General features: G+C 41.6%; 9 protein-coding genes and 1 long non-coding RNA gene across 18 annotated transcripts; 5 read left to right on the top strand and 5 right to left on the bottom strand.

Annotated features, from left to right (window-relative positions):
* Positions 1 to 12736: 12736 nt before the first annotated feature.
* PRKACB (protein kinase cAMP-activated catalytic subunit beta) lies at positions 12737 to 89058 on the top strand. Of its 5 annotated transcripts, XM_075098016.1 has the most exons (11): positions 48514 to 48599; positions 49913 to 50004; positions 66901 to 66962; positions 67915 to 68043; positions 71757 to 71855; positions 72870 to 72952; positions 73479 to 73605; positions 75861 to 75956; positions 77486 to 77608; positions 81652 to 81816; positions 85979 to 89058. In XM_075098016.1, exons 1-11 carry the CDS (start codon positions 48529 to 48531, stop codon positions 86102 to 86104), a joined length of 1173 nt encoding a protein of 390 aa, XP_074954117.1. In that variant the 5' UTR covers positions 48514 to 48528; the 3' UTR covers positions 86105 to 89058. The 5 variants fall into 5 exon arrangements, with proteins under 5 accessions (XP_074954118.1, XP_074954117.1, XP_074954120.1 ...); XM_075098017.1 differs by lacking the exons at positions 48514 to 48599; positions 49913 to 50004 and adding an exon at positions 12737 to 13039; XM_075098019.1 differs by lacking the exon at positions 49913 to 50004 and having other exon boundaries at positions 48578 to 48599.
* Positions 87957 to 99734, bottom strand: LOC142059305 (uncharacterized). Its single transcript, XR_012661280.1, has 4 exons — positions 99489 to 99734; positions 98735 to 98930; positions 93401 to 93550; positions 87957 to 92082 (listed from the first exon to the last, which is right to left on the bottom strand). It is a non-coding gene; the product is annotated as an uncharacterized LOC142059305 (long non-coding RNA).
* A 158-nt stretch (positions 99735 to 99892) lies between these two features.
* Positions 99893 to 112906, top strand: SAMD13 (sterile alpha motif domain containing 13). The gene is made up of 4 exons (XM_075098023.1): positions 99893 to 99979; positions 101379 to 101463; positions 105568 to 105679; positions 111739 to 112906. The coding sequence occupies exons 2-4, from the start codon at positions 101411 to 101413 to the stop codon at positions 111880 to 111882; spliced, it is 309 nt and encodes a 102-aa protein (XP_074954124.1). The 5' UTR covers positions 99893 to 99979; positions 101379 to 101410; the 3' UTR covers positions 111883 to 112906.
* On the top strand, positions 105648 to 142844 carry DNASE2B (deoxyribonuclease 2 beta). 3 transcript variants are annotated; one of them, XM_075098022.1, is made up of 8 exons: positions 105648 to 105679; positions 112104 to 112160; positions 132809 to 132961; positions 136762 to 136939; positions 138236 to 138317; positions 139351 to 139512; positions 141023 to 141220; positions 141787 to 142844. In XM_075098022.1, the coding sequence occupies exons 3-8, from the start codon at positions 132849 to 132851 to the stop codon at positions 142140 to 142142; spliced, it is 1089 nt and encodes a 362-aa protein (XP_074954123.1). In that variant the 5' UTR covers positions 105648 to 105679; positions 112104 to 112160; positions 132809 to 132848; the 3' UTR covers positions 142143 to 142844. The 3 variants fall into 3 exon arrangements, with proteins under 3 accessions (XP_074954123.1, XP_074954121.1, XP_074954122.1); XM_075098020.1 differs by lacking the exon at positions 105648 to 105679 and having other exon boundaries at positions 111941 to 112160; XM_075098021.1 differs by lacking the exons at positions 105648 to 105679; positions 112104 to 112160 and adding an exon at positions 132357 to 132583.
* On the bottom strand, positions 119841 to 131301 carry LOC142058396 (uricase-like). The gene is made up of 8 exons (XM_075095516.1): positions 131281 to 131301; positions 130537 to 130800; positions 129646 to 129762; positions 129442 to 129520; positions 123470 to 123656; positions 122853 to 122976; positions 122361 to 122444; positions 119841 to 121427 (listed from the first exon to the last, which is right to left on the bottom strand). The coding sequence occupies exons 1-8, from the start codon at positions 131299 to 131301 to the stop codon at positions 121296 to 121298; spliced, it is 1008 nt and encodes a 335-aa protein (XP_074951617.1). The 3' UTR covers positions 119841 to 121295.
* A 22590-nt stretch (positions 142845 to 165434) lies between the features above and the next one.
* Positions 165435 to 171826, top strand: RPF1 (ribosome production factor 1 homolog). The gene is made up of 9 exons (XM_075098029.1): positions 165435 to 165651; positions 165762 to 165818; positions 167172 to 167252; positions 167652 to 167747; positions 168475 to 168628; positions 169212 to 169294; positions 170157 to 170338; positions 170415 to 170541; positions 171400 to 171826. The coding sequence occupies exons 1-9, from the start codon at positions 165490 to 165492 to the stop codon at positions 171439 to 171441; spliced, it is 984 nt and encodes a 327-aa protein (XP_074954130.1). The 5' UTR covers positions 165435 to 165489; the 3' UTR covers positions 171442 to 171826.
* A 990-nt stretch (positions 171827 to 172816) lies between these two features.
* On the bottom strand, positions 172817 to 176654 carry GNG5 (G protein subunit gamma 5). Its single transcript, XM_075098031.1, has 3 exons — positions 176463 to 176654; positions 175251 to 175406; positions 172817 to 173060 (listed from the first exon to the last, which is right to left on the bottom strand). Exons 1-2 carry the CDS (start codon positions 176541 to 176543, stop codon positions 175281 to 175283), a joined length of 207 nt encoding a protein of 68 aa, XP_074954132.1. The 5' UTR covers positions 176544 to 176654; the 3' UTR covers positions 172817 to 173060; positions 175251 to 175280.
* Positions 173058 to 197082, top strand: SPATA1 (spermatogenesis associated 1). Of its 3 annotated transcripts, none has more exons than XM_075098028.1 (13): positions 173058 to 174528; positions 179074 to 179180; positions 182676 to 182820; positions 184919 to 184953; positions 185149 to 185386; positions 185495 to 185731; positions 187459 to 187603; positions 187753 to 187813; positions 188793 to 188910; positions 189739 to 189864; positions 191692 to 191861; positions 193805 to 193903; positions 194743 to 197082. In XM_075098028.1, exons 3-13 carry the CDS (start codon positions 182796 to 182798, stop codon positions 194845 to 194847), a joined length of 1359 nt encoding a protein of 452 aa, XP_074954129.1. In that variant the 5' UTR covers positions 173058 to 174528; positions 179074 to 179180; positions 182676 to 182795; the 3' UTR covers positions 194848 to 197082. The 3 variants fall into 3 exon arrangements, with proteins under 3 accessions (XP_074954129.1, XP_074954127.1, XP_074954128.1); XM_075098026.1 differs by lacking the exon at positions 173058 to 174528 and adding an exon at positions 176622 to 178183 and having other exon boundaries at positions 182703 to 182820; positions 184919 to 184972; positions 185068 to 185386; XM_075098027.1 differs by lacking the exon at positions 173058 to 174528 and adding an exon at positions 176622 to 178183 and having other exon boundaries at positions 182703 to 182820; positions 184919 to 184972.
* Positions 196641 to 203095, bottom strand: CTBS (chitobiase). Its single transcript, XM_075098030.1, has 7 exons — positions 202912 to 203095; positions 202299 to 202437; positions 201093 to 201301; positions 200308 to 200479; positions 199656 to 199753; positions 198790 to 198951; positions 196641 to 197795 (listed from the first exon to the last, which is right to left on the bottom strand). The coding sequence occupies exons 1-7, from the start codon at positions 203044 to 203046 to the stop codon at positions 197610 to 197612; spliced, it is 1101 nt and encodes a 366-aa protein (XP_074954131.1). The 5' UTR covers positions 203047 to 203095; the 3' UTR covers positions 196641 to 197609.
* A 128-nt stretch (positions 203096 to 203223) lies between these two features.
* LOC142059307 (vitellogenin-2-like) lies at positions 203224 to 227573 on the bottom strand. The gene is made up of 35 exons (XM_075098025.1): positions 227507 to 227573; positions 227136 to 227156; positions 226800 to 226951; positions 224215 to 224466; positions 223904 to 224065; positions 223601 to 223749; positions 223039 to 223189; positions 222776 to 222933; positions 222528 to 222693; positions 221908 to 222033; positions 220661 to 220879; positions 220031 to 220248; positions 219833 to 219930; positions 219283 to 219407; positions 218575 to 218676; positions 217858 to 217977; positions 217577 to 217766; positions 217147 to 217240; positions 216197 to 216382; positions 215877 to 216021; positions 214859 to 215087; positions 214595 to 214770; positions 214014 to 214340; positions 213604 to 213651; positions 213357 to 213443; positions 211613 to 211825; positions 211370 to 211512; positions 209357 to 209495; positions 208520 to 208655; positions 207190 to 207376; positions 205804 to 205895; positions 205234 to 205331; positions 204989 to 205148; positions 203707 to 203868; positions 203224 to 203534 (listed from the first exon to the last, which is right to left on the bottom strand). Exons 1-35 carry the CDS (start codon positions 227544 to 227546, stop codon positions 203419 to 203421), a joined length of 5187 nt encoding a protein of 1728 aa, XP_074954126.1. The 5' UTR covers positions 227547 to 227573; the 3' UTR covers positions 203224 to 203418.
* Positions 227574 to 231192: the final 3619 nt, after the last annotated feature.

The following is a 231192-nucleotide window of genomic DNA, read 5'->3' on the forward strand; positions in this document are numbered from 1 at the left end:
AGTCTGTAGGCAAGGATAAGGTCCAGCAATTGCCAGGCAGTTCCACAGCAACAAGCCAGGGCTGACACCAAGGTGGGAAGCCATCCCCTGGGCTGGGGGTGAGGGCCAGGCAGGGACTGTGCAGAAGATCAGCCTTCCTCCAGTGAAGCTCCAGCAACAACTGGGGGCTCAGGGCTGAACTTAAATAGAGCTCCTGAGCCCGTGGGTGTGGGGGGAGGCTCTGGGTGGGGCTGGTCAGGGCCATTAAGGCTTATTAGTGCTCTCAGTGCCCTGATACAACAGGATTCAGAGGGACTTGGAATTTGATCATCTTTCCTTTGAAATTCTCTAGTACAGCTTATAGGATTTTTTTGCTTAGTGTTATCTTTCATAAGGAACTTTTTTACCACGTATCTCATACAAACTTAATCAGTATGTGAGATTTAATTCAGACTGTAGAAGGAACTTCCCTGCTCAGCAATAGAGTTTTGTTTACCTCACCCTGTCAATCAAATTTTGCTTGCTATTTACAACAGGAATTTCTGGTTCTAGAAAAGAAAAACAATATAGGGGTTAACTTGCAGAACTAAGAATACCCCAACATAGGTAATATTTTCTACAGGCTGAATAATGTCTATTTGCTCTTGTCCTATTATTTTTAGAGATTGAAAATTTGTCCTTATTGTGTAGCATTCACCAACAGGAATTATTAACAGTGATTATAAAATAAACTGAAATGTGTGGAGTGAGGACTCATGGAATAGGACACTATGAAATGATCTCTCTGGGTTTACACAGATTTACAACGCAAAAAATAGCTCATGTCTTAAAAGCTGTTTTATCCCTCTTCAAGGTAACGAGTAGAACGCAAGTGTAGAAAGGACAGCCTGATAATAACCCTCATTTCTTTAAAGCACCTTGCTTTCATTTAAACATAAAACAGCTTTTCAGCTGACAATCCAGAGCAGACAGCGGTAGATTCTGGGTTTGCGACTCTCCAAGCCTCATCCCACCCCTATGTTGGACTAAAAGTCTATTGCAACAAAGCTGGTAGAAGAGAAATGACTCAGTACAACTTCACATTTTATAAAAAGTGCACCGGAATCAGCAGGTCCATGAAAACTTGATGAGGTTTTACCATTCAAAGTTTCATCCACAGTTACACAAGATTTAAACTCACATTAAATTTAATTTTTCTGCATTTTTCCCTGTTTTGACTCAGTTATATATTCTGGTTACTTTGCTCTCATTTGAAAGACTATGTAAGACTTAACATAATCAGAATTTGGATTACATAAATAAGAATTGCTTTAAATTCCTTTTTCTCTCTCAGAAAAGTGAACAGAAGAGTGGCATTCACAGGATTCAAACGAATGTTCCAAAAAACTTAATATTAATTTATGAGATTCACTTAGTCTAATAAACTTAACTCCTTCAGACGTTTTTCATCATTTAATCACAAAACCATAGGTTTTATACATGAAATAACATGACACTGAGCCATGAATTTTTCCTAGCTAAAGTTTCAGAGGTATATTTTTGTATCGAGTACAAGTTACAGAGCTACAATGATAAGAAGAACTAAATGGAGATTTTAATTTTAAATATTACAGACATAAAATGGAGCTCAAATTTAACTCGTTGTTCATGTATGACCAAGTTCACCGGTCTATATATCCCCCACAGACAGCAATTATTTTATAGACAGCAATGAAAGGGAGGGATATGTAAGAAGAATATAACATTTTAAATCCAGAAAAGGAGTAGTGTAATAACATACATAGCAGTAATAGTATATAATTTTCTGAAGCAACTCATTGTAATGAAACACTGCCAGGAGAGGAGACAAACAAGGTAAACTTTCAATCTCATTTCTAAAACATTATCTGGAAAGAAATTTGAGTTCTGAAATATCAGGGATATGGAACAGCCAGATTGTTGTTTTTTTAATTCTTCAGAACCGTGTATAAAAAGGAACCTGCTGTTCCATGTCAGTAAGAACAAGCTTTGAAATATTTATCAGCTAGATAATATTTAACCCTTCCATTTATCATGTCTAATTGGCAACTCGTATCGCAAAGGGTAAGATTTACACCCTTATTTGAACTTCCCCAGTATTTTTAATTAGTTTTCTAATAGGCTTTTCACCTTCCTAAAGCTATCGCCTCAAAAGGCACAATAAAAACACGCTATCAAATAAAATGATAAGCAGAGTCGTCACTTCTGCATAGTCAGTCTTCTTTCCCATATTCTTTCATTATACATAAATATTTAATCAGTAAATATTTATGTCGCAACAGACAGCAATATAGAAAACAAGAAAAAAAGCTGCTGCCAGAAAACACGTTTATTTTTGCCATATATCTCAAATTAAAACAGACCATAAAAGTGTGAAGGATTCCAAAAGAAATGTGCAACATAAGCCTTTGCAAAATCACGTGGCTCCTCATACAGGTACGGATACACAGGGTCTGTCCCTTCCAAAACAGACCTAGTTTCTCCTCCAGGTCCCCAAATTTTTGAAGACCACATGTTGTTCCAGTGATGCTTACGGGGGTTGTCAGAAGCAACCAGATAAACCAGAGAGATTTAAAGGGGCCTGTCCTGTCTGTGCTATAGTCTCCAAAATGACAAAAAGGAAAGGATCTTTGCCAAGCGCCCTGCCGAGGGAGAAACACACGGCCTGGGGTAGGAGGTTCCTTCAAATTCGTCGCACCTACTCATTGTAGCAAAGAAACAAAAGACTGCTACAATTATACTTCACATAGGCGCGATGATTTTTTGTTTTGGTTCAGACTATGGATTGTAATTTTTGTAAATATAATATGTAATAGATAATATTAAGATAATTTACATTTCCTTCTGATCTCATGGGATTTTTATGTCCAAGAAGTGATAGTGACATCATTGAGTGATAATGATTCATTATCTCAATTACGGTAGAAAACAGAGACCCCATTCAAAATCAGGACCCCATTGTGATGCAGCTGTCCAAATATATACTAAAAGACTGTGTCCAGACCAAAGGTCTGCAAATTATTTGACTCAGAGCCATCAGGGAGCGAGTGGAGAGCTCCAGACACGGAGCAGACACACAGGCAGGGATCAACCTGGGCCACGGGAGCGTTGCCGAGATTGTGACAAAATCACGGCTTCTCCTAGTCATAAGCAGTACTTTTTCTCTCCAAATGAAATAGGTTACGTCCCCTACTATTTTCTGTCTTATGTCTTAAGACCATATTGCGTATTTTCCCGTTGAATGTGGCAAGTTCTACAAGTTCTCTTCCATAATGACTTTATCTGTTTTCTTTTCTCTGCACATGATGTGCTCCAATTCTTCTGGCTTTGTTTTCCTCTCCCTTTACCATTCTCAAGCCCTCTTCTCTTCTGTCCTGCACTATTTCATTCCTTTTCCAGTTACCATGCTTTCCTCTCCGCGGCAGGTGAAGCTGCCCTCCCCGAGGAGTTCTGCTGCTCACCCCGTACCTCCTCCAGCCTTTCTCCTCTCTCCTCCCTTGAAATCCCAGCTGCCATGGGACTGCCGCTCTCCAACACCACTGAAGCCTTCACGAGCCTCTGACTTCATCTGGCTGCGTCACCCTGAGACATACGGATGAAAAAGCACTGCATAAGTGATAAGTATTGGAATTGATGGTATTATCAATATTTGCATGTTAAAGGATCATTATACAAAACGTTTAGTCGCCCCTTCAAACAGGTGGCGATAGGAAGGGAATATCCCTCCCCTGTCCTCCACAGGGAAAGTCCCTTTAACTGAAGGAGAACAACGTAACCCGCATTCATCATTCCCAAGAAATTATAGGAATAAATTATTTACCCAGGAGAACCATATCTTTTGGGCCCATTTGCTACACCATCCTATGCTAACTTTGAGGGGATGGATATGGCTAATGATACTCTTGTCTCTGCAATAAATTGATGGAATGTTCTGGTAGAAATAAGAGTATTTTCTTTAAGATCGTTTATGAGACGTAACAGCTGCAAAAATAGAAAACCGACCCCGGCCCAGCGTTGCAGGTAACGTCCTGATGTTACTGATGGCAAAACTTCGACTCAGGATGAGGAAAGTGGGATTTCATTCAAAACTTCAGAAAAATACTTTTCCCCTCAGCAATGGCTTTTATGGCCTTTGCCTCTGCATGTGTGTCCTCACGGAATTAGAAATGTCAACGGTGGTTTGTCTTTGCAGCAATGACCAGGCAGGGCCCCAGCTGATTTAGACATGCCTGCGTCTTTATGTTCAGCCCTATTAATGAAAAGAAGATCTAATGTCTCAATTATCTGGATGAAGCAAGGGATGCTAAACACCTCCAAAGTGTGCTGCTGAATTCCATTAGCTTTGTGAACTCTTTTTTTAAATTATTATTTTAGCAATAGAAAGAAGTAAAACTAGGGGGAAAAAAAAGAATATTATGTCTAAACCAGAGGATAATTTTTATTGGGATAAAGTAGACAGAAAGGAATATTTCTGAGGAGAGATATCAAAGGACAAAAAAAGCAGGTGTCTCAGGTGATCAACACATAAAATCCATCACCTCTGAGTTAAAATGTTGCACGTGGACATAACATGAATAAGGGCAGACATTATCCCTAACACAGTCAGACTTCTGTACATCCTCTATGAGAGACCTTGATTGTCTTTAGCAGAAATTATTTGAAAGGAATTACACCATTGGAAATTAGAAACGCTGGAGGGTAATTTTTATATGTAGACATTTATTGATTAATATATTATTTGGTAATGGATCTACCCTTTGCATAAAATTGAATGAATGGAGTTCTTTCATGTAAATGTGATGGCTAAAATGGCAATACCTAACACTAATTAAAAAGCCCTGTCTTCCACATCCCTGTGAAAAAAAACACTGTATTTCACATGGTTTTAAAATGTGAAATTTTAAACCTTTTAAAATGTTTAAAATCCATCTTTTAGCATGGATTAAAAACAATCACTGGAAGCATTATATTTATTTCAACTACTGTTAGAAAATGAGCTCAACATTTTCGATGTGTAACTGAGTTTAAAGAAAATCCAGCTTGGACTAAATGCAAGTAGAAGTCAAAGATCTCTGTTTCATGAGATTAAAAAAAAAATGCTTGAAAGCATTCAGTTTCTCTCTCTTTGTGGGTCAGTCATGAACCTACCAAACATACAGAACATCTGCTAATATCAAAGCACATCCTGCCAATTGCTTCTCAGATTCGGGAGTTGAGAGGAAAAAGCTTTTACATTGATGTTTGCATTACAACCACTTGAAATAGTTGCTTCTTCTTTGTGTTGCTGAGGATTAATATGTTCTTCTTGCCTAGCACCATAAATACTTCTCCTCCTAGCATTGTCAGTCAAACACAAACCAAAAACAGATCTACAAATATTAAATAAATTTTCTACATTGGTTTCTTGGCTGCTTTTTTCAGATGCAAAGAGGTTTTTACTCTGTTTCTTGCATGGATTTTTTTTTCCAACAGATTCACATCTATGAATGCAATATCATGATTTTCTTTGCTTATTATTCCTCATAATGAGAGGTTACCGGTGTAAATATTCCTTTAGAGGTTTAACTTCTGGCTTGTAAATGTGAGGAATAGGCACTGCGCACGCACATTATTAAAGAACGTGTCTGTAATCCTCTACGCCTGGCACGACTCCTCATTCATGGCACTAGCAATAAAAAGAAATTAAAAAAAAAGACCGAGAGAAATTGTAGCATTTAAAGGCCCAAACTCTGGAAATGCCAGAAAATACTGGAAAAAAGGCAAGAACACTTCAATGTACATCTGGAAGCAAAAAGTGTTATTTGAAAGAAAGTCAACCAGAAGGAGGTTTTCCTTCAGAAAATAGCAAGTGCTGATGCATTTGGTGTATTTAACAGTGTTCAGCAATTCAAGCAAAGGAGGATATTCATGAAGCTGTTACAAAAAAAATTGAGGAGTACTGCATTCTAGATTTATCTTTAAATAAATCTTAGATACATCTTCTAGATTCATCTTCATTTTTAAATGAAGCCCATGAAAGTTATTTGCTTTAAAACCTGAAGGTTTTAAAGTATTTTTTGGTTTATAAGATTGGGGAGATAATTTTATCTGTTACAGGTGTTATGATAAAGCATGGAATTAGTCTGCTTTAGGGTAAGATCTAATAAGGATTTGTAGATTTAAAACAAAAAAGTCCCCATTTTAAAAAGCCACTGGTTTTCAACAGAAAGGGGAGCAAATAACACAGAAATAGACTCCTGGGAGAAGCAGACTCCAGATGAGGCAACTCAGAATCTGCCAAGAAACTGGTACTTGAAGAAGTGTTGGACTGGACAGTGCTTTAGATATGACCAAGCGCTCAAAATAGCATAAGACAAAGATATTAAAGGCAGAAAAGAATGCAGAGCTTGAAATCATAAGCAAGGAATAACAACACAAATAAAGCAGATGGGAGAAGCTGAACGTTAAGCGAAAGCTTGTATTAATTTGCCTGGAAGCGCCAAGGATCCGAACCATGAACAAAGTGCGTGTTGCTGACCCTCTGCCTTGGATGACTGTTTTCTTAAGAACAGAGGATACTTGCAGAAAAAGATGGTGTGTGCAGAAGAAGTAATTACCATGAGACCAAATAGGACATGTGTTACCTTCGATTAGTCATACGTGCACAACTCCTAGTATTTCTAGTAGCTGTGCTGTAACCCTAAGAGAAAATCAACAGGTTGTAGAAAGGCAGATGGGTAAAATTCCAGGTTTAGGAAAGTTATTTTGTTTCTGTTTAAAAAATATGCTTCTAGATATAAATAATAAACCAGGCAAAACATCTTAGACTGGTTTTCTATTTTCAGATGGCACTACTAAAGATATTACAGCTGAAGAGCTGATTATGCATTAAAAAGCTTTTTATCTAGACTTCTTTACCCAATATAGTGATATGCGACAGTGGGACATGATTTACAGGACATGTATTTGAGCAGAATACAATGAAGTTTAGATTTAGCTATGTGTCTACTAGTCCCCATCATTCCTAATTTATGGGGTGCAGAGTATGTACAAAAGCCTGATGAACTCTGTGTGTGAACTCTTAGTTAGAATTAAAGTGACCTTCGTTTAACATAGCCTATTTCACTTCCAGAGTGAGTCAGGCTAAAATGAATTAAGGTCATTTTTAATTCTGAAGAAAAATACATTTTGGGGCATTTAATATAGCTGAGTGTACTTTAAATTACCAGCTGTAATTAACTTGGAGATCTCTGTAGAAAAGACCTAAAAAGATACATTTAAAAACACCACTATTTTTGTTTTTAATCTTCTTTATTCTGTAAAAGGAAAGTGATTCAGAGTCTCGATATACAGTAAGAACAAACATCAGTATAATATTGATCACCTCTCAATTATTGTAAGCATGCAGATAATGAAGTCAACTACCCTGAAAGTGTTTTACTGTATATTTTTTTAAATACCTATGCTTTTGAATGGCTTTAACTACCCGCATAGTATTTCTATTCAAATCTGTGTGACTAGACTAGAATCTGAGGTCAGACAACTATACCACCAATATTTATTTAAGTTGCATTCCTCCTACAGTTCATGTGCAGCAGTCCAAATACGTTGCTGAACTACTAAAAATACAAGAACAAAATATGCAATTCATATTTTTTTTGGTTTTCTCTACTTGATTTTTGTACCAACCAACTATTCAGAAGAGTAGCAAACCAAGATAATATAAAATATCTTGCTTTTCTTAGGCTAAGCAATCTACCGTGGATTCAAAAAAATTGGAACACTTGTGTAGAAAGCAAAGGACTTCTTCTGATGTGGATAAGGAGACTTCTAAAATGAGCCTGATGGCAGCCAGGTACCCACAAAAGCATCACGAAGTCAGTTACAGAGGCAGGTCAGTAAGCGTTTGCCTTAAGTGTAATTAGCAATTTCTCTGGATCACAAATTTGCAGGCAGTATCTTCTACAAATATGGAATAATCTGCAGAACAATTATAAGCAACTGAAAAAAGTGCTGCTTGGCTGATAGCAAGAGACTACACCCGCTCTCCCGAATGATCATGGGAGATAAAGACCTGAGCAGCTGGACTTGGCCATTAAGGCAGTCTGTAGTTTATCTCTGCAAAAAACATGTCTACTCAGCAGGATGGTGATCACAAGACAGCACCTGCCACCTCCTATGAATTAATATATAGCCACTATCCATAGAAAATTTGACAAATGCTATCTTGTCAAGGGGCAATACTGACAGCAAAAGGATAGCCCAAACGTACCTGTTTCTTTGAATTATGTTTAAAACATCAGAAAAAAAGCCACCTTGCAACTTTATGGCTCTTGAGAGGTTTGTGGTGAAATAAGTGTAGTTAAAAATCAATAAGGGAATATATAAACCCTTTGCTTTTCTGTTTATGTGGGGTTTTTGATCAGTGGCTATCTTGGGAAACATCTAACGCCAAGAAGGGAAGGGTGACAGGGGTGAAGTGTTGGCTGTGGTGTAAACTTCCTTTGGAGCTTCTTGCTTTAAGCCTAGTCATGCTGAGGGAAGCCCGAGTTACCCCTAATTAAGAATCCCTTCTTCTTTGAACCAATATGTCCCTCAAATTTGTAACAGTCACAGTGTGCAGACACTTTCCTGAGGTTCCTGGTTCCTCTGGATGCACAGTCAGAGGGCATCAAAGAACATTTTTTAGGAGATCTGGTGGAGCAAGTTGTTGGCCAATTTGCTCTAGTTTCGTTGTGGATTCAGAGGCTGGAAATCTCAGGTATTGTGGAAACATGACGTAAGACCTTTCACTCCTCCCTGTGAGGATGGGTTCTCAACCAACAGGAACGAACCAGGCACCAGTGGGTTTGGTCTTACCCGCACAAGGACGTAGTTCGTCGCTCTCTGTGTAGCTAGTGCAGGGAGCAGGGGGCATTGCCATACTCCAGCTTTCATCCTTCCCCTCAGCACATCCACACGACATAACTGATATATTCTTGGCAGGTCGAAATTATGCTGCAGTGATGAATATTCCTGTTTCTGGGTCAGAAGCTGTAAAATTTGAAAAATAACTTCCATATTCACCAAGAGATACATATGCTTCTTGGCACGTTAGCAACCTGCTAGAAAAACATCCCACGCTGGCAGATCAGGGGTTAGCTGAGAGCAGGAAATGTGCCAGCAGTCTGGAAGAACTTGAAAGGAAAACAGAGAGTTAAATGCCAAATATATCAGTCTGTTTAGGAGTAGAGAAGGAGGCTGCCAGGGGTATTCAGGTATGCAGGAATGTAAAATTTGGGGACAGCAGTCAAATCTGGTATTCAAACCCTGCAATTTACAGACACTGCTGCAATGGGAAGGCAGGCTGGCCATATAAAGAGAATTACAACTAAGGCAGGTACATATGCATAACCTGGGCAGAGCCTCCGTCCTCAGGGTAACAATTACCCGTATGGATGGGCAAAACCATCCATCTGTATCTGCCAATCCCTTGCAATGCACGCATACCTTAAATGCGAGGGAAGAAAATCTAGATGCCTAATGATTTAAATTTAGTGACTTGTTTCCAACATGTATTGAAAACCACTGCTGTAGTTGCTACAGAATTGCCGCTACCTCACCTAGGAATTGGAATGGTTATGGAGTGAAACGATATGTGGCTCCAGAAGTAATTACCGAATGAAAAAGTGATTTCCATTAAAAGCACATGAGAGCCTTTGATCTACCAGAAATTTATCTTTTCTGCCCTGAAATGACCCTCTCATTTTTATTCTGAGCCTACGTAGAGCAGGATGTGCACGTTTCATCAGGGAACTATACATCTGCTACAGAGCTTTCGGCTTTATCAGAGAAAAAAGATTGGCCTTGCTAGGATACTCCTAATCGATAGTTCCCAACCAATATGTAGAAAAATGGATTACAACCCGCTGTGAGTCACTGAAACTAGACCATTAAATGTGTATAGTCCTAAAACTGCTGAGCTGACTTTCTTAGAGTATAGCAGCTATTTTTTTTAAATCTTGTACAGATCAGCAAAACAAATTAAATTTGAATGTTTTAGATTGCGCCATTACTGAAATATTCTAACATATCCAGACAGAACATTTTTCATATCTGCATGATTTGATTTTTTTAACCAGTTGTGGTGAAAGAAAGAAGATAAGCTACTTTTGGATGAGCAGTGATGTGAGGCATTTCAGCATCAAAGGATTTTATACAGGAAAACCAAAGGATTTTATATAAGAAAATTAAGGCAAACTGAAGTTAGGGCTAGAATAAGAGTTGATGCTCTGAATGCTAAATAAATGTATATACATCATATATATAATCTATCCTACATTGGAATGTTCTGCAATTAATGAATATTTACTTGTTAATACAGCCTAAGTTGTGTAAGTGGTGTGAACAAGAATGCAGATGTCCACCCCTAAGTCCTTGTTCCCGTTATTCTCAGTTAGACACCTAACGCTAGGATCACGGAAGTGGTTCATTTAATGTGTCCCAGCATCATTGACTTATATTTGTTATGTCTTTGATTATGAGAGTGTTTGGGTATAAGCACTTATGCAACTCCATCAGTGCTGGATGTGTATTCTGAGCATGTGCTTATTTGAGAACTAGGGTCACGCATTGCTGCACATATATATGCAGCACTCTGCGCGTATATATAGGATTTTGCTGGAGCACGTGCAATGACCGGCCGATCCTTGTCCAGCAAATCCCATAGGGCAGTAATGGCTGTTGGACCTTGGTGGATCCTCACACGTGGAGCCTATGCAGCATAATTTGCTAGCAAAGGGATGAGCCGTAATGCCAAGAATATGCTAAAGATGCTGCAGCGTGTCCCATTTGTTAGCGATGCTGCTGCTGTCTTCTCAAGGATTTCAAAATGTCTGTCGGCACCTGGATGAAAATCAGCTGATTCAGATGCAATCTGGCCAAAATGCAAATGATGATGGCTGGAGCAGGGAAAATGCTTAAAACTGGGGTAACATCTTTACCTATCTGTGATAGTATCCTCAGGCATCTATTTAAATACTCTAGCATCTCAGGTACCTTTTTTTTTTTTTTTTTTGTTATTGTCTGAGTGATCAAGCTGGTTGATAGCAAAAGTACCCTCTTCCCAAGTTTAACTTCTCCTGGTGCAGATCTGGCTATTGCAATCTACACACCCGCCCCCGGCAGAGCACATCACCAGTAACGCAGTGAACCTCCGGGTAAGCATGTAGAGAATGCAGAGACTCCAGCTTTGGCAAAATGAGACAGCCCTCTCTTCAACAGTAGATGCTTCACCGCCCCCAATGGTTTGCAGGTCATTTCCTCACTATGCCTAAGTCTTGTTTCTGATCTTCAAAGCAATAATGACCTGGCTTCCCCAGAGACTGCTTCTTTAATTGTAAAAACACAGGTACTCCTCTGAAGCAAGCAGTATCACACTGATCAGCATAATGCAAGTGAAAAGGTGAATAAATCAAGAGAAAGTCCCTTAACTGAAGCGTTCATTGGTAGAACTTCAACCTACAAAACATCATAATTCAGGCAAGTGTTCCCAAAACTTTGCAGCTGGATAATCCACACAGCTTGTACCACTGTCAAGGTAGAGCCACGCGCTGGCTAGATCTGCCCGGCGCTCGCATGCGGTGCGCTCCGCTGCGCAGTCTCAGGAGGTTGGAAATGTCCCAGAGGTACCTGCTTTAGTGTGCATCGGTGTGTATGTATAAAACCCTGCCTTATAGAGAGTAAGGAATTCAGCATTAGGCCGTGACAGCGTGTTCCGCACCCGCCGGCCACCCAGGGTGTCGGGGAGGATTTTGGTAGCCCCTGTGAAAGGTGGTAGCCAGGGCGGCTGCTGCTGGAACAACTCACGCAGCCCTGGGGAAAGAACGCTGCCAGGAGAGGCCGGGTATCGCGTAAATTGTCCTGGCAGGATACATACGGTTTGTGATCCGTAAGATTAGCACTTCTGCTCTCCGCTCTCACCACATCAAGGCACATAAAATAAAGCCTTCTTTTTGATAAAGCGTTTCCTTCCAGAGCTAAACCACTCACAGCATTTCACGTGGTAAATATATAAAGGGAGCTATCATCGACTTGAAACTCACAACACCGTTTGAAAACGCGTAGCTGTAGCTATTTATGACATGAGTGGCAGCAAAAGCGGGGGGGGGGGGAGGGGGGGGGAAAATCTTTCCTGGCAGCTCGCTTACTTTGTGGTTTTTTTTTTTTCCTATAGTCTGTTGAGCCACGTAAATACAGTTTGTGAGCGGGCGGCAAGTGCGGGTTCCCTCGCGCTCGCGGCAGGCCCGGGCGGGCCGGGAAGGGCGGCGGGTGTCCCCCGGCGGGCGGGGATGCTCCGGGGGAGGCCGGGGCCGGGGCCTCCCGCAGGGCCGCGCCTCGCCCGGGCCTCCCGGGGTCACCTTGGGCAGGTCGCGCCTGTCCCGTCCCCCCCCCGCTCAGCGGGGCCGCCCCCACCCCCGCCGCCCCCGGGGCCGGGGCCGGGCGCCGGCCGAGGCGCGGGGGACACACACACCCACACCCCACGCACGGCACGACGCGCGGGCGGCCCAGGGCGCCCCTGCCCCGCCGTGAAGAGCCGCCGCCGCCGCGGCAGGGCGGACGCCGCCCAGGGCTCCCGCAGCCCCCTCCCTCAGGCCGGGCGGCGCCTCCCGCCGCACCCGGTGCCGGTGGTAGCTGTTACGGTGTCGGTGTCCGGGGCGGCGGCGTCCCGCGCCCCCGGCGGGCGGCGTAGCGGGGAGGAGGCGCCGCCCCGGCCGTCATTTCCGCCGTGTGTCGGGGTGGGGGAGGGGGGCAGAGCGCTCGCCTCCTCCTCCGCGGCGGCCGGAGACACAGAGACCCAGCGCGGGGCCAGGGGAGCCCGAACGCCGCCGCCGCCGCCGCCGCGCCCGCGGGCCGCGCCGCCCCGCCAGCCGAGCCCTGCCCTGACCTGACCCCCCGCCCGCCCGCTGCAGCCGCCCGGCATCCTTCCCGGCCTCCCCCCCCCCCCCCCCCCCCGCCCCGCGCCGCCCCGGCCCGGCCATGGGGAACGCAGCCACCGCCAAGAAGGGCAACGAGATCGAGAGCGGTGAGTGAGGGGGATCCGCCGCCTCCGCCCGCCGCGCTGGCTCCGCTCACCGAGGAGGGGCCGGCGGGGCCCGGCCCGCTGCGCCCGCCCCGCGCCGCCGCCACCGCAGGCCCCGCGGCCTAGCGGCTGAGGCGCCGAGCCCCCCGCCCCCGGCTTGGCGCGGCCTGCTCGGCGCCGAGGGGAGCCCGCCCCGGTCCGCAGCCGAGCGGCCCGCCCGCCTCGGCGTCTCGGGAAATAAGCGGGATAAACCCGCCCGCCGGGCCGTGGCCGAGGCCGGAGCCTCCCGCCTGTCCGGCTGTCCCGCAGCAGGTGTCCGTCCCCGGGAAAGGAGGAGCTGCCGGCGGGGCCGGGGTGGCGGCGGGCAGGTGTCAGCGCCGCCGCCAGCCTCCACCCGCGCCCCGGCAGGCTCACTTTCCCCACCCCTCAACACACCCGTGGCGGCGGGAGGCTTTGCGGGATGCTGCGGGGAATGTCGGTCAGCAGCTCCCGAGCCTGCCCGGGCGGCGCGGCCCCGCTGACCCCGCCGGGCCCGCCCGCTCCCGCACCACGGCCCCGCGGGCAGCGCCCGGTGCGAGCGTTCTGCTCTCCTCGTCCCTGGGTAAAATGGAAGACAAAAGCCTTGGTCTGAACTTGCCATCGCAGGGTGCTGCTCCCTGGGTTTTGTGTTGTTTTGGTTTTTTTATTTTTTTCCTGTCTTAAGTATTTCAGCATAATCTTTAAATAATCTAAAGCTGATTCTATTGTTGGGGAACCCTCCCCTCCAGACTTTATTTTTAGTAAGTTAACTTCCTTGCTTTGCTTTTGGTAGAAAACTTTGGGTATGTTTGCAATGGATGAGAGAAGACGGGGAGAGCAGCCAGTTGTGCAAGCTCAGTGTTCCTGCAACAATGCCCTTTGTTACTGGAAATTCCACGGACATCATTAAAATGGATATAAGTTTAAGCATCGAAGTTACTTTTTGGGTTTTGGGTTTCTTTGTTTTGCAGTTCGTTTACTTCTTGTGTGTTTACTACTGAGGTGAGGGGTAGAACCAGGTAACCCAACTGCGTGGGCCGGCGTGGCATTCGTTCCTCTGGCTCCCCTGGGATCGGCATGGGTGTCTGCAGCTGTGGGACTGGGGCTCAGCTTGACCTACCCAGCTGTGCTGCGTGGTTCTGCCTTTCAGTTCTTGCATCTTATCTCGTTATTGTAGATTTCACAGTCCAAATGTTTTATGAGTATTCGACCATTATTGTTTAGTGGTTTTAACTTTTCTTTATTTAGCTGAATGCATTAATTTTGACAGGAAGTATTTTAGCCTACTTATAGAGAGATGTGTGGAGAGAGAGAGAGGGTGGATGGTCTGAAGTACTTCAGATGACAAAACACTGCGTTTTGTACTTTATAGGAGCTGTATAGCTATTTGTCTGTGTGCTTAAATAACACTACACCACATGGTGTTTACTTCCATTTTAATTAATTCTTTTCTCATATTACCAAATACAGTGATTTTTTTAAAGTTGATGAAGGAGTTTGCTTCAGAACTCCTCTCTATCCCTTTGTTAGAGCTTAAAAATGAAATGCTGGAGATGTCGTGTTCAGCTGCTCAGTATATTTAGCATAAGAAAGCTCTGTAACAATACAGCTTCTCTAACTAGGAGGAGAAATTGATCATCATTGACATACTACTGGGAAAGACCAGGATTTACTTACTGTGGAGATCAATAGTATATGAATACTATACACATAATATATTATTAGAAGCAATATTTGGTTTACTGGCAGCGAAAGTTGATGTGTAATCTATTCATATGATACATAGAAACTATAGAAATGTGAAATGTGATGGGGCTTTAATATTTCTGATACATATTTGCATTGTTGGGCCAGTTTTCCTGTTCTATGTATTAAGTGTAAGTTGTCAGCAGTACATATTCCAAACTTCAGGACATTGAAAATGAAGTTGTTGAAGTGATAACAGAAAAATACCCAGGTTTGACTTGTAAAAGTGATGTCACGTCCTTGGTCCACGCATGGAGCGTATGGTATTGTGTAGATCAAGGACGTGCTAAGGTCCCAGAAAGAACAATGAAGGGTAACGCAGCTTCCACTGATAACTATACTTACTAGTTCATGAAGTGTAATTTGAGACCTCTTTCACTGTCTGTGGTCAGCACAGTCAATGCTGTTCACCTAACCGTGGCCCTTATATTCTCCTTGTTTGTTGTAGCTTTCCATGCATATTGAAATACCTTCAGTACTTACTTTGCTCGGGCTGTCAAGAGGAACAAAGCCACTTGTATGCGAACACCAGTAGAAGGGAGCAAATGTTTCACAGTACTTCTAGGCAGAAGTTGCGGGTGAATGAAATCTGAATGCTGGTTAAGTTTCATAAGCTTAGCCACCAAAAAAGTGAATCAGGCTTGCCTAGCAGGGAGGGCAGTATACGTGTGTGTGTACATACAGAAGATGGAAAGCTTCAGTGGGGTCTGTTAGGGCTTGCTTTCTATGCCCTTCTGTTCCAGGTTCTCCTGATATACAGTGGATTTTGATTTGGAAGACCAAAAAGTCATCCTTCACTAAAGAGAAGTTTAAGGGGTCTGTACCTGTTGTAGATGGGTTTGTTGTTTCCCGCAGGCATGGCAGCCTCTGAATTCTGAGGGTCTTTTAGATTTGAAATCTGAGGAGACACAATTGTCAGTTGTCTTAAAAGTTTGATCCCTCATCCTAATATTTGTATATTTATTTACTTCATTGTTCAGGGTTTGGTTTTTTTTCAGCTGTTCCTGTTCAATTTACAGTAGTTGAGAGAACTTCTGTTGCAACCTATGAGTTTAAAATCTCAACATCTGGTAAATTACTTTTTTTTTTAAAAAAAAAAGGTGACAGTGAGTCTACCTTAACTTGTTGCAATTAATGTAGGAAAATGTTAGCTTTATTAATATTCATTGTCTTGGAATCATTTGTTAAAGTAGCACACAGCGTGAAAGAAACATAACTGCAACATGTCTCTGAGTTTAAAAAAGGTCACATAGTATTTTTTTAATCCAGTAAATGGATCTGTTACTTTCACGATCATTATTCATTTTACATGAAACAGGAATGTTTTAACTTCACTAGGACTATTTTCTCAACAGAAGTATATGGCAGCCCTGCAAACTGTAAAGTTTGTAGAAAGTTTTGTTGATTTTGTTTCTTTTTTTTCCTTTGGATAACTCAATAATGCAGATTTTTGAAGTAATTACTATGTATGGCTCTGAATTATTTGCCCCTTTAGATATGCCAAATAATGTCATATGTGATAGCAAGAAATTGTTTAGAAATTAGTAGTAATCTCACTTAGTGTTTTGTTTGGACTTGGGGTCTGTCCCCCCCCTTGGATTCAGGCATACTTAGCTGTGATATTGTCTGTTTCTTTCTTTTTAATCGCCAAACTGGATTAGAGAAGAGGTGATTCAGAAACTCTTTGGTGACCGGAAGATTTGTATACTTCCTCTTCTTCCAAGGTTTGGCTTCTGAGTTGTGTTAGCCAGGATTCAGATGGTCCTTGCTGCTTTTTCTGTAGCAACATGTTGTGGTAGTAAGTTGCTGTCAAAATGTATGTTTAAAATTAAACTATATGTGATTTTCAAAACATAATTCTGCACATGTATTTCCTTACCTGGTAGCCAGGTCTCCAGCTTCCAGTGCATGAGGAATTTATTAATCTGACGTGACTTTACTAACTTTGACTTCTGTGGTCTTTAAATAGCCAAGTACAGCATGTGTGATGTGTATCCTGCATGTGAGTTTTATGTTCATTCACTCTTCCTCCTCCTCAAAGTGTTCCCACTACAGTATCTTCAGTATGACAGAGTTCCTATTATAGCCAATTCTTCTCTTTTTAACTGTTACAATTATTCTGTAAGTAGTGCTCCTTTGTGCTTGACAGGAAGATGCAGCCTTCTTAATTTCCTTTGCCAGTAGATTTTAACCTCCTCAGGGGGTGTTGCTTAGAACTGAGGTGTTTTTTTTTTTTCCTTTATTTGTAATGTGCATTCAGTGCTGGGTCATTCTGCTGTATTTACTCGTTGAGGACCAAAAGAAGACCACAAGTTTGTTTCTTGTTAAGACTGGATGAGGCAAAGCTCTGTCACTGCTGACCTTGGTTAGATTAAAATTGGTGAAGCAGAGGTGAAAAGCTCCCTGTCCGTTACTATTCCAAGCTGGCTGATTCCCTGTCACTTTCCCGGAGACGCTTGTTTCGGTGCTTTTGATCCGAGTGTAGTTTTGTTCAACAGCTGTTGTCTTTTTTTCCTTTTGCTCTTCGTGTTTATGCTCTCTGATTTTGAAATGGATGGCTTTTGGAGCCTTGTTTACACATTTTAGAACAACAGCTATAGTATGTATTGCATAAAGAGCAACTAACAATATATATTCCAGTGGTGCTGGATTGTATGGATAACATCTCTAAACAGTGCATTTAAAGCTTCTTGCCATGTATTTTTGAGCTTGTATTGATCAGTTAGGTTTCACCAATATGGAACTCCATTATCTGAAAATCAGAAGTAGTTATAATTACCTGCTTGAAGAAATATCTGAAAATTCCTTTGCTGAATCACCAATGTAAGATGACCAGTATGTACCATCTGAGAAGAGGCACCATCTGAAAATTTTTCTTTAAATAAAAATTAAATGCTTATTCACAGCTTGGACTGGCAGAGAGAGAGAGGCTATCATTCAGTACATGATAGCCACGCGGTAGTATAACAAAAGGGCAGAAGGACCCCCAAGTGATAAAGTAGTTTATCTATTTAGCTGCTGTGGTTAGGCCTTTGTTACAGACTCAGGCTGCTTTAAAGACAGAATATTTTAAATTACTTGCACTCTCTTGTTGCTGGGTTTCTTTAGCGTTCATTCATTTACCCACATACCCATATTTGTAGAAACAACATAATCAAAAATAGTATATTGAAAAATACTCAGTTTGCTCATATTTTTGGCAACACTCGTGTTGTCCCTTAGTGTAATTAAGACTATGTCTGTGCTGCAAAAATTAACCGTCTCATTGGTACAGGAAGCAGAATGTGGAGAGAGAAGAAAGTGGAAAAACTATAAGGACGCAACACCACACGCTGCAGTGTTGTGGGCTGCCCTGCCTGAGTGGAGGGTTGTGCTCTGCACCACGTGCGAGAGGCTGTTGGCGAGTCTTCTCCAGTTAGTTAACTTCTTCCGTACTGACACCTCTCTCCTTTGGACAGAGCTGTGGAAAGGCCTTTGGATGGCTGTCAGACTTGGAGTGTTCTGCCTGCATCCTTACTATAGACATCATGAAGGGCTTGTTTGCCCAGAAACTTTTTTTTTCTTAAACTGCAGCAGTTAGTTTAATAAAGGATATTGTCTCTGCTACACTGCAGGTGGGTTCCGGATCAGATCCAAGTAGAATGTATTTTTTTAATCAGTGCTTCTGGTCATTAAGCTTGCAGAGTTTTCAGTGTTAGGAACCTTGAGCCAGTGGGATTTTGTTCTTATAAACTTGTGAATCTTAGGGCTAGAACCTGGCAGAGCCTGCCCTGCAGTGCTGCTCTCAAGCTTTGCCTTTATTACAGGTGCAAAGTGTTATTTCATAAGCATTTCTTCCAGTTACAGTTCTGCTTTTCTGTCCCCTGCCACTTTTTTTCCTGCCTCTGTGCCCTCAAGTGTGCTGGAGCAACTATTTATGAGACAACAAGGTGAACTGAATTTGAGATTGATCTAGGTTAAAAATAACCCTGCAGAAAAGGGAAAGCAGAAGAGACTTCAGTTAACCTGGATCGGCTCCCTGATCCAGTTCACTGCAGCTATGCTCACAGTTGTACCAGTGCAGGTGGCACAGAGGTGAGACTGGATAGCAGGCACAAAATAGGGGCTGCTTGACCTACGGCTGTTGCCGAAAAGAGAGCTGTGGCGCTGTGGTCTCAGGCTGTACTGCGAGGCTTTTCCTACCGTACACAGTTTCTACGCTGTAAGGTAGAAGTGCTGCCTGGGGAATGGGAGAGAGAACAAAGTAGCAGTGGAGCTGTGAGGAGGTGAGTGAGAAGTGTGTTGTCTTAGGAGACTAAAAGATAAAATCACCCCTTCCCCCCCGCCCCCCCGCCCCGGCCTTTTCCCCCTGGTGTGGTTGGGAAAGGATTGCACACATTCCTCTGTGTAATTTTATTTATTTGTGTTATTCTGGTGTTCAGGAGGCCAAGTCGTGAATCAGGACCCCATTTTGTTTGCATAAACACAAAACAGACAATTTATTCTCCGAAACCCATGTGTTCTGTTTTGGATAATAAGGTGAACACAGACAGATGGGAAATAAAAGATGAAAGTGAGACTAGTAGTCCATGTAGCAGGAGAATCTGGATAAAGCAATTTGAAGGTACATTTGTAGATGCTGCTATGCAGGGGGCCAGAAGGAAGATAATGGGGTAGCCCTGCCTGTGGTGTTTGGGGTCAGCACCAGTAGACAACAGTCCCTTCGGTGCTCGGCTGAGCCTTTGGCATCCTGTTTGCTTTTTCTTCAGCGTCACAGCAGAATAACATCCACTAAGAGAAAGGTTTCACAAAACAGCTGAGCCTGTCTGGTGGCTTGTACTGCTGAAAAATACATTTTTATTCCTAGACCCTTCCTGGGTCACAATTCTAGTGTTTTTCCCATCCATTGATAAGCTGTTCTACTTAGGCAGAGAACTATGTGTGTTTCACCCCTGTGGGCTATCTATAATTATTTTGCATGCCAAATCAATTCACTGAGGTGTCAGATGGTAACAGGCAGATTCAAAGGAAGCGATGAAAGCACTGTTGGCAATCAAATGGTGAGGTGGTAAGAAAAAGGAGTCTCTTCCCTTAGCATTGAGCTCTTAGATTAACTCAACATGCTGTTTCCTCAGACCTCACCCTGCTAACTTCTTGGAAAAATGATTACTCCAAACTACCCTTTTCCCATCTGCCTTTGTTCATATAATGTATTACTTCAAGGCTTGGAGTTTTTATTGAGAGATGTTAGCACCTAGTGGTTGGACTTTGCTTTTTCAAGCTTTTAGAGTTACATGAAGATAAAAATGTAGCAGAACATTGCTTCTTTCCATCTCCAAGCTTACCATATGGATCTTTAAGACAATAATATTTTAGAAGAGGTTTTTTGTTTATTTTTTCATTTTGATTTAATTTCAGTTCTCTTTGCCAATTTGATATTTAAACTGAGAAATGTACTGAAGTTTTTATTTCATTCATTCATTAAACTATTTTCTACTATTCCCTGCCTAGAGGAGTTAATCTGTAATCATAGAGGGCTTGCTAGCTTGTGATATAATGAGTTCTGGTATATATTCCTAGATACACATATAGTAAGGGTTGGGCTAACTGCGGGTTGCTTAACATGTAGTAGAGGTGTGGAAACACCATGTTGTTTGGGGTTTTGTTTTGGTGGTGTGTTGTTTGGGGAGCGGGGTTTGTGTTTGTTTTGCATTTTGGTTGGTTTTTTTTTAAGCTACAGTTTTTATGACTTTAGACCAAACATAGTTTTGAGGGTTTTAGAAAATCTTTCAGAAAATCATAGAGGTTTATAAGTACACTCTGCATGTTAGAGATAAATGGACCTCCAGGCTCTGAGAAAGCAAAAATCTTTTCCATGACATAGCTGTTCTCTACCAGAGAAAGCCTGACGAGTATTTTGAGCCAAGTTCTTTCCATAGGAAGGGCAGAGAACTACTGTCCTACTTTGCACTGACTATTTCTTCTGAGAGATACAGTATCTGTGTGATAGACTAACACTGAAATAGTAAGATATCTTACCTGTGATGTTAAAACCAAGCATAGAAAATCCTCCTTCAACACATTGTTAGATGAAAGAATATCTAATCTGCTGGGTGATTTGTAAAGGTAAGGGTTAGTTTTGTTATCCCTCTGCCTCTTGTTAACTTTTATCCTTTCGTTAAAATACTATAATGTTTAAACAGAGGACATCAGGAACTTTGTTTTATTTCATTCAAGCTGCTTCCAGCAAGTATGTACTTGTTAACCTACTGCACTTGCTGTTAGCACTTGTCTGTAAACCCACAGGCTTCCACAGCTGCAGTGTGATTCAAGAAATTAAAACAAAGGAAACTGCATTTCTGGCACGAAGAAGGAAACTTCAAAGATAAAAAAGATTGTTATTTTGCCTGTGCCCAGAATCTGTTTGCTCTTCCCTCTCATGAAATGACATAATTAAGGGTGTATGTACTCAGATACATCAGCAGGTGCATTGTAATAGTAATTAAGCTTAGTTTTGATTACTATGATATTAAGCAGTTTGAAATTCTTTGTTTGTCTTGTAGCAGGTAACAGTAATAGGTTTATTGTATATTTAAATTCTAATTGTTAAGCATATGATAATCTAGCCTTACTTTGCACAGGGGAAAAATGTGACTTAACTGCACTAAAGTCTATCATTAAGACAAAGTTTTAAATGCAAATTACCTGTATTCAAGCATTTTATTAACTGATCCATAGATTAATGTGGAGCCTGGAGGTTTTAATCAGGGTTTCTCATTGAAAAACAGGGTAGGTGGTGAGAGAGGGAGAGAGAAAAAGCATTACACAGCTAAAATCATGCCAAACCAATTCGAAAGATCCTAGTATTTCCTTCTAACCGGTATCATTATGATGTAAGGAGATAAGTTTTCATTGACTTGTCAAGGACTATTTTGTATCAGGCAGTTTTGAAAAATTCAGTGCTTCCGTCATACGTTTGGTCCTTGTGAGAGCTTGTGCAATGAGAAGTGGAGGGGTGGTTTCGTTGAAACCCAGGGCTGTGCATGCACTGCAGATCCCAGCACTGGTACTCGGCTCTGGGATTTCCGGGTTAAACACCCTAAAGCAGCAGACTGCAACAGTGCATCCTGTGGTCAAGCTGGTTTCTGTCCAGTTGGCTTAAAAAACCCGTACATTTTAGTGGTACTTCTTTGTGTGAAATAAGGTGCTAAACCATTTAGCTTAATTTAATGGCCTATATGAATATCAAAGTGCAAAACAAATAAGCTTTGCAGTTAGTGTAAGCCTACAGCAGCTTCATGGGATGTGGAATGCCTGGGAGGTTCAGGTGTGTGGTGCTTTGTGATGGTTCTTAAGGTGTCTGATGGTTCTTTTGCAAATCAGCAGATTTTTTTTTCTTTGAATTTCTTGAGGACTAATGATCAGATGCAAAACTGGCACGAAAACAAAATTAGCTCCAGTTTTTCACACAGACTGCTCTAATAGCTAAGAAGAGTTCAATTTCTATCTAAATTTTGTCTATTGTTTTGACACGCTTTCTGCCCAAAGATTGCTCTTTCGATTCTACCTACGCCATTATCCAACTACTCCTTTAGTTTTAAAGTGCAGAACTTATTTCACTTACTTATTAACTTAGTTTTTTTTTTATATTGAGCTACAAGGTAGAACATTCTTGAAATTTAATGTGTCCACAGTTGTTTTTCTCTCCTTTTGTTTTCATCACGGAGTAACATTTGTTACCATTTGTAGGTAACAAACATATCAAACATGTTGCATCTGAGGTGAACGCTCAGGAAAAGGTTGCCAAGGATGGCAAAAGGGACTGAATGATTTCTGTACGCAGAATTACTATTTAAGTGACATCCCTTCTGTCTAGAACAGGTAGAAGGTATGATCTGTAAAATTGTGCGTGGCATGGGAAGTGCAAAGTGTCCTATGCTTGCCCTGTTCTTGCTCTTAAGTTGCCGCGTCAAGTTGCTGTTTCTGTTGGCTTTTTCCTTAGGGACAGATAACAATTTATTCCTAATAAAACGTTAGAGCCCTCCTGAGAATGAGGAACTACAGCAAAAGAGAGTGGAGAGAAACCAGACAACAGCTGGTAAAGGGAAGAGGAGCGTGGGTCAAGAAATGTAAAAATAGGGAGCCAGAGGGAGCACTGAGCAGACTATGGTCTGGGTCTTGTTCGCGTTCTCTGTCCTGGGAGAGGGAGCTGATGAGCGCTGGCCAGAGATGCTCTGCCTGAGGAGGTGGAAGTAGATGCTGTGGGTGTCAGGGCCATCCTGTGAAGCTTCTTCCTTCTAGATGCAGGAGTTGATTAAGAGATCCTGCATCACAAAGAGCCTTAGAAGGGAAGTGTGTAAATATAAAGGTTAGCGAAGAGCATCTTAATAAGATGTTTTGGAGAAGCTAGAGGAGGGGTTGCCATTTGTCCCACTCGGGCCATGGCACATATGTGTGTTCCACCTTATCCCAGAGGGAGCTAGGCTCTTGGGACGCCATGAACAGCGGTGTGGATGTGCCCATCTCTTTGAAGTATTTTTCCTGGCTGGGCTCTGGATTTAGCCCAGAGTACAAGCCAGCGCCCCTGGCGCCCTGCCTCTTCTGATGGCAGCAGATGCTGTCCCCTGCTGTCTGGGCAGGGCAAGGGTGAGGAAGTGAACTAAGAGTGCATAGTGGAATTTTCCAAGACGAGGTGTGCAGGTGAACTGGATGTCATGAAGCCTACTGAAATACCGTGTGGGTAAGTATGTGTCTATCACAGGGGCAATGATCTTCTGCCAGTGTTACAGTTCCCTTGGTCTTGTAACCGGGAGTTACGCTGTTGCTGTAAGGGTGGCATTGCAGGTCAGGGCACCGGTGATGAGCTTCATGCCAGATACCCACAGCCACATTCCACTTTTTGGTTCTGCCACAGATGCCAGGTATACTTGGCGTGCTGTATAGTTTCAGCCACCTTTAGTATTTTCCGTTGATACCTGTTACGGCAAGCCCCTTGTTTATCTACTTTGTGCGCTAATCTTCTCTGTGCATTCAGCGGTATTCCTAGCAGCCCGTGGCTGTGTTTTCCTGTAGTCTGACGTAAGACACTTTTACATTGCACCGAAGTCCATTGTTTTCTGTACCGAAGCGGTACTTCTTGTCTGATCTTTTTATCATGATAATTGTAGGTGCTACTTGTATACCTTCAAACAGGTTGTTGTTTTTTTTTTTTATGGATGGTGTCTTTAGAAGCTTGTTATTCTCAGGAGCTAAACTGATATTATAAAGTTTTTCTCTTCAGAAGAGTTGGGGTTTTTGGTGGTTTTTAATTTGCTGGGTTTTTTTTAAGCAGATGCTTGAAACTATGCCTTTATTAAAGAAAAGCATTTGCTACATAATTGATAGCAGGAATATAGACCATGATTTGGCTAAATAACTGTTGTGCTTTTCAACTGTAGGACAGTGTTGTGTGATGATTTGGTTGAATTTCTAAATCAGTTATAGCCACGATTAATTGTTGATATTACTTAGAATGGTTTTTCAGGACCTCTTTTAGAAGTGATTTTATAGTTTCTGCTGGGCAAGAGCTGTGTTTTCAGAGTAGAACTGGATTTTCAGTGGTATGATGTTTTTTTCAAGAAAACAAAACAAAAATAACCCAAACCCCATGTCTGTATTGGGTTCCAGCTTGAGGTCTGAGGTTATAATTATGAAACTTTCTTCAACTTGCTGCTTACGGAGTAGTTACCTGACCAATTTTCTTTGGCATTAAAGCTGACTTGAAAAATTCCTGCCCTGATCACTCTTGCTGCTCTGCTCGCAGCTACAACTTTCTGCTCCCCCTGTGCTGATACAGCTGTTTTTGGTGACCCTTCAGAGCAGTCCTCAATGGTTAAAACCCTTGCTCTGCTGTTTTAACCCATTAATTTCAGTGACCTCTCTTAAAATATGGCCCCGCCTTGTGTTGGACGGATATAAGTGAAGGATGTGAGAGAAAGGGTGAAACGTTGTAAGTAGATTTTGCCACTGAAGAAAAGGTGTTAAGCATTTCGCTGAAGGGAAGGAAAAAATGCTAGTGTCACACAGTGTTGATCTAAACTTTTAGATTTGTTAACCTAAGGCGGTTTTTAATTTGAGGGGCTTGTTGGAACCTTCCCTTCAACCAGAGATGCTGCTGACTGACTTCTGTAACGATACGCATCACCATGCTATTCTCAAATACTATCAGCAAAAGTTGTCCCATTTTTGCTTACTACCGAGACTGAAATGGTATTTGTGACATTTTAGTTCTGTTAAATGGGATTGCCCTCATGGTTGTTAGAGCAAAATTTATTTTGACAAAGTTATCGAAAGAATCACCAGCCTTCCTCTTCATATTTTCAATTACTCCAGAATGTACTCAAGTTTTTGTTAGGACAAATAAAACTGGAAGATGACTAATACATACACACTCATTTTAGATACAGCATGTGAGTAGGGAGTAACAGAAGGAAGAAGAGACATGCAGATCTGTGCAGCAGCACAATGAGATGTGAAAGAACCAGATATGGAAGCTGGCCTAAATGATACAGTAAGGCTAGAGCTATAAGCACTGCAAATTTAGTATGGTCTTCAAGAAGAAGAATTAAGGCGTCTTCTGCATTTACCTTTTCTGCAGTTGAACTGAATTTTCTACTTAATGGTGAAGATACAGATTTTCTGCAGGGTGTGTTTTTCATTTAAAGTGGAAATAAAGTATGTAGATTTATTGCCCCCTTTTTTCAAAAGATACCTTGTGGTAGTTCTGCCTTTCTTTGTGTGAAAATAATCCCAAACAGAAAATAGTAGTTGGCTGGTTTTCTGCAGTTCTATTCAGAACGTTGTAATTTTCTCCACCAACTAAATTGACTCATTCATTTCCACTAATACATACAAACTTACTTGTTCTGCTGCCAGTCATCTTGTTAAGAGCGCTAACCCAAAATGCAGTGGCTGGGAAAATAGAGTAGTAGATGTTAAGTGTGGAAGGCATATAAATGCAAGCCTTTCACACACGGTCCCTTTGGGCTTGGACACAAGAGGAAAATTTGTCACAGTGAGAACAATCAGCCATTGGAATAATCTCCCCAGGGAAGTGGTGGATTCCCTAGCATTGGACACTTGTAAGATTCGGCTGGACAGGGTGCTGGGCCATCTTGTCTAGACCGTGCTTTTGCCATGAAAGGTTGAACTGGGTGGTCCTTGAAGTCCCTTCCAACCTGGTACTCTGTGATTCTATGACATGTTATTGAGAAGCTGAGTAGCAAAGCAAGTCTGCTGAGCTTTAGATTGTTGCCTGTGTAGCACTTGAGAGGGGTTTATAGAAAGTGACTGCAAGCTGGGGAGAAGAGAACAGAGATCAGGTACATATATAAGAAATAGAGCAGTGGTGAGATTTCAGATTTCTCTCAGATGACATGGTGGTGGTTGGATAGCCTGAAGAGGGCAAGAGTTTTATGAAAAGCAGTTTTGATTTCTTGTTGAATGTACATTTAATCATGAAAAAAGAGACATTTAGTGAGTTTGGGGAAAATGTATGCTGCAGTTGCAAAAGACAGAATATATGGAGTACTATGGGCGTCGGACACAATATTGGCAGTTTTCTGAGTAGTAGTAGTAGTAAACACTGAAGAAGGAAGGTGCACGAGAATAAAGAAATAGTATTATTAGTCTCTATTAAGTATTTACTAACGATATAGGTAGCAACAATAGCATTATAGCATGAGGAATATTTTTCCTCTTCCAAAATACAGAAGTACACTAGTGTAGTGTGGTTAAAAAATACATGTGTATATGAAAAAAACCACCACCCCACAACAACAAAAAAACCCCAACAACCCTGCTGACACCTGTAAAAGCCCAATTTTTATTTACTGGTAATAAGGAGCATTAACTTCTGGATGTGGTAGAAAAAAGGTCTGATCATCCTCTGTTATGCAAATCTCTTAATGTTACTCTTCATTGGGACTCTCACTTCCTCGCTGACAAGAGGCCATTGGACCTTGTGCTCCAAGAATATGATGAAACAGTAAATCTCCCAATTTGCAGTTACATCAAGACTATTGAATATAAGGTGCCATTAAATATTTTTCTGGTGTTTCATCATACGGCAGAGCATATTTTCTCATGAAAGATTAAATTGCGGATGCTGCTGACATGTGTTACTGTTTGGGAGGTTCTTGTTTCTTTGTGTATTTGGAGGAGAGTTATCCAATTCATAACTACGTGTCTGCTGCAGCAGCAGCAGCTCTGCAGTATCCTTTGATAGGAGACAATCCGGAACCACAAACGAAAACAATACTTCATTTTTATAGATGTCTGTTCTTAGTGGTTTGGTTTTGTGGTCTAAACACAGCTTAATCGTCCCAGCGTTGGATAATTTAGAACTGAACTTAGAGGGCTGCTATGTGAAGTACTGAAATACCGTGCTTAGAATTAGGCGTTGTTGCTGTTTAAAGAGTACTTCCAGCTAATTGTTCTTCTCAAGTACTTCTTCGGTGGTGATAGTATTTAAGAAGGGACAGCAAAATCAGAACAGTTTTGGAAGATGATGTACAAGCAGATGTAAATCTGGTCCTTCAAGTTGTTACAATTTAAGAAGGCAAAAATGTAGTCATAATAGTAGCTTAATATTTATAGCTTCTTTCTATTGAGGTATGCATATGCTGTATGCAGAGGTGGAATTCACTTAATAACTGAAGGAAAATCTGTGAACAAGGGGAAGAGTAAATTTCCACCACCACCACCCCACCTCTTTGTGATTTTTCAGGTTAGAGAAAGTGAGGAGAAGGATAACACTTTTATTACAACAAATTTAATTATGGTCTAAGATCGTTGCTTGTAAACATTTTATTGTGTTTTGACAAATACGATGATGGTGAGTGATACATTCAAGTTGAAGTTAGAAGATGGGAAGAAATGCTAGTTAATATATCAACAGTTTACAGCTTATAGCATTCATGTGTTAGTAATTTTAAAATCTGCAACATACATTAATGTTCTGTAAAGTTATGTGAGATACTACAGGAAATCAGAGATCAGTTTAACTTTTTTCAAGTAAACGCACGGAAGAGTGGAGATGATGGCCAGTTGTTGTTCCATTCACATCTTAGTCGTTGTTTTTGCCAAAGCAACCAAAATAATAAGCCTGTTTCAAGGGAAGGTCTTTTAATATGTTGCAGGGGTTTTTAAATCAGGTATATTTGTTTTATCCATTTCTATAAAAAGAAAATAAAGTGTATTTGAAATATTTATACTCTCATAGAAATGTCTTATTTTTTTCATTTGAATCTCAGAATGTGTGGATGATACTACTATTCCAAGCAGCAGTAATTTTGATCAGAAGATAAAGGTATATAGGTAACCTCCCTGTAAATAGGCCATAAATCATTGGCAGTCTGGTCGTGGTGGTGAGGTAGTTACATTTAGTACTTCGGGTGCCTGGTTAAGGGTGGAAAAAAATTGAACGTTTATGCCCAAAGTTGATTCTTTTAAAAAATTATTTAATTAACGGGTAAGGGATCTGCTTTTCTTCTATTAGCACTTGTTCATACTGTATGGTACAGTGAATTTTTTTCTTACCTCAGTGAATGTTTTGGCCCCCTAACAAAAGCATTGTTAAGAAGTCATTTTCACTGTAAGAAACTAAAAAGCTTCTTACAATGAAGTCAGGTATTCTGGTGTTCTGTTAGATAATGTAAGTATAACATTTTCAGTATTTCAAGTTGCATGAGGCAGTGCTACTTGGCGACTTACTAACAAAGAGAGTCTAGGAACGGAAAAAAATTTTTAAGTATCGAGGCAGTTTGCCTTAATTCAGTGTTTCTATTTTAGTACATGTAGCAACATGAAAAATATTAATATCTTATTTCTTGAAGCGTATTTTCTGTTAAGTGCTTTACATTAAGTGATTTAAAACACAAGCGCTATTAGTATTCTCACTAAAAAGAAAGTATGTTGAGTTTGGGGATGTGTCTTTCCTTCCAACAGGTGTTTATACACCATACGGCTGTCTCTGTTTTGTCTTTTGTCTTCTAAGATCAAGAATTACCGCAGGCAGCCAAGATTGTCATGCTTTCTGAACTTTACCCCTCAAATCCTGCAGCTATTCAGGTAATGGGGGAGACATTTCCACTTTTAGAAAGCGAAGACAGGTACATCTTGTTGAATCGAGGTGTCATAGGGTGCTTTTTAACTCTTTGTGTTTCAAGAAGGTATTTTTATCTCATATTTCAGGAGAATAGGGATGTTTCAGGTAGTGAACACTGGTGTCTATTTTAGATTAAAAACTTTGCGTTTTACTATTTTTAACTGCTAGATATTAGTTAAAATTTGCTTGGCTTAAAGATGACATTAGTTCAGTGTGGTTTTCAGTGTCTTTGCCTGGTAAGAACAGGATTATTCAAACCCTTTGGAGATACGTTTCTTTTGCTGCCCTTTCTTGCTATCCCATTTGTGGTGTTACGCATTGGGTAAATTTTTAGTGAAAGTGAAGGATGGAAATGCAGCTTTACTATCCTTGGTACGTAAAACAACAAAATCCACCAAAACTCAAATTAATGTTTTCAAATAAAAAAATAAAACAAAAGGCAGCACACTGGTAAAATATTTCAGGAAGAACCACCATAGCACTTGAGGAGTGTAACTTGATATAATTTGGTAAAGATGCGTGTATGTGTGTTTCTGAGCAGGGAATCAAAGACACAGCAAGAAAGCCCCAGACACAGTTTGAGCAAACAGTGGAACATGGTCTGTGAAAAATGTAGCAAGGTATTTTTTGGCTGAGCGTGGCTAAAGAAGCCTTATTATGGACTTCTCAGGTTCATTTCTTCCTTGTAGAGGTAGGCTTTTCTACATTCTTTGTAAATACCCAAGATTGAGTCAAGATAATCTGCTGAGAGCAGCCTCTCACCTATTTCTATTCAAGTGGTGAGTGGATGATGGATACAGGTAACCAGCTCAGGTCAAGTAGCAATATGCATTTCTGGAAGCAGCAGGGTTTTTTCTTTCTTGACTGACTTATAGCTGCAATGATACGTACTGTCCTGAAGATTATTTTGCTCTACTACCAAGTCATACGTATTTACTTTTCATTTACGGTTTATTATTTGTATCGACAAGCTAAAACATTAATTTCCAACTGATTTCCTCTCCTGGGCAGTTAAATACCAATATATGCTTTCTCTATAGAAACTGGTTCTCAGAGTTTGTGATCATGTGCCACCAGGTATGCAGTGTGTCAGTTTATTTTGCAAAACTGGTGCTTTCTTGCTGCTAAGAAAATTTGCAATTCTGATATAAGTTCATAAGCTTTAAAAAAATTCTGGTGCAGCTCTTCCAGTTCTGTCAGACCTTTATTGTCCGAGAATAAGGAGTCAGCTTAAAAATGAACTTTTATGGGCATAGAACTCTAATAACAACTGGAGGATTCCTTGCTTGGGCAAATAAAGCCAGTATCATATCTCTGTTTGTTCTTACCTTTCTAATCACTTTGTGGAACAGAAGATAATTCTTCAGTGCAGTATTGGACCAACTTCCTTCATTGTGTTATAAAGTGGAATGTTGAAGTAGCCTTGAAATCTTACCAGTTTTGACATTACAGCCGTCTTAAGCTGGTGTGCTACAATTTTAGTTTTATTCCTGTGTTTTTTATGAGTTAGGGAATGGTAAGATTCTGTATCTGTGACTGTAGGTGTACTGGGTGCCGTTCAGAACCATAGTGCAGGTAAGGTCAATGTAAGGATTAGGAGGAAATCTGAAAAGAAGGCAAGGAGATCAGTAGAACTGTTTGTCATCAGAAATGTGAAAGGAACCTAGTATTTTCAAAATTTGCGTGAAAACTTGTTTGAAAGCTTTTCTGAGAGAGAGAGACTAGCTGATGTGAGAAGAGTTTACGGGAGGGCCTGCTGATGAACCACGTCTTAATCTAGATGATGTCACAAGGTGATACTTGGCTTTTAGGTTTCTTTTTAAAAAAACCCTCTGTTTCTGTAATCAAAATAAGAAAGAAAACATAGTAATATTGCAAAATCAGATTTTAAAAGGCAGGAAATGCAGAATTAAAATTACCTGGGTGACTGTATTTTAGCTTCTTTGCACCTATGTGTTTTAAGAAAGAAAATGGTGGTATTATACGCTCCTTCTTCCCCCCACCCCAAAGGGTCTTGCGACTTTTCGGTGCGCAGGGCATTCAGCAGTACTCATTAAGCAAGTATTATTTATCTGTTATTTACGATTTTCAGTGCATGTCTGTCTGCATTATTTGCTTCACATTATTCTTCTCCTTGGGAGATTTTTACAGAAATCATTATCCTGGTGTACAACTGTTTTGCAAACTCTGAGATTACCTTTACGACATCCTGCTAAATGAGGTGGTTTTCTTGTTCCCATTTTACAAATAGGGAGCTAAGCACAAAGAGATGAAGGCAAAATGTTTCCCTTTAGTTAGGGAGCTCTGCTGGACGTGATAAGGGCTTTATTTCTTGGGGTACCTAATACATGAAATCCTCTGGTGTTCAGGTGCTGTTTATGTGGATTTCTGTGGCAGTTACTATTGTTTCTTCTTCTTTGTGAAATGGGGCGCCCAAATACTGTTTGGTCATCACAGGGGATAGAAAAGCAGCAGTACGTGCGGCGGAAATAGAATCGCTTAAGGAACTTGTCACAGAGCAGGGATAGTGTCCGCTCCTCAAGGATGGCATTCAGTAGCCTTCATCACAAGCGTGCCCTGCTGCTTCTCAGGGTTGTGTAGGTCTCTCCACCCTGCACAAAGGAGCCCTGCAGATACAACTCGTTCACCGCCTAATCCTGAATGACTGCCAGGGCAGCTCAGTGCACTGGGCTGCAGGAGGTATCAAAGATGAATACATGGCTGTGTCTGTTACAAAGCATGTGTAAAAGAGGGCCATGCTGAGGTTACTAAAATTATGCTAATTCTGACTTTTTTATGCTTTTGAATACTGAAATATGAAATATAAAGTTTTTAAAACATAGTGTTCTGTTTGAAATAAGTTACACAGGCAAGTACTTGTTTATACAGTTTGATCTGTAAATATCTTCCTACGAAAAGGCAGTAACTTTTACTAGTCGGTTATTGTCTCTATTCAAAAATATTCATAATTAATATGACAGTAGATTCATAGTGGATTAGTTTACTTTATCAAATGCCAGTTGAATTTCTGCTTATTTATCAAATGCAGAGTAAAGCTAAGGGCTAATACAGCAGCTTTTTCAGTGGCAAATTTTGTAGCTTATATGTTTTTATGCTCAAGTTGGAGGAATTTATTTAAAAATTTGAGAAGACGTCAATTGGTATATATATTACCCTGAGTTTAAAAAAGAAAATTTGGGATCGTGAGAAGACGAGGTACTGGTGATAAGCCTTTGCTTGCTGGAACTATTGGGAAGTTCTTTTGCTAAACTCAGAAGTACTCTTCAAAACCCCATTAAAGCCCACCTGTCTCTGTTTTGTAAGAATAACAGAAATGTGTCAGGCTATGGTATCACAGAATGAAAATTGTTTGTAGACACGATTTGGCTCTTATCTGAGGTCAAACCACAGTATTTGTTGACCTTCCTGCTTAGGCTTGATGCACTGAAAATCTGGGCTGTTAAACTTGGGAGTCATATGATTGTCTAAATCCTTACTTCTCAGTTGCAATGTTCCAGAAAAACAAGGCAGAGGCAAATGCAATCAGGCTTAAAAGCCCTATTGCTTTTAACCATTTCTGAATTTCTGAGAGGGAAAGTACAGCTTTTTAGGAAAACTATTAGCTTTTTAAAACTAGTTGGCACAGTTAAGCACCTTTCATCTGAAAACTGGCAACTAAGGGCAAATATTTATTAAACAATTAACTTTTTAGAAGGCTTAGGCATACAGCAATACAGCAAAGTGACTTCTTTTAATTACTATAGGCTTACAGTAGCACTTACAGTAACTTAAAATAATGTGTATCTTCATTTTTCCCCAGTCGTGCATTTAAATTGGCAAGTCTGTTACAGAGAGAAAACTATACCTTATTTTATGGCAATTAGTATATCAATTTACTTCACGTTCTCAAAGTGCTTATTAATTTTAGCTCAAAATAGATCAAATGTACCACATGTGACTGCTGTATCATAATACTACTTATCTATTTTTAAATCTAAATGGACTCTGGAAAAGTACTTTGCAAACTTTTGGCTTCGATCGCAGAGCAGGATTCCTATGTATTTCTGGGTAAAGTGCCTCCTAATGGGGTCCTGTATTAGCCATTGGTCTTTCTGGCCATGTTTCAAGGCTTTTATGTTTATTAATCAGAAAAACTGAAATAAAACTCAGGTGAATTGTGTAAATCCTTTTTCAAAATGAGCAAGCTGGGGAGACTCCATCTTCTTCATTTCAGTCCTGAAAGTGTTCTGATTTTGCAGAGGAAAATGAGATGTACGCTGTAAGTCATGGGCTCAGAATTGTACTGTGCTATTTTTTTTTTTTTTTGGTAAATGTTCTCGCTGTGAGCTTATAACAATTAGTTCTTTCGTGTTGAATATAAGCTTTTCAAAATGTATTAAATATCTCTTAATAAAAATATATTGACTAACAGAAAGCAAACATTTCTTACCCTGTAATCATGGAGTTATGACTCAAAAGTTATGTATAAGTTAGTATTTCTTTTGTAATGGTCAGCTGGGGGTCTCTATCTCCACTGCATGTAGCCCAAGTGAAATGTTAGGACTTTTCTAGCAGGATCTCACCTCACCAAATTATCATAGTCATAAAAATGAATAAAGAAGAGACAACCTTCAAGACAGTGAAGAATTTTGGTATTTTCTAGGCTGAAAGGCAGCTGTAAAATAAGACTGATAACTAAGGAGAGCAGATGAAATGTCCCTGAACTGGTTGGTTTCATAGTTGCATCTGAGTATGCAGTTGTGTTGTACGCTAATTGTCTTTGGCTTTTGAGCGTAAATCTGTGTAATTGCCGTTTGTAGTAATTCAGTCTGAGAGTTACAAAGAGAAAAATACCAATGACAAGCAGCACCGCAGAGATGATATCGGTATTTAACAAAACATGATAAAGGAACTTTAATTATTTTTGCAGTCTGAACTGCATCATAATTTGGGATCCGAGGGAGTACCCTTAGGTGACAAACATTGACAAACACAATCCACAATAGACTGCCGATATTTTCATTGCTTAGCCTGTGAGCCAAACGGCAGCGGTGCGATGTGGGTTTTCTGAAGTCACTCTTCATGCTGCAGTATTGTCTCTGGCTGAAGGGATGGCACCCCGAGTTCAGGTTGTTTTATGTTTTTTTTTTTTTATTTCATATAAAGACATCAACATGTTAGTGATGCTGCAGCCACTAAGTTTTACAACTTTAGACATCTCAGTCGGTATCTGAGGCAAGATCAGATACAGATTAAGGAGGACAGCAAAACAGACTTAACAAACACTAGTGTCTGAGGCATTCTTCTTTCTCAGCGTGCCCAAAGTGTATCCGTAGTTTGGTATTCATATCCTGAGTCAGCTATTGCTAAGCCAGTAGTTGCTAAAATATTGAAGAATATTAAAGAAATGGGTGTTTTAGTCTTTCATTTCTGCACCATTGGCAGTCAGTAACATAATTCAGTTTAATTTCAGTTTGAGAACTGAAATGGAAAGAGTTCAGATAATGAGATTGTGCTGAATCAGTTTTTGGCCTTTGACTGTCTAAAATTAATGTCTAAAACAGAATTAAGGGTGGAATTGTATATAGACATGGAGAGTTGTCCTTCAATTTTAAATGGCTGAAAAATTAGGGCGCTGAGGGGTTAGGCTTTTCTGTTCTCCATGAAGAGCGATAGGGCAGACCTCTTTTCGCCTAGAAAAATTTTGCCTATGCTCTTGAGGACTTGCGTCATACATCTCTCATTTTTTGTCCAATTCTGTTATTTTAATGAAGTCATAGTTGGTACCTGATTTTTTATTTTTAACATGAGAGAACAAAACTATTCTAATTGTTTGGGAAAATACTGGTGAAGATGCCTTTTCTTGCTCTATACTTACACTCAAACTCAGGTTTTGCCTCCGGTCACAGTACTTCCAGATGCAGAGCCCTCACCCTGTCCTTCCTTAGCCCCTTGTTTCAGTTTTACCTCTGTCCTGTGTGAGGTCCCTCCATGCAGTCTTGCGTCAGGACTCAATTCCCTGCCTGTTAGCCCTTCCTCTGCTTCCCCCCCCCCCCCCCCCCCCAGTTCTCTTGCGAAATTTTTATTTTTGACTGAGCGTCAGAGACATTCTGGTGAATTCTAATAATTGTGTGTTCCCTGTGTTTGTATCGTAGCTGTTCCTGAAGTGGACGCTTAGTGGCAGAGAATAGGAAACTATTTTTATTTCAGGCTGTGTGTTAACAGCTCACTCATTATTTGTAAGCAAAGAAAGTGGCATAGTTTCCTTTATATTTCATATTCCAGCCTGTTGCATCAATAATTAATCTCAAGGTTGCTGGTGTAAATATTACTATCATATCTTTAAAAGATCCCTTTCACTTTTCTGAGTCAACAGATTTTTCTGAGGCCCTAATTTGGGGTTTATTTGACTTAGGGCAAAAATCATGCCTTATTAAATGTGGCTTTTGTTTCTGTATAATTCTATTCTCTTAATCTGTAATATGTCAGCCAATTTAAAGTGTTTACTGTCAGAAGTCTGATGTTAATCCATTTTCTTGGCTGACGTAAAAAAAAATTAACAACGTTTGAACTTGAGATGCCAATTTAAGTGTATGAAACACTAAAATAAGTCTTATTTTTACTTTAAACAAAAACCAGACAATTTTATTTGAATTCAGTTTTACATAAAATTTCAGGCAACCAATTATTTTTAGACTACACTTATAAATTAATGAAAACAGATGGAAAGTATGATTAGAAATTTTGGCATATTGAGTAGTCAGGCTGATGAACTGGAAAATACTTGAATGTATAATATGTGGGACAAAATTACATCAGAGCGTTGTTTGATTGCAAAACCAAGGGTGCCAAAGGATGCTTTGAAGAAAGACAGAGAGAACATTTGAACGTGGCTCCACTGCACGCTGTATGGGATGTGAGTGTGTGGCCTCTTGTCTTCCAAATGGCTGTGTCCCAGTCGGGGGTCTGATACTTTTATCTCTAGATGAGAATTCACTCCTTTAAGGGAGTGAAACAAATGATTTCAGTATTAACTGTCCAAAGGAGAGGGAGGGAGAGAGAGATTCTGGTTTTCAAAAGCACTGCATAACATCTATATATAACATATAAGGATGCTCATATATGATGTTCAGAATTAAAATATTTACCAAGAAACATGGCTTGCATTTTTTTCTGTGGTACTGTAAAGAATTTGTCTGTGTAGATAAGGAGAAGGTTTAAAGGTTTGTGCCGAGTTTGTTGCGCTGCTATTTTCATATCTATCGTAGGTGACTGCGAGCATTTTGTTACCAGGGTTGTTATGGTTTTGTTTGGAGTTCTGCTGAAAGTATGCTTTTCTTACCTGCCTTCCTTGAGCCGGTTGCTTTAAGGGGAACAAAATTTGTACCCAGAGTATCAGCTTTTCTTTTCCTTAGGGTGAGTATATACATACCTATCTTTCCTTAGAGAAAGGAAGGAAGAGAAACTTTGTGCTTCAACACAAATGGCTATGAGGCTGCAAGTTTTCCAGCGAAGTATAAATCTTTGATCTTGTAGCTGAAGTTGTTGTAATTGAGGAGTGAGAGAAACTGATTTTGGGTTAGATTTCTAAATCTTTTCTGTGTAGGCTGGGTAGAGTGTTAGGAAGGAACTCAATAAGCTACATCCAAGTGAATGCGTGTGAAGCGAGTATAAGAGAAGGTGGAAGCAAATTTGGTATCCTGTATTTGCTTTTGGACAATTTGCCAAGTCGGCTTTGTAAATTCTGTGAAATAACAGATTGATGAACTATATACAATTTTAACTGCTACAGTCTTGGTGGAGGGTGGTGACGAACATTAACGAGGTGCTTTTAATAAAGACTGTTCTTGAATCTGAGCTAGTGGTGTAGCTTTTCAGTTACAAGAGTCAAGTATGCTGCTCTGTTCCTGGAGTTCATGAGGTGGGTTATGCTACACGAAATGAGGAGGTAAGATACCTTCAGAGCTTGACATCCCTATGGTATATTTTTACTGGGTTTGGCATACTGGTGTCCATAGAGGCTGGTGCTGCACATAGACTAGTCCAATTGCTGGTGGACATAATTTAGAGTTATTGAAGCAGTCATCGTTAATGGAGTATGGGCTACTGTTGTATTAAATCTGCTCTTAATTAGCTCATGGACAAAGATCTTAATGAACATATACCTGAAGATAGTAAGGCGAGTACAGAGATGTAGTTAATCCAGTAATTGTGACAAGTGAATCTCCACAAAGAACAAAAAGTGAGCAGGTTATGAACTGTTAGCAAAATCCAGATGAGTAACGAATCTTCTCGTGCTGCTTTTGTTTTAACTAAGGACAGAGCAGCACAATTTGAGTTAGTTCAAATAATTTCCCTCATGATCACCTCCTGCCCATTTCCTCCTTTCTCTTTCTACCCATCTTTCCATATGGGCATTTTAGCCCCGCAACATCCGTAGCACCTTGTTAGGTTCAGAACTGGATCATTAAGGAGTAAAGCAATATGTTCCCATTTTGATGTGTTTGGCAGGACCTATCTGTTCATTCTGCCCTCTGAAAAGTTCTGTAAGAAACTGTATTCAGTGTGCCAAAGTAGTATTTTACTTCAGCGGATATAGGAGGGGTTTCATAGATTTAAGGCGTACCGGAAAAGGTAACTCAAATGTAGATTTCAAACTGAGTAGGACCTAAAATCGCATTCAACATGGAGGCCCAAAAGCCATTCGTCTTCAGAACTTGGCCATGTTTGACATCCCAAATGCCCAACAAACCCCCCGGGAACCCTGCAGAGTTGCATTAGACAGCTTATTAGCGTTGTTAACCTTTCACAACTTTTCTGAAAAATTAGGTACCAGCAGTGTTTTCAGAAATTACAGTAGTATGTCGTTTGCCTTATTTGGCTGATAAATCAGTTGCTGTTTTTTTTCTGAAAGCATTGTCTTTACAGAGGCAAAGGAATGGAAATGTCAAAGTAGGTTGCCTAATAATATATAAGCAGACCTTTTTGCTTCAGATAAGTATTCATTTTGACTTTCATTTCTGTGTAATTTAAGTATTTAAATTTATTTAGTTTTAAATATTTTCATATTTAAAATACTAAAATAAAAATTAAGTATTGGGGTTTTTTTCTATCACGTAAGAAAGGTGAGGGGAGGACACAGTAATTGCAATTACTAAGTTAATTATTTTGATATTTCACTTAAACGGGATGCCGTGTGTTTTTCCGGCCCCCCACACAAAGTGCAGGAAGGTGGATCTTATAGTGGAAATAAGTTTAAAAATTCACCCAATGTATTGCAACTGGTACCGCATTTTGGCAGTTTTCTTGGGTAGAGTTTAACTTGAGAGGAATTGGAAGAAAACCAGAATCTTCCCACATGCCATGTGACTCCCAGAAATAACAACTCTGTGTTGAGGTTGTTGGGAAAAGTTATGAGCATCTGAGAGCAGCAGTAAGTGAAACATGTTTGTTCATCCAGGAGGAAGAAAAGAAGCCTCTGACTAGTTAGAAAATGTTGGGCATTTTTCTCAAAGTGGTTCAAGTGAATTAAGATAATAAATTCAAGAGATAACATGTCTTCCAGCGTGCCAAATTAGAGGGATTTTTGCTTCCCAGAGATTAGAAGGACCCACATGATGCTATCATAAAGTAGACTTCATCGATTCAAAGTAAGAATATTCAAAACTTTTAGTAGTAATCATGAATAGGATGCCCATATCACTGCAAGATTAAGGATAACACTCCCAGTTGTTAGCAGGGATCCCCCCACGTGGCCAAGGCTTGTGTAGGCAAATTCTGCTTTCCCTGTGCGCAGCCTGCAGTGGAGGTGTGCGGTGAAGCCGTCAGTTATTTTAGACGTGTGCATTTCTGTGACTCCAGACTTTTTGGCAGAGATCTCTCATTTAGGGATGAAAATATTTGGATGTTTGTCACTTGTCACAATTCTCAAATTCTGACCTGCGTGGGTTGCCTGTGTGGGGTTTGGGGTGGGTTTTCTTTGCAAGAGTTCTGCTGATCAGGACAAATCAAAAGAAGTAGCAGTGGCATCTCTCAAAAACAAACAAAAACCTGTCTTTGAACAGTTACTTGGTTTTTTTGGCTTGCTTTCATACACACAGTCATCATCTAATAAGCCTAATCAATTTATAAGTAATCAGTGGCAGGTCAGAGCAAGGCTCTGAAAGCTCTTTGCCTGGGAATTGTTAGCTCCTGGGTCTGACAGCCATTTCTTACCGGGTGGGTCCCCTGGCTTTTGAGGCTAAGGTGAGAATAGAATTAAAGGTATGTATATGTCTAGATGACTTACATTATCATGAACATTTCATTTCTGCAAATATCAGAAATTGAAACCACTGGAAAGAAAAGTTGGAGAATGACCTTTGATAGTTAATATTGTTCAGTATCAAATTCCTTGGATCTATATGCTGCAAAAATTTCATTACCTCTTAGAGTGTTCATTAGCTCAGTAGGCAAAGGGAAAGATAACTGCGTGGTCAAGTTTTGCCTGAATACGGGTTTGGGGAATTCTTTGGGTAACAGTGTTATAAAAGAGTCTTGCAGTGTCCGTGTTGGGGAGAATATGGGCTTGAGTGTCAGTTCTTTGAGGTGACCTACTGTGAGAAGCTGCTTTTTGTGGCATTTCACAGCATGAAATACAGTGATTTTCAGGATGAATTTTTAATTATTGTTTGCTCCTAGTTCTCTTTAAAACAAATTAAAGATAAATACAATTACAGCTAATAGATGTTTTTGTATCTAAATAAAAATAACTTCTAGAATATTTGCTGTCAGTTTATCTGTCGGTTAAGTTTATATTGCATTTAAGAAAACAAATATTTTTAAAATAATTTAAATATTGTTGAACTGTGGAAAAATTTTGTTCTTTGTGCAATCTAATAAGAGTGAGCTATAATAGAGCTAGCCATAATGAGAACCTGCTTATTAGAAAGAAAATACAATCTTTAAAAAAAATGCAGAATTGTCTGACTTCTTGAAACCAAGATGTTATATATTATCAAGCACTGATTTTGCACTAAAAATAACAAAAATTTGTATGTTCAGCACGGCTTGTAACTTATTCCTGGTAAGCTGGGGTAGAACATCACTAGTTTCTTTTGATCTTAGTTTAAAAAAAAAAAAAATCTTTGATCATTTTGCTTTGAGGGTGAAAATGCAATTGCAAGGTTGTGGCTGCTTGAGGATACAGTATTAAGGAATCGTATCTTTTCTCTGCTGTGACTCATAGTGCTGGCTGAGCTGATGTGCCATGTGAATTGTTTGATTTTGTTCAGAGAATTACAAGTAATGGTGTATTTTATCCATAGTTGCTTCTAAAGCTTTTCTCAGGGTTCTGTGTTGTGAATAAAGACACTTACATAGCAACCTTTAGAATTTTGTTTCACAAAGTCCTAATTATTTTTCTTAAAATTGTCTTTACCAGATTAATAAATACTAAGTGAGACAGCATCTTGGCAAATTTACATTAAGAAAAAGAAAAAAGAAACAGCTACGTGTTTACTCTTGTAATGTTTCTATCCTGGAAAGTGCTTTCTGCTTTCCTGTGCTTTAAACAAATATTAGAATAAATTAAATATTTGTGGTCATGAGTTTCTCTCATTCTTAGCAAGCATAAGAGTGGAAGATAGACCTTCTGACCGTTCTGCCTACTGGCAATTGTATCTTGCAATAAAAAGTTTTCTCAGTTTGAAGATACCAGTCTGAGCTTTAGTTGTTTTGGCCTTTATTTTAAAGTAACGCTTGAGAATGCCAAAGGATACTATGGACTGAGAAGTAAAGTGCCTGTTTGCTTACTGGTAGCTGGGAAACACATTTCGTAAATAGCAAAAGGGAAATGTTTCATTTTAAGTATTTTTTTTTTAACTTGGTAAATGATTTCTGCTATATCCAAATGCAAATACTATTTAAGAATATATCTGGACTGCTAATAAATAAATTCACCTTACGTGAAACAAACTGGATATAAATTTTAATTTATAAATGAAAACCCATCACAGATGGGGGAGAAAAATAAGGTCTGTGCCCTTTGCTGCTGCCTCACTAAGAAAAATAGCCAGTGATTAGAAAGTTGGTCTGTGAATTATTTCCCCTCTAAAAAATCTGAGATATGTAGTTGTGTTTATACAACATATTACAGATGAATGAGTACTTTTAAAACTTACTGTTTGGTATTACAGTTTTCATACCTCACACTTTGTTTGGCCTTAAACCAGCAGGTGGCATTTGTTACTCCATTTAAGTGCAGACTAACATAAATTCTGTAAACCCAGTGTAATTAACTTCAGTATATAGAGCAATCCTGTTGTCTGAGCTGTACTTCTGATGCCTCTGTATTGATGCAAGTGCCTGTGACTGGGATACTGCTTGCTTAGCACAATGTGTATTGGGAGCATTTAACAAACTTTTGAAATATCCTCTTACTCATTTGGCAGCCTCTTGGCCTGGGGCCAGCAGCATCCCTTCCACTTTGCAGGAGTTTAATATCAATTTTCCACTCTAGCTGCTCTGAGCGATAGTGCTAGATCTCTACTAATTCAGTCTTTCCTCTATTTTGTAGAATATCTGAGGCTGAGCAGGCTGGTAGGAGTGGAGGGACCAGGACGCTCCAGGGCAGTCTGTAGCCTAGCGGTAAGGCGCAGGAATACAGGATCTGTTCCCAATACAAGTAGAGGCGTGCCCATCCCCACATCACATGACCAGATGTTTTGTACTTTAGACCATACTTTATGAAAGCCAGTACTGTGTTCCAATTTGCACTCTGTACTCTTTCATTCTATGAAGAAGCACCATCCCTTCTGATGAAGTAACTTTGGTTTTGCTTTCTTTCATATTTGGATATTTTCCTAATTGAACCTAAATGTCATATAATCAGGGAACGCTCTGGTTTTGGAGGAAAACAAACAAAACTATTAATATAAAATATTTAGCTCAAAGTGGAATCAGTTGTTTTTGGTTTTGTTTGGTTTTTTTCCCTCTAAGGAATGTGCTGGTGATTTAAAATGCAGACAGGCTTCTTGAAAGAGGTATTAAAATGATTCTAGTTACTCTAGTATTTATCATTCTGGTACCTTACTGTACAGTACAGAATCTGATAGTAGAGTACAGCTACTACTATAGTAAAGAATTTTTATCTATAAGGCTTTAGTTTTGGTGAGTGTTTTACTACTGTCCCTTCTCTCACTTCCTCCCATTATCCCATATCAAGAATTAGCTCCAAGTGTGACCCCAGATCTCTCGGGTTTAATTATCGCTTGTTATGTGAGGCACTCCTGACTCAGGACATGTAATGCTTAATTTGTCCTGACAGTGGTTTTCAAGCATAAATGTGCCTCTTAGGGGCAGTTTCTTCATATAACTGGGTGGCTAAACTGAGGAAGGATAGACCAAACCTGCATATTCTAGAAAAAGTAGAGCTCATCAGCCTGAAGCTTTCTGTAGCCAAGATCCCCTCCACAGCAGCTGCTTGTCTGCAGGAGCCTTTTCTGTTTTTGTGAGAGACACAGACCTTCAGCATTGTTGTTTTGATGGGAAATCGGCCAGAATTCAAGCAGGTAGCTTCTCCTTCAACCCAGCCAGACACTGAGCAAAATGTCCAAGTTTTTAGTGTCTTTCATCTAATTCAGGAACTTCATCATATTCATTTTGATGGATAACCCATTAATGCTCATTATTAATCAACAGTATATTCTGTTGTAAGTTAGCTGGACCAAAATCTTTGTCTGCTGTTAGTTTTTTCAGAGACAGAGTTACTGTGAGATCATATGCTAAATTTCTTCAAAATTTAACCTTGGATTTGAATTTAAATAAGTCCATACACTTAGCTGTTCTTTCTAGACCTTAATTGTCCAAAGGCAAGAGCGTCTTGCTTCACCTTGGCAGACAACTATTTTATGCAAGTGTAACAAAAAACACTTACACAGGTCGTGGTGCTTCCTCTTTTGCTGAAAAGTAACAGAGTTTGTACAAAACAACTGGTTATGTGTCAAACTACCTTAAATAGTGCTATGAATTAACTGTGGAGAGCTATTTGAGTAGTTTATGATCTGGAAGGGCATGGACCAAACAGTCCATGCTATAAGTACTTCCAGAAGATCTCTTATACTTATGTGAAAGCAGCTATTTCAAAGATGGATCTTGCCTAAACTTTGGTTTATCATGGAGCTATTGTGTAATCTTTACTCACTTTCTGAAAACCTCTCTCTTGCAATGTGACAATCCAGACCGTAAGCACCAGCGAGCACATCATCTTGAACGAAGCTGTAAGAAAAGCAGGGAGGAAGGAGCCGTGTTAGGAAGGAGAGGAATCCAGTTCTCTTCGGCAACTTGGACAGTTTTGTGGAAGATTTGGCTTGTAATGAAAGAGTTCTCTGTCCCCTTCTTCTCAAGGCTAGATTTGGGACTACGACTACAAGCTGGTTGACTTCAAAATAACCAGATATATGTTGATAGAGAAATGAGGAAACTTGATCTGCTGCCATGGTATGCGTACATGGAAAATTACTTCATCATCAATGATGGCTTTGTCAAATTCTGACAAGAAAACTGATGGGGAGAGTGAGAGCTTTTCGGTTGCGTATGAAGAAGGAGGTGCTGAATACAAGGAGGGTTTGAATTCTTTCTTTTTTTGTGTGTGTGTGTTTCTTCTCTACATTCTTAGTTATTTTTTTTATTCCCTTTTGTATCATCATGGATAAAGAATAAATGATGCTGTTGGACCATGCAAGCCTTAATTTATGCTTCCTGATGAGAGATTAAGGAATTAGATGTCTGCTGCAATTAAGCTTGTGTACAGTAGATGCCAGTAGAGGTCTACCGAGTGAAAATAGAAATATGACCAGCATTTCCATAGCAACAACTTCCTCTTGGCAGTCCTATTTATAGAAGTGCTGCAGTCTCAGCCTTAGTACTGCTCACAGAAGGGCTCTCTAGCAAGGGTTAACCTTTTTAGAAAAAAATGTACATGTAAATGCACACTGAGACTGCATGGGTTTATTTGTGTGTTATTAAACCGTGAAGTTGCTGGTTGTGTTCATTTTGCTTATATAAATGTTGAAAAATCTTTGTTTCAAAATGGGAAGCCATTAAATCTGTAAGATATTAGCAAATACTGTTCTTCCTTTGGCGTGTTTAAAAAGAAATGCAAGCTAGCGGTATAGTGCTGGATGGATAGTGAAAATCAAAATACATCTGCTTTTTCAACAAGCCTTTTTCTGCCTATCTTTCTACCCATAATTCTTTTTGCAATATGCATGCTTGGCAAGACTCAAAACGGGTTGTGTTTAATTACATAATTTCTGATGAAAATGTTCTTTTTTTTAGTTATGAAATGGCTATCTGTATACTTTGTTTTACGTCCTTTTCTCTCAAGCTGTATACGACTAGAAAAATATACACATTTCATCAGGCTTATAGCACAGAATGTTCTTGGTTCTTTATATATTTTTAACAAACTTTAGAGTTATTAAATGCTTACAAACATTTGTATTTTATAATTGAAAATTAGACAAATTATTTCTTTTTTCTTAAATGTGTTGGCTGCATCTTTCAACTTATAAATATTCTATTGGTCAGTAAGAGACCTGCTAAATTCAGCAAGGTCCTCAAGCTCTTAAAAATGGAGGAACCCTCACTAACATTTGTATCAATGATTGCTCACTCCTTTTGAAATAAATAATAAATAATAAAGTTGGACTTTCATTGTTGAAATAACTGATGCATAAAGGAAAGATGTGCTTTATCAAGCCACCAGTTTTTAAAGCAAATAAATAAACTGTCTTTACTTTTAGAAGAAAGTTCTTTATTTTTCATTTATAAGGTCTTTAAGTTATTTTGCCATAGATTACAAACAAAATAAATATGCAGAAAATGTCACAGTATGTCTTTTTTACTTGTGGATGAAGGCCAATGCTGAAAAGTAGAAATACTAATTTTAAATATATAAAATGAGAAGATAGAAAAGAATATTTAGCCGTTAAAGATAAGCAGAACATGCATAAACAGGCAGATTGACACCCTGCTTTGTAGGTAGCCAGGAAAATATTAGGTTTCAAGATTTGGAATTAAGACCTGAAATTTAGTGAACTGTCAGTGATCTGAAATCTGTTTTGCATCATGAATCCTTTTTTCCAGGTCCCGTCAGGGAATACAGTAAATTGTCTTTAAAACTCTTGTATTCTTTGACTGCAAGAAATTCTTCATTAACCTTCATTTAAACACTAGAGAAGACACACCCAGTTTTGACATAGTGTGAGAGAATTATCAGATCTCTGTGCGAAACTAAGAATGGCATTAGATCCTAGAAGTAAAATAAATAGATTTCAAAGATACGTAGGTATGCTGTGGTTTTTAATGTTTTCCTGTTTTGTACTTCTTTGAAAGTCAGGAATTGCATGGTAACTTTACTTGGGAAACATTTTAAATACTTTAAAATTATAATGTGTGCATTTGTCTGAATTCAGTTAAAGCAGGACTGTACCAATCATGCCATTACTCAACCGTCTAGGTTTTCTGAGGAAAGGAGGGCGCTCTTTTTTTAATCCTTAATTTTTAAGGCTTGGCTGGTAGGGTAGAATTGCCTCTTAGAAATTAAGAAATTATGTTTTAGCAGAGATTATTAAAAAGAAATTGTCCAAATAGCTACATTATTCCTGATTCTTTTTCAGGCAGAAGCTGAAAGACTCTGTGGCTGGGTTATAGTGCTGTGTGCTGTTACCTGTGGTTGGGAGAGGTACCCTGCGCGTCAGCTGCTGGGAAACGCACACAGGGTCAGGGGTTGGCCAGCGTGAAAAGTATGAACGGTTTTGTTGCCTTTATCAGATTAGCAGACCACAGCGTTAGCCCTTTTCCATGGCTATCGTCATGATGATGTTTTTTTATAAATTTGCGGGAGAGTTCCTTAAAAATGTTTACTGAAATATTGTTTATGAAAATACTACAACTTACAGATGTAACATTCACATTCATAGCTATTACCCACCTTTCTGGGTGTTCTAATCTGTTTTAAAATATTGCCAAGATGTAGCGGCTAGAATTTAGGGAAAATAAAATTTCTGCCTAAAGGAAATTCTTAACATTTCAGTGTTGACTTTGACTGCGACAAGTTGGAGCTTCATTATCTCTTGTAGAACAGAAATTTTAGAAACCAGTTAGAAGCATCGAAGCAACTCCTCTTTAATTTTTTCTATGCAATGCTTTCCTTACGTTGTACGCCAGGCCAGTTTGAACTACGTGCATTTGGGAGTGCTTTGGAAGAGATGGAGCTCTGCGAGCAAAGGGAACCGCCGCGCTGGCGCTGAGCCCCTGGGCCAGTGTTGCTTGGTGAGGCACCGGGGTTGCGAGCTCCTTGGTGTACACCAGGTAGCACGTACGCTGTGTAGCCGGGGCAGCTTGGGTTTATTTTGCAGATAATAAGAACAAAGAGTGGATTTTCAACACTTTTTCAGCTGTAGAAACTAATAGGAGACCTGGATGGCAACTGACTAGTTCGTCTTAATGTCTCCAAACATTAATCGTTTTAGATATCCGACCCAAATTAGGCCATTTTTTTGTAACAGAAAGGCCACAGAGACTGTGGAGTGAAAGTTAGTTATTCAGTGAAAGTTAAATGAACCTAATGAGGCTTGATGTTACATGGGTCATACCTGGGCACAGTTTGACACACACCTGATGTGACTTGCATTGAGTGGGCAGAACATCTGGATGTTTATGGTCTGGCTGGAGCACAGACAGCTTTTGCTCTTTTGGGAGGGCGTACGAGCTTAACCACAAGCACTGCGCAGCTTTAGGTCAGAGCTGGCTCAGGTTCTTCCAGCTTGGAGCAAGAGTAAGGTGACCTCAAGTCTGTTTGCACGTGTCTGGATAAGCATTTAATTGTATTTAAAGATTTGCAGACTGTTCTAAGGAAAAGTAGTGCTGGCTAGCAAGTGGAAATCCTAAGATAAGCAGAGCTACAGGATTTTGCCTTTGATAAAGCACCATCCATTGCCTATTACTGAGCTTTTGGGCAGTAAAATACTATGTTGGAGCTTGTGGACTCTGCGCTTCGTATATAAATTATGAAATACTTGGTGTGGATGAATTAATGTTGCATTGATTCAGAAGACTAGTATGTCAATTAGATGAAAGGTTAGGTAAAAGGAAATAGGAGATCCCACCTTTAAAAATCGTGCACTTCATTTGAAGACACTGAAGCCCACATGGGATGTGAGCTTCAGAGAGTCAGTGTGCTAGTATCCTTGGGCAATGCCAATCAATGCCAAAAATTTCCAGGTTTGGGAAATTGTATTACTGTCTGTGTATAAATATGACCAGTACTTTCTTTTCATGCTTTGTGTCTGGAGAAGAACTTCTATAACACTTTTTGGCAGTAGTTTGTAAAATTCTGGCAAATCCAAGTTTTCTCTTAGGGTAACTTTTAACAATCCCTTTTGGATAACCTGTTTTCACTTAAACCAGTTCACATCTGTGGTCTCGAGGGTGGATATTTCTGCTTCCAGTTTTTGGCACCTAATTCAAGTGTCCGGCTTAGTCACTTGGGTGCATTCAGAGCTCTGAATTTTGGTGGGCAGAGTTGGTCTCTGGCAGTTCCCGCATCTCTCCGTTGACTCTAGAGGATTGGCAGACCCTAACTTATGTAATGCGATGTGAGTTTTGGAAATTGCCCTCTCTGCAATCAGGGAAATGAAGTGGTTTGCCTGAAGACTTGTGTGAAAGGTAAGACATCAGTGGTGTAAAGGCTTAGAACCACGGGCGAGGAGAGAGACAAGATGAGCACACCATCATACCGCGTGGCTTTGTTTACTGGAGAAAACAGCCAAGCTCAGAGAAAATAATAGTCTCTTGGAAGGATCCTTTAGATGCCCAGAGACACGGAGTAAGTTACAAGGGAGCACAGCTGTACAGCCCCAGAAAGTTCACCAGGCAGGGAAGTAAGCATCTTGTTGTTTCTTACAGTACTACGTGTTTCTTACACTGCTGTATGGAAGGTGGCATAGCATTACTCTGTCATAAAGTGTTTGGCTATATATGGCACATAACACATACCCCCTGCCTATTTGTGACCCCTGATAAGGTAAACTGATCCCCGTGGTCTTTGCTAGCTCTTGTTTCTGTCAGCAGAGCCTTGAACCAACAGGGTGTCGCGGAAGCCAGCGTTGATCCTGCAACGAAGCAGGTAAAAGGCTGGAAGGCATAAGGTGGAAAAGGACCTGTAATGGGATCCAGGGAAGGCTGCAGCGCCTGACCCTGACCAGGGAGAGCAGCCTGGTCACCACCAAGATAGCAGGTGCTCACTGGGGTTTGCAAACCAGTGTGTAAAGTAGAAGTGTTTACACATTTGGTTTCAAATTTTGAACAGGTGCTGGAGGAGGAAATTATGTTTCCAAAGGGCGTTTCTGTGCTTTGCACAGAGTCTAGAAATTTAAACTGTTGCGTTGACTGAGGCCGATTACAACAACTCTGGAAGTGTCCGTTAGGAGGAATGTAGGCAAATCTGTAAAGTCTGTCCCTCGGCATTTTTATTGTTTTATCATTATCATGGGCGGCTTGTCATCATGGGTTTTTTTTTTTTTTCTGAAGCAGAGAGCTGTTATGAAATAGTTATGTAATGGCCAAGGATGGATATCTGCTGACATTTGAAAACTATTCAGTGAGAAGTATGGTGGTGAGAAATGAGAGGTATGTCTTTAACACGTGTTGACTGTAAGACAGGAGACAGATTGTGGAAAAGTTATTTCAATCTTTCTTAAGAATAGCCTAAATTTTTAAGAAGCCGCATCTTACATGTGCAGAGGATATGCTGGGAAACCTGCCTAATGTATGTGTTTCCATTTTCACAAAATGAATATTTAGTATACCCATTGTAAGCATGCAAAATCACATAATTTGCAAATTAATAAAGTTTAATGTTAAATATAGCTTTTGATTTATTTCCCCTATGTTCTGTGCATCAAAAATTATGCTTTCTAGCTTTAGTCTACAGGTGAAAATACTCAAATTTCTTGTGAATGAAAAAAATCTCTTACGCAGTTCCAGGAGACTTGCATGCAAACCGTTTGCATAGGCAATGTCAGGAGCTGGTGACCGTGACTCTGTGACTCCCCTTCCAGCTGCCTTTGGGGCTGGGAGAGTGAGCACGCTGCTAGATAAGGATCTGCCAGCGCTGGTCGTTCTGGTACTTTATTACTGGAAAAGTTAAATGCATTTGGTTCGTTCTTGGGAGGAAGTGGAACCCAGCTTGGATGAGTATAATGCAGTCGTCTTTATATGTACATTAGAGTTCAACTTCTTCAGTCTGATTTTCCTCAAAGGAGGAAAAGAATACTTCTCCCCTCAATAATAAAACAATAGTTTCTCCAGCAATTTTTGCAAGCAACCTCCTTGCTTAGAAAGGCGTTCAGCTGAAAACAAGAGGTTATTACTGAATAGATTACAGCTGGTTATGTTTGCTGTGATGATGGTAGTACTCCATCTTAACAACAGGGGAAGGACTGCAGAATAGTCACTTTTCTTTTTCCACACATGGTTGTGGTTTTAAAAAAAAATGATCTGCCTTCTGATCTGTACTTCTGAACAGGTTCTTTGTAGTATTTTAACTCAAAACGTATATTTAAATACAAAATGTGATGCATTAGGAAGCTGTGAAAACACAGGCTAGAGCAAGTATTGCATATTTTTTAATAAAAAACACTTTCTGATTGACATGGAAAGAGACTTTGAGCCGTATAAACCAATACATGATAGAGCTTTTCTTAACAGGAAGTAGAAGAGAGTAGTGGTTAGAACACGCTGCATACAGGAAGCTTGACACATGCATAGCTCTAAGTGGCTCTGGGTTGTCCAGCTCTTTTCAGCTATTTTCTCTTTTGCTTTTGTAAAAATCACCAGTGTGTATAGATGGCAGCTCAGAAGGAGGTACCTTGTAACCAGTGCACAGGGACAGCCACAGCGCTGCAGAGACTGGAAGGTTTTGCTAATCGCCTTTTCCATAGGCATTCAAAGAACGGTGCGCATGAACAGAGAGCGGCTCTGGAAAATGAGAGCCAACATTGCTCTGAACTTGCTGTCCTATGGGACAAATCAAGTAAGTAGGGGGTTTGTTTGTTTTATGGATATTCGCTCTTCAGTGTGCCCAGCAAGTGAAGAACTTGCATATTTGTAATCGAATACAAACACTGATCTGTGATTCGTTCTGGGGGCAATTTTACAATTCATTACCTAAAGGTATTAATTTGAAGAACAGCGTGTTGCGTCAGGCAGGGGGAGGTGGGGGCTGGTTCCTGGACCGGTGGCCAGCAGGAGAATTTATCCCCTTGTACCTTCTTTCCTCTTAAAGCGCAGATCACTTGTTTTGGCAAGCCCCCACCCCAATTTTTACTTCTAAATTGCTTCATTTATTTTCAAATTAAATCAGCTAGTTCAGCAGAAATAGAAAACTCATTAAAGATTGTAATGTTTAAACTTTGGAATAGGCAGGCATTGCTGCACAGATTAAACTTCTAATTATAGTGCTTTTTATCGTTCATTTTATTTTAAGGGATGTATACATCAGAACGTGCTCTATAGTGGTAAACAATACAAAATTGTGTTTGGTTTTAACTATTCAGTATTAATTTAGTGTGGGAATTTCTTAATTAGTGAACAGTTTATAATGTATGGATTAAAACTTTTCATGATTGCATTTTGGGTAATGAAAGTGAGAGATTTCAAAAAATAACACAATCTAAGTAAACTGACATTTGATTTTCTTTTTTTTTTTTGTCTTTTAAAGCCATGCATTATTTTGCAAACCCGTTATTGTCTCTGTGGCTAAATACTCAGTTTAAAATATTATAATATGGTAATTGATGATAATTTTGTTCCGGATTTCAGATTCATTGATGGATTTGAGCTAACACAATTATTTCAGCTGAAAACAGGCCTTATTGGAAATGCTTAGCGTCACAGTGTTGCCATGAAGAAAATCAATGTTTATACATCTCCCTGCTTGCAATTTAAAATATTACATGAGTAGGGAGTGAATCCGTTCTCAGAGGATAAGCAGTAAACATGGAAACAAAAAGGTGTTAATGCATTGACCTAAAATAGATTAAATCTAGGTCTCCCAAATGAGATGGGAAAGGATCGACTGGTTTTGCTGGGAAGATAAATGATGAAAGCGCATAAATTCTGAGCTTCCACTTCTCCAAAATATTTTCAGCTTGGTAAGAATAGCCACATACTTGTGTTTATGTAGAAGCTCTTTTTTATGTAAATAGCTATTTGAAAAAGTAACACTGAAGCTTTTTTGTTTATATAACATGAAGAAAAAAAATTGTATTGACCTACTGGCACTTACGAATTGTGACCTGTTTATATAGAAGTCTCTACTATTTTTTTCCCCTCTATTTAAGGCAGGCTTCCTCACATGACATGCTTGATGAGGAAACGGACTGTCGTGTCTCTTGATGATAAACATGGTGAAAATGGCTGTTCCGCAGATGCTATTTTAAGTCATAATTAAGCACAGTGGTTGCATGCAATTTTTCTGAGCCAAAGTTACTGAGCTGGTAGCTGAATGGTGGTTGATTATGTAGCTTTGGTTTTGGGGTGAAATTCTGAATCTTTATCCTGAACCTTTACTCTCTATTTGTAGATTATTTGTCAAAAATGAAAATACTGTAGTTATACATGGACTAAGTCAACATTTCAAGATTCTTATTTCACTACCACTGTAGCTGAAGGAGGGATAGAGAAGATAAGGAATACAGTGGACAGAGTCTCTGCCTACTACTCAGTCTTAATTATATTTTTAGAAAAATATATAATCTGTGAAAACTCTTTGTGAAAAATGAAAGAGAAACAGTTTTGTTTGGTTTTGGTTTTTTGGTTTGGTTTGGTTTTATATCTGAGAATTCAATGTCCTAGAATTGCATTGGGTCACTGTTTTAGAAACATAGTGGTGTTTGTCTTGTAGGGACGTTTCAATATTTTCAACTACTCTGCCCATATCACTGCAACTTACGGATTGTTGGTGTAAGGTTTTAGGCGAGGCTCCATAGCAGACAGTTACTGTGTGCTCTTGAAATTCCAGGCAAAAGCAGTCTTTAAATCCTGAAGAAAGTTTGGAAAGTGACTTTCAGAATTTTTTTTTGGTTTAGGTTTGAGGTAGAAATAATTTGAAAAGGAAGTTAAGATATTTATACCTTCTGCTGTAATGAAATACTGTAAAAAGTCTGTCTCTATGCATGTCCTTTTACAGGCAGTTACTGCTGAAGGGTTCCCGAAGGGGAAGGAGCTGCCCCTTATTGGGTGGACTTTGTGTTTGTGTTGTCAGTTGTCTAGTGTTGTGGGTTTGAGTAATTTGCCAAGTGGTCTATGGCTTTAGGGGTTTTGCAGTGGTTAATTTTGAAATTTAACATTTTTGCTTCATTGTTTTGATATGTAAACCATATAATCTTTCCGAAGTGCGTTGGATTCTTGGTTGATGCATGAAATGAATGTGTTTTGTAAAATCCTCAGAATCCAGCAGGGCAGAGGTGGCTCAGGACACCGCAGGCCTTGGAATATGTTTTAAAAAGCTGACTGAGTGCACATGTGGTTGTACAGCCTGAACCGGTAACCAGGTCAGTTGTGCTGCGCAGCCAAAGGTGGAAGGGATGTGATGGTAGTCATCAGAATGGTGTATTTCATCCTTAGTTTAGACTCTGACCACTTGCAACTATATGGAACCCACATTTTGATCTTTGTTTTGTTTTCATAGTTACTCTTTGAAAGATTAAAATGGGAAAGGAAAGGAGAACGAGGCTGCTTGGTTTTAATGTAGAGGGACTAAGATCAGTATGAGTCTTTTATTCTTGAAATGATACAAATATTTTCCAAATCTGTGTGTAATAAGAGAACACATTAGCAACTTGGGTAACTGAAATCATCAGGAGAGTCACCACTGTTTCATCTTTCTGTCATCTTCATAGTCTCTAAATTGCAAATGGATGGGTGATGAATAGTCAAAGGAATATTATTTGGGCTCTAACTGATTCAAAGTAGTATCGGTATACTTCCAAATACCATGGAATGTCTTACAGAGATTTAGCTGAATAATCACTAGATTTGTATATGTGTAGAGAAAGATGCACGTGAGATATGAAATAATGTACAGAGTACATTGTGTGAATTGATTAAAGCTTTAGAATAAGTACTAGTTGGGTACAAGTCAACAGATAATTCTGGTCTAAGGTTGCCATGGAAACAGCCAGTGCTTGATATAATTGAGAACATCTTAAAACCTCCTGGTGTTTGCACGCTTTTTTTCCCCCCTGCCATTTTGAGTTGCTTTAGACATGAATAGGTAGCATTGGTCAGAACAGAAGTAGTTAATGAGCAAAACCAGATATCCGTGTCCTGAATATTGATTTTGGTTTACTACTGGTATCTTGTGCTTCATAGTTTTTTTTGCATCGCAAGGAGATTGTAAGGAAGAGCAGCTCTCTGGATTCTGTGTGCTCTCTCTTTCCAGTTAGTGTGTAAGTGTGTTTAGAGATTGAAGCACTGATTTTGTAGAGATTAACATACTTCATCAACTGTTGGATTATTATTGGGAGCAATATGTTTCTGAAAACTAGCTTTTCAGCATGAATGGTAAGTCTTTTCTATTACCTTTGACACTATTTTTTTGTTCCGTCTTCACAATCAGGAAAAATCTACCAGGCTTCCTTTCCTCGTCTGCATAGCTGCATCGACTACTGATCTCTTTGTTTTTGTAATCGACTCAGTGTGGGTTTCTATTCAAAATTGCTAGTCTTAAAATTTGCAGTTCTTATTAAGCATTTTGCTTTGCATAACTGGTATTTAGTATTTGAAATCCTATTTTAAAGCTTTCTTTTAGAAATAACTGTTCCACATCATGAAATAAGGCAACAGAATCTGATTTGGGAAGTTTTATAATTGAATGATGTATATGTCAGTTCACTTAATTTTCTGTTCCACTCATAAATGATTTTATCTGAATTGATATAAATAGAGAGGCCTTCTGAAATTATTATAATCACCACCTAAAAATTCTGAACCGGTTTTTACTGTGTTTCATCTATTCTTCTATGGTTTTTATTCTTTCTAAATGATGGGATAGCAGAATAGTTGAGGTCATTCATGGAAGTAGGGGAGGGGAGTCTTGTCTGAAATGAGAGATTATAATAAACCTTGTAAACTTAGCGGGCAGGTATTTGCTTTCCAAAACCACTGTGACTACTTGTTATAACGTAGTTTGAATTTAATGGAATTATGAAGTACTTTATTCTTACTTGGAATATTATTGACAGTTGTATCTAATTATATAAATTCTGTACATTTATTTCCTTAGAAACAGATATCCTTTGAAAACTGTTCGCAAAAAGCCCAAATATATTAGTTTCTGAAATGATGCCTTTTTGTTTCAAGCAGATCGTCTGGAGCTTTGGAAAATGACTTAAGAGGGTTAGAGATTGCTTGACAAGAAAAAACAGTTAATCATGTATACGGGGTTTGTGTGTGCCTGTGCGTGTGGTTCTGCTTTATCCTGCAAATTTAAAGGACTATTTTTATGAAGGTTTCACTTTTGTACATGGCATGAGATAAAGAGTGGGAGGAGTCATCCCACTGCCTTATCTAATATCAGCTTATATATACTTATACAAATGTGTTGAGGTCATCTTCTCTGAAATGAAAAGCGTGGCTGTCGTTTCCTCGGTATGCAAAGCACGACAAGGTTCAGATGTCAAAACCGGTATAGATATAGGACAAGGTTTCAGAACTCGTACATATATTATGGAGATTTATGTTACGGCATCATGGCTGTTGAAGTAAACCAAAATGCGGGCTGTCCCTGAAAGAGGTGGCCCACCTCCCCGGGTGCTCCCCGCAGCCCTGCGGGGATGCTGGCAGGCGGGAGCCCGGCGGGGAGCTGGGTGGCATCGGAGGCTTGCGGCCGGCCCGCGCCTCTGCCGCGGGGACGTGGCAGCAGCCCGACCTCCCCGCCGACACCTGCCCTTGCTCAGCCTCTCTGAAAAGTCAGGGTGAAACTACAGCCTCGCTGCACTTCCTCGGCGACACGCGGGCGCCTTCGTCTACTGATGGAGAGGTCTCTCGTTGGGTCGGGAAGTGGCTGCTTTTCACCAGTTGCCAGGCTGGGTCTTCCATCACCTTTTCCTCTGTTTCTCAAACAGTGAGGTTGTAGCTTCCACAGGAATTAAGGTTTCTGGAAATCAGCTCTATGAATTTTTAATTTTGCTGCTTGTGTGGTGGAGTTTTTGTTTTCATTTGGTTTTGGTTGGGTTTTTTTGGTATTCTGTTATGATTGAGTCATTTTAAGGGAATAAATTTCTTACAAACTAGGTGAAAAAGAGGTTATAGGTGTCTTGATTTTGTTTTGCTGGTTTTCTTGGGGGGGTTTCATCGCGGGGTGGGGTGGTTGTTTTGTTTTCTTTTCCCTTGGGCTTTATTCTGCAGTTTGCATCTGTAGATTTCATTCATCTTGTCATGCAGGCTCCTGGTTTCATTAAAAATAGAAATAAATAGCTGCAACTTTTACTAAGTGTCGGTTCCCAGTCAAAAGGATCTATAAATCAGAAGTCTAAATTTGACAAGGGAAAGGTGACTCTTTCCTCCACCACCAACTGAGGATTAGATTAAGCCTTTGCTGTAAACATTTCCTCATTTAAACCACTTCTGCTTTTCAGTGCACCTTTGTGGTTGTCTTCACTGCAGCAGTGTTACATTACACCCTGCCAGTGGACAAAATCAGATGTTCTCCTTGTGAAAGATTGCCAAGATGCAAGTGAAACCTTGATGGAAAAAGTGATATATTTTCTTAAATTGCAAGTAAAATTGGCTGCCTCTTGGTTTTTTTTTTTCTTCTTCTAGGAGAGCTCTAGTTATATGATTTTTTTTTCTTTTTTTTTTCTGGAAAGATGTGAAAGAAGGAAAAACCATTTATCTATTTCTTTGCTTTAGGGTTTTGTTTTGAACAGCAGAACATTCTAAGTCTGGAAGGCCAAGTAACTTCGGTAGCCCCAGCTCCCAGGTCTGAAAGGTGCTACTCTGCTACATCTTCTGTTTCGCTAGGAATAGGCTTAATACTCCCAAGTATCACCAAGTGCCTGATGGGGCTAGCACTTTCAGATACTGCAAATAGAGGTAACTGCTGATACAGAAATTTACACTCATAAGACAGTAGTTACCAAATGGGTGCGGAGGCAGATGGAGCCGTATGAAGAGAGAGTATGAGCAATGCTGGTAGACTCTGCTGAATTATCGTCCACCTTTGTGTGCACAGGAGTGCTTCAGGAGTGAGGGTGAAGGGGGGTAGTGTCAATATCTCAGTTATGTGGATTGGGACCATCTTTTAAGGACAAGGGACAACAAGCAGCAAGTAATTATTCCCACTGCTGAAAAGCCTACAGAAAATGGAAGGATGCCATGGAATGTCCAGGTGCCAGAACTATACATCTTCCTGTATGCATCTCATGGGACCAGAGGTTTCTTCCTTTCAGAAATTCCCCTGCGGCAGCAGACTAGGGTTATTTCTTAGGTGTTGACGTGGGTTCATGTTTTGTTCTGATTCTTGTACAAAATATTTGAAAAAAGAAAAGGCAATACAAGATTTGCTGCATTGACGTAGTTCTTAAAATGCATCCATACAGTGAACAGTCCCCCAGGGTGCTTGGTTTGGCATATAGGCAAAAAATTACTTTAAAAAAATATAGGGTTTTTCTTCCACAGGAAAGGGTGTTTGGTATGTTGTAATCTTGCATCTCCTGAACTGTGACTTACTCTAATCCCTGTTGTTACATTTCTTACGTATATTTTGTTACCAGAAAGATTTTCTTCTGTCCTTGGGTTTTAGTTTAGGTCTCAAATTGTTTATATAATTATTTGTTGCTGGTTCCTCTAAGAGGGCTGGTACTGCTCTTGCAGGCCAAAGTTCGCAACACAAGTTTCCAGCTTTAATTATTGAGGTTCTTAGGGGCAGTTTTGTAACTAGAATAATGGTTTTGGTGTTTTCCTTTATTCATTCTAGTTGCTGACAGATACTCCAGCCCATTAAGAATTCACGTGATTTAGTTTTTTCCACTTAAATTTTTTTGCAGGGTTTGCAGCTCAATTCTGTACAGGTTTTATGCCTGCCTTTTATCCAAATAAACACTGACTTGAACCAGTTTCTCTCTGAAGTCCTATTCTTTATCAGAATGGATAGTAAACACTTTTACCTACTTTTTGCCTGCCCTAATACTGAGGCAAAAAAAAACTTGTTGTTCACTTGATGTGTTGAGTTGTGAAATGTGTTTATTTACATAAGACTTCCTTATTCAGGAAGTCAGTCTCTCTGCTATTTAAGGTTATAAATGAACTTCTCCTGCTTGGCTAGTTACTGTAGGCAACCCTTTCCTGTAAATATTGAAAGTGTGTTCTGCGGGAGATGTGTCAGTGTAGCGATGTGTCAGAATCTCACATCTTGCAAAGATATGAAGAGCTGTTTTGCTGATTTACCCTGACAGCTGTGAAGATGTGTCTTACTGATCCCAGTGCATGTATATGAGAATTTGTGTAGTTTTGTTAATGCAAAGGGTGGGACACAGTACCTTAGCGGGAAGCGGACTTAGATGTGAGTGCAGTTAATCCAAGACTGGTGTATCTACTACTGTTTTGATGCCTTGTGTGAAATATTTGAAGAAAGAAGCAGCAACACAAGAGTTGCTCTTTTGAAGCAACTTGTAAAATGGATCCATACAGTGAGTGGCCCCTGCAGTTGTTTAGTTTGGAGTATAAGGAAGAAATTAGTTTAGTAAAACTTGGGTTACTTCCGAAGTAGAGTATTGGTGCATGAGTGTACCTAGTCTTGTGAGAGGCATTGCCTGCTTGCAGGGAATTTATTAGCCAATATGCAGATTAAATCAACTACCTGCAGATTGATGCTTGCTGTTTCTAATAACCTAACCACAAAACCTAGTCTCAGCAAGAGCTGCCCAGTAATATGTTATCCGCTTTAGTCACTGAACTCTTTCAAAGAGGGAAGGTGGGGCAGTAATATGGACGGGAATGTTGGTGCCAGCTGGTTAGCTGTATCTTAATAGTGCAGAGGGGTGGGTGGCTGAACTAGAGGCAAACTGCAGCAGGTGCTGTAAACATTTGGCTTGGTATGTGGTTTTGGCTGTAAGAGGAAAATCTGATTATTTTGTATATGTGTATTTAACTACCAGAATTTGCTAAAATACCTTTACTCAAGAATGTGATACATTTACAAGATATTTTATAGTAGCGCCCTAGCAAATTTTGTTCCTGGAACTCATTCTTAAAATGCAGTTATCCCCCCCCCCCCCTCCCGGTAACCATGGAAATACATGCACTGCAGAAACAAGAGGTGTTTGAATTTCCACAATTTTCACACAGTTTTCAGTTGTCTTTGTGAAGTAATACCTGTTACATTTTACACAGGAAGGCAGTCTTTTACGCTATAGGTCCTGTGGTAGTTGCAACATTTAAGATTACTTGCTGGATAAAGTTCGGCTACAACTACAGAGGGTGGTGCTGCATAGGTGAAGCTTAATTCCTAATTGCTCACAAAGCACATCACCGTATGATGAGTATTTTAGGTGTTAAGATTTCTTCACATAACCTTTTCTGTATTAACTAATTTTATATGTAAGGAAGGTTAAGTACTGCATTTGAAAGTAATTGTATTAAACTTACAATTTTGAAATTTTAAGTTAATTCTATTAACTTACCTAATACAATAATTGAAAATTAATAACTTAAAATGGGAATTATTTCTCAGAAGCCTTTTCAACAGTCCAATGCTGTGCTTTCGTGGTCACGTTACACTAGCACAAACTGGCGCTCCTTCAGAGAAGGAACAGTTCTCCTGCCCCACTTGTATGCCCATTCCACCCCACTTCTCCCTTCCCTCACCCCAGGAGAAGCATTCATGTGATGGAAAGAACTGGGAGCTGCTTGTGGATTAAAATTAGCTTCCCTTGTCCTCCCCTGCCTTCTGTAGATTACTCTTTAATCTGGCCTAATTCCCTGACCTGGCTTGGCAGTCAGCCACGAGGGTGCTTTTGCTCTTTCAAGGAAGGTCATGATAGAGAGGCAGGACTGGGGTATTTTGTATTTAAACCAGCCCTTACTGAACGCTGAATTGCAGCCAAACGAGCCAAACTGCAATTTCTTGGACTTTCAAGCCTCAAAGCATGTAGATTGTTGCAAGAGAGGAAGCAGATTTACAAATGGGTCGTCTGCGGCGGTCTGGAATAATTCCCTCCAATGAACAACACTTCAAGGGCAGGAAGAGGGTATGAGAGAAACTCCTTTTCTTAGGCCAAAGCTTAGTTTTAACATATCCCAGAACTAACTGGATGCCGCTTCTAAGTGGTCACTTTAGAGAAATGGAACAAAAAAAAATCAACTCTAATCAATCAGCAAAGGGTTGCAAATAACACTTTAATTTGAAAGGAGACCTTGGGCAAGAGAGAGAGGTCTCTGAAGGACCAAAAGACCCAAAGGGATGGAACAGCTCTTGCCCAGCAGGACTCTGCAGGAGACTTTAGGTCATGTCCTGTGCTCAGAGATTCAGATGAAGCTATTCTGCTTGTGTGCATTGAGGGAGTCTTGCATATAATCAATAATTTAGAAATTGAGTAATGGTTTTGGTAGTTTGTTTGGGGTCTTTTTGCAGAGAGGAAGAGAGGCTTTTGGAGTAAGTTGAAAATGTGTGTGTCTTGGGGGAGGAGTCACTTTTTTAAATGAAGTATATTAATTTATAAATTTTTATATGCATTGGGTCTAGATTCTTGTTTAGATTAAGAAAGCAGCGGTTTCATCTCATCTATATTTTTTTGGTGGAAAATGATTGAATTGGGGCATACATCCGTGTACGACTCTGCTGAGCGGAGCTAGTACAAGACTTGATTGTGTTTGTGACTGAATAAATTTATTGATTTCCAATATATATTTGGGGTTCTTTTTTAAAAAAATTTGAGGGATTCCCATTTTAAGTGACTTGGTGTTAGTTGTGTTTTGGACCTGTGTCCCCAGAGGGGCCTCTGTTGTGTTGTACTTCTGGCTTTAGTTGGGTTCCCTGCCTCTGTTTGGACTAGTACTTTATGATTTAAGAGAAAAAGAATAAGGGGAAAAGACTGAAAATTGGTTTTGGAAGTAAAATTGGTTTTATTACCTTTAATAAAAATAGAAGAAGGAAGAAGAGAGTCAGTCTGACTGTGGCAGTTGTGTGCAGTAGAGTATCTACTGCTCAAAATTAGACAAAGATAGGTATTACCTCTGATAGCTGAAAACTGGCGTCTGTTTTGATTTGTCTGAATCTGTCACATCCCTTATGCAGGCTGTTGCTGTCTAGCCAGCCAAGAGGAGAGGTGAAATTAAGTAAGACTTCAGCTTTGTGTAATTCACAGCTTAAAGCTATAACCTGTAGCTCTGAAAATTAAGAAAGCAACAAAGAAAATCTGGGCTCTTTGTAGAGCTCCTAACTGTTGCAAATTTGCTTCTATAAGACTGACAGAATACTGTCTAGCTCAAGACTTCAAAATCATGGATGGGATTAAAATAAGATTTTTGCCTGCATTCCAGATTTTGAGTTGTAATGGATGAGAACAATTTGTATTTTACAGTTGCTGCACATTGTAAATTAATTACTGAATGTGCTCCCCCCAAAATCAGATTCTAGTGCTCTCTTGTAGTCTTTAGGCACTGCAGCTCTAATTGCTCTTAATTTGCTGTTTATCCTGTTCCTCTGCCTTTTTCTCTGTGGTTTTTCCATGCCCTTCTCTTGTCCACTTCTTACCAGTCCTTCCCAGTATTCCACAGAACTGTTTTCAGTGTGCTGTTAGGTTAATTACTAGTACTTCCATTTTAGTAGCAAACTTGTATGCAGTTAATAATTCTCACATGATCCTTTATTTACTAAGAAGTTTTAGGTTTAGTGTTCCAGCAAATGAGCTCTTTCAGAACTGCTCTGTGTATTTTGGGGTGATTTTTTAACTGAAGGTTCTTACCCATTGCAGCTGGGTAAGTTAGCTTGCTCTGCAGCACCAGTATTTAACATAATTAATGTTTAAACAGAAATATAAGATCAAAACCTTGCCCTCTAAGTAAAAAAAAAAAAAAAAAGGGATGAGATATTAAATTGATGTGGAGTTTATTAGTGTAGCCATTGTGACTTTGCATCCCTTGGAGCAGAAACAAGACAAAGTTCTCCGTGGTTGGTTTTTCGCAAGGGAACCAGTGTGTCCCAGCGCAATGTTAAGGCAAGACTGACTTGCCCTGTACGAGGCTCATATCACGTTGGACTTTTTTTTTCCCCACAGTTTTCATATTCTGAGAAAAAAATGTTTTGTTCTTGTTGACGGTCTGTTTCAATGATACCATTTCAGTTTGTTTTTAAGAGTTTCCCAGCTATTAAAATGCCAACTGGTGCTCACGCTACTTCCTTTGAGTGTATGAACACTCAGTTGTGTTTATTTTCAAAGACGTGCCAGGGTAGCAAAATCTTGCTGTAAGACTTGTGATATTTTTCCTGCTAATTGAGAGACAAATTTAAAGATATTTAAGACAAGAGGTTAATGGTGTAAGAGTGGGACTTAGAACTTGAATCCTACGCCCCTCACTTGCTTCTGAAATGTGGTACTATAACCACAGGATTCACTGAGGCATCTATATCGTCTCAATAATGTTTAAGGCTATAAATATTGTTTTTATAAAAATGAAATATGCACATATATATTTACCAGGATCTCTTCATGCATATTTATTTTTCCATTAAATGAAATTTGGAGATTTAATTAAATAGCCCGTTTAATTCCAGACTTCAAGTGATTATATTACAGTTTTGGAACAGAAATTGAATTGTATTTTGATAAAGGGCATTTTAAATACCAAGCAGAGATTGGCATTTAGCACAGCAGATGGGGGTTTGTAGTGGTGCCCAATGTTTAGTCTTAATCAGTCTAGTTCTTGCTTTCTTGCCATGAATCTTATCCAAATACTCTCCCCCCGCCCCCCCCACCCAAAAAAACAAAACAAAACAAAAACCCAAAAAACAAACACAAACCAAAAACCAAAACCCACACCAAAAAAACCCTGCCTTGCTGGTTCTTGTGGGAGATGTGCTTGAGAATAACAAATACAGTGCACGTGGGAGGTGGGAGAAAGGCAAAGTAATTCACAGTAACTCTTCAGGACTGCTCCATCTGTGGCCCCTTTCTCTCTGCTGTCATTGCACCCCTGCAATTGAGAGGTCTTAAACCTTTTCATTTTTTTCTGGAGCTTTCCTTTGATTCTCTCACTCTTAAACTGTGTTTTAGGCCAGAGGACACTCTATAGTATTTGCACCATTTGTTAACAATTATTTTTTATAAGTTTCCTAACTTTTCAAACAAAAGTTAATCAATAAAACAAAAATATTGTACATTGTGTGAATATACTGTTAGATAACATCTGGTGTTTGGGGAGTTCAGGGGTTTCTTAGTTTTGCGTGTGGTAGGATTTTTTCGTTTGGGTGGTTTTGTGGTTCTTTGTTGGGGGGTATTTTCTTTTTCTTCTTTTTTCTTGTTTTCATTTTCTTTTTTATCTTTTTTCTTTTTCTTTTAATACCTCCTTGTAAGCCAGTATTACCTTGATCTTGAGTTCCACTTCCTTTAAAAATCCTTTCCAGTAGGCTTTCCTGCTTATCACTATGTTGCCTTGGTTCTGGGCATGGATGTCCGCAGGCCCGCTCTCATGCCACCTGTGATATGCAAGGGGATAACGCACGTCTTGCCCAGCTGTGGGTGCACCTGTAGCGTTGCTTCTGCCCAGGGTCTGAACCAGGCAGAAGTTATAAAACTGCTTCAAATCTTCCATTGTAACTCTTTGGCCGTTACGCCATTTCTTACTACCCTTTTCTGAACCTCCCCAGATTTCCTACTGTATGCTTCGGGTGTTTGCGTTGCATAAAACTTGCTTCTCCTGCCGATTGCTCTCGCTGGCCTGAAGAGCTAGGCTTGCACTGCGTGTTTGTGCTTACCTGATCTCTGACCACTGGTGCATCCTCTCCAGTTCCAGCTGGTGCCCTTCCTCACGCATCCAGTTTTTTGACGATTTCTGTGGCCCTCATTGTGCCAGTGCTGTTACTTCAGCTTTGCCCTCTCCTTCTAGCACCTTCCTTTCTTGAGCAACAGCTTCTCCTCCTTTAATTTCAGCTCCTTCGCTCCAACTTCTGCTCTATCAGTGAAACCAGTCTGAATAGGGTCTGTTTGCCGGTCTTTGCGTACGCTCCTTGCATCATCCTCACTTTGCTTGACCACATACGAGTGATCCGGGCTGTTCCGTGCTTATGGGAACCTCTGTGTCAACAACTCTTTCCTGGGGTTTTTTTTTTTGACGCTCTTACAAAATTAAATCATACTGGTATGGCAACCATAGAGGATTCACATATGCGTTCCAGTTTGCCTACAGCAACTTCAGCTGTGCCGTTTAGACTTCTCAAGGGGTTTTGTTGCCGTTGTTGGGTAACGGGACTGAAATTTGATTTTGGTGGTGGTGTTTTTTGTTTTTTGTTATTTTTTTTTGGAGCCAGCTTGCCATTTCCGTGCTCTCCACCACATGCCGTGCAATTCACACATGCTGTCTTTTGGAACAAAGTGCTAAGTAGTGGGAAGATCACCCGATTACAGGTTTTATTGTGATCCAGAATGCTGCAATGAAGATAGCTACACTTTTGTTAGCAACAGTTCCTTGGACGTGTGTCTTGGAGTAGATTAATTATTAAAGATGCCACCTTGATGTCCTGAAGTTTTGTAAGCTGTGCTTATTTCTGTGATGCATCATCTTTTTTTTTTCATGCTGAATTTAGCTGCTTTTGGGTTTTTTTTCTTTTCTTTGCTCAAACATTCTGTGATTTAGCATGAGTCATTCTGGTCTGTGTGGGAAAGATCTGGTTTATTACAAGGTCCGTTCTCGAGTGGGGAGGGGAAAGGGTGGAATGTATTTGTGTCTTCTATGTGTTTGTTGTGGAAATGCATAAAACTTTTTTTTTCTTCTCTTTCTTTCCTCTCTTCATCATCTCATCTGTGTGGGTGAATGTTCCTGCAAACCCTTGGGGAACCTATAGAGACTTTTGGTATGCTCATTCCTTCATTAGTGCCCAAAGTCACAGATGCTAGAAACGGTTTAAAGACTAGAAAAGCAAACAAGAGTCACATCGTAACAATGTAAAGTGGCTGAAAATGTGCACTTGAGGAAAAATTCTAAGTCATCATCTAATCAACCTACTTATTTATATCATCACAATAATACCCATGGCCACCACTATCCAGTTGGCGTAAAATTTGATTCTGCACTTGAAAAGTAGAAACGGAATGTGTTCTCCTGTAGCAAGAGCTAATGGTTCGTGATTGAGATATTGTCCTGTTTCAAATTCTAAGTCCTATTTTCAGAAGTGACTGAAGTGCATGCACTTGAGTTGCCGGAATTCTGTTTGAAATGACCTGCTGAATTGTGGTGTGGTGTAGGAGCTCAGGTGACCTCTGAAAATGAGAACCAGTCACAATTTGACCCACTTTCTCATTAGGAAGAAAATGTAATTCTAATAAAACACACCAAAGAACATGAAATAATTTTTAAAACGTAGTGATTTTAAGATAAGTGAGGGCCATTAGGTAGTTTTATTTTGAAAATACATGTTGAATACTGCTTTCCAAGACACGAGAGCGAAAGTAGAATAGAATAAGGTAGTTTTGTCGAAGAAGAGCTTTTGGCTTATTGATATCCTAGAAATTATTTTTCTCATGCTTCCACAATTTGAATATTTCCAGCTGGATCACATTTTTTCATAAAGAGCATTCTTTATTCCATAAGTACAACAGAGGCAAAGATGCCTACATGTAAATGTCATTGTATATTTTTACAAATACTGAATAATTATATTTCAGTGCAAAATATGTGGAAACTTTATTTATATGAATGATGGAGATAGCATGAGGGATATTTAACACATACATAGTGTAATAACATGAAAAAAACCAAGACCAATTATTTCATGTTTTGGTTGTCCGATATAAGGTTAATGTTCATTTCTAAGCTACAGCCAATTAAGTTTGAAGGCTCAGCTTTTTGGTCATCTTAATGATCATCTTAGGTTTTTTCTTGTCATTAAGAGAAAATAATGTTCATGCTACTTTGACATAAGTTGATGTTTAAACAACTTTATCAGTAGTCATCACTTTATCAAGTCATCTCTGTTCTCCTGATGGAAGAAGGGTCATCAGGCATGAATTTGGACATTGTTAGCTTCCCTTTTTGTGTTGAGAAATTATTTAATGCCACAGGAAATCCTGTTCTTTTCTCAAATTAGGATCATTAAAAGTCATTACATGAATAACCGCCACAATTTAAAAACAATGGAAACATTTTCCCCACACGGGATAAATATGTCAAACGTTTTACTGATTACCCACTAAAATATTTTTAATTCTCACTGAGTTTTAATACCAATTTTAAATAGTTCCTTTGATATAAACTGTTTTTCTTACTCTAGTTAACCATAAGTTTAGGGTAATAACTATGTTCCTCCTCTCTGATATTGCTTATTTCTCTTAAAATAAAATTACTTAGCGGATATCATGCTCTAAACACTTCTATAACCTTGAGGCCTGCCAGAACTTCTGCCAGTTTTTCTGAAATTTCCATTATATGCTCCATCAGAGCCAGTGACGGTGGGACCCATAAACCTCCCTTGAGTATTTTGTGATAGTTGGGTCCCACAGCACACTTGAGGGGGGAGAAAATTTATGACCATGGCCTGGAGTCTTCTCCAGGGCTGCCATTGATTTTTTTTTTTTTTTTTTTTTATTGCTGCTGTAACTGTACCGGTAACAGAAGAATGATAAGAGAGTTTTTGAAAAGTTCTCTGTGTAGACTCTACTATTCTCTGGAAAGTACGAAAAAGTTCAGATGAATCAGATGATTGTTTACTACCCGTTATAAACCTAATTTGTTATGACCATCAGAAGGTAAAATACAGTTGCTAAAATATACATTTCTAGATATTGACCGTAATAATCTTGGCACATTGCTGAGTATTTTTAGCAATGGCTCGTGGCGGAACATCGCCGTCCAGAAGATCCACTGTTATTAACGTTATATTGTGTGAACTGATTCAGAGAACACAAAAACAGCATGGTATTCTCTTCTTGATTCTGTGACTCTTGCAGAATCACAGCAATGTCTGAAACACCTCCCATTTATGACTGTGCCTTAAGTAATCTGCATTGGTCCGGCTGATAATTGATACTCAAAAAATAGAACAGCAAAAAGATGATTGGAACAAAATATGTTGGTGCACATTTTAAACAGTCATCCAGAATTTTGCTATTATACATTCCTTCAATTTCAATGGAAAAACATTATTACAAGTGTATATTCTCTGACTGTGGGCACACCTAATGTGCAGTGTTGTTGTAGCCCTGTGCTTTGTCTTTGCTTGCAGTAATGCTGTCCATTTGGTACTTGAGCTTGCAAACAGCCTTTAAATAAAGGTGATGGGGGGGAAAAGCAATAAGATTAACATTATGCTCAGTCAGTTGAAATAAAAAGTAACTTTTATTTAACAAAAATAGATAAACAGTCTGTCGTGGAATGGCTATTTATAAATGTCAGATGTTTGTGGTTTTTTTCCCAGTCAAATTAAGAACATCTTACATCACCTTAAAGCCTGCTTGCGTATACAGTATTGTGAGTTATTAGAGCTGATGTAGTTTATTTCGTGTAGAATGATGTAGTTACTCCAGAAAGCTTAGAGATATTGTAGAAGTTCTAGAGGCGTTGGTGCTTGCTTTCATACATGGTGAAAATAGCGTGTTATGAGTTGAAGAAAGAAGTTGATAACGTAGTTTACGTATTTTGTTAACAAACCATCTCTATCTCATCTGTGATGAATTACATTAATTAAAATGTACTTTTTTGTGTGTGTTTCCAGTGAAAGAGTTCCTAGCCAAAGCCAAAGAAGACTTTTTAAGAAAATGGGAAAGCCCCCCTCAGGTATCAGTCATTGAAGCATTCAGTAATTTTCTCTATTGCATTTTTTGGATAATGTTATCAGTATGTTGTCAGTCTGTAATGAGCAGCGCTGAAAAAAGAAATAAGTTTAATTTTTGTAGGAGTTTCCCTTTTTAATGTCAGTTTTGTCATCGAAGTTCGGCAGCAGAGACTCTCGGGTCTTCTCCAAATTTGACCTGATGAAATGCTCATGCTGAACAACAGCTTTCCCTTACTGAGAACGATGTTTACCATCGACACGACAAGAGTCAATCTCTTGGCATGTGTTAGGTGGCTTTTTATATCACTAAGCATTGGCACATCTGTAATCTACCCTGTTAATAATTTCCCCCATGGTATTAAGGGGAATTAAGGGTATCAAGTCTGCCGTGTGGGGCTTGGGGGCAGGTTAAGGAGCTTCTTAGAAAGAAATCTTTTACAAATTGAACTTGGGGGGGTTAGGGTTTTGGGGAAGGGTCATTGTTGGCTTCCAAGCAGATTTGAAATGCTATGGTATTGTGTGTCTGAGACAGCTTACTCAGTGATATGCCCTCCAGACAACTCTCATGTAGAGCTGTCTCTGGAGCTTGGTGTTTTTTGCATGTTCTAATATTCTTGTTTGTAAAGCATGAGGGGGGTTATTTATCTGCATGTTAAATTCAAGATCTGTTTACTGCTAAATGTTTCTTGCTAAGCATGTATCATCTGTACAGACAAATTATAGAAATGCTGATACAATTCAGTTAAGTCTTCTTCTGTTTTAATGCGTGCAATGTAAAATCTCATTAAAATTTGACAGGCATGAAATTATAACAACAGTATAGTTGGCTATAGTTGTCTTTGATAAAAGTAATATTACTCAATTTTCTTTCATAAATGAATTTGATTCATACAGTTAAAATTTGTCTTTGGGTATTAAATTGTAAATAATGTCATTATATCCTTGCACATGTAGAATACTGCTGGCCTAGATGACTTTGAGAGGCAAAAAACGCTTGGAACAGGATCATTTGGGAGAGTTATGATGGTGAAACATAAAACCACAGAACAGTATTATGCGATGAAGATACTGGACAAACAGAAGGTTGGTGTAATTAATAGGCTTTTTTGTGGTACAGAAGAGTTGGATGGAGACAAAGAACTAGTAACTGTGGCTAAACTTGCTGCACTTACTGTGCTTTCCCCTATCACGCTTGAATAATGGTGATACTTTAAACAGTTGACTGTCTTTATTAGCCAGCAGATTCAGTTGTTGGGATTGCTTAGAATTCTTACAATGGCCAATAACATCAATGGCAGGCTGAAGAGGCTCTAAGTAGTGTCCAAGGCATTAATAAAATGTTACCAGCTAAATTCTTTGCTTAGCTTTTGTAAGGTGGCCTATATAGTCTTTGGCAAAAGCAAAACATAGTGCTGTATTTAATAAATAAATAAATCGACTTTTGCAGGGTAGCTCAAAATTCTGGAAGACTCTTTGGCTCAGAAGTTCTCAAAATTTTTATTTGTGAGCCATAACCTAACAAATTGTTTGCAGGAATAATTTCCATTCTTGATCCCATGAGGTATTACTTTTTGGATGCATTGCTATGTAATAATCTTGTTGCATCTATAGAAACAGCATAGACCGAACAGTCGTCTCTCTCTCAGAACAGCTGTCAGACAATAGACATATTCTGTGTTGAAAACTTAAGTGCTGTAGCCTGAATCTGTATTTTTACTCCAGCCTGATTTTTTTAAACAGCTTATTACTCTTAGATGAAGTAAGCAGTGTCATTTGATAAAGTTTAACTTTTTAAATAGAATGCTAAGAACTATTTTTAAGAAATTTATCAATACAAGTAGTTTTTAATGGCTCTGACAAGTTTTTCAGAAGTACATTATTTAGATTAGTAGAGTCTAAGCTCCTCAATATAAGAGCCCTTCTTTGTAAGGCACTGTACGTGACACTGCTGCTGTGTAAGAAAAATCATATTAAGAAAATATTAATCTGTCAAAGAGAACTTAATCAGCAAGTGACAAAATGAAAGTCAGCGTTGCCTCAGTGTGGACTCTTGCACTTAAACATTATTACATTCCTGAGTAATTTTATCTAATGGAACTACAGCAGTGACATTATCAAACTGTCTTCCTTGAGTTGCAGTTCCAGTATTCCTTACACATGATTTGTGGTCCTGGACCTGGAATAATGTGTCATTTAATTAAAGACTACTTTATAATGGTCAGACAAGAAGAAACTAAAGTAAACTTACCTTTTAGTGTTAATTCTGGCATTATTTTTTAATTTGGAAAAGCTCATTTTTTTTGCAGCTTCAGTATTCTCCTATAACAATGGTTTCTAACTTTTATAATTAAAAAAAACCCAACAAAACAATTCAATTAAAAAGGCATTCCAACATAGTACAACGGAAAGACGGCCCAGACCATTTCCACCCATGTGGAAATTTACCTCGTTGTCACCTCAGTGTGGCTGGTGGCGTCCTGCGGGGAGCGTTGCTGTAACACGAGGTGCGATGAGCATCCCACGGAGAGCCCATCGTCAGATTTCAGATTTTCAGCTGTTTTTTCTTTGAACCCTTTTTCATGAATGGCTGAGTCCTTGTCACTAGAGCAATTTAGGAAATTATATCTTACTTCAGAAAGCTGCCATAAAAATAGTCTGAGGATTAAAAAAAAAGTTAAACTCATTGCTACCTCTCAGTCTAAAATAAATTGGAAAGCCATAGCTATAAAATCATCTGGTAAAAGGAAAAATTCACATTTTTAATGATTGTAGTGAACTTGCAATAAAAGATTCACAGGATTAAAGATGTTTGCATCCAGGTATCAGTCTTCTATTAGCAAATTAGATTATTTTGTCTATAATCAGAAGTCTGAAATGTTCCTTTATGGAATATAAATGCTTTTTCAATTCAACTTAGCACATATAATTATATTTCTAACAGAATACACAAGTACATAATAGTGTTATATCAGTAATTTCTACTAATTGATCAAAAAGTAGGACATGGTTTAGGGAGAACACATCCCTTTTGCTTTGTATATTACAGAAAACGTAGAGATGTCTGAAATAAGAGAATGTGCGGGCTACCTATAATATTTCATTTACGTTTTACTTGAAACAAGAGGAAGCATATTGTGTGTCCCTTTGTTACCCAGTCTTATGCTTGGTTTATCAGGATATGAAAAAAAAATGTAATAAATGTTGATGTAGCCAGTAGTTTTGTGTGTAGGGTCGTTATTCCTTGATTTGTCTGCCTTGATTTAGGAAGGCTGAAACATAACATTGCTTGGCTAGTTTCATTATGTAATTGGTTTTTTTTTTTGAAAGAAAATATTGTTAATAAAAGCTCAGACACAAACAAGCTGTTGGAGGATCTGCCGTTACCAGGTATCATGTCATCTACAGGAAGCTGTCAGTGGACGTGCCCTGAGCTTGAGCTTAAATGTGAGCAAAGACGTGTTATCTGAGGCTCCAGTTTGATATTATGAAGCGTTGAACAGCAGCTTCAGCCTGTGGTATTGCTGCCATCACGCTCCAGTATCTAAGCGGCGAAAGATGCAGGAAGGGCGGTAAAGTCTTGTCTGGCGTTGCAGCTGAACGCTTCACAATATCAGAGCGAAACCCCAGCTTGCTTGCTTTGATGGGCAAGATAATTCCAGTACCATAGCGTTGTAGGGAAGAAGGGGCCGCTTCCCACGAACGAGCTGATTTGAGTAAAGTTTTTTTTTTAGTCCCTAAAGATCTGTGATTCAGAAGAGATTTAGTATTTTTAACTCACTATTTCTTCTGTATGATATTTATTTCAAAATACTAGTGGGTTTTTTCTATAGGTACTACCTTTTGCATCTAAAAGTTAAATTTAAACACAGTTTCAGTCAGGGTTGGAATATCATGCTTATCTGCTGTTTATAGCAGTTAGATTTTATTTCCAAACATGCAAAACAGACTTGTTTTGATGACTCTTGTACATTTTCTCCTTGTTTCCTATTGGGGGGGAGGTAACTTTACTTGGAAATCATGCCATTCACAAAATGAAATATAGATAAATTGTGCCAGTAGGGATTAAGTAAAATGGAAAGCATCAGTTGTGCAACGTTGGGGTTTAACACAAGGAAACCAATTGCTAATTGCTGAGGAAGAGCAATGGTCGCAAACCTGCCACTTGCTGCCTTGTCAGCAGCTTAACGTTATAATGGTTTCCAAGAAGGTAGCATTTAATTTCTTTTAATACTTTTGCTAAGCAATTTGCTAAGCAGAAAAGCAAAAATCATTGAAAGGTCTGGCAGGAGTAACTTTTTATGAGAGTGGTAATTTTGAATTTCTATTCTACTTAGTCTTGCTAACATGTGAGCTATGTAAAATAAGTCCGTTTCCTCCTGTTCGCACATAACAAAATTCATAATTAAATGTGTCTGGCACAATTTCCTGCCTTTCTGAGCAAAGGGTCCAAAGATCAAATTGATTTTATTGAACTGTCATCTTCCTGCAAAAGTATCTCCATTACAAACACAAGCAATTCTTACAAAAATGTTTTCCTTGCTGATTTCTGCACTACGCATGTAGTAAGAAACACTATTTCTAGAGTTATCTGCAGACCGTATTGCATGTGTTACTCTTTAAAATGTCGTTAGACTTTTTAATCCTTTCTCAGCACTGTTTTTGTAATAGTAATCCAAAAGGGTTTTCATTATCTGTACAGTTACAAGCTTGCTTTCAACTAACCATTTTACACTGCAAAGTTTATCAACAGCTATAAAGTGTCATACTTAAACAGAAGATTGTTTTTTCTCTCCTAGGTCGTCAAACTGAAGCAAATAGAACACACGCTGAATGAGAAGAGAATATTACAAGCGGTGAACTTTCCTTTCCTTGTAAAACTGGAGTATTCTTTTAAGGTAATCGTTATTCTGAAAGTAGTTCTTTGGGTTTCAGGGAAGTGTGTGCTCAAAATTCACATAGTAAAAACAACTTTTACAGTACTTCAAGTGTTTTTGTTTTCAAAGATGCTTCACTTGGCACCGTTTTCAGGTCTTGAGCAGGAGTTCCTGCACTTGTGTGCACTCTTACACGCAACCCAATTCACCCAGTGATGTTTGAAAGGATATCTCCAAATAAATAAATGAAAATTAGATTACATTAAACTCTTAGAGATTTCCCTTGTTTTAGAGGGAAAATGGCTTTTGTCCTGCAGGGAGCTTTTAGGCATTGTTCTGTCTTTGAGAGAAGCCAAAGGATGTATTTCTGCACCAATATAAGGAACAGACAATTTTTTATTGTTCTGCAGATTTTTTGCTTGAGATTTATACCTGAGGCAGGTCTTAATGACAATCTTAACCATGAAGGAAAGAACTTTGAGGTTAGCTTCTACTTTCATGACAGTATGTGCTCATCAGTCTGTAAAGAAATTAAATATTTTCCTAGTTTACAGAGTGATATGTGTCCTCTACATATTTCCTTCTTTTTTTCTTTTTTTAATAGCATTTAAAATTAACAAACATGTTCTACCTTAATCTTTACGGTTCTGAGGTTTGGGGCTGGGGCTGTAGGAGACAAGAATACCTTAGGCTGTCAATTCTGAACTTTTAAGAGTACAAGGTCTTGTCTTGCAATAGGCATCTTCTCCTCTCTTCCTTCAGACCACTTACACACCATCCTGTGTCAGGAACGCGCTAATTATCTTTATTCAAATTTACTTTAAAAATAGATTCCTTGAGATATACGATGCTCCTTTTGTGATGTGTGTTGGCACTTTTTCCAGAATTTCTACCTGTGTTGCTTCATATTTGTTAAGGTCATTGGATGGCTACGATTTTTCATATTCATTCTTTAATAAAACATACTGCATGTAGGAATTATGGAGACTACAGCATGCCTAATGCGTATTTGTGTGTGTTTACTTGCTTCCTTAGGACAATTCTAATTTATACATGGTAATGGAGTATGTTCCTGGTGGTGAGATGTTTTCACATCTAAGAAGAATCGGAAGGTTCAGGTAAGAGTATTAATGATGATATTCCTTTCAAAAGGCTTATGTTGCTAATGGGGGAAGGGGGTTTTATAAAATTTGTTAGTATTGAAGAAAAAATCTGAAGGGGTAAGTGCATTTAATTTACCCTTCTTTCAGTGGACTTCAACTAGCCAGGCAATGAAAAACTTGTCATTTATTCTTATTTTTCAGGTAGTTAATGCAGGCATTTGTGATCTCTGTACAACAGAATCTTGGAATTCCTATGCATATTGAAATTAGTGATAGTTTCTAAAAGTAAAATTCAGGTCTAAGCTCTGTATTGTAGGATACGCTCGTCTCGATTTGCATGTGTATTTTAGCTGCAAGACCTAAATTTAGGGAATGAGTGTATAATTTATAAAATGTTTGCTGTTTTGCTTTTTTCATTTCTTGTTACACAGTAGAAGAACCAGTTAAAAGAGACTTAATTTCTCTATCCTCGGCAGTTACGTGGTTGTTTCAGTATTGTAGCATAGCATTGGGTTCTTAATATTCTTTTATTTCTTCACAGTGAACCACACGCACGGTTTTATGCAGCTCAGATAGTGCTAACATTTGAGTACCTCCATTCATTAGACCTCATCTACAGAGATCTAAAGCCTGAAAATCTCTTAATTGATCAGCAAGGATACATCCAGGTATGATATTCTTCATATCTTCAGGGAGTAGATTCTTGTCTTAGAGTGTAGGGTTAGGTAATTCTAGCAAATGTGTTTACAATAAATGGTCTGAAGCTGGCGGGCACGTTAGCATGTGTTCAGGGAGCGTTAAAATGCCCTACTGCTTAGTAATGGTTAAAACCATTGGATTGTGCTTCCTCTGACTAAAATTAAGTACGCACAATGGAGCTGCCTGCAGTTGAGCGAGTTGTCAAGATTTCCCTTGGGGTCTGTGGTGAGGAGTAGGTGATCACATGGCTCTGTTCATCTGACCTATTTTGCATGCCTGCCCTAGAACAAGACGAAAGGCTTGGTTCTCTGCATTGTCTATACAAGTAGTTTAGGGTAACCAGCTTAGATGTCAACACCGACACTATAGTACTTAATTTCAGTCAGATGAATCCCACCCTTGGAAAGCCCTAACCTTCTCGGCACATCTGGAGTAAGAGCTGACTTCAGATCAGATCAGAATTGCAGTGCTGCAAACGACAACTTTGGTTTTACAACAGCCTCTCACGGCACCTCCTCATTTTCATTTTAGCTCTTACGTTTTTGATTTAAATGGGAAATGGGAGAGTGGGATACAGCAACAAGCACTCTGCAAGGCTTTTCAGTCCTTAAGTTATAGAAGCTCTTCTTTCCTCATTGTGTCCCCTTTTGCCGTAGCAGAATCCAACAGGAAAATATATAATAAAAATGTTTGAGAGAAGTGGAAAGGATTCATATCTTATGTTGTTTATAACTGTAAAATAATTTTGCCTGGAGAATAAAATAACACTGTAGGGAGAAGAGAAATACAGTTCTATTAATGTGGTTGGGGAGCCCCGTTAATGTAAAGCCATATAGTCACCAGAACTGGCGACTCTCTATACGCAACAGTATGTTTTTGTGATGGTGGGCAAAACGCAAGTGATAACGGGTCCAGCAGTCACTCTCCCCATGTGAGGTTGGTTCGCTTCTGCTTCTGAGCAGAGAGGGGGTTTGTGTTCAGATGTTGATACTACAGCTCCAACAAAATTTAATTTAGAAACTTTGTTTTATTTCTTTAATTTCAAAGCCATTACCATTTGTCCCATGTCTGCAGTGTATTCTTCTTACATAGACTGATGTGCATTCACAAACACAGAAATGATTCTTTGCTGACTGAAGCAGGTCTGTGTAGTCAGCACGTCACCCTCTCCGTTCACTTCCAGCTGTGATTGCTGCTGTTTCTACCAAAAATGAAGCAAAAGCTGCCTTGATAGTTTGGAGTTTGGCTTGTTTAATTGTGACACTAGTGTATCAGAAACATCAGCACGGGTTATGGCATAATTAGCAATGATTATCATTGTGGTACAGTACATTCAAAATTATACCAAGACGGAGGAAACAAAAGAAATGGATCCCCAAACAAGCATAGACTTGATAGCTTGAAACTGATCCCAGAATTTCAGATATAACTCCCTGGCTTCTGCATGTATTCCACAATATGGTCCGGGAAAAATCACAGAGAGAACGGTATCACATACAGAGTTCTGAAAACCTCCTGCAGAAAACCTGACAAGTGGAATGAAGAATTCTAATGGCCAAGAACTTGCCATTTGTGAATGCAGTTACTGCTACATTCCCCTCCGCCCCCCAAGTCCTCAAATAAACAAGCTTGACTCTGGTGATGCTTTCAAAGCCATTCACAATCGGAAGTTGCTGCAAGACCTCATTTATGCTGCCTTATTCCCACACTAATTTTACATATAACCTTTATACACTTACATGACAAAATTCTAAATTTACAAGACTGGCGGATATCTTGGACCCTTTCGTGATTCATTTATTTGTTAACTAAAGGAAAAGATAACTATCTTGTTCATATTCCCGTACTTAAAACTTTCAGCAGTATAAACAGTCTGATATGAAAAGTATAGGAAAAATGATGAATGTAGTTGCAGTACGTGTGGAAGACTAGTGAGACATAGTTCCCGCTAATTTTTTAAATTATAAATAGAAGCTTGTGTCAGGGGGAATATGTGTATTTTGTGTTATTTATTAATTTTATCACAAGAAACCTTCTATCTCTCTGAATTAGAAGTATTGGAAGGACTGGCTACTAAAGGTACTTCTGAATCTATGATACTATGGGATTAGAGAAACAAATTTTTCTTCTGTATAAAATAGCTTTCCAAAATATTTGAAAGTACGTAAAAGTAAATTTCTTTGTAGAAATGCACTCGCAGTCAATTTATTTCTTCCGATGACAGGTCACGGACTTTGGCTTTGCAAAAAGAGTAAAAGGAAGAACTTGGACGTTATGTGGGACTCCAGAATACCTGGCGCCTGAAATAATTCTCAGCAAGGTACTTTGTCTTGTTGTTCAGCCATGCATTTGATGCACTTAAAACTTATCACCCAATTATTACACTCTGAGGGATAAACAATTGCTGATACTTTAAAAAAATCAAACCTTTACTAGTCAACTCTCTGTGAATCACACAAAATGCAATCGTTGCGTTGTAAATATTTTTTTAGTGTACTGAAACTTACTCCAAAGCAGGGATTTTTACCTAACTGTACAGAGCTTTCTACATACGCTTGCCATGCGTCTTGTGAGGGGGAAAGGGGATTTAAAGAATCCGTAATTAGGGTTTTTTAACTAGCATGCTTATCAGAACAGGGTATCTGAGTGATTACATTCTGAAGTGTTAACAGCCTAGAACAGGAGCTCCAGAGGTGAGGAGAACCACACATCGGATGAATCAGTAGTCATTAAATAACTAGTTGCAGTGTGTTTCAGGTTTAAGGCACTTCACATGAAATCAAATGTGACAAAACACTGGCTTTACACAGAAAATACATGCAGTCTGAGCTTACTGTTGATCAGTTTGTGTCTAGTACTTGCACTAAGTGTTTGAACGTAGACGAAATATTATTTGTCATATAGCTGTTCAACTGTAACCCTTAAGTTTTGTAAAGGAAAAATATCCTTATAGTTTATGGAACTGCGTATGATATAAACAACCATAACGCATAATGTTAAAATATGCATTTAATATGTGGTTTAGTTAAATACCCTTTGTGGGTCTTTAAAATTAAACTGAAAATACTTCTATCTGGGGAGAAAATGTACATTATTTGCAGCTTTTTTTGCCCCTATGCAGCTAAAGTAGCAGAAGAAATTGCAGTGTGACTACTACAAGTTCTCCATAGTAGATTTTTCAGGAAAGACTGTGTCTCAGCCCTGAGCTTTGTAAAAGATCTTAGAGGGCACATACAAAATTGATGGGGTTGGTGGCGTTTTCTGTCTTTCTTTAATATTAAATAGGATTTACTAATGATTTTATGTTCTGGCTTTAAAGATCAGATAATAAATGACACTGTAACAGCTAAATAACTGAACTTCTAAGCTCTCATAACTAGTTTACTAAATACGAAAGTGATTGTTCTGAAATGTGGATAATCAGGTAAAAAGGTGGTGGTATACAGTATAGGAAGTGTTATATTTAACTAAATCTCCCTAAGCTTTGAAAGAAGTTTCAATCATTGTGCAACAAGATTATTTTGATTTTTAACTAACTAAATAAAATGTGCTCATTTCTGTCACTCGGGGAGTCTTGTCACATCAGCGTAAATACATCACTGAAACTTAGCCCAGGAACGTGTGCAAAATGTTTAACTTTCATCATTGTTTCTCTGCCGTTACTGTATTACATTTTAGGCACATGGCTGTTGGAATCTGTGAGCTTCAGTGTGGTTTGAACTAGGTTGTAAGTTCTGTATTAAACAAGCAATAATGCGTTTGCTTTCTTTGCATTCCATAGATGTATGTCTTGAAAACCTTAAACTATATTAGAAATGTACTAACAGTGGTATTTCCCGTTTTATCCAGGGTTACAACAAGGCAGTGGATTGGTGGGCATTAGGAGTGTTAATCTATGAAATGGCAGCTGGGTATCCCCCGTTCTTTGCAGATCAGCCCATTCAAATTTATGAGAAGATTGTGTCTGGCAAGGTGAGTGAAGGCTCTGTGTATTTTAGCATATGCAGTCGTTTGTCTTTGCAGAACCTGTTTTTCATGTGGAGTAGATGCAGTATTTGCTGGCTACTAGGCAGCGAGCAGTTTGGAAAGAATGTGGGAAAAGTTTGTAATAGATACTTCTGTCATGGTTTAGCTCCAGCCAGCAACTCCGCCCCACACAGCCACTCACTCACTCCCCCCCAGTGGGATAGGGGGGGAGAATCAGATAAGTAAAAGTGAGAAAAATTGTGGGTTTGAGATAAAGACAGTTTAATAAGTAAAGCAAAACAAGGCATTCATTTGCTCCATCCCATGGGCAGGCAGGTGTTCAGCCACCCCCAGGGAAGCAGGGCTCCGTCACGTGTAATGGTGACTTGGGAAGACAAACGCCGTCACTCCAAATGTCCCCCCCTTCCTTCTTCTCCCCCCAGCTCTATATGCTGAGCATGACGTCATATGGTGTGGGATATCCCTTGGGTCAGTCGGGGTCAGCTGTCCCGGCCGTGCCCCCTCCCAACCCCTTGTGCACCCCCAGCCACTCGCTGGTGGGGTGAGGTGAGGGGCAGAAAGGCCTTGGCTCTGTGTCAGCCCTGCTCAGCAATAACAGAAACACCCGAGTTGTCAACAGTTTTCAGCACAAATCCAAAAAATAGCCCCATACTAGCTACTATGAAGAAAATTAACTCTACCCCAGCAAAAAACAGTGTAACTTGTTGAGTACAGACATTGTTAGATTTTCAGAACTTGGACTTTTAATATTACTCTGTTCCCTGCCTTCAAATTTAAAATGCAAGTTATTACATTTACCAACATTGTGGTATTATATCCTTTTATGCTTGGATAAAAATGATCCAACTATTAACTTCTATTTAGCTGTATGCTTAATTTGTGTAGCTGTCCTCTTTTCTACCATAGAATCATAGAATGGCCTGAGCTGGAAGGGGACCCACAAGGATCATCGAGTCCAGCTGCTGTCCCTGCACAGGACAGCCCCAAATTCACACCGTGTCTCTGAGGGCGTTGGCCAAGTGCTTCCTGAATATCGCCTGGTGCCGTGATGCCTCCCTGGGGAGCCTGTGCCAGGGCTCCACCACCCTCTGGGGGAAGAGCCTTTCCCTAATACCCAACCTAACCCTCCCCCGGCCCATCTCCCTGCCATTCCCTCGGGTCCTGGCGTTGGTCACCAGAGAGAAGAGATCAGTGCCTTCCCCTCCTCCTCCCCTTGGGAGGGAGCTGCAGAGCGCCATGAGGGCTGCCCTCAGCCTCCTCTGCTCCAGCTGAACAAACCAAGTGACTTTAGCCGCTCCTCGAACGATTCCCCCTCTAAACCCTTCACCAACTTCGTGACCCTCCTCTGGACACTCTCCAGTAGCTTTATACCCTCAATGTCCTGCGGCGCCCAACACCGCACCCAGCACTCGGGGTGAGGCCGCCCCAGCGCGTGGCAGAGCGGGACAATCCCCTCCCTCGCCCGGCTGCGATGCAGGGCTCGATGGCCCCTGGGCACGGTTGGCCCCCTTGGCTGCCAGGGCACGCTGGGGGCTCGTGTTCAACTTGCCGTCCACCAGAACCCCTAGGTCCCTCTGGGGAGCTGCTCCCCAGCCTCTCGTTCCCCAGGCTGTCTGTACGTCCAGGGTTGCCGCGCCCCAGGTGCAAAATCCGCACCTGCCCTTGTTAAACTTTATGTGGTTAGTGATTGCCCAGCGCTCTGATTTGTCTAGATCTCTCTGCAGGGCTTCTCTATTTCTGCAGCTTTTGAGAAGCTATAAAGAATTTCCATTTTTCATAGTAGGTTTCTTTGCTCCTGCAGTCCTGTAGTTCAAGACATGTCTAATGTTCAGTTCAGGTATATAAATTTTTAAAAAGTGTTTCCAACTTCTCCCTTTTATTTTTCATTAATATCTCTTAGTGTAGCAGATAACACAAAAATGTGATCATTCTGTTGTTTCTCCTGCCAGCCAGTGTTGTCTCTTCATGTTTCTTTGTGCTGACTTGATTAGTTATGGTGGTTCTTTTCCTTGTCCCTACATAAATACGTGCTGTGACACACCTTACGTACTTCTGTAATTCTCATCAAGGGAAGTGCCTCAGCAGGCCCTGTGGTACGCTGCAGTGAGACTGACTGCTGTCTAGGGCCTTACTTAAATCAGGAAGGTGCTTGCTCTTTGAAAGGCTGTAATACTATGACCCTTCAGCTGCCTCTTTGAATATATGGAAATTCACTTAAGAAGATATATTTTTAAAGAAGTATTTATCTTCTAAACTAAAAAAGCTTGGGCATTTTTTGAAGTTGTATGTAATTTGCTTGAAACTTGTACTGTTGATCATCTACCTTTTTTACTGAGTCCATGGATGGATGGTTGCAGAAGCAGGACCAGACTTGAACTCTGGAAACTCTGACATTCAGTTCTCAACCAGCAGTACGTTTCCTTTATAACCTTAAGTCTTCCATTTAATCTACCTCGTGCACTCAGTTCTCTACTTTAAAAGTGGAGTTAATATTTCCTTACTTCTCAGGAGTCTAGGTACGACATTCGTTAAAACCTGTGAATTTCTTATGTACTACGGTAGAGCCATATTGACAGGTAAACTGAAGCAGTGTCCTTGATTATCAGAACTCTTGATTTCACAACGTGTTTTTATGTTAAATAATTCCATGTTCTGCATTTACATCATAACTGATCAGATGAATATAGGGAGTGTCAAATGCTGAGACTATGGGCATGACAAATACAACTTTCTGGTGTTCTTTTCCCCTTTCGTCTCTCTTCCATCTCAGATGGTGTCAGTAGATATTTTGCTAGTAAAACCCTATGCAATTACATCCCATAAATCATCTTCAAATATTTCTTAGCCAGGTTTGAATTAATTGTATTGGCAAGTCACTCGTGTATTATCTTCAATTAGTGCTGTGTTATTTACGTAAGATTTTTTATGTTGGTGTATTTAGTTATCAGAAACAGATGATAGTACAGCATAAAGTTCCAGATTCAATTTTCACATATGATTGCTGAATGTTCAGTTATTTCAGAGCATATCTATACATTTATATGCTGCATGAAGTGATCGTGACCCTGTACTCGGCACTGGTGAGGCCGCGCCTTGAATATTGTCTTCAGGTTTGGGCCCCTCAGTACAAGAAGGACATCGAGGTGCTGGAGCGTGTCCAGAGAAGGGCAGCGAAGGTGGTGAAGGGTCTGGAGAGCAGGTCTTATGAGGCGAGATTGAGGGAGCTGGGGGTGTTTAGCCTGGAGAAGAGGAGGCTGAGGGGAGACCTTATCACTCTCTACAGCTACCTGAAAGGAGGCTGTAGCGAGGTGGGGGTTGGTCTCTTTTCCCAAGCCACTAGCGATAGGACGAGGGGAAACGGCTTCAAGCTGTGTCAGGGGAGGTTTAGGTTGGATATTAGGAGAAATGTCTTTACTGAAAGAGGGGTCAGGCATTGGAACAGGCTGCCCAGAGAGGGGGTTGAGTCACCATCCCTGGGGGTATTTAAAAGACGTGTAGACGTGGCACTTGAGGGCATGGTTTAGGAGGCCTGGGGGTGTTGGGTTGACAGTTGGACTTGATGATCCTAGAGGTCTTTTCCAAACTTAATGATTGTATGATTCTGTATCTCCTCTGTGTGTGTGTGTGTGTGTGTGTATATATATAAAAAAAGTAAAATCTAAAAATTTGTTCCTAGAAAATAGTTGACAATGCCTTGAGATGATAATGTGTCAGTGAGACAGCAAGTTAAATTTAGCTTTTTAAAATAATTATTTATTACATTAATATTTTCCTCAACTCAGATCTAGAAACTTTGAACCTAAAAATGGTAGAGGCACATGGTAGTGCTGTTGATAAGGCTGTGTGAAACAGAAATAGATATGCAACAGTAATCATAACTCTTCTCATACATTCCTACTTGATTTGTTTTTAAAGGAAGAACAGAAAATGGCCCCAGTCTTTCCTTTTGTGTGAATATTGTTTTACTTCACAGGGAGAAGAATTAAATTGGTATATTGTTTTTAATGTTGTGGATGTATATTTTTTAGGTAAGGTTCCCGTCACACTTCAGTTCAGACCTAAAGGATCTTCTAAGAAATTTACTCCAGGTAGATTTGACCAAACGATATGGAAATCTGAAGAATGGTGTAAATGACATAAAGAATCACAAGTGGTTTGCAACTACAGATTGGATTGCCATTTATCAGAGAAAGGTAAGACCCTTCCCGATGCAAACTATTACAGGTCCTTAAGGGGTTGAAGTAAAATTTCTCATTATCTTGCTTATTTTTGCTTTCCTAAATATGTCTCTTTTAATTAAACAAGAAAAAATGAAAGTACTTTAATCCTTTACACTCCGAAGAGTTTATATTGATTAATTATGTTTATTTCTTGTTGGTATTTTATCCTGGACCTCTGTCTACATCCACGTTCTCTTAACACGTGTCGTGCGTTAATCTATTTCTGGAATATCTCAGAATGAGCCATCTCCTGCCTCTCTCGCTTTTTATTTAACCCCTGCTATAGTGGCATCTATAAATACTCCTCCACAGCAGAGAGAAATCTGTTTTCCTTTCTAGCTAGTTCTTCCCAGTCAGACCGTGGTTCAGTGTGGAGGAGCTCTAGCCAAAGCTAGAGCTTTCTTTTTTCTGCTGAAGAAGTATGCTCCCTCCTTCTTGCTCTTGCTTTATCTGTGATTGGGACAGGACCAGATGTAGAGTCTCTGCTCAGTCCTCAGTGTCTGCTGAGGAGTTTTTGCCTTCTGACACTATGCTTTAATTGACTGCAGTTCCATAAGCTGCAGTAATGGAGAGAGCCCTGCTGTTCTGTGGCATTTTTTAGAATTGTTTTCTAGCCCTACCTGACCTGAACATGACTTGGCAATGTGGTTTTGGAAAGTCCATGCCCAGTTTGCACTATGAACTTCAGACTTGCATAAGAATGTAAGCAATAGAGAGAACAGAATATTTTCATAGCATGAGCAGCCATTAACACATTAGTTTGAGAGCAGCAGATTAGTGGCTGCCAGGATGAATGAAGCAGAGCTGGGAAAGGAAACTGGAGAAAGGCATGAGGATGATGACAATTCAGTCTAGGTCTGTCGTCCTGCTTCCTCCAAAGCTCCCTCTCCCCTGCAAGGCAGAGTCAGATATCTGTAGATTAGTGAGTTACTAAAAACAGATTAATAAGAAATTATTGATTCTCCTAAGTGCTATCTCAGAATTCTTCGTTTTTCTATAGACAACAGTAAAGGACTAAAATAACTTCATTGGTGGTATCCCAGAAGACTGAGGTGGAGAAATAATTTTGTCTCCAGATATTGGTAAAAGGTTAGAGTCAAGCGAGAACACTTCAAGGAATTGATTTACATTGTTGAAATGCTAACAGTCTTGATTATAGAGGCATGAACTTGCTGCTGTAACAGCAGCATTTTATAGGCCAAATGTAAATACTAACAACAGTTTCTAAAAAGGAACTGGTTGTTTGGCTACACAAACTGACAGTGCAGTTGTTGTGGTATTCGCTAACGTATTAATTACTAGAAGACAGGGTACAATTAACATATCTTGTATTCTTTCTATTAAGTATAGATGCTTTAAGAAAAGATTCCCCATTGCAGATTTGTAATTATCTGTTCTTTGCTTTCTTAATGCCTGTTTACAAGGCACTTTTATATGCACTGAGTTTCATTCCCCAGTATGCCATTCAGGGACACCCAAGCCCCATAATACTAAATCAGATGTTTTAATAGTGTGCTAAATATTCTTAGCATTGCTAGTGCACTGCTGTAGAGAATTACTTTCACAGACACAAGAAATATTTTAAAACATAGTAGTACAGTCAGAATAGCTATTACTAGTTTTAAAGGATTGTGAAAATTGATGCTAAATAAGTTTGAAGCTTCTAAGAATAAGGAATAAATACTGTAATACTAAGGGTCTGAAACAACAGCATGGCTTGCAATGTCATTTAAGCAGTCACGGAAATACAGCAATAAACTTTGGGCTTATACCAGCTTTTCACAGTGAGTGTTACCACAGAATGTATTTTCCTGATTAAACATAGTGTTCCTTGGCAGCTAATGTAATGTGAATAATCTGGTATGCTACAGTCATAAGTGAACCAGTCAATACTTGATATTTCAGGTAAGATCAAATCGTCTTTTCTTTGTGTGTTTGTGTAGCTGTTTATTAAAATGCTGCCTGACAATATGGTTACACTTAGGGCCAAACAGGTATTTCTGCTATAAATCAGTGTTATCTCCCACAATCTCTTTTTAGTGATTTCCTTAGTGAAGATAATATGAAAAAGTCTGAGGCATCTTATTTGAATGTGTTCTAAAATTCCAGCAGTAAATAAGGTATTTCTTGTGCTCTGAGCTTTGTTATAAGGAATTAATTGAAAATCAATTTGAGAAGACAAAGACAGAATTCAGGTAATGGTAAATATGTGGCTTTGTAGGCTAAGAATGTACACAGACTGCATATTCTCTCAGGATAAATCACCTAAATGTGTGTATTGTTTTAGGAGCAAAAGGATACACGTGTGACAGTTGTAGCACAGCCTGTAAGTGCAGAAGGTTACTGTTATTTCTCGGGGAGGCCTAGTGTTATCACCCAAAGTCAACAGAGTTTAATTTGTATTAGTCTGTGCTCTACTTCTTTAATTTACTCATTTACACACGCGCGCCCCCCGCCATCAGTAACCTTCCCGGGGCACTGAGCAGTTCTGTGGCTGCACAGTGTGATCTGATCCCCTGCCTCCGCTGGAGCTGTGCCTGCCCCGCTTATCTGCTGCCTCTGGCACACATACTCCTTGGGATGTCCCAGGCACAGATACTTCTCTGATGACTTTGCATTTCCAGGTTTAAATTTGCATCACATCAATAATTTTGCTATAATTTTGCTTACCATAAAGGTGGATAAATCGGGCACCTGCCGAAAAAGAGGAATGCAGTACTGATAGTCATGCCTCCCACTCCGGTTTGTCCTAGACCTGTTTCAGTAGAATCTCTCTCCTTCTCCCTGGTCTTCCATTCTCTCTGGTCCCTTTCTTTACATCCATTCTTCATCATTGCCTCCCATCAACCCCAAACCCTGCTTATTCCTTCTTTCAGCACGCAGTTGATTCTAAAATATAGATTATTGCAAAAAGTAATTAGGCGTAATTTTGAATTTTATGAGGTGTGATAGACTAGAAGGATAAAAATTTGAATTAATATTAGCTAAGTAAAGGTGGAATTTAGTAGTCTGTTCCCTAAAATAGCATTTCAGTGTCTGCAAGTTGGGAACAACTCCTTCTTTATTTTTTCTGGTCCCACCCCGACTGTGTAGGGACAGCATAAGCTGTAAGCCAGTAAAAATGCAGGTATGTCCCTGTGCAGACCTGTATCTTCATTTAAGGTCATCTTTACTTTAACTTCCAAGATGAGTAGTGGCTGAAGTGCACTAATTGGGACAGAAAGATTGAGACCGTTAAGTTGTAGCCAGACCCAAGGATTTTATTTTTAAGGCCAGCCTCAAAAAGCTGCAGGTTCCCTCAACTGTAAGCAGCAGCAGTTAGAGGGTCCTGGAAAATGACTAGTTCCAGTGCCTGAGCGAGCATGGCTTACTACCATACAAGCGACATGAGATGCGCTAGATCTCAAGGCTAATCGAGTAGATGTGTGGATTTGAGAGGATATGCAGGCAGTCTTTACCAGAAGGGGTTTTCCATCATTAACTGGAGCTTCACTGGCTTTCTGTACAATCTTTTAGTGACCCCTCCAACTCATTGCTTGTCTCTCAGTTCTGGCCTAGTTTTGAGAAAGCTTTTGCTTCTCACAGTTAGGTCCTAGAAGGAACTTTGTAGGAGACGCAGGACAAACTGTTTTAAGCTTGCATTAGGTTAGTTTTTATTTGGAAGTAGAGGATTGTTGGTAAGTAGGAGGAGAGGGGTTCTAAACAGCCCTGAGACTTTTGAGTAGCGTTGATGGCAGTCAACCTACTTCTCCGCTTCCACCATGACCGCATGACTGTTACGTGCAGCCCTCGCCGTGCCGGAGCCGCGCCACGCAGCTGATGAGCTGAGAGCAGGGGCTCATCTGCAAGAAGAGAACTAAACTTTGTTTTGAAGTGGAAATAATTTTTCTATTGATGTTTGTCTGTGAGATATTAGTCTTTGTTCAACTTACGTTCACGCATCCAGGCCTGCACCTTCTCAGGCTGGTTTTATTTATGTGCTACAACTTTAAGCTGGTTGACTGTAATATCTGGTTTCTTGGTAGGATTTGAGGAGTAATCAGAATACTGTTGTGTTTGTTATCACAGTGTTAAATCCAGAGATATTAGGCTGATAACATTTCATGTGTTTTTTTCTTTTTCCTCCCCAAAACAGGTAGAAGCTCCGTTCATACCAAAGTGCAGAGGCCCTGGAGATACCAGCAACTTTGATGACTATGAAGAAGAAGATATTCGTGCGTCTCTAACAGAAAAATGTGCAAAAGAATTTGCTGATTTTTAGTAGGAGTAAGAGGACAAGATGACATCAGGGCTCACATTGGGATCTTTGCACTCTGTTAACAGATGAGGTGGAGCTGAGACCATCATATGTCAAAACAGTTACCTAGTTACTTCATTCCACAAAGCTGACTGAGGTCTTTATTGCCATCTTCCATGTGTGCAGTTTGCACCAACCCTTCTAACTAGGCACAATTAAGCAAGCACTGTTTGTGCAGTAACACAGAATAATAGACCACTTTCCTACTTAACTTTGGTTTCTGTCGTTCTTTGTTTCTGTGTATTGTTCATTTTCCCCCTTTAAAATGAAGTAGTTTTTTACCCAAGAATGCTCCATTTTATTTTGAATAATGTATTATTTGTGTGAGTGAAATGGAAGGTGTTGCGGCTAGTGTGATTTAGACTGAAGTGAAAGATAAATGTTGCTTCTAGTCTGTGCCAGCCAATAATTCTTGTCTGTCTTGTGTCTGATGCTACACTTTATAATAATTTTTTAGTAGCTCAGACTAAACCTAGCCAACATTTTTAGCATTTTTGAAGGTAGTATTTATCGCCATATAAATGTCTGCTAAATTAACTTAAAAACATTTCTTCCTGGAGACTGACCAAAATTGAGTAGAATCAATTGGATGGCTCAAGTAGGGGACAGTAGCTAGACCCCGTGCCTTGGTTTTCTACATCCCTGCAGTTTTTGTCACTGCCTCCTTCCTTTGTATTTCCCACCTAGGCAGTAGGTAAATTGCTGTAGCCAGACTGTACCATGGAAAGCTTACAGTCTCGTGAGAGGGAGTAATTCCACCTGGTCTGGATTTTGGACCATGCTTAACCAAGTCAACTTACCAGCATTTCAGTTAGCCGGTGTGAAATGGCATTTTTAAGAACATGAATCCTAAACTCTTAAAGGAAGTTTTGGTCAGTATTGTAGAGAATATGATTCATTTCGATTTTTTTTTGGTTGTTTGGATTGGTTGTTTTGTTGTTTTTTTTTTTAAATAAAAAAGCCAATGTTTGGGCTCCCAAAAGTATTCCTTGTTTTGAGCCTTTTTTGATTAAAAAAGGCACTCATTAAAATCCAAACCACCACCCCACAAAAAGCGAAATGCGCTCTGCCATTAGCTGTGAAAAACAAATGGTTTAGCAAATGCAAAATAATGTTCTAGATGCATCGCTGGATGAACACGGTTATTTTTTGTTAGCTGTTAAGAATAAGAGGTTATTGCCAAGTTTTATTCTGGTATACTATATTAGTAAACTGAGGATGGAGTACTGCTACAATCATTTTCTCTTTAATTACAGCACTTCATTCATGAAGAAAAGAGACAAAGTTTAAAAACTGCAACAGCTGGGTTTATTTTAGTTGCATTGTGTCTTCATTTCTAACCTACTTTTCTTTCAATCGAACAGAATGTATGGTCACACAGATATAAGTATTTGGGCTTAATTATGTTTTGTATACTCTCACCAACTGACTTAAAAGATACCGCTACCATGTGCTAGCTTTGGGCACTTTTACACATTTATTTCAATGTTAATAATCAGTGGCTCAGCACTTTTTTGGGGGTTGCTTTTAAACTTATTCATAGTAGTTTTTATTTGTACACTTGATTCTGGCTGTCTCAGTGACCTGTCTTAAAAACAGCACATCTAAACAGTTTAAACTAGCCTCATATTTTATGATAAATTTACATGCATACAAGGATGAATTGTTTTTAAAAATTAAAAAAGAGCTATATTGATACATAGCCATTGTATTTGTTTGAATGCCGGTGCAAATAATCCACGGGCATTCCTTCCTTTTAATCTGTATGACACTCCTTCAAGAAAAGCCTTTGTAGACATTTTACAGAAGAGTATGAAACGTACCATCCGACATTCTGTATGTTTAGGGTGTTGAGCATTTTTGCACAACGTCATTAGGAGGCTGACACTGAACGCAGTCTTTGTCCACCCGTATGTGCAAGAAAAGTATAAGATACTTTGCTGTAGCAAATTTTATGTAACAAAGATATATCGTCACATTAATAAATTTAAAGAAATCCTTTGTATGAAAACGTTAAAACCTTTTGTATTTCATTTAGACCAAGGACATGCTGCTGTATGCTAGCTGTATGCGATAAATTCTACAGTAACTTTGTTGTCGTTTATGAACTTTAAAAGATTTTAATAAATGTTGGAGATCACAAGTTGATTCTGTTATGATTTTAATTTTTAATCATTACATTTATAATTCTAGTAAGGTTCAGACATTTTTCTGTTTTGTAAAATACTGTAATCATTCATCTTGCGTGTACAGTAAGACAAAAGTCTAGGAAATTGGTTCTGACATGTCTGTCTGATATCCAGATTAAATTCTACGTGGGCATAAGTGGAAAAGTCATCTTAATGCCATGATACTATGCTATTTTTTAATTTTATGAAAATCCTGTTAGAAAGTAAAATACTTTTCCAATATGGCATAATAGACTTCAGTATGGAAATGAGAACCTATTTTGGAAAAGGAGGGGAAGTGTGCAATTTCCAAGGCATTAGTGAGTACATTTGACAATGTGAGTATTATACAACCCTCTCATTTAAACACAGTCATACAATATAACTACAGAATATTATGTTACCTGTATTTAATTTGAGAAATCCTTTTCACAATATGGAAAAATTGTATATCTATGACAGTAGACGCTTGTTAATTTTACACATTTGAGGAATTAAGTGTTGAACTATATGGTATATTTTAATTGTACTCTAGTTGTATGTAACTTTCATTTCCAACATAAAGGATTGTATCTCATTAAGTAAATTGCTTTTTTTATTATCTTGTCAGTTGCATTAAAACCCTTATTTTTAAATCCTTTAAAGTATTTTACTAATTTTTGCAAATAACTAGATGTTTTTAAGTGCTGCAATAGTGTGCAATATAGTAAACATTTATATACGGAAGTGCAAATTAAATTATGTACAACACTTGTGCTGCTTCTTTGTGAATCAGAATGTCGTACAATGAGAGCCGTTGCATCTCCCCACACACTGCACACAGGGTTTGAAAGCAAGAGGACAAGGTGTGAAACATACTGCACGTGGTAATTGGGACCCATTAAGCTTTCCTCTAACTAGGGTGTTTGGAGAAGATGGTGTGGAGAACATTAAAGGCACTATAAGAAGCAGTGAGTCGGACTTCTTAGACAATCAAAGGCAAGCAAGGTGATCGTTAGCTGCAATACTGTTTGTCTTCATATTTTTTCACATTCAGACTCGATGCTTTTTATTAAAGATAATTGCCTGTTTTTAAACTGTCTGCAGATCCCGCTGTACAAACTTTGTGCTGTGTCTCATTGTGCTGTGAAACAACTGATAGAAGTAAAGACTGTTCATGGTCTTGGCATTGTCTGTCTTGAGGCTTTTTCTGCAAGTGTTGTTCGGAGAGGCTCTGGGACCTGCTCTCTGTAACGCAGCTCCTCCTCTTCCTGCTTGCCGAGCAGAGCTTCGGCCTCTTTGCTTCTGCTGCTGCACGCCTACTGACTGTGGGTTTGTGTTCTTGGTTTCGTAGTACAAGTGCTGTATTACGTCTTAAAGACCTCTGCTTTTTCTAAAGCTGAGCTAAGAAACTGCAAAAAGACTCTTCTGCTTTTTTCTACAGCTCCCATGCAAGCACGGCATGTCGAGCAGTAGATTTGAAGGTGTCATTCAAATCTGTTCTAATTTGCTGCGTGTAAGGAGGACTTATCCCAGATAAGAATTTGAGAACCATTCCGTAAGAAACTGGTAAAAAGATGATTCCATTCTCCAGCTGGGGTGTGTATACATACCTGGACTGGTTGTGTTTGACCAAAAACCACCCTGGTTTTACAAGTGTGGGTCTTTCACACGTTTTTAAAATGTTTTTAATTGACAGCTTGGGGAATCAATTGATTTGAGGCCTCTGACAAAAGGGGTAAAATAATGAGTGTCTCATGTCAGGCTGGGCAGTGATCACTTCCAGTAAAAGGGTTAGAGCTCCACAAGGGTGTTTCAATGTCTTACAGATAGCATTTGTCATCTTACGCAGGAATTATGTAAAGTGATAGGTTTTTTAGAAGGGTAAGACAGGTATCTCAGGGCAAGGTAGGATCCCAAGACAGCTTCCCTTCCTAACTTTTGAATTTGATGATGAATAAAAGATTGAATTAAATCTGAGGTCTAGTTGCATTTTGACCTTTTGTTGTTGGTGGTTTTTTTTTGTATGCTACAAAAAGGATGCCTGCCTGAAGGAAATGTGCTTATACAGAAAATGTAGTTTATTCTTATAATCTGCTACTACAAAAAGTTCTAGTCAGTGGGATAACAGTGGCTTGAGGTTTCCATGAAGGCATTGGGATGAGTTTCCAGTCATCTATTTCAAAACCAGTAAAATTTCCTTTAGCGTCCTTGCAGTCTGATTGTCCTGTTCCCTCCGTCAGAGGGTCAAATACAAATGTTTTTGCAAAAATGTGTTTCTAAAAATTGTATTTACGTGGCTCTTTGCTTTACATTTTACAAGCAATATATCTGTGGTGTTCATTTGCATTAGCTGATGGTCAGTGAAGCATGTAAGAAAGAGCCAGTGACAAACTTGCACGTTCCTTACTAGTCCTCAGTTTACAAGATTTGGGTTTTGATAGATTATACAGTAGCAACCTAGTGTCTGATTGCAAATTCCGCTCTGCGTCGAGAAGCAGCCTGTCTGAGGATGAGGCATCTTTGCTAAGGCCAAGACAGAAAACTCTGCCCAAGACATGGATGTGGTTGCAGCACAAAAGCTCTTTAGGATTAAAAGGTTGTTCTGGTTGGAAGGAGTTTGAGGACAGAGGTCAGTGGTGCGTTCCCATACCTACGCACTACAGGAACATGTTTTCCTTTGCTTGGGAAGTAGAGGTCAGAGACTTCTTCCTTTGCCTTTGCTTCTGAGATGCTGTGGAAGGTTGGAAAGGTCACAGCTGTGGGTATATTGACTCAAATGGAGCAAGGTCTCAGCAGCCTGGCAGGTAGTGCAGTATGTTCTGAGTGTGTCCAGTTAGTTACAGGAAGAAATACTGGTGATTAGTGCAATAAAGACAAAACTGGAGTGCTGGAAAGGCATGATTAACTTTCTGAAATTCTTTGACCATCAAGATAATTTGATTAAATTAAAATTAAAAAAATCCCAACACCTTCTCATTCACATTTAGTAGCATATCAGTGCCTTGGTCTACGCAGCAATATCACAAGTACTGTCCTCTGCTGGAAGTATCATTCTTTACTGTGTATCTACGTTGCTACTTTGAATGTATATATAGTTATCTAAGCAACAGCCAGTTCAACAAAATGTTGCTTGATTGCGATGTCCTTTCTTCCATCTTTACCATCATCTTTCTACTTGATGTTTGCATAAAGCAGGGATCTAGGTGTCAGGACCCCATTAATGACAGGTAACACCCTGGATGAGTAAAAACACTTAATTTGCATGTCTCACAGGTGTGTTAACTGAGATTTAAGCAATCAATATTTGGTTATTTCATAAACGCCCAGAGTTTATAAATCTCTCAACTGCCACCTTAAAAAAAAAATGTGTGTCCCCAGTAGATACCATAACTTTATTTCCCTTTATTCTCTTACCATGCGTATCAGCAAGTATGCATCTGGCAAGCTTTCTTACCGGTGGGAAAAACAGAGAGGGGCTGAGCAGGCAACCTAGGTACGAACCTTATGTTGTACCAGAAACAAGATCCTGCTGGCAGAACCATTGGAAGGGCTATGTGATACAACGTGCATATAATGCAGTGATGCGGTTTGTCGATGTTAGCACGTTAGTTCATGCCAAAAAATGCGGTTCTCCCTCTGTAGAAGTACCTGCTCTGGTTTAGGACATAACCCATGTTCAGAAGGACATCCTTCCACATCAGGGAGCCACCTCCCACGGCCAAAGCACCCGTGGCCCCCTCATTCTGGGAGAGAATTTCCTAACAGGACTGGGTCGGCTGCAAGGTATGTTTCCTGCCAAGAGAAGTACAGCAGTGAATGCTGGGGAAAAAATAACTCCCTAAAGTCTCATTTATGAGTTGGCCTTTTTTAAAGGCACATAAGGGAACCTGAAATACCAACACAAATGCTTTTTTACGTGGGATTTGTACAACCCAAACCTATGCTTTAGGACATTCCTGGTATTACGCCTGAAGTTATTAAACTGGTCTTAACTCTGCAGCTACTTATTGACTAACAGAACTCACCTCTGGCTTTTCTTGATCTTTTTTTTTAATGTTCCAGATTACTACAAAAACCTGTAGACTAAAATGAATCATGATTCCACCTTCACCTAGCTGCTCTACAACAAAATGCTCTAGTTGCATCCATTTGCCAGCAGATGGCACGTTTACACGGTGTGGAGCAGCGTGTGTAAGAAACGTCAGGTGCGGAGTAGAGTAAGAACAAGAGACTTGGAAAATATTTAAGAGCAGTCGGGAATGAGAAACTTGGACTGTACCAGTCACATAACATGTCAGATATTCTGTGCAATTCCAACCATGAGTATTTGCTGTTTATGTATTAGTAGATTTTGCCTTTAAATCCTTTTAGAGTTAATTATTAATACTTGCCGTATTTTTTTTACTGGTTTTCATATCAGAATCAGCAAAATAAAGAGGTTTTGACACTAATTGGAACAAAAATATTTTTTTTGGTAATATGTAGTATTGCACAAGCTGTATGAAAATTCCACTAAAAATCCATGACCGATAAATCCTGTTTTCATTAGGGGCTAGAAGCAAGGGCGGGGGTGTGTGGGGGTGTGTGTGCGCGCTGTTTTAATAGCACACAATCACATTTCTCTATTACATGCACTTGGAAGTTCAAAAATACTCTGCTTTTAGCCAAAGATTGTCACAAAAAAAAGAATTGGAAAGTGCTTCCACGCTGGTTCATTAAATATATAGTATTTATAGTAGAGAGGATATATATTTTTAGAGTTGGATGCTGATCAAATTTAGATGTATCTCTACTAATTATAGTTAAAATGTTTACAGGCAAAAAACATTGTTCCATATTTTTCTGAATTACGTGACCACCAGAGCAGTTGCAGAGAAAGAAAAGCTGCAGCAAACGTGTTCTCGAGACTCTCTGATCAGAGCCTCATCAACAGATTTAGAGCTGAGCAGATTTTTGAAAGGTGAGTTTAACTGTTATAACCTTAATGCATAGCTTCCGAATGTCACGTCTGCTCATGTGTACACATGAATATCTGTTTTTTTTGTTGTACATCAAAGGAGAGAGTACAGAGGGGAAACAGGGTCATCTGATGTGCGACTGGAACACTTACCCTGCTGTAACAGTCGTTCCTTTCTTGCAGCCAGCGGTACCGTTTGCAGCCACGGTCTGCCAAACAACATGCGCGTCCTTTGATCTTTCATATTTACACACAAAGCGCGGGGTTGTCATGATTCCTTTTGGTTTCCTCACAGTTCAGTGCCTGTAGGCAGATAGAGAACCCATAAGCCCCCCTCCACAGGCAGCAGTGACTGAGAACTGCAGACAACACCCTTCTCGGGGTCCGTGGTGCTTTCAGTGGGCTGAGGAGCAGCATCCTCCGTGGCTGATCAAGGGAAGAAATGCCATATTCTGGTCTTCCACGCCTGGTACCAGTTCTGGCAGTTATACCAGCACTATAACGTGTAAAGGAGATGCCCATATTTACCAGGACATGGGTGCTTTACAAGTCTTAGAAACCTGGGTGTTCCTAAAGCAGGTTAAAACTGCCTGCTACTGGCTAACTCTGCCTGCATGCTGGATATCTGGTGGAAAAACTTCACTGCCCCAGAAACTCCCTGAATGATCCGCCCAAACACCTCTGAAATATGATCGTTCCCTGAAATACGATCGTTCCCCAAAATGTCTATGGTTAGCAGAGGTGGGCACCCTGCAAGAGCTTGCCGCTATCCGAGTGTTGCATACATCTCTGTGCGGGCTCAGAATATTCTTTTAGAAGAAAACCATAAAGGAACGGGCTGGTTTGGCTGGACTCCTGATACCAAGGTGGGTTTCTGACTAAGCCTCTGCTCCTCTTTTCTTTATTGGGTGTACACATGGTCCTGAATCTTGCTGACCTTGGCTTCTAAGAAAACCTCTTGATGGGAAGCTGATTTAAGAAAGTTACACCAGTGCTTTTATGGGGAAATCCACGACACCCCAGAAACCACAGCAGAAACCGCCACAGGCTCTTATGGAGGAGGCTCTTAATGTCCCCACGTATGAAAATGGGGGAGAGCTCAGCATAACTGCATCGGAACATTTTGATCGCTGCTGTCAGGTGGCTACTGAGGAAACTAGGTGTTAGTCCTATCTATTGTAAAAATAATGCATGAGTTGGGATTTTTAGAAATGGAGGAGGTATTTGGGTTCGTACATTCAAAGCTCATCCTTTCAAATTTCCCGTAGATTTATGAGCTGTTTCACTGAGATGTCTGAGCCATATTTATATAAAATATTTTTGTTAGGCTGGATTCTGTTCTACAACGTTGGTATTTCATCTGAATGCTTTTTATCAGCTTCTTCCTACACTATCACAAAATAGGCAAATGTGTGGCAGGTACTACTGCTACCAGGGGCAGAATGAGTTGTAGTTTATACAATGATTTTTTTTTAAATATAAAGCTTTAAAATAACAAGGGTTTAAGTCTGGACAGTAGCTTCATTAAATATAGAGCAATTACCAGAATAACAAAAATAAGTAGGGCAGGAAATTCTCAGTGAGGTGGATATAATTCATGTGCAGGAAGATTTATTTAAGCAGTTCAGTCTTGGAAACCGGAGGAAGCAAAAACAGAAAGGTACCACTGGCCTTGCATTGTAGTCAGCTGCTGTACACATTCATCTTTAGCCGGGTGTGAAGAGGGTGTAACTGTAGTCATGTTATTGGGGACTCATATCATTATTAAAAAAGGCTGGATAATACTTATGCTAAGGTCCTTTTTACAACAATAAGAAAGCAAAGATTTAAGGGACTCCCATTAGGATGAAACAGAGGGTTTTTGCCATCCTGTTAATTAGTGCCTTGTCAGTATATCTGAGCAGTGCTCCTCCTCTCCAGGCTTGCAGCAAGGGAGCTGTGCTGCCAATTTGGCGCTGTGCACCTGCAGAGCACTTAACCCATGCGTTGATCCCGAAACCCAGAGCTTTCACAAAACCTTTTGCAAATCTACAGACCCTGTTTTTTACCTTATAAGAGTGTACCCAGCTAACTGCATGGAATACAAATCGAGGCTGACTGGCTCTTGCGCTCTGACCTGGTGCTTAAACATGCACTTCAACTTAATTGCCTTAGAAATGAATGCCAGGTTAGTACAAGTCACTCTCGCTGTATTCTTGCCACAGATTTTCTGCCTTCCTTCCCTCCACACCTGCTTTACACCAGTGCTATCTTTGGCCTTTTCTCTGGCCTTTATGCAGAACTTCAAAGCAACGTGACAATTCTCAGACATGCAGAAATCCCTGGCGGGTCAGAAGGGGGCTGTGAAGAAGACACAGGATGGCTTTTGGATGGCCTTCCTGGCCAAGGCAGGAATCCAGAGAGGAGCTTCACTGCTGGGCTCTGTGGGCAGACTGGAGTACCTTGTTGGGAACTGTCCTTCATTCCTCTGTGCAATGCCTAAATAGGGAAGGGAGAGCCGGATGATGGGTATTAAGTTGTTGATGCTGTGGAGCAAAGGAAGTGGAAAAATTCTATTCAAGCAAACTAGAAAGAACCTGGACTGGAGAGGAAAAGACCTTAACTGAGGAAAGACATTTTTCTGAGAGTGAAGTGTTGGAAAGGTGCAACCTAGACAAGTGGCAGGGATTTTGCCTCTTTCCTGGCATACAGTAATTGCCAGGGACTGTGGAAAAGACCCTGAAGTACTTATCGATCCTAGGAGGTCTAAAATCATCAGTGCCATACAGGTGTGATAAAAGACCTCCCTAAGTGTAGTGTGGAGCTAGGGGCTATTCAGAGCAGACAGGGAAGGTAGAAAGTACTGCTGAGACCCTACTGCACCCCAGGGCACAGCTCCAAGTGTCTGCTTCGGGAAGGCAAATCTACACAAAGAGGAACGGGGAATGAGCTCAGAAAATGCAGAGCTTATTACAGACAAAGCCTGAAAGGGCTATGGTCGTTCAGACAGCTGAGTCTATATAAGCAGGTAAACACAAGGGAAACAGAGAGGTCAACTATCGAACTAAACAATATTACTACTGGAGCAAATAAGTATAAACTATTCATGTATTTTTCAAGTTGTACATTAAAAGTTCTTAACCACCAGTAAGGGGGAGCTTGATGCAGGCTTTTTGACTGGCAGAGTAGGGTGAGATTCCTCTGGGCTCAAAACCAGCATGCGATGCGGATGTGGTTATGTGAGGGTTTGCCTGTGATGGCAGGAGATCAAACTCCATGGCCTGGAAGGTCCCTTTTTAGTCCTGCAGCGCTAGGAAGGAAATGATGCAAAAGGGAGTTTTAGACTAGTGCTATTAATAGACTGGAAATGGCTATAAATTAATTCAGTTTGGGTGGCAAGCAGTCATCTTGAACCTGTGTCACTTCCACGTCTGTGACAAGAATTACTCAAAAACAGCCGGTGTTGCCTGTTCGTTTCCCCTGCCCTCAGCACTGCACATTAAGAGGAGTTGATGATTTCTGGCCACTAATTGCGTTTGGATGAAATCTCTCAGTAATTTGACTATCTCTGGTTTACTTTCTTTCTCAGGGTGAGCAGCATTTCCAATGCGGCCGCCAGGCACTACAAATGATGCCAGCCCTAAAATGTCTCCCTGAACACCTGGAGGAAAAGCGTGGCACCTTCCAGCGTTTATCCCACACTACAGTTCGGTTCGCAGCCGTGCCTAGCCGCTCCGAGGGCCACCTCCCAGGCCACCCGCTGAGGGGGCGGCCGGAGGGCCGGGCCTGCGGCATGGCCGCCCCCGGCGGGACTTCAGCTCCCGGCAGGCCCCTCGGCCGCCCATGGCGGCCATGGCGGGGCGGCGCGGCACGGTGCACGGGCGGCAGCGCTCCCGCCGCCTCACGGGCCGCCGGTCCTCCGCCGGGCCCCCGCCTCGAATGCCCTCAGTCGCTCTTGACAAATAAACGTGTCTTGTGTACACGGATGCAATCCTTTCGTACTCTGCGTAAGGCCGCTTTACACAGAGGAGCTTTCCTAGCTTCCCCCAACGAGAAACCACAAAAGTCCTCAGTTGTTTTCTCACTTAACTTCCCCTATGAACATGTTTAACCGTGTTTTCACCCCGGAAGCTGGAATAAGAAAGGTTTAAAGGGCTTTACTTCGCCCTGGGGGAGCTGAAATGCAGTACCTGCTGCATGGCTAATGGTGCTACGCTCTCCTTTGCCGCACACACAACGCTTTTTGGCTTCGTGTACTGCTGTCGCTTCTGGGGGCAAAAATTACAGCTTTTCAGTAGAAAACTGGTATTTTCCAATACCCAGAAAACAGGGTCAATTGGTGTCTGATACCTATATCAACCTCTGTGCATTTCAACTTGTGTAACAGCAGAAGTTCACACACACATGCAGGGTTGATCCCTTACACTGGATCTACCAGCCCTAGTCTCACTTTGCTCTCTATGCGTCCTGGAAATGTTTTTTTTTGCCAGAAGTGGGAAGCAGACAGTCATTTTCCTGCTTTGTCTCCCTCCAGACATAATCTCATTTTAATTAAGTCACCTTACCCCAATGAATGAAAATACAAACCACAGATCATATTCCACATTGAATTTTTCCACAGCCCATTTTCTTAAAATTCCTCTTTCTGCTGTTCAAGGTCTTTTAGACAGAACGCCTGCACCGTGTGAGCCTCACTTCGAATACTCTAAGGATTAATTGAAGAACATGATGGAAGGAGAGTGTGAGTAAAATAGCTGGTTTATATTTGTATCCTCAAATGTCAGTTCATTACCAAAGTTAGAAACCAGCTGATGCAGAAAACTCATTATGGCCTCATTTAGAATGCTTATTCCTTGAGAGACAAAAAAGAATTGCCTCCAACACAAATATGCCACATTTTACAGTATGCTTTGGGCTATGAAGTAAAGAGGGTTTTCTTTAGGGTACAGTATGTTTAATACTCTATTTAACTTGTTTATCTGCATTTATTTAAAATCCAAGGGAGTGAGGACTTCCCACTGCTCTCCATTCTCAACGCTCCTGTCGATACTCGAGTCCTGTAATTTGTGTAGTTTTTGGGAGCTTTGGTTATTTATTTGGCAGCGTGTAAGTCAGGCAAAATGAAATGGTTGCTGAAGTCATGCCTTTGCACAAAAGTGCACTTTTCATGTGATTTTAGTGCTTGTAACTGTGTCTGGTCAGCAGTTAGGTGACTTGGATCTCTGTTCACAAGTGCAGCCAGGATGCAAGTAAGCTGCTTCTGAGAGCGAGACAGATGGACAGTGCCTGGGACAGCCCTTTGCCCGCCAGTGCTGGCTGGGACACTCGTGTCACGGAGCTGTGACCTGCTCTGCAGAAATCAGGCTGAAGTCACCAGCTGGGTCTGTATGAATCCCCAGGTAGCTTCTAATGCCCCCGTTGCCTTGCAGTGAACAGCAAGGGTGTAATTTGAGTGGTTTGATCAGAAGGAAATTCTGCAAGTGAAACATCCCACAAATTTGTACTAACCCAGACTGTTGAGGGTGGTCAGAAGGTCACGGCAGTGGACCCGTGGTTGGGATGCAGCCCTGGTGCTGCAAGGAAGGCTGCAAAGCCCCTGTGCAGAGAAGGCAGGGTGTGTTGGCTGGTTGGTGTTGTTGCCTTAATTTCCCCAGCGCTGACAGCGTGCTGTCCATGTAACACTTCTGTGCCATTAGAAAACATCCTGAATCAAGGGACATTTGGAAGAAGAAATTAAAAATTAGTATAATAAAGAAAAAAAAGTACAGCTGCTGGAGAAACTTGCCAATGTTTGTATTAATCCCTGCGGGTGAGATTTTATTGCCAGTGGGCCAGACTTAGTCATTCGTAGGCACTTCGAGCGGTTTCTTACTACACAGCACATCCCGGTGGGTCTCCTCATGAAATAAGGTAAGGTGCTTATGTGAATAAGAGACGTAACTGTCCCCGGGAATCGCTGTGTCTTCATCTCCCCTCTTCCCCCAGTCCCGGCGGTGGTGGCTCGGTTGTGCTGTCCTGTCACCCCTCTTTCCCGTCACCCGGAGCATGCCAGTGCTCCATTCCAGCGAACGCCAAGTGTCTACTATTCATCTGCAAGTTGACAAACTCATCCTAGGAATTAATGTTGTGTATCGTTACCAGTTTTCCGAAATCTGGCTGTTCCTGTTTTTCCCACCTGGTGTAAAATTCCCTCGGATAAGGGACCGCATCCTTCAGAAAGTACCTGCGGACTTTCCCCCCCCCCCACCCCCCAAGCTCTTACCGTTAGTCCGCGCTTCCCATTCGGTGGGAGGGGTAGGAATGTTTACGCGGAGCTCCCAAAAAACTCGGGCCATGCCTCTCGCTCCCCTCCGGCCAGTGCCCGCAGCGCTCCGGTACCGGCTGCCTCGCAGGTAACCATCCCCGGGAGGCGCCGCTGCCCCCCGCCAGCCCTACCGGGGCGCCCCTCCCGAGCGCTCCCCATTGCGAGGAAGGGGGTTGCAGGTGAGCAGCGCCCCGAGCCCCCCCCGGCCCCCCCCCCCAGGGAAGGGCGGGTGCAGCGCTGCGCCTTTAAAATGTCCGCCATGACGCGTGCGGCGGTTGGCGCGGGCCGGCGGGAGCCGGGAGGCGGGCGGGGCCGCGGCCGGGCGGGGCTCCTGCCCGGTGTCAAAGTGAGCCGCCTCGCAGCGCCCCGCCGCCGGCGGGGGGGCGGCAGCCGGGGGCTCCGCCGCTCCGGAGCAGCCTGTAGCAATGCTTTGGTTTAGTTGCTCGTAGGTAGGTTTTTATGTCTTACTTCCCCCCCCCCCCCCTTTTCCCCAAGCCAAAAACCGACAATGCGGTGCAGTGCTGCCTGGCGAACGGTCTCGGAGATGCTTGTAAAATGGTGACCGCGTGTCACACAGCCCCGGCGGAGCCGCCTCCTCGCCGCCCGGGGCGGGGGGCGCGGCGGGCAGCCCCGCGGAAGATGCCCTGCCCCGAGCCCCCGGTGGCGGCCGGGTCCCGCGCCGCCGGGGCCGGGGGACCCGCCGCGGGTAGGCTGGGGCGGTTGTTCTGCAGTCACCTCAGGTGAACCGAGAAGTGGCTCGAGGGAATGCGTTGAGTTACGTGGTCAGCGGTACAGGGAGGAGCATCTTTTCGAGTAGTTTGTTACTGTTTTCTTGGTGCTTTACGTGCTGCTAGCTGTATAATAAAGGGTCTTCCTTTTTTTTTTTTTTTCCTTAATAACAGCGGTATTAATCGCTATCTGCTATTTTTGCAAAGTTTTAGCTGAAGAGCATGATTTCCCTATTCTGTACTTCCCAGAGTGCCGTGACATTTCACTGGCATCCATTAACGCTACGGCGAGAACATCCTGAGTCCTTGGTCAGTTCTGTGGTGCTCTCTGAAACAGAAATGGCTTACTCGAGAACAGAAAGAAAAGGCTTGGGTCATTTCTGCGTGTTCTGTGGAGCGGTGGAAGAAGCTGTGTGGTGAAAGTACTCCAGCGTGCTGCGAGGAGGGAAGCAAACTGGGTTTTCTCCCGTGTCCTTCGTATGCTCCTTTCCTGTTCCGAGTTCAGTCTACCATACCTATAGAAGAAGCTGTGCTAGTGCAGGAAGGATGGTCTTATGGATAAGGTACTGATTTAGGCCTCAGGAGTTTGGGGCTCAATTAGTAGCTCTGCTTACCAGCTTTACGTGTGAGTTGAGTGTAAGTCACTTTGTGCTCATCTGTATCCCAGATTCCCCATTTGTAACAAACAAGGCTACGGATTTTGAAACCTCGCTTGGGATAAGATCATACATCTGTTTGGATCCTCTGTGTAGCAGGGTGACTGAAGGCGTAACAAGCCCTCATGATATTTAGCTATATATTGGAGGTCAATCTCTATGTGTGTGAATATGTAGTCTGATCAAAATTTTATTAGTTTTAAAAAGGATCAAATGTAACGTTACCTTCCTTGATTTTTCAGGCATGAAATATATCTTGTGTTTGAAGCACAGGTCAACTTTTCCTAGTTCTTTAGCCTTTATCAGCTTTCCCAGGCTCCTGAGGGAAGCAGTCTTTGACAGCACCTTTGCTCTCAGGTGGAAACGTGGTTGTGTCCCTGTAGAATGCTTGTTTCTGTTACATTATGTTGCTCTTTTGATACTGCCGATAATTAAACACAGCTTTTTTCCCCCCTATTGATCAGTTGCTGAAGTAAAAGAAACCTCTATCCTCCCCATGCTAACTGTTGACATGGAAAACAAGGAAAATGGCTCTCTGGATGTCAAAAAGTAAGTGAATCCATAGTGTTCAGTTTATGTAAACAGCACATGGATTTTGATTGTAGTTTTCCTTTGATTTGACGCGGTTGGCAAGGGTGGGCACCTCCATCTTTGCTCATTTCAAACCTTCCCTGTTCTCAGTTACTTTCATTGTATTTCAACTTTGAAATAGAAGAGCCGCAGGCACTGAACTGATAAAGTGATATGTGGGAGGACTGTATAGCAATGGAGAGATGCAGAAAGCTAGTAACTTAAGTTGGGGGTATACCCTTCTCCATTGATTTCTCCTCTCAACCAGAGACTAAAGCAAGTGGTAGCACTGTAACCAGTGTAACCTCTACTCACCTGTCTGCAGGTGGCTTTTGCAGAACTGGTGCCTGATGGTGAGAAGTGTCCTGTGTTGAAGTCTCCTCCTTGTCTCTTTCAGCGAGACATACACCCTTCTCTGCTGGCTGCCCAGCCATCTAGAGCTGAGAAGTAGTGGCTGCAGCATACGTCTTTGGTGTCAGTTCTCTTCTGGAACGGATATTTTAAGCTGTTGGCTGGAAAAGCCCTAACCAGCTGGGTTTTTACTTCACATCTAGGGTGTACAATTTTCTTTAGTGTGGTAGAGCGCAGGCTAAGGGATAGGAACTGTTTGGAGGCATTTCCGTATCCTTAAAGGTCAGAAATTCTTAGATTAGAACTAGAAATTCTGAATGTAGTTATGATCTGAGAAGTGGGTTTCTGTGTGGAAAAATTTGGCCTTGCTGCTTTAGGGTAATGCAAGCCATGCTGAGATAGATATATACGTATGTAGATATAGATATATATTTAAAAAAGAAAACCACACACAAAGAAAGGTACTAGAGAGAGTTCTTAGACTGTCCTCTCAAACTGTAACACTTCTGCAAAGCTGCACCTCATTCTTCTTGAGATCTCTTTTCCATAAGTCTCCCAAGAAAACTTGACAATGGTTAGGCTCCAAGGCACTAGAGCAGTATAAATAATAATAATACTACTAATAATGGTCACTTCAGGATGCTGATAAAACACTTGATTATGACACAGCATCCAAAGATCTGATGGCAGCCATTAAAATCAGCATGCTCCCCCTTCAATTGAGACATTGGTTACACCACACCAACATAAAATGCATTTCCCTATTCAGTGACTATGAATAGACTGTACCATGTATGTCCCTCAGAAGCCACCTTCAGCTGGCAGTCTTGCTTCTACAATGAGGACTCTGTGGCAGGGGGGAGAAGGGATATAGTCAAAGCAAGGTTAGTTTGCATTTAATTATTTTCCCCTGAGGCTTGGGTGATAAAGGCTCAACTACTAATTGTGAAGGTGGCTTTTTAAAACTGATGGGGCTGTAATTAGACTGATCAGGAGCTGTGGTTTCTAAATGAATGTATACAGTATATATGTGCACATATCTACAGAGGAAGTGCTTGCCACTTTCTTGAAGTGGTTATAAATAGCTTGGATAAAATCTGTTTGTTCACGGCTATATCCTTTCAGGCCCTGCTGCTTCTGCCACATGATGGCAATAAAGGCACAGGGACAGTGGTGAAAAGCAGACAAGCCTAATCTTTATTCATTAGTGGTGCATCTAGTATCTTGTTACAAAGCTAAAACGCCGGGCTTAAGATTTTACAGCATCCGGGGTGTCTGGCATAAACCAGTGTATGGCTATGCCATGGCTGTTACATATTCCTTTTTCTTGTCTGAAAAATAGAGCCACGTGCAACAGCAGGGCATGGAGGGTACTGCTAAAGTCTAGAAGCCAAATGAGCACCTGTGTGGGTAGATGGGTTAAAATCCAGCCAGCCTCCAACAGTCTGCCGCATGCCTGTGAGTCTTCTGCAGCTGTAGCTGTGGAAATTAGCTCCACTTGAGGTACAGCATGATGCTATTCCTTGAGGCAGGAACTTGCAATTATTTCCTGTGGTTAGTTAATGGCTAAGGTAGAGCCCCCAAAGTCATTGCAGTTGGGCCTGGGATGGGACTGGACCAAGCTGTAGTTCCCTAGCAGTAAAAGAAGAGCTACAGGAAGAACTAACACACCTGGGCTGAAACACAAAATTGTGGGAGGGAGGGTTTGGGACCATGTTTGGGTTGAAATTGAAGTGTTTTGCGAAGTAAGCAAAATACAGTTAGGAGGTATTTTTACAGATTGAGTCTTGTATTTGCTGTTTAAGAAGAATTAAGTTCAATGTCTTCTGGGATTTATTACGTTTTTGTTTTTTTAAAATACTGAGCTGTTGGGGTCTTGCGTGTTTATTTTTAAGTAGAAGATGAGTCCTTGAACGTGATAGTCTCTGTCTTAGGGAAAATGCAAAGATTTAAATATAATTCTTCAAATGCTGTTTTTACAAATATGTGTAGCTTTGTGTGGTGCTTTTTACACTTCTTAAGCCTCAGAATGTGCACAACGCCAAAACTCTTAATTGAAAAGCATTCTTTGATTTAAAACAAAACAACAAGTGCAGCTCTGATAAGGCCAGTCTCATTTTCAATTTTGCTGAGTGTTGCCTTTCTGTGTAATCTCAATCAGTGAAGCGATTCATGAAGTCAGTCATTACTTGATGAGCAGACGTAAGAACCTCTGGCCCTTTGCTCATTCCGCTGAGATATGTGTATATTCCATGTGATAAGTGAAAGAAACTGCTCTGAAAAGGCCAAGTGCAGCATACAGTGCGATATCAAGGTGTGAGTCTCTAGGGCCAGAATTTTGGTATCATGTCGGCGGGTACATTCCAAATGTTAGCGGAGGAGAAAAAAAATCATTGTGTTCATGATTGTCCTTCCCAGGGCTCAGCTAGTTGTAGAAATTGGGATGTTGTAGAAACAGTGATGGAAGGCACGATCTGTGATTCTGTTCGCTTCTCTTCGTGGCTGGTTGGAAAAATGGTTAGCCCTTAATTCACTTAGTTCTTAGGGAAGGCAGAGGTGGCAACAGCTGGAAAAGAAAAAATTGAAGGACAGAACAAAAATGCTGTCAGGAGAGTGTAATCTGTGTTTCTTTTCTAGCTGGTGCTGTTGAAAATCAAAGTCCTGCCTCTGAGCTTCAGGACCTGCAAAACGGACAGGATTCTGACATCTGCCCTGATCTGTACATTTTGGTATTTCTTCATTAGCAATATGGTTAAGCACGCGGAACAAGGGAAAGTGTCTGGCATGAACTTTGGGACCTCTACTTGGAGAAACGTGTCAAAGAAGTTCTTTTGATGTCTTGCTCTTCGTCCTCCTAAATCACTTATAGGAAAGGCAGTCAAGCTCGCTGTGTGTCTTTTTTACCAAGAATCTGCAGATGCACAAAGGTTACCTGAGATTGGGTGATGGTGGGATGGGGGTAAGAAGTGCAGGAGAAGGATAGTAGTATGAATGACTGGTTGTTTTGCTGCTGTGGAAAACAATTGCCTGAGGTTAATCACAGAAGGAATTAATTCTGATTGTGTTTACCAGATGTTTTCTCAGATTCATAGCTATTTAAAAAGTCCATAGATTTGTCCAAAGATGAGTCCAAAAACAGTTTTGGGAAGTTTTCTATATTGAGCAATTAGTGCAGTCATTGGTGCCTCTCTTTTTTTTTTTTTTGTTTTTTTTGTTTAGGGGTTTTTGTTGGTTGGTTGGTTTTTTGTTTTTTTGTTTTGCAAGGTAAAGATGGTTTCCAGTAGTTTCTACCTATGTTACAAGGAAGCACGGTCTCATCTGGGAAAAGAATAATCCACATACTGCAATTCTTTATCAGTAATTGGTAGTTGAAAAGCTGTAATCTTGAAAGACAGGGATTTGGTACCTCAGTCATGGTACTTTTTGTTCTCCAACTGCAAAGGCAGCGCACTTTCAGGAAAAGATCCTCACTGATTACCTTTGGCTGGTGTGAAGATTCATATGCTTTCTTCTTTTCTGAAGGGAGAGGTGCCTCAGTTGTCCCCAGCATCAGGTCTTTGAAATGGAAGAGATCAGGAGTGACTGTCCTGTATCGGGGCAGGGGGAGGTGTGTTGAAGGATACTTTTCTTGGAGGAACGCGGAAGGAGGGGATGTACATGGGGTGTGCGCAAAGAAGCAGCAGACGCTCTGCACGCGTTTAGTGATTACTTGTCTGGATTTGCACTTTGCAGTTCAGTAGAGAATGGGAGACCTCCGGATCCTGCTGACTGGGCTGTTATCGATGTTGTGAATTATTTCAGAACAGCTGGATTTGAAGAACAAGCCAATGCTTTTCAAGAACAGGTAAATCTGTTAGGAAACACCTTTTGACTGCCACCAGTTTCTCACATTCCATGTTTTTTCCATGGACATTGTTACATGCTGTTAATGTGGGATTTTCACTCCCATTTAATGGGGGGATTTGAGTCTGTTATTGGGTGTAAATCTATGGGACTATGGCCTTTGAGTAACAATATTGTTCTACAAGGTGTGGATAATGGGTTGGAGTTTGAGAGTCATCTGAAAGGTGAGGAATCTAAACAAATTTTCTGACTTGGACTTGGCCTTGCTGTACAACCCCTCGGTTTCACTGTCTTGTTATTTAAAATGTGAATGGTAATTCCCTTCTTCCTTGGTGTATTGTGCAAATACACTCATGAGTATTTATAAAATCTAGGGCTCCTAAGAAGCAAATTGCTTTTGAAGATGTAGGGTGAAAAGGGGCTGCTGTGTAGCGTTGAGCTTAGCGGTGCAAGTAAACAGGAAAAGGACAAGTTGGTAATGAAGGGGAAGAATCTTTTCAGGCACAGGAGCAGCATGTTTGTAGGACTCCATTTGAGAAGATGTTGGATCTTCATTTCTGGGCCTCATAACTGCTGGTGCTAATGGATGGCTTCTTTTGGTTGTTCATTCAGCAAATAGCTTAACAGTCACGGGGCACCTCGTAACTCACCCATCAGCACACTGGTGAGGTGTATGAGTGTGGCAGGATGGGGAAGTTGGCTTACCTGGCCTGCACCCCACCTGTTCCATAGAGAAGGAACTTACATCTCCAGATCATCAGTTCAGCACCTTCCCTGATAAGTCTATAGGTTTGCATGCGATTGCCAGAAAATTAGTTACCAACACTTGTATTTAGTATCAGAATAGATGGCTTGACCTTTCAAGGGACTGAGCTAGTCCAAGTTATTGACAGCTTTTCAGGGAAACTGTACATCTAACGTGAAATAACATTAGTGTTGGTCAGGTTAATCTTGCTGACCTTCAGCACGTGGACAGTGAAATCCCATCTGATTGTAATTGATGAGCATGTAACAAAAGTATCTAAATTTAGCTCTTTGTTCATGGGGGTGAAAAGCCTGGTGGTTGGGTAATTCTCTGGCAGGGTGCAGAGAGAGGCTCTTTCTGCTGCTGCTACTAATTTTTCAGAATTTGAAGCTGGGTAAACAGGCAAAAAAAAATTGTTTAAGTGTATCCACTCTTTAATACAAGCATCCATGTCTCCTCAACAGCCGTGGAAATGTGGCTTAAAAAAACCCCATGCTGGCGAAGTAATTGTGGCCTCTGGGTTTTTTTCCTTATACTGACAGACACCTCTGACTTTCATCAAATACTTTAACCTCTCTGCACCTCAGCTGGCTTGTCAATAATACTGCAGTAATTACTACTGATCTTGCAGCAGCAAGGTGGGGCTAACTCATGAGTTTTGGCAAAGCAATTTGAAACAGCCTGATAGAAAGCAGCATAGAAGTAGACCGTAAAGGTTTTATTAGTATTCTGCAGTGAGAGCAAGTGGCTTCAGGAGGATAGCTGAAGTAAGCTGCTTTTTAGCAATGAGTTGCCAGGGCTTTGCTAGGATAGCCGTGGGCAGAAATGTGGCTGTGATTCTGCTGCCAGCTTCACTTTATGCCAAAGCCTTGGAGAGAGAGGCTGACAGTTGCCACCAAGATACGGCCAGGAGGTGTGGGATGGTCACTCACAGGAGGAGTCATTGCCTCTTCCTTTCCCCTCCATTCCCTTAGCAGCATGAGGAGCAGCAAGTACCTGATTCTCCATGCCAGCTCTGCCAGCCCATTCCCTGTCTGCATCAGGAACAACGCTGTCCCTAACCTCTTACCAGCAGTGGTGGTCTGTTTCCTCTACACTGTTTACTCGCCACTAACTTTTACTTGTGGTATTTGTTACCAGGATCTCCCAGGCCTTCCAGGTATGGCAGTGTGGTCAGGTTCACTTTGGACCCTTAGCCATCCTCTGTCTTTGGAGTGACCAGGCGTGCAGCTGAAGCTCTGGCCATCCCTGTTCTTCTCTGCCATTTGTACTGCAGCTTGCCTGGGCCTTAGAAACCTAAATTCATTTGATCTGCTACTGCCCTGAATATGTACTGGAAATGGTAAATGGTAAAGGAAGGTATTCCATTTCACCTACAACACTGTGTCATGGTTTAATCCCAGTTGGCAACTAAGCACCACACAGCTGCTCGCTTACCCTTCCCGCCCTTTGGTGGGATGGGGAGAGAGAACTGGGGCAGGGGGGAGGGCAAAAAAAAAAAGTAAAAACCCATGGGTTGAGATAAAGACAGTTTAGTAGGACAGCAAAGGAGGAGAAAATAATAATAATGATAAAAGAATATACAAGTAAACAAGTGATAGACAATGCAATTGCTCACCGCCGGCTGATCGATGCCCAGCCCATTGCCGAAGAGTGATCTCTTCCCCCATCCAACTCCCCCCAGTTTATGTACTGAGCGTGATGCCACATGATATGGAATATCCCTTTAGCCAGTTGAGGTCGGCTGTCCTGGCCATGCACCCCTCCTCTCCCAGCTTCTTGTGCACCCGGCAGAGCAAGGGAAGCTGAAAAGTCCTCGACTAGTGTAAGCGCTGCTTCGCAACAACTAAACCATCAGTGTGTTATCACGTTATTCTTATACTAAATCCAAAACACAGCACTGTACCAGCTACTAGGAAGGAAAAAAAACTCTATCCCAGCCAAAAGCAGGGCAGTATCCACCCCTTATCAGGACCATCTGTGTCATGTCCAGGTTCTACACTTTCCAATACATTCCAATTAATCACCACCATTTTTTCTGTCTTTTGATATATACACGCACCTGCTAAGAAGATGATTAACTCTATCCCAGCTGAAACCAGGACGACTGGGAAATTGTTTTCCACTGAACTGTTTCAGTAGGAGTAGCACAGTGGTTTCCTTCCAAAACATCCATAGCCCAGAATGTAATCATGAGATCTATTTTTACATTCAGTCTTTACACAACAGTAACTGAATCCACAGATTCTTTTGATGAATATGAATACATCTGGACTCGCCCAAAGCAAATGACTCAAAGAATTTTTAAGACCTGAATTTTCCTTAAAATGTTTTATGGAAAATGAGAAGACATTTTAAGGACTGCAGAGTGTTTTATTAAAACTATATTGTGAGTGCTAGTAAGAAGTGATGATTGTATGATGATTATACGTTATTCCTTCCTGGAGTTCCACTGATGTCAGCAAGTCAAAAGAGCTCACTGATGAAAAGAGATTCAACTGAAAGATGTTGCCCAATAACAAAAAAAAACCTGTATAATCCGCAAGGAAACCAGACAAGCCAAGAAGCTGGGGCACAGGATAACTGAAGAGAGAGGCAGACCAGATGCAGGATGAGGGTGTGAACACCTTCAAGGAACTGCTGCCTGCCAGTACATGGCTGAGCTTTCTCTAGGAGCCCTGGGAGCACAGGTGGCTGTGGCTCACTCGAAGACTGAAGCTGTTTGCCATGTCTCGAGATGTGTAAGCACTATGCATCACCTCCATTATTGCCTGTGTGGCTTCTTAACCATTAGTATTGCAATAGCCAGATAAGCCCAAGTATAACCCAATGGTATTTTGCTCCCCTTGCTGCAATGCCTTACCAGAAAGGAAATGGGTTTGATGCTAGCTGGTGTCCACTAGTGCTTTCTAGCAGAGCCATGGCATGGAGGAGCATGTGGGCATGCTGGCTGCCGTGCTTTCATGTTAGGTGTACTGTAAAACCTTGCAGCTCTTGGTCACTTGGAGAAAGAACAGGAAGAGTGCTGGGAGGACTTGAGGCTTAACTGGTCTTCTGGTTCTTTGCTGAAGACAATACACTGTTGCTGCTGAGGTCATCCTGGCACAGTGGGGGGTTACTATTAGCTCTAGTTGTGCAGACGGTGCCTCTGCAGATGACATTATGACATTAAAAAGGCATACCAAAAGCTGGCATTGAAGTTGCGTCCTGAAAAAAATGCACAAAATTGAGAAGGAGCTGGGAAGAAATTCAGAGAAGTCACCAAAGCAGACAAAATCTTGCCAAAAACCCAAATGACTATGGCAAATCTGCAGAAGCAGGTTTAAGTGGAAAACTAAAAAGAAGCGGAACGGGTAAAGCTTACAATTCTCTCAAAGATATAATTGAATTCTGAATATCTTATCACTCATTTCTACCCAGATATGTTAGAGGATCAGTTTTCTATTCAATTAAAGCCTTAGTAGTTACCAACATTTCTAAAATCCACAGAGAACGCTGTGGAAGAAGAAGGGAAAGGAATAATTACTTTTTTTCCTAGTCTTTGAGTTTCTACTGTTCCAGGTACTGGATTTACTTTATTTGGATCCTACCAAGCTGGAGGGTCTTCTTCCTCCGTAGCATTGTTGAACACCAGCAGAAAAGGCAACTTCAGATCAGTTATATCAATGAGCAGAATTCTCACTGGTGTCAAAATTCCCACAGAGAGAATTGTGACGAATGGAAAGAGAGCATAGAAACTGGTTTTAACCATTAACATTCTCAACAGTAACTGGAAAGAGGCACCTGCTATAATTGGGTAAAAAGTTATTGGAAACTTTTTTCTTTTAGAAGTACTGTTACATTGTGTTCCTCTGAGGGATGAGCAGTCACATCTCTTGGGGAGATTTTAAAGAAATTCTACTGTCAGCTGATCTTTGACGATGTTGTGGTTTGTCCATGTGTTTTGTATTTATAAACTATAGCAAATCATGAGAGAGGTCAGTCTGGAGATATTAATGCTGAACTCTAATATAAGCCTTCCTCTTTTCACTTTGACTTTTAATCAAGGACGAGATCTCTGACATTTCCAAGACAACATTTAATATTTCTAAGGAAGCTGCTGCAGTGGAATAAATTGATGTGTGATTTTTTTATATTTATAAAAGTACAAAATTTTAGTAGGATATTATCATCATGGATAGCAACAGTATACGCAAGCATTCAAACTGTTTGTTGGCTGTTAATAACAAATCCAAGATTTAACAGTGGGGGTTTTTTATTAAAAGAAAAAAGAATGCAATAGCAGAGTGAAGCTCAGTGCAGGAGAATGCCCTAAGGCTACATACTTCTTTGGGCTATGATGGCCTTGGGAGGTCTGGCTGTGTTGAGAGACACCAGTCAATGCATTGTAGTGTAAGTGGAGCTCCTGCTCCTGAGTAGTGCAGGGTGATTGAACTGTAGGAATGTGTAAAGAAAAGGATGGTCCCATGTCTAAAAGAGAGATGGGAGTTGAGAGATATGGATTCTTTCTCTTCCATTTTGACCTTTGAAATATCATTTACAGGTTGTTTTCAAACATACAACAAGGTTTTGAGGTGGGAAAAAACCCAAAGCCTACAGGATTTCTGATCTAAATAGGTCAGAAAGGCAAGGTTTGAGAGGGGGGAAAAAAAAACCCAAACAAAACAAACCGACATATCTGTGATTTTAAAGTGGGAATTTTAAGCAGGAACAAGTAGAGGTTGTTGAGACCTAAGCTGGGAAGTTGTTGCTTTTAGCCTTTTCCATTGTAAAAGGAGAAAGAGAAATTCCCTCAGAGTGTTGAGCTCCACAGTTAGGCCCTTTTAAAATTTCTCATTGCAGGAGGGTTTTTTCCCCACAGGAAGCATGGGAAGGCTGGCCTTTTGAAGAAGGCACCTTGAGTTATTAGGAGACACTGACTAGTCCAAACTTGCCTACCACTGTCAATGGCAATTCTTCTGAAATGCACTTCATAATCTACCTTCTTAAGAGTATTCTTCCCTTAATGGCTAATAATTAGGCAATCTGCACATGTACCTACTAATTTGAAACAGATTTACAAGGAGGGAATTTTGAAATTAGGCTCATTTGGGTTTTGTGTTTGACTGAATAGTATTTATGCCTTAGTCAGCACAGGTGAGCACTTGAAAAGCAGACAGCAGAATTCAGCAGCTATAAACGTAGTTTCAGGAAAACAAAGGCTACTATTTCTTTTCTCATTGATCCGCTGTAGTAGTCTTCCATTTGTTGCATGACTGTTCTCACCTGTTAGATTTGTACATTTGTCTTTATCAACTCTTTAATTCTTCTTATAGGAAATTGATGGCAAATCATTACTGTTGATGACAAGAAATGATGTACTGACTGGACTCTCATTAAAACTGGGGCCTGCGCTGAAAATCTATGAATATCACGTAAAACCTCTACAGACACAACATCTAAAGAACAACTCTTTATAGCGAATTGTCTAATTGGGGTCATGTTGTGCCTCAAACAATAAATAAGCAATTTGGTTTCATGTGTTGGAACTTTGTAAAGAGAGAATATATCTATTAAGAATTTAAACCAAATTACAATATATATCCTATTGGATAGAGTTGGCAATATACTATATACTGAGTCTGAACTGAGAGAGGTGGTGTGTATTTTTTACGTAGTACATAATGATTTTCTCTTTTAGGAATTGTCAATGAGCATGTTGAGATAGCTACATCACTGTGTCCAGAACAAAAGGGAGGTATGTCATTCTCATTTTTGAGCCAGACATGTTCTTGATTTCATGACTGAAAATACCAAAAAAAACCCCAAAGCAAACCCCAAATGAAGTTTACATGCATCTTTGGGAGAGAGAAACCAATTAAGTAGGTTTTGGTTTACATTAAAGACCTACTAAAATTACTACTTATAATTTTAGGATGGGACTGACGCTTGCCAACTCACCCTTTTTTGCAGAGGGTCCTATTTTGACCTTATTAAGGTTTACTCGTGGTATGCTGCAATGTTTAAAGCTGTACATACAACTAACATAACCCCTTCGATAGCAGAAGGCGTTGCTGACAGGTGAAACTGGGTTGTGTATTTTTTGCTGTCCTTTAAATTTTCAGCTTGTTTTCACCTGTTTTTAATAGTAGTTCTATGTAAAGTATAGTTAGTTTTAAAAAGTTTGTGTTGCTTTGCAAAACAAAAAAAATCCTTCATTTTATTCATTTTCTTAATTTATAACTTGTTTTCTAACATTATGCAGAAATTTGTAAAAAGAGTAAAATTCTGCGCATTTTTAATATTGTCTGTCGTTGGTGTTGTAATGGTTGATTTTTTTTAATGCTTTACTTAACGGTTTGAATACTTGTTTGAAAAACTGAAAGAAGCTGTCTCGTTACCATACATCTCTGTTAAAAGAGAGTCTTGTTCAATCTGTTTGTACCAGTTCCCTATTTGATAGGTTGCTTGCTATATCCCAATAAAGCATTGCTTATGTTTGGATTCAGTTTACTTTACCGATCTTTTACTTTCTGTTTCTTTGTTGTGGTACATTGGAGCTCCTGTTTTTCTCCATTTTCCCATTAAAAAGGTACCAAAACCTACTTAATATTCTGTTCTTGTGCTTACTTTTAACACCACCTACGAAGATATTTAAAGGTTTCATTATTTTTGCTTTTTCTTACCTAGTGTTATATACTGCTGAAGGAGAGAATTTGAAGCCCTGGTCACAGTTCACCAGTAACATCTGTGCTCCTCTTACCCCTTCCTAGAGCTTGTCAGTGGTGCAGAGGTGCTGTACTGGCCCTGGTACAGCAGGGTGAATTACCCCAGATCACCTGGGAGATAGCCCGCAGGTGGTGCTAAGCACTGCCAGGGCTCACCATCTTATCTGGCCCGGAGTGCTTTGTGGTTACCCCCGGAATCGGGTAAAGCCCCCAGGTGTGGGGGTGCATCAGTGAGGCTGAGCAAAGGAACTGGGAAGAAGGAAATAAGCAGGAGAGTGTGGTGAAAGTGGAAATGGTGTGGGAGGAAATGGTGAAGGTGTGCAGCTGAGAAGGGAGAAGGCAAGAGAGAGTGGTACGGTCTGCCAAGTGGTGATGGGGTTCAGGGGAAGGAAGAAGCAGCTCCTGTAATCTCCTGCCTAGGCGGTTGCCCTGCCCTCACTTCTGACTTGGCCAAGTGCAAGGTGGCTCCTGATGTGCTAGGAGAGTTGTTTATGGTTTCTGGTGTTGAGGTTTGAGAGGGGATAAAGCCACATTAATAGCTGTGCTGTAGGTGAAGCTCACAGTATATGGTATAACACATAAACTATACAGCAGTATGCTTTCCTGTATGCTTTCTAACCTTTACGCTGTACAACATATTTATTTGGCATTTAAGCACGTTATAGGAGACAGGGATGTATTCACCATTTCTTTCTGTCCCGGGTACTGTGCTCATTTCAGGTATCAGTCTGTTAGCAGCAGGTTTGTAAGTCACAGTCTGAATTCTGCCTCTGATTTTATTTATAGTTTGGTAGTGTCCAGAGATACCTATGGGGAGTAGGGACCTTCTGGACGACTAGATTTAAATAGAAAGCATCGTCCCTGCCTTGGAGAGTTTTCAGGTATGGTCTGTATCAGGCTAATGACAGGCTGCAATTGAAAAATTATACATGAAACTCCTAAATATTTTAATATAGAAGTAGGTATGTTTATGAAAGGGACTATGTGAAGCAGCTGTCTGTAGCAGTCTGGAGATGCCTGCCAGCTCTGTATTTGTAGAATTATTGTTGGAGTAGAACACATAGTGCTATGTCACTGAAGGATGAATTGAATATTCTCCTTTTCCCTATTTGCGTGTTTGGTGTGGGACTGACACATTTCGTAGATCTATGGATGACACAGAATTTACAGTAAAACAGGTTCCATCAGGGAGTAAAAACCTCAACTGTAACAGCCATGAGAGATCATTTGGTGATTACTGAGCACTTTGCTTTCTTCTAAGATGTTTTAATGAGCAAATGAATTGCATTCTGAAACATCCAGATTGCATTCCCCTTTTGATCAGCACCGCTAACTGGTTCATACAAGTAGAGGCCTAACAGAAAGCTCGCTGCAAGTGTGAAAGGGAATTTGGAGGATGTTACTCAGAACTGTAACAATTTTATTTTACTGTCCCTGATCTTTATTGTGCTTTCCTACTGTCCTCTGAGCTTTCTAATGCTGCTGTTCTCTTTGTGCAGGTGACCGTTCTGGTTTTTGTCTGTTACATTCTCCTTGCTGTTTCTGGGAGAACAAAAAAAATCTTTTTAAAAGAGACTGGAGGGTTTGACAGAGGAAGTCAAAGCCAGATTATTTTTAGCTACCATTCCTCTTGCAGAAAACACAGCTGCTGTTGAGATGAGGAAGCGACTGATGGGCATTACTGGATACCATGTCAACACTGCAGTTCTGAGAGTTGCGAGGCTATGCAGGAATCCAGTTTATAACGTGCCTTTAATGGACCTGCAGCTGAGAGAGTCCCTCTTCCTTGAAAGCCCTCCCTGTGCTTTGGGTGGTGGTTAATCTGCCAGGTGTCCAACTGCCCAGCTGATACTGGGTGTGAGTGTGACGATGGTCACAGTGCTGCAGGTCTCCTTGCTTTCATGCTGAAACAACAATGCAGAGAATGGCCTCCTTCTCCTAGAGGCAGCTTTAAGCAGCAAAGCAGCAATCGGCTCCCGTGCCCGTCAGCACAAGAACAGAGAGATGCGCTGCAGCCAAGGTCCTCCTATTCCTTCTCCATCCTTGTCCCTTTCCCTCCTCTTACCCTTTTCGTGATACCAGTAGTGCAGCACACCTATCAGAATCTTTCGTAGCACTTCCAAAAATTATCTGAAAGCATTCCAGTATTCCTTTTTTGGTATGATGGTCGTGAAATACATACTGGTATAGTTCATCAGCTCTGATGTTCGCTCTCCTCTCAAGCTGTAGATACACAATGCAGAGCATGTTCTCTCTGTGTCCCGATATAATGCCTAGTACCACACATAAGCACATACAAGGCAATGGTCAGCGAAGTGCGGAGGCTGTGGCTGTGCCTGTCCGTCAAGGTCACTTTCTTAACCCTGAGAAAATTGTTCTGTCTGCTCGCTGATAACTCCCATCCCTGTATGTTACTGTTCCCTTTAAAATGGTTTGCTCTAATGTGCTGCACTTTATCGATTTGTAGAAAATTCTCTGCTCTTATAATTACAGGGCAAGAGTCGGCAGCTGTAGCAAAGTCCTTTACCTCTTCCTCTTTTTAAAAATCAACATTTCATTGGTCTGTTATCTTCAACAATCCTCTTTCCACTGTCACACTTAAGTTACAATCACAGTTATTTTGGAAGCAGAGGGTCTTACTTTCTGTGAGTCTGGGGGAAGCTACAAATTTATTTCTCTTTTTTTTTAAGGGCAATATCATCTAAAATTTGAAGGCTGAGTCTGAGCAGGACCAGAAAAACATCATCTCACTTTGTTCTGGTTCTTTACTCCCATGTAAGAACAGCAGTTCTTTCCCTTCCACGAATGGGTTTTGTCCCAAAAGTCATGTGGGAAATCAATTGACTGTATGTGCACGTGAACAGTGTAACTGTCACTGGCTCAGCAGGCGGCAGGATGAATGCAGCGCTATAGAGAAGGGTCTGCTCTACTCTCTCACCTTCCCCTTGGGGGCAGTTTACACAGGCAATGGATTGGCTTCTGCTTCATCTAGTGGAGAACAAGAGGACGAGGTGCTTGGGGATGTCAGCCAGGAGAACCCATCCATGTCCTGTCACCCCTGCCTTGCTCGGTTTCGACGGCAGCTTCCCCCCGGGACGGTGCAGAGGGCAGTGGCTGTCATCAGCCCGCTGGCAGCCTGCAAGGGCAGTTTCCACTGGAATAACGGGCAGACTGATTTAATAACTAGCTTTCGTTCCTGTTGGGAAAGCCTGTGTTCTGTTTAATATGATAATGTACCAAGGTCATTCAATTCTCTTTTGCTTAGCCCCTATAATGAGGGAGCTGATTTAGTGACATTCCTTTGGATCCCAGGTGTGTATTCAACTTAGCCCTAAAATAACATTAGCTGGTAGACACTGTAAATTTGGGGAATGCAACCGTGACCTCAAACGCCTGGAGAGCCCAAGGGGAGCACCATGAAGACTGTAACTGGCCCTTGGTCTCCACATGAGAGTTTCATTGCTGCTGAAGGCTGCTGGTGAGTACTGGAGACCACTGTTGTTATTTATATGCTGCACTCATGCGCATCTTCGTTAGAGGAACAGTCAGCAGTTGTAACTGCTGTATCATCAGCTGATCTGCTGATAAGGCAACAACAAATGTCTTGGCATTGGCAGGCTTGCACTCATCTCAAGATGTTCGCTTCCCCTTTTCAGATGATTGCTGTAATCCAGCGGCCCCTCAATAAGCACTCTGCCATACTTGCAGTGCTGAGGACGCCCCTGACTTTGTAGCAGCTAAATTGTACTGAAAAAGGGAGGGAAGGCTCATCATTTGCACCGATCTCTGATTCAAGAGTAACGTTGCTTTGTGTTGTACTGATGAATTGCAGCAGGAGGAAGGAAGTACGGAGTAAGGAACTTGGAGCTGAGTTTGTTCCCCAGCTGGTAGCCAAACCACAGGGAGAAGTGTGGAAGCGGGTGTGTGCCTGGGTGTAGCAACGCTGTTTCACAAGGATACCCTGCTTCTACTCCCTCCTCCCTTCTGTAAAAATACCACATGCCAGTTTGCATGGGCTTTTCTACCTGGAACTATGTGTAATCTAGAAGATTTGGAAACATTGCAGGAGTATAAGGCCATTAAAAATTGAGCTTGTCTTCTGCAGTCAGATGTAGATGTTAATGTGGGGGTTCGTACCTAATGCCACTCTTGAAAGGTGGCAAAACCCCCCTCAGTACTTGGGCACTCTGGTTTCTGCTCTTACGTTTACCTGTGACCAGAGGTTTCTCTACCCCCTTCTTTTTCTAGTTTGAGGCCCTCCAATATTGTTTGTTTTGGGTTTGTTCTCAGCTCTGACAGTGCCACAGCCTCCATACTTTGCTGACAGTTGCCTAATGTGAAGATCAGAGATATACTTGTCCTCGCTGTTTTTTTTTTATTTTCAGTTCTCTCCCTCCCTTGATTTGTCTGATATTTTTTATTGTCACTGTCTTTCTCCCTCCTCTTCTGTCCCCCCATCTTTTCTGCTTACCTTCTAGTATCTCTTGCCTCTGTTACCTTATGTTCCCGTTCCAGGCTGGCACCCCTGTGCACCTCTGTTCATCAGGACCTGGGCCACAAATGCCTGTCCCCATGGGCAAGCGTTTACCTGCAGCAATACCTGACCCGCTATGGTCAGCCAACAGGAGTGAATGATGACCTTTGCTTCTCTCCGTGAAGTGCTCCTCCAGCTCTCTCTGGCAGGCAGCAATGGGCTGTGTGCCCCTTCCCTGGTTCTCTCCACCACTCGTTTTCTGTGGGCCCGGCAGAGGTGAACTGCTGTCCTGCTGCGTAGTTTGGGCTGGATCGTGAAGGGAACATGGCAGGCTTCAACTCGGTGCAGCTGAGAGTTTGCCAGTCTGTAATACAACTATGACAACTAACTCCAGCTCAAGTTGTTTCTTATTTGGTTGCCATAGATCAGTCATACACCAGCTGATCTAGTAAGTGTCATTTATACATATATTTATATATGTATATGTATACATATACATACGGGACCAGGTGTGTGTGCATGCACTCAGGTACCTGTGTGTCTTTTCTTTCTCAGCCTGCTACGAATGGTAAGGTTCGATCTCAGAATCACAAAACAGTTGATATCCTAATTGTAGCTGAGATGTGAGTTGACATTTTTGATCCTATAACTGGAGACATTTAATAGGTTTCCTTTCTAGATACGGCTCTGCGCTTCCCAGGAAGAAGATGGTTCGTTGGTGTATGTATCCAAATAGCGGGATTCTAACTTCAAAAGTATTTATATTGAGATTTCTAGCCCGAAAGGCTTTGGTTTTTTTTGTCACTTTGTCAGCTCCGTTCAACTTAGAATCAGGGTTCTGTACTCCTGATAAAAGCAAGATTGAAAAAAAAAACAAACCCAAAACACCAGCTTCAAAGAAGAAAAAACGTAGCTGTAATAGTTAATAAAAACTGACAGGTTTAAAGGTGTATTGGAAAGTAGGTAGCCTGAATATACATATAGAATAATACAGCCAGTGAAGACCCATCACTTGTGCTGGCCCTGAAGGTGACATTTCATCTCTGTTTTAGATCTTGGCTAATGAGTTTAGCTAGTGCATTTTGTCTGTGTGACGCTGGTTGTGTGTGGAGCGTGTTCAGCAGCCAAGGAGGATTGCGGTTGGACTGTCCTGGGCAGCTATCAGACTTGAACAGAAACAGGATGTGAAAGAATCGGACCCTAAAATGATCGCAAGATGTTGGTGCGCTTGAAATACTTTTTTTTCTTGGTAGGAGGCTCCAGGCCCCGTAAACTACTGGGGTATAACCCAGGACCAGCAAGGTCTATGTTATCAGCTAGCAGATGTGTTTTGAATGGCAATTTTACAATACGCTAGCTGCTGCTTGTTTTTCTCAAGTGTGATTTCATCAGCAAAACATCACATCTCCCTCTTAATAAAACACAGCCCTGAATGGCTCCTCAGGACAGGAACTGAAAAAAAAAAGAATCTGTCTCCATTGAAATAACGCAAGTGGATTGTGGAGACTGAATCTAACGAAGCCAATGGGAATTTGTCAGGTTTCAGGTCCAAGCCTGGCTCAGTCCCACTTTCAAGAATGATTTACGCCATTGTTATTTGAATCCAATCGCTGTATGGAAAGTTTGGGCTCCTTCTGATTGCCTGAGTACTTTCTTTAGAAGCAGTCTGCCCACGTAAGTGACTCAGGTTTGCGGTGCTGGATGGAGCTGCGCCGAGATGCCTTTAAAGACTTGCTGAATGTCTGCACGCCTGTGGAGTTTTATAGAAACCATATTGCATGAGTGTAGGTGTGTGCTCGTTGCCACAGGAAAGGCTAAACAAACAACGGGTTGCTGCTTTGTGTCCGTTCTGCCATGAAGGTTCGTCCACTACTACAAGTCCACAGTGAAGCGCAAGTAGTAAGAGTAGGAAACCTTCTGCCTAATGCAATGCGTTCTTCTCCCGAGGTAGAAAGGAAGGGGGTTGTGAGGACCTGCCTTGTTTAGAAAGAGGTGAATATTGAAATGTTCAGTAAGATCCTTTTTCATCATTTTTAACAATCAGTAGTGAACTTTCATTTGGAACAAGACTAGTCGCTTTCTGAGGTAATATTGGCAGAACTAAAACATATTTCTTTCACTTACAATGTTTGCATTTACATAGAAGTAGTAAACGGCTTCATTTCTTATTTGGTAAACAGTCAAATACTAGTTTGTTTTTTGATGTTGCTCTTTATTTGCCCTTAAAAGATACGTTAATAAATTACAAGCACCTAAAAATAGCAGAAATAGCGAGACATAGGCCCTCAAGTACAATGCAACACGATTTAACAAGGAAAGAAAGAATGTCCCCAGCAAAAGCTAAAAGTCTTGTAAATAAAACAGTCAGAATTGGCTAGTGATCAGAGAACAGCATATCTGGGACAGATTGACTCTGTGGTGTCGTTTGTCCTGTTGTTTTTCAGGAGATACCTCAGGCTTGTGAACAGTGCCTTCCCTTTGCATCTGCTACACCCTGCTCACCAAGGCAAGCTCCTATCTTGCAAAGCACCTCAGAATGTCACTCGGTGCACACGTTCCCCGGTTTCGGTGCCTATGAGTTTAACGATTGTACCCAGGGGAATGCTGCAGGTCTGCCTATATTGGGAAGGCACAACAGCAACAGAATTGCAGTTTTCAGAAGTACCTCTGGGAATTTCCCATTGGATTTGCACTCTGTCACATGGAGTCTGTGAAAACGATGCCCGGAGAAAAAGAGAACAGTGCTTAGAAGCTGTCAGAAGTTGGGCAGGATTTCTGGTAGCCACCATTTGCGAGACAAGAATTGTTGGCTGTATAGTTTTATCTCTATGTTCAAAGTTATCACCTGGGGTAACTAAAGATATGCGTTGTCTGTCTGTCTAGCTTTCTCCCTGCCCCTCCTGAAAGTAATAGGGTTACTTAGGTTGACTCCTGCCTCCTCAGAAGTCATGATGAGATTATTAGACTAAAGAAAACTGTTTTATTAAACTTACAGAGATACCCCAAAACCTCAAACACCTCAGTGATTAATATAAAAGTAATTCTATAGTAACTGTATAGTCTGACGAGTAGCAGCAGCAGCCATGCAGTCAGCATACATGCAGAGGAATTAGTCAACGGCTGTAACTATTCTCACTGCAAAGGGGATATAATAGATACCTTTTTTTTTTCTTTTTTAATTTCCTTCACAAAGAAATTGGTGCCTGACTGATTCCCTATTCAGTTACTGGGTCAGAACCTCAGCTCTGTAGATCAGTGTGGTATCAAGGGGTCATGACAGGTTACGTCAGTGAAACATCTGGTCTTGTGCCTCTATATTCGTTTTACTGAAGGAACGTTAATAAATGGAATATACAGAGTTGCTGATTTTACATGTCAAAAGTGTGTTACAGACGTTATCGAATTGATTGTTTCATTAAGAGGTCTGGGAATAGCTAGTTTAAAAATTAATTGACTATAATGTTTCCAGCTGGGATTTTCAAAAGAGCGTAGGGGATTTCAATCTGCAAGTCACACTGAGGTTCTGGGACAGACTCTGATTTCTGAATTCCTGAGGGTCCTTCAGAAATCACAACCTCAGGAGTACATCAAGGGAAAGTAGTCAGCAATGGAAGAAGCAATAAAGAGTATATGTTGCTAGGAAAGCCATAGTGTTAAGTTTATCAGGACAGCGTGCGTGTAGCCAAGAGGTTTAGTTTCCCTGGGCAGCTGCCAGTCCAAACTGCCTCTCATCTTTTAGCATGTGGCCTTGTGCTTCTAAGAACTTCTTCCTGCCAAGCGTGCAAGCGCAGGAGCCATAGGGAGCTTCCACTGGAACCAGAACCTGAGGGGGATGAGCACAAACACAGAGGTCATTTCTGAGGCAGGGACGTGCCAGCACCGTCACAGCAGCAACTGCAGCTATTCTTCCCTGCCCTTATGAATATCAATGGTAGACTTTGCTTTTATCTCAAGTGAAAGTAGATCTATAATGTCCACCTGAAAGAGGGCATGGGTAGGACAGGATGGCAGCAGAATCACAAGACTTAGGGAGGAAATAACCCAGTTCCTCTCTGTCACATGTGGATAACAGATTTTCAGCTGGAGCTGGCTGTCAGCTACGTCAGCTGTGGAGAGAAGAGCAAATATATCTCATCCCCTACATCTCTCACCCTCTGCTTAATTCTAGGCTTGTACCTTGTCCACTGCTGGGCTAATCTGCTTTGGCTCCTAATAGCTACAGAAACATCCCTTCGCTGCTCCCTTAGAGTGTTGATCTTCTGTCACCTGGAGTTAGCCTACAGCCTAGCTAACCTTGTAACCCTGCTGCACCGAGGATGCTCCCTGGCCTCAGCGGTGCTGCCAGCACAGCAGAAAGAAGAGCCACAGCGGGATAGCTTTTCACACCACCTGGCTATGCAAAAGGATGCCGTGACACATTCTGCTTGGTTAAATGCACAGCTTGACATTATCACTAAAAGTCAAATTCAGTGGAGAAAACAGAAATGATTTTTCAGAGGTAGTCTCTGTTACAGATCCCTTTGATCTCTGAAGTGTTCCACTGTGCCGCTTTAGCTTTTATCAACAACACAAGAAGGCAATTATCTTTCTTCTGTAATCGGGGTAAATCTGTTTTAGAGGTAAGGTGGAGCTTTCACTGGGGCTGGGGGAGAAATTTTGCTCCCTTTAACTCTGTTCTGTGTAGAACTGCGGCTATGCTTTGAGGCTGAGTATTTCTCAAGAGCCCAGGCAGGTTGTGTTTGGAGCATTTACTTACTTCTTTGTCATTGACCAAGCCTAGATTCTTCATGTCTACGACATTATAAAAAGTGTTGTTCAAGATGACTTCTATGACCTGTACCTGAAACCATGAAAATGAATGAGACAATGAATTAGGGCGCCTTCTCACCAACAGCCTGGCAATCTTTCACTCACTGTAAAGAAAAGCAGCGCAACCCCCCCGTATGTGCAGTTGATAAAATGCAATCCATTGAACATGTAGACGATGTTGTGGCACCCATTTCACCTTTACTCATGTCCTGCCAAGCACTGAGTGATATTCTCCCCCATTGCATTCACAGCTGGGGAGCAGCATATGAACTTCAGCGTGTTTGTATTTTTTTCAGACCATCTAGCTGTACCACCAAAGAGTTTCCAGTCTTACTCAGAACTGTCAGTGGAAATAATAGGCTCATTTTGGTCTTCTCAGTGGTCTGATTAACATTCACTGTTGTTTTAAGTAAAACATCACCAGGAGGAAAGAAGATACCTGTGACACTTTGGAAAGGACGAGCATCTGGATAGTGTTAACAGTCTTCTGGTAAGAGGGTGAATATTCCCCACAGTCGGGTGGCCCAGAAAAGGCTTCAAGGATACATTCACGGATTTTGTTCCTAGAAGTAACACAGGTTCTTACAAAATCTTGTATCAGTTGTCTCTATCTAGATCCTTAATGTCTTACTGTGGGGTCTTTTTTTTAAAAATTTTCTCTGTCTTTTCTGGCAAATACATAGCACATGGGATTTTGTGGAAAAGCAATTTCTTTGTCCTGTCACCTCCAAATTCCACCCCCTCAGCTCTATAATTCACAAATAGGTGTTTTGCTAAAAGTATTTAACAAATTAGTTGTTAGGTTATTCTCCTAAAGTGTTCTGTACTGAGCACTGAACTGTCCATTTAAATACTGTCCATCGAGGCACATCAGAGAGAGGAGTACCCCCAAGGCACGCCTCTCGCCCCTGGTACCAAGGGCTTAGCGCCGCCACTGAGATCTGTGAGAGTGGCTGGTCACAGCAATGGCAGATCTGGCCCTTACACCTGCTGTATTCTATAGAGGGACTTCGGGATCATAATTAGGTAATAAATATTATTTGGTTTGATGTATACCATATGCAATCAAAGTCAAGATCTCTGCATTCGCCGTATGACCACTTGCAGAAGAGCTCTCCACACAAAATCCTGTCATTCCTTTCAGGAAGTGTGGTGTGTTCATTCTTATAGAAGCCTTCGAATCCAGACTGTGTTGTCTTCATAAGTTTCAGATCTTTAATTCCAGCAAAAACAACCAGAGGACCTGTGATCCAAAAAGACAAGACAGTATGAGCTCCTTTTCAGGCAGCGAGAGAGAAGCCTCTGGAGCGCACTAGCGGTGACAGCTCCAGAGCCGTGAAGGGGCCTCTCCAGGACTCACTTGTGTGCTTCTGTTGCAAGCCTACCTACTTTTAAAAATTATTTTCTGCACACTGATGTTAGCAGGAAGGTAAGAAACAAGACAAACTACTGAAATTGGAGCTCAATCTAGAAAGCAGAGAATCCCATCAAGCAACCAGCAGTCAAGGAGAGGTAAGGCCACCCTTTATCTCACCTCCTTGGAGCTGGGACATGCGCCAGGTTGGCTCTCACTGATGTCAGTTCAGGGGCTACTAATTGCTCTAAAGGGAAATGAAACAGGCTACTAAGGCTGTGGAGTACAGGAGAGGTGAGGTGAGCCTTTTCTAACAATGTAGATGAGTGTAGAAACTCTTTGTACAAAGACTTGAGCCTCAGTCAGAAATTCGCTTTACATACCCAGCCTGTTGTGAGTTTTGCATCCATAAGACCGAGAGGGCAAGGAGCCAATGCAAATCCTTGAAGTTCAGCTAATTAGCAGGAACTGGCACTGATACAGATGCCGCCCACAGGTTCAAACTGACGGTGTTTTTGCTCTTAGCCACTATTTATAAAACGTGCTGTTGTAGATCTCTGCTGCATGGGTGGGTTATCACCTTCTAAAGACTAAACGGTTGTGTCCTGAACTTTTTCTTCTGAAAACCTTTCAGATGGCAGCTAAACGATTTCAAGCGGTCAGTCATTTAGAGCACACCAAACTGGTAACTGAAAATTTCATGGACCAGAGCTGCCAAAAAAGGAGATTCAGAAAAGAGAAACTTTATGGTGTGCAGGCGTATCCAGAGCGTGTACGGACAGTCAGTGGCTGAAGCCCATGCTGCTGTTTCTGTGCTGCCTTTGGTGCTCACACTAACTAGTTCAAAATTAATCCTTTAATACGTCTGAGACATAGTAATCCTGCCTTTGACTGGGAAGACTGACAGACTTTGACTTTAAATGCTGTCTTTGCAGGAATTTGTACTGGAAATAATTCCACTGTGATGGATATTTCTAAATGACATGATTGTTTAGAGGTTTGGTTTTTCTAAACTGTTTTGTCACTGGAAATTATCAAAACTGCATTTTGTCTATTTCTTCTCTTGTTTACACTCATTGTTTTTGAAGGAGTCCAAAGAGGTGTATGGGCTACATCCCACTATTATTTAGAATCATAGAATCTATCATAGAACAGAATCACAGAATGCCCTGAGCTGGAAGGGACCCACAAGGATCATCGAGTCCAGCTCCTGTCCCTGCACAGGACAGCCCCAAACTCACACCGTGTCTCTGAGGGCGTTGGCCAAGTGCTTCCTGAATATCGCCTGGTGCCATGATGCCTCCCTGGGGAGCCTGTTCCAGGGCTCCACCACCCTCTGGGGGAAGAACCTTTCCCTAATACCCAACCTAACCCTCCCCCAGCACATCTCCCTGCCATTCCCTCGGGTCCTGGCGTTGGTCACCAGAGAGAAGAGATCAGTGCCTTCCCCTCCTCCCCCACCCGTGAGGAAGCTGCAGAGCGCCATGAGGGCTGCCCTCAGCCTCCTCTGCTCCAGCTGAACAAACCAAGTGACTTTAGCCACTCCTCATACCTTTTCCCCTCTAAACCCTTCACCAACTTTGTGGCCCTCCTCTGGACACTCTCCAGTAGCTTTATACCCTCAATGTCCTGCGGCGCCCAACACCGCACCCAGCACTCGGGGTGAGGCCGCCCCAGCGCGGAGCAGAGCGGGACAATCCCCCCCCTCGCCCGGCTGCGATGCAGGGCTCGGTGCCCCACAGGGCACGGTTGGCCCCCTTGGCTGCCAGGGCACGCTGGTGGCTCGTGTTCAACTTGCCGTCCACCAGAACCCCCAGGTCCCTCTGGGGAGCTGCTCCCCAGCCTCTCGTTCCCCAGGCTGTCTGTACGTCCAGGGTTGCCGCGCCCCAGGTGCAAAATCCGGCACCTGCCCTTGTTAAACTTTATGTGGTTAGTGATTGCCCAGCGCTCTGATTTGTCTAGATCTCTCTGCAGGGCCTCTCTGCCCTCTACAGTGTCAGCAACTCCTCCCAACTTTGTGTTGTCAGCAAACCTAATCAGTATTCATTCCTTCCAGTCCTGCATCTAAGTCATTTATGAAGACATTAAAGAGTACTGGCCCCAAGATGGATCCCTGCAGAACCCCACTAGTGACTGGCCACCAGCCCGATGTAGCTCCAGTTACTATAACCCTTTGAGCCCGACCCATCAGCCAGTTGCTCACCCACTGCATTCCGTGTCTATCCAGCTGTATGATGGACATTTTGTCCAGGGGGATACTGTGAGAGACGCTATCGAAAGCTTTACTGAAATCCAAAAAGATTACGCTGACTGGCTTCCCTTGGTCAGCTGGGTGGGTAACCTTGTCATAGAAGGAAATCAAGTTTGTTAGGCAGGACTTTCCCCTCGTGAACCCCTGCTGGCTGGGACCAATGACTGCGTTGCCTTTCAGGTGGTTTTTGATAGCTCCCAGAATAATCTTCTCCACAGTTTTTCCAGGCACACAAGTGACACTGACAGGCCTGTAGTTACCGGGGTCATCCCTGTTGCCTTTGAAGACTGGGATAACGTTTACCAGATTCCAGTTGACTGGGACCTCTCCAAATTCCCAAGAGCATTAAAAAAATCATTAAGAGAGGTCTTGTTGTGACAGCAGCCAGCTCTTTAAGTATCCTTGGATGAATCTCATCAGGCCCCATTGACTTATAGGCATCCAGCTGGAGCAGCGTGTCCTGCACAAGTTCGGGGTTGATTGGGAGTTTATAATTCCCACAGTAATGGTTCACTATTCCAGGGCTCTGGGGGTCCCAGAGCACATCATCGGTGTTGAAGACTGAGGCAAAGAAAGCATTAAACATCTCTGCTTCTATGTCTCTGTTTGTGAGGTGACCATGCTCATCGGGTAACAGGCCAATGTTATTTCTGGCCTGCCTTTTGCTATTAACATATTTTTAAAAGCCCTTTTTATTGTCCTTCACAGTCCTGGCCAGTTTCAACTCCAATTGAGCTTTGGCCACATGACTTTCCTCCATACAGTGGCAAACAGCATCTCTAAAGTCCTCCCATGTCGCCTGACCTTGCGTCCACTAGCCATATACTTTTTTTTTCACCTTGTTTCTAGAATATCCCTGCTCAGCCAAGCTGGCCTCTTGCCTCACCTGCTTGACTCCCTACACTTTGGAATTGCCTGCTCCTGTGCTCTTAGGAAGTGGTACTTAAAAAGCGACCAGCACTGATGGACCCCAGCACCTTCAAATGCTTTTCCCCAGGGGACCTTACTAAGCAGTTCCCTGAGCAACCTGAAGTTTGCTCTCCTCATGTCCAGAGTTGAAGTCTTGCTGGCAGCTTTCCTTCTGTTACCACAGATTTTAAACTTGACTGCTTCATGGTTGCTGCGGCCAAGGCGGCAACCAATGGCCATTTCACCCGCGAGACCCTTTCCATTAATAAGCAACAGATCGAGGAAGGCACCCTTCCTGGTCGGTTCCCTTGGTACCTGTACCAAGAAGTTATCGTCCAGAAGATTTAGGAATCTTCTGGACCTGTTTGTCCCAGCTGTGTGGTATTCCCAGTTGACATCTGGCAAGTTGAAGTCCCCCATAAGGACAAGGGCAGATGACTTAGAGGTATCCCTTAGTTCCTTAAAGAATAACTCATCAGTGTCATTTACTAAAGCTTAAAAAAAAAAAAAGAAAAAATCTAAAGAAGAGCCTGTCCCTGGACAGGGTATTCTGGGGATTGTTCAGGTCTTGGTGAATTCATTGCTTGGGTATAAGGTTGTAAAGCACAGGTATTCATGTAATGCAGATGCTATCAGTGAACCTGGAGATATATTTATCTCATATTCAAATACCTAGCCTTGTTTGAAGGAGCTCCTTGCAATGAATGACTTGCTGAGTGGCTGCCTGGCTGCCTGGCTGTGTAGCAATCGACCTGAAACTCGCCCTGGAGAATGTAATGCCTAGGCAAAGTTTTCGAGGTGAACAGCCTGTGTGGTGCTTTCACTATGTTTTGTACTTGTGCTGTCTTCTGTTGTCAAATGTTGACTCTGTTAAGTTACTTATGATGTTTTCAGTTTCCAAAAAACTCTTATCAGCCTTTTATCAGACACTATAATGGCAAAAATAAGCCTATAATTCTATTAAGCCTCACTAGGTTTCTTTTAACGATGAGAAAAGTGTTAAAAGATAGGATTAACTGAGAAATAAATTCCTGTGTCTGGCTGATAGTGCATAGGAGGATGCTAAAGATAGCGAAGGTTCTCTTACAGGAAAAATAAAAGGGATTTGAAAAATCTTCTCTTTGGTTATTGTTCACCTAGGCAGGGAATCCTAAAGAAAGAGCTTAGGGGTTACATGAAGGGAAGACTAAGAGGGAAAGGCAGTTTCATCAGTAAGCCTTAAAGGCTTTTTGTTTGCGTAGAACCTGAAATTGCAGAGTTTCACGCTGATGAAATTTCAAGGTGATGAAAAATTCATTTAAATCCGTCCATTAAAAGCAGAGGCCTTTCAAGAAGGCATACACTCTTTTTCTTTCATTTATTTTTAAATTCAGGTTTCTTTCTTAACATTTTCCAGAAACCTCAATACTATTGAGGCTGCCAAAAATAGAGCAGTAGTTAACATTACTAGGAACATTAAAAAGGATTAGGCTAAGAGGCGCTGGGGACTTGTACGGGCTCTCTTTGCTTGCAGCGGGAGCACAGGGACAACGCTCAGATGAGCCTTTCAGCACCTGCGTGTGGTCTGCAGGTGAAACCGGTCTTGCCACCGGTCCGAATGCTGACACATTAGGAAAATCAGGAGAGAGGGCAGGATGGGAAATAGTTCTAAGTTACATTAGGAAAGTAAGAGATAGATACTGAACTAATGCCTAAAACCTCTAAACCCACTGTGTGAAATAACGTACTGGTTGGAGCTCAGTTCCCAGGAGTCTGAGATGGATTAAATGAAACACCAACACAGTGAGATCGAACTTACGCACTCGTTGTGAGTCACGGCAAGAAGAGATAATTTTTACCCTCCCTTTGGTTTGCCAATTTACAGAGAGACAGTTGAGCTTGAAAGCCTATGTGTTGTAAGTATCCCAAAACTCTTAGTGAAGCCAAAGGGTGCTTTGTTTACACATGGCGGGCAAAAATAGTAAGCATGCTCTGAAGTATTTTCATGTGAAAAATTGTTTGCAGGTAGCCCTGAGCACTCACGATGCTCGAGCCAGCCTGACTGGCAGCAACGATGTTGCATCTTTTTTACAAATAAAACCAAGGCATGTCAACGGGGTTTTGAAAATAACTGCCAACCACGCAACTGGCCAACAGCAATGTGGTTTCGTGATACATTCTTTATAGGGTAATGATAATAGTGAAACTGCAGAATTTAGTATAATGTGAAAAAGTGAGCAGACTGTTCTCAGAAGGCTGTTAAATCCTGTGACAATACGTAGCAGATCTGTTGAATGTGCTGTTGTAACCGGTGTATGCTTAGGATATACGTACAAATGTGAGCTACGTTAGTTCTTCAGCCATGTCTCAGATCAAGGAGCGCACAATTAGACCACAAATTGTTTTAGACCTCTGGAGAGGTTTGGCTATGCTGTAAGCCCTGTAAGACCTTTCGCTGTCTCTAAAGCCATCTTCATCTCTCATCAGCGGCAATATTTACAGAGAAGTAGGAGAAGCTGCAAATTCTTTTCTCACCATTTCGGCACTGCTCGGCTTCACAAAAGCGGATCCCATCAGGAACGCATATGAACGAGTGGACGTGGGGAACGCCATTCTGCAATTTAGAGCAGACATATAAGTAAAAGTGCAGTAAACAACGCCGTAACATGAAAAGAGGAGCTAAGAGTGTGACAAATGGCTCCAGCGTAAACAAACGGAATGTTTTAGCGTTTTACATACCTCATGTAGACGTTGCCATGGCACCTCCTGAACGTAGGTTTTGACGTATGCCACTTGGCAAAATGTTGTCATGAAGTGTTTGCAGATATCTATAGCAAATTGTTCTAAAGTTGGGATCTAAGACAGCAAACAGTATTATTAGAAAGAAGCAGTTACCTCGTGTGCAAAAGTAGGTCGTTCTGATTGTTGTAAATATTTGGGAAGGATCAATGTTGTTAAAAAATACAGCTTTCTCTCATTTCTGGTTTTGCGCACTGCCTAGTCGCTCCATCAGCTTGCAACGTACGCTGCAAATAGCACCTACAGAGTCACATCAAAAACCTCCCATTCGTGGTCCCGAGCTGCAGTCCTGGGACTGAGAGAAGCTGCTACAGAAGCCTTCCACTTTGAGGATATAATGCTGAAATAATCGTAGCGATATTCTGATCAAGCTTTACAGGCTAAAGATGGGATTTCACCACTGAGACAGAGAATCTGCGCTACAGATTGTCATTACGACGGACGCAGTTGAGGGAGGCAAGAGCACAGTCAGCAGAATTAAGAGAAGTCTCACATACTTTGACACCTTCTGTTTAAAAGTGCTATATAGGAATAATGCAGTATTATGTGCTATTAAATGTTTTAAAAGATGGACCTTATATGACAAATCTACAAATAATATTGCTAGCGCTGTCGGGATAAAAGGCTTTGGAAAACTAAGGAGGAGTCTGCAGGATAAGCACTGCAGGAGAAGAAATTCTCTCCCAAATCACTGAAGGTGACTTTAGTGCTGATCTGACATGCCGATGGGGGGAGAGATCCTTTTCATGTATGTTGAAAATGAAAAGTTAGTATAACACTCCTAAAGGAAGTCACAAGGAACAGCAAGGCTAGTTAAAGAATAAAAAATACCCCATTTTTTTTGGCCAACACAAGGACAATATTCTTTATGGTGTCGGTAGGTATCACAAGAGAGTTGTTTCCGTCCAGGTACTCTTGAGCAGAAGTCAGCCGGAGATGCGTGCACACTTCCACTTCTTTAACAAAGTGCTTCTTCCCTTCTCTGTGAAGGCGAAGGAACTTAATGGTGTTCTTGCCATATTCGCAGTTGAGGACTTCTATATCCTTGATCTGCAGAGAAAATATGTGACAGTTGTAAAGGAACTCGGTGGAAGCCTGAGTTATGCTCAGTCAATGAAACATAAACAATGTTTATGGCCTTTATTTCTGTGGTCACCTGTGTTGAAAATATAAATTGTAAAGTCCTGATGGGAAGAAAAAAATGCTTTAGGAAGATATTACTACGTTAGTAGCAGCTGTGGTAGAATTTTAAGATTTTATGGGAGGCAGATAATTTGAGTAACAGTGAAATAGTTTCTCTTCTTTGTCATCTTTGGATTAGTCCTGACTATACAGACCTTCTCTGAGTCTTCCCTCCACCATCTCCTTCTGAAGCCAGAGCGTCCCGGTCATTCAGTCACCGCAGGTACAGCCGTGCAGAGGGCAGGCAGCCTTCACCCCCGCACCCTCCGCAGTCACTGCGCCGGGGCTGGCTCTGCCAGGCTGGGCTGCGCCTCTCAGGTACAACTTCTGATTTTCCCTGGCACCAAGAACCGACTTTCACCATCTCCTACTCCTCTGGCTCCCACCTCTCACAACCGCTGTCGGGCTCCGCATGTGCGATGCGCTGAGCCCTCTCCGGTTTCACGCAGAAGCTGGCAGAACACGGTCAGCATCCTGCACGGCAGAGCCCCCCACCCTGCACGGCAGAGCCCCGTCATCAGGCAGAGCCCAGTGAGCACCCTGCGTCCCCAGGGCTGCCCCCCGGCAGGCACACGGGGGCACGGGGTCGTGCTGCTCCGAGGCCGAGCGGAAGCAGAGACTATCAAAGCAATTCTCCCGCTGGGGCGGGAAGGTTGCTTTGTAAGCAGGCAGAAGTCCCAAACAGAAAATGGAAACAGCTGTCGTGTTCTTGGCATGCTGTGTTTTATTAACCCCTCTAAGCATGTTGCAGTTCCCGAGAGCAGGAAAGAAAGACGGCCTGAGCTGGGCTGGTTGAAAGCATTTCCTCACAACTGTGGTACAGTTCTGATTGCCCACAAGAGGCATCAGGAGTGAGTCTGATAAGCAAAATTCAGATCTTGATCCACACCTCCAAAATCCTGGCTGTCTGGGATCATTGGTTTTGTTTGCGCTAACCCCTGTTCAGTGTTACCCTGCTTCTGTCAAACGCACGCACCCCATTTACGCATCTACTGCAGCGTTGGAGAGGCTGTATAGAAAGGAGACAAAATACTGTGAAGGTTGCGAGGATTTCTGCTACGCTAAAACATCCAGAGCGTCTTGCACTAGACTTTCCCTGAGGCTGAAGTATCCCGTACTTGCTATCAACATCTTTTAATGTAAATCAGCACCTTTTAATGTAAGCATAATGAGGAGGGAGAAAGAATGTTTTACACGCCAAAATATTAATTGGAGCTTTTTTTTGTGCGAGTTGCTAAAAGATTATCAGATGTAAAATTGCTCGATTCAGACGTGTTCATTCCTAAGAAAAATGCTAACGCACTTAAAAGATAATTTTTAAAAATTAATTAATTGTAAGTAAATTGCTGTGGCTCAGAGATCAGAGCGTTTGCTCTGACTGTCAGTCCCCGCGGGCTCAATCCCCCCTGACAAACGGAGGCCCCCGCTGCTGGAGCCAGAACCGGGCTCCACCAGAAACCCTGTGCGCAGCAGCGGCGCACTGCCTGTGCTCGCTACAAGGGCTGGAGGGAGAAGTAGTGAGAAGGAAATGATTTTTTTTTTTTCAGTTGTAAAAAAAAAATAGTACTTCAGTCATGCAGTACTAAAAAGAAAACAAAAAGGGCTTCGGTATCTGCAGGTTTGGTTTGTTTTTTTTTTAAAGCAGAATACATGAAATATTTTAAATAGTGAAAATGCTACCTCCTGAAATACAAAGGTAAGTGTTCTCAGAAGCACGGCAATTGTCATTTTGCCATTTTGTTGCCCAAAGAAACCCTGCGCAGTTTCCAGCAGGGCGCTGGCCCCAGTGCCGACAGCTCTCCCTGCCGCGGGAGCCCGCCTTCCCGGGCTGGCTCTGCCGTCCCGGGCAGCTGCCCAGCGTGTGCGTACGGCATCACAGAGCAGGAGCTGACAGCTCATGAAACACCACTTCTCCTTTCAGAACCTGCTGAGTGCTCGCCCAGCGCGGCTGAGAAACCAAGATGCCTGCGGGATCTGCATGGTGTTACCCTGCTCTGCTATTGCTTCTCTCCTCCGCGTCCCTGTGGGCAGCTGAGATTTCCTGCAGGAATGAAGATGGGGAGGCAGTTGACTGGTAAGTAAATACCGCACTGGGGTGAAACACTGGGTGAGTAAATAACGCTTGCGATTAAACTGCGTGAAGTAGGTGGATCACTGAGAAGTAATGCATAGCAATCACTGGTTTAATCCTGTTTGCCTGTGAGTAGTAGCTGAATTTTGCATTTGGAAGACCTAGGGTAAGTTATTGAAATGTGATTTCATTTCACTTGAAGCAACCACCCTACTGTGTTATGACTAACTGAAAAATAATCACCGGTTTACACAGCGTTCATGTCTCATCATCAAAGGGAGTGTACCCTGTGTTGGGGTGCCAAGGCTGTGCTCGCCGGCGGCAGCCCCGGGGGCGCCCGGGCTGGGGCTCCAGCAAGCGGCCCGTTTGGCTGAGGACACTGAGCCGAGTCGGGAAAACGTCCGTATCTCGCCCTTAGCCTGCTCGCTCATACCCCGACGGCAGCGCGGTGGGACTTGTCTCCTCGCTGCCGTCGCCGAGGGGGAGCGGAGGCCCCGGGGAGGGATGCGGGAGAGGCGTGGGGCGGGGGCGGCGTGGGAAAGCGCCGCCTGCGCCGGTGACTGGGGGGAAGAGGTCGTTCCCCGCCGCCCGGGCTGCCGGCGCGTTAGAGCTGGTACCATCCCACTGCCAGCAGCGAGCCTGGGTTCGGGTATTAAATGATTAATTGGATTAATGCGCTTTGAAGATGAAAGACGGAAAATATAATGACAGAATATCCAACCCAGGTTTAAAAAGTGAAATGAGGGCTCTTAAAAAAGAGCGCAGAAGCCTCTTAGAGATAAATATCAACCGATTTTAAAAGTGTGTTTTTCTCATGGAACAATGATTAGTTTGGATACAAGTGATAAAGAAGTAGGTGCTATTCTTGCACGTCCCTTCCCTTGCACACAGAGCTAACTGCAGGGAAGGCAGGGGCTCCTCACGCCGCAGGCAGGGTGCTCGAGCAGGGACATAAAGCCGGCTTTGCCCTCTGTTCGCGTAGCGTCAAACGTATGAGGGTCCGATCCATCCCCGTGACTTGTCACCCTTGCCGAGGCCCTTCTGGATGATGTGAGTTTTTCAGGAATCACGCTCTCGGTTGGTGGAGCTACCCAGCCTGAAGGTACAAGGGATTTAATTTCTCCACAAACTGCAATTGTTCCTTGCAGAATGAGTCTGTGTGTGCTAAAGCTAGAAAAACAACCCAGACCAAAATCCAAAGGAAGAAACAAAAAAGAACCAAACCAAAACCCCATTTACCATCCCTTTCTTAAATGAACACAATTTTTGTATCCAAATTCTCTGAGAAATTCTTTGAAAGCTGTGACTAGGAGTAAGTCACCTGTGCTGCCACGCGTGTGAACACCAGCGACGTGGGGCCCGTTCCGGATGGGAGCAGGGGGGTCTGCACAGGTAAAACCATGTTCTCTTATGCCAAGGTTAGCAGGGAGGACTTGGGGGATTTCTTCTACAATGTGCCGTAATCAAATGAAAGAGAAACTTGCCCATCTGCAGGGTGAGCCCAGTTTATCGACAAGAAATAGTCAACGTTTGGCTGATTCTGGATTTGGTTGCTACGAAGCTGATAGGAGAAGCAGAACTGAAACTACCAAGAAAAGCTTCCTCTTAACCAAAAGATGTCAATGCCCTTTCAAACAAACACAGCATGGCAGGTTTTATGTTCGGTTAGCAAGAGCTTTATGTGAGCTCCTACTATTCAGTGGGTCCATCCTGCAATATTCCATAATTACTCATTATTAGTACTCACGCACCCTTTCATTTGCCACTAAGCCGGAGGAATGACTCGCCTTATCTGACCTGATCCCACCTGCGCTCCCCAGCTGTGCCTGCAGTTCCTACCCACACACAGTGCCTGGGCTGGCACAAGCCCCCGCCGTGTTTTCATTCCACTCCGGAGCTCACCCGCCAGCTTCCCTGCACCTCGCGCAGGGGCTGCCGGAGCAAATGGCCACAGGATCGGCTTCTGTGGGAAGCTTTTCATAAAAATAGAAGCCAAAACTCTGCTTTCTGAGAAGTGCTGAGTCAAGGACCGAAGCCACAGAGGCACATCGTTTGGGAGCTTTGTGGGAGGGCGCGGATGGGGAAGAAGTAAAGATGTGATTAAGAAGTAAAGACATGATTATTTGTAGTAAGCTTGTGTTCAGTCACAAGCAAACAATGTGACAATGCTAATCGGGTATAAGCAGATTTGCTTCTCCTTGCTTCTCAGGAAAGGAACTTTTAGTCTTCTCCCACAAATGCCTAAGCTCTTGGGAAACTTCCTGTGCACAAATAGCAGTGAAGACTTTTATACAACTTTAATTGCTAATACACTCAGCTGGCTTTCTGGAAAGGGCCAAAATACGTATCCACTGGGAATTGGCAAGCAATTTGCTGATAGCTCAACTACCAGCGTTTCCAAAAGCACACCTGCTAATGTGTATTTGTCAGATGCAAGGCTGTGAACACCCTGAGAGCATAAATCTTCCGATACGTTTCAAAGCAGTTTGGAAAGGATCCATATACTAATTCCTGGATCGGCTCATACTACTGTAACTAGTGCTATTCCTCTCGTTTCCAGATCTTCATTTCAAATAAAGGGGTGGTTGTGACTCCTCGTGCATGGACAGCTCTCCCCAGCCTTGCTATATAGATCATGTCTTTCCCTTCTCTGTGATCTGTCATCGGCAACAATTTCTCTGGAGGTATTTAAGGAACATCACTCAGTCAGTGGCGGTGCAGGTGAATCACCAGGATCACCACCGGTGTGTGTTTCTCTTCTGCCTGTACATGTACATTTCCCACAATTAAATGTTCCTCTGGCAAAATGCTCTCCTGCCACCTCTTACCTGCTTTTGGAGATGCCTTTTTTGACCAACTTGAGACTAAATCAGCTGGGCAAGGCTTACTCCTCCTGATATACTTGAAGGGTTAAGCACAGTTGGGCTGCATTTTTGGTAAATAGTATAGGATTGAAAATAACGCCACTCAGTTCTTGCTATTGACATAAGTAACAAATGACTCAAGTACAGCACTCAAAGAAAGTGGCTCAATTAATTATAATGCAATTAATCCCATGGACTTGTGCACTGGGAAAACCTACTTACTTCATCAGGGGCATTAATATGAACTGAGCCATTTACTGACAATATTGAGTACTCTACAATTTGGAAGATTTGTGTTTCTGGCTAATGGTTTGCAAATATCCAGCCTGCAGCCATTCAGCGGAGTGCAAGTCTGTTACAAGAAGTAGGATTGGAACAACATTATCACATGGCTTTATACTTGTTTTGTGAGTTTAATATCTATAAGTATAACATTATGCATTTTTATGATTTTAATACATAATTTAATCTATTTTATATAAAGTTATGTTTACATAATATAAAAACGTATTGGTAAGAGGTGTCCCGGTTGACCATGAGAACGTCAGACTGAGTTTGGGACCTGAGGTTCTCTACCAGAACCAGGAGCAATAGGGATTTGGTGGCCAAACGGGGCTCCAAGCCAGGGCTACCTCAGACTCTTTCGGGGTACCAACAGCAGCCTTGCCACAGCGACGGGAGTTTGGTGCCGAATCAGCCTCCCTTGCTTGCTCAGCAGCAGAACAAATTTGTCTGCAGCAGGTACCGTGTTGCCAAACTGCTGCTGGTCCCTGTGGCCAGGTCACCTCCTCGAGGCCGAGAGGTCCACACCACACGCTGGTGGCACTGAGGCATCCCCGGAGTCACCCGTCTCTTAAATCCTCAGGTGGGAAGGAGATACCGATTTACACATTCAAACCGGATGGCTGTAAAAAAAACAATTGGTCTTTGCTGTTGCAGGTTTGCTCTTTACAAGTTGCCAAAGCACACCAAAGGAGAGATTCCCGTGCTGGGGCTGGAATACATGTACATGGACGCCCTGGCTCCGCAGTGGCAGCTCGGTAAATACCTCATCAATATGACACAGGGTGCTCTGGGACAAACACTGAAGCAGCTGTATGAGATGTACAAATCCGAGGCAAGTGATATTTAATTATCATTTTGTTGGTACGCTTACTTGATATTACATGCAAATGAAATGAAACCAGCCAAAATAAGCACGTAGAGGTATGGCCGGACCTGACCAACTAGATCTACTAAAACACATCAATGGGAGCGTCTTGAGAGCTGGGCAGATTATTTGCAGTTTTGGCTACAATTATAAATCAGCCTCGAACTTCTAATTTCTAGTCAAGCCTTTCACACACTTAAAGTATTGTCCATCAAAAAAATGAGCGTTGGTACATAATCCCTTTGGCTTCTGCTCTGCAATTCACATTGAGCAACGTCTGAAGCTGTGAAGTGGCTGTGAACTCAGACCAGGGCCAGTGGGGACTATTACAGACACTCATCCTAAGCCCTCCTATGTGCACGTGTTTCACGCTCTGTCTCAAATCCAACCTGGCTTTTGCTCTCCCCCTGCCCCAAAATCACCGTGACCGCTTCAGCAGGGATATGCTGCTTGTTAGGCCTTCCCCCGCCCCCCCACCCCACCCCCCCAGTCAGACACCTAATTTATATTTGTGTGAAGTGATTATAAAATATCACAAGATCTGCCTATAGTTATTTTTTGACCATCTACATGGTCTTCTTGGGAGTCTGGGTGTGTCTTTGCATTCCTGCTGTGGGTTAGTGGTAGGGTGTTATTAATTTATACATAGAAGAGATTCCCAGAAGTCAGTCAAATATTGGCAATCCAATCAACTGTCCTGGTCCAGGCCTCGCTGTAATCGTAATGAACTGTTTACAAACTCAAAGCAATCAGGAGGGGAAACGTCCCAGATCCTTTGAAGTTCTCTATTCGGTGGGAATAAGGTGCGGCCATATGCAAATATTTTGCAAAAAAGCAATAATTGCTTGTCCTTCATAAGAACACTTGTCATGTCTATTTTCCCTCAGCAAACATTTTCACTGGATCTGGTTCCTGCATCAGAGAGAGGCACAAAAAGGGGGGGTGACACACTGCTTAGCAAGTGAGCGCCCGCTAAACCCACGCAAATTGACTTAGTGGGCATATTCGACCTCCTGAGGAAGGGCTACTGCAATGGTCGAGAGAACTTCCACTTTATATTAGCCAGGACTCTAATGCTGAGTCTTCAGGTTTGTTTTACTGTAACTTCTGTGGAGACAGTGTCAGCTGAACTGGGAGGAGGATTAGGCTCATGATGTTCGCACAGAGAAGTCCTGAATTCTTTCTCCTGCTCCCAGCAGATGTTCACTTAAATGCCTGCCTTTTACTGAATGTCGTGTTTGAGAAATGCGTGTTTTCCTGCAGAGGAACAGCATTGCATATGCGATATACAACGATGAGGTCCCCGAGTCAGACTCCGACAGTTGGAAAAAAGGACATACCAAAGGTACAGGGAGAGTCCAAGCGACTATCTTCTCCTTTCCAACGTTGTGGATAGCATCTGCTTGTCTGCCTGGCTATCTGCATATCTACAATTCCTGCCTAAAGCAAAACTGGAGAACGATTTGCATGATGTGTGGTTTGTTGTATAGTTATATATGCTTCTGTTTTGGCTTTGCTATGCCTGTGCTGTGTTGAAGAACTCCTAGGGCTTATGGACCCCTTGTTTTCAAGAGTTGAAACTCATATTGCTCCTTTCAGCAAGTACAGACCACGTTGTCCCGAGCTTAATGGCAACAGCAGTACTAGATGTGAAGGGGAAGGCACCCTAAACATAAACTCCTCCAAACTCTCTCTCTCTGGGGCAAGTAACTGCTGCCAAGACCATGGAAGCGCTGAAGTGTGCAGTTAAAGTAAAGCAAGACTTCAGATAAGTGTAAACTTCGGTGGAGGTCTAAACGTTCCCTTGAGGAAGCAGATAGGGTTTGCCCAGCCAACCCTGGGATGAAGATGTTCTGCAGGGCTGTATTTGCAGGCTGCAGCAACGGGGATGGCTCGGGAGCCATGCTCACGGGGAGGCATAGCCCGCCTCTGCTGCTGCCCCATGGAGGAGAATTTGGTCTGGGGAAGAGGACACTGTCCTCTGTTGACAGTCTGTTTCGCCTTACGCAGTGAATATGTGGAGGGAAGGAAACTGAGCAGTGGAGTGAGGGTCACAGCCACTGAATCATCAGGTTTTTTGAAGATAGCATTTGAGCAGAGAAAGAGAAAAGGTTTTAAAAAGTTGTGGTTTTTTGTTGTTTTTTTTTTCAAAAGAAAAGTGACGGTTTGAGTTAGGCTATGCGGGAGAGAATTAATGCGATTTTAATACAATACTAGTGTCTCCTATAATCCATTAATCTGCTCTAGAGCCAGTTTACTGTAGCCATTAACACACTGAAGTGTGGTGTCTGCAGCAGCAAATCCCCAGTAGGACACAGCTGTATCATCTCAGGTCCTTTCCCCCCCTTAATTCATTTGCAATAACTTTTATTTGACAGGATTTCTGCTCTTGGACAAATCACAAGGCTTCTGGGTGATTCACAGTGTGCCCCTGTTCCCTCCCAGCCCTGAGGACGGTTATGGGTATCCAGCTACTGGGGAGTCCTACGGACAGACGGCCATCTGTGTAACCTTCAAATATGAGCAGTTCACAGAAATAGGTGTGAAAAGCTTCTCCCTAAGAAAGCCTTTGCCCCACCGCACCTCTCTGACTGCTTTTCTGGAGGCTTTGCCTCCAAAATTGCTTGTTCTTGTCCTTCGTTGTCAACTTGGGAAGCCAAGCGGGCCTGGAAACAGCATTCTTGGCTTCAGTTATGTTTACCCGATGATTTCCTGTGTGAATGTGGGAAATTCACTCTTCTACTCTGTCTCCACCTCCCCATGGGGACCATTGGGATAATAATAGTCACAAGTGCATATGGTGGACCCAGCCCATGCATACAAAATGCTTTGGAAATATATGGTTAATAATTTTTAACAGTAATAGCTCATTCAGCTGCAATTGTCTGCAGTTCTAAAAATGTAAGGCAACCACTGCCTGAGCTGAAATGGTAGCCTTGACATGTCAGATATATGAAGTATGGAATAAATATCACCCAGAATTTCCCCAGATACCTTTTGCCACATAAAATACCAATACTAAAAATAATTTTTAAAATTAAATCTATACCCACAAGATCCAGAACAATCTGACAGTAATATCTGGTACTGGAATCCTGAAAAGGGACTATCAAAAGGCGTTATAAGAAGTCATACTGGTATGTTCCTTAACTCTTTCACACTGTTTTTCACTCTTTTCTCAGTTCCAGGAATCAAATGATATTACTGAAACACATAAGCTGTGCAAATGGCCAGGCTGGCCACACCCCAGAGCTATCTAAACCAGGTTCCTGTTTGTGGCAGCACATCTATGCATGTGTTTAGGGAAAGAGGACAACAAAATGAGAGGCATACAGTAATGCTTTTCCTGCTCTGTCCTCCCAGCTTCTGGTAATCTGTGGTTCAGGGATTTCCTGAGCCAGACAGACTGGAAAGTTCCTGATGGACTGGTCTTCCATGAACTCATCTAATGAGCCCATTTGTTCCCTTGCTCTTTACCATATCCATGGCAAGGGCTTCTACAGTTAAGCTGCGCACTGTACAGAAAAGAAATTTTCTTCTGGTAATTCAGTCCAGACGCTGAAAGTCAAGCTCTGTTCTCCCTAAAACCAAACTAGACCCTTTGGCAGCTCTTCTGCTTGCATTTGGCTTGGCAGCTGTAACTGACTGGAAACTACTCCTCTAAAGACGGACAGGCTTGAATTTACTGCTGTGCCGTCTGAGCGCTGTGCACTTAGAGGCTTGAAGATGAGCGTGGATGGAAGTGGCAGCGGGCTGAGACCACCCCTTAACAGTTCTGCTAAGAATAATGAGGTGTAAGTGGAAAAACCTGAGCCTAGATTCCCAGCCAGCCTACGTGCTGCAGGGCCAGTCAGAATACAATGCAATTAAACATGGTTCTGGTTTTTTGGTTGCAAAAACAAGATACTTTGACACTGAAGTCCTCCAGGAGATCGGCCATGAAGATTAAGGACTTAGGTCTCCTTTCCAAGGCCGAACTTCACTCTCTTCTTTCCTTTGCTTTAACCCGTTTTAGTTCTGCATGTGTTCATTTCTTTGGGTTTTTCTCAGACCAACAGATGCTGAGTTATAATCCAGGGATCTACAGCTGTTTCATCGCTAACATCTTCCAAGCTGATCTCCCAAATCTGCAGAAGCTCTGTGCAGGGTCCAGGCTGCCCTCGGTCCCCTTTCGCCACCTCTCCAAACTCCAGTCAGCTCAGGGGGAAACCTTTCTCCACTTTGCAAAGTCGCACTTGTACATAGATGGTAAGGGAACCTGTTGCTCTTTCTATCACACATTCTCAAGCAAGTAACAAGCGATTAATATATTCTTTGACAATATTTTCTTTGAGGGGAAAAAGGAAGTTCAGCTTCAGAAAGAAATATAACAGAGGGCAGGCAAAGGTGTCCTGTCAGAATATTCTCTCAGCCCCACAAAGCAAAAAGCTGTCTGATTCTGCAGGCACCTTCTTAAGGTGTTCAATAATGGGATTTTCAGAAAATTTATTTCCTGCTCTTCAACAGTGAAAGCAATGAACAAAAATGGGATTTTAATCATCTGCTTTTTTTTTTTTTATTATGAAGGCTTGAAATTTTATTTTCTCTCGGTTTTTTTACCTGCCAATTGTTTGTAACAGGTTTTCCAGAAGAAGGAGAAAAAGTAGAAATGAAATTCTGAAACAAAAGTCAAAATAAGGGGAGGAGGCAAAATGCCTTCTGCCCCACTTTATGCACTGGAATGAAACGAGCCCAGTTTAGGCGATGCTTTTCAGTCCCCTCTTAAATGAAAGAATGTGAAAGACTGATTTCCCACACCCTGTGTTATTCCACAGATATCTACGTGGCCTGGGTGGCTCAGGAGCTGAAGACTGATTTGTTGGCTGAATCCTGGCAGCATTCCGGCCAAAAACTTCCCTCAAATTGCTCTCTCAGCTACTACGTCTACAACATAAACCTAATAGGGACACCACTGAATTCCACCTTTTATTCCATTAATGATCATTCCAAATGGGCTGTGTCAAGGGAATATAAAGATCAGTGGACCTGCATCGGAGACTTAAACCGAGCTGCTGAGCAAGCTTGGAGAAGCGGTGGGTTCATCTGTACGCAGAACGAACACATTTACAAAGCCTTCAGACATCTGATAGTCCACTATGAAAGTTGTGCCAATGCTTCCACGTCGATATAATGAACCATTCCTCCCAAATAGTGCGGCCCCTCGTTACACAGAAAGCATAGGAAAGGTCTCTCTTAAACTATATTTTCACCCTGAAAAATGGCCCTGAGGGTCGCCAGATGTGTCAGACCGTCACCTTGTTAGCTATGAAAGCAGACAGTTTGCAGATAAATTATGGCTGTTTTTCTCTGGGTGCTGGACCCGCAGGCTCTGTGTGCGCTGAGCCGCGCTCTGCTCTCTGCTCGGCTCTCGGCCGAGCCGCTGCTGCGCAAGGCTGCACCCAAGCACATCGCTCTGAGCAACCGCACACAGGCATCCCCGGGGCAACTCGTGAGGACGTGGGATGGGAGGAACAACAGACACCTCTCTTCGTGAGCTAGGTTGTTGGGGCTGGGCAGTAGCAAGGGAAAAGTATCCCAAAATGCTTCAAAATCACCCCACGACCGTTATGATCTGCCACAGCATTTCTGCTCAGTTTGGGGTGAATCTCTTAAAGAGCTGACATAATTGGATACAGGCAGGGAGACGAGTAGATCTGTGGACAGGAAGGCTTCATTTTTACATGATTAATTTTTAGAGAAGAAATGAGCTTTAAATCATTTGTAACCAATAGCTTGGGAATATTTCTAGGGCTTTTATTCACGTACAGCAATCTTGTAAACAAATAAACATGTCCAAAATATGAATAAGCAAAATAAATGACGAGCGAAAATGGTCTGTTTACAGTCTCCCTCTTCCGTCTTTATAGTTATTTGTGGTTGGTTACAATGTTTTATAGCTGCCAAAGGAAAAACGGAGACAATTAGGGGAAAAATTAAAAAGAAGAGGGAAGAAAATATTTGAAGGAAGATCTTGTTTCACCTACGCCTTCACACTACAACAAACGTGGCTGTTAATTTCCAATACCTCCCATCTCAGGCTTAGGAGCTGAAGTTCGCATGGACTTGCTATAAAGACAAAGCTAATTTGTAAATTCCTGATGCACTCTTGGGTTCAGATTTCAAAAGCATATCTGTATTTAATATGTTCCTAAATATTTTTATAGGGTTATATCTCACATGTATTTTTTGTTCTGAACTGCTACTATAAACTCCAGTGTGAAGAGCTGGCTGTCCTGCTAACGTTTCTGGTTTGCCGTGTTCATAGTCCATACCACTGATTTTCCACAACATCGCCTTAAAAGAAAGTAGGTATAAAGAAATGCCCTACAACCGCAGAGAGCTGTCAAAGATTTCCTTCCCTTTTCACCCCGAAAAAGCAACCAAGAAACAAAGTGTACAAAGTACCACAAATTAATTTCAGAAAACATTTGTGGATGCTTCTTGAACTAAAAAGAACGTATCTGGCCTGCTTAATGAGGAGACTTGTCCAGGAATGGGTTTTATATTTAATCAATCTGGATTGAAGGCAAACCCGAGTCTCATAGCACAGTGAAAATAATGTTGATACTTTAGATATTCTGCACAAACCAGGACTTTTTCTTTTCCCTGTATATGAACAAATAACATTTGATAAATAATTTGCTCGGTAATGTTTTTTCTGTGATGCTTGTCAAATTTTTTTACCTATCTGCTTTTTGTTGTTTCACTAGCTGTGGTCAAGCAACACCTATTTGTGGCAGTGAAAATTGCCTGTGCTGCAGACCACTGAGCAGTGGGATGGTAGGGCATCACTCAGATAAGCCAAGATAAAGCTAATTTCTCTTGTCCACCTTTTCACGGCAGACACTAACCCAACCTGCCTGAACTGTTGTTGCCCACCCATGACCTCAGTGTACAGGAACAGCGAGAAATCCTTCACTGGAGACGCTGCTGGTGAGGTGCATCTCCGTGGTGCATCGGAAGGCACCTGGACCTGCATTTCTTATCGTTGCTACTCAGCTGCAGCACCTGGGGCGCAGAGTTCAATAGCAAAGAGTCTCCACCCACCGACTGTCACGACAGTGTTCCTACAGCCCTGCTCCCCAGGCTAAAACTCAACAGTCCATGACTTGAAGTGCTGATCATTATTCTTAATTATCTGATCAATTGATAGTTGTCATAAAGAGTCACAAGACTACTTACAACATTCCTCTTCCATTATACCCCAGATTGGTAGCCTCCATTTTAGCTGTTACTGAAGAGGCATAAACAGCGGTGGGGAGGTGGAACAGTTGGACCGTGCAACATCACAGGCACCTGAACAGCCAGGCTGTGCACACGCTCATTTCAGTGGTGTAGCAATACAAAGGGTGCAGTTCTGGTTCTCTCATTTTTTGACTGTAAACAGTTTTAATTCAGTTTTGCTTTTGTTGTGTAACTTCCATATTTGCATATCCTGGTATTTCTACTACACGTGTTATGAAACACGGGCAGACTCTTTGTTTCCCGAAAGTGGCTGATAATCAACAGAATAAACCATACAGATTTGTAAAGGGTTTGTAACTCTCAGGCTTCCTGTGCAAAGGCACGACCATACACCACTTACTCAACCTCATACGCCCGCATGGCATGCATTGTTGGTGCGAAACGTTTATTTTTGCATAGTTTGTATCTATTCATGGAGTTTTTAATTCTAAAATGTGCTGGTTTTTTTCACAATGCCAAATGCTCAACGAATATCTGCCTGTCCTAGTGACTCGGTGCTGCCTTCGCTGCCCACTGCAACCCCTTTGACTGGGCAGACCCTCTCCTGCGGAATGGGACAAGTGGCGCTGCCCCCTCTGCGATTTCAGGGGGACCTTCCCAGCAAAGCTGATCCTGCAAAAGCGCAGAAGTCTTGGTCCCCGGCACAGAGAGGGGAGAAAGATGGTCTCTCTCATCTGGAAACCCAGAGTCTCTTCTCCTCAGCATGCAGGTATGGCTATTCTCACCCTTGGGCTCTGTTCTAGTCAGACTAAATGAGAACACGTATTATACATGAAAATTGTTTGCCGAGGGAGTAGGAGAGGCCAAAAGCAGACATTATTAATCCACTAAACATTACTGTACTGCTGCCAACTTTGTAACAAACACAACAGTAAGGATTGTTGTTTGGTATAAATTGCCTTGTAATCATTTCCACAAGCTGAGACTCGGTCCCAGCATGCCTGACAAGCTCGCAAGGGGCAAGAAATGTAAATACAGCCTCTCGAAATACACGCCTGCCACTTGCTCACCCACCAGGATGTCTCCTACCCTCACCATGGCCACTGCCATCCCAGAGCAGGGGTACAACTCTGTCCCCCTGTCACTGCTCCAAAAAATTCCCTGATGATTTTCCTGTAAGCCCCTGTATCCCCACAGACGCTTCTATAACACCGGTAATTGTGCATCGTTACAGTAGTGGTTTGCTGTGTTGGAAGAGTGCAATTTTACACAGACTTAATGCAAGAGGTCAAAGGATTAGACATAAGCCTTGCTAGAAGAAAAGCTTAAAAAAAATGAAAGATAAATTTTGACTGTGAGAAGCTTAATTCCAGCTGGGCAATTACAATACTGGAAAAGCGGCAGAGGCATTGCAGCCAGAGCCTGCTTCAGAGGGCAGCCTTTATGGTGGGATTGCTGCTGCTGTCTCCACCACAACTGAAAATGTACTGAGCCCTCATGATGGGAGCGATAAGGAATGTATTGGAGAATTTCTCAAGGACACCTGGGCTCCACCCCAGCTGTCTGCCAGTACGTCATGGAAAGCTTTGGGAGAAATGTCTCTGGGTGAGCTGGGAACCTTCCCTTCTCCAAGGCACGCCAGCTTAGCCTGGCACTTGGACTTGTCACGGAGGTTCGCAGGTGTATTTCTGAACCACGGCAAAGCCTGCTTCAAAGTGGGCTAGACTGCGCTTTAAAAGTGCAGAAATCCTGCAAAGCCCAGGGGGGTTTGATTGTTTCTCTGTCAGTAACACCCATTCTTCCAGCTATCCTTGCAAACCACACGTGCCGCTCCCCTCTCAGCACTCTGTGTAGTTTTCTGATCTCAAAACGGGAAGTTTCCAGTAAACACATCTAATGTAAGCGCCTGTGTCAAACAGGGCTTCCTCTGCCTGCCTGCGGCGTGAAGGGAGAGGATTATTTTTGCAAAGACATATGGGCCTTTCTCACCCCTCGCTCCCGTTTAAATATATAGACTCCTGACAGTAATGAAACACTCAAGAACACCATTGTGAGAATTTGGTTTAAAGTATAAAAGCATCCTTGGTGTTATTAGCATAGTCACCTAATTATCCCCAGAGAAACTTACACCCATACGTTAACGCCTATAAATTATTGTGTGGATCTCTTTTATACCTTTATTTTCGGTTTCTGGGAAAAATACATCACTGGGCACTGAGTATAGTAATTGCTTCAGAATGTGTAAACTGCCTGTGCCCTGGGTGAAATGTTTGGGAGGCAGATTAATGCTGCCAGCATTTTCTATAAGCTCGGTGTAAGCCAAAGCCTAACTGTGCTCAGAATGTGATGCAAGAATCCGATGCACCTCTTTAATTTCAAAAGAGATTTTTAAAAAAAGACAGGAATTTAAAAAAGAGAATGGAGATTAAGAGAAATTTATGATAGGCCAGGTGTGGAAAAAAACCCCTTGTAGCAGGGAATATGTTCTTCATAGTGCAAGACAGAGAGCCTGATCTGAAATTTCAAGCTAGTTTATCAGTATCAGTGTTTTGTAGATACCCTGAGTAGCTTAGCCATATCTCACACTTTTCTATTTAGATTGGAGATACCAGATTAAAGGCCTAATCCACTGTATTTTCTCAGAATCCTTATGAACTTGTCATGAATGCAGCAAAAGAACCTGCATATGAACTCAGACGTCAGTTGTAGCACCTTCAGAGCTTGGCCTCAGACAGAAACTAGCTCATAATACGTGACCAATATATATGGGTTTTAACTGGTTTATCCCAGTATTAAGAGTATGCTAGTCTATGCATGTTTGGTATGTTCATTTTACTCAAACTGTTACACACAAAATATTAGGACTTGAAAAAATATGTCTTGCTTTTTAAAAACAGCCGGGTTACACTTTTACTCAAGTGATTTTAGTAAATCGTCCCGATTTTATTTTTTTCAGTTGAGTTTGTTTGACATTTCTACACAAGGTATCTGATGACTATTCTGATTCTCCCGTAAGAGAGATAAAAGTAAGGAACATTCTTCCCCTCCTTTGATCACTTTGTAGCTTGGGAACTGTAAACTGATTCTCAGATATTCAAAGCTTTACCGGAGCAGAGCACAGTAATTAATGTTGCCGGCTAGAGTGCTGGCGATTGCTACAAGTGGTTCACTGTAGTACACTTGTACTAGCATTGCCTAATTTATTACTAATAGAAATTTTGCATGCAAATGAGCCACAGAGTTGGCATCATAATACCGTAACCCAAAAATCTGTCCTCACATGTATTAGTACCCGCAAATAAGCATGTCACATTACAGCAGTACACAGTTCTCCCATTACATTCCAAAACCTGGCAAAATCTCACTAAAGGCCATATCATCAAGCGTTTTCTTTTTCTTCCTTACTTCTGGCTTTCCAAAGTGTGAAAGTGTTTAGCTCCAAGGCTTTTTTGTGTCTGCCTTTTTTCATGTTTCCTTTTTGGGCTAAGATTCTGCCAGCCAAAAATCAGTATTTCTGTTGCTATAGTGCAGCTTTAAAAAATGTATTTTTGCAGGGGTATGAGTACGCTCAGCACCACTGTCCACCACCTCGTGCTGAGGATTAAGAATGCCCAGCCCAGCACACATTTTAGGAGCTGCTTCCTTCCATGCTCCAAAAGGTGCTCCATTTCACATACTGACATCGTAAATCCTACGCATTGTGCAAAGGAAGTCTGCATCTCTTCCTCTCTTGCTTTCTAACTACTCCAGGTATTTCATCATGAAAGTCAAGGTGAGAATGAGGGAAGTGATAATTTTGCATGGGACATTTTGCAAGGAAAGACCATGGAAGAAATGCTGCCCGGCAAATAGGGACATTTAGTACAACCATGTTCCCAGCCACCCACCAACCTTCCCTCCTCTTTACTGCCAAAAGATGTGAAGAACCAGAGAAATGGGAGCAAAGAGAGCTTGCAGGAGACATGAAGAAGTGGGGACAAGACAAATGAAGGTGAGCAAGAGAAAAAAAGCAAGGGAAGAGCAGAAGGAACATTAGGATGGCTAACACCAGGGAGGTCAGAGACCTTGAGTTTGGTGATAGAGAACCATTAGGAGTTAACAGGATGTTTCATTTACCGTGATTGTTGCTTAACATTTATCCATTTTACAGATACAGCCTCCACAGGCAATGCCACAGAGAGATAAAAATGAGAGGCATAAACTGACTTAGCCAAGTATAAAAACAAAACAAAACAAAACAACAGCCAGAAAGTCGCTACCTGTCTGTTACCAAACCTACAAGAGGTGAGGCAAGGCGAAGTCAAAAGCATTAAATGTGTAAAACTAGGAGGGAGAAATTCATAAACCAAGCTAAACAGTTTGAACCACACATATCTGAAAAACATGTTAAACCATTTTTTTAGAATGGAGGAAGCTACTATTAAGGTTTAACGCCAATACAAAAATATGATTAAAACAAAAGATGCAAAACATCCCCAAGAGTAACTGCGGATCATTACATCACAGACCGTGACACTAAAGCTAGCTTCGTTCTTTCTTGTGGCATTGAGCTAACTGCAGGCAAAAAAGTAAATACAAACACAAAAGAACATAAACAGGACATAAATAGTGATAAGCAAACTGATGCTTTTAGCACTTTTCTCTTGAGATTATTATTACAGGTGTATCTACAACATATGGCCGTTTATTCTCAGGTGAAAATCAAGCTTAATTTAGAAACCTCCCCAGTTTTCTATTTTCTTTGGTTTCATCTCTGATCCTACTTTGCTCTCCAGCACTAAAGGAACCACCACTGGTCTAATACTAATACTAATTCTCAATGCACTGAGTCAAAATCAGCAAGCATTCCTAGATATTACTTACTGTCACTTGGCTCATGGTGGCCTGCTGTTTTGTCACCGCCCGGTCTTGAATCCCACAGAGGAATAATGGCAGTATAGAAGCTGTAGCTCTATAAAAAGTGTCATCTTAATATCAGAGGAGGAGCTAGGCATAAGGGGTTGGCTTCATAAATGTAAATATTTCATAATTTATTTAGTAACGTGGCTTTTCTTTTCCCCCCAGGCAAAAACTTTAATAAAGGAATAGGTCTACTGCAACAAAGGAAACAACAGCAAAAATAGAGACAAGGACATATCCTAACCCCCTTAATATCAGTAGGAATTTGCCTTCATCTTCAGTGGGAACAGAACTTCAAAGACACAGGAATCATCCATAAAACCTGAAGGATAAAATCTGAACTGTTCGTGGTCTATGACACAAACCGTGTTTAGAGGATGGCAGTGTGGTCCCGATACACTGGTGGAAATGTCCCCAGCAAGAGTTTCACATCCTGGGCCTTGTCCCCAGCGCTGCCAGGGCGGCTGGTAGGACAGACATCAGAGGGACCACATGCGGGGGCAGTTTTTTTGGCAGAAGAACCTCTCTGAGGCAGGACCATGCAGGACCTGGGGCAGAGATGAACCTCCTCTTGACTGTCTCTCTCGCTGTTCATGGCTTTACTTTCAGTGCCCAAATCAGGTAAAGTGGTATCACCACCTTTAGAGGGGTTTTTTTACATCTCAGTAATTTAAGATATTCTTTCAAAGCCTGTCTCTGGTGGAATGAAGACTGAAAGCTGTGTCTCCTCAGTCCTACCTTGAGTTGTTAGCACTGAGGAAGATAAGCAGTGTGGATAGAAAGAATCTTTTCTTCTCCAGGGAGATTCAAGGTCTCCCTTGAGGACTAAGAACACCTCCTGGGTGCATTCTGCCTGCTAAATGCTGTGAAAAACCAATGTGGGACAGCCAAGATGAGGGAACCCATTCCCAAACATCTCTGTGGGTCTTGTTTTGGTACTGGCACCATAGCAACCACAGCAACATAGAAATGAAAAGAACAGAGGTACCATTCTTCTGCTAATAGCAGAATTAGTTTCCCTCTCTTTCCTTTGGATGAGTCCTCATGCTTTTTCCACTCCCGGGATTGCATAATAAGGCACAGTATCAAGTCACTGTATGATAATGTGTGTAATGTACAACCTGGAGAGGTTGTCACACTCCTGATGGGTGAGTTCATCTGCCCCACAAACACGCTCCTCATAGTCCTATTTTAGCTCTTTAAAAAAAAGCCCTCCTCTGCCCTTCATTATTGGTCATCAAAATAAGTGTGACAACATAGACTCTTGCAAACAAACCAGCTTCCAAATAATGGCAGGTGTCTCAGGAGAACGTTCCGCGGGAAGGCCTAATGAAGGCCTCCTCATTAACTTCAAATGATATTTCATATGGGATCTGCACCACCAGCCCACTGCAGGTCATATCAAGAAAAAGATTACAAACATTTTCAGAAAAGGTCCTTTAAACGAAATATGTTTACCATATGCTAGTGTGTCTGTGTTCTATATGGCAATGCTTTTGAATCCCTGGGTGTAGAGAGGTCCATGGACAACCTTTAAGAAAGCCACAAATATGACAACAAAATACAAGGTCATGCATATTTTCCATATGTTAAATTTCTTAAGGAAGCCTACGCCTCTACTGGAAAACTATAGGGAAATTTCAAAGCCCGTGCTTTTTGCAAGTCAGACCTATATTGTATGTCAGAATATACAGCTGGGGTGTTGTGGTGGTTTTTTTTGAGAGAGAGCGAGCATTGCTCAGGATCCTGCAGGAACAGAGAACTTATGGTTTCCTTTTTTTTTTTTTTTCAATAAAACGCAGTATTTCTTTAATGCTAAATTCCTTTGGTTTCCAGTGCCCTAATTTTTGACAATCAGCATGTATACAACTGGTCTAAGAAATGAGGAATGAAGCATGTGGTTTGGCTGCTTTGAAAATCATATAATAAAGCTATTTGAGTTTGTGGGCTCAGCTTGGTGGCCCAACTATAGACAGACAGTGCAGTAAAGGTGGAACACAGTATCGCAAATAAGGAACTGATCTTTATTTCACGGTCCCCATCTTCTCCGGGTGTACGAGCCCAGTGCTTTGTGGGACCAAGTGGCGCTCTTAAACAGACCAACCAATTTGGTTACATTAGTTAAACCAATGTGCTAAAGGCAAAGTGAAACTGAGCAGCTTCATGGTCCTCACCACGTATACCATGGGCACAGTATCTCCCCCAAGCAAGGGAAATCTCAAGGGCCAACAGCAGTTGAAGGAAGTCTAGTGTAATTTAAGTGTAGTATTGTATGAAGCATGACAATAAGATCAGCTGAGTAAAAAACTGGAAGAGCTAAACTCTGGACAAATTTATGAATCCACTGCACAAAGTAATACTTACTTGTGCAAAGTATTCAGCAGAAAAGAAATATGTTTCTTCTAAGAAGATGTAGGTGTGGCTACTACAGTGTACCAAAGAGATTAAAATAAAAAAACCTGTTGATGCTGTGTTCTTGTTATGTTTGAAGTAATAATTAGAGTCTGGCGTCAAGTTTGAATGATAACTATTACTTTCTTCACACAGATTTTCTAAGCTTGAGAGACCAGTTTTCAAAAGCTCTCTAGCAAAGCTATTATGTTACCAGTATTACTCCATCAGGAGAAACTGTTAAAGGATGATCAGAACTACTGAGGGCAAGCCCCGGTTTTCCAGTATCTTCTCAGGACTCCGCTTCAAAAATGAAAGTCAGCTTTTCTGGCAGTAATCTCTCATAATTACAACTGAAAATGATGCAATTGGCAAATTCTCAACTGCCTTGGAAATTGGACCTAACACATTCAAAGGCATAAGCCTTAAAAATATTTCACACATAAACACTTTTTGCCAATATTCTCAGTTAGAACTCATGGGTTTGTTGTTAAAGAAAAAAAAAAACCCATGCTGTTTCTTTCATTGCTGGTAGTTTTGTACCTGTTACTGCTTTGAATTCTCTGTTTGAGTACTCCCAGAAGGCGGTTGTTACTGCAGATGCCCCAGACTCTGCCAGGTGATGGGCCTTCTGTGCAGTTCAGCCATTTCCCCCCATTGCAGGTATTAGACGCCCCAGCTTACTTCACCGTGACTCCAGCGCGTGTTCTTTTCTTCTTCAGGTTTATTAAAAAACAACTCTTGGACTGAAAAAGAAGCACTTTTACCAGAACAGATATTTGGATTCCTTGTACTCCAAACTCCCAGAGCACCATGTCCCAGATGGAAAAGGATTACAATAAATCTTGTATATGGATGAATGAACATACTATATATAAAGAGAAGCTTCCAACTGAAGAGCTCTAGTACTGTAAAATAAAGCATTCAAAAGTGAGGAAATATAGAACTACCTTTGCCTGTGCAACTTTGATTTGGCCTGTGTATGACTATTCTTCACAACTTGACCATCTTCTATTTCATGTACAAAAGCTACAGCTTTCTCAGATGAGTAGCGTTTTTGCTGGGTTTTAATCTTTTTAATTAAGTGTACGGTCTTCTGGTATTATTGCTCACCAGCCAGCTCCTTCCCAGAACCTAATTCTGCCATGGGAGTTTTATACGTTTAGCTCCCTGAAGTATCATTGTTCTCACGTTTGGTCTAGGATATGCAGTAGTGGTACAAATAAGATGTAGGCCTATGGGTGGAGGGACAAAGAGTATTTACTATTAACAGACTCAAACTGTTCATTTCCTTCCTTCTTTGGGTTCCCTCCCGGTATACTATAGCAAGTTCTGCTCCTAAACAATTTTTCTGAGTTTAATATATTATTATTAGTCACAAGATTATCCTGGCTTCATGCTATGCCTTTACCTACTAACAAAGCTTTTCTTAAAACCCGTTGAAATGCTTTTCACCCTAAGTACGTTGTTTGGTTTCTGCCACACAGCCCTCTGCGAGTACTATACAAATGCAATGGCTTTTGCAAATCACAGCGGGTGGAAGCTTGGTTGGAGAATACACTGGAACATCCAGAGTAGCATTGCAGTTATAGGTAGTGACTGTTAAAAATTCTCAGAAATGTAAGAAGTATTTAAAGGCCAGATGGTTCAGGAACCTAACTGGAGATTAACTGGCACCAAAATGTGTGACAACAAAAAGAGTGAAGAGGGTTATCTGCTGCAGCTTGCTTTCTGAAATAAGAAAAAAGGGAAGAATTTATGAATGCAAACATGAAGGGGACATCACTTTCCAAAGAGTTTTGAACGGCAGAGAGTTGTGGAGTGCCTGCCTCTTCCTAAGGCAGGATAATACCTAGAAATACAGCCAGTAGGTGACTGACACCTCACCTGAAACAACAAAATTACCTTATTTAATTTCTACCAAGAGGCATAATGGAATGAAAGATCTTGAGCCCAAAGGAAAGAAAATCATTGTGTCCCCAAAAAGACAGACTGCTTCCTCATGAGATGGTGTTAAGGACAGGCTGCTAGCCATGCACATCTGGAGGGGTGCCCAGAGAAACAACAGCATGGCCAATGGATGCGGTTCATCCTTGTCCTTGTCACGGTCTGTTCCTAGCACTACCGAGCAAAATACAGCTGAACGAACAAGTGAGAACAAAATTTTTAATATCAGCCTCAGCCTGGACAAAAGCCTAGAAAATGATACGTTTAGCTGTAAAAAAATCTAGAATGACATGCCAAAAATCCTCAACAGAGACTGCAAAGAGACTACAATCATCTGAGCAGTATAGTCTAGTTAAGTTTTTAAAAAGTACAACAGACCTTGATCTCGATAAATAACTTGGGTGCAGGATCTAGAGCAGTTTTGTTGGGATCTCCAGCAATGCCATCACTCCATCTCTCAGTGATCCTGGGGTTGGCATCGTATCAACAACATCAACCCTGCAGGTTGTGTAACAGGATAATGATGCAACCCTTAGGGATGAAGGTGGAGGTGCTGGTAAGATGACAAAGTCCCGCCACCCACATACAATAAGAAATAATTGAGATTAGGTGAGGCTGCAGTCGAACATGAAACATTAAAAATACTGTTTATTAACAATCACAGCACCAATTAAACTGAATTTATATAAACTATTTAATTAACAGATTAGAAAGACTGAAGTGACCTGTGTGATCTTCTAGTCTGACTTCCTGTATAATGGAGAGATTTCCCTGAACTAGTTCCTGTCTGAACTAGATTGTATCATTTTAAGGGGGAAACATCACATCTTGATATAAATATCAACAGAAAAGTTACCATAATTCTTGGTAACCCTCTCTATGGTTAATTATGGGTAACTATAAATTAAGATTGCAGGTCTTGGATCTTTGTCTGCTAGAGCTAGGCCGTGTATTTTTAAATGGATATTTACTACATAGAAAGGTATGTAAAGGGGCCCTATTAACTTTCTCTTTGATAAGCTAAATAGGTGGAACTCCTTGAGCCCCACATTAGAAGGAGACTATCCTAATCCTTTAATCATGTCTCATGTCTGTTCTGTGAAATCCCTCTAATTTTTCACCACTCTTTTTGAATTTAGGACACAAATCCCATGTACAACATTCCAATTTGCCTTCCATCAGTGCCAGACAGAGAAGAAGTATAAACCTCTCTGTTCTTTCTCAATATTTACTTGCTTGGGCAATCAAGATTTAGATTCCCTGTTCTAGTCAGCCGGTCAAAGAAGCAGCAATCGTGGTCTACTAGTCTCTGACTCCTTTTCAGTGACCCTGCTTCCCAGGAGAGGACTCCCCATGAGACTTGCTGGGCCCTTGTATTTCTTTCTAGAATACATGTTACGCTTATCTATCTGTAGAAGGCAAAAATGCTTTCACACTAATTTCATAGAAGAACAAGGCACAGAGGGACTTATCAGAGGTTACCATGAAATATTTGTGAAGAAGGAAACTGAGCACAGGACTGGTCTCCTGAATCCCATACTGGTGCTAGTACTGCACATTTACATGTGAAGTTGAATTGCAGAGGCCATGACCAGATGCATTGTCAGCTGATGGATGTGATCCTGGTATCAGACTGAATGCTGTCATTTCTTTTCAGATGCGTTTAAAGCTCCCCTGGTGAAATAAAAGAACAGGGCTTGAATCATTCAGCCTAACCCTCTCCTGCCAAAGGCAACCACATCCTACCTTCTCTTTCATAAATAATCCCACACAAACTTAGGAAATAAAATATTTTCCTGAGCAGGAGGAAAATACGATCAAATTGGAAATACAAAGGAAAAATATTATCTCAGATAATTCTTCCTCGTCATCTTGTTCAGTAACTTTTATTGAAATAGCACTTTTGATTTGATTCTGCCCTCTGTCTCCTACTGTAGGGAATAGAGATAGTCTTCAGCATCAGTCTGTGTTGGGTAGAGCACCAAACTTGCTGAACCATGTAGACCAAGCAAAAGAGTAACTGTAATAAAAAGACTCACTTAAGACCAGATTTCATGATGAGTTTCATTTCTTCATGCAGTCAAACCTGTGCACCAGACAGGATTGGCTCTGACAAGATTCTACTGTAAAATGCTACAAAAGAGGCTGGAATGTAGGCCAGAGCTAGGGATAGTTCTTGGGAAGCTCCCTGGATTTCCTGGAGGGCAAGGTGTGGCTCTGTACGTGGGAGGTAAACGCCAGTGATTTTCTGTTACTAGTAATTAGGTGCAGCTTGAGTTTCATTAATAAGAGCTACATATGCATACTGGAAAAAAGAGTTTATCTGACATTGGGATTATTACATGTTGCCAGCTAAATGTCTTACAATGTTCATTACCTTTGTTATTTTGTGATTAGCACTTATAAATGTCCAAAAGCGTGTTCACATTTTACCAACACGTAAGAAAAGTCTGCCACTGAGAGTTTATAATGTAAAAGAGAAGGAAATCTCCTGGTAAATCTCCAAATTATCCCACCAATTGTCTAATATTTTGGAACTACTTCTTGTGTTAATGTTTGTTTTCATGAGCTTCAGTCATTTTGCTTTTGATGTTGTTTATGATCACTACCAGATATAGAAATATGCTTTCCAGAAAGTTATCCTGAGGTGAACACCCAGTATGAACACCCATATCAGGCTTATAGGATGTGATAAACCAATAATGAAAGGAAAGAGAATCTTTTCAGGGAAAAGGGGCTGGGTAGCCCTAAATAAAAGAGATACTGCAACTCTAATGACTCTTCATCAAAATTTAGCTATACAAACAGTAAAAAACCCTGTAATATAGCTAGAAATGTTGGTTAAATTATTTTTAAAATTAATTCATTGCAGTCCCTAACCAGGTGCTACCTAAATATTATGACAGATACTCTAAAATTCTTATAAGACATTTTAAAGGTGTTTTTTTTCTCCATTTTGATGTTTCATAGCATCACGGGTTTTCAAGCCGGAAGAAAGGACTGTGACTCTCCAGCCTGACCTTTTGCACAGTACAAGTGACAATTAGATCAAGTGAAGTCTACATAATTTCTGGTGGAGCCAGAACACTTCATTCGGAAAAAATCCACTTTCTTGATTTAAAGATTTCAGGTGACAAGGAACACTTCAAAGGCCTATCTATCTTTTTTCCACAGTTTATTTAGTCTAAGGGTTTTGTTTGGTGGTTGTTTTTTTTTTTTAATCAAAAAATGTCTCTTGGATCAGATTCCAAATACTACTTCTTTTAAAAGATTTGTCTGATAAACTGAAGACCCCTATGATTACAATTATTCTCTTTACTTAGGTAATTCCATGTGAGTTAGCCCTTATGTGATTCATTGATAGGCTAAAGAAATTAAGCTTTAAGTCTCTTCTGTAAGAAGGCTAATCTCAAATCAGCCATGTAGTTCTGTTTAACCAGTTTTGTCAGTTTTTCTACCGATATCAGGCCAAGACATACTGCTCCACCACTAAAATCCGTATTGCTAGGGTGTGCTCCCCACGTTTATCCACAAGGATAGCACAGAAATTTTAGCCTGCACTTAACTGTATTAGAACGCACATTGTTCAAGTTAGCTCATCTTACCAAAGATTCTGGTAACACTGTGGAATAAATCCTTATCATGTATCGCTTCACAACTTCTGCTTCTTATGCAAATATCATTTTACAGAGTTGTAAACTAACTAATCTGGGTTACTGGCCATTTATAACTACCTCTGACTTACTAATAATGCCAAGTAGAAAACGGTCCTGACTACTTTTTCCAAATTTAAAATGTAAAGTATCTACTAAGAGCTAAAGAGCGATATAGCCAGACACAGAAACATACTAAAATAGAAGAATATTTAAGCAACATATTTTGCTTAATTGTTGATAATGTGTATTGATACCATGGATCTAAGAGTGATCTGCAAGGGGCACAAGTTTCACTTTACCCTGTCATAAGATAGTTACCTTATTTCTATAGTAGCACCTATGAATTATGTTGCAGTAATTTTGAACGAGGAGAAAATTCTTAGATATCTGTGGGCAACCTGCAAGCAGAAAAAGAAGCAAAATTATTTGCTATACCAAGTTATATTTATTACAGAGAAATTATTCCCCTAGAGCGCAAATACACCTTAATATAAACTAACAGGAAATCAATAAATAAAATGAAAACCCAAAGTAGCATATTCTGAAAAATATCTGCCTAGAAATGAGTCATAGTCTAATGCTTGATAAACTCTTCTTCAGTACGTGAAGGAATGTTTTATTAAGACAGCCCAAGCTATGTGTAATTGCCACCAGCGGAAAGATACCTGCATTACTTCCTGCAAAGAGGACCACACCCGCCAAGGAACACAAGTTTTTCTACATACCCACAAGGTTGATGAAATGTTGCCATTGATTACCTTCCCTTTTACAGGACAATTCATTGGAAAAGGATACTGATCTCCAGAAGCAGCAAAATGAATTCAGCAAAATACCAGGGTGGAAACAGTAGATTCTTCTTCGGTACTTTGCCATGGGTAGCTATTGGATAAACTTCTCAGAAAGTCTAAATGCACCGAATTACAATTTTCTTGTTTATAGGATTTCTATTTGGGGAAGTATTCCCGTTTTCTGCACTAGGCACTTGAAGCTCCAACTCCTTTATCTTTTTCTTTTTCACCGTATATACAATTAATGCATTATCTAGCAGTTTTAATCTACTAACCAGAAGTGCTGACAGACTTGTAGGAAATCAAACACCCAGTATTTGTCAGGCTGATCTGTCCAGATTAAGATAATGGCCAGCTATGCCATCTTGATAGGTCCTGTGGGAAGGAATTATTGTAATGGCGGTTATAACTACATGTTTAAGACTGTGTTGACATCCATAAAGCAGCTGTAAAGTATTTTTTTAAAACTCTAATGAGCTTTAAAACTGGACACTCGCAGCAGACTATGGAATTTCCATAATTTTTAAATAACACATTTGCAAGATTTTTTGCAGGAATACCACATAAAATGCCTTCTTTTTTAAATACTCTCCTTTGCTTCATTTTTCCTTGGATTATTTAAGTTTTGCTCTCTCAGGCTTCCAAATGGTTGACTTCTCTTTCTTTCTCACATGCAGGTACATACATGTTCTGAGATGCTGGACACAGACCATGTCAAGGCATCAGCAATCACTGCTCTTCGCACAGTATAGCAAGAGGGTTACACTAAGCTGAACTGCTGCAACTTCAAGGAGGGCAGGATGGAGGAGCCACCAATGACGGGTCTGTCAAACTCACCTCAGTCCCCAGGACGACTGTGGAACAAATACTCCTGGAAGACACTTCCAAGCACTTGAGGGACACAAAGGTGACTGAGAACAGCTGGTGTGATGTGGCTTTACCAGGGGCAAACTTGTGATGGGAAGACCAGCTCAGCAGAGGAAGAAAAGAAGCACATGCTGCTCACCTTGGCTTTAGGGAGGCCTTCAACACCATCTCCCACAGTACGGTTGCAGTCAAATTGGTGAAATATGGAGTGGAAAATTGTACTTCATGGTGGGCGGATAATTGGCCAGCCTGTGAGTAAAACGGGTGTTGATCAGCAGTGCAGAGTCACCAGAAAGGTGGCTGGTACTAGTGGTGTTCCTCAGGGACCCATATGGGGGCCAAAACTCCTTGTTAATGACCTAGCTGAGGTAACAGTACACTCCCAGCAAGTTCTGGTGTCATACCTATTGGGGGCGGGGTGTCAATACTCCAGAAGACAAAGCTGCTATTCAGAGGGGCCTTCCCTTTTTTTTAATCGTTTGCTTTCTTAAACCTAGGACTTTTTACACAAAAGCTATAAAAAGCATTAAGATCGTAAAGAGACTCTGAAAAGCAAGGGCATTACAGAATGAAACCTAAGAAAATTTCATTTGGTCTCCTTATTGACCTGTAGTATAACAAACTTTAATTTCATTTTAGGAACAGACACTAAGTCTGCATTCCTCATTTGCTGGGTGCTGAAGCTGAGATATCTGGAATCTGATATGTAGAATGATCCTGAGTACGGTGAAGTTAATTGCGAACCTAATTGAACATAGTTGTGGTTTGAACATATGGCGCTAAATATTCTCAAAATATCCAGCTTGGGTTTCTGACAAGGGGCATTCTAAATTCATAGATACATTTGATAAACTTTGTTTTGACAAGCTTGTTTAAGGACATAATACCTCCTTTCCAATAAGCACCTTCATGTTTCTACACAGCTCAGATACTGTAAAGAACAGTAACCCAGAAAAGCATATGAAAATAATTCATGTTTGTGTTGATTTATGGGATGAGGACAGGCATTTGGAGCACATAGTAAGATCTAGTGTTCATCCTGAAATGTTAAGCAATACCCAGCTTTACTGAGCATGATCCCGTTTTATCCATCAGAGAGATTGCCCTAGGTGACTGAAAATACTGAAATTAAAGACTGTAAACAAGATCCACGAAGGAACTCAAGCCTGCAAGTCCCACACAGATGATCTTGAAAACTACCCATGCAGCTCCTGCATAGGCACCTTGTAATTTTACTTTGCTCCCCTACGTAATGCTCCCCTGGAGAAACAGCTCTGGGTATGCCCAAGTCTGGGAACAGTCTGGAAAGAGCTAAGCAGTTTAGCATTTATTTCGTGCTTACGGCTAGCTGGATGAACAAGAGGCTTTTCTACAGCAGAGATCCCAGATGGGTTGGTACAATAACACAGAACAAGCATCACAGGCCTAGGCTCGCTACAAAATACAACGTGGGCTTTCTCTCAAGAAGGGGCGGAATAGTGGCCATCTGCCACAGGATGGCGTATCGTGGTGGGCCCACGTTCAGCTCTTTCCTCAGTTAGGGAGATGTGGGCTTAGACACAGATTCCCCCACCACAACGGTATCTCCCACTGCTCTTGGAATGTTCCACCCTGGTGAGACCACATCACCCTTTCTTCACTGTACAGAAAGCCCCACAGAGCATTAGGCCTGGAGCATAAAAGGAACCAGACTCCGTAGCCCACTGATGACGGCACGCACCTAGAGACTGAACCTGGCTACAACCATTCTTTGTGGCTTGTTTCTGCTTAGCTGTGTGACTTTTTAAAGTAAACTAGGTGGAGAATATCGAGACCTGGCCAGGAATCCAACATCCTTCCTTTCAGGAAGAGGGTGCCCCAGCCACTAGTTATTTGGTCCCGCATTTTCTGCATCTTATTCTGCATGCAACGATAGCTTCAGCTGGAAGAATGAAGAAAGTTCTCACCTCTGAAAAACCTGCAGGCTTGTGGTTTGATTGTTCTGTTGAAAGGAAGGATGTTATTCTCAGTTTCCAGAGGCTGGAAAGTCCTATCTTCTGTATCAAGTGTGATACTTTAATTTTTGAACTACCAGTTAAGGAAAGCAACTATCACCAACTTTGCTACCATCAGTGCTGTTAGGCAGTCCCCAAGAATGCCTACCAGAGAGAGGCTGCGAGCAAGAGCACAAAGAACGTCTGTTTTGCGGGGCCTGGTAAGGTTCAGACGTGATCAAAGCTGTGCTAACCGCTCTGAGGTGCTTACAGGCGTAACAAAAAAGCAGACCTTTGGGGTACAACTTCATCATCTACACAGCACCATGAAGGGATGGGAGAACTAGCTCTGAGTGCAAGAATAAGAAGAGTACACTTGCCCTGGTTCAGTAGCCTGCTCCCACCAGCCAGCCCTCCTGGGCAGCTGAACAAAGGATGCCTGCTGCAATGGTGTGCCACCACGCTGCAAGGCCCCAGCTTGTATTGCCGCTCCTTGTTGCCTTGTGCTGTTCAAACGTGTGAGCCTCTGTGACTTAGCTTGACTGCCCACACGTGGCACTAACTTCTGCAGCATAGCTATATTCCTTACCACCAAGAGAAAGTTCAGAGGGCCTTGGGATCCTGCAGAAGGTTTTGAGAGCCATGAATGTGCACTTCAACAGAGCTCGCCCTTGAAGGACCCTTGAGCCACCTCACTTCTTTCTTGTGTCTTGTTGTGGCCTCGTGTCCCTCATATCTCCCTGCTCCTCACCACTTTTAGATCCATGACAATACTGTTTCCAACTGTGTAACTTGGGGGATTTTGTCCTAGAGGAAAACCAGTCACTTCTCCCTTGTCCTCTACTCTACTATCACACCGAGAATCCTTAGAAATTAGAGGTTACAGAAACTGTGCTCATGAATCTTGTGATCTTCGAATTACTGCTGCCAATTGGTGGTTATCTGTTTTAACAACCACAAAGAGTTCTGGCTCACTGATTCCAAGAGGAATTGCTTTGCCATATGAACAAGGCAATGTAACTACAGTCAAAATTAATCCAGTTTGAAAACACATACAACAGCCTTTTGTTTTATTTTTCAGGTGAAAAGTGGTACTCTGTAGGCAGAAAGAGGCCTGTAGGCCATCTCTCCCAATACCGACAACGGTTTGTTTGGTTTGGAGCACTGCATTTTCTGGGGCATTTTGTTCAGTATAATGAAGCTTGAAGACAAGTAGTACATCCTGTCTACCTTCCGGTAATGAAATTAAGAAAAACAAAAAGGGAAAACAGCAAAATGTTGGTTATTACTTTTTTTTTTTAAAAAGTGTTCATTTTCTAACAAATTCTTGAGTCAGAGGTACCTTACCCTCTTTTCTCATCTCCTTCCATAAATATTTTCTAACTTAATTACTTTCTCCAGCTGAATTTTTGGTCCTTTTAACTTAATCTCAAGATATTTTTCAATTTTTTTGAAATGACAGAACAGCAAAAAACCCCGGTGCTCTATTGATACAGCTCAAAATGACACTTCTGCTACTGCAGCTGTGTCAGTGGTAATTTACAGAAAGGTTTCCTCCAAAATTCCTTAGTGCTGACATAAATAAATGTCTTCATTCATTGCTCTCCACTGGAGAACTTACTTGTTGGTTTACACAAACCAAAGATACTGGTGCTTTCTGTCTGGTTTTGTTTTGGGTTTGTTTTGTTTTGTTTTGTTTTTTTAATCAAACAGCTTCTTGCAAAAGATGTTTTCCTGGCAATGCTACATTAGTTGTTAAAAAAAAGAACATCCTGGATAATGTTATTTACACAGAACAGAGTTCATAGCTAAAATAACCAAAAGGCCCTGGGACCTTCTTTGTGAAGAAATTATACTAATACTATGCATGCATTTATGAGTTGGGCCTTCTGTTGAAATTATACTTGTACCTTGTTAGTGATCTTATTTTTACCAAGTCCACAATGTGTTTCTGGTGTCTTTTTATTGCCCCTCCCCTGCCCTAGGAAGTTCTGTTATTATTTTGCATCATTATTTTGTTGCTGTGAGTCCTCAGCAGAAAAGCCCTTGACTAACATTAGGAGGTTGCCTTCCCTTTGGCTGGGAGGGAGGATAATGTGTTTTTTTCCCCACGTAAGCACTCTGAGCTTCACATAATTACACTGCACATCAGTTTGCAACGATTCCAACAGAAACGCCATTGCAAATGGAAACTGCAAGTAACTCAGAATTCCCCACTAGCTCTGCTGACAGCGGTGGTGGAAACCTCTGCTAGTGACTTTTAGAGATACCCTTGCAACCGCTGGTATTTGAGTCAGCTAGTGAGATAAAGTTACAGAAAGTCCTTGGTTAACATATTCTCAACTAAATCCCCCAAACCTTAATTACCATGGAAAGTACTTATCCTTAAGGCACTAAGGAGAGCTGAGATATTTTCTCTTGACAAAAATGGGAGCGAGGCCAGAAAAGTATGGGATTGTACATAATGAGGCCTTTGATCTTTCATTTACATCTGTGTTAAGCAGAAATAACCTCAGTGAAGCAGGTTGAGTTACCCAGTTAAATTTGTCTATAGGACAGAAGGAGGTTTGAGACATTGTCTAGTTCAGATTATTTCTAGATCTTTTTCCATTATCTTTATGTTAACAGATTTTTCACTTTTCTAGTACGAGAAACTTGGTAATGCAAAATAGTATTTGTATATAAGATTAGTAAACATATTGCAAGCTTTGAGACAATCCTTGGGACACATGGAACTAATCAGTCCCACTAAGGCTCAGAATTTTGCAGTCTGAGCTTAAAAATGCCTCTAATTTAGCCCAGGCCCCCCAGGCTCCCCGAGTACTTGATTTCTGTGAAGCAGAGTGTAGTCCTCACTGCACAACAAAACTTGCACACTTCTAAGCTGGAAAATCAGCTCAGGAACAGAAAAACTCATTTCTAGCTTTACATCAATTAAATCTCTTGAATTAGTTGTGGGGTTTCTGATTTCCTTTTTAAGTTTTAACAGGCTCTAGTGGAAGAAAAATAATCTTCAGGAACATTACCGTCAAAAAACCTGATGGTTCTTTTTAAGCAGGTGCTCCCCACACCTTAACTCACTGTGAGAAATGTCTGAGCATGAAACGTGCGCACAAAGGAAAACATGACTGGGTCAGGATGTTCATAGAATCACAGAATCATAGAATGGTTTGGGTTGGAAGGGACCTTTAGAGCCCATCTAGTCCAACCCCCTGCAGTGAGGAGGGACATCTTCAACTACACCAGGTTGATCAAAGCCCCGTCCAACCTGGCCTTGGATATCTCTAGGGATGGGGCACTGACCACCTCTCTGGGCAACCCGTTCCAGCACTTCACCACCCTCATTGTAAAAAATTTTTTCCTTATATCCAGTCTAAATCTACCCTCCTTTGGTTTAAAACCATCACCCCTTGTCCTGTCACAGCAGGCCTTGCTAAAGAGGTTGCCCCCATCCTTCCTATAAAAGTCTCCCCGCAGCTGAACAACCCCAGCTCTCTCAGCCTGTCCTCATGGAAGTGCTCCAGCCCTCGGATCATTTTTGTGGCCCTACTTATGTTACTGTCACTTATGTAAATCCATCTGTGTGTTGTGTTTGTTCAAAGTGTCCCATGCTGATATTGTTAACCCTGATCGTGACACCACAGGAGCGATTTGTATTAAATATGCTCATCTTATCTCAAGGTTAAGCCAAGCAATTGGCTTAGCCATTTTGCAGGTATCAGTAGGGAAACAACAGGCTCTGCCAGCAGCTCAGCCAGGGACACCGCCTGCGTGCTGTCATGGCCCAGGGGTGATATCCTGAAGAAAAAGAGAATTTTCTTCTAAGTAATAACAATGAACCATGTGAGCCTGGCAAAACAGAATTCAGAGGCCAGAGAAGGGAGCTGAGAGATAAGGAAGAGTTTGTTTTACGACTATATCCTTGAAGGACTGAGACTGATCAAAGCAAACATCCCGCCTCAGAAGATGCTGAGAACTGGGTGATAAAGCGTATAGCCAAGGAGAACAACTAATCGAGATGTTGACAAGATCTAAAACTAAGCTTCCTTTAGGTGAACTATCCTCATTATAACACCAAAAATCACACCCATAGGCCAGAAAACCCCCCACTCAAATAAGCCCCTCACTCTCTGAGCATGAGTGGTGAATTTAAAGGGAGTTGTACCTTTAAGGTGAAGTGAGAAAGAAATTAACCAGTTAATAGCTGGGGGATGTGAATATTAGCTGTGACTGACACACTGAACTGTATAAATAGCTTGTAGTTTCTTGGTGCGGTGTGCTAGCTTTGAGGAGTTACCACCTAGCGCCCATCTTTGCGCAAAAAATGAAATGTATAAAATACCTCCCCTCTGCGTGTAGTTTGGCGTTTTGAACACCGGGCGAACGAGCCCGCTTTTCAGGATAACATGGGGGGGGAGCCCACGCCCCTCTGTCATCCAGTCCCGGGGCCAGAGCCCGGCTCCGCGCCCGGCCGCCGGAGGGGGACGGGGCTGGACCCTGCTGGGACTCGCTGCATCACGGGGAGTGCACGGCCGGCAGGGCCCAGCCCGCTCCCCCGGGAGCACCGAGCGCGGCGGCGCCGGGCTGACAAGGCGGGCCCCCCCCCGCAGGGCCGGCTCCTCCTCACGGAGCCTGCATTTGGGGCAGCGCGAGGCCGCTCCCCTCGCCCCCCGCCGCCAGTGCTGCCGAAGGGCGCATGCGCGGGCCGAGCCGGCGGGCGGGGGCAGAGGTGAGAGGTGAGGGGTCAGCTCCCGCCCGGCGGCAGCGGCAGCATGGCGGGGGATGGCGGCGGCGCGGCGGGCTCGGCGGCGGGGGGTGGCGGGGCGCCGGCCCCGCAGCAGGTGCTCTTCCCGCCGACTTTCAGCGTGTCCGAGATCAAGAACAAGCAGCGGCGGCACTTCATGTTCCTTCGCTGGAAGCAGCAGCAGAGGAAGGTGCGGGAGGGCCCGGCGCGGCGGCCGGTACCGGGGGCGGGGAGGCCCGGCGGGTCTGGGGCGGGGGCTTGCCGGGTCTGGCTAACGGGTCGCTCTCCCTGTCCCGCCAGGAGAAATTAGCCGCCAAGAAGAAGCGGAAGAAGGAGCGAGAAGCCCTCGGAGACAAAGTAAGGGCTCGGGCCTGGTGGCGAGGCCGCCCCCGCTGCCGGGGGGAACCGGTTCCTTCATGAGATCGATCGCTCTCCTCGCTGGGAGCTCCTCGGCGGGGCCCGGCGATGGGGCTTCCTCGGTTCTGTGAGTGAAACGGTTTCTCCACAGGTCTCAGCGAGGCGGAGCAGCAATCACGGTGTGCGCTGGCCCTGGTGGCCTTCAGAGACACCGTGGTGTGTAGTGGGGGTGTCAGACAGCTGAGCTTGGAAACGCTGTTGGCACTCTGTTAAATCACAGAATCATTAAGGTTGGAAAAGACCTCTAGGATCATCAAGTCCAACCGTCAACCCGACACCCCCAGGCCTCCTAAACCATGCGCTGAAGTGCCACATCTACATGTCTTTTGAACACCTCCAGGGATGGTGACTCCACCACCTCTCTGGGCAGCCTGTTCTAATGCCTGACCACTCTGGCAGTAAAGACATTTCTCCTAATATCCAATCTAAACCTCCCCTGACGCAGCTTGAAGCCATTTCCTCTTGTCCTATTGCTTGTTACTTGGAAGAAGAGACCAACCCCCACCTCACTATAACCTCCTTTCAGGTAGTTGTAGAGAGTGATGAGGTCACCCCTCAGCCTCCTCCAGGCTAAACACCCCCAGTTGTTCATGATGCTGTAGTCAGGAGGGTGACTTCTAAGCCAATAATGGCATAAAAGCAGGCCCTTCCTGAGAAGTCTTCTCAGTCAGATGTAACTGCTGTGGCATTATTAGGAATTACACCCTAATAAGTAAATTTTGTGTAAATTTAGACACTCAGATCTGACTGAACTCTGCCCAGACCAGTTGTCTGCTTGTTTCCAAGCCTAGCCACAAACAAGCGTTTTGCTTCTTTTCCTGAACTACTTCAAAAGCATACAGACAGTTGAAGACAGTCAGTTGTGAGTTCCTGTGTTATCATAACCTCACAAGAGTAGTGTAAGTAAATGGGAAACATTATAGACTATTGGTCATTAAATTGTAGACGTCATGGCTAAAATGTTGAAAGTAGGGCTTTTTATTCCATGGAAGAAAAGAACAGTGGATAGAAAGTTCCCCTTTTTGTTTTGGAACCCTGTTTCTTAATCAGACTGAAATTAAGCAGTGTTGCTGTTCTAGCAATGCTTTTCCACTATGTGATGCTCGCTGGTGTCCCATTACCCATGCATACTTTTAATCAAGGCGATGTTGTAGCTTCTTTTTTCAAAGCTGGCATAAAATAAATAATAATTTTGTGTAGAAATATGTACAGTATCATGCTAGTACAAATGTATTTTTCACAATATATTAAAATTACATAAATGTGTCATGTTAATAAACTCATTTATTTTAGGCACCTCCAAAAGCTGTACCAAAGACTATTGAAAATCAGAGAGTGTATGACGAAACAACTGTAGATCCCAATGATGAAGAGGTAACTGCTTAACTTCTGCATATGCTGTTAACCATTTTTTTTCCCCAAGAAGGGACATCAAATGGATTGATGAAATTTAAATTCACCACTTGCCTGTTAAGGTGTTGATGAATTACCTTTTGCATGTGATGGGCTCACTAAGAGATGATGTCGTTCTTTCATTATCTGCCTTAGATAATTGCCTTTCACATTACTTCTATTGACAGTAAAACCTGCCAATGTTCATCACGCTAGATTCTTACAAATGATAAAACCACATGCCTTGTGGTGCTTAATTATAGGATAGATCTTGTGGATTGAAATTTTTCCCACTAAATTAATCAGAACTTAGATCAGATTGAACAATTGTTCTTCAAGTATTTCAAATATGGTGGATTAACAAGACTTCTGTTCTTCCAGGTTGCTTTCGATGAAGCAACTGATGAATTTGCACCGTACTTCAACAGACAGACAGTTCCCAAGATTCTTATTACAACATCTGACAGACCCCGTGGGGTACGTATGTTTTACTTGGAGAGTTCGGAGCCATCAACTGGTGATAAAATACCAAGGTTTTTGTATTGTGATTGGTAAATGAAAGGTGAAAATAATAGCTTTCACGTGGATTTTTTTCTGCTGTTTCATTTAGTGACTATCAATAACCTTGTATATGTATTTAATCTGTTAGTTTCTCTAGCACTGTTTGTTTCCTTCATTAAAAAAACCAACCTCATGCCTATGCTCTGGTATGCAAATGATCTGCATTACCTAATTGGGGAGATCACTGACATTTGTGAAGACCATAAAAGCAGCTGTTTTAAGAACAGGAAAAAGTACACCTCAAACAGTTTATCTGGAAACTCAGACATTAGTACCTGAAGTTATAGTTATATTGTATTTTGAAATCGTATGAACTTTTTGTAAACCAGTGTCCATAATAAATAAGGAGCTCGAGGTTATGCTTTTGGAATTTTCCTGCTTTCCTATGATTAAGGGAGGAAAAAAAAATCCTTTAAAAAAAAAAAAAAAGCAGTCCCTGGTGTGCTGCAGTCATTACTGCAAATAAAATATTTTTCCACTGACTGAACGAAGTAATTTAATAGCTTGTCTTCAAATGTTTATAGAGATACTGGAAGTAATGTATCATCAGGGAAGGCAGTTGGAACAAGCAATCCTCTGTCCCCTAATACTTGAATTTGGCACCGGATTTACCACATTGCAATTTAACCCACCTGTTTTGCAGAGAACAGTGAGATTCTGTGAACAACTGTCTAGTGTTATACCTAACTCGCATGTCTACTACCGAAGAGGACTGGCTTTGAAAAGAATTATTCCACAGTGTATTGCAAGGGACTTCACAGATTTGATCGTCATCAATGAAGATCGCAAAATACCAAGTATCCTTTTGTGTTTTTACTAAAATAGATGTACTAGCTCTGAGCCTATTAGGGAAAGAAAATAATTCTGTAGTGTGCATCAAAGATCTACCTTCATTCTGGATTTTTTTCTCTTCAGCTATGCAGCTGACAGTGTAACTAGAGTTAAAAATCACTGTGCCAACTTGACTATCCGATGGCTAATGGAACTTGGAATTACTAAAGAAAGTGTGTTCGCTTTTTTTTAGTTTGTAATGCATGGATAAACATTGTTATTATTTCAATAATTTATCAGTTTGATTAATTAACAAGTTTTTCTAACCAGGAAGTTCCATTTAGTTTTTCTGACTAGATAAAACATAACTAAGTGAGAAAGCGATAGAAGATAACTCGGGTTAGTTATTGAAACAAAATTAAATGGACATACTTCAGAACACTAGTTAACTAGTTCATGAATGTATGTTCAAAAATACAATGAAACTTTGTAAATCAGGCATAGGTTATGGATGTAATATTCTAATGTGATGCTGCACTTCACAGAAAATGTTCCTCTGTAAACTACATGTTGAATTTTACCAGCCATTTTTTTTAACTCTGTGAACAGATGGTCTTGTTTTAAGTCATCTGCCTGAAGGTCCAACAGCTCATTTTAGAATGAGTAGTGTCCGTTTGCGTAAAGAAATAAAGGTGAGACTCCAAGAAAAAAAAAAAAAGGAAGTCTGTTGTTTAATCATAAATACGTTCAGCCTGCTTGAACTGTCGTAACTGGTTGCACTTTTGTACGATTCAGCTGATCTTGTGACGGTGTATTTTTCGTAAGCTAACAGGAGGCCGAGGACTAGTATATTCTACTTCCATAAGCAGCATATTTCCATTTTCATAGTTATTCGCTGCCTTTCTTTAACCGTCTGCCAAGTGTTTTTATAGTTGTGCCAAGAAATAGCCGCTGATAACCTACATCAACAGGGAATACCCAATGTATCGTATACGCAGAATAGGGTATATAACAATCAGCAGTATAAAAGATTTCAATGGGCGTAGCTCCTAGTCTTGAATAAACCCTAGGTTTTCTTATTCTTAAAGCCCTGTCACCTCTCCTGTAGTACGTATTGCTTACTTAGCCCTAAATGATTGGCAGTAATTTTTTTTCTCTTCTGAAATCAGTAATTTTTGAACTTCATCTGTTCTTATTAAAGAAGAATCCTGTATACTCTTAGTTGGCATTAGGACTCCTGTGATAGGCAGACTGTATTATTTGCCATAACAGGTACTGCCAGGAGTGGAAACTGGTGCAGGAGAGAGGAAATGTGAAGTGATTTATTTGTGGTTTTTCACTCGATGTATATTGTTGAACAGAAGATACCTATGCTGCCAGCTGCTCCTTTACTTGTATACAAAATTAGGTTGTGTTTGGAAAAATAATCCATGCACGTTGTCAGCCCTGTCACAAGATGCTGGCCCTGGTTGTCTTCTCCCTATTTTATTTCCAAGTATTCTTTGATAATCTATTATAACCCTTTTGCATTCTGATCCATTACTTTCATTTCAGCGAAGAGGGAAAGAGCCCACAGAACACGTTCCTGAAGTAATCCTGAATAATTTTACAACCCGACTCGGCCATTCTGTTGGTCGCATGTTTGCTGCTCTCTTCCCCCATGATCCTCAGTTCATTGGAAGACAAGTAGCTACATTTCACAACCAGCGAGACTACATCTTTTTCAGATTCCACAGGTGACATTTTCCACAAACTTCACAAATGAGAGAGTTCCCGTAACTTCCTTCCTAATTTTTTTTTTCCTTCCCCAAGATATATCTTCAAGAGTGAAAAGAAAGTGGGAATTCAAGAACTTGGGCCACGTTTTACATTAAAGCTGAGGTCTCTTCAAAAAGGAACCTTTGATTCCAAATTCGGGGAATACGAATGGATTCATAAGGTATGTCTAAGTAATGATGATAGTCCTGCTTGGGAAGGGAGACTAAATCTGCCATGAAATACACCCACAAATCTTAGCCTAAAAAAGCAGTATAAACGCAGCTCTGAATACGGAAGTGTTTAACTGAAATATTTAGAGGTGTATTTTGAGACATATGCAAAGTAGAAGCATTCTCCTATATTGCAAATCAAAAATGAAAATAGCAAGGATGATGAATATCAATATACCATGACTACTTATTTGCAGAATGTAATTTCTTTAACATATACAGATATAAGCAAATGTGAAAAAAACCTACCCTGGTATAAGCTATTATTGGAAGCCTAGTAAACTAGATTAGAGCTATTTTTGTGCAAGATGAGTGCAAGAATCATAACGTAAAAATTAAGCTACTTATATAAATGTCACTTCTTAATAGTGAATGGAACGTAACACTGACCTCTGCACATCTTCAACTGAAATGGCAGTATTACTCTAGGCAATGATAAATGACTTTTCCAGCCATTTTTACCATGGAATTGCAGTTGATTGACAAAACTTAGAAGTTGGTATCCAAGCTATACCAGAAGGAAAATTCTAATCCTCCTGGTGTAGTCCATTAAATAGATAATCTGGTTTGTTTTAAGGATGCTTTGTCTACTGTCAGTAGACAGAGAACCACTACACATTCATTAGTTCTAAATCACTAATCTCCAGTTCTTCTCCCTTTTTCATCTTGAAAAGCTGAGTAAAAAGATTCAGCTATGCTGTGACTGTGGCACAGTTCACTGCCTACCCTACTGCGAACTGGAGTGGTCATCCTTGTTTGTATCCTCTTGCATGAATTTGCTGGTTAATAACTTTTCTTTTAAATTTCAGCGCCGAGAAATGGACACAAGCAGAAGAAAATTTCACTTATAAGAGACAGCTATCTGCCAGTGCTGGTGACCAGACACACAACAACTGCTTTGAACTGTGGATTATCTGAGACTCCTAACTAATGAGAATCATACTATCTGTCTGCAGAAAGACAAACTGCAAACATTAAAACTTTATATGGGAGCAGATCAAGTAGGACACATCTTTCTTCCTATGTTTGCAGCTAAATCCAACATGATAAGGACAGCAGCTCTTTTTCCAGTTTAGCAGGAAAAATGGCAATGTCAGAGCAGCCTGTAATTTAGCTGTTACTGAAGATTTGCCATGACTGCTGCTGTGCTGTAGAGACAAATTACACTTTGCAACAAGACAGTAAATATTTTGGTTAAAGATATTATAAAAATAAAGTGTTTCTAGTTATACAACATTTTTTCTGTTAAGCAGCTAAACCCAGGTGTCTTCCATTAATCAGGTAAGAGAAATATTTTAAACCTCTCTCTAACTTACAGTATGCTGTTCCCTGACAGTAAGGTAATAGTTTTCCAAAAATGGTCTCCTATCTAAAGAACACTGAGAAGGCTGTATGCAATCCAGGAAGTCTGCGGTATTTTATTTCATTAACATCTTGCATAAAATAGCCATGTTGCTGAAGTTACAAAAATAATATGCTTGACTCCTACAGGCATCTCTTCTGTAAATGTCATTTTTAGAAAAGGTATATACCCAGAGCAGTTGATATTCTTGTATGTAAAAAGAAATAAACACTGATGGGGAAGAATTCTTAAGGCCAGCTTACAGGAAGGACATAAAACTATCTCATCTGAAAATGCTGCTCAGTGGAACACATGAGGTCTCTGAGCAGGGTTTTTCCCACTACAGTCTTAAAAATGCTTCTTCAGCCTCATACCTATACTCGAGTTGGTATTACCTTCAGAATAAACTACTGTTTGCTGCCTTAAGTTTGCACATTCACTGGCAGCTAAAAAGCTACGTTTTCTTTGAATTATTTTCTTTTCATATGCAGCTGTAAGTGCTTTTTCATATTTACCTGAAGAGTAAGGTGGCTCATAGAGTAAGTCATCTACTAAGGTAGAATTACTCTTTAAGGTAAAGAATAATTAAGTTACTCCTTGTCTTTACTTAATGTCTATGTTATGGGATGGTTCTGTAGTTGAATTATAAACTAACAGCCAGAAATTTTTCTCCATTCTATTTCTATTACGCTTCTAAGTGTAGTACTGATGAAGCCTCATTGTTCTGTAGGACTATCAACCCCAGGCAAACTTGCAGCAGCACAGAATATTTAAAGACAGACTCCCGTATGCACTCTGCAGCTGCTGCAGAGTGATGCAGTAACTGGTGAGGTGTCAACATACATAGAAGTTAATAACTTGTTACAGTAATTTCAAGACCAGACTAAGTCAAGACACATTTATTTTTTGCTTGGCATATAAAACTGATTCCCTTATGAAACAGAAGTATTGTGACTAGCATACAGTTCATTTGGAGAGGTAGATGGTAAAAGGTTTGAAAACAGTAGCATTTTTACAGTTAGATTTGGCACGTTAAAGCTAAGCTTTTGTACAGACTTCAAACCAGGCCACTCCTTGAGGCACTCTGCCCATACACACAGCAGCAGCTAGGGAAAGATGCTAAAAGATCTGAAAAACAAAACCAAAATGTAGTTAGAAAGTTAAACAAGTATCAATGCTAAATGAAGCAACTCTAAGAACATGTACCTTTAGAGTATGCCATGGGCAGTTATTAAGAAGGGAAAAAGTCCTCAGCTGTTCTATAAAACTATTAGTTTATTTTATAAACTTTTAAAACCATTAAACTATTGCCAAGGGTACAAGAAGATAATCAAAGCTGTTGGAAAAGAACTGAAGCTTAGCACCTCCTGGAAGCCAAACTGCTAAGGGGAAGGACAGGAAAAGTTGTTCCCAGTCACTTGGTGCCTACAGAAATATGGGGCACCTACTTTACCTTTGAAAAGCAGGGGGAGTCTGTGTAACTAACAAATTACACTTCCTCTTACCTCCACAGAGGTGTTGCTGACTGTGCAAACACAAACTCTGTTGGCTCATCATGAAAACACCAGGATTACAACTACAAATTACCCATTTTGAGGAAGTGCTTGCAAGAGAGCAAAGGAAATTTTCCATATAGGTAGTGTCACTCAAACTACTGTTCTAGTGACTTCTGGCTGTAACATCAGCAGAAACAAGTGCTCTGTTCCAGATTTAGAAAGGGGAAAGATAAGGGCTGTAACCGAGAAAGAAAGTATTATGCCTTTTATGCCCCCTGTGTGCGAGACAGAGGAAACGTTATTTCCTGACATCCACACCCAGGAACTACTAGACCATGGCAAAGTTCAGTGGGGAACTGTACAGTTTATTTGGCTTTTTATAGGTTATCAGTCTGTAATGCTCACAGATGATCTGATTTCTTCCTTGAATTACTGCTTGAAGTTGAAGCTACAGTAATGTGAACACAAGTCAGTGTCCAAGAATAATATCTTTAAGAATAGTTGATAAAATTCACAATAGAAATAACTTTAAAAGCTACAAGAACTCTAAAGTACATTTCAGTTACGCGGCTGTAATTCACTGCTCAAAACAACGGGGGAAGCGTTTTTGTTTGTTAGGGCTTAATGCTTAATTATTTAAACTGTTACTACTCTGGTCTTTACTAGCATGAACCACCTTGTTTATACACAAACTTTTCGGAAGCTTTCTACAGTCTTCTTGAGGAGAGAACAATTTTAAAGAACTATTTTAACAACTCGGTCTGACTGTGGTCACCTTTCTATAAAGCTGCTTAAGTAACGCAATTTAAATCTAGCAAACTACAGTTCCTTGGTTGATGTAAGTCAGCTACACAACCAGAATTCTTCAAGGTTAAGACTCACTATGAGATTTCTAAGGATTGTGAACTATGGTTAACTGTGTATCAGGTGCTTTGAAATAATGTATACGCTCTCATCCCCAACAGATCCAAGTCAAGGGGCAGCAGGGAAGAGGAGCACAGTAAAATTATCGTACACTTACTGTGGGCAAAGTACCAAAGTACTGTGACCCTGAGTCTTGTTGAGACTACTGTGGGCCTAAAACTCACCTTTCTAAACAGGTTAGTCTAAAATCTAATCACCAGATTTTTCAAGGAATGCCAGAGTAAGTCTTCACAGTGATGGCAGAAGTGCTAATGAACCTATAAAAGTTTTGGAATGAAAATCCAAAGGAGTATTTAACTGTTTCTAGTTACTGAAACTGCTACCCATGTAGTAGCTTATTTGAGTGGAGTACGGGCCTTGATACCTTGGACTATGTACTTTTCTCTGTTGGTTTAGAGGGCGTGTCCCATAGGGCATAGTGCTCTTCTTGGACAACACTGCCAACCTATTTTTGGAAGTGCTCTGTAGAAGTTTAAGAACCTAAAGTTTGCTTTATCTGCCACAGTCAGGACTCACCACGTATGCTGTTAGGCAAGTAATCCTATGTGAGAAAGGGGAAATAACACCCTTACACAGAAGGAAGATGCAGCAGAATTGATGTATAGCCAGCGTAGTCCAAATAGCTCAGGAGTAGGTGGCCCCACCCCTCCTTTGCTCCAGCAACAGAAACTGGCAGCAGCTCTGTAACAGCTAAACGCTACTCCTAATAGGAACGGCCTGTGTCCAGTACGGAGCTAGGACCAGAACTGGGGAAGAGGGGCCCAAAAGGGGGATCTAGACCAACACCAGCTGCAGAAGGCAGATGTCTCTTCTGAATACTCTTAACACATACAGTCTCACTTAAAGCCAGCTATTTTTAATGACAGAACAGTGTATGAATCGTAATTCAAGAACTTACCACTGAAAGATACCGAAGTAGTTCACATAATTACAAAAATGAACAAACTTTCTGGGGTCTGAATGGATTTGTACTTGATGATACTCCTGTCAGTAGGGGGTCATGTTGTGCGTTCTGCAGGCAGAATTGCTTCAAGTCTGCTGCAGCCTGAGAAACCTAGTCACAATAAAAGCTGGCATTAGAATTCACTGAGCACTTTTCACTGAGGAGGTAACTACATCAAAAAGTACAAATAATACTGCTAAATTGGTTTTATACAACAGTTTCATTGTAAATTTTTGGTTTCTTAAAGGCAAGAAGTTAGGCTTGAATTAACTACTAAGAATTAATTTGGAAATTTTTCATATTAAACTTCTAAGCCTGAAGGGTAAAAGATGAGCAACAAGTTTTGTCAGGTATATGAAGATCCTTGTTTTAGCATAAATCGTTTAAAAATACTGCTTATAGTTTAAGACACTCTACTCAACTGAACTGGTGTGAAGATTTTATCTTCCCTTAGAAAGCCATCCTTATCATGACACAGCGAAGGGGGTTTTTTGGTAGGCTGTACCTACCTAAAAACCGAACAGTGAAAAAACTCTTTGTCTTGCCTTTCCTTACTGTAACTCTGAACTCATAAAAAGGAACGATCCAAGTTTCAGACAGCAGCATCCTCTCCGGTGCCTCCTCTCTGCCGCTCCCCCGGGGTTCCTGCCAGCCGACCGGGCCCACCTCGCCCCGCGAACGCACACGTTCTTGCAGCCACGGCTCCATTTTGGAGCGCCGGGGCCAGGCCAGCCGAGGCCACCTGTGGCACAGCCCGGCCCCAGCCGCCCTCCTCACCGCTTCGGTGCAAGACGGCGCTCCCCCGAACAAGGAAATGAGAGCGGGGTGCGTCCGTCCCCCTCCGGCGGAGCGCCTCGGCCGGGGGGCGGCCCCGGGGGTCCCGAGTAAAGGTCCCGTTGCAGCGGGAGGGCAGGGAAGCCCCGAGAGGCAGCGGCAGCGGGAAGGGACGCGGCTGCGCAGCCGCCCCGGGGCGAGGCTGGGCCGGGGAGGCCCGAAGGAGCCCCGGGGCTGAAGCCCGGGAGAGAGGCGCGGCCGCCAGGGAGGACCGGCGGGGCGGGTGGGAGCTGCCGGCCCCGGCCCGGCCGGCTCCGAGGAGCGCCGCGGGGCGCTGCCCTGGGGCGGTGTGTAATGGCGGTGCGTCCGCCCCGTCCCGGCTCCGCTTCTCACCTTCACGCGAGTCACGCTGGCCTCCAGGCGCAGCTGCTGCACCACCTTCTTCATGGCCGCCACGTTGGAGGAGCCCGACATGATGGGAGCGGCGGCGGCGGGGGACACGGCAGGCGGCGGCACACCCAGCACCGACTTCCCGGCGCGTCCCAAACTCTCCGGCCCCGGCGGCGCCTGCGCAACCGGGGCGACCGCCGCTGCCGCGGGGGGCGCTGCGGGGCCGCTGGCGGGTGGCGGCACCGGCACCGGGAGCGGCAGCGAGGGGCGGGCGGCAGCCCCGGGCCCGGCGTTGTCCCTGGTCCTCGGGGTTCGTGGCTGTTCGCCTGCCAGCTCTGCGTGCCCGGGAAGGGGGGGAGCCGCCTGGAAACGCAGAAATAAGATCCCCCGCCCCATTTATCTATAGAGTGGGTTAAAAGAGGAGACAATATTAAGACCGAGGTGGCAAATATTGTGGCAAAAAAACCCCAGTGAGTTTCTAGTTTGGAGCTTATTTTGAGGGGTAATGACTGAAGTTACTAACTTTACTCTTGCCAGTGTGTTTGGGTCTTGGCTACAGTCTAGAGAGGATGGGTGTTTGCTGCAGAAAGTGTCCAGGAATGACTGCGAAGCCTGGAAAAATGGCACAGGGCGACATGTTGTACTGCAAAGTGCAACGTCTTGCATATACACGGGGACTAATGGGAAGAACTTGTGCCGTAATCTGCTGTGCCTTTGGTCGGGAATAACTGGACAAGTGACGGGGTGTTGTAGTCGGGTCAATCGTGAGAGCTCGTTGCGGTGAGGCAAGTAGAGACACAGGCCATTTTAAATAGGTGCTTCCAGCTGACACAAGGAAATATCAATTCCACTGCGTGGAGCCAGGGCAAGACCTGGAGGGTCACCTGGAAGGTCTGGTCACTCTCGCTGAAGAAAAGATGAATTAGAAACAGCAGGGGTGTGAGGGAGAGCTGGAGAGACGATCAGGAGAACAGCGAGGGTGTTCAACAGGCTGAAAATCAGAGGTTTGTAACCTCTGAGGTGCTGGGAGAGCCTTCAAAGTGAGAGCACTGAGGAAAGTCATAACAAGGTTAGGGCAGGACCATGGTTTATAGTTTATGACAGCATTTTTCTGACATGGTCGCCCGGCACAGTCAGGTTTCCTTGCAGTACTGCGTTTGGCCGGCGCAACGTGCCGTGCGCGTGGCTTGACTGCAGTTCACTATAATCGTCCCTTTGTCAGAGATAAACCCGAGATAAACCCAGACCCTGCAAGAATCCCATTTTGTGGGGATTTAGGAAATCCTGCCTTTAGGAAAGCAGTACAGTTGTGTAGAAAATTATATACAACCGAAGTATTTTTATGAAAGGAGAGGAAATGTTAGGAGGAAATACTCCAGGGCAGATCTCGGAGCTGCAGGGCTGGGATTTAGCAATTCCCCCAGTTACTTAGGTGATACTCACTTGTGTAGAAGGTGTGGTTGAGTCTGTTTGTCTGCAGTTAGCTGGAAGCTTTCTGCCTCAACACAGAAACAACTTTTCCATTTTCATAAATGGAAAGAAGAACGTTAAATGCAAATAAAGGATATTAATGGAGTACCTTATCACGTAACAGATGATCATGAAACTTACTCTTAAAGAATGTTTCAGTCAAAAAGAAGATTAGAAAGCCCACCTGGCACTTGCTGTGATCAAGTACAGGGACCAACATGTCGTTCAGTCAGATGAGACCTCAAACATCACAGGTGAGAGTTTTTGTACTTTTCCATAAAGATTTTTTATATTTCACAAATAAAATTTAAAAACTTTAAAATAAGTGACACTGCACCATTTCTAGGAGACCTGAGAGGAAAAAACCCGTGCTTTTAATGTATATATAGAAAGCATTCTCTTCTGGTTTAGTAACTCAGCAATTGCAAAAATATTGAATATAGCTTATTTGCATGGCTTCTAGTTATAGGGAAGTGTATCGTCCTTGTCAATACCACCTGATTTTCACTAAAAATGTCAAGACCTAGACAATAGCAGTCCCACAGCTACTACAGGTTTGAACACAATCTAAGTCAACCTTGCTCAGAGCAGGCTTAGTTATTCTTTTTGCAGACGTGACCAGGAGCATTTCTGTGCTTCCAGGGTAGCTAATATTAACAACTGTCAGAAATATTTTGAATGTTTTTTTCTTGCTGGGCAGGTCAAGTTGTGGGGCTGTTTGAATCAAGCTTTCAGGGATTTGTGCTTTTTATGAGATGAACAAAGGTAGGATTTCAGCTGAAGGATTCTTATAACCATGGCATGCTCCAGCGTTTTGACTGTTTTTGGTGATCTCTGACCATTGCTGTTGCAGTGACATACAGCAGTAGCACAGGCTCTCTTTTGTCTCATTTCCATTGTTGAGCTTGTTCTAATGTGATTTATTTTGATGCTGTCAGCTGGCATTCAATCACAATTGCTCTGCTCATCACTGTTCTCACTATCTAGTCGTCATTGTCAGATAGAGCCTCACTCTTCTAGTCCATGTGCCTAACGTCAAAGAAACTGTTCCTGCCTCCAGAAGAAAGTACACCTAAGCAAAACAAAGCATATGGGAAGAGGGTTATAATATATCTACAGTTACGATCATTTGTTCTTTATTTAGTTGGTGGAGCTCCATGTTTTTTATGTCCCAGAAGAAGTGTGGAACTTCAAGCTGAATACAGTTCCTGTAGCTCTTGCTAGCAAATTCATCTCAGCTGGATTTATAAGGTGGGTGTATTCTTAGGCTTCATGTACGTGGTAGGTAGGTCCTTTACATTGTCCTTCAGTCATTTAGTCCAGCTGTTGCTCTACAGAGCACAATTACATCTCTCAGAAGAGACTTGTTCTCTAATAATTTCTGGAGGGTATGTGAAGCCCATGACTAGCGCTATGTTTATTTGGACTGTATCAGTCTTAGCTCCATTGCAGCCTTTGGGGCAGACCATTGAAATGCACTTCCAGAGCAGTGCTAGTATTTCTGCAGAATAATTTAGGTTGGAAATTCACAGTCTTATATATTCTTTCTGTCTCCTTGAGCCTGATTCAAAATCTTAAATTATTTTTTGGCAATGGACCAGCTTCAAGACAGAGTGGCTTGATGAAGATGGGACAACCCCTCAATTCCCAGGAGCAGGGATATGACGATCTGAGCTCTCTCAGTCCAGAGAAAGAGCGTAAGCCATGTTTCTCAAGGGGAAGCATTACAGCCCTTGAAAACACCAGCATATCTTCTTTCTTCTTCAGTAGTATTTCTGAAAGGTTGGGCTCTACACCATGTGCTATGTGTGCTCTCAGGTAGCTGTTTAGAGGACTTGGTGAAAGAATACCCTGGTTCCCAGTCCTAGGCCCAAACCTGGTGCAGAGAGTTGCAGTTTTAATCTTTCATAACTTTGAAAGTTTGTTTTGTACTCCTAAACTCTTTACACACAAAATCTGTGTGTATCTAGTGTGGTAAGTAGTAGAAAAAGCTAATAACGTGAAGATGAGTATTGAAACGGAGCTTTTACATACACCTTGTCTGCTCCTGTGCAAAACCTGTCAATTTAGCTTAAACTCCAGGGAATATGGGTTTTAACTAATTTAAATTTAGGCTTGTATTGTCCACTTAAGACAATATACTGTGTAGCTGAAAAGATTGACAGCAGTCAGGTATGAGCATGTAGGGCAGAATGTATTCATTCTCGCAGCTTCTTCTGTTGAAAGGCTGCTCAAATCCAGAGGAAGTAAGTACATGTATCCATTTTGTTTGCTGTTCTAGTCTCCAGCAGAGGTGCAAAATACATGGCCAGAGTAGCAACTTCAAATAATTTCATGTGATTGGACATCTGTCACTGCCCACTGTTCTCTAGTGTAAATTTATTTCACTAAGGGTCAATTCGGAGGTATCAAATTAAATTAGGCTTCTCATTGATTTCAGTGGGTTTATATCTGTCTGGGTATTTGTTGCTTGCTAATGAGTCTTAAACAATTGCTAATCAGTTATTCTATGGGTACTATTGCATGCTGCAGTACTTAAGCATTAGCAATAACTAGCACCTCACCAGTGTATTACTGTCTTTAAAACAAACAAAAAAAAAAATTTAAAAACTTCTCTTATTATAATCTGGGAGAGGGGACCGCAGCCTTGCTGGTACTAACGCTGTTTGGACATTGTTGGTAGCACTGTCCAGTCAGCTTGACTATCCTAGTACTGTCTGAGTCAGCTTAACAAAGGATTCCTAGGCCTAAGTACAGGCCGCTTCCATTAAACATGAAATTAGAGGAAAATATTAAGTGTGTAATTGTCTATGGCCCTGAGTTCTTGTTCCCATGAACTTGATTTCTCAGCCTCTGTGATCTTTTATTTATTCCTCATTCCTCACCACAGAAGCCATACTTTTGTTATTTCTAGATGAGATGGCTGCAATGAACTCTAGTTTGCATTACTTTTAAAGGAACACCCTGAAGCAAATGACTCGGATGTGACTAGTCTTCTTCTAGCCAGTGGCAGCAAGTGAGAAATGTATTATTATATGTTCCTAGCAGCTGCACTGGCAAATAAATGTCAGATAAATTTCTGCCCTACATCTCAGGTTCTGTATACCTAGATTATTTTCTTCCACGATACATTGTAGTTGCTTAGATGTTTTTCCTGCTGTTCATAAATGCCTTAGATTTAGATTTCCCTGCTGGTTTGGATGGGCATTATCAGTGAAGGATGTGCAATGTTAGAATTATCTCTGAAAGAGCTTGCATTTATTGGGTTTCAGAAGACCATTCAAGGGTCATATCTCCTCTGAGACATCAGCTTGAAGGAATCATAGTGAATGAGAGATATTTGAATTATGTATCATCTCTGTTCTCACATAAGACCTTGGAAGGGTGTGTATTGAATTATGTATCCATCTATCAGATTTTTTTTATACATTTGAAATAAATGACATTAGGACTAATACCTGCAGCAAGTGTGGGCAAAAATGGCTGGGGAAGAAATAGGAGCTAAATGTACAGGGACCAAGCAGTGTGGCCTAGATGTGTCTACTCTGCAGACTTTGGTCTCCTCTGCTGCGTGCCTGTGCTCCAAGGCAGATTTATCCTCTAAGTCCAGGGTATTTGAAATAATGCAAGGGAAGCATTGTAGCCCACGGAAGTACTGTGTTTATGAGGTGAAACTGAGGATGTTTTTACATACCTAGGGTGTGAAATGAAGGCATATAGGGCTGTTTGAAAGCGCAAGCAAACCCTGACAGGTTAATGTTGAAGATCTGTCCAAACTGAAGGGATGGCATGTTCTTGTCTATACTGTTTACTTAGAACGGCATGTGCTATCCCCAAGCTATGTCTGTGCATTGCTTGAAGAGTGATAGCTGCCTAGGCCAAAATCATGCCAGGTAGTATACTAACACATAATCAGCATGGGTGATTAACAGTTTCAGGTCTGAATTTGTTCCCTGGTTTATTTTATGTGGCAGTATAAGAGCAATTAAAATTGCTTATGTTGTGCTGCAGAGCTTTTGTGTGCCTCTTGCACATTTGGTTTTATTCTGTGGAGATGTTTTTTATTCTGTAGTGGTTTTTATACTCAGCTCATTACTTTAATAGTTGCATGGTTTCTAGTAGTACATTAAATGATGCAATTAATATTTGCATCAGCTTTCTCATCCTCAAATTATGGCGGACATGTTCACACTGCAGTGTTTGCTTTTGATTTAAAATACATTTGCACGTACACATGCACACACCCCACTGTAAATCTGTGTTGGAGAAGACAAAATCAAAGGAATGTTCCTGCTACTTAAAGTGGGCAATGATGAAGTCTCCTCTAGCCCTGAGTGCTTGAAGGGCTACGTTCTACAGTCCTGAACCAGCCCCAGGAAACTTTGTCACTTGTATGGAAATGCTTGACTGTAGTTTCCAGTGTTTTTGTTCTTCATCTGCAGATGAGCAAGAGCATTCCGAAGGAGTCATTTTCAAATTTCAGCAACTTCCATATTCTCCCTTTGTATGGAGTTCCTAAAATATGAATATTGCTAATTGATGTTATGACAGCCCTTGCAATACAATCTACCATAATGTGATACAATATTCTGACTCTACCACACCAAGAGTCTCTGGCCTATATGTAATTAGCTTCAGTTCTAGGACATAGTTCCCATTTTTGGTCATTCTGTCCATGTAATCCAGCATGTATATAGCAGTATCTTCCCCCTCTTACTAACTAGCCATCATCATTTGATCTTGCAGATGTATTAATGCATAACAACATTCTAGGGTGTCTCCTTTCATCACATTACGAGTGCTACGGGAGAAGCTTGGAGACTACCTGGGTGGAGTTGCAGTTGCAGATAAATTCAAATTTTTAAAATGCATTGGGAAAAAACTAGCAGTGGTAAGTTAATATTTTTTTTCTTTAGTGCTCTTCTGCTTTATAGTGAAAACCACAGATTTTGTTCTTGCAGATTAAATAACATCTCAAGAAAATACAGATAACTTCAGAAGCATTGTTAGCATTTGTTTTTAAACATGCTGGAGCATAAGTTCCTGTCAGAGCACATCTACTTCCCCAAACACAAAGATGCAGCTGGACAGGTATATTTGAAACATCCGTTAAAGCATCCAGTGTAATTAGTTGCCATCCAGTGAAAAGATGCTAGTTTTGATAAGACAATGGATTAAATATGACAAATCTGGTTGCATTTAAAAAAAAAAATCCTCCTAAGGTCATTATTACCAGTACATGGTTGGGAATATAGCACTTGAAGAATTTGCAATGGAAGTTGAGGAAGTCAGAGTTCCTCTAATGGTTCCTGCTGTGACCTGCCCAAAAGCCTTTAAAGATCAGTCTCTGAATGAAAACTTCTCTGGATGTATGTTTATGTTCCAATAATTAGTCCAGTCATACAGCCTCATATTAATGCGATCAAAAACCTACGTCTGTGAATCATAACTTTTCCTCACACTGATTCTCTATATATTTATATCTTAAAAACTATAGCTAAAGATTAAATAAACTTGAAAATCAGTCTGTCTGAAAGCTTTTCGTGTAATACACAAAGACTTAAGTGATATACATAGGTATAGAATACTTTTTCACTTCTCATTTCACCTCTGTTTCTCACAGATTTGGAAATTAATGGCAAGCTGGAAATTTGGTGCTGTTCTTTATTTCATTTGTAGTTGAGTTATCACTAGGGTTACCCACATGGAAGAGTAGAATAAATACTAAGTAATGTGCAAAAACTAGGTGGAAAAATCTGAAGAGAAACTTAAAGACTGTGACACAATCTGAATCCAAAAATGTGCATATGTCTTCAAAGAATTGAGGTGGTTTTAACTGCATGGTAATAAGTAAGGTGGTATATTTTCTTCTCCACTGATAGTTCCTAGATAAATGGAGAAATTTTCCAGCTTCCTTTAGAATGTCAGGAATTTATTAAAGTATTTTACTTTAATAGAGAGTTAAAGATAATGGTAGATAAAAGTGAAGACTTTAGTGACAAATTAAAGGTACAGTTTTAATGCGGGGTATTTACTGTTGCTTGTTGTTTATAACAAAGTGTAAAGCAATAAACGAACTAACTGGTTTATTTGTTGTTTAGGGTCATGGTAACCTTATTGAATTACATCTCAGTGACCAAATATTTGTTGAGTGGGGCTTCTCCCTGCCAAGGTTTTCTGTTTCACAAGAGTAGCAACGTAATCAGTACTAAGAGCTGTACCCTACTTGCAAGTAAGGGTCTGTAAATGAAAAAGAAACATAAATCTAAACCATGTTCATTTTCTCTTGCTTTTCTTTCATACAGCCTGTCTCTCTTAATGGTGAATCAATGGCATTGCCTGGCCATTATTGAGAACAGAATTTGGCCCCATGTTTAGTTCAATTTAATTATTTAAATGTAAGCTCAGATTTCTTTTTTTCCTGTTCAAGCACATCTTTCAAATATACGTTGATTATCTTAGACTTTGCTTTTAGGACAACTGTTGAAATCTGAATATGTTTATCACACAAAGAATATCAAAACAATAAATAAGAAGACATAAGAGAGACGTAGGGGGGTTTATGTATATATACATTAAATATTTTGCAGTGGTCTATCAGGTAAATAGAGAAAATTGTGTCATTTTCATTCAGATTCAGCTTGAAGCAACTTCTGGTAAAGACAGCCTTTCTTACGCTGTGACTGTTGGATCAGGTCCTTTGAACCATAAGAGAAAGTGCAAAGGGTAAAGGAATTTATTCAGTTCATCCATGTACTCATGTGGGTCTGATTTAGATTTTGAAAAATAGACAAAATTTTAGGGCCATGTCAAAAAATAGAATCGTATTCTGTATTCCTGCTTCCCCATCAGGGCATTACAGATGATAGTGCTGGTTAAGAAAAATGTACTATGTAAAGAAGATGATAGAATACAGAAATTAAGTCATATGCAACATTATTGGTAAAAAAGTGCTTTATTGATTATGCTTCCATTCTTTATCTTCCAAGGTGAATGCCAAGCAAGAAACGGAACTGGAACTGAGGTCATTTGCCCCCCCTTATGTATGTATTTTATGGCTTTTAAGCTATCATTTTCAGAAACTTTTTATATTGCACATTTCCTCTGTTGTTTCTGATTAATATACTGCATATTTTAGGCACTTTACCCTGAATTATATTTATTACCTGGAGTGGAATGCTTTGAAGATGTTTATCCATTGTCATCATCAACTCAACAGAGACATCACTTTAATGCAGGAGCTAATGGATCAAGATTACCCAGTCTTCCCCAACAAAAACCTGAAAAAAGCAAACGATTTTTAGAAAGCATACAAAGCAGTCATCGGCTAGAAAATCAGGAAGTGCACAGTCCTGTGAAATGGGATGGGCCAGAACCTGTTCCAGTTTTGCACACAAAACACGAGCAAGACCATAACAACAGGATTCAAGAAAAACAGATACAGTTTAGAGAAAAAGGCAAGTTTAACCAATGCAGTGGAGGAGGATGATGAAGGACAATAACTATTGTGGTTAACATTAACAATAAAATAATACTTCTCTTTTCCAATATCAATTATTATGCAGATCAAAATGGATCCAGTGGATCTCTCTTCTCCAGTCCTGCAGAGTGGGAGTCTGGAGAGAGTGATATGCTATTACAGACATCTCAGCAAAATCATCTCAGCCAGAATCAAAAAGAGCATAAATCTCCTAAGTGGAATGACAAAGCCAAAGGAACTGCTCTTACTCTTCATGTAAACGGCGGTGATGAACAAGGCCAGAATAACCAAACACCTCAAAATCACATTGAATATCAAAAGGGTACTACTGTTCATTGTCATCTTTTTGGTAAAGCATGCATTTTAGAAAGTTGGCAGAGTAAAGCTGAGTTTTAAGAAATCTACAGTTACAGCATGAGTTGGCATATTGCTGTCAGAACAACAGTCTCATTTTAATAACCATAATAATATCTTTCAAAGAGCTATAGCTTTTACTTTGGATGAGTGCTTTATCACAGTGTACTGATACAGGGAAACACTTCGCTATAGTTTGTGCATTTGTCTAATCTTACATGAAAATAAATTACTAAACAGGTACTGTAAAGACTGGAGGATAATGATCCTGTAATTCAACAGCGATTTTAAATGAAAGTATCTTGTTATCAGTACATCAGGGAAAGCATTCAGGCACTTAAACTTTCATTGTCATCTTGTCCGTGGCTACATTACTACTGAAGAGGAAATGTTTCCTCCCCTCGCTCCTGTATAATGTTTATTTATATGCTATTGAACAGTGACATTCCTAAAATGAGAGGTGGAGAACTCTTTGGAGGGGTTTAAAGCACATATAAGCTAGATAGGAGTTCTGTGCCAAAATAGAAAATGTTGTTTGGAAGAGACCTGTTAACTACTACTGCTTTAAAATGGCTTGTCCTATGGATACTGGCAGCCATTAAATCTCTGAACAGTATTCTAGTGTTCTTAATAATCCTAAATTTTTAGTGATTACCAAGAAAGAAATTATTGACACATTTAAATTGGATTGGAATGACCAATGTTATTTTAACAACAAAATTATAACAAACTGGTTTTAAGGAAATGCTTTTGAAGGACAAGTTTTAACTTGAGTAGTATTTTACAGTTAATGTAAAAAAGGTGGCTTTCATTCTATTCCAAATTTTTAATGAATAGGTATTAAATGAGGCAATATTATTTTTTTTCATAGGTATGGGCACCTTATAGATCTCAGTTAGAATGATATTCTGGGATATCCAGTACTTTGAATAAGAAAAAAAAGTTTGGGTATTGTCTTTGAGATGTGTCTGGAGAGTGTATTAAAACAGGTTTTCATGGATGACTTTTTCAGTAATTTCAGTTCCAAATCATAATCTGTCAAAAATAGCTTTGTCCCTCCATCATCATGTTAACTGATATTAAGTATGAGACCACTTAATATACAAATATGTATGTATATTTACATATATATGTGCATATATATATGATTGAAAAGTTTTCCAAAACTTTCTTGTACATGATGAAGGATGTAGGACTTTGTAGCATGAAGTAAAGGTAATGTCTGTCAGCAATTTTATCTTGGAATATTTATTGTATATATTTTAAAGCAGATAACGTTTATTAATTAATATTTAAATGCAAAACATTTTGCTGTCCCTTTCTTTGCTGGCTGCAGTTTGTAGGGGATCTCCAGTCTCTGAAAGCCAGAAAGTGTTAGATACAGCATTAGTTTAGGGGAGGTGAAATAACTACGTGGTTTATCTGTGATAATCTTTCCTGTACAAGTTACCAGAATTAGTTAGATACAAATTCTGAAAACAAAAATACCTTTCTTAACCTTTATTTCTTTATTTATCTTTATTTCTTTCTTCTGTTATTCATACAACATTTCCATACCCCAGAGATAAGCTTATTTATTGGATTGATTAACTGAATTTCTAATACAGGTTGGAAAGGTCAGGCATTGACAGCCAAAAAAAGCTTGAATTCTGTGAGTATAGTCTATATATTTTGATCATCATTATCCTGTCACAGAACTAAGCACCAAACTGCTTGTTACAAACATGGAAAATAATAAGCACCAAAAAGATACCAAACTAAGAAGACCCAGAACACAGGATTCTGGAATTCCTCAAACAATGAAAGACCAAACCACAGAATATGTACACAAAACCCAAAGGTTAGTAAATTATGATTCTGATAAAATAATGGACAATGTTAATTCATAACTAGAAAAATTTTTTACAGACATCAAATAAATTTTAAAAAATGGTGAAAAAACAATTTTGTTACATGAATTTTCACTTGCTGCTTTGATTTTATCTCTAGCTTGCAGCAACATGGAACTAGCAGCTCTATAGCTGACCCTGGTGAAAAACTGGATAGTCAGGTGTGTTTTTCAAGGTAACATATTCATAGTAATCTGGAGCAATAAACATAGTCCTCCACCTACAAATAGTCTAATTTTATAAGACAGATAACTCATTAGAAATATGAAAGATTCAAATATAGGTTTGAGAGTAATTAAGAAAAATCAATACATGCACTGGTACTTTGCAGATTTGCTAATGAAAAATAAGCTATATTGCTAAACAGTGAAGTCATCAGAAGTTATATCTCTGGTTATCATTTAACAGGAACTACATATACAATAATTACTATCTCAGTCTTATTAATGTTAGCTGAATTTTTTTTACAGCTTCTTGACTTAACATTTTATTGGTTTTATCGGTGACATTTTTATAATTTTGTATTTCCTGTGAGATAAATCTGTCTTCTTTCAGGCAAAACTTCTGATAAGAAAAACTATAAAATTCTTTAAAACATATGTATGACATAGTTATAACATCAGAATAAGAACATATTTAGGAAGGCACAAGACACATGCAATCATACAGCGAAACAGCTGTCACTATTAACTGTCATCTGTGAGCTCTTGTGCAGAAGTGATTGTAGTGGAGCCTTACGAAAATACTAATGAAAGTGAAAATCTGCTTTTATAGATTTTGATTTAGAAATGGGCAGTCCAGCCTTCATAAGCAATGAGCCAGATGGCAGCTTTGAGGTCGTGCATGGGAGTGTCAGTAACTTGTGGGGTTATGGACATGGGCAAGAACAATTAGCAGTAGTCTACATTTCTGTCCATATGTTCTCTGCAATATAAGTGTTCAGTGTTCTGATTTTATTGGCAGAGGTCCAGCTGTTTGTAATTTAGTAAACATTTGTACTGGTAACAGAATAGAAAAGCTTGTATGCAGAATTCAAATTCAGCCCTCCCACTTGCTCAGGCCACTTCCAGGGCATATGTCTAATACAACTATTCAGGATTATGAGTTATGTGCTCATAGTTGTGTCTTTTGACTCTCTAGGTATATCAGAACAAGAAAAATCATCTTACTCGTCCAAAAGAAGATATTTCACCTCCTAGTCTGCCTTTTCTAGTGCTTTCTGTAAATCCAGCTCAAGTTCCTGGAATTCAGGCAGAAAGTGAGTATGTGATTCCAAGAAGTTGCAGGGGAGTGAACATTTAGTCACGACTGAATAGTTAGTGAAAACAGAAATACCTACTTTATGAAAGAATTTGTACATACGTTCAGTCACAGTATTGTTACAAATTTTAATTTGTGGGTGGAAAAATCCAAGCATTTATAATTCCATGGGCTATTCATAGCACAAACAGCATGTCAGGTTCCCAGCATTAGAAAACCCAACTTGTGGACTTGGGGTTGGAAGGAGAAAAGGAGGGGGATTGGACGAAATACTGCTGGCTCCTCTGAATGTAGCAAAGAAAACCACTAGTAGTGTTGCCGAGGATCCTCCGCTGTGGTGGTGGAGGAAGATAGTGAGAAGGCAAGTGATCGACCTATTGTTGCAGACTAGTGAAAGTCTGAGGTACCATCCTGCCTACGACCAGCTGGAGTTTAAGGCAAGATTTTGCTATAGTTGATATTGCAAAGTATTTTGAGCAGGAAATAGGCTTTTGAAGGCTTTCTTGGCTTCATGTGGCAAGAGTTTTCAATGTATGCAGTGTATATATATCTTGAATATATAGTATTGGTGATACATTGTCTACGAATATAAAAGGGTGTTTACTTGTTTGTGTGTGTGTATGAATGCTGGATTTCTCACTTTTTTCTAACGCATCGGCCATTTTGAAAAATGTTAGAGATAGTTTATTAAAATAAAAGAATTTCTGCTGCCTGTTCTGACAGAGATTTTGGCATGATTTATGAATGGTGCATTACAAAAATCTTGACTGAGCCTTCCTGCTTACAGTATCCAGATGCTTGCTAAATATAATTATAATATCTTTAGAAAACAAGATGGTAGAACAATTGCAACAAATGAAGAAAGACAGAAGGCATATGGAAAAAACTAGAGAAGAACTGATGAGTAAAGCTAGAGGGCTACTGGAACAAAATAAGCTGAGGAGATACCACGGTACACTTTTAATTTCTTTTGGAATTTGGAATGATTGAGAAATGACACTGAAACCAATGTGAAAATCTCTGTCTCATTGTCAGTGAGCTTAATTACAGAGAGAGCAGTTTGCTAACCAATAGCTCTGAGAAGGCTCATTTGGATAACAGTACGCCGGAAAGATTCAAGGTTGCAATGTTTCCTTCCAGTTTTTTGTGACAGCCTTATAAAAGCCAGGATTTTTTTAGATTTATAAACCATTCAAGTTGTGTCCCGTGCATGAACAGTGCCCAGAGAGCTACTGCAGGCCGCTTAGCTGTTTGAGGGCCAGGGCAGCCAACATATTCTAAACTGCCTTTAGCTGATGCTTACAGAGGTTTTTACCGTGTTGATAGGGCTTCTAGTCAAATTGCCAGCATAATACTTTCTGTTCCTCCTACCTAATGGTATTCAGCTTATGGCATGGAAGTTACAAGCCCATCATGACAAACTTGACAAACCGTGGTTTTTAACAAGGTAGATTCTCATCGAAATCCAGCCCAAATTTTCTTTGTAAAATTAATTATTTTCAAGTTTATACTTAAGCTATCCTCCGTAAGTCACATTCCAGTTATACAGAGATGAGCTTTAATCACTATGATATTTTGAGAGCATTCGCTTTGTATTTAAATACAGCTAAATCACCTGGACTCTCAACTATTACTTGTAGCTTTGTTGAAAGGAGACAAGGCAGTTATTCTCTGAGGGCATGGCTACACTGCACTCGGCAGCATGGTGAAGTTATATTTAAAAAAACTAAATTGGGTACTTGAAGCAGTGAATCTGTAGCATGGAGCTGCAAGGCAAGCTAATTTACCCTGATGAGATAAGCCCTAAAAGGCTTCTGCATTGTCTTAAATTATGTTACCCAGTTAGGTAAAATAAAGGTTATTTCACAAGGATTCAAACAGCTTCTGCAGGTTCTTTAAGAAGCATCTCTACCTCTGAATTACTTTTGTCAGACCTGTAGAGTTTCGTAAGTGCACTTGCAAACATGTTTCTTCACAAGGTATGAAAGGAAGAGCATAGTCTGTAGGAATGGCGATCCAGTCTGTATTTAATATCCTCCTAAGACTGCCATGCTGACAGTCACTCTCAGTTACCTACCATATAGTCCTCCAACAGCTGGGTTCTTTGTGGTAAGTTCCTGAGAAACAGTTGTCCTGATTTCCTAAAATATGCCTTGAAAGAAGGACTCATTTAAGATACTTTGCAGACTAGTGGACGTATGTGGCCGCAAGACTGCCTCCACACTAGGCACAGGGAGATTCATGTGCCAGTTCTTGATAGCACGTTAACAACATAGGAGGATTGATAGTTCTGTGCAAAGGTAAATAACTGTTTCCCATTATCTTGGGACTTCTGTGTAAAACTAAGCTGTTTAAAATCTCTGGCCCTGCAGAGCTCAAATTCTGCATAAATCTACAGTGCTAAATATTTTGCTACAGTAAAGCTGTGGACTTTGGACTGAGGTGGGCATACCAGTCTTCACAGGTCTGGAGCGCTCACTGTGCTGCTGAAACCTGCAGAACAGCCAGGCTGAATGAAATTTTGGTTTTGGTGTTATATCTAGGGGGACAGATAGAGCCTTTTGTTGCAGGCGATTGTGAGAAAATTCAATTGCATTCATAGTGAATGTAATTTTAATGAAGATTTTAATGAATTGCTGTTTTCAAAGAAACCTACTGCTGTATTTTAGTGTGTGCATTGGCCAGCTGAATCTGGTGAGATCAGTTGGTCATGCCTGTCTTCAGTAGGCTTTATGATAAGGTGAACAAGACCAAACAGTGCTACTGTATTCCTGTGTAGTTCGTGAGGAATGGAAAAAGAAGTACTTTGAAACTAAGAAAGCTACGGTTTCACTGGAGGGTGCTTTAAACAAACTGCGACGAGATTTAGAACTTTACCACCAGAAATTACTCTTGCAATTGGAAGCCAGAGATAGCCGAAAACAACCAAACAATATGATGAACTCCAAGGTATTTGCTTGTATTATTTAATCTCTCTTCTTACACAGCCTACCTTTTTTGTATAAAATACAAATTAAAGTAACAAATTCATCACCAACCAATGACTTGTAAACTAGCTTTAAGAGCCAAATATCCCTCAATGGTCTGAGGTATAGAATTACTTCAGCCCATTCTTCAAAAAGTGCTTGAGTCTGATTCTTTCTGCTTTGTGTTTGTACAATACCTTCTCATAACAAAATCCCCTTCTGTTCAGTACGATTAATGAATTGCTCAGTTCTATGTTGTTCTCATCATCCCAAATTTCACGTACAGAGGTAATGAATTCTAGTCGTGTTTGGAATACAAGAAACATCTCTGAGGCTCTTGGACTGGTTGCACCTGAACTATTGTGAAACTGAGTCTTGTGTTACATTGTTGGAGTCAAATCATGGGAAGTTCAGAGAGGAATTTAAAAAAGAAAAGATAAAAGGGGGAAACACCCTTCCCAATAGCTGTATCTGCTCATTTTCTAAACGTGTTGATGGAAACAAGTCTAATGGCCAATTTGAAGTTAGACCAGGAAAAATAAATGTCCCTTACTTCTGTCTGAAAGGTGGGAGAGCATATACACAATCTAAAGGCGTATGTTATAACAAATATGTATTATTTGAAGTATCTTAATATAAATATCTACAATATAAAATATTAATAAGGCCAATATTACATTATATTACTAGCTATGTTCAAATATGTTATTGGTCCTTTGGGGTGGGGTAATCAGGTTTTTTAGGTCTCTCTGGCTAGGAACAAAGGGGCCTTATGTGAAGGACATGCACAACTTCGCATGCATACAGCAGTTAGTTATTGGCTAGCTAGGATTTAACGAGCTATTAGGCTAAGCACAGGTGTGCTCTCCGCCCCTCATAAGCTACGTGCTGGCCAGGCAGCCATCAGTCAGGCGGGAAGGATTGGGCTCTCGGGAACAGATCCCAGTGTCGCTGGTTTCCCCTCTTCCACCAGTTTTGTCCTCACTAGTGACTCAACCCAATGATACAGTGATTCCTCAGTGTTGCCCCTAACTAGTCTGACGGCCCTGCCTGGTTTTTTTTCCTGCATGACAGTACCTTTCATGCTTCTCCAGTGGTCTGAGTCAGGGTTACACAGCTGTGTGGTGTCAGAGCTGGGACTTGGACCCTCACAGGCAGGCAGCTACACCCCTGGGTGGGGAGAAGCTTATGGCAGGAGCTCAGAGAGGAGAGGCTACAGATACCACTTAATGACCCCTTGTATGGGCAACTTTATCGCATCGTTTGCATCAGCTGGCACTTTAATAGCATTTTTAAAGGCTTAGAACATCAAGAAAGTACAACATACGCCCCTCAGCGTTATTGACTTCAAGGGACCATGGTTGACTTACAGGAGCTGAGTAGCAGAACCTACGTTATGAAAACATGAATTTTAGTTTTACAGGTTAATTCAAAGATAGGCCCACCCACAGCCACTGCTGAAATGATGTGCTATGTAACCAGTTTGTTTGCACTAAACATCACGACTGTAGCAATCTCATCAATAAACGTGCTGTGACATTGTGATGCTAAGCCTGTGAGAGAAAAAAAATACGATTTGAAGCATGTCTTTTCATTATAAATGGGGAGAAGCCATAAAAGATAGCACATTGTTTCGCAATTATTACTCAGGAGATCTGGGGTGCGTCTTAACTTCCAAAGCAATAGGGAATGGAAGAACCTCTGCACCCCACTGAAGGGCTGGCAGCTGCAGGGAGCTGCACTGTCTTGGAGAGCAGACTGCTTATAAACCAGAGAGCCCAGCACTCATTAAGGACTGGAAAAAAGCAGGGGAGCTGGAAGCATTTTAGACGATTGTTTTTGAGCGGTGAAGTAACACCCAAGGAATGAAGAGATACGCTAATGCTGCATGTAAAGTTTTGTTGTTGTTGTCATTGTTTCGTATAGAATTACACAATCATCCGGATTGCTACAGTGCAGCATGAACTTGATCAGCTGAGGAGGAAGCTGGATGATACAAAAATGAAACTCGTAATAGAAATTAAGGTATTCTGCCTTTTAAAGCAGTCAAAATGTTACTATGTATAAAAAAACCTTAGATCTTCCCAAACATTAGATGATGTAAATAACTGCTAAACAGTTCTTGTTTTATGCTGTTAGTTTTATGGAGTTAGTTGTTGTAACTTTATCACCTTAGCCAAATTACTCCAGAACACCAGGTTAGTAGACGATTTTGAATGTATGGCATTCGAGGACTTTGATTTTCAAGGTACTATGTAAGATAAGCTTCACAATCTCTTTCATAAGATTCCCATTTCACTCTAAAGGTAGTTGAAGGAACATACTTCAGGGAGGCACTGAGCAGTAGTAGACCATGGCTAAGGAAAAAAAAATGATGTGGAAAAAAAAAGAAGAGAATAGCTCTCCAAGCAGATGGCAGACCTCTTCATCTGCTTTATTCCATACTAGTGCTGCCTATGGCTCCCTTTGGGAGGAAGATGATGGTACAGGTTGTCCTTCACATTGTATAGCTTTTCAGCATTGAATGCTTGAAATAGGAGTCCTCTCCATCACAGAGATTGCCCATGCCCCTCTTTACTGGGTAATCAAGGGTGGATGTACTCGTTATGCTTCCTCCGTTGTATAACAAGGAGTGGAAAGAGCAATGAATCTAACAGTTATCTCTTAGAAGCACCAGGCAAAGTATTGGAGAAAGCAGTGCTAGAACTAGGCTAATTAGACATGTAAAATATTAGAGATGAAAGATGTATCCTGTATTCAGCCATCCTGTATAGAATTCAGTCTTAGTTATATAAACCCATATGCATGTGAACTCCAAAAACTTCCTTCAACTACAGTTCCTTAAATTCCTGTTTTTTCTGCAGATGAGAAAGCAGGCAGCATCTGATTTGCGAGCCCTGAGAGCGGAACTGACACAGAAGAAGATTCGTTCAGCTTTAATTCTCCAGTCCAGAAAATCAGAAATTTAAGAGGCTGACATGACTTTAACATCTGTAACGTCTTCAGAAGCTTTGTAATGTATACAGAAACTCAGAATTTTTAAACCATTTCTTTGTATGTTCTTGAAGTTATCTTGTAAAATCGACTATATAAATGTGGAATTTGTATACTAGGCTGCTCTGAGGTACTGCAGCTCACTTCTCACTAAATCTCACTCTTACTGTAAGATTAGTCAGCTACTTAAACATACAGTTTAACCTAGTAACGTGTCTAAAATGGAGCTATTTTAGAAGTGCAAATTACTGAATTGTGATGTCATGCTGGTATGCTGCCCTTCTTTCATTAGCAAAATACCTACTAAGCAAATAAACCTATGATCTATAACCTCCTGTTCTTATTTTCAGGCACAAACATTTGATTTTTGGAAAATGATTAAAATACATCTTCTGTAGAACTACAGCAACAGTAATCCTTTACTTAGCTATTTATCTAAGTGTATTTTTGTCATTGTAAGTATGCCTACCTATACATTACCAACTTATTATTACCATATTATTACGAAGTATGACCAAAATCTCAGATAATCTCACCTTATTTCATATCTAGGTGGCTTTATTCCCTCTTTTATTAGGAAAGCCACATGGACATTAACCTTGTTCTGTAAGTTAGTGGAAAATGCAAGCTTTGTCTTGGACAAGCTGTAATGATGATCCTGGTCCTACTTGCAGTATTGCATACTCTGTTTTTAAGCTGAATCTCATGCATGTGCTTCGGTAACAATTCTGTGACAGTAATCACAAACCTCTTCCTGACAGTCATTTTCTTCTAGCTCTCCTGTTTGCTTCTTTACAGTTCCAGATGTTATTACGTTAAGCAAAACAGTAACATGCTAGGAATGAGTTAAAAAGCTGACAAGGCTGTATTTGTTACTGGAAGTGCAACACTCATGGGAAATCAGGAATACAATAAGAAAATTATGCAACTCTCAGAAGGACTAACTTCCAAATGTCTTGAGTCAAACCAAGAAAATCCTATCTTTCCTAAAGATAGGCTTTAACAAAGATCTTTAGTGCCAAAGTATTACATTAATTATTAAAGCTCCAACTACTTTTGCTCAATTCAGGATTGAATTCTACATCCTGTATTTCAGAATTGTGTATTTAAGGCACAAGCACAGGCAACTACCTACTGGAAAATCTGAACCCAAATTAAAAAATAAAAAATATCAACTTCTGATTCTTGACGGCTGCAGGAAGGAGAGTTTCTATAATAAAGTCCTCTGGCCTTCAGTTAGGATTTTGTAGCTTGGATGATCTGCTCCAGTAGACCTCTCAATTTCACAAATATCTATCTCTCAGTATTTTAGCATATGAATATAAATAGTAATATAAATTCTGGAGTATCTATATGTCAAATAAATTTACCAATTTCTGCTAAAACCTATAGACCAGAGTTTTAGTGTAGAGCCCTCTGATTTTCCAAGGGAATTTTTTTTTTTTACTGTGAGAGCAGTAGGCTTCGCCTTCTACTTTCCACCACCTCAAGCAGCCAGAAGTCATGAAGTCTTCTCAGTAGCCATTATGGTAGTGCTGCTATTCTATGGTGTCTTCCCAGTAACTATTTAGCAAGGCAAAACCAAAACAAAACAAAAAAAACCACCCCACAACTGACTACATATATCTAATTAAATAAATTGTTTAATTAATGGAGTCACTTAAGCAGGGCACAGTTGCACTTTAATCTGGTTGTGAAACAATTCTGAGAGGCAGCGAAGCACTGTGGGCTGTAAGCTGTGGAACAAGTAAAGCATAGACAGACACTGTTTACCAACCTTAGTGAAGGCAGCATTTTATTTAGCAAAAAAAAATTCCTGTAAACACCAGTCCAATCTTTCCATGACTACAGATATTCTAAAAAGTTACACAGTTTCTGTAGGCAAATTATTTTATGAAACACATGAACTAGACAGAAAATGTAACTTCAGATTATCTCAGAGGCAACACCACATAAAAACAAACAACAGGCTACTGAATGAATCTTAAAGTGCGTGGAAAAATACATATGCAGTTCATTAAATAAGTTTCTGAGTTCTAGTTTTCAGGAAGTAAAGAAGTTTGAAAACATCACCCAAGTCCTCTCCATGTAAATGTTCCCTCTCCAAGATAAGATCCAAGATTTTTTGGCTTTTGAAACTAAGGAATTTACATGATACATAAACACAGTGAAGCTGGAGTTTATTGAATGTTCCTTTCTAACAAGAAGTCTGATAAAAATCTTAATGGCAACTACTTCATGTTACATAATTTCTTCAGTCTATGAAATATTTTAATCTCTAGAAGAGTAGCCAAGTACAAGCACAAGTTCCACCATGTTGCTTGTCAACCACAAACTGTCTCTCAGAAAGCTGAGGCTGCACCATGCCACCCCAGAACAAATCCCTGCTGCACCAGGCAGCTTTGCACAGGACCAGTGTTAGATTGCTCCTCTAAAGCCACTTGGTCTTACTTGTTACCAGATGCTCACTGGGTTCAAGCTGTACCAACTTACGGTAGCTGTGAAAAATGAAAAAGATGAGCAGTCTTAAAAAACAAACAAACCCGCTGCTAAAGCAACATTGGAGCTTTTTGAAGAATGAAAATATGGCTTTGCATACAGAATGACGAGATGGATTTGGCTAGTTCTTAAAGTTTTTCTAATCATGGTTTATTTAGATAAAAGTCAAAATCTATGATAGTATATGCCATAATAAAAAATGTTTTTAATCGTTCTAAATCAAGGGTTCATATAGCTCTTACGGTGTCAAGGCTTGCCACATGGCTTCAGTTTGTTGTTCCACTGCAGCTTCCCTGGAATAGTCAAGACTGTTTCCATTCCACATGCCAATGCCCCTTAAACCTCGACTCTTCACATATGCTGCTTTTAGAGAGATGCTGCGAGGGTCATCATACCATACTTGGTGGAAATGACCAAGAGAATCCTAGAAAAAAACATTTAAATGCTGGTGTCGGTACATACCTTTCTATATAAACATGATACATCGTTAAATTTCATCAAGTTTTGATAAGTTTTCTGTTGAACGCAGTGAAAAGTACAATTAAGAACTCAGCTATACAAGCTACGTTGATTTACATAATGATACTTTTTTGACTGCCAAATTATTTTTCACACAGGACAATTACAAATTTTAAATCAAATACTTGCCTACTTTTTTACTTGTAGAATCTAAAACAGTGATACATTTTAACTAACGGTAGATGAAAAGACTTAGTTCATTTGCATTTTAATAATTTTTTAAAATACAGCTAAAATCACAGATACATCATCTAACCTAACAGGTGAATTTAGTTAGAGTTTAAGTGCTTTTTTCAGCAATAAACAGTTTTAGAGGAGGTTGTAAAATTTTGTCAAAGTTACGCTGCTTTGACCAGGTCATTGCTTACACCTTTTAATCACCTACATGTAAAACTTAAAATGATATCTCAAGAAACACGACGAAATGCATACATTGTGTTGTTCACGTAAGCACAATCATTCATGGACTCCTTCACTATGTCTATGTAGAAACCAAATGCAGAAGAGGACATGCATGCAAGCCGCTGGGTTAGACAAAGTTAAGAGCATCTCAGAATCTGTTTTTATTTAAATCAATCGTCATCAACTCATACAAATAACTAACAGTGAAGGATGGAGTTATTTGGCTTCTTTGTGCCAAAACAACCTTTTTGACATGATACAGTCTTGAGAGAGGACTGCAAAGTACTAAAGGTCTTTAGTACTGCTGTAGTCTTCAGGCCCTGCACCCCTCTTTCAGACTAGAAATTCAAGATATGGACATCCAGCCATCCTTTACTACACGAGAAAAAGAAGCAGAAAACACAAATGGAAGAATCTAACCCTGAAAATTTTAATCGAAGAACTATGGTTCATGAATATTTACTCCACAACGTGGTGTCTTACAAAAAGACATTTACCTTGTATTCATAAAACGGAGATTTCTGTACCTCATCCCACAGCACCCCTGAAAGAGAACTGTTCACCTGCTTCATTATGGCTCCGTAGGGGACCTGACGCCCTGCAGCGTCACTGCAAGGAGCCCCACGGAAAGGTACTTTGGGAAGTGAACAAACATGATCCTGAAAAAAAGAGCAGAAGGCACGAGTTTCACGTTACATAGATTTACTGAACTCCAAAATAGCAGTACAGCCAAGAACAACGTCACAAAAGGCCTGGGGTCTCAAACGTCCCAAATCTTGAAGTATCTGTGGCAGATGTACCATTTGTAGACGGAGTAAATTAAAACAGTTAAATTTTCTTTACTCTGTAGTCATACAGGACTGGATGGACGTCATTCAACTTATACAGTTGTCTTTTCCATTTTTAATTCAATCTTATATTTTTCATAAGTATAATGTTGTTTGAGACTCCATGATTTATCTGTAAACTGCTATCCTTTAACAGTCACGGGTTTGCTACGGTTTGTCGCACCTAGTCTTCACGCAGTGAGCCTAGTGACTGTGTTGAGAAGGCAGATACAAGTGTTGTAGTGCCTTTGGACATCATCTCTTCTCATACAGATAACATCTACAGCTCCCTAGTCAAACATGGCACTTGGGTATCATGGGGTTCAGGGTGCCTAGGGAGAGATAAAATGCCTTGTTTGATGACATGTGGCTTACCAGTTATCAGCCAAGTGAAAGTCTCTGTCCTGAGTCCCAGCTTTATGCTCTTATACATCAGACCACGGTACTTCCTCATCCAAAAACAGGATTGCCAAATCTAGCTGGCTCTTTCCACGAAAAATTAACAGTACGATTGCAAATTAATAATCTTCACCTACCTTAGATAGGTTTTGGCAGACATAGTCGTAGCCATACCAGGGGACGCCCATCACAAGCTTCTTAGGATCGATGCCCATAGTAATGTACTCTTCATATCCTAGTTTTGAAGGAAATGTAAATTAAGACGCATCATTGCATTTTCCCATGGTTTTTATTCTTAGAACTAATCTAGAGCCAGAGCCAATGAGCCTTGCATGAGCTCCAGACAGAGGCTAAGCTGCAAGCTCTTCTTTACCTCCCACCTGCATACGCCTACACTTGCTCCATGCAGATCCCAGTAACTGCTCCAGTTGCTCACACTTAAACCAGCTGCCCACAGCAGCAGTTCACAAGGATGAGAGACAAATGCTCCAGGTTCTTTGCAAGCCCAGGCAGACACCATTGCTTTGGCTGCGATTTGTCATTCTAAAAGTGTTCTTCACATTCATGAGGGCTAGGCAATTACTTTACCAGTAATAACACACAACTGCTAAAGGTCTATCCGTAGTGTCATAAGGATTTGAGATACTATTTTCATATTAGGACAGCACATATTTCAGCACACGCGAAAGCCTTAATACAACCAAAACACTTGTCGAAGGCAATCTTTTCTATCTATTCATATGAACAAATGGAAATGTTCTGACTCCCTGGGAGGCGTTTTGTCCTCACCAACTAAAGTCTGCAGGTAAGGAGCATTGGCTTTTGCAACACAGTCTGTCCAGATCTGGCTCTGTTCATCATATGACATCACAAATAAGAAATCACAGGCATCTGCAATCCCAGTGTAGTTGTAGCACCTTTTGTCTACGCATGCTGGAGACCAAGCCACATCAAATGTTACCTGAAGGAAAAATGCACAAGTTAGCACCACGGATGGCACTTAGGTGCTCTGGTTTTCTCTTTAAAAAACACTGTAACTTCTAAAGACAGTATTTCCCAAGTGTTGCACAGTGTTTAACGCAGGGTGATATCAACGCACTGCAGGAGAAGATGCTCAGCTGATGAAACAAACATTAGATAATAGAGTGAGTGCCCCTCTTACTGAATTCAAAACACCAAATAAATTAAAATATAACTTGAAAACCATCTGATCAAAAATATGAACCATGATGCAAATCCTTAAATCTTCAGTGACAGGTTTACCAAAACATTGTCAAGCTTTTGCTGTATTTGCCCTACTTTCAAAGATCCATTAAGCCATACTAATAACTACCAGCTCACACAAGGCAATAACATCTTATCTACAAATCTCAGTGAAACCCTTCTTCCATTTAAATTCATACAGGTCAAAAAGAACGATTCTTACAGTAGCATATCACAGCTAACATTCATAATTAACCATTCATGAGAACATCATGTTTTAGGTCCACATAAATTTTTTCACATTCATATGCATTCTAAAAACTCCTTGCATTTCATAAAATTAAAGTTTGTATAAAGTACATTATTATTACCTGTGATCCTGGTATTTCTCTGTGAAAAGCATCTGTAGTTTCTTTAACAAGGTCTGTTAATGCATAATACTCAGGGGAGGTTTCATTAACTTCCTGCTCTATGTCTACGTTAATTCCATCCATATACTGGTTTTTGGCAAGGTCCACCTGTTGGGATATCCACGCCGCTCTTCTAGCAGGATCAACAATGTCCTTAAGAGGTACATCACCTAGACAAGAGGCCTTCAAGAGTTACCACGTATTTGCACCACAGTAATAATGAGAAAAGGTTTGTCTTTACTAAACAAACAAACATAACCACAAAATGAAAAATCCTCTCACCCACACTGGTAAAACAGAAAGGAGTTAACTTTTTTTCCCCAAGCATAATTTTGAGAACCCACCCCAGAGAGATTGCCAAGCTTCTTTGAGACAGCGGTGTTTAAAATTAAGTTCCTTTGGGGTTTTTTTTCCTAAAATTTTAGTCTCCTTACTACGGCTTAATATTCTTTAAGCCACTGTAAACTTCCTTTCTTGAAATCAGTGTACTCCCAGTATTTCCACAGAGCCCGAGGGGCTGTGTCTTACTGTTCAGATAAACAGACTTTCACGTTTAACCTTTGTTGATTTCCACATTGTGGTCTTGGATTTTGTTTTTTGCCTCAACAGAGCCAAAATGTGATTACATCATGTAAGCTGTAATGGACTTTGTCTTTCTTATCAGCATTTGTACCTGCACAGAGCTCACGAATTTTCACGGTTTAAAACTCAACCACTTCCTAACTCAGAGGGATTGATTTAAGTGAAAAATACTAAAAATTACGTAAAATCCCTTCCCTTACCCTGTCTTTTGGGTGCTGCGCGTAACATCCAGAATACAGACCTAAGTAAGTATCTTCTGCGGGCTCTTCCTTTCATCCCTTCCTCCCTGTTCCTCCACAGCTGTGTTGTTCCCTGTTGGAGCTTTTATTTAGACATCACTGGAATGGTTTCATTATTACTGTGGCAGAAGCTGCTGCTGGTTTTTTTTAATACCCTGCATACCAGCACGTGCAAGATATCAAGGTATTACAGTCCTGTGTGCATTATCCCCTTATTAATTAATCCTCTTATTTTTAATACTCTGCACACAAGTGAATGTGAAATGTCAAGGGATTATAGCCCTATGTACTTTATGTTCTTATTCATGTATCACATAAATATCCACATTTTCGCAATGTAACCAACCTTTCAGTACTATCCTGGAGCCTTTAGAGTGAGCATGGCACATGAGCTCAGGATCGTACTTCCCAAAGGCTGCCACAGTTGTAATTTTTGACCAGTCGTAGAATTTCCAGGTTTCCTTTCCCACATCGAACACAAAGACCTGGAAAAGGGGTAAAAATCACCCTCATGAGCTCCGAACAGTTCTCAGCAGGGTGATTATTTTCCACATGCCTGTGAAGAAGGTACATGACTTATGTCTCTGGAAAGCAGCTCTCAAGTTTGCTCCTCTGCGCTCTGCCAGCTTGCGCCAACAGCTTCCCAGGGCCGCAGCTCTGCGCAAGGCTCACCCCTGCAGCAGGCACGGCAGTCTGCAAAAACAAGCCCGCCACAGTCCTGACACCTCCCTGCCCATCGCATCCGCCTATTTTTTTTTTTTAATCTGTTTGACTCTGAATGCAGGCAGTTAAAATAAGGCGGCTGTGTGTAACGCTGCTGACTGCGCAGGCCGCCCCGGGACCGGCCTTTCCTCAGGCCGGCGGCGCCGCCGGGCCGGGCCTGGCTAGGCCGGGGACCCCGAGCCGCCGGGCCGGGCCTGGCTAGGCCGGGGACCCCGAGCCGCCGTGGGGACGCGCACCTCGAAGCCGCCGGTGCCCGTGACGGGGAGGCAGAGCCGCGGGTCCGGGCAGGGGCAGGGAGCGGCGGCGGGGCCTCCCAGCAGCTGCAGGAGGCCGAGGAGCAGCAGCCACCCCAGGCCCCCCGGCCGCCCCATGGCCGGTCGCCGCTTCCGCCCCGGCCCGGCGGGCGGGGAGCGCTGGGCGCCGGCCCCGCAGCTCCGCCCCGCAGCCCGCCCGGGAGGCGGCGGAGTGTCCGTGCCCCGCGCAGGCCCCGGGGCCGCCCGCGGCCAGGGAGCCGCTTGGTCAGAGAGAAACCGTCTTTGACCGCTTTTACACAGCAGCTGTTTATTAAAACATCGAACCGGGCCAAGGGTGCCCAGAATTATTGTCAGGCTCTCAGAATAACTAGAGATGAGCGATGCCCCGGGGGGGACGGGGGCCTGTCCGCCCTGTCCAACGCGCCGTGTCACAGGCCGCCGGGGCTGCCGCTGACACCCAGAACCGAGTGGAGCCTGGGGAACGGGGCGTCACGCCGGGCACGGCTGTTGTTGGCAGGAACACGCCGTATGAGCAGAGACCGTGCTCACAACGTCCTCCGACTTCTGGTCTAGCCTCATCTGTCCTTCCAGGTTGAGGCTGGAGTCTGTAAATGAGAAAAGAGGAAAAAGAGCTCGCGCGAGGGTCCTGCTTTTACGCCAATGTTTTTACACATCGACGTACTCACGTGTTCGTTCAGTCAACCTCATGGCTTTCCACAGAATCACGGTTGGACATACTGGTTGTGTTGTGCGCAAGCACCCGTTCTGCAGACTCACCAGCTGGTACGCAGTGGAAGCCCACGGAGATGGGAACAGTCGTGGATGCTGAACAGCCCTCTACGCAGCGTAGAACTGGCTCCACAGAGAAGCATTTTGCTGCCGCCTTCTCAAACGCAACTGGCTTCTGAATTTTGACAAATTTGCGCTGCAGCTTACAAGCTATAAAACATTAATTCTCTTAAAGCACCTGCAGAGTTTATATAAATAACTTTTTGGACTTACTTGGTAGAATTAGCAACAGCTAAGCCCAGTGGATGAATCAAGTGACATAAGCTACATCAGACTAATCCAACTGAAGTGAATCGATTTTCTGTCATAGTTTAGGCTGTGAGAAAATCAGGCACGTGGGGCACGGTCCCACAGACGGAGGCTTGCCAAATAGGATCTAGGTAGGACACAGGTGTTCAAATCCAGAAAGACGCATGCCTGGATCAACTGACACTCAATTTTACCCGGACTATGACAGCACGTCATTTTGGGGCAGTAGCGGCTCCTCGACATTCGTATATCCAGTTCTGCGCTGTGCTTGGCATCACACCTGCCTTGCCATGGCTGAGTACCTTAGTGCTTAAGCCTCCGTGACCCAGGCTTTTCTGGACCAGTCCCCCCAGGGGAGCTTGATCTAAGAATATACTCCAAAAACATGTGCCTGGAGGGTTGGGTTCCACCCAAAATGCAGTGCACGTTAATGTTATAAATACATCCATGTTGTTGTTTTTATATAGGACCTGGACTGGTAAGAACAATCATTCCCAGGCTGAAGGTTTCAGATTAAGTCCATCTTCGGCCTGAGGAAATTAAAGTAGGTATTTTGCACCTCAAATACCCTCTGGTTTGACAGCCAGGGCTAGATTTAATTTAGGCTTTTGGTGTTTTTTGTTGTTTTTTTTTCTGGGAAACTAAAAGCCTGCAAATAACAGAACGTAAGTAAAGAATGAAACTACTGAGGATGACATAAAATGTCTTCTGTCAAAAGTCAAACTGCCTACTTTCTATACTAATCATTTTAGGGAGTTTCAAGTTTGTAATTTTATCTGGAATTCACAAACTTCAGGTAACTACATAGCGCATAAGAAGTTGATATAAAAATGCAACAAAACCAGAACTTGCAGTGAACTACCAACCTCAGGAAAACCAGGGTTTTTTTCATCTCTGGCCACTAATCACAAAAATAGTGAAAAAGAAGATGATTGTGCTACAATTAATATAAATCATCTATTCACGTGATTAATTAATTAGTCAAAGGCAATGACATTAATGTATGTTAGAATCTGAGTACCTCCAGCACAGGGGTCTTCAGAGATTATCCAGGACTGACCAAAACTCACTGCATCTTTAGCTAAATATCCACTGGGCATCTGATATTCCCTGTTCTTCTCAGCATCATATTTTCCACAAATACCACATGTTTTTCCAGCCATCCAGAAAGCAACCTGAATCTTTGTGGAAATAAAGAAAAGATACACTTAGAAGTTTTTCTTCTAAAAATAAAACCACTAAAAATAATAATAGTAATAAAAAAACCTCAAGTCTATGCCCATCATAATATAGTTCATCTATGCCGTAATCCGGGGCTTTTAGTGACAGGCCTTCCTTTTCACTGGTGATCAGCATGCTTGCATCTGTAGCAAAAAAGCAAAAAGGGATTTGTTTTAAAAGGAAGTTATTGTTTTAGGATCCAACCTGAACAACTTGTTACATTCCTGGGGACTTAAGGCAGGCTCTAATATATCTTGATAGAGATGGGGTAAATGAGAAAGACCGTACTGCTCCCTGCCTTGGAACAAGGTGAAGCCCTGTGACAAGGGTGGCTGTGGCCAGGGGGCGTCTAGATGCTTCTTCTGCGGGTCTCTGATCAGCACAAGGTACCGCAGCCCTGCCTTATTTGGTTTATACAAAGATACAGGAGCAGCATCTCTTTGCTCATCTTTCTTGCCACCTCCTATGAAAACTAGCATGAAGGTATGTTAAAATCACATAATTGTTTCTCAAATTAGGGCAATGTTTATCTTGAGAGACGTCTGCAGGATCACATCCTCTCCTTCTTCAAGAGATCAGAAAAGATTAAATGAAGTACAAAGATGAGTCTCTTACCAGAATTAGATGTGTATGGAACCTCTGTTCGGGCTTGAACACCATTAATCTTCAACTGGATGGGTCCATTGGAAACATACATTTCAACCTCACTTTAAAGGAAACAAGTATAAACAATTGCTTCTCCTTTGCCCTGCTCAACTCACCATTTCTAGCCCTGGTAGAGCCAACACTGCAGGATGTGCGTATCATTCTGGCATGAATCACCTGGTACCCTTTGGGAGGAAGATTTAGAGCCCAGGGAAGTGTGCCAGGAGGAGTGCTCACAATACACCTTCCCCTGGCTTTACTCATCTCTGAGCATCTGCTTGTGGCCACGGTCCAGGCAAGAAGACACCAGGCTACAGGGACCCTTGCTGAGGAACAAGGTAATTGCTATTGCATTCGCGTAAATTGAAGGTGCTTTACATTTCAAAGGGAGATTGAATTCCCTACAGCAGTCCTCTTACAGCCTGAATAGCCTGTGTATTGTAGTATTTTCTTCAGAGCAGTGTTTACTCTAATGAAGAAATATGAGGCTCAAGCACATCAAAAGCACATCCATACAGTTGTACGAAACGATCGGCAATGATACAGTAACAAGGAATATCTTTATCACAAAAGATACAATCTATAAAACAAGCATCTTTCTGTTCTTCCACAAAGCCGGTGCACGGAATCTAGTTTCTCTCTGTTTCTCTGACATTATGGCACAGTTAGGCACACAATTTTCAGAAATAAATAATTACTTGTAATGAAACCTTACAGATCAAAGCCTATTTATGCGCTTTGAAGAATACGCCCCACAATGATTTTGGTATGCATAATCCCATACAATTTAGAGTATCAGACTATACTTTTAAAGAAGAACCTGTGATGGCAGAGGTGATTGCTCCATGATGAAACAAAGCGTGTCTCAAGTTAATTTCAGATAGATTAGAATATTATGCACCAACTAAGGGATGACCTAAGAAAGCACGTCTAATCTGGGATAAGTAATTCCCATTTTAGCTATGTCCACTTCTCAGCATCTCTGCTGAGATGACTGTGGGTGTTATTTGGTTCTAATTATTAGCTTAGTGTAGGAGGCTAGACTAAATTATTATGATAGTCCCGTTTGGATTTATAGTTTTTGCGTCTACCTAATTAATAAGACCTGAAATGAGATGGTTAAATGCTAACAAATGAAGAATTTTGGGCAGTAAGGACTCGAGGTTACTGTGAACATCAGCTATATTTCAGAAGCACTTTTGGAAGACAAAGTCTCAAATCCCAGTGACACACTCAGAAATCTTTCCACTGACATCAGTAATTGTTGCAGGAGATTTATGCTAGCACCAGTTTGCCCTCAAAATCTGGTCTTCACATTTATAACATCTATTTGTCATTAAGTTTGCAGTTACTTACTGGCTGGCGAGTCTGACATTTATGGCTGTAAAGTCAGCAGACTCTTCGAGTCTTTTCATCATCACCAGGAATTTCAGTTCTGGACTACAGTCCTGCACCAAGATGTGGTAGCAATTTACAGGCATTGAATAGTTAAATTCAACTCCGTTGAAGGTTGTGATTGTATTTTCAAAAACTGAACAACGAGCTGAAAAAAAAATCAAAACCCAAGATTTTTATACTTTATATGAGACGGTTATTCTATTTTAGATTTGTAATTAAAAAAAGAGACTATTTTTTGGTTTTACCTATTCGCACGTGAAAACAAAGCAATTCCTTCAGATGAAATATTGGATTTGTAGTAATAGGAAAGCAAAATTTTGTCAGTCGCCAGACAGCAACGCAACACACTGGTGATTCAGTTGCCGTGTGAGATAAATTCTGCTCACAGCCAGCACTGGTGCAACTCTCTGTTTCTGGCCTTTTGGCTTTTCTAACTTTATTGTAGTCAAAAGAATTTCTCATATGTTGATAACAATTCACATATCATTAGCGCTAGAGGGAATTCACTAAAATGCTGCTACCTTTATTGAGTCATTACCCGGATTAGAAATAGTTAGAAGATGGGGAGGACAAAAAGCTACACTAGAGTAAACTTCTCCCTTTTTCACCGTAATGGTATTTTGTTGGAAATCCCACCAGCTCTGACTAGAAGTTATTTTACAGCAATTTTAATACAGACTAGTTTTGCTGTTTACCAAAGAAATGTGCATAGGTATGATATTAGCCCACTGAGCTCAAGCAAAATGTGACTCCTTAGCCCAGAATTACATAAAGCTTTACCATGTAAAATTTACCCTAAGTAAGTATAACATGATTAACTCTTAATACATCATTAATGAAACAATAATCCCTTCAAAAATCAAATGCAGGAGGTGAAATTAATGGGTGTACTTTTGAAGCTGTTTTAGCTTCTACGTAACAGCACTAACTAATCAAGCAGAGCACCTGAAATCTGAGGTCGGGTAGGTATCCCTCTCATAAATTTTGTAATGTTTTTTTCTTCACAAGCCATCTCTGCAGTGAAGCTGAGATGGGTGCATTTGGGAGTGGATGCATTTTGAATCACTGTTTAGCATGGAACTGAACGTTTAATCTTACTAATACAAGATTCCTTTTCTTTACGTCCTTGCAGCCTCACAGATTTTTATGCAGACGGGTTTATTTCTATCTGACGTCCAACTCATTTTTTATGTGAATGTAAAAGAATTTCAGCTTATGTCAAAGCATAAATAATATTTACAAAATCTGCAAAGTCAGTCAATGCTTGTGCAGGTAGTTAATTGCTGACCTTTAAGGTTTTCAATGATTGAAAGTGTTGCTTGGGAAAAGACGTTCCAGTCAGAGGATGGTAGTGTTGAAATCGGTGTACCTGGACTTGAAGGGAATGGCACGGGAAGCCTGATGGCTGTGTCGTAAATTGTGAGCTGAAAGTCAGTCAGAAAACAAACATGAACGGAAATGCAAAATACGATGTAGAGAGGAGACAGCATTTTCCTATAATGTTCAAAGAAGACTGTACTGACTGAAATCTAAACTAGAATCTAGATTTAGGTCAGAGCTAAAAAAATAATCAAGTCCTCTGTCTACAGCATAAAATGCCTCTACAGTTTGACACATCTGCAACCTATAGAATAGCAGTGCTATAAATAAAGTTTGATATTCAACAATTTGCAGCATTTTGAGGAGTTTTACATCACATTTTCTCACACTCTGAACACTTTGCTTACCCCAGATGCACACCCTCTCCCTGCCTATACATTGAGAGCTGCTATTTGGCCGTCATGCTTCTTTACAGTCTGGTTTTATTATCTTTTCCAAGACACAGGAAAACCTATCATCCTCCTGAAGATTTGGGAAGGAGTGGTCTTTTTAATAAGTTATTGTTAATATGCTGTCAGTCACGATAGTTGTTTTGTAACCTGTTTCTTATTTCATGTGTTTGCATGCTACATTGTTGTAAGATATTTTCATGATGGAACCAACTCCATGAATATAATGTCCTTGTGATGGGAGCTTCTTTATCGTTTAACAAATTTTAAAAAACATCAGTGGGTTAAAAAAGCTATTAACCTTCAATTTCGTAAGTACTGAATGCCTCAGGATGAAAGATAGTGGAAATAGTTACCTCAGCTAGCTTGAGGACCACATTGCAGGTTCTTGGAGATGTCAGAGCCATAACCAAGGTTGCCTGGTGAGAGGGGCCACGCTGTTGCCTTTGGGAATACCCAAGCACATATGCAGCTCCTGGAAGAAATCCGTAGAACCTGGAAAAGGAAGGAAGTGATTAAAACAATCTGTCTTTTTAAAAAATCGGTTATTATTTGTTCAGACTAAAATACCGCCATAAAGCAATACGCCTTCTGTGTTAGACATGTTTTATGTCAGGGTTTGGTAATACATGGTGTTGTGTATGGGAGGAGGGGCAGGCAGGTTTTAGCTGTTAATGGGTGACATGGTCTTCAAGAGGCTGGGTGGCAGAGCGATATGAGAAGAAAAGTATAGCCAACCTGTTTTAAACACATTCAGAGTTAAAAATAGGCACTGATTACATAAAAACTAAAATACTAACATGCTAAAAAAATAGATGACCTCATATTAATGTGTCAGTCCTGCAGTGGTCACTTTTAGCAAGGATCCTTTTCCCACTAAGACCATCAGTGAGTTGACAGAGGGATCTCTATGACTGGGTTCCCTTACAGGCTTGGGACTCAGACAGAGAAACAGACACAATATTCCTTTAATAAAAGCCATAGTCTCAGAGCAGAAAAAAGCTGAACTCTGTGGCTTTGCTCCAGGACAGTCAATTGGATGATTTCATCCCCTCTAATAAGGGTAGATAACAGCACTTCAGGTAATTTGATTTAATATAAAAAAAATATCCTCTTCAGTAGACATTTGTTAACCAAATCACCTGTATGCCTTTAATGTGAAAGCTTGTGTTGCGTGCATGTTTAGGTAATTGAGTTGTCTGTACAGAGCTATTTTGGTAGCACTATGAAAAAAGATTAGGCTTTGATATGGATCTGTATGTTATTGTGAACAAAGCAATGTATGGATACAAGGAATGAACAAATACAATATATACTATCTGTATATGGGTAGGCACGTATATGAACGGAATCCAGCAGTTACAGTTTTCTTACACTAAGCGTCACACAACATTTTCTATTTAGGGTGCAGTAAGCCATATGAGAAGTATTTGTATCACCTTCTTCAGAAGCCAGAGGTAAGGTGCCTGCGTTAGGAAATTACTCTCCTTGTGCAGCCAGTAAGAGACACACTCATTCAGAGAATCACAGAACCACAGAATGCCCTGAGCTGGAAGGGACCCGCAAGGATCATCGAGTCCAACTCCTGTCCCTGCACAGGACAGCCCCAAATTCACACCGTGTCTCTGAGGGCGTTGGCCAAGTGCTTCCTGAATATCGCCTGGTGCCGTGATGCCTCCCTGGGGAGCCTGTGCCAGGGCTCCACCACCCTCTGGGGGAAGAAACTTTCCCTAATACCCAGCCTAACCCTCCCCTGGCCCATCTCCCTGCCATTCCCTCGGGTCCTGGCGTTGGTCACCAGAGAGAAGAGATCAGTGCCTTCCCGTCCTCCTCCCCTTGGGAGGGAGCTGCAGAGCGCCAGAGGGCTGCCCTCAACCTCCTCTGCTCCAGCTGAACAAACCAAGTGACTTTAGCTGCTCCTCGAACGATTCCCCCTCTAAACCCTTCACCAACTTCATGGCCCTCCTCTGGACACTCTCCAGTAGCTTTATACCCTCAATGTCCTGCGGCGCCCCAAAGTGAACGCAGTGCTCAAGGTGAGAAACAAGGTTAGGTTTCTGCTCTGAGCCTCTATCAATTAGGAAGAATCAGGAGACCATTTTCCTAATTCAGGCACTTGAAATTAAAAATCTACAATAGATCAGGTGAATCCCATCATCCCCTTTGTCACAAGCGGTTTTCCTGTAAACAAAAATGCACTGTGCTTTGTGGGAATGAATACACAGAAAAACCAGACACGTGTAATGTGATTTTATAATGTCATACTGACTAAGGGGAATTTTTCCAGCTCAGAAATTGCAGAACTGGGTCTGTAATTATCTGGAGCATTGACACAGGTGAATTTTTCAAAAACTAAAGTAAAATCTCACCATCTTGAAGTTGTTCGAACTACTGAAGGTACTTTTGGCCACTCCAGCTTCATCTGCATAGCTGGATAAGCAGCAAGTTGACCTGTTGCAATCTGAATAGCAATCTGGTAGTCCTGGCAATCTTCACCCCATTTAAGAGAACCCTAGTAGAGGAGAATATATATATATGTGTATATATGTATAAAACGTAGTAAGATCATTATATTTCCATTACAATTCAGCTGCTCGTTATTTTAAACTTACTGATACTTTATGGGAATTTGTTACTGAAGCATCAGCACAGAGTTTCCATCTACTCGGTCCTGTGATGCTTGAAACAAACACCTGTATCCTGGATCTCGTGGGTTGTGTATCAGCGTACAGTACAAGCTGTAATCCTGTCGGCTGCTTGTTTCTGTGGATGGCGCGAAGGACTGCAGCCAGTATTGGTGTCTTGCTGTCTCCCAGGAATTTAGGCTTAAGTCAGTAAAGAGGAAATAGAGACCAAAGACATAAACAAAGCATTAAAATTACTATACTGAAAACGCAAATAAAAAGTATTTGCAAAGGAATGGTTTCATTCAAAAAGTTTGTTTATGTGAAGTATGGGAAAGCATCAGACATCGTCGCTCAAACTATTCAGTTCATATGTGGTTTTACCACAGTCTTTCAAGGGAGCGCTGTCGCGACCTATGTAAGTAAAACTGTAGTGTTGGGAATCTTTTTGTAACGTGATTTCAGTGTAAGAACAGGCAGTATGGACTAGGATCCTGCCGTATACAGAGGCAGCATTACCCAGCTCAGCGCTGCTCTCTTACCGGCCTGTAGTCTGGCTAATAATCTTTTTGATAAGATTTGTTTAACCACCTGTTTAAAAACATGATAATCTCTGTTGACAGAGTTGTTCAGTGCAGTCCAAAGTGTGGTACTTGCATGAGGAGCAGCATGTGGCGCCGTTCGAAGTCGGAGCCTTGTGCCGCTCCAGCTGCGGCTGCCCTACCTGAGCTGTGGGGCAGGAGTCCCCACCTGGCCAGGGGAGAGCTGCAGGTGGGATGAGCTGTGGGGCAGCGGGTCTCCCCTGTGATGGAGACCCACAGAAGGATTAGACGAGACAGAGCTGGTGAGGGCGTAGGGGGAAGTTGGGAAAGAGCAAGGCTCTGGCCGAGGAAGAAGTGGTATGTGGTGAGAGCACTGGGGGGGACTGGAAAGAGTTCTGAAAATTAGTAATGTGGTGAAAAGATGGACAAGAGGTGAATTTACGTTACGTAGAAATGGGTTGGGGAGAAAGTAGATTTGGTTGCCTTTTTCTGCAAGCTACTTGCACAAGCGACTGGGAGCTGCTGGTGCAGAGGGGGTGCCTCAGCAAAGTAAGGGTTACTGTTTTGTAGGCCTGTAGGCCATTGTCTGAAATATGTGATGAAATCTCATCCCTATTCCATCAGTTCTTACAATAATTCTTGCAGAAGGACCAGGTAACATTAACTATGTAGCATGCAGCCATTGATGAATAACCACCTGGACTGCTCTCAAATTGGAGCATTACTGCAAAATCTAGGTCTTTTCAAAGGCCTAGTATGGTCCTGCTAACACAGAAGTACCTGGCAGTGAAGACTTGATGAACAGAAAAGTGGCAGAGTCAAGTCCTGAACTTTTACAGAGAGCTATGCAATAAACAATGCACCTGAAACCAGTTTCTGATCAAGCAGGTCAGCACTTCAAAAGTGTTCTCATTTTTATAGTGAATTGTTTACTGAATAACACAGATTTCAACATATACAGCGACACATTCCAGTTTCATTTTAAAATGTAGCCTGTATTAAGTGAATATTAAAAAAAAATTCAATGGCTATCCAAGGTAGTCACCTTTATAAAATAGGAAACAGTTCATTTTCTTTGTATATATTACCTAATATGCTAAATCAGTGTATTTTTCCTATTCTGTTATAAACATACAATAACTGGAAATGCAAAATAAATGTTTTTATTTCTTGGAGATTAAGACACTCACATGAGACATGGCTCTAGAGATGCCTTCACCACTAGCTGAAGAAGAGGAGGAGCTGATGCTGCCATTCAGGACTTTCCTTCCTGGGTCCTGTAAAAACAAAGAATCACCTTGAAGCAAGTTGTTTACCGTTGGAAGTTGCTGCAGAATTAATCTCTCATAGTTCTATTTCAGAGAACTAAGCACTAATTGCAGCAAAGCTAGTGAGAGCAGTTGTAGGCCCTGCTCACAGTATAAGCAGTAAATGTACCTGTTCATCTGCTGGCTTGAACCAAAACTGGTAAACAGGTAGATTTGCCTGTGAAAATAGATAGTATGTAAGAAGATCTGAGAGAAGACAATGAACTAACTTTTGAGAAATGTATTAAAAAGTTCAGTATTGGGTATGGAAAAAAGGCAAAACAAGATTAAACTTTTTAAACATTTAAACTGAAATCTTCTGAAATGTGAAATTTCTGAACTGAAATACTTCAGAGAACTAGAGAGGTTCAAAAAGGGAAAAAGCTCTTCTAGGTGATTACCTTGTCCATCCTGCAGAAAATAGCCACCCTCAACAGTCTGTTTTTGCTTTCTTTGCTCCGCGCTCTATAGGCACAATTTCCTGATGTACAAAAACATTCGCTACAAGAAGTATGAAAAGGTCCAGCCTGGGTGAATTACCTGTTGGTTGGAATATTCACTGTTCCTACTGCAGTGCCTGTCTCCAGAGTGGTCTTCGCTGCTGCTGCAGATTTTACTGCTAGCAGAGCTGACACTGCTGCTGCTGCTGCTTCTGCTGCTGCTGCTGCTGCCACGCTTCTTCCCAGATTGCCTTATTTCATCTTTCTTGTGTTCATGGCCAGGCTCTTTACCATCAGCAGAGGCAGCAGTGGAAGAGGAGGATGAACTGGAGAGGGCGGTTGCCCTTGTCTCAGCCCAGAGGTCTGTAACTGGAGTCTCTTGTGTTCTGTGAACACGTCTCTTACGGTGCCGTGTTTTATTTGCAACCTCCAAAAACAGTTCAAAGCGTTATGGATTTATAGCTTATTCTGTAACATTCCTCTGGGTGTCAGACAAGCTGCTCACCATAGGCTTTCAAGGAAATACAACTTCCTGGCCCCGCGCACTGCAGAAGCTGCACCAGAACTCACCTAGACCCATTCCCCCAGCAGAAATCCTTGCTTCCCCATGCCAGTGTTCCACACTGGAAACCCTTGGCTTCATTTATTATATTTCCCTCTCCAGTGCTCAAAGTCTCTTACCGTGAACACATTTTCAATGCCTAGAATCTTCTTCAGTTTATCTTGAATGTCCTCAAAGAGAGATGTCTCGTCCTGTTCCTTAGACCCTGAGCTTGCTACACCAATTATTTTGGAAGCTGCTTTGGATCCTGCCTGAATCTCCAGCTGTATTTTGTCAATATCCACATCTGTGTGAACTAAAGTCAAGATAGTTACATTCCAGGGTTGTGCTGCTTGACCAGCATCCACAGAGATTGACAGAAAAGCTTGTTGACATGACTGTACCTGGCTTCAAAACTATTTTGGCTTCAAATTCTCCAACTAATTTGTGCAGATAGGTATTTCTTAGGAAAGCAGAATTTTGTGACTTCAGGCTGAGACAAGCAGAACATCCCAAACTCTCAAATTTTCTACAGAAGTTGCGTGCGTAAAATCTTCCTCCTACACTGTGGTGATGCACCTCTTCTGAACCTTGCTGGTATCCTTTGGGTATCACACTCGGAATATTGCTTTGCTGCATTAAAGAAAAATATGGCAAATAAAGATATTTTCCAGAAAAAAAAAAATTTCACAGCTCCTAAAATCTTTCCTCCTATTAATGAAGAGAACGATGACAGTCCTGCCTAAGTAAGGAAGCACTGCTTAAAATTAGAGATCCAAGCACTGGAAGCAGTGGGGTTTCCTCCAAAGTGGTCTGTGAAGAGAACAGCTCTCCTGCCCAGCCTCCCCCAGGCAGTGTTTCACAACCAAACTTTCCCAAGGAGAACCTGCAGGGCCCTTTGGAGGGGCTATTTCTCTGCATCAGTTTTGGGCTACTAGCCCTTCTGTTGCAAGTCAGCCTAGCCTTCCCACGCCAGCCTCAGAAGCTGAAGAGCACACAAGAGAATGGGATTCTGCACTCCACTGCAGGGATTTCCTCAGCATTTGGGAAGAGAAATGTACATCCTGCCCAAGAGCCATCTTTTCGACATTGCTCTGGCTTGGAAAAAAAGGGATATTGTACAAAGGATATGAATTTCACCCCACCCCCACCCCCCCCATGTGTGTAAAGAAATAGGAAGACATGCTGTGAAAGCAACCCTACCCGCGTGAGATGATGAGAGTGAGCAGACTGTGAGTGGTCATGTCTTGAACCCACTGGGACTTACATTAGGCTTGGTTTGAGATATGTCAGGCCCCTGTTGAATCTGTTTCTGTGTCTGTGATCTGGTTACCCAGCTGCTCTGTTTGGTGTGCTCAGCCCCTCTGAGGAGCTGTCTGATTTCTACCTGTCTGCAATACAGATGGTGAGAGGCCTCCTTACCTTCCAGCTGCCAGGTTTTGAAGATCTTTCTGACGGCTGAAATGGCTGGTCGGAGGTACTTGGTACTTCTCCTTTGGGGAGAAGCTGGGATTTCTTTTCGGAATCTACTTCTTCCATGTTCCTTGAAATAGCATAAACCTCACTCCTGTGGAGGTGATAAACGGCACACAACATCTTCTGATTTTGCTTACCTGTCTTTGCTGGTGCAAAAAAGCACGATACTAACCTTTATGTGGCTGCCAAGGTGTGGCAGACACTAACCGAGAGTTGTATGCTCATGATAACACATAGCAAGCGAAACGCAACAAGCTCTTCTGTACCTCACAGCTGTGAGCTCAACCTCCTGATGGCAGGGAGGGGTTTCAATCTTCAGATTTTTCTCTTTCATATTTATACTGGCATCCAATTTCGTTGTAGTGTTGGCACTGAACTCTGCATGATACTCAAGACCACTTTGAAAGTATTGTGTATTAATCCCCATCGTTGCAATCATGTGAAAATATGCCCTGAAAGAGTGGAAATAAAAACATGCATAATTACAGATTAATATGCACATATTTAACTTTGAAATGCAAAATTGCATTTTCACAATGTTCTTTTTATTCTAAAAGCCACTGCTGATGGATAAAGAGATGTGTCATAAAACATGATTAAAAAAAGCTGAAGTGCCCCTGGAAAAGGTGAAGGGATTTATCTGATAAACAAAGCTAACATGGACCCTCTCACTTCTTTGTCATTGCTTGAGGACAGGCTATTGCCAGAATCTCTACTAGCTTCCAATTGTGTCTAATATTTTATTATTATTATCACTATTATTATGTTAATTATTACTATTATCAATATTTGCACTGTTGGATTTGCTTCTGTGGATCCAGAAGCATTTCCCTTTACCTCCTCAAATCCCCCAGCTTGTGCCTGGTGGTGATGCGATTCTATGTTGAACTTCTAAAAACCTGTTCATACATCAGCAAATATATCTTCACAGCTGAGTATCTTTAGTCACTGAACAGGTACAAAAGTGAGCATTTTTAGCAAAGGCAGAACAGCGCAGCATCCTGTGGGATACAGGGCACATTGCTACATTTGCAGGGTCATAAAGCATCGGGTGACTGTGTTTGCTTTCTCACAACTTCACCACCCTGGACTAGCACAGCCGTCCCAAACCTGGGGCAAGTAAGACCCCTATATAACAACATGCCATCACATATCTATTTCAAATCTAAATATAAATGCTTCTGTGTATGTGTGTGAGAATATGTGTCATTTTTACTTTGGCTTGATGTCAGCATGAATATCCATGTTGGTTTCCAACAACTGTGAAGGTCTAAAATTGTCAGATAATGGTGGTGACATCTGTATGTCCACTGCAAAAGACAGACAGGAATTACATGAGCAGAGGAACAATAAATGCTAGAGGTACAATGTCTTCAATAAGCATAGTAGGTAACACGTAGGCAGTGCTTTTACATTTTGAAATACTTTACGTGATTATTTAAAGATTGCTACTCCAAACCAGTTAGACAAATATGTCCCAGGTGAAACATGCTAATTACTTCTCAGACCCTTGGGAGGTAGCTGAACACTAGTGTTTCCACATTGCAAGAGTATTTTTCAAGGTCACAGAGGGATTTCAGTTCAGCAGAGGGTTTGGACCCACAATTTTTGTGGGGAAACGGCTCAGGTTGGCGTCCCAGGCTCACCATTGGCCGCAGCCTGGGCCAGCGCAACACCGCACAGACTGAGCTCCAGCGGCATGCCGACCACCGTGGGGACAATGTGCCGCAGCTCAGCCACCATCGCTGGCAGGGTCCATCGGCCTGAAATGCCTCGCTGGACCTCTTCCACCACTTTTTTCACCACTGGCTGCCAGTTTGATGATCCAGTTAGACTCTGAAAACAGAGAAATAGGTAAGTAGGTAAGAGACAGGTAGGGAAGTTAACTCGGCATCGCAGACAAAAAAGACAACAGCCTTGTCCGTACCGTCATGGTTTGCTGAATGGCATCTTTATCAATGTCAGCAAAGGCGATCTCTTGGCCCAATACTTTGATGTAAGCAGACACCAGAGGGTCTTCGGGAGGCAGTTCTTTCCATCCCAGAAGCTGCGGTATTAAGGAAAGATGGGGAGAAAGGCAGGCAGCAGATAATGTTACCTCAAATACAGGAACGTATTAGCAAAGAGTAGATCCCATCTGAAGGATGCTAACCGTGGTTCCTTAGCCAAAAACTAATAGGCATCTTACAGGTCTGAACCAATGTGACCTTTCTTATGTTGCACAACTGACTTCAGTGGGAGTTTTCCACATGAGGATGAGGTAAGAACTTGGAAATTTCTGCTGCTGCAAGTAGTGAGTGACACCCAAGGACTCACGGACAAAAATCTTATTCAAGAATCATTTGAAAAGAGAAAAGCAGCCACTTACTGTGTTCTAACATACACTTTAAAACACATGAATTTTGGCTTCCAGCATCATCATCATTTGTACTGTACATTAAGGGCTGACACATGTTGAGTGAAAAAGTGGTATCTGTTGACAGCATAAATACAATGTAAGTACATCTTTCTGTGACCAAACAGGAGGACTGGCTCCTTTTTCACTGAAACATCAAAGGGACGGCTCGGTGGGTGGGTGAGGCAACCCCGGCGCTGCTGGGAACTGTGTGTTGCAGACAGATCAGAAGGGTGCGTAGAGACATACCGTTTTACTGAGTTCTTTCAGAGTCTTGTATGTATCATACTCAGCAAAGGGAATATTCTGCTTCCTGATAAGCTTGGTTAGGCTTTGTGACCGGAGAGCCACCTGTAGGAAACAGAGTCAGGTGTCACGGCCTAAGTACAAGAGAGCCCAGGAAGACCTTTGTACCTACTTTTACACTCGCCGAAGCTGCTCTAAATACATGCTTCATTAAGCCATTGCACTTAGAAGGCTACATCTACCTGGCAGATGCTGAGCCAGCTTTGAATTAGTCAACAGGGATAATTTTAGGGCAGTGCAGAGCTCAGCCCAAGATGCTGAGTAAATGCCTGCATGCTGTTACATGGAGCTTTGTGCTGCCCTGGCTGCACTGCTGGCTGAAATTTAATTTCAGATGCTGTTTCCCTGTACTTATGCAAAATGCCCTAGATGCTGTGACTTTAGGTAAGCAGATGAATGTTCTGCTGTGTAAGCTTTCCTCTGCTCTCCAAATTTTAATGCCTATACTGAATGTGTTCATTGATGAATAGATGTGTCAAGAAGCCCAAATAAAAGAAGGCTAAGTAAAATAATCATCTAAACTTTCTCTTCCACATCCACCCTCACAGTCAGAGCTGGAGTTAACCACTGCATCACAGTCCAAATGGCTTAACAAGTAATACTATCTGTAGCTGGCTTGCATGTAGCTGGATGTTTTAATGAAATACTTGCCTCGATAATATCTGTGGCAGTATTTGCATAATATCCTCTTACTTTCGTGATTATATCGGATGGATACATGGTGCTGGGACTGTTCATTAGATAGATCCTCCAAATGGCACCAGCCTGATACTCAGCTGTCACAGGAATAAAAAACAGCAGAGGTTTTGGTTAGAGTCTCCAAGGTTTCTGATGCATGTAAGCCGCCTCAGGTACATGCTGCAGTAGATCACAAAGGGTTCTGCCAGGATTCAGTCCGACAGGTCCTCAAGTGTGCAACTTCGAGAGGAGAACTTTGTTCTAGGGCAGAGTCAACACAACCACAGCGACTGAAGAAGGAGGCCTAAATCCATGTGCAGGCACCGCTTTCCCCAGCAGATACCCAGAGGGTAGTAGAACACCCTCAGGGGATTTTGCATGTTAGGAGGCTTTTGTGCTTTTTGTATTTCAAGAGCGCTCTAAACTCACAGTCTGTGACTCAATTTTGGATGAAAATGATGGAACACAATAGAGGCATTTGGCTACGTACGCTGAGGCAGGGAACAGGGCAGCTGGTACTCACAGGAATAACCACCGACATGAATGACCTTGCTGTAACGGTAGCTCAGCCTGTCGAGTCTGGGGCTCAGTAGTTTAATGGCAATGTTGCAAGCAGAAGATCTGAGTAATAAAGAGTAGTCGACTGTGACCAAATTCTTAGAAAACTGCAAGAATAAAACCACCATTTGCTACTAAAAAATGTACTTCTTCCTCTACTTACAGATTATAAAGCTGTGGGATCCTGCCGACTGCCAAAGCCTTAATGTGTGAGTATGTGAAACTGGCTACTTGTAAGCTGGGCTCCGTCAGCAGCGAGCTGGCCATAGCTGTTACAGTCGGAAGAGCAGGCTTGGTTTCGAAGAGGACAACACAAGCCACCATTCGGACGTTAGGAGCAAGTGTGTTGTCCATAAAGACCTGGAGGGAGATCTCCTGTACCTAGAGGAGGAAGACACAACCTGTGAGTACCTCGTAACTTCTCAGTGAGAAGTGGTTCCTAAACTGTGCCCGTGTGATCTGCAGTGAATGGAGAACAAAACCCTGAACAGAGACTTGAGCGTGGGACCTGTCACTGCAAATGAAGATAATGCTGGGTGCACAGTGAACAGGGCGGGAAGAAACAGCCATGGGGAGTGGGCCCAGTGTTACAGCGACTAAAGCGACCTTTCCCAGGATATCAGCCAGGACAGGGTGATGTCGGCAATTTGTGGTGTGGGCAAGAGGAAGACCAGTAACTGAGAAATCTGCCCAGAGTAGCTAACAGTACCTGACGGCTTTATTATTCCTGAATCACTAAGTCAACCCAAATCATACCCTCTAAGATATTTGTTTAAATAATAATTTCAATTACTTTTGCAGGGTCTTTTCTGGCAATTTTCCTCAAGGCCAGCACGGCGTCAGCATGAATCCTGTTTGGTAATGAAGCTGCAGCCGGGGAAAATGTTGGCAAAAACTTCAGGATGCGTTTAATACTGGCCGGCTCTCCTGCGTTGCCGATGGCTTTCAGGGCCAAGGCCATGTCTTTCTCATCACCTTTGCTGGTGGCTTCAGTAGCAAGGTCGTGGAGTGGCTGAAAACAGAGCAGACTGTGTTAATCTTATCACGTAACGATCTTGTAATAATGCCTAAAAATATTCATTGCCATAGTGAGCAAAACAGCTACTGGTGCAGAGCCCTGAGTAAAGCTGTTCAGATTTTTCTACCAGGAAAAATCTCACCATCATTATTAGGATGCCAAACATGGAACATACGAGCAACCTTGGTTTTCTCCTTACACAGTGTTGTAATTGATTTTAAATCGTGCCTGAGACTGAGCGTCGGAGATAATCCTAGGCGGACGCCTGCACCAGAGAGTCTGTTGCAAGGTCAAGAGCAGCCCCGATCTGACGCCCGGTTCGGCTGTTCCCCGGGGCACCTCCACCAGCCCTGCCAGGCTCTGCACAGCTGCGGGATTACACTTGTGTATTTTTCACTTCCTATAGAGATGGCAAGTTTACTTAAACAGTTCTGAGAAGGCTTGGCTTTGTTTCACTCTTTTTCAGAAGATTTAAACCCATGTCAGACACCAGCAGGCCGTCTCAGTGCTGTGGTCCTTCTGAGTAAGGAGCCAGAGCAACATAGTCCGAGGCCAATGTCCTGGATATTTCCGACAGCGATATGCAATTATGTAGTAGGGCCTCTTTGGAAGCCCTAACCTATGACATATGAAGAGCTTTGCTTATATTCACACCTTAGTGCCTTTTTTAATAGATTTTTTAAGTACACTCTACCTAATGTCAAAGTAGAGAGAATAATAATATTTTTTTTGGCTTTAATCCTAAATTTGTCATACCTAAACTCAGTTTCAGCTCATTTACAGAATCCATTCTCCCCACGGGCTTCTACCACTTATATTTGAAATTCTGAACTGTTAAGACCAGATTTTTCAAAGGCATCACCTCAGTGTTTCATTGTGTCTTTGCAATTTTGCAGGCAATCACAGCTAAGAGTGAGGCATGTAAACAGTGAGTTACCTAATTGCCAGCATTGTGAGAGCTAAATTAGAGGCATTTAAAAGATTTCTTCACCTCTTATGAATAAGAAATGAGAGTCACCTACCTGAAGAAGTTCATTTGGACAAAGTGACATCTGAGCACAGTATTTGTTTACCATGCTACCATATCCCAGGTAAACAATTATTCGATGCATTGGTACTTTCTGGATTTGGGGACAGGTCAGAAAAGCCTGCAGAAGAAAGAATTAGCAGTCCGTAATGTTTCTAGTTATTGGAGCTGCTATTTAGTGAAAATTACATTTGAGAAATAAATAGGAAAAATTGCTTTGGATTTTTCCTAAATATTTCCAGAAGTTAAATCAAATGCTAGCCATTCAGCTACAATAAAAGCAAATAGACTCACTCCAGCTATACTGTATGTACTTTAGATTCTGGTTACATGACATTACGGTCTTGAGTTTCTATTTTTAAAAAAAAAAATATTTTGGCAAAAAGAAATCAGTAGCAATTTTCTTAGGATTTGTGGGTTTTAACATTGAATATCAAAGCCATTTAAAAAATTTGGCAACAGGTGTTTGGAAACATTTTCTGAAGCATTCCCCATTTTTGTTAATACCTTGCATTTTACTATTTAGAAGGAAATACGTCTTTCACTTACAATCCTGTAGATTCCCGTTTAAAAAGGAGCGAGAGACAAATAGGACAAAGAATGAGCTGTACTCACTGAGGCAACTTCTAGGGTTTGCTTGTTGGGTGTAACGAAATGGAAGGCGAGAGGGAGAGTCGCAGCTGCTTCCCAGATGTTCAGCTTCTCATCATGAATTTTTTGCTTCAGGAATTTGAATGTGTCAGTAGCTCCAGCAGCACAGATGGTGCTTAGGAACCAGTGCCTGCCAGGGAGGGAACAATTCGTTATCCCCATCGCCCAGTATGCCTCTGATCGGAAAGCCTGGCTGAAGGCAGTACAGTTACCTGTAGGGAAGGTCGTTGGCAAACTGCACCCACAAAGACTCAATCTGATCAAGGGTTACTATACGAAAAAGCTGGACCATTTGTAAGAACTTGGCTGAAGCTTCTTTAGTGTCTCCTTCCTCATTACTCTGAACTAATTGCCACAGTGTTTCTGTTAACTGGGAAAAAAACAGGCAGTTGGAAGATCCATGTTTAAAATAATTATGTGATGACCTGTTAACCTTATAAATAATGAAAGAGTATGACAAATAAGACTTTAATACCTGTAAATCTGGATTTTTAATCCTTATTAGAGGAATTGGCATCTGGAGTAGCTCTCCTGAGAAATGATAAGGAAGACTCCCCTGGTTTTGCAATTGAATTTTTCGTGCACTGATGGGAGTCCTTTTAATGTCGACCAAAGACAGTTCTTGTCTTCAAGGGAGAGAAGGAAATGCATCAGTAGCCCTTAACTGCATCGTGTGCATGCAGAACACATACAGCGGTTGGAGCAGACTGAGGGGTGCCCAGCAGGACCGCTGCATTGACCACCAATGGATCATGCACTTCTCAGTTCATGCATTGCTCAGGATTATCTAGAAATGTCACAGGACCGGTGAGAGCTTTCATTAGAGTTTGCCAAAGTCTCTGAGAGGTTGGACATATGTTGCAGGTGGCCTAGCAAAATCCCCAAACGGCAGGACACGGGACCTGCCTGGGCATCCCGAGGGACGTACAGTGCCTTGGCCCTTCGCATCCCACAGGCCAGATGCTTCTTGTTAACTCACAAATCAACACTAAATATGTCTTAGGCACAGCTCTGCTAAGGATATGCATGGTGCCTACCTTGCCTCCACGACTGCTGCCCCGTTGGGTTCATTGAAGGGAGAGATCTGGTACACCTGCTCGGATGTAGCAGACATCATCAAGGCCCCACCGTCATCATACTTCATCTTGTAAGTGAACATCACCGTGCCCTTAATGTTCCTGACTTTCTAGAAGTGCAAAGAGACCCACTCACAAATACGAACAGGCAGGAGGTAATTGAGGACAGACGGGCCAAACTCCCTACTAGCATCAGGGCAGTGCATGAGTGTTTGGCAGTGGCGTATGCCCGAGCGTGGCAGCAGGGCTCCACGCTGCTCGTACCAGGGGGCAGGTGGGGCAGGGGCGGATGTACGCCATTCCTGTATTCTTCACCGCTTTCTCCTGGCAGTCCGTCAGGTCCTTGCTTTTGGAAATGGTGGCACGGTTATTCTTGCTGTCATCCTGGATAATGTATCTGGTTTGGCAGATGCCTTCAATCCCAGCCTGTGAGTGTTGATTAAACACAGTGAGCTTTCCACTTGAAGCAGCGATAGATAGGTCAAAGAAAATTGCCGGGGAAGTTTATGTACAGACAAGTTACTATGTAACAGTAAAATGAGAATAAAAGTAAAGCCAGAAAGGAGAAAACAAACCTCCTGTAGTTCGTACACATTTTGTGACTTTTTGATGGTTATCTGAATCATGTTCAAAATCCCTCTCACTAGGTTAGTGCATAGGATGGGACAGTCCTTGGGGGCAAAAATACTTCCAACCCTTCCCTCAGTGTATTCAAACTTAAAGGCTTGGCTGAAACATGCAGCGATGGTCTCTGTAAGCTTCGAAGATGGAGTGAAGGGGTCCGACGGCCAGAAGCCATTGTATTCCTCCAGCTTTGGTGATTGAATCTGTGAAAAATATTAGGAAAACATTAATTCTGTTCATTCAATTTGAAGCAGTGCAATAACAGGGAAACTGGGCACTTCCAGTCCGTGGCTGGACACAAGCCACTTGTCTGACTCTGCAGGAAACCTTTTCCTCCTCAGACTCTTGTGCTGGGCCTTGGAAGCAGCCTTGAAAATGCAATTTCCATGAAGGATTTCTGCCAGAAAAATAAGATCATGCAAGCAGCATTCAAAACTTCCAGCAAGTCTGCTGAAAGCTGCTGGGTGAGCGAAACACTGGCTGCCAGCAACCTGTATGGAAAGGATACTCGCCCATTTTCCTCAGATGTCCAGTGAGATCTCCCTTCAGTCTGCAAGGCAGCCAAGCCATAGCTCAAGCTGCCTGCCTAAACAAATGGGGACTATTTTGGCAGCTGCCCTGGGTCCAGCACATCCCAGAGCGCCAAAGCCTCGGCAGAGCTGACAGGGAAGCAGAGATGACCGTGGGACCTTGCACACGAGATGGCCCAGCAGGAGCTGACGCCTCTTTCTTTGGAAGCAGTTTTCATAATTTTGAGCTTATCAAGCTGTACAGCTTGCACACAAGTCCTTGACTGCTACCTAGTGGGAAATGTGTGCCTGCATACATGTACACGCACACCTCCCACCCTCGTACGTAAAAGTAAATGTTCCTGCATAGAGGGAAACGGTGTGGTGTTAGTGCTCTGTTTCATTTTAGGCATTTATAATCAATGCTGCAAGGGTGGCTTGCCTCTTGTCATTTTTTCCTCAAATTAAATCCTACTTAGGAGTGTTGTCTGCAATTGCTGGTTACAGCAACTCTAGCGAGGTTGCACAGAGTCTGCAATTGCAGCAGTGTGTAAAGTTTGATAACAGGTATTCCTTCACGCTGTTTCAATAATATGTGCTCAGGGTTACAGACTGAATAAACTCCTAGGATGAATGCTAAGTAGCCTCTTATGGCTTTCTCCCCATGTGGTGTCGTCTAGATCCCTTTTCTGTGTTTTTTTTTCATTCTATGCCAGTATTCTAAGCTGTTTAGTTTAATCTTTTTGATGAGTAACAGTGCTTCCAGATCTGATATCATTATGCCAAGCACAAGCATTACCATTAGAATTCGTCACATTTGAATTAATGCCTCTGTGAAGAATATCAAAATCATAGAATCACAGAATCATTAAGGTTGGAAAAGACCTCTAGGATCATCAAGTCCAACCATGAACCCAACAGCCCCAGGCCTCCTAAACCATGCGCTGAAGTGCCACCTCTACATGTCTTTTGAACACCCCCAGGGATGGTGACTCCACCACCTCTCTGGGCAGCCTGTTCTAATGCCTGACCACTCTTGCAGTAAAGACATTTCTCCCAATATCTAATCTAAACCTCCCCTGACGCAGCTTGAAGCCATTTCCTCTTGTCCTATTGCTTGTTACTTGGGAGAAGAGACCAACACCCACCTCGCTACAACCTCCTTTCAGGTAGTTGTAGAGAGCGATAAGGTCTCCCCTCAGCCTCCTTTTCTCCAGACTGAACACCCCCAGCTCCCTCAGCCGCTCCTCTTAGCACTTGTTCTCCAGACCTTTCCCCAGTTTCATTGCCCTTTTCTGGACACGCTACAGCACCTCAAGGTCCTTCTTGTACTGAGGGGCCTAAAACTGAACCCAGTATTCAAGGTGCGGCCTCACCAGTGCCGAGCCCAGGGGCAAAAGGAAGACAATGGAGATGGACAGGAATTTGTCATACCCAAATTCTAGTGCAGAGCTTTTCTCAGGCTGTGGATCAGGTTGAATTATCATTTTCATACTCTAGATTAGTGTTGCCTTAGTAAAACTGTCATAAGGCCATTCCTTTAAAGCAGCTGCCTGCTCTATTTCTGCATGGAGATGAACCTGAGGGAGCTTTAGTCAAGGGGGCTCAGGTACTGATGGCAGCAGAGCTGGAGCAGCTCTGGCTGTCTTCCGCAGAGGTGCGGGCTGCAAGCAAGCCTGTCTCTAGGTCACTACCTATAACCCAAAGCAGTTTGACTGCAGCTGCAGACTCTCCAGCGGTGCCCTCGGCTCACCCCATCATGGCTTGAGGGTATGCAAAGCTCAGCGTCCCTGCTGCACCTTTGCCTGTGCTGGGGAAGTCACCACTGCTTGAGCAAAGCCACTTGGTCTGATGTTGGGCTTACAGGGTCATCTCAGCACCAGGAAGGGCCCTAAGCTTTTGTGTGAGCTTTGCATTGCTGTCATTTATTTTACCAACATGGAAGCACGAACCGAATGTCTGTAGCTGTGTGATTAGAGGGGGGTGGAGGTGGGGGCAGGTGGGTCTCCATGCCTGGGGAGATTTACCTGGAGAAGGTGGTCGCTGCGAGATACATGGCTGATCTCCAGCTTGCAGGTCAACTTCACCCCCGCCATCGCCAGGCCTCTGCTGGGCAGCCCGTGCAGGATGAAGCTCTCGTAGCCATAGAGGTAGGTCTTGCCAGAATGAAAAACAGGCTCTGTTAAAAAAACATAACAATAGAAACACCTCCTATGACTGTTGTGATGTTACTTGCAAGAACCATCCCAGCGAAGAAGGGTGAGGCTGTTACTGCCCAAAAAATCGGTGCAAGCGGTGGGCAAGGCACAGCCGTAAGGGAGAGCAGCGTGGGAGCCACACGCTGGTGGAGGGAGCGCACTTACCGAGGTCCTGCTTCTGACCCCCTGTGTGGGAGGAAAGAGAAGGATGTGTGAGAAACTCCCCATCTCTGTGGAACACTTTACATTTATTATTCATTTACTTAGTGTGCTAATGGTTGGCAAACAACTGGTAATGGGCTCACGGGGTGCACCCCAAACCCCTGGGACACCGAGCCTGCGCCAGCCCCACTCACTAGCTACTGTTTGCTCTGCTTTTCCCCTGCTGCTAAGCTTAGGCACAGAAATCTAATAGTCATAAAAGGGCTTCAGCAAATTAAGCTGTAAATATCCCTGAAAGGCCCTGAGGAGCCGCAGTTTGCTCAGGATTGCAGTGGCCATCACTGCTCAGCAGTACTGGTAAAGCTTCAACTTACCCACGAGGGCAAACGCCAGGGCCAGGATGAGTCCCTTCATGCTAAAAGCAACTGAAGAGTGCAGGGGAAAATGTGTGGCTTTTATAGAAGAATTATTAACAGGCACAGTGAATTTTGTTGAGTTATCAACTTTTTATCAACCACTCAAACCCTTTGAAGGAGAGGGCGCTGGGGACAAGGCGCCGGCTGTTATTGCTGAGCCAGAACAAGCAATTTTGTTCTCACTTCAAAAACCAAATGCTCTGAAAGTACCTTTTGAAACAGGTGCTTAAAAGTATTAAAATACAGTTAAATCCAAAATATTTGTTGTGTAAGAACACCTACTAATTATCCCTATTCATTGGAAGCACCCGGTGCTATTACAGTCAGTGCTAACCTTGCCCAGGTTATCCTGACCTGACCATAAGGCACACAGCTTATCTAACTGGTAGTGCTCCAGCAGGATTGTGCAAAATCCCCGGGCAGCCCCCCCACCCCACCCCGTGACACCACACCAATACCTGTCCTGTTTCGAGCTGGACATGCCATCACCCGCAGCGCTGGGCTCTGGGGATGGGGAATTCATCCAGGAACACAAACTTCCCGTCACTGTCACGAAGACTATGGCTGAACACTGCTGATGTTCATGTGTCCCTCACCTGCCTTCTCTTACAGGGCTAATACGTCAGCCCCTGTCACCCGTGCGATTAGCCATAGAGGGGTTTTGGTGAGACTTGTCCCTGCGAGGTGAGCCGGGTGAGGCTGACGGGCATCAGGGACACAAACCTCTTGGTTTACAAAGGCATACAAAGCCTGGTTTCCCCAAACTCACTTCACATCATGCAACAAGGAACGGCATCTTCACCCCATGGTGGAGCCCCCTTCTCCCATGAGTAGGTGGTTTCCCCATCCCTTTGGAGGCAGCCCCACAGGTCCCTCAGGCTGCCTTTGGCCCCCGGGTTTGGCCAGGTGCCCCCCGCCGCTGGGGCGTGGAGCTGGGCTCGGCCAGGGCGGCAGGAGCCACCCGCACTGCTCCCATCAGCAACCTGCTTGGGAAGGGCTACAGCAGCCCCAGGACCAAGGGGCTCACGTTGGCACCGCGCAGCCGCCGTTTGCCTGCCAGCCTTCTCCTCTGCGGGTAGGGAACCGAAGCTGCTGCCCAGCTCCCTGTGGGAAGGGAACGGGTTCAATTTCTCATCAACAGATCGGTGGCTCATATCCAAGAAAGCTTAGTTTTCATGATGCTCTTTAGCTTTTTTTTTTAAAATAATTGGCAGTTGGGATATAATTTATAATGTCTGACAAACTATGGGCTTTATTTCTAGATCAAAGATTGCATCTGGAGGGTAAAAAAATATTTTTTTATCAGCTCTATATTCCAGTCCTCTTTGTTTTAACCCCTTCCCTTATAAAACTGATGGCGCATGATAGAAAAGCCAAGCCATTCACTAGTGAGCTGTGTCATGTCTTTTCAGATTTAGTAATGGTAAATGTAGCTAGAGGATTTGAGTACACAGCTACTGGCAACTGGTAGTTGAGGCTCGAAAGCATATTATGGCTTTACTATATGCAGCTGCACAGTTTGGGTTTTTTTAAAAAAGACCACCTTGCGGGCAGCGAGGACTGAAGGTCAGTGGCAGTGCAAGCCAAAGAATGCTGCTGTGATGGCAGATTACATGCAACACCGCTTGTATTAGTGTCTCAAGATTATAACACTAAATCTCTAAACCACCACACCGTAACAGTGACACCACAAACCGTAACACTCCTCAAAATAAGGGTTGTCCCTGGGGGCTGCACGGGCTGTGCCCAACTGCAAGGGAGGCGTCTCCCCGAAGCCCCTGTGCCCCCAGCCCAGGGCTTGCAGTCGCGCCCCCGTCTCCACTACTTTGGGCAGCAAACGCTGCATCCCCCGTTGCCCCGGCCGTGCTGCTGCCATGGGGCAGAATCATCTTCGCTTCTGCTCCAGGTGCAGGCAAAACCTGCAGGTGAGGGCTTCACCTTTGGGGGTTTCTTTATAGAACTGAGCCCTCTTATTTTCTAGCTCATTTCTCCAGTATGTCAAGAATGATTTCAACGCCCAGCCTGTCCCCCCATACACTCACAGCCCTTTCAGGCTTTGTATTTCAACAAAGGATATAACTTGGATTAAAAAGAGAAAGGAAAAAAAAATCCTAAGAAAACTGTGAGGGTGACAAACAACTTTGCTGTGCCCAGGGCCTCCCCTGACAGCGTTTCCTTCAAGCTGTGCTCGCCTGTCTCTGCAATGGCAGTGGGGGAGCCGGGCAGAGGCTGGCTGAGGCCTCCCCGCAGCCCTTCGCGAGGTGGATGCCCACAGCCCACAGCCCCACGGGTGCTCTGGCTGCCATGGTGGTTGGGTGATGCTCACCTGTGGGTCTCCTGCCAGGGCGTTACTGCTGAGCCCATCGTACCCCTCGCACCTGAGCACGGGAGCTGGAAGACAAGAGTCCCCCCAAAGCTGTGCTCCAGCCTTGGCAGGCTGGGGAGAGAGGAGCCCCATGGGCTGGCCCCACTGGAGCTGGGGGCTCATGCCCAGCTCCAGGGGTCATGTGAAGCCCCAGCTTCTGATGGATTCAGCCTCAGGGGTTACCTGAGAAGTCTGTGCTTCCCGTCACTGCTCCGTGTGACTTCCAGGCAAGCAGCAAACCCACCAGCTCACCACTTCACTGCTGCTCCTGGTTAGTGCCCAAACACTGCCTGCTGTCAGCTCCCCATCGCGTCGCAGTGCAAGGTGTGACAGCATTCAAACTGCACGTAACATTTTTGCCTGTCTTTCAAACATATTGCTTTTGGCACTAAGGACTTTACCTTTCCAAACTATAATACTCACATCCAAACTATAAAACTCCCACACGTGCATCCACTGAAGGTACCAAAGCTGCTGGGGAAAGCAACACGACACAGTTTTTATAGTATGTTCTCGAGTGTTTCCAAAAACTAGCCAGTAACTAGCCTGCATGGTCATAGGTAAGTGCCGGTTTTCTTTATTGGTTTCTACTGATTTTTTAGAACCAAGTCACTTGTTTCTCTTTTAGTTAATTTACTGTTGATCTACAGTTTTAACAGCTCAGTAGGATCACATTCTGCTTTGCATTAACAAATCTAAATATAAAAATGAATGTGTGGTCAGTAATACAAATGGCTGGATGTGTGTGTATTAATTGGGAGAACGCTGATGAATTAAGGCAGGTAAACTAAGTATCCAGTCCTGTTTCTATTGAAATTTGTGCAAAACTCCTGATGACTTAAGCTGCCAACCGTCTCTTCGACACCAGTGGTTATTGTCTGCACTATCTCCTAAGGTAGTTCTCTGAAAAACAAATTCACCCAGCATGCCTACTCAGCCTGCAAGCACAGGGACAAGCAGAAAACATCTTCCAGATCTGCTGGAATCCTGTGGGCTCCAGCACTCATGGCAGACGAGCTCCCTCGTGGTGCCCACGCAGGCCTGCAGCAGGTGGGCTGGAGGCAGAGCCCACCTGGCGATGAAGGCCGCAGCAAGGGCTCGTGCTGGGCGCAGAGCCTGGGACATCTCACCCACAGTGCAAAGGTCTGGCTCTGCCTTGGACCCTTTGGCAGGTGGTATGTTTGGGTAACTCCACCATGTCCTCTTCAAAGACCGCTGATTCCCACTAGCTTCTCCATGTGGTGCATCAGGAACGTAACATGCTCTTGACTCCCTCAGA

Source organism: Phalacrocorax aristotelis, chromosome 6 (assembly GCF_949628215.1).
Source record: "Phalacrocorax aristotelis chromosome 6, bGulAri2.1, whole genome shotgun sequence".
Classification (NCBI taxonomy): Eukaryota; Metazoa; Chordata; class Aves; order Suliformes; family Phalacrocoracidae; genus Phalacrocorax; species Phalacrocorax aristotelis.

Coding starts and splice junctions, on each gene's coding strand:
- PRKACB (XM_075098014.1), top strand. CDS start 49,818: ATGGCAGCTCAGAAGGAGGTACCTTGTAACCAGTGCACAGGGACAGCC. Junction 72,953..73,478: donor AGAAGAATCGGAAGGTTCAG/GTAAGAGTATTA, acceptor ATTTCTTCACAG/TGAACCACACGCACGGTTTT. Junction 73,606..75,860: donor ATCAGCAAGGATACATCCAG/GTATGATATTCT, acceptor TTCCGATGACAG/GTCACGGACTTTGGCTTTGC.
- SAMD13 (XM_075098023.1), top strand. CDS start 101,411: ATGCTAACTGTTGACATGGAAAACAAGGAAAATGGCTCTCTGGATGTC. Junction 101,464..105,567: donor GGCTCTCTGGATGTCAAAAA/GTAAGTGAATCC, acceptor TGCACTTTGCAG/TTCAGTAGAGAATGGGAGAC. Junction 105,680..111,738: donor CCAATGCTTTTCAAGAACAG/GTAAATCTGTTA, acceptor TTCTTCTTATAG/GAAATTGATGGCAAATCATT.
- LOC142058396 (XM_075095516.1), bottom strand. CDS start 131,301: ATGCGGAGCCCGACAGCGGTT. Junction 123,657..129,441: donor AGCCGAGCAGTGCCGAAATG/GTGAGAAAAGAA, acceptor TTTGGATCACAG/GTCCTCTGGTTGTTTTTGCT. Junction 122,977..123,469: donor CTTGACTTTGATTGCATATG/GTATACATCAAA, acceptor TGTTACTTCTAG/GAACAAAATCCGTGAATGTA.
- DNASE2B (XM_075098022.1), top strand. CDS start 132,849: ATGCCTGCGGGATCTGCATGGTGTTACCCTGCTCTGCTATTGCTTCTC. Junction 138,318..139,350: donor GAAAAAAGGACATACCAAAG/GTACAGGGAGAG, acceptor TTTATTTGACAG/GATTTCTGCTCTTGGACAAA. Junction 141,221..141,786: donor GTCGCACTTGTACATAGATG/GTAAGGGAACCT, acceptor GTTATTCCACAG/ATATCTACGTGGCCTGGGTG.
- RPF1 (XM_075098029.1), top strand. CDS start 165,490: ATGGCGGGGGATGGCGGCGGCGCGGCGGGCTCGGCGGCGGGGGGTGGC. Junction 165,652..165,761: donor GGAAGCAGCAGCAGAGGAAG/GTGCGGGAGGGC, acceptor CTGTCCCGCCAG/GAGAAATTAGCCGCCAAGAA. Junction 165,819..167,171: donor GAGAAGCCCTCGGAGACAAA/GTAAGGGCTCGG, acceptor CATTTATTTTAG/GCACCTCCAAAAGCTGTACC.
- GNG5 (XM_075098031.1), bottom strand. CDS start 176,543: ATGTCGGGCTCCTCCAACGTGGCGGCCATGAAGAAGGTGGTGCAGCAG. Junction 175,407..176,462: donor CCAGCGTGACTCGCGTGAAG/GTGAGAAGCGGA, acceptor TATTGTGACTAG/GTTTCTCAGGCTGCAGCAGA.
- SPATA1 (XM_075098026.1), top strand. CDS start 178,148: ATGTCGTTCAGTCAGATGAGACCTCAAACATCACAG. Junction 182,821..184,918: donor TTGGGAAAAAACTAGCAGTG/GTAAGTTAATAT, acceptor TTATCTTCCAAG/GTGAATGCCAAGCAAGAAAC. Junction 185,732..187,458: donor TCACATTGAATATCAAAAGG/GTACTACTGTTC, acceptor ATCCTGTCACAG/AACTAAGCACCAAACTGCTT.
- CTBS (XM_075098030.1), bottom strand. CDS start 203,046: ATGGGGCGGCCGGGGGGCCTGGGGTGGCTGCTGCTCCTCGGCCTCCTG. Junction 200,480..201,092: donor GAGAAATACCAGGATCACAG/GTAATAATAATG, acceptor TTTTTCCTTCAG/GTAACATTTGATGTGGCTTG. Junction 199,754..200,307: donor TTACCTGCAGACTTTAGTTG/GTGAGGACAAAA, acceptor CTTCAAAACTAG/GATATGAAGAGTACATTACT.
- LOC142059307 (XM_075098025.1), bottom strand. CDS start 227,546: ATGAAGGGACTCATCCTGGCCCTGGCGTTTGCCCTCGTGG. Junction 215,088..215,876: donor CAAAACCTGGCAGCTGGAAG/GTAAGGAGGCCT, acceptor TCTTTAATGCAG/CAAAGCAATATTCCGAGTGT. Junction 213,652..214,013: donor GTGAATATTCCAACCAACAG/GTAATTCACCCA, acceptor CTATTTTCACAG/GCAAATCTACCTGTTTACCA.